A 288,358-nucleotide genomic window follows, 5' to 3' on the forward strand; every position below is an offset into this window, starting at 1 on the left:
ACCACCCACAGGCGAGTCTCCTGATTTAAGGTAAATTCCACAAGGAGACACCGCCCAGGTGGTCGCCCAATTTCCGAGGACTAACAGTGATAACAGCCCACATACAAGTCTCCTGACTTAAGGTAAATTCCACAAGGAGACACCGCCTAGGAGAGGTGCACGTTAAGTAATAGCTTTACACAGTTTAGCTCGGACCCTCCCTTTTATATACCAGGACTTCCAGGGCACAGGAGAGAAGAGAGAAGAGAATGGAAGAACTAGATGGGTAAGAACTTGAGAGGAACAAACTGAAATGGGGAAGAACTAGATTGAAGGGCTAGAAGAGAGGACTAGAGGAACGAGATGGAAGATGAGGAAGAGCCAGATGGGGAAGAACAAGATGAGGAAGAGCCAGATGAGAGAGAAGGAGATGGGAGAGGAGCTGATAGGGGAAAGAACTAGATAGATGAGAACCTAGAAGGGACAGAACTAGATGAAGGAATTAAGATAGAACCTAGAGGGGATAGTAGATTAATATAGAGAAATCAGGCAAGAAAGGAGCTAGACATGAGAGCAGAATAGAAGCTGTGTAGAGAGAGAACTATCACAGAATAATAAAGTGTATGAACTAAGGAGTTTCATGTACATAGATTCATTTCTTTTTATCAAAGATTAATTATCAGCTGGTTGTAGATTCTCCCCGGACCCTGGGAGGGGACTATCGAGGGGCTGGACCCCCATAGTCCCCGATAGACAGCAGCCTCAGGTCCAGCTCTCCTCACTTCTAAGCAACTGGCCAAAGATAGCAAAGCTCTCATTAACCCCCCAGGCTTGCTAATACACCATAACAACCCACAGAAGTCAGGGCCATGGTGCATTTTACTGATAGTTTGAATATTAAATGCCCCTCACAGACTTATGGGTTAAATGCTTGGTCCACAGATGGTGGCATTATTTAGGGAGGTAGATCCTAGCTGGAGAGGTAGACCACAGAAGAACATGGCTTTGGAGGTTGTATCCCTGGACCCTGGCCCTTTCCCACTCTGCTTTCTGTCTACAATGAGGTGAAAAATTCCTCTGCCTTGTGCTCTTAGGGCAATAATGTTCAGTCCAATCACACAGGGCCACCATCCATGGCATGAGCCCTCTGAAACTGTGAGCCAAATTAAATCCTTTCACTTTTAAATGTCAGGTATTTTAATTATAGCTGCACAAAGGTACCCAAATACTAATGACTGAAGTTTCATGGTAGCAAAGAGATAGAAATCAGAAACAGTTAAGGGTGCAATATCTGGTCAAAGTGTAATATCTGAGAGGGTTAAAATCCTGTAATGTCCTTGCCTTTATGAAAGTATGTTGTACCTCAGCCCCAACCCCCTGCATCAATTTGGGGTGACAGAGGAAAGCTTACCTTCAGTGTTCATAGTTGACACTGGGGCTTCATCATGTAGACGTGATTGGTTGGACTCTTGCCCAGGTGACTAAGTATCCAACCCAAATCCCCTCCTCCCCAGAGGTCAGGCTTGTATCATGTGGTTCAAAATTCCAAAGCCTCATGACATGGCTTGCTTTTCTGCCTAGGCCAGCTACCATTTTGGTCATCGCATTAGCATAAACTGATCCCATCATGAATCACCTTGTGAGCAACACTATAAAGTGTATGGATAAAAAAAAAAAAGTCCCTGGCACTAAATAAATTTCAAGAGTTTAGCAGTACCTTCCAGGAGCTAGGGAAAAGGCTAGACCATTTAATTATCATTCAATGACACACAGTGGATGAAATTTAGTGGTTGTGATGTAAATGACCCAATGGAGAGTTTAACTGGATTAATGACGGGAGCCATAAGCCTAAGTGACCCTTGACACACATGCTGCCATATTTGGGCTTCTCTCCTCTTTTCTTAGATCTAGGCTTTGCTTAAGTCTCCATAGCACCAGAACCTCTTCCCACAGATACCAGAACCTCTTCTCAGATATCAGGTGAATGAGCTGTAGTTAAGCAATTAGGCAGCTAGACAAGGGTAGATAGATAACCTTCAGAGCAACATTTCCTGCTGGCCGAACAGCCCATAATTAAGCCCCTTCCTGCTTGCAACCCCCATAATTAAGTCCCTTCCTGCTCTCAACCCCCTTTGCCTACCTATATATGCCTTGAGAGTACAATAAAATTTTGGAGCTTGATCAGACGTCCTGTCTTCCTCTCATTCTTTGTGTCTCTTGTCCCTCTCATTGGCTGGCCCTCCCTTTAGGTCCCCGCTGAAGACCCTGCTGGCCAGGGCAGATTAAAATAGAAATTTCTATGACAGTGTCAAACAAAATGGTACAAGAAAACATGTGATTGAGTCTGGGTGACTGTTTAGAATGGTTTTGGATATTGGTTTATTGAAGAACATGGTCATTGGAGTTGAAGTTTATAGACTACTGTCTTAAGATGCTTCTTGTTGACCAGAAGGTAAAAGATTGAGAGTGGGCTCAGAGTGGGATTCAGAGATACAAATGGAGGGAAGGAAAGAAACAGAGGCTGAAGAGACTAAAGAGAAAAGGAGCTGATGGATCAAGATCAAGGCGATCAAACACAACTCTCAAAGAGGAGACAGAATGACCTGAGAAACACTCATGAGTCAACTCTGTGCAAATACTATTTCTTGAAAGTTTGTTGCGTTAGGCAACTGCCTCTTTTTTGAATTTCTTTTTCTTCAGTTTTATTTTGTGTGCACTAGGGTCTTACCTGCATTGTGTACAAGTACCACAGGCTTTCCTGGTGTTCTTGGAGGTCAGAACAGAGTGCCCAATCCTCTGGGACAATATCTGAAATGACTCTAAAGAGTTACCCAGTCTCAATCTGGACCTGAAATTCCGATGGCTGTGAGCTGCCATCACGGTGCTTGGAATGGAACCCAGATCCTCTATAAATTCCAAGAGTTTAGCAGTTACCTTCCAGGAACTAGGGGAAAGGCTAGCCTATTTAATTATCATTCAATGACACACAGTGGGTGAAATTTAATGGTTATGAAGTAAATGACCCACTGGAGAGCCACAAGTGCTTTTGAGAACTGAGCCTGAGCCAAGTCTCTTGTTCTTTTTTTTTTTTTTTTAATAATTTTTAATTTATTTCTTTTTATATTGTGTACATTGATGTTTTGCCATGGGTGTTGGGTCCCCTGGAACTGAAATTATAGGTGGTTGTGAGTTGCCATGTGGGTGCTGGGAATTGAACCTGGGTCCTCTGGAAGAGCGGTCAGTGCTCTTAGCCTCTGAGCCATCTTTCCAGCCCCTGAAACTGGTTCTTTCTTCAAGAGGACATTTAGCTGTATCTGCCACGTTTGATTATGAAGATGGGAGTTACATTCTTCAGAAGAGTAAACAGGAACTGGAGAGATGGCTTTGCGGTTAAGAGCCCTGACTAGTCCTCCAGAGACTGCTTTTCCACACAACTCGGGTTCAATTGCCAGCACCCACACAGCAGCTCACAACTGTCTGTAACTCCACTTCCGGGACACCTGACAGCACACCAGTGCACTTAAAATAAAAGTAATACATCTTTAGCTGGGCAGTGGTGGTGTACACTCTTAATTCCAGCACTAAGGAGGCAGAGGCAGGCGGATCTCTGTAAGTTTGAGGCCAGCCTGGTCTACAGAGTGAGTTCTAGGAAAGCCAAAGCTACACAGATAAACCCTGTCTTGAAAAACAAAAACAAACAAACAAAAAACAGTAAATAGAGAGTGACCTAGCAATTCCACTTCTGTTATAGCTATACACCCAAAAGAATAGAAAACAGAACTACAGACAATAGCTATACACCCAAGTTCACAGCAATGTCATCCACAATAACTAATGGGATCAGCTCAAATGTCCAATGACAGATCAATAGATGTAAACTAAATAGTGTGCAAACATTCAGTGGAATATCATTTATTTATTCCCCAAAGAGTTTTTGAAACTATGAAAGTTATGAAGCTATGAAAACTAAGTATTAATATAACTGGAAGACATCATGCCAAATGAAATAAGCCAAGTATGGGGGGATGAAGACCACATGCTTTCCAGGTATCCACATAAATACTACCACATGAGGTAGTCAGAAGAGGCAAATTCATAGAAATAGAAAAATGAAGTAGTGGTTGTCAGGGGGCGGCAGTAGGAAGAAACGGGAAGGTGCTCTTTAATGGGTATAGAGCAGTGAGTCACGACCTGTGAGTCACGACCTTTTGGGGGTCAAATGACTTTTTCACAGGAGTCACCTAAGACCATCAGAAAACACAGATATTTGCCTTATGACTCATAACAATAGCAAAACTATTATGTTATGGAGTACCAATGAAAATAATTTTATGGTTGGGAGCCACCACAACACGAGGAACTGTATGAAAGGATGGTAGCATTGGGAAGGCTGAGATCCAATGGTACAGAGTTTCATGACCTTGTTAGAGAGACTGACAATGGGAAATGTTGCATAATGCGAATGCACTTGAGGCCACTGAGTTATGCTCTTAAAATTGCTGAGAAAAATTTTAAACTATGTATTTGATTTTTTTTCCTTTGGGAATTTCATACACATCTGTGCTATGATCATATACACTTCCCATTTTCCCTCTCCAACTCTTTATGGATTTCTTGTAAATCTCCCTTCCAATTTCATGTTTTTGCTTCTTTCTTTTTTTTTAATTCCACTGAGTCCACTTGGAGCTGCCCTTACAAGCCCGAGTGTAGGGGCGTCCACTGGAACACAATTGTTCCAGCTTGCTTCTCTGTTGCTGTGATAAAAACATGGGCAAAAAACAACTGAGGAAGAAAAGGTCTATCTGACTTCTAGGTTCCATCAGTGAAGGAAGCCAAAATAGTAACTCCAGGTGGAAGCCTGAAGCAGAAACCATGGATGATTTCAGCTTGCTGTTTCGCTCTCTTTGTGGCTCATAGTCAGTATTCTTCCACTACCTAGGGATGGGACTGGGAACCGTGAGCTGGACTCTCTTACATTGAGTAGCAATCAAGAAAATGGTCCACAGACATTTCTACTAGCCTGTCTGATGAAAGAAATCCCTCAAGTGAAGTGCCTGTTTCCCAGGTGTATTAAACTGACAACCAAGATTAGCTATCACAAAGTCCGTTTATCCGTCAGCAACCATACCACCTAGGGGAACTGACTCTCCCTCCCCAGCATCCCTGGACTGTCAGTAGCTCCTCAGTTAGGAGTGCAGGCTCTTGTGCCCCTCCTCTCTCTGGGTTTGAACGTTGACTGACTTGATTTTGCTTGGATCAGATCTTGTGCAGGCAACTAAATTGTTGTGGGTTCACAAGTGGAAATGTCCAGTCACAGCCACGCACACGGTTTTACTTCAGCTCTTCTCTATCTCTGGCTCTTATTATCATTCTGTCTCCTCTTCTGCAAAGTTCCATGAGCCTTGTGGGGGATGATATGTGATATAGATGTCCCTTATATGGCTGAGCACTCTGCCAAACGCTTGTTCTCCACACTTTAACCAGTTGGCTCTGTAGTGAACACTGTCCACAGCACAAAGACTCTTCTCTGATGAGGTCTGGGTCATATCATGTACTTACTTATTACAGCATAATAAAAAGGCTAAGACTTCCACCAGAACCTAGCAGGCAGAGGCCAGGGAGGATGCTGCATACCCTAAAAGGCTAGGCTGTCCTTCCAGCAAGGATTTTCAGTTGTGATGAGGGTGAGAAATCTTGCTTTCACAAAACAGTGAAAAAAAAAAATAACATAAGAGACTGAACACTATATTGGTCCTTGAACTGTTACACTCGTCTTCCATACTCAAGACGCTTTCTAGATTTAACCAAATCATGCTCAGAAGAAGCAGGAAAAACAGAAAGAAAGAAAGAAAGAAAGAAAGAAAGAAAGAAAGAAAGAAAGAAAGAAAGAAAGAAAGAAAGAAAGAAAGAAGGAAAAAGAAAAGAAAAGGAGGAAAATGCTGATGTCCCAGAACAAAATTTTGCAATTTTCAATTTACACACACACACACACACACACACACACACACACACACACACACACTGCTATGCATATGTGCAGAGATTGTTTTGGATTTGATTTACCTTTCATGGTAAACAAAGCCCCGAGATATGTTAGAGACAGTCTTGGCATGAATTTTTCATGTTTATTGTGTTCTTAATTCTGTTACATACATATTTGAGGAACTGATAATTAACTTTCTAAGCAAGGATATAATGTTTCAATATGTTCTCAGTCTAAATATGCATAATATGATTTAATATAGTACAAATCCTAGAAAATCATGAAGTTTTTAGTGGCTATCTTTTCTATGAAAAAGATAGTATCTTAGATATGCAAATTCTTGTACTTAAGTCCCATCATGATAAAAAGCTGAGACAACATCGTGTTTCTGGAAGATCCAGAGAAAGATTCAGCAGAAAGGCATGCTGCCCCCACCGTCTCCGTCACCACCATCACCAGCAGCAGCAGCATGCCCTCTTTTTCTAAGGCCTTTATTTCTCTTGTTTAATAGTGTGGAGAAGTCTCAATGATAAAGAACCATTCCTTCACAGCTTACATGACTGTTAAAAGTAGGACAATATTTACTGTTAAATAACCACAGCAAATAAAAACTTGAATGAACACTGGCAATAAAGAAAAACTATCCCTGGCATTTGCTGTCCATGGGATCACTGGATCAAGGGCCATTTGACTCAGTCAGAAAAACTTCTGATCCATATCAAAAGCCTGTGACTTTACTATTTCCAAGAAATAAAGCATATTCTTTGATAGAAAATGAGTCTAGTAATTGTGTGTGTGCAAACACATATATATGTATATGCACATATATATTTACTACCACAGCATTTGATATAGATTAAATACAAGTAATAAGGACTTCTTTTTAAGAAACAATGGCCCAGAAGAAGGGGGTTAGGGAAGGAGCCTAATGTCTCTTAAGATTCAATAAATCTCGAAGACTGTTTCAATAACTTACTAGCATCATGAGCAGGCAAGTCATACATTGTACTTGCAATTTGTTTTTAAAAAATACAATAACTATGGAAATTATAGAAACAAATGTCTCTGAGGGGACTCTTAACACCTTTCCCCAGTTACAGTCTTTGTAGCTATTGAACAGGCTTGATAGAGCTGAGGAATCCAGGAACTAGAAATGTCTTCCTATTGGAGATTCCCCGGAGCTGTTGCTGCTGCTGCTGCTGCTGCTGCTGCTGCTGCTGGTGGAGGTGGAGGTGGAGGTGGAGGTGGAGGTGGTGGAGGTGGTGGTGGTGGAGGTGGTGGTGGTGGTGGTGGTGGTGGTGGTGGTGGTGGTGGTGGAGGTGGAGGTGGTGGTGGTGGTGGTGGAGGTGGAGGTGGAGGTGGTGGAGGTGGAGGTGGAGGTGGAGGTGGTGGAGGTGGAGGTGGAGGTGGAGGTGGAGGTGGAGGTGGTGGAGGTGAAGATGGAGGTGGAGGTGGTGGAGGTGGAGGTGCTGCTGGTGGTGGTGGTGGTGGTGGTGGTGGTGGTGGTGGTGGCAACAGCATTGAAGGCAGCGAAATGACTTTCTACCAAATCTTTCTCGGCACATCTCAGAAGCACCACAGAGGCTCAGCATGGAGAGTGTGTTTCTCCTCTAGTTGCTTTTTAGCCTGGTGGGGCCTAAGTACAGGAGCTTCCATGTCCAGCACCAAGTCAAGACTCGACTAGGAAGGAGCTAGAAGAATTTGACCCCTACAATATTTACATAGTTTATCCATCACAGTGATTAAAGAGTGACTTAAGATTACTTAAATGGCAGGTCAAGAATAAAAAGCTCCTTGCTCTCAGCGTGGTAAGCATGGCAGTCCTTTCTCCTTCCATGACCTAGCCTCTGATATGGCTTCTGATGCTTGTGGGTAGGAGGGAGGGAGTACGGTGTGCGGCTTGGGCTGAAGGCTTGAGAATACTAAGCCTATATTCTTTCACTGAGCTACAAACCTAGTCCTGCACTATTAACTGATATACTGTAGAAGTGACTAAGGTTCAGTAACAAAGAACACAAACCAAGCCCCCTCAGTATAAAACAGCCAGTAAGTATCACACTGTAAGAACATGGGAGATAAGCTATACAAGGGTACACTCATTTAGAGAACTGTAATAGTCCACTTTAAGCCTTCGTCGTTGATACTGTATTGTTACTTTCTGTGAACTCCCTGTTGCTGACCTTAGTCAGGGTCAGATTCTATTATTCGAAAAACTAAGGGATCCCAATATAACAAAAACATACTTTATTAATTCCTTAACAATTAAATGCCACTTCAGCGGTGCATATTTAATTAATATTACCATCAAGAGGTTGGTACTTATTCATTCATTCATTTCTAGGCACACCTGCCCAGCTTGGAAGAAGGTTAACCTTCCATGGCAAACAACTATAACAGCTTTATCAAGCTTCACTCCACTGTTGCAAAATAGACCTGAGTATAAGAAAAGAGCTGAGGCAGAGAGAGGCTACTTGGTCAGTCACAGATGGAATGGAGAGTGCAGTGCTACTGGAAACATACCCCGAAGTTTTCATTCCCTGGGCCAGACTGGAGCTATTAAATCACATAGAAATACCAGGAAAGATAAGCTACATGAACCAGTGATTGCTAAGCTAAACACTCGGGTGAGTTCAAAGGGCCCTTAGGGCCTGCTGTTTATTTGGAAAAACTGGGGGTGGGGGTGGGGGTGGGGAGAGAATGACAGAAATAGAATCCTAGCTACACATGAGTTGATGCTTGGATCTTAACCAGTCACGTCTGAAGAATTTACATATTAAGGGTGCATAAGTTCATATATGTGTGTGTGCAGGCACACATGTTTTCTATCATCCTTCCGTCTTTAGAAAAGCTTCATCATATATATGTACACATTATCTTTTTAAAAGGCTTCAGTCTATACATGTACACATTTTAAGTAAAATTTATTTCCTAAACCATATTGTCAGCAAATCATTGCAATACCTCACATCAAAGGAATTTTGACACAAAAACTACATGAAAGCAGTAACATAAATTGAAAAAAATAGCAAATGTTACAGTGCATTGAGTGTAACATTGCTTTATCAAAAATGAAAACATTGAATAATGGAGTGAGAATGTAGGTCTGTCATTCTAGGAGTACTCATTCCTTTTTATGGAACTTATTAGTTGATTTCTCTAGGAGGCTAGAAGGTTCCAGAAGATATTTTTAATGTAATTGAGTGATTATCTCCCACAATCTTTCACTAATGAAGCCCTGAGAAATTAAAAAGATAGGAAGGAAGGAAGGAAGGAAGGAAGGAAGGAAGGAAGGAAGGAAGGAAGGAAGGAAGGAAGGAAATTAGGAAATTTTTGCCAGTGATTCCAGCCACTAATATTTTATAGGATTGAATTTTGACCTTGTAGTGTTTAAATACAAAATTTCACGTATTTTTAATCTCTCTGTAGGTCTTGTTTCTTATCCCCTTTTCAACTTGGTTCTCTCACAGAAGCCATTCTCCTTGATGACAGACATGCCCCTGGCTGTTCTTCACGGCCACCGGCTGTGTTGTGAGAACTCTTTGGCCTTGCTTTTCTTCATGTCTGTCAAAGGGCACTGAGTGTAGAGGGCTGAGAACACAGCCTGGGTCATGGTGCCACAGAGTCTCTCCCCAGCATCTCAATAAAACCAAGAGAGATCCAGTTTCCACAAAGCGTTTCAGTAACAGGAGATGCGCTTCATCTATACGATGTTATATTAAATAACACCTTTAAAAGACCCAGCTAAATAGAGAAATCCTACAAAGAATTAGACCCCACCCTGGTTTTTATTATCCGTTGTAAATAAAAGCACCATGAAAACCCAAGCACAAAAACCACACATATTCTTTTCAGTATCTCAAATGTTCTAAAACCTTTGACTTGAAACCCTCTGGTGGCCAAACCCCTTGTGGCCTAAGCATTTTAAGCCATTGTGCAGAAAATTCTGTGTGTCAAGATTCTCGCAGGAATTAGTCTCCCACTCCCCGCCCCAGCAAAGAGATACTTAACAAGGAAGATCATCAAATCACTTTTCCATGGACTAATTTAGGAGTTGTCTGTTCACCTCTTGCTCTTTTTGTATGGTTTGTTTGCTTTTATTTACACATTTCTGCAGGATTCAAATATATTCACTTTTTGCCACAGCAATTTTTTTTTAATATTATGCTACGCTATGATCGCCCTCTGAAGATGATGCATGTTCACCTCTCTGTACAGTGTTGCTGAACTGAGCAGCGCACATAACTCCATCTATCATCTGTGTCTCCTCTGCTGTAGGTATCACACTGGCATGAAAATCAGAGCCCCAGCTCCAGTTTTTCCAGCTGTCCCTGCTGCCCTGTGATCTTTTGGTACACATTTTCTAGCCTGTTTAAAAAGGCAAGCTTCTACCCCCCTTCTTTGATTGTGTTCAGGCATTTTGCCAGTCCAAGACATGGATTACTACGAACAGAACCACAGACTTTTCTGAGCGAGAGTCATTTATGTGCAGTTAGCAGCATAAACCAGGCAAGAAAAAAGCAGCCAGTCCCCGCCTTTGTCCAGCGTCTGGGTAGGTTTTGATTTTACTTAGAGTAAGAACAAAGCAACCACTGACTTTCCCCCCAAACTCAGACCTTACAGAGTGACTTTTAATGACTTCATGAACCACTAGTCTTCAGACAACTGGAGCATTTTTTCTTTACTTTTTTAGTTTCTTTCCATCTATGACATTTTATGATTATACGTTATGGCACAGTTCTATTTTTGTTCTTCATGTCTTTTCTGAGTTCTTGAAGTTGAGAGGGCATTTTTCCTCCAATCATTTGGCTATCATCAAACATGTTTTACGGTTTGGGGATAATGTACAGAGAAGCTTTAAGCTCTGTGCCAATCCCAAACATGGCATTCCCTGTTGAATGAGCCAATTCCATCTCCTGAGTCTGAATAATTTAGAGGAGACGTGATGTCACTGTGTACTTAGAGATAAATGGAAAGGAGTCTGGGTGGAGAATTTTGGAGTGGTCTTTGTAATAATAGTAATTAAAAGGAACATTACCTCATATATTTAAACTTTTTCTGCAAACCATGTGCTTTTCTCATTTTTTACTCAGTTTTACTCACAGAGGGTTCGTATTTCTGTTTCATTATTTTTGAAGCGCTGTTTAATGACACCAGTTTAACACTTTCTCACAGTTCATTGCTTCAGTTTTCATCGAATTATAGTTCTTGTTACACTAGACACTTTCATCACCAATTTCCACATGCCTCAAAGCCATGCAAGGACCGGTTTGCCAACAGTGGATTCAGATACCGATCACAAGAGTGGCAGAACATAGTATTCTCTTTAGCTTTTTCTTTTCCTTTTTTAGAAGTAGGTCTTAATTGTACAGTTTCATCATGGCATTTCCATGCATTCATATAATGTACTTTGATCACATTCATCCCCTCTGTTACCTTTCCTCTGCTTTAATCCCTTAATCTTTTCCAAAACCAAAAGTTTAGAGATCACAGACTTGGTGCCCGAGCATCAGATATTTGTTCAACTAGATTAGTCTGTGTCTTTGGCGAAGGTTTAAGTTTACTGCAGACTGGAATTCTGATACACAAATGTTAGGATAAGTTAATCCCTGGCCCTATATGCTTTTATATGCTTCATGCCATGCCTGTGGAAAACCAGCAGTTATGCGATTTACCAAACAAAATCTCTAGCTTCTAAAGGATCCTCAACTCCCACCTCTCCTGAGTTCTACAGCGTTCCCATGCTGTTGCCTTCACCAATGAAGTTCCTGTTTTCGCACAGTGACACAGATGAGTGCTGATTGCAGCTTGAAGTTTGCAAGTGAGTGTGATATCAATAATTAGTGATACAGACTCATCAGTTAACAAAATGTACTTCTCTTTGTTTCTGAGTCTGAATAGCACACACAATGATGAACCAATGATAACTAGATAAATATTAAGTCTTTGTTTTTTTTAAAATATAGCTCATATATCAAGAACAAATATACAAATATACAAACAAATTGGTATGATGTGTGCTAATCTGTCAAATAAATGCAAATGTTTGGTCTTACAATATCAGTTCCAGAAACCTGATTATCAGAGGGCTACTGAACTCTGGAGAGGGAATGTCATGAGGAAGTCTCTTTGGTTATCGTGTGTGTAGTATCCCAAATGGAATATGACTCTAGGGTATGCTGATCTTAGACATGCAGTGTACTTATAGTGAAAGCTTAAGTCTGTAGCGACACAGAAAGATGCTTAATGACCTAGGAAAATATATACAGCGGGAAGAGAAGCCACGAAGTGATGGGATTAACTCACTGTTTTACTTAATATACTTCTGCATTGAGTTATATATAATACCTTCATATTGATTTTGTGTGAAAGATTTTCAAGTGGGTCATACAACTATAACTTCTGGGTGTATTAGGCATTATCTGAACTTTTAAAAAGTATTAATTCATTTAATCCTCATAATAACTCTATGAAGCACCGTCTTTCTACAAAATCAGAAAACAAGGCACTTTAAAGGACTTCTGCAACTTGCCCAAGCCACTGAGGTGATGCTAGGCCTAGATGAGTTCAAACCCTGCTCTGTCCTCTGAATCCCAGCTCTCCTCTAAGGTTGAAAAACATGCTTGGCTGGAAACCTACTTAACAAAATGTTCATAGTAGGTGTTTCTGAGTGATGGGATTAATTTTAATTTAGCCTTCTATTTTCTGATCTGTATTTTCTAGTCCTTTCACAGGATAAATGAGTACTTTCAAAAGGAAAAATAGTTTTTTTTTTCCTCTTAAGTCCCTTCTGTACTAAGTGCAGAACGTGGATTTTAATATAGTGCTGTGCTGTGACCTAAAACAAAGTAAAACAAAAACTACTTTCTAGTAAATATTCCTTTAATTTGATGCAGCTGGTAAAGCCACATGCCCTAGGTCTTGGCTTTTCAGCCATTGTCTTAAGCAGAAATCTTACTTTGTTTATAGTTCACGGTGGGGGATCTAGAGAACAAAAGAGAAACAAATGGAAGTTTCAAAACACACAAACACCAAGAAAGGAGTAAAGTTGGGAAATATAGTTGTCACTGCATTAGTCCTAAACGTCTATATTAATTTCTGTTCATTTCTTCTTAGCAGTCGGGGCTGCTAAGGAGGAACACAGTGACAGAGCTTGAAGCAAGAAACCCAGTGATGGATTATTATTCTTACAATAGATCTTTCTTCAAGACTAATAGGGTCCACATGGAACAAGAAAATCATATTGTTATTTGTAGCCACCCTGTCTATATTTCAGCCCCTCTGAAAGCATATCTGTCTCCTTGAACACTTCTTTACTGAGATTTATTTTTATTTGTGTGTATGTGTGTGTGTGTGTGTGTGTGTGTGTGTGTGTGTGTGTATACCATACATGTGCAGGTACTTGCAGTGTCTAGTCCCAAAGGGGGTACAGGATCCTCAGAAGTTGAAGTTATAAGTAGTGTGAGACACCTGATGTGGTTACTGAGAACTGCACTTGGGTCCTCTGGAAGAGCAGTATGTATTCCTAGCCTATGAACCATCTCTGGAGCTCTTTGAAGATTTCAATTAAAGAAAAATTCTATTGTTATTAACCCCTTAGAATTTGCTATGTAGTACTAAATGTAAGCGAATTAGTTTTGATGAAATCAACATGGAACTGATGCACCTATGACAGTTTTAGAAGCAAAGCAGAACTGCATTCACCTCCCCAGTTATATTTCCTGGGGAAAGAGAACAAGCTCACAAGCCAGTCAAAACCGAATGTACAGCACTGAGTGGTTTAGGCTTTGTTCACCAACAGCACTTTATTCCACCCCTGCCTTTAGTGCTGGGGTTATTCCTGAAATACAGCATTCCAAAAGGCACATGGAAGGTGGATGGAAGATGGCTAGAAGATACAGCAAGGCTGGCATGGGAATGGAATGAGGGGATTAAGGTTGGTGTCACTGGGTAGAGATCTGAGGCTGCAGCTTAATTATCAAGATTCTGGTGAATATTATTATATCATTATTATTATTATTAAAATGTATTCAAATTTCCTGGATGCATTCTTGCTTTCTCATGTTTTATCTTCTCCACAATAATCCTTATGAAAGCTGGCATCACCTTCAAAACAATGGCTGCAGAATCCCCCTGTTGGCCTCAGGATGCCCACTCTAGCTTCCTAAAATCCATTCTCCACACTGGGGAAGAGCGACCTTTATAGAACACTAATGTCACCATGTTACCGCTTTTTCTATTTAAGATCTTTAAACAGTTTCCGGTTGCCCTCAGGATAAAGTCAAACATCTTGAACAAGGCCTCTGCTATGACCTTCAGATGTCTTTAGCTTGGCCCTGCAGTTCTGACCAATTCTGTCAATTCCAAATCCTTCTCCCACTGCACAAAACATCACCCTCAGTATCTGGCCACCCTGGCTTATCTTTTCTGTAATTTTTTTTTTCTTCCATGGGGAGACTTCACTCAACCCCATGAGACTGTAGAGAGTTGGTCCTTGGTATCTATGGATTCTGCACACTCAGGCTCAATCAACTGTAGATGTAAATATTCAAAAAGCAATTGCATCTACGCTAAAGGTGCACACAGCTTTTCTTTTTGTCACTGTTCCCTAACATTAACAACTATTTACATAGCATTTGCATTGTGTTAGATATTATAAGTAACCTAGAGATGAATTAAATATGCTGTAGGATGTGCATGTTATATAGATAGTACTATGCCATTTTATATAAAGGACTTGGGAATATTCAGACTATGGTATTCAAGAGGAAGAGAGGTCTTGGGAGGGGAGCAACTATTTGTGGATATTGAGGGACTACTGTATTTTGTAATGTGAGGAAAATATCCCTGCTTTGGGCATGAGCAGATCATCAGCAAGGTTTAAAAACTGTGTCTGGGACTGGAGAGATGGTTCAGTGGTTATAAGTACTGGCTGTTCTTGCAAAGGACCTGAGTGTGTTTCCCAGTACCCACATGGCAGTTCACAACTGTCTGCAACTCCAGGGGATCTGATTCCCTCTTGCGTCTTCCTTGGTTATTCCATACGCGAGGTGCACAGACACACATGTAGACAAAACACCCATATGCATTCATTTCATAAGTAAATAAAAGAATTAAAACTCTTAGAAAAAGAACTGTGCTGAGCCGAATACAAGGCTTCAGAAGTATTAGTACAATGCCTTACTGGAGAAAGATGCTTGCCATCGAATCCAACCACCTGAATTCAGTCCTCTGACCCACATGATCGAGGAGAGAACTGAATCCAGCCACTTGTCCTCCGACCACACATGTATTGTGTGTGGCATTACACACCCACCCACATATATACACACAGACTAAATAAACAAATGTAAGAAACAATAAAAATATATAACAGTTGAGTAGTTGAATCATTATGTTAATAATATAGTGGGCAAAAGTTTAGATTCTGCTGTTCTAAATTCAGTTTTAAAAGTTGTATCCATCCATTTACTTTTTTTTTCCAAGGAGGAAAATTATACTACCTTGTCAAATTGAATTATCTATTTTGAAAGAAAACCTCATAAGTATTATTTTCCAGATTCCATGGTTTTTCCACAAAATAATTATTGTGGAAATATTTGTCTAGCTCATTATAAGTAATAAATAATAAATAAATATGCATAAATAAAATAATGTAAATATATACTATATTATTATATAAACATAAATAATGTAAATATAAATATATCTGCCATATATGGTAGTAAATACAATAGTTTGTCTGATACAGGCATCATTTACTAAAAATGGCAAGAATTCATGTTTTGTAAATTTTTAAGATTTTTATATCTTCCTTGCTTGTTATTATCTCTGCTGCCAGAAAAGCTAATCAAATTTACCTTTTCTAGCATACTCATTATGAAACTTATTTCATGAAGTAAAATTTCATCTGTTCTAGTATGTCTCCAGTCTTTCTCAATCATGTATATTTTTGTTAACTAAAAAGAAGTTTTAAGTAAAACGAACCTCCAAATTATTCTTGTGTTTATTTTGAATGTGTCACAAAAAGACATATCCAAGGATCAGATTAATCATATGGTTTTCTTTTGAGAATATATCTTGACAAACTATCTTTGTAAATATTTAGGCACAGTTTTGCTCAGGTTTTTTTTTACTTTGGTATCCAACTGTATTTCAAGAGAAAAGCCTTTAAATGGGCCGGACGTAGCACAGTCTTCAGTTTCTCACTGAGAAAATGATTTTTGTAAAACAGTCTTATATTTCTAGAGACAGTAGCAAACCCCTTTAAACTGAACTATTTTAGCTACACCGAGTGTTTAGACTCTCCCATCGCCGGCCTTATGACGTCACTTCCTTTCTTGCAGATCTGGCGTGGATTTTTCTTCCTCGTGTGTTTGACTTACTCAGTGATGCATTCTCTCCTCTGCGTGTTCATTTATTGACTCACGTAGTCATTGAATAACTATTTCCAAGTGTCCTTGTGCACTGTACATAAGCGTGGAGGGTAGAAAGAAATATAAGGCGTAGTTCGTCACCTTTGGGCAGGCGTTACAATAAAAATACCTGAAACAATTTTAAAAAGTGAGAACCGTGGGCATGAAAAAAGTGGGACTTTTAAAAAGTACTTTATTGGTTGAGGGATGATTTTTATTGTATCTCAGTGGTAGTGCTACAAAGCTTTCTGATTTGTAGGGCTACTCATCCTAGACTTTGAGGGAAAATAGTTATTAAAAATGTAGACAGCTTACAGACAAAAAGAGAGAGGACATAGCTGTAGCTTTTTCATGACATTTATATAATTCCATTGAAATTATCCAAAGAAATGTGGTAGTTTTAATGATTTTATTTCTTTAAAAGATACACAGGACAGCCTAGGTTTCATTGGCTCCTGTTCCGGGAGTCTTTCTTACAGGAGGCTGAGCACTAATTCCAACAAAGTATTGAACTTTTAAGGGAAGCATCATTTGCCTCTAAGCCTCCACCCTGAGTTTTTCTCATTTTCTTTGCTAAATGCATTCTGAAAAGATATTTTTCAGGGTTTTATAGTAAGCATCAGGAAATGGATGTGGTGGGCACCCAATCCTTTTAAAGTAAGCGTTCAGGGTATGTACCTGTATTTGTGGATAATATCTCAAAATGTAAGCTCAAACCCACATAATGAGAATTACTTGAAAAGTGACTTCCTCTTGTTCCTGATTTATTTAAATTCACTTACATTTCTCCAGCTTTTTTTTGTTGTAGCAGCTCAAAGGAAATACAAATTCTCAACCCACATAGAAGTTGGTCATTGCTGGAGAACTGATCTATAAACAGGACCCAGTAAAGTTGATTTCTTCTTATATTGAAAATTTCAGTTATTCCCCTCAGTTTCCCTTAAGCAGTAAAATGGTGGTACAAACTCCCATCAGCTTTCTAAAGAACCACACACTTGATTTTTTAATCACATTAACTATCCTGTAAAATATGCCAGCAAAGCACAGCAGACTGTTATTTAGATTCCAAACCGTGTTCAAACTAGTTCAATTGACTGCAGTGTGGGGGGTGGTGGTGCACAGTGATAGCAGTCCAAATAGTCTTAAAACTCAAACTATTTATGTGAGAGGAGTGTACTGCTAACTCTTCTGGAAACAAAAACCAATATCTTAAAACAACAGCAACAACCAAACAAACAAAACACCAAACCATGGTTCTAGTCAGTGTGCATGGTTGAGCTGAAAAACACAAGAAAACAAAATATAAAAGTGGCCCTTCACCTCATCTTTGGCATCCTTTAGTGTCAATGTCACTTGCTGTGATTTGTGCTGGGCAAGGGAAGGCACTGTCCTTTCCTCTCAGCACATCAGACAAGCACGGACACTCTGGGCATGCTGTATAATAAAAGGACATCAGTAAGCCCATTTCCCCTTCATTTCTGCCTCAGCATAAGAGATGGGTTACTTAAAATTCAAGTGTCAGGAAAGTCCATTGTAAAAGAGAAATATTTTCAAGCGAATTCCGTTTGATCTTTTTTTTTTTTAAATAGGGGCTCCTTCCAACCTCTCTCCCCCTTCTTCTCCAGACCCTGGAAACCAATTAGTCTCAGCGCAGAGGCCACAGACCAGGTTGAAACGGCTCCTTTTTAATTTTAGGGGATATAATTTCAGCCAGGACATCTAGTCAGTGGCCACAGAGTGTACTAAGTTCACGTTTCTCTCTCGTGCACTCACACTGGCGTTGCCTTCGGAGAATGCAGATTTTTGGAGCCTGACTCTTAGAAAGGAATTAGATCTGGTCGCCTTCCAAATCCTTTAGCTCTGACAGTGGCATAACATCACAAGGCCAACTCATCTTTCATACAACCGCGCCAAACAAGTTTTCTAAAAAGCCCTCTGTCCTAGCTTTTCAGAGGCTTCTCCCATTCTTACCCGACCCTCTTTTGCATACAATTCCTAGTGTTCCACCTCCACCCCCACCCCCACCCCTCCCGGTTTCCAAAGTAGCAGAGAAAATTGGAGTAACTTTGATTTTAAACTGGTTTTTGAAGTGCATGTCTTTGGGAGAGGGAAAATGTGATTCAAAGGGGGATGGAGGGGGGGGGGGCAAAAAAATGGAAACAATTAAAGCCTTTGCCTCACTTCACCTTCTTATCCCGAACCTGTCTTAATTCTTGAAGGTCAAAAACCCTTGTCTTTGGATTGGCCTTTTCTTTCTCAGGAACAACATTGTAGAACCAAAGGGAGGTGTGTGTGTGTGTGTGTGTGTGTGTGTGTGTGTGTGTGTGTGTGTGTGTGTGTCGCTTTGAGAAGCATGAGGAGAGGGGAGCCTTGATACCCCGCAGGAAAGCCTCAGATCAGCAGAGGGGAGGGACGGGACCCTGGGGTCGTCCCCCTTGGTGTGATCCTTGTGCCCCAGCCGCTCCTCCTGCCCCTGCAGCGAGTTCTGCGCCTTGGAGCTGTGCCAGGACCTCTGACAGAGCCTGGCAGGTTCACGAGTGGGGGGCGGGGGCTTGGTGTTCTCTTTGCAGAAGACGCCCATCTGGGGGGCTCCCCTATTTTCCTGGCGCTCCGTGGCCCGCCCCCATCTCCCCGACCCCTATCATTTGAACGCTGATCACACATGGTGATGAACTTGCAGCTCAGCTTCCTGCCGCCTGCTTGACCCAGGAGCACCAGCAGTCTGCGGGCCTCGCCCTCCGCTCTCCCTCCTCTCCTGGAAACCCCGCGGCCTCAGGGCGCGGGTGGGGGGTTCGAGTGGGCCGGAACTACTGCAGGGGCGTGCAGGGCGCGGGGTCCCGGCGGGGAGCTCCCAGAGAGCGGCGCTTGGGCGGCCCAGCTTCCTGGAGCTGTGCTCCTTTGACCCCAGTGGCAGTCCCTGTCACTGCACCGCTCGCGCTCCCTTCGCTCGCCGCGCCCTCGCTGCCTCTCCTCGCCCCCTCGCTCCCTCTCTCCCCAGATCGAGGCTGCTCGGGTCCTCTCCATCTCCCCCCCGCAGCGACCCCGCGCCCCGCTCGCACCGCGACCCCGCTCCACCCCTCCCAGGCCCTGGATCGGCGGCGGGGACCTCCGGGGTCGAAGGTTCTGGCCCGCCCGCGCCCCTCACCCCTGCCGCCCCCAGCGCTGCTCCGAGCCGGCTCGGGTGGCTCGGCGATGGCTCGCCCGCACACGGGGCGCTGAAGGCATCCCGGGGACCCGGAGCACAGCCCGGGAAAGGTAATCCGCCCGGGGAAGGGAGGCGGAGGGCGGGGGAGGGGGGAGGAGGCGGCCGGCGGCCGGTGCCGGGCTCGAGAGGAAGGGAAAAAAAAATGCACACACAAAGCGGAGCCCGGGTGAGAGGTGCCTCGTCAGAGGCGCGTGCGAGGGCGCGGGGGCTGCGGAGCGCGGCGGCCCCGCCGACCCAGAGGTTGGCCGAGTGAGCCCTCGAGGACCCGGGGAGAGCAGATTGGCAACCCCCCCAGCGAGAACGAATTTCTTTCCGTAGCTGTCCTCCCTCCCACTCCCCATTTCGCTCCCTGTTCTCCCTTCCCCCTAGCCCTCCGCCACCGACCTCTCGGGGTCCTCCACCTCCCTGCCCCCTCCTCCGCCCCGATTTCTCAGGAAAGGGGGGGGGGGGTTGTCGGCGAAAGCCCGCGGCCGAAGCCCCGCGGCGGGGATGGGGGTGGGGCCCGGGAGTCCGAGATCTGTTTACTCGAAAGTCCCGGGGTCGTGGCTGCCGCTGCCCCGGCCTAGGCCAGCGTGCATTGTGTCGGCCCGAGCCCCGTGCGCCCGCGGCGGCCCCGGGCCAGGTGTAGTGGCCGGACGGCTCGGCGCAGCTTTGTGCTCGGGGCGCCCGCGCGCGCAGCGCTCCCGCGCGGAGCTCTCAGCCGGCCCCCGCGCCCCGACCTCACTCTCCGGTCTCGGCGATCGCAGCCTGCAGATCGAGGCGGCTGGGAGGCGGGGTACGGTAGCGTGGAAAAGTAACCGTGGCCGCCCAATTTCTTTTCTACCTAAGCAGGAGTTGGGTTTTTCTTTCTTTCTTTTTAAATTTTTTTTTCTATTTACATTTACATGTGGCAAGGTTGTCTTTAAAAAAAATCTTTCGAATTCCGGGCTTTTGAGGCCTAGGAGGTGAAGAGAGCATTTTTTTCTTCTTCTTAAACCTAGAGGTTCTAGAGGGCGTTGAAATCCCCCAGCAAGAAAACAGCATGGAAAGATGATCAGTGGGGTTGATTTATAGCTCACCCCCCCAACACACCCGGAATTAAGAGCGAATGCGAGTCATGAAAAATGTGTAATTGATTTGTGATGGTACAGACACTAACAGGTCAGGGTGGGGAAAACAAACATAACTTTAACTGGAAGGGAAAGACTTCCAAAGAGGGGGCAAGGCGGTGACTTCCACACCCCTGCAGCCTGATAGGGACAGCCGGGTCCCTTCCCTTTCCAGCCGTTGCGGGGAAGGCGCCTAGCAGCTCCGGGACACAGAGCGAGGAGGCGGCTGTTCACGGTGCGGACCCGGGCTCTTGTCTGTGTGCTCGGAGATGCCAGCGCGCTCCGGAGGCTTGCGTCCCAGACCAGAGGCTATGTTCCCCCACCGAGGATGGCGCGGCGTCAGAGCCGGTGTCCTACAGCGATCCTCAGTCGGTCCCCGGCTGGGAGAGAGGAAGATGGGGGGGAGATGCTTAGCCGACCCCGGGGCAGCGAGTCTAGGGTCCTTAGTGCCGACGCCGCCGGCGGTGACCGTGGAAGCCGGGTACTCAGCGCCTGAGGAATGGAGAGAGTTATGGTCAGGACCAGGCAGCGAGAGCTGACAGGGCAGGGCGCGTGTGCGTGCGTGCATGCGTGTGTGTGTGTGTGTGTGTGTGTGTGTGTGTGTGTGTGTGTGTGTGCAGTAGCTGTAGCCCCCACCCCATCTGCCCACCCTACATTTAAAACAAACAAACCAATCCAAAGTAGAGAATTCTGCGCCCCCCTCGCCCCACCATATATAGACTCCACGCTTTGTCAGAGGCTCAGGAGAAAAGTCGTGCCCTCCCTCTCCGAAAGAATGTGCCAGCTGGGTGTCAGCAGTGCTGGAGACAAGTTCAGGTGTAAGTGTGATTGGAAGGGAGGGAACTTAGTGGACAGAGGCACGTGGAACTTTGTCAGTATCTCCAGAAAAATAAACTAGCGGTGCATCCGCTGGGAAGGCGTGTGGGCATCGCTCCCGCGTGTGGGGATGAGTAACTGGAAATGGGCATAAAAGAGGGGCGTGAGTTAAGAAGGTTCTGGATCCCTGAAGCAGAGGGAGGAGAGAATGAAATTTGGCGGGTTGGACTTGGGGGCGAGCTCCAAAATCCCTCCACCCAGTTGGTGGGGCGGCTATCTTTCTGATTAAAGTGAGCATCCTTATTTAAACAAGGAAAGCGAAATCCAGGGCTCATTTCTCCTGAGCTTGGCTTGGGTGGCGCGTGAGTAGAGAGGTCAGGAATTGTTGCTTTGAAAGTTTAGGTAAATCGGACTTCGGATGTCTAGGAGGTGGAGACAGTTATTTAAGCCTTCAGTATTTAATCCCTTCCTTGCCAGCAGACTTTAAGAGGTTTTTCCAAGTGGGTTCCTGGAAAAGAAAATTTCCAGTCTTGCAGCTTAAGGGACAGAAGGGACTGCTGTCTAGGAAATGCTCAATGGCTCACGTGAGCTGTTTTTTTTTTTTTTTTAAACTGAAACTCTAACACCAGCGTGAATGCTTGGCAGTGACAGTCCTGTTTAGATTTTTCTTTAGGCATTTTGGCATCTTGTGCTGGGTGCCTTTGTTTGTGGATAAAATGCATTGAAGTATAAAATTAAAAGAAGAAAGCTGCTCCCTTTAACTGTTGTGAGAAGAGGATGTGGTCGGGAGGGTTTTACAGCTTGAAGATTTGAAGCAAGGTGATGATGCAGCTTCTTCGAAGGTTAAGATGGGGTCCTGGGGTCCTTGCATGGTGGTGGCTTTCCCCAAAATCTCATGTGAAGCGAAGTGGTTTTGTTCATGGTTTTGTCACCAAGAGCCCCCGCCCCCCCAAAAAAATCCCACACACACCAGTCTTAGGATATATTCATTTTGAGGTGTGGGTGGAATTGGACATAGCATTAAAAAAAAAAAAAAAAAAAAGCCTTTTCTTGACTTGTCTGTAAAGGTGCTGGGAAAGTTTTGAAGCTCTCTGCCTGAGTCTGACATTTCCTTCAAAGGACTCCAGATTAAAGAAGATAGACCCGGCAGGTGCACTGTTTCGATAAAACATTTGAAAGCGAACAAGGCAAAGATGAATTCAAATGAGATGCCAGCCACCCATTTAGCCCTTCAGAATCGCAGGGGTCTGGGCTTGCTGATGGAGAGATACTGTTTGCCTTGCTGGGGACAGAGGTGCAAAGAGACATAGGTGTTTCCCCACGGAAAATGAAAATCGGTAGGGTGACTTCAGGATGGAGTGGACTTTAGAAGTGGGAATCTGTCGTGTAAGTTCTGCCTCGTCTTGGCTTCAGCGTGAGAGGATGCCCTTCTAACCACTTCAAGTTACTGTAAATACTCAGGATGTCTTTTATTTCTGGCCTACACTCTCTTAGTTTAGTCAGTATGTTTTCTCCCCAAACATTTAGATTCTTTCTGTCCAGAGAGGTGCAGATACTTACTCTGAGGTCAAAGTGGTCTAGACATGAATTTGGTTTCCGTTGCCTCCGAAATGTTCAGTACCTCACACAATAGACATTGATGGAAGGAAAATAAGAATTGCTAAGTAATTTTTATACTACTCTCTAATTTATGCAAAGACCGAGTTCTTGTATTCTGAAAATGTGTATTTTCCCCCTCTGCGCTTTGATGGCTAACATTCTTTTTAATGACAGTCATTTCTGTAACAGGAAGATGTTTTCATTTGTATTTACTTTTGAGCACCATGCAATTATGCAGCCCCACGCTTCGGTTGTGTCTCGGTACTTTGTGTCTCAAAAGAGAATTACAGCACTTAGAACAGGACTGCAATTTGAAGCAGGTGTTGTGTTTTACTGTTATGCAAAATAACAGTAAAATATAATTGTGTAGGAAATTAAGGAAACAGCTGCAAACTTAGTATGAAAACTGCTACATTATGATTCGTAAGCAGTTCTTTACAGATATCTTACATCAGAGGAGCAGGGCAAGATTTAATTTAGTTGATCCTACTAGCCAGATCACTTATCAACTGGTGCTTAAGGGAGTCATACCTCCCATGAAGTCAGGAAGAAGAAAGAGAACCCAAGGCGACATTTTGTTAAAAATGCCAGAACACCAGGTCCTCTTTTCTTGGCTGTGGGAATGTTCTGGGAACACAGGCCAGGTGGGTGTGACCTAGCTTGATTTACTGATGTGAAAAAAGCAATCATTTGAGTAGAACACTGTGGAATTTCTTAGCCCAGCTAGCATATGGAGGACTACAGGAGCCCTGGGTTGCAAAATATAAAATAAATGGCCTATGGCAGGCCATCTGCCTTTTGTTCCATATTTTAAGGTGTTTCATGCCAAATTTCAATCTAATCTTATTATTCTAAATATTTTTATTTGAGATAGCAGCTAAGATTTCTGGAGCTTAATAGTGCACATGGCAAATGAATTCTGATGCAGAGTGTTTAGAGAGGAGTGCAGGTTAGCCGGGGTTAGCCGAGGAGTATGTGGTGCCGCCTCCTTCCTCCGATTGATCACTGATGGCGACAGGTTCCACGCAAGGGATCGCTTCCCTCCATCTTTGAGCCGTCTGCCACTATAACCGATATCTTCATTTTTGTACCCCGTGCAGCCGCTAATACACTGACTTATGAAAAGAATCAGAACTGCTGAAAATTTCTTAAGGAAATTAGACCAGCTAGTAAGAATTACATAGCACCAAGAATGAGGCCACAGATGTAATGGTTGCCCTCCCTACCTGCTCCCTTAGGGAGGGAAGAGGGAGGCCGCGGTTACAAAGTGACTGACCAATCCTGTGCTCCTCTGGCTTTTCCCTGAGTGACTAGCGTAGTGAATGAAAGTGCACCATGGTTAGCCAGAGAGAAGATGGTATGTGTATCAAGCATCGAGTATTTAAGAAAGTGTCTGCCAGACAAACTTGCGTGTAACATGTGCATCACGTGCATTCTGTGGTTACGCCATGTCTGTCAGTGAGCACAGAACCTTGAGTTTGCGTCTGTCATTGTGTCCTGTGGCTCGTCGAAGCATCAAGATTTCAAGTGATTGTATAATGCGATACCAACTTTGTAAGAACCAAACATTTCAATTAGCAGGGAAGGCTTGGTGGAGTCTTCCAGCACAAACCATTTATAGCTAGACACCATGGCAACTGTGGATTTGGCCCTTCTGCAATTCACGTTAAGTGCCATAATTATAATTAGAGAGGAATTCTTAGTTTGAACTCCATTGAGACGATTCACTATCATCTAGTGATGCCGTAAAGGGTGTAGAGTCCACTCTGAGGGACATGCAGCAAAGAGTGGGCAACAGTTAGACCCACGAGGAAATAGTTGATTCAGATTTAAGCCACTTTGTATTAGATCCTAAACTTAATGTGTTTTAGAACTGCTTTACTCATTCTTATTTTTAAAAATATATATACACACATACACACATATGTATGTTTTGTTTTGCTTTCTTCTAGAACGTACAGCAGTATTGATGAGTAGATCCTTGGACTCAGAGGTCGGCTGAAGCGCACCATGCCTGCTTCCCGCTTTTGCTCCAGAGAGTTGTGAATTGCTCATGCCTATAGGGAGGAAGGATGGCACATGGGATTCCTTCTCAAGGCAAAGTTACCATAACGGTGGATGAGTATAGCTCAAACCCCACCCAGGCATTCACACACTACAACATCAACCAGAGCAGATTCCAGCCGCCACATGTACATATGTAAGTATTTCTCATGAATGTTGAAAAGAAAAAAAAAATAATAACAATCAAGAAAAGAAAAGCGAAGTGAAAGAAAACTATTCCCTCAGCATTTTGCTAGGGGGAGTGGAAGGCAATGATTTCCAAAACAGATGGGTATCTGTGGTTTCAAATGTAGCCCAGGAGAAACCCTTTGCATCTGCGTAACTATTCAGATTTTTACAGCACATTCAGCCACGAAAGTACATTAGGTCTTCAGAGCTTCTGGAAGATTTTGCTAAGTTGCTCACATTTTGTAGATAGAACTGAAGGGGGAAAGGTATTTTCCTAATGCCACACGGTGAAATTGGCAGTGTCTTCTCACCTTCAGTTCAGTTTTCTTTACCGTGTATCGTTAACTTCCGTGGTGAAATAGTTCTTTAAAATTTCTCCAATATTTCCTTACACTTCACCCCACCAAAGGCTTTACATTCAGCTGGGAAATAGGCCTAATTGGCACTAATTGTCCAGCTACTGCTAGATCCATTGTCTCTCTCCTGTTGCTAGTGAAACGTGGGCTGCATTCTGCAAGACTTGAACAATATGGGGTACAAAGGGTTAAGGGAGAGCAGAACAGTTGGTCTCGGGAATTTTGCTTTTCTTTCACTCCTTGATACGATGGAGTACATGTCAAGCTGTACGCTATTTAAGGAGAAAATATAGGAGAAACCCAGAGGAAGGACATCACAGCACCTGGTCACACACCATCGTTTGTCTGGTCCTCCGCCACAGACATGCCAGGCTTTCAGTGGAAGGGGCAGAAGGTCACCGTCTCTCTTGTTTATTCAAGGCCCGGTGCCCATTCTGTATGAGACCCCTTCCGATGTCTAACACTGGTCTTTCAAGGCAGGACTGAATGTCTTTGAATGCTATTGTGTAGTTGAGAGGGGAAGGAGGTTAGGGTTTTGTTGGCGGTTTTTACTCCTGGCAGAATTGAACCCAGGGCATGCCCAAGTCACAAACTTTCTTCCAGGAATTGTTTTATGTTTAAAAAAATTAGTAGCCCCCACCACCTACACCTACACCTACACACACACACACACACACACACACACACACACACACACACACACATCTCCAGTTCAGAAACAGTAACTAAACAAAATGGTGTTCTCCTTGATTGCCTGGATATTAGTGTAAATAGTGGGATGATGTTTTGTAACTATGTTCTAGAAAGCCACTTAATGTACCTGGGATGAGGTTTATGCAAAGTAGGAAAACAAAACAGCAGCCTTGGAAAACAAACAAACAAACAAAAAACCAACAAGAAAAGAAAGACCAAAAATTTCTTTGCAAATGGTTAGTGCTAAGCCGTTCCTAAGAACTTTCTGCTGGCCTTCCCTGAGAATCTGCTTAGGATTATGAGGGAGTGCTGAGAGAGTTCAAGCCGGAGGTTTGTAGGTGAATCTGTCTTCTCTTTGCTAATATGATAGGTTTTCTGAACAATAAATATGTATTTGTTTTAAATATTCTTTTTATTGTTTCCGTTTATTCCCTCTCATTCAAATATGTTATAAAACTTGTGCGTGGCATAGTTTAGGATCCTTTTCGCTTTCTTTGGCAGGCTCATATTTGTATTAAAGAGTCTCAGAGAACTCTGGATCCTGTTTCCAGTGAGGCAGATTGAATGCGGCTCTGCCCAGATTCCTTGGGAAGTGACTGGAAAGCTCAGCCATTGCTTGGCTATGTAGACATCCTTTTATTTGCTCTTGCCCACAGGAGTCCACTGGTAAACTCTGAACGCTGAGATAGTTTTTAAGTCATGTAAGCTTAGAACTGATCTTAGATCTAGCTGTGAAAACTCTGAAGGGTCGAATTATACTGTGTGTGTGTGTGTGTGTTTGTGTGTGTGTGTGTGTGTGTGTGTATGTGTGTTTCTCTTGGGGGAAAGAAGGAAAGGAAAAAAAAAAAAACCTCTCAACAAGGCCAACAACAAAAAGGTTTGTAATGTCAACCTAGACAGCTGTGCGGCCTGTTACTGGACTCCAACCTGGGAATGCGGGGGGCTCCCAGGTGGCTCCACTGTGGGCTTTCCCTTTCATTACCATTCAGCTTGGCCTCCTGCCACCTGAGAGCCCTTGGGCCCTTCTGTCTCAGTGCCTTTGAGTTAGCTGTTTCTCCCAGCTGTGACATTTTTCTGCTCTGATTATCGTATGCTCTGAGCTAGTTTAGTTTCCTGCACCCACAGGAAGCCTCTTGTCCCCTGTCCTGGGACTCCTCTCCTAAGCTAGAACGATGGTTGTGTGTCTGCTCTACTTGACACCCCAGGTCTTTCATTTCCTTCTTCCATTTCATAGGGCCTCTATCATTTCCTTCCTTCCTTCCTCCCTCCCTCCCTCCTTCCCTCCCTCTTTATGTATGTATGTATGTATGTATGTATCTATCTATCTATCTGTCATCTACTTATTACCATTTACTACCTTTTGCTATCTGTGCCTAACATCTATCATTCATTATTATTTTCCCACCATCTACCTACCCACCTATTATCTATTATATTTTATCTACTTTTTATTATGTAATTATTTATCATTATTTTATTATTAGTCTATATCTATTTGTACATCTATATATTTTTAAAAATTTGTTATTGTATTATTTTAATCTACCAATATCTATCACTTATTTTACCTATTTATCATCTGCTAATATTTTCTATCTGTAGCTGTTGTTATTTTTTCTGTCTGTATTAACTATTGCTATTTTTCTGTCAATCGTCTATCGCCATCTGTGTTTTGTCTACCTACTTACCTGTCTCTCTGTCTGATCTACTGATTGGTTTAATACATTTGATTATGTGTTGATAGGAGAAACCGGGGTCATTCTGGGAGTGTGAAGGTATGCTTTGTCAGGAATGTGGCTCACCATTGCCTCAGCCTTACCTAGTCATCTAAGGGCCTGCTGTTGCTTTGCAGGTTGATGGCCTCGCATTGTGGCAGCACCTGGTAGGTTGTAGGAGCTTGAGTATCTTCCTTGACTGCAATATGATCTATTTTGGTTACGTTAAAAACATTACCCTTTGTCTAAATAGAAATTTTAAATGACCATAAAGTATTGGTGAGACACTGAGCCTAAGATTTCCCTTGATTTTTGGAAAAATTACAACATGTCATGGTAGAGTTTTGCTGCATTCCTATAGGTAGTTTGTGTTTCCTACTTGAAGCATTACACGTTTACTTTGCTCTGGATTCCTCAAGCATTCACTTTCTTTTTTCACTCCTATCTATGATCTGTGGAGACCAGTGATAGATACTAGGGCCCTTTGTCTTCTTTTGTATGACCTAGTGGTAGCAATGGGTATTGTCTCACCTTAATTAAGTAATTTTTTCTTTCCTGCTTAATGTGGTTAGTCTCAGCTCAACTTTGTGACTAGCTCTTCTCCAGGTATCCCTTCTGATCAATTTCCCTTCCCCAGACATCAGTTTATTTATAGGTAAATAGTTGCACCAAATGACTGGTATTGTCTTTAAGTGTAACTTATTAAAACTGCAATTAAAACAAACTTTTTTTACAAGGTGCCACTGTGAGGGACAAAAATAGGTAAGAGTTGGCTGTTGTCATTATGAAGCTCACCTACTTTAGAGCTGGGTTCTCACCCAGTGTAACGAGGTTTAGATTTAGTCCTTATCTATAAACTCCAACAAGATTGCTACCAGACTTTCTAAGAAGCATCTCTTTGAACTTGCTTCTGACATAGGATTTTCTTTTCTTTCCTTCTTTAAAAAGTAATCCTATCTGACATTAGAAAAGAAAATCAAAGCACAGCTGGAGTTAGTAGACCAAAATTTAGCCTAGAATATGAGTCCTTTCTTGCTCAGACTCTTGATTGTACTGATAGATGAGAAGATTGAAAACCAACAATTAACAGGTCTTCATCTGTCCACAAGTCCTTCATCTTTCTTGAGCAAAATGTTGAAAAAGTTATTTAGTACTTTTAATGATGATTAGAGAAGGCATTAAAAGAACCGTTTTAGGTCTGAAAATGTCATAAAGACTTTGTGTGTTTTTAATGATGGGAGGCCTAATCAAATACTCTGGTAAGACATACAGCTCCGTTAGGCTTAGCACTGGAAATCCTACTTTATGAGGAGCTCCCTGTTCCTTGCAAAACAGGATGGTTGGTCGCACTACTGAGGTTAATTTTACTTTTTTAAGGGTTGGCAGTGGGGAATTTCAAATCCAAATCTGTCTCCTGTCCTGGCACTTTTCCTTGGCCACAGCTTCAGTTACTAAGGCCCTAGGATTTTCTTTGTCCTTTGCCCTTTATTGGAAAGCGTTATCAAATAGAGGTGGCCATCACCAGTGGAATCCTATTTTCTTTCTTCATCTGTAAGATGAGGTTGGTAAAAGATTGTTAAAATAAAGGGATGCAGAAAAATTCTAAGTAGTACCTACTGTATACTCAATGCCAGTTGTTATCATGAGTGCTTGTTTCATTGATTCCATATTTCTTATTCCAAACCACATTCATCCAGTCACTGCTCAGTTTTGTGTGGTCTTCTTCAAGCAATCATTGGAGGGCATCATGGAGGTTTTTCCTGGTGGGATTTGGGGTAGAATTTCCTGTCAAGATTGTAAACATCCAGGAAAGTCTCTACACCTCCAGTTACACCAAGAGAGTAGTGGTTCCAAGTGGGTAGAAATCCTGTACCATGTAGCTGTTCAGTGAAGGTCACCAAGGTTTTTCTCCACTTGGGCTGGACCTGACTCAGTCTGTACCCTTATCAATGTCTTAAGTTCCACTACTGGTATCTGTAATTTAAACAGACATGTGTTCAATAGGATTGTCACAGACTACTTTGGCAGGAGTAGGAAGATATGACAGCTGAGAATGTGTGGTTGTCCTTGTTACTGGCTTGTTGGAAAAATTTGGGTTCTCAGTATTGCCATCTACGAAGTGGGCTTAATGTTATAATGCTTGTTAACCCTAAATGAACCCCTTTCATTGTCCATGCCTGTGGTTACCAGCACCCTTGAGAGCATACAGGACCAGAGGGCAGTACTTGGGACACAGATATAGCCACAACTGTGACTTTGTACTAAGGATGGCCACAGAGTTAAGATATTTCTGAACTGCTTGGCCTTATAAAACGTGGCAGGCACTGCTTGCTCTTGTAGCACCGTGATCTTGTGCGGCGCTCATCCGTGTTGCTTGGCCACTGATAATCAACAAGTGACAATCATTTCGTGGCATATTCGTACAGTGTTTATAGATATTTCACTTGATTTGAAGTTTCATTCCTTCCCTGTTTGAGAATGTGGTAGGAAACACATTAATTTCAGGATTATATTAGGAATCCATAGTTCAGAAGAAAAGGAGAGTGGGTGTGGATGTGAAACACCCCTCACGTGCATCTGTGTGAGAACTCGGCTGCAGCTCCTGGCGCACTTTTAGGGGTTGTGGACCCTGTGGGGTGTGGCACCTCGCTGAAGCAAGTCCATCACTGGAGGGCGGGCCTTGGGATCCATAGCTCAGCCCAGCGTGTGCTGACTGTGCTTCCTGACCCCCAGTGGGTGGAGATGTGATCAGGCTACCGCTGTCCTGCCTTTCCCCATCAGAGTTGATTGAATCCCATCAAACCATCAGCCAGAGCAAATCTTTCCTCTTCTAAGCTGCTTCTTGTCGAGTCCTTGGTTGTGAGAACAATAAAAGTAACTAATACAATTATTATATAAAGTGATATTTGCTTATGTATATGTATATAAAAGTGTGGGAAGGACAAACACCAGTTTTACTGATGATCACTTAGTTAACCACTTGGTGTCATTTATTGGGTAGTGACCTTTATGTTTTATATACTTCTATATAGTTGGAATTAATTTTATAAAACTGTGGTACTTTCATGCTAGTTTTTCAAAAGAATAATAATTTATCTCTGTATCTTGTGTGAAAGGCTTACTTAGATGTACACCTTCTCCTTTCATTGGGTCTTGCTTAGCTTTCTAGGGTGACACTCTCTTTTAGTGTATGACGCAGTCTAGGAGGAAGCCAATGGATAGTCAACTTGTTCCTGTGTAGGAAGATGTCAACCATACTGTCTCCTTCCTATACCTATCAACAAAAGACTTTTTAAATATTTTGTTTTGTTTTTTGGCTGTTTGTGTGTGTGTGTTTGTATATATGTGTGTATATGTATGCTTGTATGTATGTGGGGGGGAAGGTGCATGTGAGTGTGAGGTCGGAGGCCAACCTCCAAGAGCTGGTGTTCTCTTTCCACTTTGTTGAGACAGGGTCTCTCTTGTTCTCTTCTACACTGGCCCCATGAGCTTCCAGGAAATTTCCCTGCCTGCTGAACTCACATATCCCCCTTATGGAGGGCTCCAGAGGTTGAGCCACTGTTGCTGAGCTTGTGTGACGATGCAGACATTTCCCCAAGTGAGGAAAAAATTTTACGAAGTGTCTTAAGCCTGTTTTGAGGAGGCAGCAGTAAGTACAGTATCAACAGCTTGTTGTCATGCACACAGGCAGTGTTTCAGGGGACTTGAATTCTGGTCCTCTCGGGGTCACTAATTAGCTCTGGGATCTTCAAGGAGCTAGGCCTCTCTGAACTCAGGGCTGCTCACTAGCTACCAAGCTCCAAGGCCTTGAATATCCTCTTTTTCCTGGAATTTCTGTTTCTTACCCTTGCTCCTCCTTTTTTGGTCTATTTGAACTTAAGAACATAAACCCCACATCATTATGATATTCTGTGGGAAAGGAATAATAGTGAGACATTGTGAAGATGCTGTATGGGGAGAGAGAGGGGAGCTTGTGAACTCTCACTTGGGGGGGCAGAGAGGAGGTAGTATCAGTGAACGAATTAATGTCTGGGATTCAGCAAAATCTCTAACAAGGTAGATGTTTATTCTTTACTTCAGGGGTGGACTGTGTTAACTTTTTGTGTAAAATCTAAACATACAGAGATGTGGCTCTCAGAAAGCCACATTCTCTTTCTTGTTACGGATTTACCACTGGCCTGCACATTGGCATGACCATAGTTTACAAAAGTATTTTCAGTCTGAAGTCTGCCTTGGAGATACTGACTGGCCCTTTTAGTTTACACTCATACAAAGACAGTGGCTTTCTTTTCTTTCCCTCTCTCTCTTTTTTTTTAAAACATAAGTCCTTTCTCAGTACATACCCTCAGAGTACCATCTTGGGGTCTGTGACAATTGGACATCAAGAATTAGAGACAATCTAAGATTTAGATATTTTGTCCACAAGGATTTATTATTAGAAACCTCACTGTATGATTGCGTAATTGGGTAGAAATGTTTTGTCTTTCTTTGGCTACTGGGCTATCAGGGAGGGAAAATAATTTAACAAATAAAACAGATCATATCTGGATTAGATCTGGATTTTTTATTTGTGTGTGTGTGTGTGTGTGTGTGTGTGTGTGTGTGTGTACGTGCACATGTGTGTGATTGTACACATGCAAGTGTTCTTATGTGTGCTGGTGTGCATGCATGCGTGCGTGTGTGCACGTGTGTGTGTGCGCGCACGTGTGTGTGTGTGTGTGTGTGTGTGTGTGTGTGTGTGTGTGTCAGAAAAGAACAATGGTTGTGGTTGTCATCATCAGGAACAGTGCCACCTCCTTTGACACAGGCCTCTTATTGACCTGTCATTCACCAATTAGGCTAAACTGGTTGGCCAGTGAGCTCTACGAATCCTCCAGTCTCTGCCTCCCCAGTGCTGGGATTACAAGCATGTATCTCCATGCCTGCAGTTTTACACCATTTCTGGGGATCAAATCTAAGCTCTCATGCTCACGAGGCAAGCAAGCTCTTTACCACTGAGCCATCTTCCCAGCCTCAAATTTGTTAGTTGCCTTTGTCTTGTGAGACAGGCTTGCCATGTGTCTCAGACTGACCCTGTACTTCCCATCCTCCTGCCTCAGCCTTCAGAGTTCCAAAGTGCTGAGTGGTCCAGCACTCAGAAAGATCTGGACTTTTATTCTACATTTTGGCGATAGAGAAAGATGATAAAGAAAGTATGTCCACGGTTAGTGGACAGACAGGCCCAGATACCTGGAAGCTCTCAGGCCAGCCCCTTCACGGGCCATGTCTCTCTCCTGCTTTACATTCAGGCTTTCTCTCAACTCCTTTGGCTGAGATCCTCTGACTGAATGACAGGATGAAGGAAGTATATAGGAGACAGACTCGGCTTTAATTCTGAGAGTTTTAGAATTTACGAAGGTGATATTTGAAGAAGCAAAAGCAGGACTAATACCACTCAACCTACCATACCTTGTTTAACACACCGCGGGCCTGAACTGCTTCCTGAAACTGGCAAAGCTTGCTGCGTCCTGGAGGGTCTCTGTGTGAGCATGTTTCCTCCCTTCTCAGGATTCCCTTAGCTCTCTCCTTCCCATACATACTGTTTGCTGCTTTTGACTTTCATAGCGTACTGGTACAGTTAAGCTCTACCATATCAGAAGACACACTTTGTAGACCCCCATGCCAGCCTGGCTCGCTCTCTCTTTTAATGTAAAAAGAACACTTCAGTGTGTGTCTGGGTGGTAGTACTAACTAGAGAAAAGGGTTGGATTTGTTGGCCCTTGCTGTAGTTGGGTTCACATATTTGTATTGTTTTGCTTTGGAGATTTATTTTTTCCCTTCAGTTTCTGTCTTTGACAAGGAAGGGCTGAAGTACATATGCATATAAGAAGATGCATTTTTGCAGTGTTTTCTGTTTTTCCTTTCTTACGGTAAATCCTAAATATAAGCTGTTCCAGTTTATATTTAATGTTCTGTCCCGTTTGGTGTTAGAGGCTTTAAGGTAAACCAAGGCCAGATGGCTCAGAGGATAAAGGTTCTTGCCACCAAACCTGATATCCTAAGCTTGATCCCCAGCACAAGCGTGGTGGGAGAAGTGATTCTGAACGTTGTCCTCGGACTTCCACAAGCCTGCTGTGGCATGGATGCACCCCACCCCACCCACATTCAATAAATAAGTAAAATGTAAGAAAAAAATGGATTGAAAACGGAGATGCAAACTAGTCTAAGCGTTCAATAAGCAAGCATAATTTTAGTGTTGAGCTTAGAGATCTCAGCGAGAGCAAGTGTTACCAATGTTCCTGGGTTGGCTTTCTTCAGACAGCAGGACTCTAGTTCATAACATGGACTCTGCTCAAACCCATTTATTTCTTGTGCAGACAGCCCATGAAACCTTCCAGCTGTAAGGTTTGATAATTCTTGGATGAGGCAGATGCCTTTTTCCATCTTGCTGTGGGCTCTTTTGGCATTGACACTGACTGGCTTAGAGAGTGGTTCCTCTTAGTTTTAGGAGTCTGTATCACAGTCCTGAGATTCAAGCCTTTTACATGTTGTGCGCCTAGTTTAAAATGTGTTTTGCACCAAGACATAAAGCTGAAATCAAGAAAAATTAACTTCACTAGCTAAGCAGCCTTAACATGTTTTTCTAATTCCCTGAAAGATTTAACCTTTGGCTATGACATAGACATTTTACCAACTCTGTGTAAGTCTTGAGTTTTGAAAAAAAAACAAAAAAACCAAAAACCCATTTTGTTTCAATTGAATTTGCTCTAACATTTAGAGATAATATGAAGCCACCAAACCATATTGTGTGTGTGTGTGTGTGTGTGTGTGTGTGTGTGTATGAATGGGAGTATGAGTGAACTCTGCATTCATGTAGAGGCCACAGGTTTTCTCTACCTTATATTTTTGAGACAAAGGCAAAGTCTCTCCCTGTACCTGGAGTTCACTAAGTGGCTAGACTGGCTGGCCACTGAACTCCAGGGATCTGCCTCCCTCCACACCACATGCTAGAGTTGCAGACGTGTTGCTGTGCCCAGCTTTTACATGGGGACTGTGTTTGATCCACGTGTTTGAGAGGCAGCAAGCACTTTATTACTGAGCCATCTATCCACCCTATATTTTATTTTATGATTACAAAAATCCCCATTGTTCTTACCACCTTGTGTTTAACGTATTCTACTTTAAAAACTTACTTGGTGTTTGTATATTGGTCATGCTTGGATCAATGCTATGGATGATGTTTAAATATTTGTGTTTCTTCAAGATTTAAATAGTGAAATTCTAACCTCCAAATCAAAACATGAGGGAGTGGAACTCGTGGACAGTGATTTGTTCCTGAGAGTAGAATTCCTAAAATTGGGATCTGAGAGACCCTTGCTCTTCCATCATGTGAGGTTGTAGTAGAAAGGTGGTCATCTCTGAATCAGGAAATTGACCTTCATCAGACATGCAGTCTGTCTTGCCTTTGAACTTCTAGAGAACACAGCAGATGTATTCATAGATCAGAGCTCTTCTTGGCTACTGTGATGTCCTGGCCTTGGCTTTCACAATGGGAAATGATCAGCATCCGTGAACTTTGGTCAGCAAGGAGATGAGACAGACAAAATGGTGCCGAGGCTTTCTTGACTTCACAGCATGACTCAACATACCTGTGAGTCTACAAATGGCCAGAACAGCAATTTTTGGTGTGTTGACCTATTTTGAGCTCTGAGATGGAATGATTCTTTTAAAAGGCCATTTTAGGTAATTTATGTTTGGATTTCCTTTTTTTTTTTTTTTTTAAAGTCCATTTGACATGTGGTGACCTATGAACTGGCTTTCGAGAAACATAAGAAGATTTGAAGCTGTGGTGTCCCAGGTTCATCATCTGTTGTATCCAGATGATGTAACATATTTTGGGGCCCCAGATCTGATTTCTGCAGGTGAACTGGTTTTCACATTGTACTTAACCTTACGTTTGGAGCGTGGCTGGTAGCACTGAACCCCATTTTGAGCTAACAGACTTAGAAAAGGGAAGAATGGGGGAAGGTGAATGTTTGGTGAGACTGGACACGGAAGAGTTAGTCCTTAAAGAATGTACTGCAAGTCTGTCTTCCCATGTGAGCCAGGAAGGCATGTATGTTCTGCTCTGTGCAACGGAGACACCCCTGTTCTCCCTGAACTCCCCTGGGAATTCAGAAGGGAAATAATAACCCCTGGAGATGGTCTGCTCCACCCCCGGCCCTTGATGATTGGTCAGGGATGGCTCCTCTCCCCATCTCCACCCCACCAGGATGTTAATGGCCATGGCACGCTTCACTGTTTATCTTGGAATTTGATACCATCATCTTGGCAACCAAACTGGGACCTTTATTGCTTGGATTGTTTGTCATTTGCTGTTAATTATCTGTTTCCATAAATTCTTCACTTTGAGAAAAAAGAGAATGTTTTGAAATATTTCCTCCGACGTGTAAGCAGGGCTTCATTTTCTGTGGACAAAAGAGAAAGAATGGAGCTCTTTGGTAACTCAGAGCAATCCAGTGCCCTGGTTTTTCCCCTACAGGCTCATCTAGATCCTACTAATTCAACCAGGATTTGTGCTGAAAGAGCCTTTGCAAATGCTGTATTAGTGAGAGGAACCCTGACAGAAGGGGAGAAGAAACAAGAAAGAACAATTTAACTTTGCAGAAGGGCTTTACTTTGGTTCCGTTCTCTTTATACCAGAACTCGGTTGTGTGTGTGTGCTGGGTCACTTCCCTTCGGCGGTTCCTCGTTTCTGAAGGTTGAAGCTGAACAGCTCAGGGTGAGAGAGGCTTCCTCTTACCTGCCTTTATGGGGTGTTTATTTTGTCAAGTGTGGAATGAAAATGAGTTTTCTGGCCATTAGTGCACATTAGTCGTGAGCTCACGCTGCACAGGGAAGGCTCGCCACGTTATAAACACGCAGTGCCATTTCCTGAGGTGCTGGACCCCAGGCTGCAGGCGCCATGGTGGACTCCTTATCTTAACAAAGGGCTAAGTAGTGGGGGTGGGGGAAAGTGAGCTTGGGTGGTTTTGTTTTAAAGTGGGGGGCTTGGGAATCACGGTGTGATTGTTGCAAAACAGAAATATGGCACAATTAGCAGTATTGGTAAAAATGAAAACATTCAAGTTATTAGAACAAAGTATAGCCAGACTTTAGCCTACCCCGTCCTGGTCCCCTTGCATGTATGTGTTCATCGTGTTTATTCTCTGCTACTGAAGACTCATCTTTAGAAAGAAGAGCTTTTTACAAATTTTTAAGAGTGGAGGGAGGCACGGAGAGAGAGAGAGAGTGTGTGTGTGTGTGTGTGTGTGTGTGTGTGTGTGTGTGTGTGTGTGTTTATGGTCACATGGCCCTGTGTGTTATATAGGTCAGAGAACAACTTGTGGGAGTCAGAACTCCTTCTACCGTGTGGATCCTGGGGGATTGAGCTTTGGTCCTTAGGCTTCATAGTGCTTCATTACTGAGTCATCCAAAGCCTGCCAGTGAGGATCTTAATGTGCCCCCCACCCCCAATAACTAGTAACAGCGACAACAAAATGAGTAAGGGTACTTTTGACCAAGCCTGGGACCTGAGTTTGATCTCACAGCACCTGTGTGTGTGCATGCATGTGTATTCACATACACACACACACACACACACACACACACACACACACATACTCACAAATAAATGTAACACTGAGCAGGTGTGGTGACATGTTCCATTAAGCCCAGCTCTCAGGAGGCCAAGGCAGTGGGTCTATGAGTTTAAGGCCAGCTGGGGCAATGTCGTCAGACCCTGTATTTAAAAGAAACCTAGCGTTGGGACACAGAGACCAATGAATGGATCCTCAGAGGGAGCCAGACAGCTTGGCTAAATGGAAGTTCAGTTCAGTGAAAGGCCTTATTGCGAGGCAATGAAGTGGCCAGTGCGTGTGTGCTCATGGCCACTAATCCCCTCCCCTAATCATGTTCGTGTGACACACACATTATATAAAGCAATACACATAAAAGTATATATAATTTTGCTTTTAGAATTCAGTAAAAAAATTTATAAAATAGGTAATGCTGAAGTTCTATTAGATGATGCATAGTTATTAGTGGAGTATGTATGTAGTGTACATGTAACAGGTATACAACTACTGTTATTAATAATGTTACCCTGATTGCTTCCTTAGCACCAGCATTTTAGGGTTCTATCATCTCCCAATATATCCTGAGCCAGGATAGAGGGAGTGAGTCTTGGCGAATTTGCTGGCAGATATGGACACAGCCAACACCTTCTCCACTTGTACCACTAGCCCTGTGTGTATGTGTGTGTGTGTGTGTGTGTGTGTGTGTGTGTGTGTTGGAGGATGTAACTCTCACTGTGTGCCTGTCACTGGGTTTGTGGAACTGCTTAGGTAAAGAGGTTCTTCCCAAATTCCTGAGCAGTCAAGATCAGGGTCTTGTCCCTGACGTCAAGCAGGGTTTCTAAGCATTTTACTGGCATAATCCTTTTACTTGCTCCAAGTGCATTTTTTTTTAAAGTGTCACATATGAAAAACTTTAGGATTGAATAAGTATTCAACAATAGTGATTTAGCAACTGTTTATTAGAATAGGAGATTGGGGGATAGTGGGAATTGGGGAACAAACACCTTCTGATTGCTCTTGGGGAGGCTGGGAAAAGGATTTAACACTTCGGATTTTTTAGAAGCCATTAGAAGTCTGGCGGGATCAGATTACTTGGCTGCACATGTGAAACATGAGCCTCCTGCCCTAAACCGTGCAACTGAGTTAAGCTCAGCATCGAAGGCCTCCCTGTAAGCCTGGCCTCTGGCTGAGCCACATTCTTGATCACAAAATTGTTTCCTTTGAGAAGAGCAAGACTACAGAGAGGTCTTCATGGCCAATTTAGTCTGTATGTTGGTGCCAGGCAGACATTTGGCAACAGTTAGTGCCAGCTTTGGTGAGATGTCCACCGACATTTCCCAAGGTCTTCAAAGCTGTCTGGACTCAGTGTTAACATTGAAGGAAAGCTGCATTTGAATTGAGCTTTCTAGACACTCTTCCTCCGTTTCTGTTTCTTTAAATGCAGAGGTAGGATGGGTGCAGGAGTCAGCAGGCTAGTCCCCGACTGCAAGGCTCTGAACGAGCCCGGGGTGTTGCTACCATTTTCTACTTTTGCCTCCTTTCTTTTCTTTATTTTTCAGGGACAGGGGTAGGTTCTCATGTAGCCCAGGCTGGCCTTTCAGTGGCTTTGTAGCCAAGGGTGACCTTGAACTCCTGATCCTCTTGCCTCTACTTCTCAGATACTTGGAGTGAATGTTGAGCTACCTCCCATACCTTGTTTGTGTGGTAGTGAGGCTCAAACCCAGGACTTGATGCATACTAAGAGGTCCGCCAGGCCCTTTTACCACTTTTTAGGGAAACCCTCTACTCCTCCTAGCTGGAAGTCAGAGTGCTGACAAGTGACAAGTAAGACTTTCCCTTGCTTGCACATATCAGAAGTCTAATTTCTTCTTAAAGATTTATTTTTATTAGTGTGTGTGTGTGTGTGTGTGTGTGTGTGTGTGTGTGTCTAAATGATGTACAAGAGAACATCGGATCCCTTGCAGCTGAAGTTATAGGAAGTTATGAGTTGTCTGACATGAGTACTGGGATCCAAGCTTGAATCCTCTGGAAGAGTAGGAAACTCCCACTTTCTCTAACCACTGAACCACCTTTCTAGTCCCCAAAGCGTATTTTCCAGTTGTGAAGTGCCTGCCTCCCACGAACTCTATTAACTTTAAGTTTTGCTCTTTGTCATTTGTATCCCATTTCAGGGTCTTAATTGGAGTCTAGACAAACTGCCCGTTCATGTTGAAGGGAGTTGGGCTTTCAAGGCCTCAAAGGACTAGTATGTGCTTCTCCAAGAATTCCGTGTTACCTCGTAATGTCCCTTCACTTTGAGACCATGTGCTTACACTTGACGGCGTACTTGCCTATAAAAGATCACTTAGGTAATTCTCTCATGTGGTTTTTCAGGATGCAGCTCAATATCAAGATACTCAATATTTGTGGAACTCCTACCACCTTTCCTGCCTTTAGTTGACTCAGATTTTGACTGTAATAAATTTATTTCTGATAAGAAAAGAATATCGAAGATTCACTTTCAACTAGACCAGTGGTTCTCAACCTTCCTAATGCTGTGGCCCTTTAATACAGTTCCTCATGTTGTGGTGATCCCGACCATAAAATTGCTTTCGTTGCTACTTCATAACTGTAATTTTGCTACTGTTATGAATCATAATGTAAATATCTGATATGCAGGATATTTAATATGCAACTCCAAAGAGGTGACGACCCACAGATTGAGAACTACTGAACTAGCTGCTAAAGATTTGAGGTTCCTGTGTTGCTTTGTAACTTTAATGGGGAGGCCTTAGAAAGCATTTGTTTTAACTCAGTTACTGCTCGTGTATTGCACCTGTTGGAAGTCAGTGACTGTGGACTGAGGGTTAGAAGTGTGAGATTAATGCAGATCTGTTCCAACCCACTTCCTACGAGCCTGAGGAACAGCTCCCTACTATGTGGAGTATACTTGAAATAAAGCCTGCGCAAGCAAATGAGCTGTGTGTCAGAACAGGAGTCATGCATTTTGTTTAAGGCAAACCACTGATTGTTAGTATGGTGTGTAGTGGGTAGCTGTTCCAGCTTTGACCTGGAAGTACTACCCCCATTGAGGCTTCTGTAACTGTCACACCTACAAGGCGGGGCCGAGACAGGAGCCCTTAAGACCTGAGATCCGGATGTGCCACCTCTCTTGGTTCCTGGACCCTGGACACTGGAGGTGGATTGAGCAGTTTTCCAGAGAACACCGCAGGAGTGTGCCACACCTTTCCCAGACCCTGTTACCTATCCCTTCACTTTAAGTTACCCCACAAAATAAACCTCCCTTTTAACTACGTGGAGTTGCCTTAATAACTACAACCAATAACGGTGTGTCCCTTTTATTCTGCATTTTTGTGTTTTTAACAGCTCTGCTGTGTTTTTTGAAATAGTACACTCATTTTTTCGTCTCACAACTTTTCTTTAGTAAGTTAGTAAACAAAGTGATGGTTTCACTGTGGCATTTTCTAGGTATATGCAATTATACTTCGTCCTTCTACATGTCCCCTCCCCCTTTCCCTGCCTTGTTGGTTCCTTTCTACATTCTTAATCTCATAGGCAGGTGTGGTGATGCACACCTTTAATCCTAGCACTCACGAGGCAGAGGCAGGGTCTAGGCAGAGACTGGCCTCTCTGTGAGTTCAAGGCCAGTCTGGTCATCTACAAAGAGAAGAACAAAACAACAACTAAAGCTCTCAGAGAGCCACTGTTTTGACAGAGTCTGTGATTTGGGTTAGATACAGAGAAAACTCTGATTACAATGTTGGTCTTCTAGCAGCTGGATGGACTTTCAGGAAAACCAAATAAAAGTCAGTAAGCCTATGGTAGAAGTCTAAGTGTGAGCAGCTAAACTGTAGTCTCCTGTAGTACCAGATGGTTAGAAGAAGAAAAATCCCCAGAGAAAAAGAAAACCCTGCTGTAAAGTTCTAGGCTTAAGGAGGAGTTTTACCTGGGGTAGAGACACCCAAGGAGGAGAGAAAATAAGAAAGTGTTGTGGCATTGCAAGCCCTTTGGGGGTAGAAAGTTTTTAATTTAGGTGACTGATTCCAGGTTTTCTCCTCAGCTTTTCCTGTGGCTGTGGCTGCCCTGATGGGTTATGTAATTAGCCTTTCTGGAGATGCCCTTTGGCTGAAGGCCTAATTGAGTGTCTGGACTTACAAGCAGGGTTAGAGTTGGTGCAGCTTTCTGCCCCGCAGGTAGAAGCCCTTTGATGGACCTGCCTCTTTAAAAAGTGCCTCTAACAACTGGCAGTGACATTATTTGGGTAAAGCAGGGTTTAGTGATTGAGGAGTCAGTCCTCTTTAGTATATGACAATCTCTAAAATAGAGAAGACACCAGAGTCCACACGTGCAATTTAAACGAGCCTGTATTGTGCATTATAAATATGCACCGGATGCCAAGCAGAAAACACCGGAACACTCTCTCAGGATGCTGTTAGGGCCAAGCGGAATCTCATTAGGGACAGCTTCAAAGATCAGTTCCTCGTGTCCATAAAAACAAGTGTAAATTATCTGGTGCGCGCCTGCTGTTAGTGGCTGTGGTGTTGCATTATGCATGACTCGAGATTGCGCAGAGGAGGTGGGGCTGCATGGAGTTCCACAATACATGATTTCTCCACTTTTTTTTTTTTTTTTTTTGGTGCTGAGTCCACATTTTGGAAATTTATTGGTGTGTTTCAGCTAATGGAGGATGCCATATATAACTGGCGCCTACATTTTTGATGAATTGGAGTCAGTTCAGAGAGGCATGATAAGGTCTGAATTGTTTATATGAACTACCAATCTACTCGGATTTATGTGTCTTGTTTGCTCACATGTGGAATCGGGTGAGGGCGTAGGAAGGTGGTCCTTGGATACAGAATTTGGTGAATTCATTTTAGTAGTTCTCTCTCTCTCTCTCTCTCTCTCTCTCTCTCTCTCTCTCTCTCTCTTTGTTTTTCTGACTGTCTTTTAAAGTGTGAATGTTCAGGAATTTAAGAAAATGCAGCTAAGTTTGACATAAAAGGCATAATAAACAGTTCTGAAATAGGTTTTGAGGTCTAGAATATATTCTCAACTTTATTGCTCGAGGAGTTAGAGAACCAATAGAATGCAGTCTTTGGCGACGTGGACTGTAGCAAGCTTGAGTCATGTTCTGTCAGAGTAGGTATGTGATGGAGTTCTAGGTATGGGCAGCTAAACTGTAGATGCTAGAATACCAGAGCATCATCAGAAGAGAAATCCCTAGAAAAACAGAAATTGTTAAATGTGTAAATGCTCCCCGGAAGATGGAGTGACTTGTGGTCATAGGTTTTTTTGTTTATTTGTTTGTTTTTTTAACTCAGTTATTGCTTATGTATTGATCCTGTAGTGTGTGATTTGTTGAGGTTAACTTTTCTGTTTTCTCACCTGTAAGTGTGTGTGTGTGTGTGTTTGTGTGTGTGTGTGTGTGTGTGTGTGTGTGTGTGTAGGAATAGTTATATTCCTCCAGAGGCAGTGGGAAAGTTAAATGAGTTGATTTATATATCCTATCTACATTTCCTGGGGTGTAACAAATCTCACAGGAGTGTTTACTCGTTTGGATGATAGCACTGATAACTTGTTAGGAGGCATCGGGTTTCCAGTGTGGCCAGGAATGGATAGGTGTGCAACTCCAGTGTGGCCAGGGATCTCTAGGTGTGCAACACCCTGAGCCTGTGTTTACAAGCCTGTGTGGTGTGAATGAGTATGTCCTCCTGCTGGCTGAGGGTAAACAACCTCAGGGAGCAGTTACCTTGGGGATCACAAGGGGTTATCACAGACACATAAAATATATTGTGGCCCATGGGATGCAGAGAGAGAACTGTGAGATCTTGGGGCATGGTAAAGAAATAGCATTAGAGGCTGCTTTCCTTTCTCTTGGTGGGAGACAGTGTATGTGACTCCTCGTGTGTGTGTGTGTGTGTGTGTGTGTGTGTGTGTGTGTGTTTGGAACTTAGTCCCAGAGGGGGTGGGAAAATGCTAAGAGCACAAGAACAGCTTTACTCAGTGTCACATGACCTAACCCCATAATCATTCTGATCGTCCTAGATAACAACAGTTCCCTATCTAGAGTTCAGAGGTTCTCTGAGGACAGGATAGATGTTGGTTCATCTTGAGTCCCCTCTGGTGCCCCTGAGCCCATCATTATTAAATGCATCTCCCACTGGTCATTGAAGTCTTCAATGCTATTTCCTCTGTTGTTTTGGCTCATAGCCATTTTTTAGAAGCCCCACCTCTGCTGAGAGATGCCCCACCTCTGCTGAGAGATACCCCCATGTTAATGTGCTACCTTAAGCACCCTTTTATTACTTACTTTGCTTGCTTTAGATTTCCTCATTGTAGTTTCCCCTCCCATTTCTCGTCACTTGCACATCAATGTGTTAAGGATGGCTTATTGGCATCTCTCATATGGGACATGACTGGGCTACGTTTGGATGTCTTGAAAGCAGTTCCCAAGTAATCAACATGGAGACTTAGTATTAATTGTAAATACTCGGCCAATAGCTCTGGCTTGTTATTAACCAGCTCTTACAACTTAACCTATTTCTATTCATCTATGTGCTGAGGCTTCTGGCTTTTACTACTGTCCCATTTTGTGTGCTCGACTTGTTTTCTGTCTGTCTGGCAACCCCTCTGACTCTGCCCTTCTTCATCCCTTCATTCTCAGTTTGGCTTTCCTGCCTAACTTTATCCTGCTCAGGTATTGGCCAGTCAGCTTGTTTATTAAACCAAACAGAGCGACATATATTCACACAGTGTACAGAAGATTATTTCACAGCATGACAGTCTTTTGTCACAACTCTTTGAACATCAGAAGGAGGAGTTGTTTAGCTCCATGTAGGAGTGATACTGAAAGTGCTACAATTGACCAGTTGATAAGTACTTATTGAAAGTAGCATGAAGAGCAAAGGTCATGGCTACTTTGCTTATCTATCCCCAGTGCATAAGGCAGCACCTACTACACTAATAAACTGTTATTGATGAATGGGTTTAGCAGCAGAATAATGTAGAACCCTAAACCACCCAGTCCTTGTCAATTATGAAGACAATCAAATACGTCATAATTAAATAACATTTGCTAAAGTCATCATACATTATTAATAAGATAATATTAAGGTTAAGGGACACACACACACACACACACACACACACACACGAAATGTGAGTAGAGAATTTTACCTGTAGCTTTATTAATGGCTCAGAGAGGTAGAGGGACCCACAGAGGATTGTTGATTTTTAGTATTGTTTGTCCCTTTATGACTCTTAATGGGCTTTTGATCCCTAGGGAACCCACACTTAGAGGCAGACTGTATATGCTGATGGAGTCAGAGAATCAAGGGAGAATTTCTTTAAAAACATACCTAAAATAAGCCTTTTAAAGGCATCAGACTTGAGTCTACTCAGTTGCCTTTCAATGTTATTTCCAAAGACTCCCCTGCAGACATGTACCAGGACCCTTAAAAGGGTCTCAAGTCTGATTCTTCTCCTAAACCTGAAAGAAGGTAGAAGGAAAGGTGCCCTGTAGGAGGCACCATGAAATGGAAAACCACTTTTTAAATAAGTAGCCATTTTTCTACGCTGGAAGAGCATGCTTTGTTTTCATTTCAGAACATTTCCTCCTGTTCCTGCCACTTTGTGCCCCTTTCTCCCTCTCAAGTCTGGCAGAATATTCTGGCCCAGGGGGTTCTATAAACCACTGCCATTTCTTACACTGAGATTGTACACACTTGGATGGCAATTGCATTTTGGTCTGATGTGGGAGTTGAGAAGTGTGCAGCCATATGCCACAGGCTTGGATGATGGCTTACGTTCCAAACAAGTCAGATGCCTTCTGGCCCACTGTTGTACTGTGTGGATGAGCAAACCTGGGTGTTTCTAGGTCTTACTGTTTGGAGACATGAAGCTGGAAGGTTGACATAGTCAACCCAGTACATTTTATAAAGTTCACGTGCACACGGTTTTGAGATCTGCGTAGGATGGCGTAGCCACGATCAAGGGTAACTTGAAAGTACCTCCTCTCTTGAGACAGCCCCAGAGGCTATTGTTTGAAGCCATATCTCTACCCAGAAAGATGTGGTGCCATTGCTCAGAAAACTTCTTCTGTCCATAGCTGGTGTTGGCATCCCTTGTAGATTACTTAAGTGTGTCATCCTCATTAGGATTTGAAAAATCCTGTGCCCACAAGTCATCCCCTCTCCAGAGAGCATTTTTAGACACATGCAATTTCCTTCTTAAAAATGCATTGTGACAGCTGGGAGGCATCTCATGAAACTTTTTCATATTGGGCCCAAGTTGACTTGGCAATGGTCCTTTTTGCCTAGGGTGCCGAAGGTCTAGCTGTCAGTCAGGCCTGAGCCAGATGTTGAGGATATGGGTGCTGTGGCTGGTAGCTGGACATAGGTTTGCTGGCTATGGGTGAGGGAGTAATCCAATAGTATCTGTCCTGTCTTTAAGACCTGAACATCATAAGAAATGGGGCGATTTCTGTTGGCTCCTATGCTCTTCTGGGAAAGTCAGATGGCATGTAGTGGTGACTTTCACATGTAGTTGAAATGGTTGGACATCCTATTCAGTTTGTTGAACTTTATAATAGAAAAATGATAAAAGCTCTCAGTTTTTGGTGATGGTTGAAATTAGTATCCCTGAGTGCTCAAGACCCAACCTACTAGACAGAGCTCTTAAAATATTCCCTATGAGGCATCCAATTAGTAAATATATTGGTCACAGCTGTCTTTATTCCACTGCAGAAATTATACATTATATTGTCTCTACACAAATATGTGTGTATGTTCACATGCACAGCCACCAGAGAAGTGAGGGCTTCAGATCAGGCACGCACGTAAGTGCCTCCTGAACAATTCTTTTGACCATCTAAAAACCAAAACCAGCCTGGGACAGTGTCTGCACGAGGCTTGAACACCTTGGCCAGCGATCACTCACATAGTTGACCTTCTTTATTGAGGGCACTGGGAAGCCACATTATCAAGCACATTGGGCCAACCCTGATTCACCTTGCCGTCATTTTTCTTTCTGCACAGATGAAAGGTCCTCCGCCAGATTGTTTTCTTTTTGTTCTACTCTGGGTGGTAGTGGTTGGGGAAAACATGGTTTTTGCATGACTATGGGTCTGCTCTATAAATACGCAAATTCAGGCCTTTGTTTTCAATGTAATCAGCAAGATTGCATTTGCATTGCGTGTAAGTGAATCACATAAGTGAAATTACATTGCCTGCATCTCATTTGGTATCATAAAATGTTATGGGATACAGGCTGTTTTTCTCCAACTAAAGTGTCTCGAGTTAGTATTAGGGTGCTTGCTTCCATTTTCCTTTGTGACCAAATTTGTGGCTTTCTTCAGAGCTACGGTTGTATTTTCACTTATGTTGGTTAGGAGAGAAATTCTCATTGGAGTCCTCTAGAATGAGCTAAGATATTGGTTCAGTAGGGGGTAAATGGGAGTTTTAAGACTATCTCATGTCGCGTAGCAAGTGATTGCTAATCACTTTCTGTCGCTAGTGACAACTGCTTACTAAGAGTAAATGCCAGTCAGTGTTGGTTGGGAGTATAAAGCAATTTGAAGCTCTTCAGGCAGTTGGCTACAGAAAGTAGTTTACATGATTAAAAAAAAATCCAACTTAAGTCAATTACCATGTTTTTAGTGAACACTTTGAAATATACATCTTTATTGGTTGTTTAAAAGATATCCTTAAGGCATGTGATTCAGAAGGCATTTTGAGATTCCTTTACATTTTTCCTTGAAAAAAAAAAAAAACATTTAAGCCGGCTGGTGGTGGCACACGCCTTTAATCCCAGCACTCGGGAGGCAGAGCCAGGTGGATCTCTGTGAGTTCGAGGCCAGCCTGGTCTACAGAGCGTGATCCAGGAAAGGCGCAAAGCTCCACAGAGAAACCCTGTCTCAAAAAAAAAAAAAAAAAAAAAAAAACCAAAAAACAAAACAAAACAAAACCAAAAAACAAACAAACAAACAACAACAACAACAACAAAACATTTAACACAACAAGAGTTAATGGTTACTGACTTCAAAAGTCCCACTGATAAATGAGCATATCTTTTCCTCTACTTCTCTTTTAAGATGCAGTCTTTCATATAGATAGTCCAGGTTGGCTTTGAACTTGCCATCCTCTTGCCTTAGCTCCTTAGGTGCTGACATCACTGGCATGTCCTTCGAAGGTTTTTGTAATTCATGGATTTTTAAAGTCAGTTGAAAGCAAGGTGTGAGATTACTTAGGGAATCTGTTGACATGTGGTTGCCCACAAAACCTCTTCATTAGTGACATCATTGATTAGAAACCAACTCAGGCTCTGCAGCTGAGCAGGAAGAACATTTTCAAAAGAAATGGTAGCCAGTTACAGTGGGTCCCATCCAAAGTGCAGACCCTAGAGGTGTTGAAAACATACTGCTTCATGTGGGTCAAACGGTAGAAAGAACTAGGAAGAGGCAGATGTGCTGCATGAAAACCACACCATTAGAGTAAGGTGGCTTTTAGTTAGTTCATTTTCCTGTCGGAAGGGAAGACGGAAGAATCCCATGTAAAAAAGATTAGCTTTCACCTTTAGTTATTCTCAACAAGTCTTAGAAGGCGATTCAGTTTCACGTTCTTAAGTCATTTTGAAAACTCTATCCGGGAGAAATTCATTTTCTATAGAAGAGGAAGACTGAGTGTGGTGTCTTCTTAATTAGTAAACTCTCATTGAGACATAGCATACAAATAGGAAAGTGTTCCAGTGAAATGTGGTCTAGGCCATACATTCCTACAAAGCAAAAATACTTGTGTGACCAGTTTTGTGTGTACTTTTAAGGATCATTTTGTTTGTTCTAGTTGGTAAAATATTATTATAAAGTCATAAGAATTTAATACAGTTGCTATGATTTTTTTATTTTTTATTCACAAAATTTGTAAAGACCTCTGTTCAGTTGCCGAGCGGTTCATAAAAAAGGTAACTGCATGCTTTGAGGTCCCAGGGCCTCCTATAAAGTCCCGTACAGCGGATCTGTTCGGGTGTCGTGTTACCTGACTGAGCGCTGTGACTTTTATTTCAGCCTGTCTCCAAGGCGTACTCTTCATTTGTAGTCACTTACGATTTCCTGAGCATTGCTCTCTCTGATTTGAAAAAAAAAAAGAAAAAAAATCTCTGGATAGTGTTTCCAAATTGATGGGCTTCTTGAGTTAAAACATTTCTTTTTAGTCTCGCTTTACAGATATCTTTATTTTATATTCCATTCATCACCATTTTCTCATTGAAAAAATTAACCATGCTTATCCCTCTTCAAATGAGCAGCTGTGCTTTGAAACCAGATCCATCTCTGGGCTGTAATTGGCCCAGGGAAGGAGACCAGGTTTGCTCCCTGTGAAAAGAATTGCTTCTGACCGTGAAGCATTCTTTAGGCTTTCTTCTTTCTTCTTGTTCTTTTTTTTTCCCCCTTCAAAATTTGGAGACTTCCCAAGCCATGAAATAAAAGAAAGAAAAGAAGGAGGGAGGGAGGGAGGGAGGGAGGGAGAGAGAGAGAGACAGAGAGAGAGAGAGAGAGAGAGAGAGAGAGAGAGAGAGAGAGAGAGAGGGAAAGAAGGGGATTGAAGAAAGGAAAGACAAAGAAAGGGGCCCACAGCAGTATTTGAATACCTGGGAGCAAAGCCCCCCTTCCCTATGACTTCAGAGAGGATGGCTTGAGACCGAGGCAGGCAGGGTGGAGAAGCCGCGAGAAGGAAATGGAGTCCCTCACCCTGGAATCCAGTTGAAGCCTCAAAGAAACCAACCCAGCAGCAAGAGTTTAGTGCAACGACCAACTGTTTAGGGTCCTGGTCTCTTCCCAGTTGTAAACGTGCAGTTTTCTAGGGATCTCAGCAGAAACCCACTTCCAGGAAGAAAGCTTGTTCTAAGCTCTCCTGGGTAGCCCTGAGGACTGCTGGCTTCACCGTATCAGATTATTAGTCTACCCAAGGTATCCCAGAGCCTCCTCACTAGTCAAAAGAGGGGTAAGAAGGAGGGAAAAGGGTTTCCTAGCAACTGTCCGACATGTAACTTGAGAGCCACCAAAATGGCGTACGTGATTGTTGCTTGGAGATTATTTTTGATTGTCCCCTGAGGAGCCAGCACCCACACTTAACTATGTCTTACTTTCCCCAACTCTGTCTTTAAGAAGCCCACATTCAAGTCTGTTGTATTACCTGGCTAGTACTGAAATTCTTCTTAGTGTAAATGCCCCAAATCCCCATTGGGCTTGAATTGAGCTCCCTAAAAGTCTCGGGGCACTCCTCTGGCTCTTGAGAGAGGCGGTATGCAATTGTGTCTCTGTCGCATCACAGCTGACAAGGTGCCTCTCACAAGGCTGTTGGCTTGACTCTATCCCAGAGCTAGGCTTTTCTCCACTTTAAAGTGAATTTACCAGAATAAGTACAGTAATTAACAAAGTATGTCCCACATATGCCCATTCCTGTGACTGGGTCTGTATGTTTGTATTTGTTCTGTTGGGTGTGTTATCAGTCCTACATTACTCCTGGAACTGAGAGAGCAGAAGTCAGCTCTGGGAGACAGAACTAGTTTGTAAGAGCAGGTTCGTGGGCACATGAAAGAGTCTGTCTCTGTGTTCCTCAACCCCAGAAATCATCTTCAGTCATGTTCATTCAAACTACTCTGGTCCTGCCAAACTCAACATGCCCAAGGAATAAACTTCATGAGTGAGTTTTCACATTTCACTGTGTCCCTCTGGGGACAAGGGTCTTTAGACTCACCAGGCTAAATGCCCTGGATTGGATCCATCATGGGAAGTTTTCATTTGCATATTACCATGGCAACTTTCTACTTGTTCACAAAGGTACTGGACTGACTACTGGATAGCTGATCTAGAAGCTGACCCCATGATCCTCTATAAATGGTAAATAGGGTCTATTAGCTTAGCGATAGAGATAATTGCATATTTTGCTGTTAAGAGCACCAAGACAAATAATTTAAAATGCCCACTGATAGCTTATTTAATGAGTACTCATTTCTTAAAAACAAAACAAAAAAAGCAGGAAACTAATCACCATAGTAGACTATCTGGCTATGTATATTATACCTCATAATAACTAGAAAACAGCACTTTCAAATGAACGTGAATTATAGCATTATTTATTGTATTGGAAACTAATAATTTGTCTTGACTTAGTAGCTGCTTTTGGACTATCAGCGGCCATGAATAAATAAAAATACCCGCATAACTCTAAATGGATATTTGACTTTTGTGTCATACAAATTGTGCGTTGTCTGGAAGAAAAAGTTGGAATTGTTATCTCTAGTTAAAATGCACACGTTCAAAAAACTTACCTTAGCCTTGTAAACAGAATGGAGAATGTAACAACGTAAGTATCCCAGTTTTGGTAGGCATTTGCCTGTTTGGTATAGTCCTTCTCTTATTCATTCACTCATTGAAATATTTATTGAATTCCTGCTGTGTTGCCAGGCAAACAAATTACAAGTCTGGAACTTTTTAACAAATTGGAGTGAGAATCTCCTAAATTCATTATGAACAGAGTCGTTCACTGCACTGCCCACCGATGATTTGTGTAAGTCTTCATACAGAATTTGCCATAGCCTAGGGTTTAGAACTAATGCCTACTCTTTTGGTTGTTTTTCTTCATATTATTATTTCATGCTAGTTAAACACTGCCTCTTCTCTTGCTCCTTCAGGAGATCTTAAAATTTTGAACTACAGGACATACATAACAGTCTAAGTTAGAATAAGGAAACAGTTAAAACGAGGCAGACCGATTGAGAAGAAGCAAGGCCCACAGAGGTAGTGTTATGATGGTGATGATGATGATGAAATTTCTTTCTGTGCTTAGCCATGTGGTAGTTATGCTAATAAAACAATATAGTATCTTAATTGTCCCCACCTAGCTAGTAATTCCTTTTTGCAGACAAGGAAATCAAGTAAAAGAGGGCTGTTAAAAGGGACCTAGATTTCATACTTTTTCAGTAAAACAGGAATTTGTTGAATCTATGGGTTATGGGTACTGCTAGCCTCTTAAGGAGTCCTTGACATAGATTAAAAATGTGGATTTTTGACTATTTTCTTTTCCAAAGTGATGCTCATGATAAAACCATGTGGAACTGAGATCACAAAGCAATGTGAAGGAAATGTAATCCAGACCCACAAGCAGAATTTTGGAATGACTCCACTGATGGAGGCTCTGGAGAGAAGCAAGGCCTAGGATGACTTCTTCGCTATGAAACAAATATGGAGGAACTCAGCGTGAAAAGGCATGGGGAAAAGCATATTGAATGCAGAACCAAGTAGCTTAGGCCTCAATTCCCTTATCTGTAAAACGAGGTAGTATGGACTAGAGCCAGTGGTCTCCAAGGCTCCTTGCAATTTCAAGCATTCTAAGATATCAGGACAGAGTTATTGGTATTTCCTCATATTAGGTGCTGGACTTTAAAAAGCTACAGAGATTGCATGAGAAAGCAGTACAGAAGCCCCAGTGGAAGCGTGAACCCATAAGTCATGGAATTACAGAGGGGCCGCTTCAGACTATTAGGTTATTCAGCTAAACACTCAAACTGAGTAGAATGAGTATATATATGGAAAGATTTTTCCAAATCTTGAGGTATTCTTGAGAGTCTGTGAAAGAAATTCCTCAAGGGCCATGCTGATACAGAGGCATTAAAAAAGTGAAGGCCTGGAATAAAGAACTTGAGATTCAGTGGGAGCATGACACGGGTATTTTTGCTTTGGTTCATAAACGCATTATTTGTCACAAAACTGTGAACACTGGGCCACTCAACTGTCTGGGAGCTTCTAGTGTTAGTATTGCTATTGATTCACTTTTAATTCCAATATCTGACTCCCATTTTATTTACTATGAGAGGTGGAATAGGCCCCGCTCTTTGGTTCTAGAACTCTCAATTAGTTGGTATGGCTCTGATACCTTGTGTTGGGTTTGGAGTAGTTGGGTTCTCATGGAGTATGGGTCATGGCTATAACTGGTTTGAGAAATAGTTTCTGTGGGGAAGATGAAGAAAATCTCACCATGTACAAAATAACTCATAGCTGAGTAAGAACAGGTTGCTGGGGCCAGTGTGGAGTAAATGGTGACTCTGCTGTCACAGAAACTGGCATCTGGGAAATGGGAGGAGAGACACACTAGTGCAGGATGGCCTTGTTGTGGAATCCTGGAGACTTTCCTTTGGGGGTTGCTGTGAGCGCCATTTTGAAAGGAGACTATCGGTCACATGGAAATTTTCGAACCCAGGAACCTGAGACCCCCAGGTTATCTAGAGGAACAGAACCAGTATGAATATTTATAACAAAGAAATATGTTAGACTGGCATACAAGGTATGGGGCAGGTAGTCCAACAATGGCATACTGGAGAAGCTGAAAACCTTGGAGCTTCTCAGTCCATGAGGCTGGACACCTCAGCAGTCCCAGTTTGGCACTGGGAGGCATGCAGGAATTCGGGAGAGACGCTGGTTCTGCACTCCATGTTGAAAGGCTGAGGAAGCTAGGGTCTGATGGCAGCAAAGGCTGACAGCGCAACAGTAGGGTAGATGTGCTCCCCAGCAAGAAATGGAAACAGACAATGAAGCACTCCTGCTTGTCCCGTGCTCCTCTTTATATCCAGTTCCTCTCAGAAGGTGGAAAGAGTCTTCCTTCTTCAGTTAATCGTTTCTGGAGATACCCTCACAGACTATGCCAGAGGTCTGTCTTAGTTGATTCCAGATACAATCGAGTGAGGCCTAACATTAACCATCATGCTGGGCAGTGGGTAGCCGGACTCATGAGCACATGCTGGGCCTAAAGGGCAAAAGCTTTAAAATCTGAGCCTTTCCTTAAAGGAGCAAGGCAAGGACACACTGACTGTAGTCTCTGGAGTTGACACTGTGGCCTCATAGCTCAGTAACCAACGCTGAAGCCCCTTTTCTAAACTGAAGTGAGGCCAACAGGGAGAGAGATTGGAGTGGCTGATCCCCGCGATGTTTAAGGCGTGGATTAGGACTTTTTGAATGTCCCTACTGTCAAATTCAGTTCAGGAGCCTGGCCTTAACTGAGCTTAGTGTCAGGCTGCCATAGCTTTGGGTGGGGGGTTGACACAGGGCTGTAAATAAAGGCCCTGCAGTTGGGATGTTCACAGGCTGCAGAGAAGGTCCTACGTTGGGCATTCTGAATTGAGGCCATCTTAGGATAACCTGGGAAGGCTGTGCTTTTCTCTCACGTTCTACATCACCTTTATAAAATGAAGAAGAAGCTCTGGTCTTAATTGCTTGATCTCCAGGCTCTTGATGTTACGTTTACAGTCATTGGCTTTCCTGAATTTCCCATGCTTCTTGCCCCGTTGGCTTTTCTTATTGTCTTGTTCTTTATGATGTGCTTGTCTGATGTCCCTCATGGTGCTTGGCATTCTAGATGCCACATTTAATACCCAAAGAACTCTATGGGGTCATGGGGCTAGAATCAAAATTGTCACAGCTTTTCTTGCGACATGGTCCGTCCTTTCCCATTAGGTCATTCTAACTTTGAACTTGAGGCTTGTAGTTCCAGAATCTCACTCTGATGGTATCAAGAACAGCGAAGATCTTTGGGAGTTTGAGCCGTCGTGCCTGGGAATTTAAAAATGCCATCATCGTCTCTTTGCTTAGCCTTGACTTGCTTAAAGCAGGAATCTACGAGTGTTTGCTTGTTTTAACTATGGGAAAAACAAATGGAGCTTACCTTTTGTTCTCTTCTCCACACCACCAATGGTGAATGGAAGGATTTGGCCTCGAATTTTGATCTTAAGATGAGGATCATGACCAATAACATCAGTCCTGAGTGAGCCTTGATAATGGTGTTTGCTGTTTTCTCAACCTTTTGTACAATGTGAAGATAAACAATTGCCCTGTTGTTTTCTCTACCAAACTCTTGTCCTTCTGCCTTCTTTTAAACCCTTAAAGAAAATGAAATGGATGTGATACATTACATAAAACATCGATTTTTTTTTTTTATGGTGGCCAGTGGTGTTGAGTGGTGACAGAGCAGTGACTTCAGAAATAAATGGAGTAGAGGGAGAGGAGAAAAGAAGCTATTCACATCTGGGCTCCAGTTTGCACTGAATGCGGGCTGCGAAGGTGGGAGGTGTTTACGATTCTCCCTGCTCCCACTGTGGGTGGCCAGAGCTGCCGAGAGCACGATTTTATGTATCTTGGAGGAGTTGCTATAATTGTTGACCAGAACTACTGGCATTCGGAGCTCACAAATCGATGAATGCATGGTCTGTTGGCATTTGAAGAATATAGCCATGGTGTTTGTCTCCCCAGGACTTAAGTTACGTAGCCAGTGGCCTGGCTCAGGACCATGGGCATCTCCCATCACCAGGGCTGTACACGGCGAATTGTGTCTGGGTTTTACAGATTCAATGCCTTTAGGGGGAGTTCATCAGAGAGAAGTGGTTAAGAAAATTGTGACAAAACCAATGGGTGTAATATCCTGCAGCCAGTGCCAACGTTTACAAGGAGCCTTTGGGAACATTCAACATGCTGATGTTATAGTGATGGAAGTGGGATAGAAACACACACACACACACACACACACACACACACACACACGCAGAAGAAAAGCTAGAATATAACATTTTGAGCACATAATGATCCCAGTTATGTTAAAAAGAATCATAGGAGAAAGAGGAAACGGAAAGATACCAAAATGTTACTAGTAGCTATTTCTGGAAGGAAGAATTATGGGTCCTTCCTTTGCTTTTTATATATGTGCACTCCTAATTTTAAGAAAGTGAATTCTCCCTAACTTTAGTAAGTCTACATGTTTATAATTAAAGGAGCAAGACTTTTTAAAAAAAAAAAAACTAGTAAAACATAATTTCTCCTATTTTGGAAAACTCTCCTTTGTGGCCAGGCAGGGCCATTCACTCATTCCTGGCCTTACTGCTTTCTCGGGTGACTCCTGATTGATTGGATTAACACATTATCGTGTGTAAAATAACACCTGTTTGACAGGAGCATGAGGTGCCCTCGAAGGCTTGACAGTTTTAATAGTACTGGATGAGTAATGAGTGTAAGGGATGGGACTGACTTTGGGGTTACAAAGGGGCATGATTTCCCCCAGTGAGGGCCTGGGTGCTTTGTCGTCTGTTTATACCAAGACTGGATGTGGAGTAGTTCATCAAGGCGAGTACTCAGGTTCCATCACCCTGCTTAATTAGGGCAATCCCGGGGCAGAAATAGCCGAGAAACAATAATACTATAATTAATGGTCCTCTGCCTCATGCTTCGTCCCTTCATTACTTCTGCACAGTAGCCTTAGGAAGCAAGTATTTTTACCTAAATGCTAATTCAAAACTGGGGTAGGTTCAGTTCTTGCCTGCATTTCAGGGGTTGTCAGTTTGTGCACATGGAATTTAAATCTGTGCCCATTTGTCTCCAGAACCTACTGTGCTCGTGAAATTTTCTCGGGAGTCTAGTAAAAATCATGGGGGAATTTATATTAAACCATTTGCTTTCCTTTCAAATGAAATAAGAGATAGAAGTCAATGACATTTGGACCAGTAAAAACACCTGACAGAAGATAGACAAAATTAGTTTTTAAAATGTTTTCTGTTTGGCATTATCAAAGTTGTCAAAACTAGAACTTCAGAAGTTTATTAGGTACTTACAAGTAATTTGTTTGAAATCTGAAGAAAACTTGTATTTCTCCCGCTGAGCATTGGGTTGTTTGGAAGAAGGGATCGGCTAGGGAGGCAGTGTAATGGTGAATAATCTCAGGAGTCAGACAGATTGCTCATATAGTTGAGGCTTCATGCTTTATGGGGGTTCTGACCTTTGGGAAATTATTTAACTTCATAGCCCAGTATCTCTCATCTGTAAAATGGGATTAATATACCTACCTCATAGGCTTCATGCAACGAGTAGGTGAGGTAATGCTCGTAAGGCATCTGGCACAGTGCCTGACCCATGGTTACAGCACTCGGTGATGGCAGCTATTATTTTTATTACTGGGAGTTGAGAAGCTTGGAGCCTGGACTCAGTTCTACTGTTGACTTTGGCTTTAAGAAAGTCATTCAGCCCTCTGGGCCTTAGCCTCCCTGTGGAATAGTAACAATGTTCTAGAAGGTAAAGATGGGACGGAATTATGCATGAGGAAGTGTTTTCAAGGTGTGGGGAGCTCCACTGATACTTGTAAACATGGAGGTGAGCAGCAGACAGCATTGGAGTTGGGGGGGATCAATGGTTCTTTGAGGGTTTAAGTCATTATTCTGGCTCTGCACAGAACAAGTGGAGTGAGTTAGACCCAGTCCCCTGGGTAGGAAGGCTTTCACCCAGAAGTATTGCAGATACTCTCCACCCATCTGCCTGATCTGTGGCCTCTCACCAAGGAAGAGCCAGCCCATTTTGGACTGAGCCTGCTGGAAAACTTAATGCATCTATCTTTCCCCAGGCTGTGCCTTCTGGTTAACAGGGAGCCTCTTGGCAGGACGGCTGCTCTTTGCAGTTTCTCTCAGGAGGGCCCTGCAGGCTGTGTAAGCATGAGGTGGGGGTGGGGGAACACCAGACAGACACAGTGACTGACCATGTATCTGCGTATAAGCTTGTCTGTGCCCCTCAGACCAAGGGGCTGCCATCTTTGCTGCATTCTGAGTTGCCACCCACGCTCAGCAAAGCCTTACCCTGGTAAGCTCGCATCCCAATTCCTGCCTCTTTGTGCAGTTTCCCTGGTGTGAGTATTGACTGGCCCCGGTCCTGCAGTAACCATTGAGGAGTCGGAGCAAACAGAGGGAAATTATATTCTCTTCCCGATGCACCTGGGGCCACAAATTCAGCATTGTCGATGTGCTTCTGGCATGGGGAGGCAGGAATGGGAAAGAATCAATAAGTTCTGTGGAACCCAAGGCTGACTCTTGTTGGGGGGAGAGCTATCTTTTCAGAGACTGTTTATCCGTTCTCTCCAAGTCTTAGATTCCCATGGGACTTGCACTGTCTCCACAGAAGAGCTCCAGCCCCAGTCTCTCAGTAGAGTCCCCTTCCCTACAGTAGACATTTGGGAGCATCGCCTGCTACAGTGACTTCTTTTTCATTTTCTTGGAAGCTCTTCTGAGGCTTGTTTTATATTCCTATGACTATAGTAGTAGGAAGCATGCAGACTCAAACAACATGTCCCTTTAGCCACCCCTCCCCAAAAGGTGATTTAAAGCAGACAGTGAACCACAGAATTTGCAAGGCTAACTTTCTCACGTGGAAGAGAAAAATTATTGCAGTGCCCTTTAGCTAAGTACACTCACTTCAGCCTTTATGGATGGTGGCAGTCACGTGCTCCTCACCTCTTCCGAGGAAGAGAGCTTGAAACTGTCACAAGGCAGAATCCAGAGACGCAGCTGGGAGACTGTCTAATACCGCAGCATGGGCAATACCTGGTGAAGGCAGCCCCCTCCCCCCGCCCCCGCCCTGCTTAGGAAGGTCTATTCCTGCAAAAAATGCAGAATGGACTAAACCCTTTGTATCTCACTCACCAATGCTTCAGCAGCACTAGCTGGCATTTCCAAGTCTTAGCAGGGTGGTAGAGACTCCAAGCTCTTTGTCAGAATGCGCATGTGAGGAGCATGCATTTCGTGCAGGTTAGCAGTCACACAAGTGTAGAAAGAAGCGGAAAGGGAAGTACCGCTGGAGTCATGCAAACAAGAAGGATGAAGATTTCCTAGTAAGTCTTCAGCAAATGTTGACACAGAACTGAAGATTAGCTGAAGTTTGTTTCTCTGGCCAAAGCATCCCAAGAAGTGACTGATTGGGAGTCGAACAGGAAAGATTTGGATGCGAACCATTGGGAGACCAGTAAAATACGGAAATGACATATGACCAGGCACAGGAAGAAAGCAGATCTTCCCGAGAGTAAAACCAGGGTCTCTCAGGATTTGTGTGCTGTTTTCAGGTGTACACATATATGTGTGTGTGTACACATGTAAGCCAGCTGTTGCGTTCTGTTGTTTGATCTGTATAAACTTTGATCTGTCCTTTGGGTTCAGGAAGTTTCACTTGTGCATTTCTGTTGCTTATAAAGTTTGAATATAAAAAAAGCCTGCTTTATTCCTGAAGGATACTAGATTAATTGGGTGAGCAGTCTAACTGTAGTAATAAGTGGTGCTCAGATTTTGTAAAAATTGATATTTGGACCATACATTCCTACTTGGCTCTAGTAATCCTGATGCAGTAGTGAAGAAGAGGGACAGCTTTAACAGCTGTAGGAAAGGTCACCTTGCAAACGTGTCCACTGGAAAACTCTCGGTTGTAAATGTGAAGGTTTGAAGGTTTGAATGTTCCATTTTCCCCTTTCAAGTTTGATACTGTTGCTTTTATGTCAAAGAGACTTCACGCTGATAAACTACTGAATTTTCATGGAGCAGGTCAAAGAGAAGAAGCCCTCTATAGTGTGGACCCATTTCTACATAATCCCCTTCATTCATATTTCTCATGGGAGAACCTCAGCAGTGATGGATAAAATGAATGGCTGTGACAGACATTTCCCATTCTCACTTTTGTTCATTGGCAAATCCGAGCTCAAGGTGTGGGCCTTTTTCTTGTGTGGTCCCAAGGCAGAAAGCAAGAAGGTGAGGGATGGGGAGAGTGAGCGAGAGGCGGACGAACTTGCTTTGGGAATAAGCTCAGTCTCCGGGTGAAGAGTCACTATAAAGGTGACAGTTCTGTTAAGCCATCAGTAGGCAAGGGTGCCACCTCTAAACACTGTTGTGTTGAGGTTGAGTTTTCAATGCATGTAGTTTGAGGGGAGCTCACAGGAACTGGACCAGTGCAGTAATTGTGCCTTTGTTTAGCCTTAGAGACAAGCCTTATTATCACCCTGCTCCCCCCCCCCCCATTTACAGATGGATGGAAGAACTGAGGCTTTGATAAGTTTAGTCACCTTTAGTAGGGAGAGGTAGAGCTATGGTGCACAGGCACGTCTTGATCCTCTAAGTGACTTTAGTGCTACCTGTAGTGAACTCTTAATTGCTTTGGTCCCCCCGCCCCCACGGAAAGTCGAGGTTCAAGATGATAGAAATAGCCTTGTGGTACTCTCTCTATGGAGACGTAAAATGAATGGTGCCAAACTCTTATGGAATGATGGGGGGAGACCAGAAAGTTATACAGTCTCATGTGGAATAAAAAAATATTAAATGAGTTTATAAGTACACAGAAAATTAGAGCAGGAGTCCGTTGACCCTCTCCTGGATGCAGTTTCTTTGCTTCTACAGGCAAACATCGTTTGCATTGCTTTCAGTGGTCTGTAAATGACACAGGTTTGGAGTAGCCCAATGAATAAGGCAGGTCTCCACTAGGCCAGCCCGCCCCCAGAGGCTTGAGCATTGCCTTCAAGGGATGGCTGCTTCAAAGCTTTACGTTTTCCTCCATACCGCCAAGGAACTCTACTGTGGAGCAAAGAGCATAAGCACACGAAATTGGATCCAAGTCCAAACCTCCAAGATTAGTGTTTGACCACTGCTGAAGTTTGGAGAGCACACAAAAGTGCACAAATACACAGGTGTCCTTGAGGTTTTCAGAAGATTAAAGGTAATTACGTACAAAAGCCCCAGACACACAGTGGATAAGCCCTGCTGAGAATCAGGCCTCATTGTTAGCAAATAGGGCCACCTTCTCTCTCCCTCACGTTGTTATTTAGAGGATGTCTGTTGGGCTGGAGAGATGGCTCAGGGCTTAAAAGGACTTGCTGCCCTTCTAGAGCACCTGGGATCAGTTCCTAGCATCCGAATGGTGGCTCCTAACCATCTATAATTCCATTTTCAGGGTATTTACAACCTCTTCTGGCCACCTTGGATACTTGCACTCACATAGACATATCATTCACCAAACACACACACACATAATTAAAAATAAAATAAATCCTAAAATAATAAATTAAATGTCTGTTGGGTGATTGAATCCAGACATGACGAACCTTGCTGTTGAAGCTCTGACTGTCCCACCCCAAATATGATATCCTAGTTATTTTGTGTTGCGTCACTTGAAAAATAGCAGATACTCAAAAGGTTTTTCTCTGAATTGTACCTGTCAACCTAAAGACAGTTTCCTCCCTGTCATCCCTGCCCTTCCCACAAGTTTTATCAGCCAGAGAAATCTGAATGCTGTCATAGAAGAAAAGATCTGCAGATGAACTTGACCACAGCAATTCAACCTCCTATATCTTTCCAAGGACCCAAACATCCTTCTGAAAAAGTACAACTTGCCCAACTTCTCCCCATCCTTGCCCCTTTTCCCTCAGGAAGGAAGCATATATGTGGCCAGGTCTCACTGCTCTTCTGAGTGTTTTGCTTTTCTGTGAGTGTATGCGTGCACGTGAGTGTGAGACCTGTTCTCTAAAGGTCCTGATAGTAAATATTTTAGGCTTTACAGGCCATATGGTATTTGTTGCAACTATAAAACTCTGCCCTAGTGTGTCGAAAGCAGTCATAGACAATAGTTAAACAAATGAATATGGTTGTTTGCCAGTAAAATGCTACAAAAACAGGCACAGGGTTGGATTTCGCCTATGGGCTAAGGTGTGTAACCACTAGACTAAATAGAGAGGCTAATTGAGAAGGATATAGCGGACTGATTGCCCAGCATTCTTCTTGGTAGGCCTTCTGTGTCCTGCAACAGGAAAACCCAGGCAGAGCTAACGGAAGTTGTAATGTAACATGATAGGTGGCATTGCCTGTGGTATTGTTGGAAGTAAACTGAGTCCTGGGGCTTCAGTCAGACCTACAATGGAATCTTTTCTCAACACAGTAGCTAGCTGACTGGCCCCAAGCCCCCCACCTTTGGTCACTTGGAAATACTGACTCATAGCAGTCATGGAGAAGCATGTACTGTGTAGAATTCTACCTCGGCAGCTCCCTGCCCCCAGAGTCGGGAGAAGGTGAGCTCCATGGGTTGTGTGGCTGGATGTAATTTTTGCTACTAATCAGTTAGTTAGCCATTTCAACTAGGAGTGAAAATATAGGAAAAAAGTCTTTATCATCCATCTCAAGACAGCTCCAGAGACATAATTATTAAATGTAAAAATCATTATGTTGGATTACAAGTAATTAAATGTTAGAACCATGTTAAGGGTCTTAAAACTGCTCACTTACTTGAAACATGCTTACATGACTTCCCATATTTGGGTAAAAATTGTGGTTTTTTTGCCCTAAGCGTGACTAGTATTGTGGCTCTATCAACCAAAGTTGGGAACAGAAACCCAAAGGGACCATTAAAACCTTGTTGACGTGGCCCTGCTCTTGCTTTTTTTCAAATGATTTGCACAGTGCCCAGCATCTAGATAAGTACTGTTGCTGCCATTCACTAACATTGTCAGGGTGATAGTGTATCCGTGTTCTGTATTCAGATTAGGATGGTATTGGGGAATGAGACAGCTGCAGGAGACAGACTCCTTGATGGTGTGCGTGACCGTGAGGGTGACGGTTCCGTGTATGATGTCATCACTCTCCTGTTGCCTTTCCTTCATGTTCTCAGGCCAGCTTATCTCTCCCACCGTACACAGAGGGATTTGCAGTCAGTTCTGAGCTGACCTGTCCTCTCTTCCCCTGTGTGGAGCCGTGTCAGCTTTCCTAAAGTTAAGAGCCCTTTGACAGTTTGGCTCTCTGTGGCTCAGTCTCCCTCCAGCTTCACTTGGGCTTCAACACTTCTGCTTCTCACTGTCACAGGGACACTCTTGCAGCCACACCAGCTTATGCACAAGTCCCTAACAGGCTAGGTAGCTCCACACTTACTCCCTGGACAACGGCTATTTCTTCCTGAGTTTTAAAGTTCTAGGTTTGTTTTTATCTGAAGTCAAATTCCAGCTTTGCGATATTCTTGGGTCTCGTCTTTCTGATTCCTTAAACCAGACAAAGCACCCCACCCCTCCCCACCCCCCACCCTGCACATGACATTGACACACTCACTACCCTGTGTTCTGAACCCACTGTAATGCTCCATCCCCACACACAGGCTCTGCCTCCTATGTTCTCCTTTATCTCACACACTACAGAATCCTCCATTATAATACTTCCTTATGGTTTCCCTACATCCACAAGCCACACAGTACATCTCGGTGTTTACGGCGGTCTGCAGCACAGCTCCTGTAATCCATGAGCTACAGGAGATGCTCAATGAGTCCTTGTGAAATAACCAAATGACCAAGGTGCTTGCCAATCATATTTTTTAGTAGTGAATTTGTGGACTAGTGTAGAGTCCTTAAAGATTCTTTGCCCTCCCAGCACCCACCCTGCATGGTTCCTGGCACACAGATCAATAAGTGGTTAAGAAATGGTTGTTGAATGACTTATCTGACCAGCGACCGCATGGCAGGATGTGGATTCTCAGGAAAGTGTCACCTTTTCACAAGTATAGGGCCAATATCCAGAATTTTAAGCTAATCAATATGGATGTCACATTAGAATAGAGTCGGACATTTGACCCTGAACAGTGCGTTTCCAGTGGGTTACTTACACCTAATGCTGTGCCATCTGAGAAACTTCCAGGGCTAATCCAAGAGCCAGCCTGACAGGATACAAACACCTCCAATGTTACCACACTTGTAGGACCACGAATTCACATCTCGTGCAGTGCTCTGCGATTTAAATTGTTAACCACTTAATATTCACTGAGCGTCGGCACTGTACTTCTGTACTCAGAGGAAAACAGAGGCGGCCTGCACTCGTGCAGTGCAGTGGCCTTTGTTCGCTGTAATTAGTTGGTGATAGAACAGTGTTGATACAGCGCTTCAGCAGTTACAGGGAAGCGCGGCCGCAGAGCAAATGGGAATGTATTTATACACCTGGTTCTGTCCTGCACACTCCTTCAGCTCTGCGGAGGTTCTGGGGTGTGGTGGCCAAAGCAGGAAAGCTTCACCCGCTTGTAGTTTCAGGAAAAAGAGAATGGATCGTTTTGGAAGCACGTTAGTTGGATTGGACAGCTTTTCGTTTGGTTTTGTGTGGTATCTGGAATTCTGGCCCCTTTGTTCCCTTTCACAGCAAATACTTCCAGACGCTCTGCCTGGAGACTGGAGTTACCATTTCATTGTTCTTCTCCAAAGCCTCACTAGTTCTGGGTGGATCTGGGCTGCAGTGAACTTTGCCAGGGAAGCAGAGTGTGAAGTTGAAACAAGGAAGAGGTTTTAAGAGACCTTAGCGCCCAGGCATGATGGCACTTGCCCACAATCCTCGCACTGGGGAGGAAGAGGAAAGAGGGTTAAGATTCAGCACTAACTGTGCCTACACACCACAGTCCAGGGTGGCCCGGGTTACGTTAGACCCTGTTTGAGAAAGAGAGAGACAGAGTGATGGGGCGAGGGTCGGGAGGGAGAGAAGTAGAAGATGCTGAATTCTTTTCTGGAACCCTGTAGCTGTTGGAGCTGACCCTCTTTCTATACACAAGGAAAGGAGGAGGAGGGGACTGCCCAGGTTCTCACAGGCCAAATGTAGTAAGAGTAGGTAGGCATCTCTGGTCTGGGCTCATTTCAAGGCTTGCCAATGGAATTAGCCCCTCTCCAGAGACCCACATTAAAACCACAAGTTTGTGCTTGTGATTTAAAATCTTCACAAATGAAGGCCACTAATGTCCAGTAATACTTTAAAAATCAAGCTTTGATTTTGTTTCTTTCCTTGGTGCACTACAATATGCATGTTAAGATTTTGAGAGACTTGATATGATGGTAAATTTCATTAGAATTGAGGGTCTCTTTAAATATATTGGCTGACAGAGTTTAGGGGATTGAATTATGGGCATTTTATTAATTTTTTATTATTTTCTTTCTTTCTTTAGTTATTGTGTAATATGGTGTGTGTGTGTGTGTGTGTGTGTGTGTGTGTGTGTGTGTGTATGTGTAGTATGTATGTATATGTGGAGGTCAGAGGACAGCTTTCAGGAGTCAGTTCTCCCCTGTGATGTGGGCCTCATGGATTGATTTCTAGTTGGCAGGCCCACCAGCAAGCACCTTCACCTGAGCATCTCACTGGCCCACATTTCATCATTTTAAAATCACTATATTCTTCAGGTTCAGATAACTTCCAAAACTAAGTGGATGAAGAGAGACGTGAATTTCGAGGTCCCAGACCTGGATATTAGCTCTGGTTCTGATTCCTCAGGGGACGGCAGTCACTTTACACCAATCAATGTTTCCCAAAGTGTGAGCTACGTTATTATTGGTGTTGGGCGAAACGTGTTAGAGTGAATAAATCTTAGATAAAAATTTAATTTATTTTAATGTGTAATTAAAAACATGGCAAACATGACATCGTAGATAATACTCTTCAGGTACAAACTAAAAGTAAATTTTTGTGAGAACTGTAAGACTCTTAAAAAATTTAATGGCCCTCTGGATAAATGAGACAGTTGGTTAGCTTTAACTGTTTAGGAGGCTCCCAGGCAGTGGGATCGGGACCTGTCCTCAGTGCATGAGCTGGCTGTTTGGAGCCTGGGGCCTATGCAAGGACACTTTGCTCAGCCTTGGTGTAGGGAGGAGGGGACTGGACCTGCCTGGACTGAATCTACCAGGCTGGGCTGACTCCCCAGGGGAGTCCTTACCTTGGAGGAGGTGGGAATGGAGGGTGGGTTGGGGGTAAGACCTGGGTGGTGGGAGGAGGGAGGACAGGGGAATCCGTGACTGATATGTAAAATTAAATTAATTATAAATAAAAATATTTAAAAAAATTTAACAGTAAAACTGAAGAAGGCAAGTGAAGCAGATTTTTGTAGAAGATACAGGCCTGGTCAAGCTGTATTCTTTTCCTGCATAGCAGCGCTGTGATTCCTAGCCTAGCCCTTATTTGTTTGTTGTTAAATTATTGTCATGTGTATGGGTGTTTTGTTTCTATGTATATCTGGGCACCATGTGCATGCTTGGTGTCCAAGGAGGCCAGAAGAGGGCATCTGGAGCCCCTGGAACTAGAGTTACAGGTAACTGTGAGCTGCCATGTGGGTGCTTGGAATTGAACCTGGGTCCTCTAGAAGAGCAGCCAGTGTTCTTAACTGCTGAGCCATCTCTCCAGCCCTAACCCTTATGTATTTTATTGTTGTGCTTGTAGGTTTTGCATTACTCTTTTTCAAGCAGAATGTCTAGTTCTGGTGGCATAACGGCACACGTATAAATTTAGCTTTCATGGTATCTGAAATATTTTATGTTAAAAATGAAAACTTTAATGTCACATCGGAAGGTTTTTGAAGATAAAATCAGCGCATTGCATAAGCCTGGCATGATGGGCTTGGAGTGGAACAGAGGATGATAAATACATCGAGATCCTGTTAAGGTGCTTGATAAGGGTGACACTCCACTCTCACACTGATGAGAAACTAATTATATATGCAGGGTCTTAATGTGCTCATGGTCTAAAGAATAAATTCGTACCCTGTGGTAAGGACTTTTCCTAAAGATTCACCAATGAGGCTTGCAATACTGTATGAATTAGTTATTAGGAGAAAAAACAGAAATGGCCAGAAGACTATAATGAAAACAATGGTATTATGGTTTTGAGGGATTGGTAAAAACCACCAGTGCATCAGTGCGAAATAATGGAATACTCCATTTGCTTGAATGTACAGCATTTGGTTAAGCTTCAGAAATAACATTTGAGACTTGGCACAGAATGGGTATAGGTAGGGGCTGGAGAGATGCTCAAGGGGTAAGAGCATTTGCTGCTCTTACAGGGGATCTAGGTTCTGCTCCCAGCACCCACATGGTGGTTCACAACTGCCCGTAACTCCAGCTCCTGAGGATTTGACTTCTTTTTTTGGCCTCAGAGGGCACTAGACAGACATGTGGTATACAAACATATACAAAGGCAAAACACTCATACATATAAAGCAAGACAAAACAAAATAGAGAATTAATTGGAAGTGAGTTTGAGATGATGACTCGGACCATTCCATGGCCTGGAGTAGCACTTGCTTTTCAGAAATGGCTCCTTGTTCTGTACTCACCCAGCCGTGAATTTTACACTACAAATGAAGGGGTTCCAACCCATGTATTTGTACCTAGGACGAGCTCACCAGGGTTCTGAGGTGACTGCGTCAGGTCCCCTGGCACACATAGGAAACCTGGATAAACTGCACACTCAACCAGAGTAAGGATTACAGGGGATCATAGGAGATGTTTTCAAATATTTGGGGAACTGTTGTGTGGAAAAGCGACTGGATTCTTACTCTCTTGTTATTTCAGAATGACAAATGAGGACCAAGAAGCAGGGCCATGAGGAAATAAGTTTTCAGAGTGGATTCTGTGTCCATTATTGTGTTACATGTTGTGTGTGAGAGATCTTTTTATTTTCATGTGTGTGTGCATATTGTGTACATATGTACATATGTGTGGTAATAGGCACTATTATATTCTTTTTTTTCTAGATGAAGGAACCAAGCAAAGGGTTAAGCCACTTATTGTGATTTTTACACCATGTATGGTTTGAATCTGAAATGTTCCAAAGGCCATTTGCTTTGTTCAAGGTTAGGTTGCCAGCCTGTGGTGCTGTTGGGAAGAGATGATGCATTCTAGTGGAAGGAAGTGAGGCCATGGGAGGCATGTCCTTGAAGTAGTGAGAACTATACCCTTCTCTCTGTCACTGTTAGTCACCATGATGAGAGCAGCTTTGGTCCACTGAGTACTCCCTGCCAAGACCTTAACACAAGCCCAAAGCAACAGGACGGTGAACTGAAGTGCAGCAGGAATCTTAAAAGTTCTTGTTAATAAAACAAACCCGGAGCCAAGTATTGGGGTGAACACTGGAAGACTAGAGAGACAGAACAAGCCACAGCTAACCTCACCTGGCCAACTTCTCAGCTGATCTTGTTTCCTCAGACTGGAAGCCTTTATGTCCTCATATCTGAATGGCTCTCAGCTGAACTGTGCTGCTCAAAACCTAAAAGCTTAACCAGCCAAAATGCTTCTAGTTTCTGGTCCTCACACCTTATATACCTTTCTGCCTTCTACCACCACTCCCTGGGATTAAAGGCTCGCTTTCTGGGATTAAAGGCGTGAGTCACCATGCTTCGCTGTATCCTTGAACACATGGATTTCTGCCTCTGGAATGCTAGGATTAAAGGCGTGTGCTACCACTGCTTATCCTAAGTATCTAGTGGCTTTTCTGTTCTCTGACCCCAGATAAGTTTATTAGGGTACACAATATTTTGGAGAACACAATACCACCACACTGAAGCCCCTGCGGTTGTGAGTGAAAGGAAACTTGTCCCCATTTAAAGTTATTCATTCCAAATACCTGGCCTCTCTGACCACCGACTGACACGCACTCTCATACCTGTGAAGCGGGATTCAGAGCCCCGCAGTCTGGCTCTGTAGCCACACTTACTTTACCCTCCTTATTCTGCTTCCGTTTTCAGAGCATGTGCTTGTGATCCCCTATATTTGACAGTTTATATCTTCACAGCAGCACAGCAGATTAGGCACTGCTATTCTCATTTTATAGGTGGGAAGAAACAAAGCTCAAAGGAGTTAAGAAACTCACCCAAAGTAAATGACTCAGTTAGAACTGCAATTCAGTAACATCCCCAAGCCATGCTTGCTTTCCTCAGAGATGCAGAATCTGGAGCTACAATCTTTTGAGGGGGGAGTTAAATATGTTTTTATTCTTTGAACATTCCATACACTTACACCATGGATATTGTACATATCTATCCAGTACCACTTCAGTGCCTTCACCCCTCCCCCTTTCAGCTTACTGTCCTTTTTTATTGTTATTTTTTGTTATTAATAACCTCCTGAGTCTCATTAGTGCTTCCCATATGCACATAGATGTCTGCTCTTTCACAGAAGTGTAAACAACCTACCAGTGGCCACATCTCCAAAGGAGGGTGGCTCTTCTTCAGCAGCCATAAATTGCCAAGAGCTCCTCCAGCAGGGGAAGGCCTCTACCATCTGTGCTAGAATATTAACTGGTTTGATCTTAGACAGGTCTTGTATGGTAAACCATAGCCCTGGCTGCTGTGAGGTAGTGTGTGGAACAGCCATGTCCTGTCTGGAAGTCACCATGTCACAGCTCTCTGGACAGTCTGCCCATTCTTAGATTCTTTTTGTTTGTTTGTTTGTTTTGTTTTGTTTTTCGAGACAGGGTTTCTCTGTGTAGCTTTGCGCCTTTCCTGGAACTTGCTTTGGAGACCAGGCTGGCCTCAAACTCACAGAGATGTGCCTGCCTCTGCCTCCCAAGTGCTGGGATTAAAGGCGTGCGCCACCACTGCCCGGCTGTTCCTAGATTCTTTAAGCTTCCTCTACCTTGAAGTTCCCTGAGCCTTGGATGGTGAGGGCTCAATCAAGACGACCCATCTGCAGTCTAGCCCCGAGTTATCTCTATCCAGCACATTAACCAGTTGTGAGTCTGTGCATTAACCACCATCCGCTGCAAAAGGAGCTTCTATGAGCAAAGTTAAAAGCAGCGCAAATCTATAGATAGAACTGCTGTTGTTTGGCTGAGTGGAACCAAAACTATTTAATGACTAGAACTTCGGCAACCCCTGGCACTGGGAGAAAAGACGGGGCTTGAGAGCTTCCTTTCTCGGCACACTGTGGGATGGAAATTTATGTTAGCTAGGCAGGGAATGAGCAGAGAGTATTTAAGCATTGTATAAAGTATTGAGTCAGACACTTCCATAAGGTATTGCCTGCTTTGGGGTTTTATGATACTGTGGTGTTGTTTTGTTTTTCATCCCTCTATGTCAACTTGTTTCCCCCTGGAGTACTCAGAAGTATGTGCAAATCTCACTCTGGTATTTGAATCTGGCCCTGGGGCTTCTATGGCCTTGGTAAAATACTCTTCCTAGGATACTTGACGTGATGCTCTAGGGAAAACGTTGGGTCATCTGAGAAGTCAGTAGCACAAGCAGTAAGTGTCAGAGCTATTGAGTACAGAGGAAAACGGAATGTGAGACTTCCCACAGGTGAGCAGGTAGATCCGCCTCCTGCAGAGTTCCCCTTGGATGTTCCCTGCAGCAAAAGCATCTGTCTGTCTTGACTTGCCTTTCCAAGGTATTTAGCAGATGCCCAGTTGGGAAGTACTAGTTTCCCTCAGGGTTGTCTCAACCTTAATTGTCTTCACTGAAACTTAGCTACTGTCCCAGACATCTTAGAGTTGACTTTGGAGTCTGTGGGTGGAGATCCCTTCCTTCCGCTGGCTCCCAGGTGATATTTATCAAGGTGTTGTAGGGTGTGGCTGTGGCATGGTGCCCTGTCTTGTCTTCTGCAGCCATCTCCTGCTTCGAGCTTTATGCTGTAGGAAAGGGCCTGAGTGTCTCAAGGTCAGAGAGTTTGTGTTTGTTTTTATCTTTCCCACTACCCCAACTCCCTTCTTCAATCATTCTTCTATGTATCTCCCAAACGTGTGCCGTTTTCTTTGATAATATCATGCCCATAACGTCCATGAGTGAGGTGTCTCTGCATGTCTGTCTGTCTGTCTGGTCTGGCCACTTCATCTCTTTCTGGCTCACAGTGGAGGTGAGGAATTTTCTCTCTTTTTCTTGTCCCCACCTCCATTTTTATTACCTTGGATTCCATGCATTAATTCTGGGCATGTACATGTGTCTCTGGAAGATGTGGGAGGGTACAGGAGAAGATCGAAGTGACTTAAAAAGTGAGTGACATTTCCCAAGGTTTCTCAAAGTTCGCTGTCCAACATACACTTGAGATGGTGAAAATGTTCTGTGCAGTGGTATGATTGGGTGTGGTCGTGCTTGCCAGTTCGTAGACTGAAGGGGTCTGTTTACAGTGGCATGTGCTACTACTTTCTGTCTACCTAGTTCAAAAGGATGACTTTGATGACCCTCTGATAGACTGAAGTGGATGGACTTCCAAGTATTTGGATGCAGTAGCCATGCCTGTATCTTGACAGAATTCAGACTAGGGCCGTGTCTGTGTTATATTAGTTGGATAAACACTGGAAAAGAAAGATATGTGCGCACACCCCTGTGCACACTCACAACATTTAACTTGTTCGTATTCTTAACGATCCAATAGTAAAGTCTCCTTCAAATGTCGGTCGTTGGGTCTGAATGCAGTAGTCCCATTAGTATGAGCAGCTGAGTTTTCTGTCTAGGAGCCATACCTGTCCCTTTTAGAGGGTAACACAGTCAGCCAACAAGTGGAACACTACCCATTCTCTGGAAGAGCTACTTTCAGCAGATAGGAGTTGTTGATAAGATGGCAACCACTGAGCCTGAGAGGAAGAATTTCAGTGAGCCAAGAAGACTGAATACATTCCTATGTTAAAGGATAAAGCATCATTGAATATAATAGAAAGGGCTCACAGGCTACTGGTGAGATCTGTGGGCTAGTAAACTTTCTCCGTGGTAGCAGCATATTCACTTATAGCTTTTATAGGAAAAATACAGCCTTTGTGGATGTATTTTGTACAAGTTAAACTTTATCTGGGGGTTTCTAATTAGACTGACTTGGATAACCGTGTCCCAGCTCCTGACACCTTCTCACTCTCCTCTCTTCTTAGTCTCCTTCTTCTTCTTTACTTTGCTTCTTTGACAAAGATGAAAAGATTAAGCTCACATGGAAGAAATTTAAGGACTCTCCAGGCTGCATACGAATGTCTTTATTTTCTTACTGCAATTACCTTGTTAAATAGATTGTTTCTTTAAAAAGACAGAGAAAGACATTAAACAAACCCTGCAGAGGCATTCTGCTTCAGAAGTTGGCATGTGTTTTCCCGTGTTATCCGATGCTTGCCGGCTATCCAGGGTGGGGCTGTGATGTAAAGCACGGGGTTCCTTATTTAACGTTTTACATGCCAGCCCCCGCAGTGCCTAGCTGCCTCTCTGGTGACCTTCTCTTCGCCTTGATAACTGCTGCTTTCCCTCTGGAGTCCAGCAATAAGTGCACACGGGTACAGAGAAATTAAAGGGAGCTGTCGGCGGAGAGTTGATACAGTTAAACCATCCTGAACATGGGGGACAGACCTCTTAAATAATTAAAACTGTTTGCTCTGAGAGTCAGATTTGCATTTCTTTACCAAGTTTATTTAGCACACTTCGTTACACTCAATTAAACAAAAGTGTTCTCTTTCATTTTCTTTGCTTCGGGTTGATCACTTTGCCTTTTGGTTCTTACGGCCCTCATGTAATTTCACAGTGCTTAGGTCTCTGAAACAATACATGTATTGATGCATACACAGACACATACGGATCCATTGGAAGACATGCTGTTTGTACTACAGAGAATCTTTGCCCAAGGTATCTGAGCATGCCTTGTAACCTAAGGTGTAACCTGGGCTACAGGTAATTCCTGGTGGTAAAGATGAAATTGACAAAGCTCTTCTAGTATGTCTGCATTTTGTTAAAGGCCTGTTAGCTGCATTCCTTTGTCTCCCCACAACTTGATCAGTAAAGCTTTTAGCAAAACTCCGCAGACTCGGGTGTTGAATGAGTGTGGAAAGGAAACTGAACGTAAAGGGCTGTCTCCGCATCTCAGTTGACGGAGCATGCGCAGGCTGCTTTCTGAAAATTAGCTCATTGCTTAAGCGATGCATGTTTAAGAAGGAATAAATGAGATATCCACTTCCTGATGAGTGGTGGGATGAGTAGAAACCTGGTGAGAGAGAAAAGGCATAATTTTGCTTCCTCAGTTGGGGCGCAATATCGCAAAACTTCAGTGTTAATCACTGTCAGTTGCTTGGGCCTTTTCTGACTCTTTCCTCTTAATTTTCCTACCAGGTAAGTAACACATTGTGAGTTTTCCTAGTGAGGCTGTGCACGAGGAGTGCTGTCTTTTTCACACTCCCCAGGTGTCCCTTTCTACCTGGGGTCCTGCTGTCCTTACGTTGGATTGTTAGGGTGTGTTGTGTGCACGCGATGACAGTCGATATGTATGTGTGATGACTATCACGAGGGTTCTAACATGTTTAACTGTTACGGGATCTGTTATGTCTACTTTAGGGTCGACCCCATCCCATATGACACTCCAAAACCAGCGGGCCACACGCGGTTTGTCTGCATCTCAGACACACACTCCAGAACAGATGGTATCCAGATGCCTTATGGGGACATCCTTCTCCACACAGGCGATTTCACCGAGCTGGGACTGCCCTCAGAGGTTAAGAAGTTTAATGACTGGTTAGGTAAGGAATGATTGCGTTCCGGCGGCCCCAATTAACCTTTCCCGGTCTGAGTGTCACTCACTGCGTCCTAATTGAATTAGAGCACTTGGAAGCCAGCTCAGCCGTTTCTTGTATGATATGCCGTGGTGTCTAGCTTTAATCCAATTTTGTTAATTAAAGATGAATTTTTAGATATTTAATTTTACTGTGCATCCTTACAGTGCCTGGTCTCAGCAGCTCTGGGGCAGAGAGATGGGAGGCTTTGAAACCAACCTCCTCTCCCTCCCTCATCCTGCTTTAATGAGGACATTCATTGGCACGCACAAGGCCTAGAATCATATTCTTAATTCATTGGCTCTAGTCTTTCCAAGGTATTATGATCATAGATGTACAAATGACCTAGCAGTAAGAGAATACTTCTAAGTAACAGAGAGGATGTGAAAGTTCCTCTAGGAAGTCCAGGCCCTCCTGAGCTCTGTACTGCCCGGAAGCAGCTTTCCCCAGGCCCTCCTGAGCTCTGTACTGCCCAGAAGCAGCTTTCCCCAGTGTCCTGCACCCTGGCCAGGACTCCCCAGACATCAAACTCTGGAAACAGAACATTAGACTTTCCTGAACACAGGGGATGGACCCATAGGTCAATAATTCAGCAAAACACTGGGTCCTGGGAGGGCAGCTGCCAGATATTGGCATTGCAAGGCCTCCCTGGAGGTATTCACACCTGTATGAGAAGAGAGATTTAGCACTGGGGTGCAGCACAGTGGTAGAGTACTTGCCTACCACCTGTTCATCTTCAGGCTGCTGATGTCAGTCCCGGTGTCATAAAGGAAATACAAATTATAAGTAAAATAAAAAACAAGGGTAAAGCATTTCTGAAGACACTAAAGAATTATATAGTTACAAGCCAAAAAAAAAAAAATCATTCCAGAATAATGATGTTTTGAATAGTATGTGAGCCAATGACAATGACTTAGGAGAGTTAGGCAGAAACTTTATTTATTTATCAAACTAAAGTAAGGTATGGGAAAGTTTTAAGTTGTTGATTAGAGGTGATAAAGAGTGTTAATTGGCAAATAATGCTCATTGAAATGTTTAAAATATATTAATAAACAATAAGCTTAACTGTGAACAGTTTTGCTTTTTCTTGTGTTCATGTATGCCTGTCCACTTGTACGTCATTGACATCAGAGTACAAATCTCCGTCGTTCTTGGCTACTTCCATTTGGTACTATGTATTGGTAAGAGTAAACCTTTTTGTGTAATTTCCGTATTTATCCCTTTTAGGGACAACATACCATATTGGTTATACTTTTCTTTGGTAAGACATACATTTGCAAACAAACATTTAAACAGATAGCAGGACCGCCTTTGGCAGCAAGAACTGAAATGTCTATTTTCTGATGTGTATGTCTTTTTGTTTCCACTGACATATTTTTAAGGGTAAAAGCCTACTTATGAGCTGAAGTCTCAAGGCAGTGCTGTCCAGTTGTCTGTTTCTGCTGCTGAGCGGCATCATGCTCTGCAGTGGTGGCCAGGCTTCATTAGTGATGCATGATGATGCACCAGTCTGTTATGGTCTTGGCATTGGATTTGGGAGCTTTTAAGTTCTCTGCCCTTTCAGTAGGTGCTCAGTCTTATTTAAAGCAGACAGGTATTTTAGAAGTCACTTAGCATAGTTACCTCATTTTTATAGATGACAGAGATGCAAAGAAGTTATGAGGAGTTTTAGTCTCACTGTGGCAGAGTTGGGTGTAATTCAAATTTTTTTACTTTTTATTTCCTTAGTAAACTTTTCTTTCAAGTATTATCTTTTCATTATAGCTACTCTTTTTAAAGGCGCTCTCTCTCTCTCTCTCTCTCTCTCTCTCTCTCTCTCTCTCTCTCTCTCTCTGCATTGCCCAAGGTCAGAGGTGTCAACTTCACTGGAGAGGGAGTTGCAGGCTTTTGTGAACTGTCCAGCTTGGGTGCTGAGAACACAGGTCCTCTCTGTAAGAGTAGTGTACATGTCTGACCACTGAGCTATCTCTCCAGCCTCCATTTTAGCCACTCTTATCAGTGACCTCTTTGCAGCTAAAGTTAGGTATGGATCTAACTTTTTGGGGGTTTTGTTTTATTTTCCAGGAAGGGCACAGCCTGGGGGAGATGTTCACAGAAATACAGACAGATTAGGTCCTGGTTATAATCTTGTGGAGCTACTGACCTTGGGCGTCTGAATTCACCCCTTTCCCCCTTGGTTTCTCTCTGCAGAACTAAGGATTAATACTACCTGTCTTTCTGGATTGCTGTGCAGATTAATCAGTAAATGATTGCTGGTAGTGAGTTTTGTGGGCCATTAATAATGGAATGGGGAATGTGGTGAGTGAACCATCAACAGATATTTAAAGGGTAAAAACAAGAAGAGGTCAGAGGAATTATTTAGTAGATTAGAAATAAACACTTGGAGATTTTTATAAGGGAAAGTACTCCATAAATGGAAATGTGCCGTAACTAAGGAAATCAAATGATAAGGAAATAAAAAGCTAAAGCCTAGCTGCACGTCAGTTCCTTTTCCCTCTTACCCTTCTAACCCCCACCCTGATCTAGTGAGGCAGGAGGGAGAGGTCTTGATAAGGGGTGTAGAACAAGAGACCAACGGGAGCCCATGGGAAATGGGTAGAGAAGCTGGGTTCCCATAGAGAAGGCTGAGAATAGCTCACTGTTACCAGGGCAACTCAGGGTGCTCAGAGGGTGAGAGATGGTGTGTGATTACTCTGCCACTTGGCTCAGGCAGGAACCTCTCCCCTGGAAAGGGCGCCTTCAGCCCTTTCTGCCAGGTAGAGGTCAACTACAGTAGGACAGTCAACTCTCACCAGCTTGGGTCATACAAGTCCAATGACCTCTGACTGATTTTTGTGTTTCCTCTCTACTATCCTGATCTTTGCAAACAACATTGCTTCTCTCATGCTCCATTTTTTTTTTTAAATCATTGGGTTAATCTGGTTCAGTGACAGGCCAGGCACTCTACACCTGTTTGCTAAAATTATTCCCATTTTACAGATAACTTCTCCAAAGTCATTTAGTAGATTAGAAAATTCAAAGGGTCTAGTGAGATGGCTTAGCAGGTGAGGCCACCTTGTCACCAAGTGTAAGGACCTCGGTTCTATTTCTAGGTCCCACATGGTAGAGGGAGAGAGCTGACCTTCACAAATTGTCACCTGACTTCCACACATGCACCCTGGAACACGCACGTACACACATATATACACCATAAATAAGTAAATGTAATAATAAATAAAGCTCAGAAGGAGCTAAGTGATCTACACAGGTCTGCTCATTGGGTAGACACGGGCCTGTGTGACTATAAAGTGTGACATAAAGAGTTGCTCATGGGCTTTTGAGCTTCGGAAAAGCTGTAACTCCATCAGCACCTTCACTTGGAACTTGAGTAGCTGTTTGGCCAGATGCTAATAGTGAACATATTTGAAAGATGGACCTCAGTCCTGCTCATCTTGACTCTCATCCTGACCCACCAGCTCCAAGGCCTAAGAATCCCTAATGAGCTCACTGTTGGTTCAGAGATGGCAGGCCCTCATTAGTATGTCCCTATGCCACAGGGCAGGTGTAACATAGAAAGTTATTAATTTGGATTAATTTATGAGATGAGCTACTCTAGCCCACAAGATTGAGCTGAAGCTAGGAACAGCCCAAGGATGGGAAAGTGAGATGCTTGTTGAAGTTATAAGCAGTAGAAGACACCTAGTTTTACATTTACTGTTTTTGATAAATTGTTTAACCTCCTGATTCTTGGGACCCTTCTTTGGCAAAATGGGCAATAATAAAAATATTACTTCATGGTTATTGTGAAGAATCCTAGTTAGGGTTTCTGTTGCTGTGATGAAACATCGTGACCAAAAGCAAGCTGGGAGGAAAAGGATTATTTGGCTTACACTTCCACATATAGTCCATCATTGAGGGAAGTCAGGACAGGAACTCAAACAGGGCAGGAACTTAGAGGCAGGAGGTGATGCAGAGGCCCTGGAGGGGTGTTGCTTACTGGCTTTCTTAGCCTGCTTTCTTATCGAAACCTAAGACCACCAGCCCAAGCAAGGATGGCACCACCCACAATGGGCTGGGCCCTCCACCATCAATCACTAATTAAGGAAAAGCCCTACAGCCTGATCTTAGGGAGGCTTTTTCTCAATTGATGTTGCCTCTTTTCAGATAACTCTAGTTTGTGTGTCAAGTTGACACAAGACTAGCCAGGACATGAGGGTGTACTCTGTGGTTCAGCTTATTACGTCCTGGTGTGTGACAGTGTGATGGTTAGTGTTGTCATCTTTACAGAATCTAGAATCACCTAGAAGATGTGCCCCTGGGAGAGCCATTGGGGGTTACCTTGATTGCCTTAGTTGATGAGGGAACACCCGGCCATTATGAGTGGCACCATTCCCTGGCTGGGATCCCGGAATAGTTAAATAGAGAAAGGGAACCGAGAAGCAGTGGGCATCCATTGCCTTTTGCTTCCTGATTGTGGATTCAATGGGACTAACTGCTTCAGGCTCCTGCCGCCTTCACTCCTCCCCCCAGGTTGGACTGTACTTCTCGTTTGTAAGACAGAATTCACCCCTCTCCCTTAAGGTGCTTTTGTCAGAGTGTTTTAGCACTCTACAGAAAGGACACTCAGCTGTCCGCAGCGTCTGCAGAGGAAGCTAAGAGAGCAGCGTAGGCTTCCAGACGCAGAAACTCCAAGTGGCTGACGCACGGGTGTAAGACAGCTTGGAACGAAACCTCCGTCTCCACAGTGGCACAGAGTCCTCAGGCCGGAAGGGCCCTCAGACCCCTCCGTCTTCAATAGAAACAGAAACTGGAGAAATCGGATGAATTGCCGAGCCTCACTCAGGAAATGGCCCAGTTGGGACTCGAACTTGGAAGTGGCAGAGTGGGGTGGGTCTTATCTATGAGGAGTAAGTTTCCCATGCCTAGCCCCATTCTTGTATCATTTTATGCAGTCCTGTGAGTAGCTTGTTAGGGTAGTAAGAACTAAGGTATCATTAACGAGTTAAGGGCATACAACTAGGAAGTGACCTCAGGCTGTAATCTGAATCCATCAGACGCCAAGGTCCAGTTGGCTGACCCCCCCCACCCAACCACGTCACCCCACCCCCACTGTCTTTACAGAGGAAAGCTGCCTCTCACTCTATCTAGCTGCTGTCTTCTAGGGAATCCGTCCAAGGTTAGAAAGACAAGTGGTTTCTGGGGCCAGGGAGTGAATGCAGAATTGTGGGAAAGAGGCACACAGACGTCTTTCTTCCCCAGTTTAGAAAAGAACGATAGTTAAATGCTACAGCCCGTTTGTATTTATCCCAGCCGGGCCGCAAGGATGTCAGGAGCAGGCACAGGCTGCTCAGCCGAGCTCGGGCCCTGCCACCCAAACACACCATTTTCTTTTTCCACCCTGGCCAAAAATGGATCCCCAGTCAGGTTTGGGTTAAACTTGTTAACAACAAAGTCGCTGTCAGTTAAAGTGTGATTATTGTTATTGCTTTTTCTTAGATTCTGAACATCGGTGGCGTCTAATCCCACCTTCCCTGGGGGCACCTTTTATGAGGTGCCTTTTGGTGTTGCTGTTAGCAATGTCTTCTCCCCACCGGTGCCTGTTTACTGATGCTCATCCCTGTTCACTTGATCTCCTCTGTGCCGGCTTCATGTTTTCAGAATACATCTGGAAGGCCTCTTCTTGATTGTTGTATACGTGCTGGTAGATGCTGTACCCATGGTCTTCAGGGGTTCTTAGTTGATTGCCTATCTCCTTTCTCCATAGCCAATTTTCAATGACTCCCACATCGAATTTCTTCCCACTTCTCACATGCATCATGCCCCCTTCCCACCTCTTTCCATTTGTAAACCCTGTTCCTGCTTATTTATAGAGCAACCTTTTTAGGAGAGCTCACTCATCCCTCATGACGGTCGAATTCTCTTAACACAGTGGCCAGACATCTGTACAGCCCATCCCGTGGTTGAAACAGAATCATTTGCCCATGTCTCACTCTGCTGGACAATGGTGTGCACCTAACGACGGCTCTTCAAACACCTGATGTGCACAGATGTTTGTTGAATCACTGAATTAATGAACATAAAAGATAAGACTTTTTTCGTCTTGTACTTTTGCCCAAACATTAAAATCACATAATCGTGCTTCCAGCCTTTGTCTTCGCCCACTTCTCTGTTCCTTTTCTCCTAAAACCTTTTCCAGCATCCAGTTCCTTGTTGCTAGTGACTGGCATACTGTGCAGAAGTATTTAAGAAGCGTTTCTTCTGCTACTGTTTGCCTTCCAACACAATGAATTGGGAATGCAAATGTTTTGTGGTTTATTCTTAAAACTGAAAGTTCATACATGATAATTGAGTCCTTCAGAGTGCTCCTTTAACATAGCCCCCAATATCATGAACTCTGAAATAGGGCTTTTCTTTGGTTTGGATTGTCACTGAATACCTCTGAGCTTCAGTTTCTCTAGGACCAAGAGAGAGAATGCAAATGCTTCCAGGACAGTCTTGGGAATGTTCTGTTTGTAGGAGCATCATGTGAAGGATGGTTTTAACTGTGTGACTGTGACCAGCATCCCAGATGTACACACAAATCAGTTCAGCTCCTTTCCTGTGATCTTACTGTTGGTAGAACAGGAGAAGCCTTCACAGCCTCGGCTCTTGTCCTCATCTACATCTTTTGTGTGTTCACACTTAGAGTTTAGAACACAGAGATTGTGGTAGGAAGGAAACAGAATACCTGTGGAGAGACGGAACCACATGGATTTTAATATGAATCCTTGTGGAAAGTTTTCTTTTTCTGCTCTCCTTCCAACACACACACACACACACACACACACACACACACACACACACACACTTGCAGACACACAAATACCCTCTGCAGAAAACACCAGTGCTCTTTTGTAGCTGTTTCTTAACAAAATATGAACAACTTTCACCTCAATCAAGATGCCTTGAATATTTTCCCCAAAGAATACTTCGATTGTAAGATACATGTATGTTAATTTTAGTAGTCCAAATATGTGAACATGCACAAAGTTGAAAATACACATGTCTCTGCCATCTCGTCTCCAGAGTAATTAATATTTGGCAGACACCATCTTGGAAATGTTTCTACTTTCATTTCTGTTTTGAACACCCTTAGTAACAAGACATCTACATTCTCTGAGGATTTTAATGACCAATTTTAAAAAATCACTTAACGGAGCTGTACATGTTAATTGTAACTTGAAAAATGTAGCCTGCCATACTTTGTTTGGGTCAGTGTGGCACTCGGCCGAGTAAGCGCACTGCCGTTAGCCCCATCTCTACCACTGGACACCTAAAGTGTTCCAGTCTTTTATTATCATGCGCACTGTCCTGGTGAGCATCCTTGTTGCTCTGTCTTTGTAAACACCATTAATTACATTCGTAGACTTTATTCCTAGACGTAGAGTGGTTCCTTCAAATGACATATATTATTAAGAAGAATGTTGGTATTGTTGCACCCTGAGTCCCACAAAGACCACCAAGAGACCTAATCCGATGCAAAAGCAAGGAGTCTTTGTATTGTTACGAGTTAACTCGGGACTCTCCATCCGTCTGACGCAGCAGCAGAGCAGGAGCGACCCTGAGTAGCAATGGGGCAGGGTTTTTAAAGCAAAGGGGGCTTGGGGTCTACAGACTTCATAGGAACAGACTCAGGATTGGTTTATGCGAGTGGCAATCCTCTTAGTAACTTTTAATTGGCTAGGGTTAGTTAGAGGTTACAGTTACCATTTGGGGGCAGGCCTGGACAAGTCCCAGGCTTTGTCCTTGAGCTGCCATGGAAGCTGGCAGGCCTAGCACCTACTGTGGGGCCTGAATCAGTGGCCCAGGCTCTGTTCTTGACTTGTGCATGTAGCTCTAAGTTGGTGAAGTGTCTCAGACAGTAAACAACTGGCTGAACCTTGGGCAGTCAGAGTATGTGCAGAAAGGGAGCTACTGCAAGGATTATGTCTTTTGTTCATGGCCCTCCCAGAAACTGCTTGCTCAAGTCTCAGGAAGTTGAAATTGAGGCCTGGTCTCTGAGAGAAGACTGAAGCCTGTTATGTGTCTGCTTGGCCCTTTCAGTATTACGTGTTACCAAGTTTCCCCCGTGAAGACCACTGAGGCTCTAATACTCTTGGTGCTATTTGAGAATCTGTGGCATATATTTTTGAATGTCCTTATTGGAAGCAAATTTTCAACCTCTAAGTGCTTCTAGAAAGTGATTACATACTCTTTTTGCTTCTAATTTTGAAAGGTTAGGTGATTGTAGCTGGAATTTTCTTTGTGCTGCCAATCAGCTCCCAAATAAAGACACGGAGACTTATTATTAAATATGAATGCTTGGCCTTAGCTTAGGCTTGTCCCAGTAGCTCTTTTAACTTAATTTAAGCTGTTTCTAGTCTTCTGTGTTTTGCCTTGGGGGCTTTTTTACCTTTATATCATTCTGAATGTCCTACTTCCCTGCTTCCTTCGTGTCTGGCTGGCTGACCCCTGGCATGCCCCTGTGTCCCTTTTTCTCTCTTCAAGCCTAAAGTCCTCCTCCTCCTTACTCTCCCTACCCAGAAGTTCTGCCTATACCTCCTCCCTCACTATTGGCCGTTCAGCTTTTTATTAGACCAATCAGGTGCCTTAAGCAGGCAAGGTGAAACAGCAACACATCTTTACATAATTAAACAAATGCAACACATCTTTACATAGTTAAACAGATGCAACACATCTTTACATAGTTAAACAAATGCAGCACGTCTTTGCATAGTTAAACAAATATTTTGCAACAGAAAAAAATGATATTGACAGTACATCCCATAACCCACCTGGAACTGCTCTGAACAGAGGCTCTACATAACTGTGTTGTAGCATGTGTGCATGTATGTCTTGTCATATAAAGAGACAGTTTGCTATCAAGAACAGTGTGAGTACTGAGTGTAGTCTGCCTATGTTTAAATTCTGCTTTAACCTTGTTAATCATGTGATCTTCAATCCATTCATCTGTAAAGGGAGAAATATTGCCAGTTAGCAAAGCTGAAGGCATGGATTGTTATGAGAGTAAAGAAGATAAAGCATGCCCAACACATTGAGGTCGTGTCCTAGTTAGCGCTCTCTTGCTGTGATCAGACATTCTTACCAAGTGCAGCTTGAGGACAGGGTTCATTTGCCTTATACCTCCGTGTCACAACCCATTGCGGAGGGAGGTCAGGGCAACCTAGAAGCAGGAACTGATACAGAGGCCGTGGAGGAATGCTGCTTACTGGCATGCTCTGCTCACTTCTTTGTACAACCTAGAACCCCCTTCTCAGGGGTGGTGGTGCCTACAGTAGCCTGGGTCATCCCACATCAATCATCAGTTAAGAAAACGCCTCGCGGACTTGCCTCCAGGCCAGTCTGCTGGGCGAGGAGGTGTTTTCTCGATCGAGGTTCCCTCTTCCCAGATGACTCCAGCTGTGTCAATTTGACCAACAAACCAGCGCAGGCAGAGGATGGTGAAGAAATGTAACCTGCCATTTCGCTGTTTCCAAAATGTGCCACGTAGCCTTCCTCCCTGATTGCTACATCTTTCTTGTTCCTGGGGCGGGCATAAGAGGAAGGGAATTGAGGACAACAGGACACCTAGAGAAGTGATGTTATAGTCCCTTGTGCTACACTGGCCACTGACTCACTTCCCCCTCTGCAGGACTCTGGTTCTGCCTACCCGCCAGAGACCTGCCACCGCCCACTTTGTAGGCATGTCAGACCAAACACACATGGCATCGGAGGTTCTGGTTGGTGTCTGACGCCCTCGAAGAAGGGTCTCTTTTCCATCTCCTATTATTTCTCTGTTGTTCCTCTTCTTTTTCTCAACACTTGCTCTTCCTTCCAGGGTCCACTTTCCTCCTCCCAGAATGATCCTTAATTCGAGCACACCAGACTTCAGCCAGGTTACAGGCAGGGTTCACTTCATGTTTAGAATCGTCATATAATACTTTCAAGGCATGACATGATTGCTTAAGGCTTTTGATTATTTTTAAAACAGCTAAAATTATTAGCAAGTGGAATTGGAAACTGAGCAGGTTGCAATCTGCCATTTCGAGAAAAAATGTGGTTCAGTGAAGTCTGATCACTAGGGAGGTGCTTGGCACATCCCATAGAGGAGAGCCCAGGATGAATGAGTTGTGCACCCTCCCAACAGTTTTCAGTCACATTAGCTTTATGGCCACTGACTAGTTAGACCTAATAGAGAAGTAAAAGGAAGGGTTGTTTTCCCTGTGATTTTCAGTGGAACCGGGGCAAGAGTCCCATGAATCTAGATGCCATGGTCCTTATGTGTTTAATACCCACAACACTTCTTACTGTTTGTTCACAAATATAGTATTGGCCATATTTTTTGAGTCATATTTTGTTTTTCTAGTTACCTTCCTAGAATTATAATTTATTATTTCAAGCGATTTAGGCTTTCATTTTGTGTGTGTGTGTGTGTGTGTCCATGTTTGTACACATGTGTGCACATGCTATGGAGGTAGGAAGCTGACCCCGAGTGATTTTCTCAGTCACTGTCCATTGAGGCACTGTCCCACTGAACCTGGAGCTCACCAATTCAGGCTAGTCTGACTAGCCAGCTTGTCCTGGAGCTTCCCTGTCACCAAGTCCCCAGTGCCACTGTGCCTGCTCAACTTTATTTGGGTTCTTGGGATCTGAACTCCTGTTCTCATTCTTGAACAGTGCCGTGGTCTTGCTTCCTGTTACTGTGGCAAAATACCCTGAGGAAAACGATGAAGGGAGAAAGGGTTTGTTTGGTGCACGGTTCCAGGTTCCAGCCCATCACTTTGAAAGAGTCATGGTGGCAGGAACTTGAAGCACCTAGACTTATCACATCCACAGCCAATGAATTAATGAGAGCATGCTTCTACTTGGCTTGCTTCCTCCACTCTTACACAATCCAGGATCTACTGCCCAGAGAATAGCACCACCCATGTAAGCTAGGTCTTTCTATGAATCAAGACCACCCTCCACAGCCTTACACGCAAGCACTAATCTATTTGCACAACCCTTCATTGACACTCCCTTCCCAGGTGATTCTAGATTATATTAACTTACAATTAATACTAACATACTTGGCAAGTACTTTATCCACTGAGCTATCTGGTCAGTCTGGTTTTGTTGTTGTTTTTTGTTTCTTCATGGTCTGAAAATCTAGTATTTCATCAGTTTCTCATGATTAGCCCATATAGCCTATCCTGGGGCCATCATACATCTTGTATTCCTCTCTGTAATAATATCATCTAAGAGTGTTTGCTTAATCCAAATAACAGTTAAGTCATGTCTATTGTCTGCTTGTCTTTATGCTGAAGAGCCTTTGTTTTAGAAATGATTTTTTTTTCTTTTGAGACAGGGTTTCTCTGTGTAGCTTTGCGCCTGTCCTGAAACTCACTCTGTAGACCAGGCTGGCCTCGAACTCACAGAGACCCGCCTGCCTCTGCTTCCTGAGTGCTGGGATTAAAGGCATGCGCCACCACCGCCCGGCTAGAAATGAATTATTTTATGATTTGCCTATTCATATATAGATATATTTTCTCAGTAAAGACAAAATTAAAGTGTGGTTCAGATTGGTTATAGAATTAAGTTAAATTCCTTGGAAAGAAACTGAAACCAAACACTTTCTTTAATGAGCAGCATTGATTCCATCCCATTAGGTGGGCTCCTTGGTGACCCAAGGGCCTGGTGACAGCTGTTCGGTGATCCGTGTGAACCTGTCCCTCTGTGTTATGGGTAGCCATTTTCTTAAATTACATTAATTATAATGCCTGTAATTTATATGACAGCTTTTATACAAAGAACTCAAAGTACCTTTGAATGTATTAGCTCATTAATGCTCTATAATGGTCCAGGGAGGTTGATGTGAGCAGACAATATTAGCTCTGTCTTACTGACAGATAGATGGAGATTCAGAGAGGTGGGAGGGCAGCCTGGGGTCACAAGGCAGCCAGTGCAAGAGCTGGGCAAGAGCCAAAGTTACTGGACTTCTCTTTATGCTTCTAGCTCTGGATTCTAAAGCTAAATGTGTTTTCCCTTCCTGAGAGTGCTGTACTCCACAGGGCAAGAGATATACCCTCCTCACTACATCAGCTTAAGGGAAAAGGCTAGGTCAAAATTTCCCTTTAGTTATTAAAGCATTTTACTGTTTTTAAATTGTGTTATTAAAATAAAAAGGAAACTCTTTGGAACCACAAACTTTTCCAAAACCAACCAACTTTTCCAAACCATTTAATCCAAAACAGAAAAGTGGAGCCCCCTCCATCCCGATCCTCAGTCTTAGGACAGGGTCCTGTTATCTGGAACATGTAGGGATATAGGCCAGGCATAGTGGCACAGACATGTAATCACAATACTCAGGAGCTGGGGACAGGAGGTTTGTGAATTTGAGGCCATCCTGAGCTACAAAGTAAGACCTTGTTAAGAAAAAGCTGGAGGGCAGAATGAGGGAATGAATAAATAATAGGATGTGCTGGGCATGGTGGCCTGAGTCTCTTGTCCCAGGACTGAAGACTTTGAGACAGGAGGATCATCATGAGTTTTGGGTAGCATAGAAAAATCTGTTCAAAAAATAAGTAGATAAAAAATAAAATAACACAAAGAAAATTTAATCCTCAGAAAGGTATTTGCTGGCATTCTAAAGAGGGGGGGGAGGTCTGGGAGGAGTTGGGAGAGGGGTGAATGAAGATTGTACAAAATTCTCAGAGAACTAATAAAAAATTTTGAAGAAGACTGTAGCTAGTCTGTCTTGTCTTCCAGCTTTGTGGCTGTCAGCACCATGCCTCAGGCAGAATCAGCACTCAGTAAACTGAATAATAAATGTTTGTTCATGGTGGCCCCACTACCTGAGTGCCATTCCCATTCTCTTTCTTCTGAGAACTCTTGTTCATTCTTTAAAGCCCAATTCAAAAGTTCCTTCTCATACAAAACTCTTTCTGGGCTTCCTGGTGTTCTATTCCCCCATCCTGTGCTCAGATCTCAGGCGTGCACAACCTTGAGGGATTCTGGGCTCCTCTCCTTGAGTGAGTCGCTAGTGAGGTCTCTAGGAATTAATGGCCTTTCCATAACTGTCTCCTTTTCTTCACATCCTTTTTATGCTTCCCTGCATGAAGTGTGTGACTTCCCTCTACTACCTCTTCTCTGTGTGAAGGAGAGGTCATCACAGAATCGAAGGAGTGTAAGGACCGTCCTTGGGACATGTCCAGTGCCATGAAAATGCTAGGGATGACTGTCATTTACTTGCTAGCGTCCCATCCTGTCATCGTCCTACATCAGAGACATCCAGATGCATTTCCAGAATGTGATGAAGTTCTTAGATGAGGACTGAAATCTCATATCCTTTGGTTTGGCTTTGAACTTGCTGATGTTGCATAGATCGCTTCCATTTTAATCCCCCTACCTTCCCCAGTCTGTGTGCCTATTGTTTCCGGGAATGGTGATTCCAGCTGTCCCTTGGGTTTTTGAATGACATTTCTCTGGCCTTTCTAGCTCTGTAGAGACTCAGTTCTGCTTCTAGTATATCACTCGACTCACTGATTCTTGTCATTTCCCCTCCCCACCTTTGACTGATAAATTTTCATTATTGGTTTTACGTGAACCTCTTCAGGGTTCCACGCTGCCTGACCCCTGTGGTCACTTAGTGATTACATGAGCCAGCTGAGGTAATTTATTCACTTTGTTTTGGTGTGAACATGTCCCATGGGGCTTGTAACTGTTGTAATCACTTGACCCTGGTGACTGTTAAATGCTTTAAACACAGTTATTTTAAATTTATAATTGTTTTCATTAAAAATCCCTTCTAGTAACATAACTGACCTTGCTGTCAGCATGGCATTATGTGCAGGAAGAAGAAATGAAAATATTATGATGCACATAATACAGTGGTCATCAGAGATGCGTGGCAAATCATTAGCTTATTCTACACATTCTCACTTGGAGTCCTGCAAGGCAGATGAAAGGGAAAGACATAATTACAGCAGTCCCCCTGTAATTCAATATGGCTCTTCCCACATGCAGCCCGGGCTAGCAGCCTAGGGACTGAGAAGTGGCATGGAATCCGAGGTGGAACACCAGAAGGGCCTCATGAGGTCAGGCTCGTTGCCTGTGTAGACAGGACTTCTCACACTAGTGGGGAGGCCTGATGAGTGATTTTTTTTTTTAATCCACATTTTTTTACTTCTCAGTTTTAAATGTTTTCAAGTGTCATATAAATTGCAAGAATACTACAGTAAACTCCCACGTGTGCTTCACGTGGATTCCCCAATGTTTTGATGCGTTTGCTCCTCTCTTACCCTCCCTTGTTCTCAATTTCTGGGTCTTCCTGCTATAAACAGATATCATGACCATACATACTTGAGTGAGTTCAAAGAACACGAGTGGTAATTTTGCATGAACCTGTTACATTGATCAAAGTCAAGAAATAAGAATTGATGTAATTTCATTTGCACACCTTTTCCAAATATAGATGACTTAGTGCTAATACAGTTGTGTGTGTGTGTGTGTGTGTGTGTGTGTGTTAGCACACGTGTATATGTGTGAGAGAATACATCTGTGCCTTAGTGCTTGTATGGAGGTCAGAGGGCAGTGGTCCTCATCTGCACATTGAGACAGGATCTCTCTCGTTCACTACTGTGTGCTCCAGGGGAGCTGACCATGAGCTTCTGGAACTTCTGCTTCTGCTCCCATCTCAGCATAGGACACTGAGATTAAAGATGAACACAGCTGGGCCCCGCTTTACTTTGGTTCTGAGGATTTTAACTTGGGTCCTCAAGCCTCTTTACCTACCGAACCAACTCCCCAGCTCCAGTACTATTCCTTACAGTGCCTTTGCTTTTTATTTGCTGTGTCAGGATCCAGTTCAGAACCCCGCATTGCAATCGGCTTTAGAAATCCAACTAAATCAAAATACAGCTTCTCATCTTCTTTTCTTAAGGAAAAGGCTGTTATAATGGAAACCTTATCCTATGAAATTGTTTTATAGTTTAAAAAATAGTAGGTTTAAACATTTCTGGGTAGTAAGTAACAAGGAAAGGATGCTGGTGGTTATTTTATAAATATACTTATTTCATTTGAGCCTCCTAAATACCAAATCATTCTTGATCAGTAGCTATATTGGGTGCAGGTCCGAGAGGTGACTGTGTTTTGGGTCTAATGCACAGTGTCTGTGCTCCCAACTCTGCACTCTGTAGCATATAGGAAGGATGTGGGTGGGACTCAAGGCTCTCAAGACTAGAGCCCAATAGAGTGGAAAGGTGCCATACTTGTTTTATTTCTAGCTTCTGCTTTGTACTGACAAAGGTTAGAAAAATATGGATGGATTTCAGTTACCTGCATCTTTTGGCTCCCAAAGATGCTACCTGGTATCTCAATTATAAAATTTTTAAAAATTAGTAACAAAATGTCACACAAAATTTGAAAGAAGGCTGCCAGACTTCTGGCCAGCATATGTTAACCTTTGAAAATCAAAGGTCCTTGATAATGTGTCTGGTGGTCCTGTAAAACCTGAACACTCAGATACAGTGTGTGTTCCTGGCCTGGCTAAGTCAGTCCTTGTGGAAAATTGAAGATACATTCTAGAGTTGTGAATTAAAAAGGTATTACAAAGAAAATCTTTTTTAATTAAAACTTTATTGTAAAGAACTTGCAGACAAAAAAACATCACAGCAAGGTTGGTTAGACCCTAAGTCTACACATCTCAATGAACTTCTTTCCACTTGAACAACCATGCAGAAGCTCTGGAGTTTCTCCCTGGACCTTACAGGTTTACTGAGAACCACTGGGAGACATTCAGAATTACACTCAAAAAATTGGTTCAGAACACACAATTTTATTCTTATATTTGCTTTTATTTGTTTTTATTTCCTGTTTGCTCTGAGTAAGCAAAGGAAGCAGAGATAGTTTTGCACGTTAGTTTAAAATGCCCTACTGTTTTTCTAATATGTTGTTCCTAGTCAGGGATGCCGTTTTTCTAGAAATTGCTTTTGTACAGAGTGTGAAGGGTCATCCCCAGGGCCCTCTGGACCCAGGCTAAGTTCATGGTAGACAGGGCCACTAATGCCACAGTGCACCGAGAACTCTAGTCTTCTCTGTTAATAGATGTATCCCCAATGAATATGCATTTTGTTTGCTGATCCGTGCTACCACATTTTTATTACCTCTGTTTGCTGAAATTTTTTGTGCTGGCATTTGCTTTTCTCATCATACCACCTTTTGTGTGTCATGTTCGTGTATAGTATTTTGAAGCAAGGGATATTTAAGGCATTTGGTTTTTAGCATTTTAGTAGCCTGTAAAACATGCATACTTATATGAATTTCCTCAATCAAAATGTCTCTAATTTTACATATTTAGGGACATCTTTTTTTATGATGCTGCAGAAAAGAATATCATTTTGGGAGGAAATAACTGTTGATATTGGTCATATTGCTTGCATGTCTCAACTTTGTTTACATTTGCAGTTTGTATTAGAACCACATTTGCAGTTTGTGTTAGAACAGCATTTGCTACATCCAGAGTAAATAATTAAGCAGCTATCACATGCATTATTGATCTACCAGATTTAGATGTTATTGTGACAAACTTCATAAGCATTATGAAACGGAAGCAAACTTTTTCCCGTAGGGTTTTTAAAACTCTGCTCAAATTTCAGAATTGGGAACAAAGCTGACCGACCAACAAACCACCCACACAACAAACAAAGAAAAAAATTCGCGTTTTTCCCTTTTAATTTCAGAATGCACCTGTGGAAGGAAACTGCGCTGTCTCTCTCGGTCATGTGTGTGAACCTCACTGAGCTTTGCACTTCTCTTCTCGGTTTGGAAATAGGGTAGACGGTTACTCTCTCTTGTTTGGAGGGGATTGTAAAGCAGAGGACCTCTGAGCTTGGATTCCTCTATAAAATGTTGAGAATGAAATGGTCTTATTTCTACTTTCTGACTCCGTTAATAGTATTACTCAGTTATTTGGGATTCAGGGTGCACTGAGGCCTGTGCACTTATTTCTCTCTGTCACCTGATTTTGCAGCAGAGAGCCAGCCAGCCAATGGCTCAGAGCAGTAGGCTTTGTGGTGGTGATGGTATGGGTAATGATGGTAGTTCACTTTCAGGAACTGAAGAGTTTAACTAGTCAAAATTTCAGATATAGCAGGAAGCCCTACAACACTAACCACATAAATAAGAGGATTTTTAACCTAAGGCACACAGAGTTGTGTGCTCAGCATGCAGACTTCACCGTGAATGTGGATACAGTTATTATAGTTCAGTCCTGTCTTCCTAGGGCATATCATGTTTACCATTTTGCTCTTTGGATTTATTTCTTGGTTAATGGTCCTTCAAAGATGCCCATGAAACAGACCATGGAATCCTATATTTTTAAGATTTTTAAGTCATTACAACCGTATTGCATTATTATGCAACCAAGTATATCTAGTCTAAACCAGTTTGGAGAGAATTGTAAGTGGTCTGGGGCAACTGTACAGGGAGGGGCCATGCACAGGTGGCTGCTGGGAATGGCTGCTGAGTCTCAACGGTTGGAACACTGTTACTGGACACTGGGAAGCAGTCCGAGCGTGTCTCAGAGTGTCTACGGACTCTGGTTTAGTGTATGTTAGACAGAAAGGTCCCTTGTAGCTTGTAGCGTTTCTCTGTGCAGACTCTCAGTGTTGGCCAGTGTCACCTTCATTTGCAGTTGTAAGCTTTTAACTCCGCCTTACCTGAGGCACAGTTTGGTGATGAGGAACATTAAATACTTCTCATAAGTCATGATACAAGCATGTCTTTGATTCTTATTGTAAGACACAATATAGCTCAGACTGAAACCCCGTAGTGTAAGGTGTCAAGATGGAGCTTGTGGCCTAGTGACACGACTCAGTGTGTAAATCTATACTTCCTGCCAAGCCTGACGACCTGAGTTCCATCTCTGGGACCCACATGCCAGAAGGAAAGAATTGACTCCCAAAAGTTGTCCAGTTGCCCTCAGACTTACACACACATACACACACACACACACAGAGAGAGAGAGAGAGAGAGAGAGAGAGAGAGAGAGAGAGAGAGAGAGAAGGCACACTTTCTTCTTCACCACAAATAAGTAAATGAAGAAGAAGAGAGAGAGTAGCGTGCATATTAAGAAGGGTTATACCTCTCAGTAACAGCTCAGACATAGTTGTCCTTGGGCACACATAGAGACTTCCTCTCCTGTGACAGGAGGAGGAAGGAACAGGAAACTTGTCTTGGATGTCCTTGCCTTCCTTTCTTATTTCTTGTTTTTATCAGAGATGGAGATTCAAGAGTGAGATTGCCCCTGCCCTTCGACAGAGGTCTTTCCTTTCCCATTAATAATCTTTCCATCACCCATAGCGTGTGACAAACGTACCAGCTGAGCAAGGGCACACCCCAGACATGCAGGTTCATCCTCCAGCAGGGTTCCTGTCACTTTTAGACTGGGAAAATCTGGAGTTTCCGCTATAGCTGCTTCATGGAACATCAGACATGGAATGCATAGCATCCATCTTCAAAATTGAGCATCACTCCTCAGTGCTACTTTAGCCCGTGTTTATACTCGACTCTATCCTTTTAGGAAAAAAATGTGCTTGTGGTATTAGGAAAATATGCCTGGTATTCATAATACTGTTTTCTTATGCCCTAGTGTGAAATATAGATACACACCAACTAACAATAGCTATAAAAATGAAATCTTGCACAGAATCATACTTTCGCTCTCCAGGCAGTAGGAATAATGTTTTTGGGGTTGAAGATGAGATATCGTAATGAGGGTGGGCAGTTGGGGGTGGGTCATAGCAGCTCAAGAAGTGAGAGGGGGGCATGCACTGCAAATTTTAGTATAATGCATAATGTTGGAAGACATTTTATCCCATCATAAAGATTAGCAGGCTGTGTAATTCAATTTAAAATTGGTCGGCGTGTCCTGACTATTATAAAGCTCTTCTTCTTTGTTTTATCACCATTGCATTGTTTTATGTCTTACCCCAGTAGAGGATGAAGCTTACAGTGAAATCACACAGAATCTCCTTTCATGGTCCCACCTCTTGGAGAAACTGTTAATGAATGTGAGAGATTGCCTTAAAATGAGTTAAGAAAATGCTTGTCCAATTGAATGCCTCCTTTTTTTTCTTTTCTCTCCTTTTTAAATGTAAAATGAATTTCTTCTGAGCAAGCAACCGTTGAGAGTGAAGTTCTTTTAAAAGCATTTGCTGGACACAGGGCTTGGTTCTCAGAATTACAGTGTTAGCGCTTATCTCCAATATCCTTGGCATTACTGTGCTATTGAAAATCCAAAATGCAGTAACTTATGTTAATGCAAAGCTGACAGACCCATGTCTGGCAATTACCCATATTGGGGGGTTAATAAATGTACTTACAATTGCTATCTTGATTTTCTTTATTACAAGAAAAATGGGCTGCTTCCTACGTCATGCCTCCTGCTTCTTGCTAGCAACCTCGATGACTTGTTAGCCAACTGTTTTGGTTCTAATGTTTCATGAACTCTTCTCAGTTAAGCATTCTTATTAGAGAAATGCCAAGCCTGTTGGCCAGGTTAGCATGTGCACCAGTGTGTGTACACACACACACACACACACACACACACACACACACACACACAGACTCCCCTTAAATGAAATTTAGCAAACAGTGGGAATGAGACTGGATGCAACAGGAAGAGGGTTTGGAATATGAGCAGGCACTACTATCCCTTCACCTTCTCATCTTTTCTAGTAGGGAGAGATCTGAACCCATTTTTTCCTGTTCAGAGATGGCTTCCGAGAAATAATGCAGAGTTCATCCCATTGGCTAACTCTGACTCACTTTGTTGAGAAGTAGCCTCTTGTCCGTCCAGACTCAGCGGAAGAAATGTTATGATTGATTAGCAATATGTGCCATGCTATAGGATAGGGGCATGATTACTCACATGCTATGTCTTTAGTATTTCTGGTTTAGTGTCACTCATCTTAGGTCTTGTGATGTTAATGACCTCTGACTGTGATAGACACAAAGTTGACAAGCTGAAAAAGTATGTCTGCTTTTTTTTTTAAAAAAAATTTCTACTCTTTGTGAAGAATCTACATTTTCAAAGTCCTTATCAGAGGGTTCCTGAAGTAGCAGCATATTTGGCTTGGGGAGATTGTTAAATCTCTTTGACATAGTAGGATGTTTGTGCACATCGTGTTCCATGTCTGTTGTTGCTGGTTCTCAGCCTATCTGTGAGGTAAATGAAGGCTAGTGAATAAATAAGCTGTCAAGAACATGAGAAAAGTAATACAGCTTCTCTGATAGAATATAGGAAGCAAATTAACTTTGGTTTATGATCCTAAATATTTATATAATTAAGGTTGTAACCAGTCTGATGGGAACTGACTTTGGAAGTGTTTTGAATCCCTGTTTAGTCAGACAGCAGTAGATCTGGAGAAACTAGTCAGTTTAATTTACCCTATTAGGTTTTCTACATCTTGGGTAGCTTAGTTTTCTGTGGCTCCTAGCTCCAATTCCCTAAACTTTTCTATTCATCACATTTTCTCAGGCAGGTGGTTCAAAATTCTGACTTCTTGAGATGAGTTTAGATTTGTTAAATCACACTGTCTCCTCTGAGGTCCTAAAAATTGGAGCTGTAATGGGATTTCTCCGGGTAGTTCACTCCCTTGATCATGACCATGTGATCTCTCATTAGGGATGCATTCTGCACCCTCGATGTCATTAACCAGGCTGTTCTCTGCTATATTCTTCTTCGTGACCTCTGTGGACTTCACTTACCGTGTCTGTGAGACAGATAGAGCTGTTACTTTAAAAGATTGTTATTGAGATTATCAGGTTGGTGTGTAGTGAGTTTTTGGTTGGTACTTGGTGGAGGGTAGGTGTTGTATGTGTTGCCTCTTAACCACATAATTGACATCCTCATTTGACTTCATTTGCAAGGACCCTGAATATCTTGTCAGAGGCAGAAAATCAAACCAGAATCTAACCAGGCTTTTGCAGTAAAGACTAGAGGACAGACAAGGAAGTGTTTGATTGAAATACCATTAATTGAGTGTTTGGAAGTATAAACATAAGTCAGGTAGGAGGCTTTTGACATAAACAATAAGAGGTTTATTGTCCCACATAACAAATCTGCAAAGAAGCAGCTGGCAAATCAGAGTTTCAGTGTTGTAGGGAAATCGGGTTCTTTCAGTTTTTCTCTCGTGTCCTCACGTGTTGACCTTGTACCAAAGGATGGAGAGTGACTGACAAGTTTCCACGTGTGGCATAACATGACAAGCGCTTGGTGGAAGAAGAGCCATGCCCTTTCATAGGCTTCGTTGTGTAGGTGATGGATGTCTCCAGAGCCCTTCAGTAGACTTCCTGTGTCTCCTTGGACAGCACACATCCTCCTTAAACAGCCACTGGTGACGCAAGTAAACTTAACGACGAATCAAGATCCACCAGCCAGGCTCTAACCCTAACTCTACCTTTCCTGAATATGTGGCGTCCCAGAGAAAGATGCAAAGATGATCAAAACTGGGAGGGAGGACTATGATGGGATGGATTCTAGTAGCCTGTGACCAGCGTGTTTCATTTGTCTAGAAATGCCTCTGTGTAACATCTTCAAGAGAATAGCCTACTATTTGGTGTAGCTTTCTGTGGCACTGTTTGGCCATTGCAGCCTTGGGTGACATTTTAAAGCGTGTGCCTGATTACCTTGTTCTATTTTTTTCTTTCTTTCTTTTTTGTTTTTTAAAGCATTTATTTATTTGGTGTATGCATGCTTGTGTGTGCATGCCATGCCCATGGCTGTTGGAGGACATCTTTGGAGAACTGGTTCTCTCCTTCCACCAAGTGGATTCCAAAGACAGAACTCAGGTTGTCAGGCATGGCAGCAAGAGCCTTTTACCAGCTGAGGCATTTTGCCAGACCTTCCTAGCTTATTCTTGTTTTTTGTTTTAACCTTTTCTCCCTTTCCTTTCTATCTTTTCTTTGTTTCTTCTGTTCCCCCTCTTGTCAGCCCCATAAACAATCTCTAGGATCCTTCTGATAGACAGTGGGTGAGGTTTTTCCACTAGAGATGAGTCCAGAGGGAAGATTACAGGGTATGTTGTGAGATTGGCCTCTAAAGATCTGAGAGGCAGAACCCATCTTTGAGTATCATTAGATAGCTTTTTTGTTGGAGATGCTTAACCTACCTTCTTTTGCCAATCTGACATTGGCATGTTGAGATTCCTGAAGACAGCCTAGGAGGCATCCTTTCAATAATTCAAGTTGATTTATATGTTGCCATCACTGATCATCAAGTGACGGCAAGACAGGGTTGTTTGGAACCAGAACCCACTGGTACAGAGTGGTAAGCATCCCTTGTGCTGAAAGAGAGAGCTGCCCCAGCTCACATCACTGCTCCCTTCCAGCTGTTTGAGCCCATTCCCTTTGGCAGTGAACTGTGCACTACTGTGACTGGACTGACGACTCCCTCTGCCTATGGATTAGAATGAACATGGATTAAGAGGTTTCTCTGCCACCCTTCAGCAGGGCACTTTGAGCCACAGAGATCTTATCTAATTGCTAGAAGAAAGTGGAAGCACAGATAGAGAATGTTTTCCCTTAAGGTCATGGCCCACTGAGGCCTGGAAAATCAGAATCTCCTCAGCTGGAGACTGGAATCTGACCTGAAAGGAGAGGGGGGTGGGGAAGATTCCTTACATAATTCTGCAGACCAGCACATTTAGGAGGAACTGGATAAGGAGGCTGTGGATCTCTGGCCTAAAATGACTGAAAGGTTTGTGCAGTTCAACTCCTTGGGTAGTGCTTTTTCAACTGTATTCCAAGGACCGTCAGAAAGAGGAATTGGTATGTACCTCGGGCCAGAACCCCACCCGTTTTCCCATCTGCAACCTGTCTTCAACCACAGCAAACTCTTTTTCATTATTTTCTTTAAGTTTTCTAGTGAATTTTTCTTTGAACGAAATTCCCCCAGAATCCTCTCTTGTGCCCCACCATCCTAACAAAAGTGACCTGGGGCAAGACACAGGCTTGAGCAACTCCTAAGTTCTGGTACCATGTTGTCTTTGAACTAAGAGCGGAGTTTCGTCAAGGCTGCCGAGTATCTGAGCTTTCAGGAACTGGCTGTGGACTGTCTCTGATGGACAAGCAGATTGACTGTGGACATAAACCCTGAGTCAAGGGGTAGCCCCAGGCGCTCCTGAGGACCCAGTGGCAGCTCACCTCACAGGACCTGGCAGTGTCACACATCAGATGTCCCCTCACTTCAGCCTATGTTAGGACTACCTCAGAAGTAGAACTGAAGAAAATAAGTGTTGTTGGAGTGCTTCAGACCGTCCCTGGACAACAGCTGACTTTCTAGACATGCTCAGTTCTCTCCTGAGTATTTTGCTTCCTCACAGTTGTCTCAATGGTGGAGCCTTACTTTGCTGTCCTCACTAAAGCAGAAAGCTGAATAAACACATTTTTAGAAAAAGGGTTTGAATACAAGGACAGGCTTTTAAAATCCAGCCAATGAACCATAGAAGAGTGCCATATCTGAGTGTTTTTATGAAAATAGAAATAGCTTCTTCGTAAAGAAGAAGCTAAATGCTTGAGATGCAGTTTTAACATCTCTTCTATATGTGGATGGGTGTGCTTCCTGCCCCTTTACATTATGCTACAGAGAACTAGGGACATCACTTTTGTGAACCTCTACTAAAAGGGTGAGCAGAGAAAAGAAAATACGTTGATTAATTTCCTTCTAAGGGATCTCACTTGATTGCCATCGTTCAGTAATTTCCAGTTACTCTGTTCATATAGGAGGATCTGTTTACTTCTCTGTGTGTCTGTTGGTCCCACCTGAGCATCCCACTTAACGTACAACGAGGGCAGATATACATTGTCACTTTCCACAACATTCTTCCCAGCCATCACTAAATACACTGCCTGTCAAATCCTAAAGCCCCAGGAAATGTTAGTTGGATGTTATAGGAAGATTGATATTGTTCCTTGAACACAAGGAGACTCTGTTTAATTATGAAATCTCATCTTGACTTTCACAAGGGTCAGGGATCCCGTGGGATTTAATAGGATCTAGTTAGATTTCCTTTCTTAAAAAAAAAAAAAAAAGGCTAGATTTGAAAAGTAGGTCGAGACCTGACTTTGCAAGAGCCTTTGCATAAACTACATAGAAATAAGAATAAGGGAAAAGCAGGGGTAGGGAGATGGGTGATTACTACAAAAAAATGCCGGCTTGGCCTTGGATCCCAGCACCATGTAAGAGCCAGGCATGGAGGAGCGTGCCTGCAATCCTAGTGCTCTGAGGTGGAGCTGTGTGGATCCAGAGGCTTCTAGGCCAATCATTCTAGCCAACTAATGAGCTCAAGGTTCATTGAGAGACTGTCTCAAAAAATAAAATGGAGAGTGTCATAGGAACACAGCAATGTTACCTGTGGCCTCCACATACACAGACACACAGGTAAGCATTTCCCCACATAGGAACATAGACAGAGCCACAAAAAAGAAAAAGGAGACTTAAATCACCAAGTGAGAGAATCTGAGAATTAGAGTTGAAAATGAAATTTCATGCAACAGAATTAAAAAGTAAAAATAACAAACAAACAAACAAACAAACAAAAAACCAGTTTAACTCAAAGTACTGTCCTCCAGTCATACTAGAGGTTTTGGATGGCTTTAAACATAAGTGTTTAAATCCTGAGTGCTTAAGTTAGAGCCTACAAAATTTTTTTTGTCTTCCTTCAGTGTACCTGATTGCCATAACACACTAAAGGAATTCAATTTAAAAGACAAATAAAAGTTTATAATCAAAACACACAGTATGAAACTTGAAATTCTCCAGGAACTAATAAAAATAAAATAAATAAAATGTAACTTGTTTTCAAAGAAACTTCTGCTCTCCATTTTCGACATTTAAGAGCCAGTAATCTTGGCCATTGTTCAAGGAGGAAATGTAGTTCTCTGTGAGGAGAATAATCCCAGTGCAAAACAATAAAGGCTGGTGTTTTAGAACCACATAGAGACGAAACTATCATCACAGTAAGCTACATATTACAAGATAACAATCTAGGACAGTTTATCCTCCAAACCTTTGACAAACTACTTTATTTGAGAGGAAATGGGGGGGGGGTTGCCTTATTGGTTGAGTGTAATTAAATCTAGCCCTTTAGCTATTGATACATAAAAGAAAAATTGAGATATTAGTATCCCAATATTGGTATTCTGGAGTTTATTAAGGATGTTTCATTAATTGTACTGGAGGAAGAAGTAAAATTTGGAAGAACTGTGACTGGATCAGGGAGGCAGTTTCTGTCACTTTCGCTTACTGTGATATAAACTCACAATTAAAATGGCCAGTCAGATACCTTCTATGAAAGAAAGTGGCTGTGAACTGTAATGGCAGGGATTGAAAGAGAACGGTGGGGTGTGGCAGTCAGCCTGCCACCACTGTGACACACGCTTGAGAGGAACAGATTAGAGCAGGAAAGCCTTGTCTGGGTTTCTGATCTCACAGGTTTCAGTCCATCCATCGTCTTACAGCTCCCTGACTTTGGGTGGGAGCCGGGGAAGCTGCTACAGCACTAAGAGCTTGTGGAGGAGGAAGATTGTTCAATTCGTGGTGGCCTGGGAGCAGAAGACAAGAAAGGAAGCAGGAGGAACAAGATACAGCTTTCCAGGACAAATCCCAGGGAGCCGCTTCTCCCAACTGTCCCACCTCTCAGTCACAGCACCTTGTTATGACTTCATTAAGAGATTGATCCATTGGTCAGGCCAGTCCCTTACCAAAGGCCCACCAGTTGGCAACCAAGTCTCTCATGTCTGAGCCTTTAGGAGATATCTTAGATGAGATAAAAATGGATAGAGTATCCCAAGAATGAAATCTGAGCCTCCATCAGTCTCTGAGAGAATAGTTTGTTGTGTGTACCTTGTATATTATTGGTGTTACCTACACAAGCGATGGGTTTTAATTTTAGGAATTCACCCTGGTGGTTAGAGAATGATCACATTCTTCAGAAAAGCCTCTCAGTTCCTCTAAACTGAATTCTTCTGACCTGTAAAGCAAGCCACAAGAGTTGTCTCAGACTACCCCACCCCCACCCCTGGATGACTCTGGAGGAGGAGAGGATCGGTCTGCAGAAACAGGCATCCCCTCTGTAACTACGACACTGGGTGAACTTGGTGGACTCATGTAGTCTTGGAAGGGTTCGGTTTCCCATTCCATGGAAGGAAGGATTCTGATCGCTGAGGTCTCTGCACGTTTGGAATTCAGTCAGCCTGGACTCGGAGGAGAGGAGGTCAGCTGCCCCTTGGTTTTTCTGTTGGAAGTAAAAGGAAGGAGCTGGGCCTGCACATAAATGAGCACAAATTCTTTCATCTGACCCAGTGGCTTGGGGGCCTGAGAAGATGCATACATGTGTCCTGGATGGGCTCAGGCAGTGGCTCATTTATAAAGAGTGGCCTTTACAGAGCCAGCTGTCAAAACAGCGGAGATTTGCCTGAGAGAACGGGAGGGGAAAACATTCAGATGAATCGGTGCACTGAAGACAGACACCTCTCTTAAATAGTAAATGGCTACACTAGTAACTCTGTCTATGGATCCCGAATCCTGGGAACAAGGATGGGAAAATTCCTGAATGAGTCATAGTAAACAGCAAAAACAATTCCCTTATCTTTCAAGGTGACAGTGCATTACTTGTGGGGTATGTCCTTTCATTCATTTATTCATCTGTTGACTTGTTCACTCAGTCAACAAAGTCTAGTCTTTACTTCACTGGCCCTCTTTGCTTCACTTTTACCACCAAGAAGGTCCCTTAGAGCACATATTCAAAGTCAGGTTCAGCTGGGATGCTGACGAGATCCCTAGGTCGGTAAAGAACTTGTACACGCATGAGTGCCTGAGTTCAGATCCCCAGCATCCACATAAAAGCTGGGGCAGCATGTGGTGTCCTGTGATCCTGTCATTGAGTGGGAGTGGGAGAAATGGAGGACGGACACTGTAGGCTTTCTGGTCAGCCAGCATATCAAATCAGTGATTTTGAACTGAATGAGAGACACGGACTCAAAAAATAAATGAATAAGATGCAATGGAGGAAGACACTAGTTGTTGACTTCTGACCTCCACTAGTGTGTGCATACACACAACATGTGTGCACACATGCAAGCATGTACACACTCACCCCATACACACACATACACAAAGATTTAGCTGGGTATGATAGCATAAGTGTAATCTCAGAACCTGGCAAGCTGAAGCAGAAGGACGATGTGTTAAAGGCCAGCCTGGTCTAAATGCTTGAGACCCTGTGTCAAGGGGAAAAAAGGAATTAGATTCTCAATCACAAATGAATCATACATCTCAATATATATATATATATATATAAATTAGTGGCATTCTAGAGTGAAATATAAGTAGGATTTTTAATACTTGAAGGCCATGTTGAATACAAAATTGAAGTACAAAACTGTTATATCCAGATGATTCCTAGTCAAGATAGAAATATTCTTTACTTATTCATTCTTCATTCCTTTGATAGATGATTATTGAGAGCTTCTGGGAATGCAAAAACCTCCAAGTCTATAGTAAGGTGGAGAGAGTGGACTTTTGTAGAGAAATACTTACTCTGTGAACTGAAAGTCCTTGAGTTGAGAGTTCAGGAGAGGAGTAGAGGAGTGGCTGGCGGAGTAGAGGAGAGTCTCAGCCATATCAGAGACTCTGCCCAACTACCCCAGCAAGTTTGACTTTTTGTCTGGAATATACCTTCAAGGATCTGGGTGTACTTAAGGGGGTGTACTGGCTGGTTTTGTGTGTCAACCTGACACAAGCTAGAGTCATCAGAGAGGAAGGAGCCTCCGTTGAGGAAAGTCCTTGATGAGATCCAGCTGTAAGGCATTTTCTCAATTAGTGATCAATGGGGGAGGGCTCAGCCCATGGTGGATGGTGCCACTCCTGGGCAGGTGGTCCTGGGTTCTGTAAGAAGATGGGATGAGCAAGCCATGGGAAGCAAACCAGTAAGCAGCTCCCCTCCATGGCCTCTGCATCAGCTCCTGCCTCCAGGTTCCTGTCCTGTTTGAGTTCCTGTCCTGACTTTCTTCATTGATGAACAGCAATGCTGAAGTGTAAGCCTAATAAACCCTTTCCTCCCCAACTTGCTCTTTGGTCATGGTGTTTCATCGCAGCAATAGAAACCCTAACTAAGACAGTGGATGAGTGTGCTGTGTGTGTAGGGAGTATAAACATTCCAACTTGTGTACTGATAGTTCACCCAGCTTAGTGCAGAAAACACTAAGCAATGCAGAGCCTTCTTACAAAGCTGAGTTGGTTTTTGCTAAGGATATCAAGACAAAATACTAGACTGGGAGACTTAAAGAACAGATTTCCCAGAGTTCTGGAGTCTAGAAACCCAAATTTATAGCAGAGTTTGGTTTCTCCTGAGGGATCTTTCCTTGGCTTGCAGAGGGCTGTCACTTGCCGTGGCCACAGCTTTTCCTGTGTGCATTCACACCTCTGGTGTCTTTACATCCAGGTCTTCTGAGGATGTTTGTCCAGTTGGATGAAGGCCCAATGTGATATCCTTTTTAAAGTCCTTGGAGTATGTTGAGGTACTATGGGTAAAAGCCTTCTCATGTGAATTTGGGAGGGACAGTTTAGCCCATCACAGAAATGAGCCAAAATCTGGAAGACTAAAGAGGGTATGTAGGAAGAGAATAGGGATGCATATGATAAGGGATAGAAAGTGATATGCATTGGAGAAACAATTCAAGGCAAAGGCAGAGTGTATTCACTTCACTTCAGATGTCCACAGCGGCAGAACAAGGGCCACTCAAAGTGGCCTTGTGTTCATTGAACTGCATCAGTGGGAACTGTGTTCAGGAGGCTGCACACTCCCAGTGCCTGTATCCCTTAAAATACTGTGAATTAGGTAAAGAAGAGCTTTAAGGAACACCTTAGAGCTTAGACATCCTACTTAGGGCAAGATCTGGGTTCCAGAAGACTCCATGGGAACTTATCTCTTTAGCTGTTGCGTAAGCTGCTGGCGACTGGGTCCTCAAGACACTAGGAAATAATGAGAACAGAAGAAGATAGGGACCTGACAGAGATCTACAAACTCCACATCCAGACACGCCAGGCCTCAGGAGATGTGACAGACTTTTCTAGAAGTACTTTACGCCTTAAGAATACACATTGTGTAATTGCAGAAGGGAGCTGTGGCATCAGAACACAGAATTTGTCTAAGGAGCCTCTAAGAACAGTATGCCAAAGGAACCAAAGTTCATCTGTGGAAGTCTTATTAACTCTTGATTGCATGCAGTTCCTGCTTGTACGTAATTGGTGCCAATTGAGAGAGGAGGCAGAGAAACCCTGGGAGAGGAAGTAAACGTAGTCTGCACCCCCACCCCATCTTATCACTGTCACCATTGATCAAAATAACCTCTCCTGCGGGGTTTCCTTGTGAATTTTATCTTTGCGGTGCTTCCTTACCATTTTGAGTTATAAAAGGGGAAAAGTCAATTTTATTGGATCCTAAATTTTACTCAAAGCAACTTCCTGTCCAGAGTGCAAATTACTAAAATTGACGCAGGATGTGTGTGAGAGGTAATATCCCCTTTCGTAGGCCTCTCTCTAAATTTCACGATACTCTGCAGAGTGGATTAGATTTACAGGGTGTGGGGACTCTGAAAAGAAAATAGAATTGTGTATTGATGCCTTCAGAAATATTATTTGATGGCAATAAAATATTCCCCGAAATTCCCTTCAGAGGGGAGAAAATGGAGTTTGTTTTCCGTAATTGCATTTTCTAGCATTTGCTCTCACACTTTCCAATATAAGCCAATTGCAACCTGTGATTTGGTTTTGCTTATTGGCAAAAGTACCATGTAAATTGATCTGTGATGCATTTAAAGAAGATGCCTTGAAAGTTTGGAAATTGAGATGGCTTTTTCTGATTAGATTTCGAGAGTATTAGAGTTCATTTCTATATTTTAGTCTAATGTAATATTAGCCAAATATGTTCTTTTTCAATTTAGTTTTAATCAAGTTCTAGAAGACCATTTTCATCTAGCCCCAGTGGTGCTGTTAAGGCAGAGATTTCACTTCTCCTGTCAGCCCTGGCTTCTGCAGCCCAGCTCCAGCGCAGCCCTGCGTGTTGAAACCCCACATTCATGGGCCCTGGCTTCTGCAGCCCAGCCCCAGCGCAGCCCTGCGTGTTGAAACCCCACATTCACGGCCCCGGCGATATTTGCAAGCTCTAGGACAGCATTGATTTCAAAAGGATTTTTTAAATTTCTATTTGCAAGGTTAAGGAGGAGGGAATTTAAAAAGCCTCTAAAATAGTTATTTCTCTTAAAAGATATGGCCTTTATGCCTTGTGTTATTTTTATTTAATTTGGTCTTCGCCATGCCTAATGATGTAAAATGCAAACACACGGGATTTGCATTTGTTCCCCTAATTATTCAGTGGAATAATTGCCACTTATTTTATAATCATCGCTGGGAGGAACACCTTCCTCTCACTTGCTTTTGAAAGGCTTTGTGGGGGGAAAAGATCCAACATGTTTGTCAGCTCATCATAGAGCCTTGTCATAGGCACTTCTCTGTTAATAAAGACATTTACTGAGTGCTGTCTTAAAGGGGTAGGGAGGAAGCAGGAGACTGGCTGCTTCTCCCAAATGAAGTTATAATGCAAAACGAAATGTAACACAGAATCACAGGAGTAGTCGTCATCTTTTGTGTGTCAGGTATTGTATCCAGTCTTTGCTGATTTGGCTAATTTCCATGGCTACTTTAGGATAGATCACATAATTTTACTTCTGATGGGTAATATTAGGTTAAATAGCATGCTTTCAATTTGAGTTTCGAAGGAAGTAAGTAGTCTGAGGTCGGTGTGTTTCCGATGCCTATGCTCTTCCTCCATGCCTTACATTTATATTCTCCCACCCCGCTCAGGGATATAAACACATACACACAGCCGACTGAGATGATGCTTGACAATGTCTTTACCAATTTGTCTTGGTGCTGTCTCATGAAACCCTGATTTAGATCCACCTTTCTGTATGGAAGGAGATAGCTTGAAGGGTCTTTAGAAGACAATCCATTCAGGTCAAATTTGTTGCATGCTGTTCTAAATTGTTCTAAACAAGTCAAGGCCCTTGTCTGTAAGGAAAAGGTTGGATAAAACTAAACAGTGGAATACACTGCCTTTGACTGCTGTTGTCCAGACAGATGGTGGCTTATCTGATTGAGTGATCCTCAGTCAGACAGATGCCACTCTAGACAGATAGCAGATAGCACAATGGCTTTACATGTACCACACAACATGTTGGCCTGGGTGGCAACTTAGAGATATTCAATTGAGAACAAGGTGGTGTTAGTCATTGTGTTTATTACCTCATGGTATCTACACATACATATGGGTGTGGATAGTGTGTGTGTGTGTGTGTGTGTGTGTGTGTGTGTGTAAGTTATGTTGTGATAGAATTATGGTTGAGACGGGATGTAAACAAGAAGTTGCTGGGGGACAATAGCAACATCTCTAAGATGTCTTGACGGTCTCTAAACTATAGTGAGCACTAATGGCTGCACTTTCATGGTTTTACACTTCTCAGTTAGGGCACTCATCGTTGGTGAATCGGTTAGTATTCAGGTCGGGGCAGTAGGGCGATGGGGTAGACTTTCTCCTCTGTGTGGAAGAATGCTTGTGCCATCTCTGGTACCTTAGCGGTCTCATTGTGAAGGAGACTGAAGAAGATGAGGAGCTTTTCTGCTGTCTTTGTACGCTCACCATAATTCCTGCAGTGGACTATTGGGCTTTCACTCAGCCTTCCTTCATTCTCCTGGGACTCTAGCTCGGCCCTGACGTTATTGTAATCTAGTTTTCTGTGTTTAATATTTCTTAGACTTGGTTTCCCATTGCAAGCATGGAAGAAACCCTAATGCATGAGTTTCAGAGGAGAAGGTAGCAGTCTGAACCTGCTGTGTGGCTCCATCAGCAAGTGTGAGTATTCACGTGAGAGCTGTCAGGACTTGTGAAAATTAATGGAGCCTGACGGGGGACAGACTGAGGTCAGAGACGGAGCTTGCCCTGCCTGAATGTTCCTGGTGGTTTTGCAGCTGAGGCAAGTGAGGGCAGATGTGGAGCCCAGAGGGATTCCTGGAGGTCTGTGTGTCCATTTAATGCGTGGGCCATGGACACCAAGTGCCAAAGTCTTTTCTAGGCACCAGGTGGCCTGTGCATCCTCGTAGCTAACAGTGTACCCTTCTTGCTTCAGGCTGGACTCGGCCCTCTTTGCAGTCCTCACCCAGAAATCACCAAGTGAGGAACTGAGAAGGGAGCTCTCCCTGGGCAATCCCTGAGCCTCATTTCCTCTGGCCTCTTAGCCTCTGGTCTTATCTTACTCCTTTCATCCTCCCGCAGAAGCTTCTGCTTGCTCAGTTTTCCAGCTTGAGTTTTTCTTACTCAGTAAAATAGTCTTCAGGGCTTTGACCATTTTCTGTGGTCCTCCTGGAATCACAGTATCAAAACTATGTACTGATTTTAAGCAGGGAGGCTTTCCTCTTCTTACCTCTCTTCAGGGTGTCACAGGGTCCCTGACGCCGCTGGTGTTTGGGACCAGCGTTCTGAAGCATCCCTGCCACTGCTGAAGGAGAGCCGAAGGTCTCAGGGATGTGATTGGATTGCAGTCTGTCAGTATCTCTTATTTTGTTTAGGAGTGATCAGTGATAATCACAATGTATTTAATATTAACTGGGCTCCTTGTGATCCTACAAAGTGAGGTTGCCATCCAGCACGTGGAAGGAGAGCCTGAAGGCTGTGCTTGAGTCTGATTTTCCTGAGTACCTGGGAGCCATGGCATGTTCTAGTCTCACCTCACCTCTCTGTTCCCTCTCCTCCTGCTATGGAGTGAGCTTTATGGACTGGCAGTCTTATGACACCGATCACCTTGGTTTCTTCACATGTTTTCAAAATCTCTAATTTGGGAGAATGGAGAGGAGTGTACATAGAAATCAGAGACCTTAAGTTGTGCTTCAAAACTAGGCTTTCTTTTCCAGAGGAAACCTGGAGAGCCATGTTGGGTTTGGATGCATTCTGCGCTGTGTGCTGGGGTTTCCCCATGGCTTTAGCAGACGAAAATAAGAGATCACCATCAATTAGCCTTGTTTACCAGTTTCTTGATTGAAAATATAGGCCTGGGGAAGGTAGTTTTGTCATTAGCCACAAACTAATGAGCCATTTTGGTTGCCCTGTTTCCCACAATCCCTACTCAGGAGGAATGAAAAGTGTCAGGCAAGCCCATGTGGAAGGCAGATGCCCTGGAAGAGCGAATTGTTGGAATACCTTCTGCGATGATTTATAGCAGAAAAATAGGCTGCAGTTATATGATACTTAATTTTGAGGCACATTAATTTTTATTGAAGGAGTGGAGCAAGCTATCCTGGGAATCTTATTTATCCAGAGCAACACTTGTATATGATCATTTAAAAATGACGTGCCAGTGCCCCATTTCTGACTACCCTCTATTAATTTCCCAGCTACTTCAGCTCAATGGATTATCCCATCCCTCACCAGCTCCTACAGATGTTGAGTTTGGACTTCCTTTCTCCTGTCCAAGCTTTGTCCTACTTCTTACAACATAGCCAACACATTAATTCTAGGGCCTTGCATCAAGTTGACATTCTTCCCTTCCCTTCCCTTCCCTTCCCTTCCCTTCCCTTCCCTTCCCTTCTTTTTCCTTCCCTTTCCTTCTCTTTCCTCCCCTCCCCTCCCCTCCCCTCCCAGATTCTCCTGGGAGGTAGTAGGCAAGAAAATTATGCCAACAGCTGCAGTAGAATTTAGGGAATGCCTTAAAGGAGCCAAGACATGTGTTGTCATAGCAAGAGGCTGACACTGCCCCTCATGTCTCATGCAGGGGAAGCCCATGACATAGCCAGAGAAACATCTAGAATGGAGAATTCTGTTTCATAGTACAACTGAAAAGGGACATATAGTCTAGAACTAGAGAAAAGATCACCATGGGTGGGGAAGTGGCTCAGGAACTCAAGCAACAGAGGAGTCTTAGCCAGCCATTATCAGGCTCTAACAGATTGGGCCTTAGATGATACACATTTTAGCTTGGGAGGAAGATCTAGATTCTAGTCCCACTTGTGCTACCCATGTGGATGGTAACTACACGGCAAACAGCAGCATCTCTCTAGTAGTGGCTTTCTATATCCATAGAATGGAGCTGGGGGCATCGTGTTGTTGTTTTTTTAATTTTTAAATCATTTTTAAAAAGCTTTTTTCAAATGTAACCTTTCCTCATATTGCAAATTCAAAGAACACAGAGCTGTTCTGGTAAATCTGGGAGCAAGTCCCTCCCCCCAGCTCTGTGCTTTTCTCCTGAGTCTTGCTTTAGCTCTGAGGAGACCTCAAACCAGTATGCCAGCCTGCCCTGACACATTCTCCTACCTCTGTGCTGTGATTGGCTGGAGCTGCTTGAGTTCAGGATGCTGTGAGCAGGACACAGTCCCTTTGTTTATGTTAGAGTGAGGACCTACACCTGATGTGCACATAGCTGAAGAAAACTGCCTAACTGAAGATATCTGCCTGCATTGGGTGCTGCTGATACCTGTTCTTTGCTCTACACACAAACACACACACACACACACACACACACACACACACACACACACACACACACACAAAGAGTACCCACCAGGCTCTAGGAGGAAACCAGAGACATTTCAAGGGAGTAAAAGCTGATAGGAGGAATAGAATCTGGATAGCCTCCATATTACTCTTTTGTGAATGAAAGGCCAAGAGATGGACTCCTGGATAAGAGCAGGAAAGAAGTGGCATGTTTAGGATGATTCTCTAGGAGGTCTTACTTACCACCATGCACAAGCTGGAGGCTACCATGCTTCCTCTCTTTATCCCAATGGCCTTGTTGGTTCTGATAACACTCATACTGCTTAAGGGTATACTGGATCATTGCCAGATTCTGCCATAGTTTCCAGAGGTTTCTTTTCCATTGTCTACTGTGATTTTTTGAGGGTAATGGTGTTGTGTGTGGCATCAGGAGTGATGTGATCTGTGGATGAAGTAATGGCTTATTAGATGGCAGTTGGGAGGGTCTCCACCATCATTACAACTAACAGCATAGCTAATGTCTGCTAAAGGACCAGAGTGTCAGAAATGGTTTAAGATCCCGTTTAATCCCACTAAAGTTTTTCAGTCCATGCTCTTACTTTTTCCTACTTATATTTGAAGAAAGTATCATTTGAAAGGCATGGACTGGAACTTAGCTGGTAGACCAGATGTTGCAGTGACAAAATAGGACACTTTATGAAAACTTCAACTTGGAAGAAGATGTGACATATTTTGTGTTATATTTTGTCACAGCCTAGTATGCCAAGCCTAGTTTCTGGAGTCTAAGAAGCTTCTGGCAGCTCTTGGACATGCTCATTCATTGTATCACTAAACAAATATGAATTGTGTGCTTACCATTGCAAAGTATTAAACTGAGTTCTTTGAGTCAAACAAGAAACCACAACCATGATCCGTGCCTTAAGTCAAGAAGGAGATGAGTCACACATAAAAAGCCAAACTAAAAACTGGAGCGCCAGGAGTGACCATGTTCACTCTGACGTGCATCTGCTTTGAAGCTTTAAATCCTGCTGCTGTTGCCATCATCACCCTGAGAACAAAAAGCAGCTGTCCGGAGTCATACAGCTGATACACGGTAGAGCCTGCAGGGCCCCCGCTCCCAACCCCGTGCTCCTCGGCAGCCCATGCAGTCCTGGTTTAAAATTGAATCTTAAGAATAGAAACTTGAAAAGCGTGTCAAGACAGCACTACATAATATCTGAAGACACACGGAGGATGAAGGAGAGTGTCATAGAGTGGGACAGGAGGCGGAGACATCTGGGGAAGAAGAGAGAGGTGGCCCTAGACAGGAGAGAAGGGAATCTGGAGAGTACAGCATCAGCAACCAAGGGGGTGGATATTTGCAGAGACAGTGATGTCCCTGTGGTCAGATCAAGCCAGGTGAGAACTGAGAATCAGTTTTGCTTTGTCCCCCAGGCAATTATTAGGATGTTCCAGGAAAGCTTTTGGAGGATAATAAAAGCAGAAGCCAAATTGTCTGGAGTTGTGTGTTATTTGGTGTAAAACTATAGTGGCCCACCAGGCAGTGTCAATGCAGGCTGAGCAGAAGCAACAGTAAGTGGGAAGGTCGGCAGAGTTTGTGAGCATTGCTGGATTGATTGATTTATTTATTTTTATTTTCTAGGAGAAGTGGGAAGCTCTGAAATGTGTGTGTGTGTGTGTGTGTGTGTGTGTGTGTGTGTGATATCTTCTGCTTTCTAAATGTTAGTTCAGTTTTTTTAAAAGTAAAATTCAGTTAAGAACTAAACTTAACATATCTGGAGGTTGGATTTACCATATCTGGACTCCTTCCAGAAGTTTCAGAGCAAAATGCTAAAGCATCTTGATCCATTGAGAATCATGTTTGCAGAGGCATACCTGTTTAGATGCCAGTGGTTGCTTATTCTTGCTTAATTGGGATGGGTAAATATGAACTCGAAACAAAAGAAGATTCTGTAAATAAAGAACTGATGCCCAAGAGGGAAGACATTGAAGACCAAGGCAAGGTGTGTGTGGGATTGGGAGGAGTGGGAGGAAGAGTCCCAGCTTATAGAAATATAAGTTGTAACTAAGATGGAGTAATAGAAAAGTGAAGACTAGGAAGCCATGTAGTTGGCAGTCCTGGGAGTTGACAAGAAACCCAGAAAAACGTTATAGTGTCTGCTTTGTAGGCTAGCAGGTGACAGGAACGTGAGGCTTCTCAAACTGTGCAGCAGCTGTGAGGGGAAGTTGGCCTTCATATTGTCACTGTCTGTTTCTTTGGGGAGCACAGAGTCTCACTCTGTAGCCCAGGTTGGCCTGGAACTATGTAGCCCAGGTTGGCATTGAATTAGTGGCAGTCCTCCAGACTCGGCCTCCTGAATGCTGTAATTATAGGCCTGAGCTAACATGCTCAGCCCATGAGTCTCTATAATGGGACAGAACATGATGTTGCTGACCGCTTATCTGCCCACACAGAATCTTTAGCTGTCCCCTGAATTGATGGCTGGATTCTTATATTTCAGTTATTCATTTGTTACCATTGTGACATTGTTACTATACCTGTAACTTACCTGTACTGTAGTTTTTTAAAAATGTCCTGACAGTTACATATGAATATATATATTTATAAATATATATGTGCATATTACATATGTATTTTTGTTACATATATATGAAAATAATGCTGCAAACACTTATACTAGCTTTCCAACTATGCATAAAAAATATACTAACTCCTTAACATTTTTACTGAGGGTTCCTTTCCACTTCCACCTAGAATAATCCTGTCTTTCATTCCCAGGGCACACTGTCTAATTCCACTGGGTAGTTCTTTGGGTCCCACAGAGCGGGGATTTCTTCCGCGTTAAGAAAGTAGAATATGGCCTTGCTTTTTATTCAAGTGGGTTGGCCTAGATGGCCTGATCTGAATAAAATGGATAAAGGCAGGCACCTCTTTGTCTGACAATTTGAAAGTGATGCTATTTGAATACCAAGAAGCTTGAAGCTTGACTGCAGAGCCTTCCAAATTAATCTAGTCTTGTGGGAAAAAAGAAAAAAAAAAAAGAAAGAAAGAAAATGCCATCAAGTAACAGGAGATTTGTCAGCTGCCCTGCTTACGCTTTTCATATAAAACAGAAAGGTTGGCAGATTATAGATGAAAGGTCAGCTCCGCAGAAAAGAAAATCTGTCAGACAATCTCATAACACAGGTAACCCAGGGTGGAACTTGGAAACTGCTATTGGATTCTCGGAGTGAGATGAGTTTGTTGGCGGCGTGTAAATACCATCACCGCTCCTGCGGCTGTTCATTTTGGTGGCTCCTTCTCTAGCGGAGTCTCTGAAATCCGATTTAGAAGACGCGGAGGTTGCTTGCTTTCCTGGGGAGGATTTTACTTCACAGAAGTTTCACCTTTTATTTTTTGTGTGTTTGTTTGTTTGTTTGTTTCTGAACAGCTGAAGCGAGGGTGTAGTCGGGGGAGTACTTCTTTTGCCCAATGTCTTTCTTAATCCCTCAGTCATTCTAAACCAAATATCTAAAACGAGGGCATAGTGAGAAGCCAACGCCTCTTATGAAAGCAGTGGTGTCTTTTGACTGAGTTTCTGAGCCCATCATCACCAACAGAGGAGAGAGAGGGCCACAGTGTGGACTGAACCAGCAGCTAAGGTCCACTCAGACAGGTTGATGCTCGCGTAAATATTTTTAGCCTGTTCTGACTTGAAGAACCTAGGTGAATCTGTGGGTGCATTATCTAACCACAAAGCTGTGATAGCAGAGCTGTGGGGTCTCATCGTTTGAGTGCAGGCAGTGCTGGGAATGTGAGGCCTTGTTAATCCATTTTCATCTGTGCGTCAAGGGCAGGAATCGAGGAAAATAGCAGCACCGTTCTAAGGGTTTGCAACCCACACCACGCTCCTAATTGCCCAACTTGCATAAGCATGCCTCTGAGAGTGGCTTCCCACTTCTGTTGCACTCTTCTGGGTAGTCCTGAAAATAACCGAGGCCAGAGGTGTGTCGCACAGCAGTGTGCGTGGGTCAGCAGGTGTCCCTTGACCCCTGGCCTCCGTGTTTCTCACTCCCTCACTGGTAGCGTCATTTTCTTTCACTGCCTTCCCCCTGCTCTCGAGCCTCCCCACTACAGCACATGATGTACATGTGATTCTGTTACCTGTAGGAACTGCAGATCAAGAGCTGAGGAAAACTTGTCACGTTATAAAACGTCACCACTGTCTTAGAAGACACTTGTGCTAGCAGCTGCCTTTGCTTCAGGCTGCTGGCATGGCCAGGGCTCTACAGGACAGTCTTTACAGATTACTCTGCTGAAATCCAAGTATCAATGGCAGAAGTTACTGCCACTCCCGGTAAAAAAGTTTCTCCCCCTAAGCTTCCTTAATTAAATCATCAACTCTGGCTTGCTGGTAAGGATCAATTCTTATAACAGTATTCTGTTTCCTACTCAGGGTAACCTTAATTCTTCCCAGAATAGCAGGCAACATTAATTTTGCATCGGACCCAGGAGTCAAGGTGGAATTATATGTGCCACTGTGCCACCTTCTTTCCACTCCAAAATAAAATAAAATGAGCAATAGCCCAGTGGCGAATTTTGAGATGGGTAGAGACAGGGCAGCAAAAAAGGCATTAATCTCAGGATGGGCATGGCTGCCTGGTTCTATCTCCCCTTGGAATTTTGGTTCTTATAGCATCACAGTGAGTTATTAATATGTATGACCTGTACTTTATTCAAACATTATAAATCTATGCAGAAGTCTGGTGTTTAGGTTTTCCTTTATAGCTTTCATTCTTCTTCCCAGAATTATCTCATTTCGATCGGGAAACTTTTGCATAAAAAGCGCACACCGAGAACTCGAATTTCCATAGCATAAATATTAAAAGGGGGTTAAGCTTTACAGTTTCCTCTCCCATCCCAAGGGGAGGAAAGTTGGCCTTCCAATCACAGCCCCTTAATAATGTTCTGTTTACTCAGAAGCCAAAAGGTAAATGTAAAATGAGACTTGCAATCAGACACTGTAGGTTCCTTATCTGTACTGGAGAAGGCTTGGCTGTGCCACATCTTTTGTTTGAAGGGTGGACTAAAATCTAGCATTTATGAACGCTATTAAAAATACTTGGTTGTCTTATTTTTTGAGAACCAGACTGAGTCCAAGCCTTCTCTTCAGGATCATGATCAGTCTTTTAAAAACCAAACCAAAAACAGGATAATTGTTTTGCGTAGATTTTTCGCAGTGGATCTGTAGAATCTAGAGGGAACTGGAGCTGGAAGGCTGGATGCCTTCTTAGTGGCCATCTCACTCCTTAGAGCTTCCTATCTCTGCTTTATTGTCATTTTTGGGTAGCGTAAAAGAGTAGCCATACATTTTGATTTACATGGAAATAGAAAGAAATGTATGAGCATTTCATTCGGGTGAGCCGTCTGCTAATCACAGTCTTGGCTGTTGTATTTTGTGATGGGAAATGAATGTGCTAATTGGTGCTTTTTTTCCCCCTCTCTTTCTTCGTGTTATTACAGGAAACCTGCCATATGAATATAAAATAGTGATTGCTGGGAATCATGAACTGACATTCGATAAGGAATTCATGGCAGACCTCGTTAAACAGGACTACTACCGTTTCCCCTCTGTGTCCAAGTTGAAGCCAGAGGACTTTGACAATGTCCAGTCCCTCCTGACAAACAGTATTTACTTGCAAGATTCAGAGGTAACCGTGAAAGGATTCAGGATATACGGTGCACCTTGGTAAGTACTCGCTGAAACAGGTCAGAAACAAGAAAACATGTTTGGGTCTTAACTGCTTTAAATGAAAATGGCTAGGGTGGAAGGAAAGGTGGTTGGTTTGACAAAACACATCATCTGCTACTGCTGAAAATCACAGTATTATTTTCATCATCAGACAGACTCCTTTAGGTTACAAGAATGAGTGTAAGGCTTTAGTAGAAACCTATGTAGTTTTGTAACTGAGGCTCTACATGTGTCTGTCACATAGAAAGGTTTTCGAAAGGCCACCCTGTTGCTCTTGACAGATTTAGCCACTCTGAACATTTCATGAGAGTGTCCCTCTTTCAGTTCTACTGGAAGCAGTCGTGAAATGCCTTGCATATAGATCAAGGTTTCCCAAGTCTCTCTACGCATCAGACTGACCAGCTCTGTAGAAATAGGTTTTTAAACTCTAGTCTCAAAGACCCCCCTTGATTCTCCTCCTTTCAAGAAACTGAAAAAAAAAATGGTATTTTTAAAGGGTCTACAGATGAGACAGATGCTCAGGCAGATTTGGAGATTGTTGATTGACAACACACTACTAAGAATCTAGAACTGTGCTCTGGAACGCATGCATCAGGCACGTGTCCTAGGGGCCTCACAGGGGGACTCTGGAGCTTGGTTCTGCCCGTTTTCATTGCCAGGTTTTAAAGAAATTACTCCATGTTGAACCTTAGATTTTGTACCTTTAAAGTGATGAAAACAAATAGTACCATTTATCCAGCCGTCAAAAGATTATGTAGATGTCACTGTGCAATGGACTGAGAAGAGAGCCTGGTAATTGGTTTAGGATGACAATTACCACTTTTCTGCTCTTGGCTTTGCCACTGTGTTTTTGGGTAGACTTGGGCAAGTCACTCAGCCCAGACCAATGTTTCCATCTCTAAAATGAGAATGTCGGACTGGAGTTATCTGTATCAGATAATTCCAGTAATGTCTGTGTGTATCCAGCAGACCAACTAACCTTCCCCATCCTGGCTGGAAGAGCCCCCAGGTCCTTTGCTACAAGCTGAGGATAGGGCTGCAGGAAGAGAGGCAGAGTGGGCTGAGATTGCCTCTTCATTCAAAGGTTTGGTTTCTGTCTGAAAAAAAAAATCTCTCTTTTTTCCCCCCTTACTAATTGGTATTCCTGACTGATGGGGGGTATGGGAAGAACATTTTTGTTTGTACTTCAACCTGACAATGACTACGAGTTTCCCATTAACTGCCATAAGCTGGGCACTGTTCTAAGTCCGTTGTTTCATCAGTGGTCTAATTTAGTCTTCAGTCTGCCTGGAGAATTTAGGTACCACTGTGATTCTCATTTGGCAAATAAGCAAACTGAGGCATGGAAGGTTAAATGACTGCTTAGGAAACAACATGGTAGTGAATGGTAGCCCTACCTGCAAGTCTGGCTATGTGAAATATAGTGTGGCCAAGGGGCTGAGTAGTGCTGGTGGTGCTGGTGTTAATGTAATAATTAGTGGTTATAATTTGCAGGTTAAATTCGACTCTGTTAAAATCCATCCATTTATTTTTATGCATGAGAAGATGGCAGAGGGTAATAGGATAAATTGCAGACATGAGTCCTGTTCAGCTGCGATCTGAAAAATGATCTCAGGGTGAAGCAGGGTGTTGACATCAGTGGTTCTGGATACGGGGCAGGATGTGAGCATTTTCCACTTCCCAGTCCCATTCTTAATGCAACTTAAGAGTTGAAGAATGACCTCTGATTGTCAGAGAAACTTGACGTGTTGGCTAAAATCATTTCTTCAAACTCATCTGGTATTTTTGAACAATCTTCAGAAGGCACAGGACATTGGGCTGTTTGTGAACAATCAGTGCTTTCAAAGACTCCAGATTGCTAATTATTGAAACAATGACGGTGTGTGTGTGGGGGGGCATCCTCCATGGTTTAAGCTGATCTAAATCTGTTTAGGACAGAACTTAACTAAACAAAATTACAGCTGTGATGAATGAGGGGATGATTAGGATCCCAAGGCAGACATTGAAGTATCCCAAGATGTGAAAACAAATTGGTGACTGAAATACCCGGTATGATGGGTTATGACCTAGTCTGGGTGTTTGGTTCATGCCGGAGACAAAATTTATATCAAAACTAGATTACTATCATTTAAGATATTTTTAATCATTAAAAAAATTAATTCAGTATAGGAGAAGGTAGTTGAAGCCAGAAACTGGGCAGCATTGATTTGTGTCTTGACATGTTGTCCTGAGGTAGCATTCCATGTAGTGTGTATGAGATTTCCATAAGTCTTGACCCCTTGTTCCTGCTGAATACTTCTTTAAAAGAAGAATATCTGTAGGTGGATTTGGGGCATCTGTAGGTGGGATTTGTCCCATCCACTGAAATTGCTGGTACTTTGTTTTTGTTTTAATCCAGAAAGCAGATAGTGAGAGGAGGGGGTTTCATTCCACCCCATTCCCGAGACACCAGTTGTTTATATGTCACTCTGAAGGTGTTCTGTTTAAGTGTATGTTCCTAGGGCTACTGAACATTGACTTGGGGATTTCTCCCTGAGCGTTTCTGTGTGGGGAGGACCTTATTTCCCATTTCTACCATATCCTCCCCGGGACCTGGGATGAGTTCTTTTGTCTTTGTTTTGTTTGATTTTTAACATCTCCATACTCTGTTTTTTCATCTGTAAAATGAGCATCACTTCCCTCACGTAGTTATTTTTAACATAAACTTAATACAGCCATAGCATAGAGAGGATTGAACGCCTCGAGTTAACTTTCAAGAAGTGTGGCTGTTACCAGAAGCAGTGGAGTAACTGATGCTCCCTGGCTGCTCTACAAGACTATGCACCAGGAGTCAGATGGATGTGTTCTGACCTTAGATCAGTCTCTGCTGATTGGGTGACACTAGATGAGTCATGTGACTTCTGGATTTAGGATATGAAACAGAAGAAATGATGTCTGTTCTCGGCTTTTTCATCCTTCAACCACATAAATGTTCACCAAAGCTAGAATCTTCAAAGATAATACATATTGGTAGATACGGTTATTTTAATGTCTTACGTAATATTTTATCTCTTTTACTGTTAAATATTTGGATAGAAGCAAAATTCGAGTGAAATTATGTCACAGCTAGTACATTTCTCATTTCAGGAGTTAAGGTTTTATCACTATTATTGTATCCCTGAGATTTCACTGAAGTTAATTGTCTCCTCAGTAGCCCATAGATATTCCAAAATAATAGAAACTAGTCAATTTTGACTTCCATGCTTTCCAGTGAATTTTCTAGAGGAAATGTTAAGTTATGAATTGATGATACTGATAGTAGTAGTTTTCATTCAAAAACAAAAATCTAAACAAGAATCTTTGTCCTCGGGATTTCCATCCAGCCATCCATGCGTTTCTCAAAGCAGTTGCTGTCAGACCAAGGAAATTGCTCTAACCCTTGGATTTTAAAAGTATAACATTGGAGTGTAGCTGCTTTTCAGAAGACATGCTTGGTGTGCACAAGGGCCCTGGGCTAGCTCTGTAGCACCACGTCCCCCATAAGATAAAATAAAATAAAGAGTTGTTCCTTGGTTTAACTTCAGAAAAGGAATATTTATCTGCCTTCATTTTGTGCTCATAAACTGTGTCATAGCTGAAAACTTCCTAATGACTAAAGAGAATCCTGTTGTTTCCCGATTTACAACGTAGCAGGGATTTATATACTGGAAATAGCTGGCAGTGCTTCTCAGCGGTCCTGAGTGTTTGCAGCGGTAATGCGCCACACTGTTTTCTACATCTCCAGGGCAGACGATTTGAATGCGATTGTATGGGTCTGAGGAAATTTGGTGTCCCAAACAGCAGAAGTTGTAAATGGGATGCCGGTTTGGAAGGAAAGGGGCTCCTTGGAAGGATGGCAAGTGTAGATGAGCTTCTTGGCCTCGGGAAACTTGGCAGGAGTACAGTTTTCTGCATTCTAGCTACATTTCTTTACCAACTTCTTCCATGAACCTAAAGAAAAGCAATCAGCCATGCTCGTTAGATACTTCACTTACAGATTTTCTTAACTTCCGCCATCATTTCCTTGTCCCCCTTTGGGAGACGGAAGAGGGGCTTGTGTTCTCAGACAGCTGGAGCAGACTCCAGCTTTGAAAGCTCACAGGCTTCTCATGCCTAGAGTTCATGCTTAGCCTCCAAGATGGACAAGATGCATCTTTCTCAAATGCAAAGAAGAGTTAGAGAAGAAAAAATTCTAATCTGTTGAACATTATCCACTGTGGTAACTAATTGCTTGTCTGTTCATACCAAAGGGGAGGTGGAATTTTGAAATCGTCTTCATGTTTTTGGTTACTGAACCTGTAGCCAGCCTTTTAATGCAAGTAGGTTTCAGTTTAACTCACACACGGAACTGGCTGTGAAAACTGACTGGGTCTTCTTTTTCTGATCTCACTGCTCTTTTGATAGCAAGATTCTGTGTCAAAGAAAAAAACAAACCCACACTTACTAAGGGATCAGCACGCCCTACTGCAAAAAGTAGACAGACCTGGCCCTGGCGCTCACTCAGACTAGAGCAGTTGTCTTGGTCCATGCTAGCCTGCGCCTTGCTTCTCTTGCACAGAACTGGACCCTGGTGTTTAATGAACGTGAGTGGGGCTTTCCTATGTCTGGGAATTTGATCTCTTGGCTAACCAAGGGGTCAGGAACCAAGAGTTTGTTTTTTTAAATGTTAGAATGGACACAGGTGTCATTTGTCAGATTTAATAATTGCAGAGGAAGTATCTTAACTTCTACAGCAGGAAAATTAGATCAGGCCCAAGATTGGTGGTTCTACAGTGGCCAAAAGAGGAAGAGAGAGTCCATTGCCCTTCCGTTTCAAAGGAAGCATGAGTGGGGATTCCCCCTCCCTCCTCTGTTCCCTTCATTTGGCATCATAAACACGTTGAGTTCATCCATTCATTTAGATGTAATTTCCTGAGCATTTCTCAAAGCCAGAGTTAAGTGTTGACTCCACTCTGTGGCATGGATAATTGTGTCTGCACACAGATCGCTACAAGGTTGTTGGTGTTGCCTTGTTCTATCAGGGCAGCCGGGCTTCATGGTTACCCTGTCAGAAAAGCTTCAGATGTTTTCATTTCCAATTATAAGTTCCGTAATGCATCATGTATTTTGCTGACAGTCTTCAAGTTCTTGAAATAGCAAACAAATTAACAGCAGATATTGAGTGAGAGGATTAGAAAACGAATTGGCAACTCATGATAGAACTCAGATACAGGAGTGAGTGGAATGGGCTCATTTATTTTATTTTCACAGTCATACTGTGTAATTAGCATGGGGAAGGAAGGGAGGGAGGGAGGGAGAGAGGGAGGGGAGGGAGGGAGGAAGAAAGGAAAGAAGGAAGGAAGGAAGGAAAAGGAAAATCTCATACTATCTCCATGTTCATGTGCTCCAATCAGACTCTAATTACTATTGGTTCTGCAAACTATTTGCAGGGATTCCCAGCTCTTATCTAACAGAGTTCCAAAGAAATATTGGCACAGCAAAACATCCTGTGTGTGTGTGTGTGTGTGTGTGTGTGTGTGTGTGTGTGTGTGTGTTAAACAAATATGCACTCTGCTTTTACATGATTCTGTTTAAAGGCGCAGGCTAACATTTCATTTTGCTTGGCTCCAGGCCCACAGGCGCAAACCTATGGCCGCTCTGCCCTGGTCTAGAGTTACAGGGCTCTGTTTACATTATTGCCTGTTTCAGAATGCAGCTGACTGCTCTTAAAGCCGCACAGGATCAGATTCACTTCTGGTTTTAACAACTGCCTTGTTTATTTGAAAAAGGGAGAAAGCAAAACTGATTGGCTTTGCTTCCTACCTCCCATTGATAGACAGATCAGCACAGTAAATACTGCCTCCAAGGCCAGTTTATACAGAGTTTGTCGTGTTGGATCCAACTCAGACCTTTCTGCCAACAGCACCAACCCGCTCATCCTTTGTAGCCTCTCCCGGTTGGAACCTTTACCTGATGTGGGGAGGGGGCTAAAGAATGATCTCCAGCACTCCATTAGGCTTGCACATGGCTGGGTGAGCCAGCAGCTCTGCAAACAGCACGGATAGACTCACATTTGGAAGGTGGTATTTCACTCAGAGCTCGTACAAATGATGTCTCATTTGGGCCACCTAGCAGTTCTCAAAATCACATCGTTACTCACAAGAGTTAATAAGACCCAAGACTTTCAAGCACTGATGTGTCAGGTGTTATTCAGTATAGTTGCTTTTGGACAGAGTCCAAGTTAGGGCAGCAGGTGACTTGCCCGAAGCCCCTGAGCCAGTGTGAGAAATAGGACCTGGATCCAGAATTCCTTTGCCAAGCTCTTTAAATTGGGATTAGTTCAGCAAGGACATCCATTCACTCCTGAGACTGAACCAGCTCAGGCAGTGACCACTCCTCATCTTTGAAGAAATGGCTGTTTCCACTTTATTGTGAAAAGGTTCCCCATAAATCGAGGCCACATGGCTCTCCGGGGACTCTCGTGGGATTACGTGTGCTTATGGAGAGGGGCAATAGGAGTGTTAAGAAGAGGGAAATGATACAATGTCTTCTGTATGGTGTGCTTCCGAGAGTGAGGGTTTTTGAAAAAGAAAAAATCTCCATCTCAGTATGTTGTGTGACATTATCGTCTTTCTGCTTTGCTCCACCCACACTACAGGTCAGAGGCCAAAAGTCCATCCCATGTAGCTTCCCCTGTCCCCATCTTGAGCATCTATAGCAAGAGGGGGTGGGCATATGCCTCATACTGGCCTGGTAGCAGTGCACTCCAGTGGAAACCAGGTTGACATGGGCCACTGGAAAGATCTGAACCATCTCATTGAGGTTCGGTGGGGCTGCTGGGCAGCTGGCTGTTCTTCCATTCCTCGTGTCGTATTCATGGGCTCCTCTGACTGATTCAGAGCCGCTGCTGGTAGATAGAAGGGGATTCTAGTGCGGCTTCAAGCTCCATGAACATAGCAACAGCCAATCAGCGTTGTTCCCTGCACTTACTCTAGGCTAGCTCAGTCCAGGTCTAATGAGTAAATGAATGAGTGAACAAACAATATGATGGTAGCAGAGATATGAAGCAAAGGTTTACACAGGTGAAATAGCAGTTGTTACCAACCGTGTTTCCAGTACACAGCCAGACAGGATTGTGAATGTATGGGATGGAAGGACCAGAGGTGGAGCAGCAAGTGGAACCACACAGAGCTCTAAGCTGTGCCCCTCAGCCTGCAAGAACAGATCTGGACCCTTCCTGGGCCTCGGGGAAGGTGGAGAGCACAGCATTGTAGCACGAATCTTAAAAGGTCTTACTAATAAAAACAAACCTGAAGCCAGTTATTGGGGTGAATGCTGGAAGATCAGAGAAGCAGAACAAGCCACAGCTTCCTCACCTTGCCAGTTCCTTAGCTGATCCTGTTTCCTCAGACTGGAAGCCTCTGTCTGAGTCCTCATCTGAATGGATCTCAGCTGAACTGCTGCTCAAAAGCCTAAAAGCTTAACCAGGCTCTAGTTCCTGGTTCTTATGCCTTATATACCTTTCTGCTTCTTGGCATCACTTCCTGGGATTAAAGGCATGTGTCACCATGCCTGGCTGTTTCCAGTGTAGCTTTGAACTCACAGAGATCTGGATGGATCTTTGCCTCCAGAATGCTAGGATTAAAGGTGTGTGTGCCACCATTTTCTGGCCTGTATGTCTATCTAGTGGCTGTTCTGTCCTCTGACCCCAGATAAGTTTATTACGATGCACAATATTTTAGGGAACACAGTATCACCACATAGCATGTCCCTAGGGAACATGGTTTCACAGAAGCAAGGGAAGGGGAAAGATGAACTTGACTTAAGGCCCTAAGGATTTTCACAGAAAGGCATCCATCTTCGTGAGCTGTATTAGTCTTGCCTCCGATGCCTCCTCCCGTGCTGTGAGAAGAGAGAGAACTTGCTAGTACCCTTGGAGACTGTTTCTTCAAGGCTTTGTTCAAGATGGACAGTGCAAAGATGAGATTGTTAGGAAGTGACCAAGTGAACTCCGAACCTCCTCTGGATATTGCAGGAGTCAGGAAGTCTGCTCGGTGGTGAATCCCCACTGGCTGGATGCTTTATGTTAGAGCACCAAGATTCTTCACCATTGATTTTTGACGTATTTGATAGATGCAGAGTTCTCAGTCTGTGCTCTGCACTATAAATGCAGGGTGGATTTTTCCAGATTGTACCATTTAGTAAGCCTGTTCAGGTCCCATGACAAGCTTAGTCCACGTCAGCCTGCCTGCCGCTCCGCGTTTTCCCCTGTAGCTCAGATGTGTTCTCAGATCAGTCCAGGTGACTACACAGATAGCTTTAAAGCTTCTGATGGTCTGAGATGAAGGTGAAGTGGGCCCTCCTTCCTCAGATCAGAGGTTGCCCTCTCACTTTCCTCCCCTTCAGCTGGTGCTGCCACTGCATAGCATCACCACAGGACCCCCTTCCCTCCCCTTCCGGCAAGTCTGCAAACCGACAGTTGTTTTACAATACAGTCCGAATAATCAAAGCTAGGCTGTATTCTTCGCTTGACAGGAAGAAGCCCTCTGCCTCTCGAGGCAGCTCGGTGAGAGGGCTGTCAAAGCATGATGACCCTTATTGTCTCAAGGGTTCATTTGTAAGCCGGTGGGAAACTTGGTAGAACACAGGCTCAACCATGTTATATTCAAGGACCTATCCCTGCCATTGAAGATTTTGTTGAAACTAAGCTAAGCCCTGCTTGTTGCATCTCTCCTCTCTTCAACCCTCTGTCCCTCAGGTTAACACCTCCGGAAAGAACTTCCCAGGAGGAAGGACATACCCTGAAAACTTTGCTCCCCATGTTACACATAAGCAGGTGCTGCCCAGTCTAGGAGGTCTAGGAGGAGGCAGTTCTGTTAACTTGTGCCGACTCTGGCTTTCAAAAGAGGCTGTCCCAACAAGCATGCATCTCAGTTTCATCAGTTTGACATTGATAAACATACGATCTAATCTCTCTGAGCCATGACTGCATCTGTCAAGTGGGCGTGCAAATAGTAGCTGTCACGTATGGAGCATCACCTACATGCACATACCTTGTATAGCACGTGTTTAAGCTTGGCCGTGTCGCTGTAGAGGTGCCTTCATCTCTCCACCTTGGAAAACCAGAAGATGAAACATTAGGGACGTTAAATAACTCACCTAACGAGCCCAGCCTCACAAAGGACAGGAAGTTCTGGAAATCAGACTCCAATCCGTGTGGCCCGATAGCTTTTTCTTTTCTACCACTTGTGTAGTCTTCGTGGAATTAGTGAGAGGTTGTGTATGTTAGCCTCCTGGTATTCATGAAATAATAAGTAAAGCATTGTTTTCTTCCCCGAACAGTGGGGTTTCAGTTCTCCAATGGCTGGCGTTGTTTTTGTTTGTGTGTGGTCGGACATAAGGTAAAAGGGGCAGAAATGAAGCGAATAGGAAATTTAAGAAAATGGTTACCCCAGTGTCAGTGTGTGTGTGTGTGTGTGTGTGTGTGTGTGTGTGTGTGTGTGTGAGAGAGAGAGAGAGAGAGAGAGAGAGAGAGAGAGAGAGAGAGAGAGCATGAGTGCATCAGGAAGACAGACAAAGGGAGAGAATTTTAAGAAGGGAATATCATCTACTTCCTCTGGCATGACAAGTGGCTTATGATCTGGGTAAGTGGAAGCCATTTAGGAAAGGAACCCCGACTATTGCTGCATTTGGTTCAAAAGCATGGAAGAGTGAGTAGATGATTGTCAGATGAAGACGGATGGGACAGTTTTAAGGTCACTAAAATGGAGTATCATTTTGAATGTATGAGTAACACTTATCAGTGCGTCCTCACCCACGAAAGATAGAGGGAATGCTGGATAATGACTGTAAATTCAATGTAGACTGTTCCATGAGGGCTGTTCCAACTCAAGGCTAGTGGCAGATTTGCAAGCCTCTGGGTTAGCAGAATGTGTGTGAATTCTGCACAAATCAGGAAAGATGGTCTAAACAACCTGCATTAACTCAGGACAGGATGGCAATGTTAGAAGAGATCATCTGTTAAAATAAAAACACAGTTACTGTGACTGAGTATAGTCATGACGCCATTTGCATCCAAAAGAGGGACAGGCCATTAGAAGAGAAGCCTCTGGTATACTGAAGGGCAGATGAGAGGAAGTGCATCCACGTTAGCTTTTCCTGAGACTGTCTGAAGGAATAGATGAAATTGACTAGTTAATTTAGATACAGTAGACATGATGGGTTTACAAGGTGGACCACAGAAGGAAAAAACAGTGCTAACGTTTCATCTGGATTTACAGTAAATTGACGTTGAAGACCCAGCAGACTAGTGTGCTTGGAAAGGAAGATCTTTCATTCCTTCCTAATTCTGGCTACCCATTTCCTGGATACATTCTGTGCAGAGGATGCACATAAACCGGAGGCAGTCAGCTGCTGCCTGGCTGAAGAACTGCTGACCACTGTTTTCCTCACTGACTTTGAGACCCTGTTTGTATTCAAATTCTGGGTTCTGTCCATCTTAAAGCTAACCTACTTCCATATTCTGGCTTTCCCTCCCTGCCTCCCAATGCTTTAGAAGTGATGGGCGTTAGCTTGGGACACCATGGTTCTAGAAGGATCATAGCTGAAGACAGGGGAAAATGCTTTTATTTTCTGAATTAAAAATTCAACTCCCAACTCGTTAGCTATAGTTAGGAGTTCTTGAACCCTTGTGTGTAGTATGTGTGCACGTGCGTGCATGCACCTGTGTATTTGCATGTGTGTGCACATGTGCATGTATATGGTGTGTGTGTGTGTGTCCGCGTGCGTGTGTGTGTGCGTGCGTGCGTGCGTGCGTGTGTGTGTGTGTGTGTGTGTGTGTGTGTTTGTGTTTTGCACATATGAGCGTTCACATGTTTTCCTGGGTGGGCATGCAAATGGGTGCCCACAGCAGAGAGATTGGGCATCTCCTTTTATCTCTGTTGAAGTAAGGTCTCTTGCTGAACCCAGAGCTCACTGAATCACTAGTCTCGGCTTCCTGGGGCCTGAGAGTAGAGAAGCCACCAAACCTACTCCCCTTTTATGTGAGTTCTGGAGATCCAAACACCAGTCCTCATGGTGGCACAGCAAATGCTTGATCCACTGAGCCACAGTGCCAAGCCCTGGCCTCTGGTTTTATTGAGAATCAGTAGGAAAACCTTCTTGTTTTTATCTTTTCAGTACAAAATACGGGATGCTTAACCAAAACCTGATGAGAAGGTGTTGGTGGCAAAGCAGCTGGGCATACCCCTTGAGGTTTGTGAGTCACCTCTTGCTCCTTCTTTCTCTTTGGTTGCAATTTAAGGGGAAACCAGTTTGTTTTGAAGCACTTAGGTACATTTGCAAATTTTTTTGTATCATTTAAAACAGCTGGTACATAGGTATCCTTGGAGAATGAGGGTTGTCGGCTCAGCGGGTGCTGCTTGTAGTGAAACAAACTAATACCGTGTTTCCACCAAGCTGGAGCTGCAGACTTTCTTGCTCAGATACAATCTTTCTGCGAATGGATGAAACAAGAGGTACTCACCTTTTGGGCCGACAGTAAAAATAAAAACAGGAAGCCCGTGACTGAGCGTCTATTTCATGTTGAATCTGACCATTACTCATTTGCCCAGCCTTTCTAGAGGGGAATTCTGTGTGGTAGCCTGCTTGTGGAGCAGCTTCGGAGGCCTCAGAACAGTGAGGGAGTCTGCAGTCCCTAGTTTATCTTACAGCCTCCTTGCCTGTGCTGCCCACTGTTAAAGGGGAAGTCTGATGCCAAGTGGATGAGGCTTTTTAAGTTACTTGTTAATAGGAATCACCTTCTGCGGAGTTTGGACTCCTGTTGTGAAAAGCCCAAGAAACACAGGGTCATTTCTTGGGATGTGTGGAGGTATGGCTAGTCTGTAAACCACAGACTTTTCAGTGTTTGGAAGGCATTTCTGAGACTATTGACACTTCGGAGTTTTTACTTTGAATTGATTTTTGCCCTGTTATCATAATAAACAGAATAACCAAACTATTGATAAAGCAGAATAAAGATCACCAGAGGATTTCCATTTCCTATGCTTCATTCAAAACGTTGAACCAATACTCTTGAGAATGACATCAGAAAATCTTTGTTTTGTACGTAAGAAAAAAAATAATGGAAAGAAGAGAAGAAGAAATTGTCCAGGATGGTGTGTGGTGAGTGTGCTTTAGCGGAGTTGGTTCTGACATGTTTACCTTTGTCTCTTCCTTTATTCTGTGTGCACTGGAGGACTGGTATGAAGTCAGAGGAAAACATACAGCAATTCACTTTCCCTTTCCACCGTGGAGGTTCAGGGATGGAACTCGGGTCCTCGGGCGCAGCGGCAGGCCTTTTACCTGCTCAGCCATCTGCCCAGCCCCACAGCTGTTTTGAATGATGTTTCTCTAGAATGGTCTCTTTCCAGATGAACGATAAGCTACTGCTCTTACTACTACTATTAATAATGATACTAATACTAATACTAATAATGGTATCAGGTACCACCGTAGGAACCGACTTGGCTGTTTTCTGGGATTTTGCTCTTTGCTTTTGCTGTAAATGGAATGCACTTGATGTCTCTACAAATTTGCTCAGATGATTGCAGAACCCGAAAAATCTATTGCCGCCACTGATGCTATTATTGGTCCTTTAATATAAATACACACATGTGTAATTTGAATTTCTGGAAAGTATCACAGTTTTCTACATTGACATGGCACTATTCTACAGAAATTAACAACCATGTTTGGTGCAGAAATGTTACAATTATTTCTTCTTTTTTTTTGCAGTTTTATAGGGGTAATGCCATGTTTTAAACATGTAAAGACTTATCTAGGGTTTGATTGCAGAAACTAAAATTCTCTGAATGATGAGGGAAAAGTAGGAAATCACTGAGGCTAGAGATTTTAAATACCGTAGGCATCTCAGTGCCCAGTGACTATCTCCCCAGTGTTAACAGTTCACAATCCCAGTACAACAACCCACAGACTTATTTTCAGTCCTTTATTAGAGAGCTATGGCAAGTCTGGCTTCTTTTAATTAGCAATTAGCATTTTTAAAGCCGCATGCCTACCCAAATGTACAGATGGATTCTAACATACAAATGGCATGTACCAACAGCAGAGAGGTGCTTTCCCTACAGGACAGCCAGCAGTTTGTCATGAATGACTCTCCTTTTCCTTCATGCTCTTTTTCCTAGGATTTTCTGTGTCCTTACACAGTCCAGGAAAAAAAAAAAAAAAAAGGTCCTATTCTGTGGTTGTGAAATGTGCATCTCTGGGTAATTTAGAGATGAATTGTGTTGCTCTGACTTTTGCTCTGCTTGCTTATACAGTCTGGGGGCATTTGCTGGCCTGGGCTCGGCATACACTTCACAAATCACCTGGGTGACAGGTCATTACAAAGGATGGGGGAGTTGGAAGTGTCTGTGCTAATCAACAAGTGCTGGGTTCTGCCCTGCTGAAATGGAAGCCTTCCCCCTAAAGCACCCAGAGCTATGCATCACACTGCTGCAAAATCGTGGTTCCCTTTTAAATCAGAGTCTCGGGAAGGCAGAACCTGGGTGATTCGCAAGCTGGCTAATAAAAGCCAGATGTCTTTGGGGACTTGCCTTTCAATTCATAACTAAATACCCTGGGAAGGGGGACCCTGGGTCCCGCTTTACAGGATGTGACTTCGGTGGAGGAAAGCCTGGTGCCTACCTTTGCTTATTTGTATTCTGGTGCTGTCATGTCCCCCCCACCCCACCCCCGTATGTCTTTGTTCTATTAATCTGTGAAACAGGGCTCAATTTGTGATTAGTCCTTGGAGCTTGTTTCTATTAATCAGTCTGCAGAACAGGTCGACTTGGATGCTTTTGTTCAAGAGCTTAATGTGTTCTTCTTGTCAAGCCGTGGTTTGGGCTGCAAGCTCTGCCTTAACCAGGCAGTGAGAGCTGGTTTTTATATGCTGATTGCATTGTCAAGGAAGAAAACACTGTATAAAAAGACAACAGAAAAACACTACTGTAGAACTACAGGCTGAGTCTTTTGGAAGGGGACATGTTTGTAGAAGATAGAACTTATGTGACCAATAAACTGCGTTGTAGAGTTGACCAGAACAGAAAATAAGGCATTGCACTTACACCCCCCAAAATACTGTATCTAGCAGGAGTTGCCTATTAATAAGACTTCTTGTGTATTTGAAGTGTGGTTCTCTATTGATGCTCAAGCAAGCCCATCGTCCTTTAGCCGCAGCATTAGGTAATTATGAGATGACTCGATGCTGTTTGTGAAATTTTTACTTTCTTCTTCTAACCCTCCCTGGTTCCAAATGACGCTGCCACAGCTTCAAATTATTTTACCTGTTACACAGGGGAAATTCTGTCTCTCAATTTTCTTCATTATCAGGGGACAAGGACTGATCTACCTGTGGAGACCGAGTGGGTTAACTGAGTGATGGTTATAAATTGCTCCGTAAAATGCTCATTATCCCCGTTGTAAAAATTCCCCTGACTTGGATGTGCAAAGGCTGCCACTGCTGGGAAAGAATTCTGATGTGCAGCTTTTCCCAGTGTCAGCCGTGCTCTAGGAAAAAGATTTTTCCAGTAAAAAAAATCTCCAGTATATTTAGCATTCATTTATTTGAAATAACCCCCCTCCACCATCAAGTGTATGCAAGAAGCAGATCCTGATTCTCAAATTAAATTTGTCATCAGTGATAAATTTAGTCTTGTAAGATACTTTCATAAGTGCTTCAGCGTGATTTATGGTTGTGTTAGTTAACATGCTTATATTATGTCTTGTACAGAATTTAGCAGAAGCAATTTCTGACTAGACCCTCCTTGATTAAAATTTAAAAATGAAAGTCTCATTTTTGTCACGGCGGTAATTATTTTAGGGCTAAATTGGAAGGTAAGCACACTGTAGTCCTGTCATCATTTAAAAAATAAAGACAGAAAAGAGGAAGAGAGATGTCAAAATGTGACGAGGGGAGCATTGAAAAGCTTCTGCTTCTTTATGTTTGGACATCCTGTATTCCTTTGTGTGTATGCAGAACGTCTAGGCTGTTTTATTGGCTGGGGCTTAAGATGCAACCCTTGCATATATAATCGCTAATGAGTGTCAGGACTCAGCTGCTAATTTGAAAGGCTTTGTGGCTCTTTCACCCCAGACACTAGCAGCTTCATTAGGCCCTGCTTTGTCCAGCCTGACCTTTGCTGGCCTGCGGATCTCAGCTAAATACCAACATTGCACCAGCACCCTCCCCCTTGAAACAGGCCGGACCAGCTCCTTCAATGCAGCGCTTATCAGAACCTGCTACTGACATAAACTTGGATGCCCCATAGCTTGCCACATAATTAGGATTACCTTCCCCCAGGGAGGCCCTATTTACTTAGAGCCATGGGGGTGTTCGGCTGATTGGAGATTTGAATTTTAGAGCAGTTAACACATTTCTCGATCCTCTTTTTTTTGAAATGCATTATTATAAAGCAGAGCTTTAAAAATGTGTGTTCATGGCAACATGTGTGTTCAAACAACATGTGTTCATGTTGTTTCTGTGGAAGCAACAGCTTTTTTCCTAAGACAGAAGAGTACAGAAAATTTATTAATGTCATAGATAAGAAAACTAAGAGGAAAAGCTAATAGTGTCTTTTTCTTTGGGGTTTTGTCTTCTTGAGCTCATTCTCGTCAGAATGAAACCATGCAGGATGCAGGTGGGAAGAACTTTGTGTTTGTTTTTGTTTGTATAAATAGCCTGAGAAATAAAAAGGGCCATGATTTGTCATACTTTGGTTTGCTATTATTGTTTATTGTTCAGAAATATTGCTTCTGTATTCTTCCCATATTGTTCCCAATTTCCAGGGAGGGGTGGGATCATGCTTTTGCTTAAACTTTTACCCAAGTAACTGCTGTGAAGCCGTTGTTAGCTGGAGGGGTCTTTTGACATTTTTATGTAATTAATCCATAAAACAAACACAAACAAAAAGCGTGGATAAGCTTTCTGCCCATCAGCTTTGGTCTTCTAAGTCAGATCTTATTTTGAAGGGGATTGAATTCTCCTTCCTTTTTAGAGAGAATCATAAAGTTAGTTATGGGAAAAACTCTCTGATGCCATCACTTTTTCCAGCCCCTTGGCCAGTAAGTTCTCCCTCCCTCTGGTGTGGTCCCTGGTGTTCCATGCAGCTTCCTGTGAGATAATAAGATTGAGGAGGGTCCTTGTCCACTCCCCTCTGGGAACAGGTCCCGTAGTCCTTGCTTTGGGGACGTACATGCCAGCATGCACAGTAGCAAGTTCCCCTGCTCTCCCAAAGCCTGTACATTCTTAGGGTCAGTCTCTTTTCTTGCCCTTCCTTACTTCTCGAAGCTCTGGGACTTTTCTTTTTTTGAACCGCCAGTCCGTGTTGTAAACAAAGACACAATACACGCGTGCATGGTTTTACCTCTGTTTTTGCATTTGAAATGATAGAATTGTTGGAGGGTTCCCTGATTATTATCTGTGTGTCTAAGGCTTGCATATGTGCTGATTGTCCATGAAGTTTGCCTTTAGATGGGTTTCCTAAATCTTTAGCCATTTCTTAGAGCCTGTGACTAGAGCTTCCTAGGATCTTACTGGTGTGGAGACTTTGGGAGAGTCCAGGAGCAAAAAGAGAACTATGTTCGGTGTTAGATAAATAGAATTAAAATTATCCAAGTTCTTAGTTAATGGCAGATTGTCAATGGTTGGTCCCTGCCTAGCCATGATCAGTTCCATGTTATTTGTCCGTTTATGAATAAAGGTAGCAAATATCTACTAATCCATACACTGCCAAAGAACTAGAATAATGATATAATTTTATCTGTTGATATGTTTTCCTGGAGATGCTCTTGTCCCTCTACTCCAAGTGTATATTAATCTTTTTTTTCTTTTTTTGCTTATTTAGCTGTTTCTTTTAACAGAACATGTGTGTCTGTTGAACACACACACACACACACACACACACACACATTTATATGTATGTTTGTGCCTATTTAAACAACTTATAGTTATTGGTTTTAAAACTTTTAAAAATGATATTGTTGAGTTTTCTCTCAGTTATGGAAGTCTAAGCTCCTAACAGATTAAACCTTCCACAAATAACTGGAAAATTATGGAAAAAACAGACGATAAATACTTGGGGGACAGTGGCTATAGTTCAGTAGTGGAGCACTTGCATAGCATGTACAAGGCCCTGAATTCTTCTATAATAGTGCAATAATCATCAATAACTCTCTCAAACCTTTAGAGAGCTTGGAGGATGGAGATGTGGACCTTACAGGAAGCTGCTGTTGCCATGGAGCTCTCCATTTCTGTAGTCTAGGCCCTAGCAGTAGCCACAGTTAACTAAAGTTGTGGTATGGCTAAAATTCCAACACAGTTTACTCATTTTGGCAAGAGTAGCTATTTCTAAGAGCTCAGAGTAACCAGAACCACCAGAAAGTAAGGAAAAAAATCCCATGGGCAAGATGGAAAAAAAAGAGTAAGAGGAACACCAACGCTGAGGATAACTGTGATGCTGACGACCACTGACACATGTGTGTGGACAGACTGGTGGCCATCTGATTATGTACTAATAGCCACCTCGGATGTAACAGAGTTGGGAGTTTGGGTCTAACCAAGTTAATTATCTGCCAAAACAAAGCATTGGCACAACTCCATGGGAAATACTTAAAACATCCACTAGTGTCTGTCCACGGGGGAGACTTAAAACATCCACTAGTGTCTGTCCACGGAGGAGACTTAAAACATCCACCAGTGTTTGTCCACAAAGAATATGTAAAACATCTACTAGTGTTTGTCCACAAGTGATACTTAAAACATCCACTAGTGTTTGAGATATGAAGAGTCAGGATAATTTGACTCACTGTGAAGGGAAGAAATAAGAGAGGCTAGCCTAAAGATGATTCAGATTATCAGACAACATTTTGAAGCATATATTATAATTAACCTAAGTAAAAATAATGGAAATATGTCTGTAGTGAATAAAATCCAGTGATGTCAGAAGTAAAATACAAAATTAAAAGCCAACCAGAAACTTTGGAATGGAAAAAACATAACATTTGAAAAGATTATTCACAAGATGGGGTCAATAGTCTGTCAACTAACAGAGAAACGGACAAATGAATCCAAAGTTAGGTTAGCAGAAATGTCTAATTTGACAGAGAGAATTATTGAAACAGTTAACTACTTCAAAGACATGAGATGATAACCTGAAGTCTCCTATGGTGATTTGAGACTGATGGTAAAGGATATAATTTGAAAACTAATGCCCCACAAGTCCTCTGACTTGATGAAATATATCTTTTTACAGACAAAGAAGTACAGCCAACTACAAGCAAGAAAAATTATGAGAAACTATGTTTAGGTATAATATAGTTGAATTAGCACCTAAGAAAAAGGAAATTATAAAATCCTTATTAAAAATTACATATAAGGGAAATGATTAAAGTGACAGGGTTTTTAAAATAAGCATTTTAGGTATTCCATGAAATGATATGGAATTGACTAACTTTCAATAGATTATAAAATGCTGAGGATGTACAATGTAATCTTTGGAACAGCTGATAAAGAAGTAATTCAAAGAGGTAGAGTTAAAAAGTCAATTGATAATTAAAATGAAGTTCTAGTGACTTTGAAACAGTAAAAAAAGCTCAAAAAGAGAGTACCAAAATAAGAAAAATTATCCGAAGTATATAGAAAACAAATATTACTTAAAAAACACATTTTAAGTATAAAAACACTTTAAATATAAAGATGCACTCTAAATGGAATGCACAAATGGGTTGATGCCAATGGATGGGATTGCACAGGTTGACGGTTATCATAAGAAGGCTGCATGGCTTGTTAATATCAGGAAGGGTGCTACCGAAGGTAAAAAGAGGGTGTTCGTAATGCAAAAAAGGGAGTCAATTCCTCAGAAAGACACAATAATCCCAAGCCGGTATGTGCTTAACCTTGAACCTTAAGAAATATACAAAATAAACAGTTACAGTGTTAAAAGAAAAACAGTCCCACAACCATAATAAGAGATTTTAGCATTCTTCTCTATTTAATTGATTTTTAAACTAGACACATCTCTAAAAAAAGGCAATAGAGGCTCTGAACAACAGGACTAACTACCTTGAGCCAAGCAGTATTTGCAGAAGGCTTCATTCCATGACTCTAGAATGTACATTCTTTTCAAATGTATATGGCGCAAATCCCAGTAAGTCTAAGATTGAAATCATGAAAACTCCTTGCATTGGATACAGTGAATCTTAGTTAGAAGTCAATGGTAAGAAGATCTATGTAGTACCCAACCCCAACACTAGGAAATTAAGTGGTACACTCCTAAATCAAAGGAAAAAAAAAACACCTCTAATTTAGACACTTTTTCAAATTGGATGATAACAAAAAGTGTAGCACATTACAATATGTGGAATACAGATAAAGCATGGCTTATAAGAGAATTTCTTAATGTGTCCTGTTTTTAAAAATTTGCATTTGCTAGTGGATGCAGTAAGAGCTTTTTGTACAAGTATAGAATATACTTTGAACCCTGTCTTGCTTCCTTTTCTACTGCTATGACAAAACAGCATGACCAAGGCAACTTATAAACAAAAGCATTTAATTGGGCTGCAGCTTCAGAGGGCTACAGTCAATGTTGGGGGAGCAAAGGCTTGGTGGCAGCAACAGCTGAGAGCTCACATCTTATTCCACAAGCAGGAGGCAGAGAGCAACACTGGGAATGGCCTGGGCTTTTAAAACCTCAAAGCCTACCCCCAGTGACTCACCTCTCTCAACAAGACCACACCTCCTAATCCTTTCCTAACACTTTTCCACCAACTGGGGACCAAGTATTCAAATGTCTGAGCCTATGGGGTTTATTCTCCTTTAATCCACCACAAGCTTATTTCCCCATATACCTCTTAATCTTTTTTCCTACACCCCCTCCCATTTGTCTGCTTTCTCACTCTGTGTAGTTTTGTTTTTACTTTCTCTTTAAATTTTAATTTGTTGTTATTGTAGTTATTACTATTGGGGTGTGCATGTTTAATGGCATAATGTGTGTAGGGCATGCATGTGCCATGGAACACACGTGGAGATCAGAGAAACTTTGTGAAGTCTGTTCTCTCCTTCAACCTTACATGGGTTCCAGGGATTGAACTCATCTCACCAAGCTTGCACAAGTACCTTTACCTGGTGAGCCATCCTGCTAGCCCTTGCTTCTGTGTTCATGTTATATATACATACATGATTTTATGTGTCTATATAAAATGTAAGATCCACAGTTGAGAGAAAAAGGTGTTGTTCATCTTTCTGGGACCTAATTAATTGACTTAATATGATAATCTCCATTTACATTCAGTTTTTATTCAAACAATATAATTTTATTATTTTTAGTGGCTGAATGAAATTTCATCATGTATGTATACTGCATTTTCCATGTTCCTCTGTTGATGGGCACCACAGTTGGTTCCATAGATTAGCTGTTATGAATATTGACGTGCAAGTGACTATGCATTACAGTGACTAGGAATTCTTTAGCTAAATCCCTGGGAGTGATATAACCAAGTCATATGGTAGAGTGACTTGTAGATTGTTGAGAAACCACCATCCTGGTTTCCATAGTGGCTGGGCTAGTTAATACTTCTGTTAACAGTCTATAACGGTTCCCTTTTCTCCACATTGAAGCTTTTAATCTCTACAGTATAAAACGTAGAGACTAAAACCAATTACTTGAGATTCTGTCTTGTGAAGTTACCAAAACAACAGCAAAAAAAGCAAGCAAGATCCACAATGAAGATATGGAAGAAATTGATAAAATTAAGAGAAGTCAATGAAACAGAATCTAACAGAATTAAAACTTGTTATTTGAGAACATCACTCAAACTGATGAGCCTTTAATGATCAAGAAAAAAGGAGTATAAGCCACCAGTATCAAGAATGAAAAGGAGTTCGCACTGCAAAACTTTGGATCTCTACAAAGATAAGAAAGGTTCATGAACAACTTTATGCTGACAAAGTTAAGTGCAAAGCTTTCTTTAAAACTACACATTAAAAGGGAAGAGAGAGCACACAAAATAAAATACAAATTTTAAATGTCTCGATATAACAATTAGACTGAATTCACTTAAAAAACTTTCAACGTGAAAATATAAGTTACAGTGTCTTTAATGAATGAATTTCATCAAATATTCAAAGAAGAGAGACCACTTTCCATCTTATTTTATGTTCAACATACTATCTAACAAAGAGAACAAAACTATTACAGAAAACTATATGATACCATGAGCAGATACTAAGATACTTTATAAAACTCAGATCAAATCCAACAACATTCAAAAAAAGGTAACATACTAGTCAAATTTCAGTTTATTCCAGGAATAAAATATGGGTGTACCATTAGGAAGGGAGGAGGGAAGGAAGGAAGGAGGAGGTTGGGAGGGAGGCAGGAATGAAGGACAGAAAGAGAGCAAGAGAGGGAGCGAGGGAGGGAAAGAAGAAAGGAAGGAAGGAAGGAAGAATTTAAAAGAATGAGTCAGTCAATGTAATTGATCTCATTGATCCCATTAACAATAAAGGAGGATATTCATGTGGTTATATCAGTAGATGAAGAAAACATTTTTAAATTCAACCCTTACTCATGATTGAAAACTCTTAGAAACAGGAATGGAAAGAACAATTAACACCATATTTAAAGCTAACTATTGACTGCATTCACACTAAGATCAGGTGCACATTGGAGGACAGGATGGTTACAGTTCAATTTGCTATTGTCATGAGCATTTTACAGTGTCATGGAGCACAAATAAATAAGTGAAAGTTGTAAACAAAGAAAAGTAAAAATAATTAGAATTAGGAAAAGTATACAAGACTAATAAAAATGTGTAATAATATACTAGTATTTTTGTGTTGCTGAAGACCAAACTTTGGGCCTTTTAAAACAGCACCTAAGGTAAAAAATGCTTTGGAGCAAATATAGCAAAAACCATGAAAATTTTCTTCACTGAAAACTGAACAACTTTGCTGGAAAAGGTTTAAAACTTAAACAGATGAAGCTGTATCATGCTGTGGTCTGCTCAGTTCTCAGACTTGCCTATGGATTCAAGTTATCAACTTGGTGTCTATACTAAGTTTGAGGTTCCCATACAGATTGATTTTTCAAGCATTGCAGAACGGCTCCTCAAGAACCATTACTTGAGACTCTAGAGAAGGTTCCGAAGTTAAGAGCAGTTGCTGCTCTTGCAGAGGACCCAAATTTGGTTCTCATCATCTACATGGTGGCTCGCAGCTATCTGTAACTCAGGTTCCAGGGATCCAATACTCCCTTCTCACCTCTGCGGGCACCAGGCACACACACAACAGTGTACATACATACATACATACATATATACAAACACTCATAGAAGGAAAAAAAGCTAACCATATTAGACAGACATATATGCCAAATGCTTTCGTACTTTGGTCTTATCAACCTTGAAAGGAAAAAGAAAAACTTGTTGGTTGCGTGTAGTGAACGACACCCTTATGAAGCTGTCTCGATGGTAGAAATATATTCTTACGCCGTCTTGAATTTCATTCTTGGGTTAATTTAGCTGTTAGTTATTGAGAGCCTGCTCCATGCAGTGTCAAACAGTGCGAGATGCTGGAGACATGAGCATGAACAAAACAAGTCACTGACTCTGGGGGACCTTGTAAGCCACTTACAAGCAAATGACTTAACAGCTATTTTGTGTGATTGCTCTGGAGACAGACGCCATGAGCAGCTGATCCATTTTGGGTGGGTGACTGAGAAGAACCTGAAAGAGGACGTTTCAGGCTTAAGGAGATGAGACATGCATACAGGAATAGTGCTAGTGGTAGCTAAGAGTTTGGGCTGTGCAGGCAATTGCCTGGCCCTGGAATACAGTGTGTAGTGGGCTCAGAGTAGCCTGTCGGGGTCAGAATGCTCTGTGGACCAGTCTGGACTGCATCCTGTGGTTCTGAGGGAACTTACTTTCTTTTCTGGAAGAATGCTAGCTTCAGTGCATGCTAAAAGGAAGGGGGTGATAGCCAGTTATCTGGGAACAACTGGAGTTCTTAGCTTACTTGAGATCTACTGAGACAATCATATGGAGAGGTTTAGGACTGTTGGGCTAAAAGCAGGTGACAAATTGAGATTAGACGTCTGGCCTGCTGACTTGCATGAAATGATTCTTGCAACTTGATAATGAACCAGTAATTGTTTTGCAGAGAGGCCCATTGTGAAAGATGTTTATTTGCTCAGGCTGCAATTGGATACCCTCTGTAGACTGTCCATCTTATGAGTTACCCTCTGTCATTATCTTAGAGACTTAATTCATGGAGAATCTTAGAGATTGGAAACCTAGATGTATAAGATGACAGACAGAAAGCAGAAGAGGTGGAGAAGCCAGAGAGAGGCAGCCATTGTCCTGGGCAACTGAGTCCATGGCTAATGAGGAGCAAGGGGAACCTGGAAATATAAATAGGCCATTAGGGCCTCAGGTGGGAAGAATGGGATGTGGTTGGTGTAGCTACAAGGAGCACAGGGACCAGCGATTTGAAGTCTGTGGGTGATAGGAAGATATTGAACATCTACTTTCAGGTAGTGTTTGGTGTTTATTATAGGGTTTGCTTGCTTGAAAGACCGTCCTGGGCCAATCGTCTTGGGGATAATGTGAAGAAAGAAAAATTTCAGGGTTGCAGCTTTGACGTGGTGAAAGAATGCTCACTTGTACACAAGCCCTGGGTTGTATCTGGAGCCCTACAAATTAATAAATGGGAAAAATAAAAGACAAATTTTAAATAACTTTCTACATTGTCTTGTTTATAATTGTGAGCTGTCTACTTGGCTCCACTTCACGACGGGCCATCCTTTTATACTTTGTATGAAATGAGAATAAGAAACCATAAGAGAATACGCTAAAAGTGGATAGAATAACAAGGTATGGATAAAAGTATTCGGGTTGACAAAGAACAAATATACCCTCTCACAATCAAGCCAGACTCTTTGAGCTGAGGTGGCTGCAAACTATGTATTTAATACTATGATATTACTTGGAGGACATGGTTCAAGGTGGGCTGGAAACATTTTCCATGGGCATCCCTGGGTACCTTCCCGGACACTGAAGGAAAGCCTAGGGGTTAGACGGCTACTCTGTTCTTAGACATTTGCTTGTTGGATACAGTCAGATTCATAGGTGCAGAGAGGAAAGTAGAATGGCCTCCTGATCTGTGGAGACTGTGGAAGGAGGAGCCATCATGGTGATGATGGCAGCGGTGTGGTAAACACCTTGCACTTGGAAGTTTATAGTGCCGTAAACCCAAGCCCTCAGAAGGACTGTACCTCCCTTTCCACTTCATACTTATAGCCACCCCTCTTTAGCCACTTCTAACTCTGCAATTGGAGGCTATGGTCAACAGGAATTAGCTCCCGTGATATTAAAGCTTTTGGAGAGACAGAATTAACTTGTATCTGTCTATTGTACCACAGCCACGTCTCTGATTATGAGTTGCTTGTTTATAAAAAGGAAGAGGAGGTATAGGAGAGGGAGAAGGAGAAAGAGGAGGATAGTATCCCTTCATCCCCATTAGACTGTTGGCTCTGGACACTAGACATAAATTAGTACATGTACATTTTCAAGTTCCGTGCCTGTCAGTCAGTGTTCAATGAATATTTACTATCATTTTATAACATTATCGTCATTATTTTATACTTTTTATGTATCTATTTTATGTGCATGAGTAGTTCACTCACATGTATATATACATCACGGGGTATGCCAAGTGCCCACAGAGATCCCCTGGAACTGGAGTTATAGATAGTTGTGTGAGCCACCATGTGGGTGGCTGGGAGTTGAACCCAGGTCATTTGCGAGAATAAGTGAGCCATTAGCTCATGGCTATACTTTTAATCCTTTGTAAAAGGGAATCTTCTCTTAAGAAAAAAAAAAAAAAAAGGACACACAGGACATGGGAAACAAATACACATGTGTGTGGTCACTGAGAACCATACTTCTTTTTGTTCTACCGAAGACTGTTAATGTGTAGGCCCTGCTATTGTATATTTATTCAGACATCAATCTTCATCAGTTCCTTTGCTGCTTTGGCGGTAAGGGCATTGTAATTCTATTTTTATCGGTTCCTTCCTGTGCCCCAGACATTCAAAATAGCATGAGTAAGGATCAAAAATATCTTAATAGGTTTGGTTCCCAGAGATATCAGTGACCAAAGGAAGAGTTTTGCAAGAATTTCTTCCTGAAATGATAAGGAAGAGTAAGTGGGGAAGGAGAAGGAGGGTCCCCTGTGCACAGGCATGCGGAGCTACAGGGGCAGAAAGCCACAATCCAGTGTCAGTGTGATGTAAGGAACCCTGGAGGGGCAAAGCCTCCATGCTTCCTATTTTCAGATCTGTGCTAGGGACTAGCATTGTGTGATAGTTGAGGATAATGCTGCTGTTCATGAGGTAACCATCCTTTTGATAAACAGACTTCCTGGCATGATTACATTGCTCAGACACACACACACACACACACATACACACACACACACACACACACACACACACACATACACACACAGCACTTTCTATGCTGGGAGCATTTCTGTTTAGACATTTTCCCCGGGCATCTTTTCTTTATCTTCTCTCTTCTTTCTGTTGGCTTCCTCTTCACACTCCTCTCCTCTCCCCTTAGCTTTCCACTCCTCTCAGTAACGTTTTCTATTCCAACCTATCATCATTGGAAAGTAATCAAGTTTGGAAACCGAGAGAAAACAGAATCAGAAAAACATCTAGTACCATCACCATGCAATTCAGGGTTTCCCAAACTGTAGCGAGTGGCATAATCTTGGGCTGTGCCTCTTAGATGCACACTTGTTCTTTGGTAATTTGGCATTTTTACATGCATATTGAAAAGTGTATGGGTGTGTATAGCATACCGCACTTGTAATTTCATGGATATTGTCATTTAGGGTGAGGATAAATTTATTTAAGTAATAAAATGGAATCCATATGTAGAGAAATATTTAGTAAACATTAGTACAGGTGTTACACAGATGTGGCAAATGAATCACAGCTCTAACACATCAGGGCAGAAGCTAGAGACACACTGTGGTAGTGTGTGGCATCTTTTACTTCCGTTGGCTCTCAACAGGGAGCCCTGGAGGAAGCAGGTTATTGGTCCCTTCCAAGTCATCTCTAAAAAGCATCCACACCATCCCACCTCAGTTCTTTCATAGCTTCAGTGAATCTATCTCAGAGGTAAGAGTGGGAATGTATCTAACCTCCTCTTACCTACCCCCGTCCAAAAATTTGCCACAGCTGTGTGGCTCGAAAGCCCAAGGCATGAGCAATAACTCTGTGGCAGCAACTTGCCTTTTTAAACATTTAAACATGGAAAGCAGGTGTGGGCCTTGTTCTAGTGTGACGTGCAGATGCATGTAATTGCATACCAGTGTGTGTTTTCAGAGTTGAAGCTCGTCTCAGTCAGAGGCCTTGACGCTCAGGTTAGGAAGAATGGATCTGCTCCTGAGGAAAGAATTCTTTGTGCTGGTTCCTGGTCAGGGACGGACTTAAGGGATACACAGTCTGTTTAGAATGGACCATCTTGGAGATCAGTCCAAAACTGGCCACTGATGGTGGAGTCCTGGTTTGCAACTGAGAGGCCCTGGATAGCAGAGCACAGCTATTGTCTCTGACCTTGGCTTAGGGTCCCTGCCCAACCTTAGAGTGGCTTCCTTGGGGGATGTTACACAGCTGTTGCTGCTGAGAACTTATCACTGCTCACCCACCTGTCCCTCACTGGGAATTCTATCAGACTTGCATTTCTCTGCAGGCCTGGTTTTTCTACAGAGGGTGCTGCTACCTTCTCTTGTCTCGATGCTGTAGAAGTCCTTCACCTCCATCCAGTTCCCAGAGATGCTCTCCAAGCTCACAATGTCCATAAGGCTTTTTGCCCCTAGTGAAAGCAAAAATTAGGAAAGGTAAAGGTGACAGTGTTTCTAAAAACTTCTGTTTAAACCGTCATATATATAAACAAACACTCCCGAGGCTGATGAACACAAAGGCTGTCCTAGGATAAAGGAGGGAAAACTAAGCCTAGACTGGTGTTCCTACTAACTGTTCTGTCGTGTGCAAAGTGAAAAGGTTGACGTGTGTCCATATGCCGAAAGTATATGCTGTCCTGTTACACACAGTCTCAGAATCTGTGTGCTCAAATAAGCATAGTTTCAAACATGACTTTCCAACCTTACGAAATCCAGTTCGGACAGAATTACGGGCTCTAAATGTCTTGCTTGTTTGGGTTTTAATGATCATGTTTTTCAAATGCTTTTTATCTACAAACACATTAGGTGTTTGAGGCTGACAAGCACGGTTTCTGTTGAAATTGAGAAAGCATTTCAACTGGGGGAAGACGGCCGAGTGCCAGCGCAGTCACAGCTAAGCACCTGTCACGGCAGCAGCATCCTTCAGTGGTCATGGTTTGACATTCCCTGACTGTGCTGACCTTTGTCCTCTGCATTTCCACCTACTCCCTGCCCTTTCTTCTCTACTCTGCACGTCAAATCAGAATGGTCTCTACTTACCAGTATGGCTCCCTCCCAGACTCCTTTGCCAGCAGCAGGCTATCAGTTCTGGAGTCTGGCTTTGCTAAGAGATCCTTTTCTGGGAAGGGCCAGGTTCTGCAGGTCAGGCCATGATGACATCAGCTTTGAGGTAATCCTGGCCTCCAGCACCAATACCTCCGCCCACTGTCACTCCAGCCCCGTTGCAGGAAGTGGTATCCATCAGGGGCTGTATCCACATTAGTTCTCCATATCAGTCATATTCATTCTTAAATTGAATTACCTGCCAGTCATATCTTACTCTTCTAGTTGGGTCCATGTGTTCAGTTTAACAGACTAAAATTCCTAACTTGAAAGTAGTGATTCTGCATAAAGTCCACATGGAAAAAAATTTTTTTTCATTGCTAACACCCAAGAAATAGTTTCCAGAATGTCCTGACTTCAGAGACAGGCCTTTGCTGTCATGAAATTTGTCTTCCAGCAAGGAATAGGTGTGCTATTAAGAAAAAAAGTGAACAAGAACTTCAGATACTAGGAGCTGTGTATGGGCACAGATTGTGGTGTTTCAGGGTGGAGCTCCTTTGAGGAAGGCCCTGCAGTCCCTGGATGTAGCTTTCAAAGACAGCCAGGCTACTCACTGAGGCCCCATCACTCTTTTGTGCTGTTCCAAAGACCATCGTATAGAGAGGCCTACATTTGGTTCCAAAGAAAGCTGTTTGCCAAGTTCAGGACTGTATTTACACAGAGAATAAAAGTCTTCGTGTAGGATCAGTACTAGGTAAAGTCTACCTCACTAATTTCAACTGTTTCAAATTCCTAGCCTCACTAGCTGTACCTACACACTTTAAATGTAGCACTGGTCTGGACCATGTGAGATATTTTCATTTGAAAAGGATTATTTTCCGTTTTGAGAACTTAACATATACCAGGATGTGGCCTTGAACATCTCATCCCTGCAACCTAGTAAGGAAAGCATACTAAGCTTCACTTTAAAGAACTCTTATTTAAGATCTATCACTGGCATCAAACCATGTAGCTAATGAGTGGTAGAAACAGGAATCAGACTTGACCCTCTGAATGCTGATATTGACCGTTGCCTGATTGGAACAGACCATAGACCTTAAATAGTGATCCGAGATAGCTCTTGGGTATTAGTATTGGCTCCTTAAACTTATGAATGTCTTGAGAAGTTTTCCCTTAGAAACTATCACCCAGAAGCAAAACCTGATAGGTTTTAAGTCTACAATTTTATACAATTATAAGCCATAACTGATGGAAAATAAGCGACTGGCTGTGACTTAAAATATTCCTAGCCGTTTCTCTGAGTTTAATCGGAGACTTTCCTGCTGCTCAGCAGGTCTCTGCCTGGTGGCAGAAAATAAACACGTGAGAGGCCAGCTGTTTATCCTGAGGATTGAGACTCACCAGACAGAATTAGCGGGAGCCCTAAGCTTCAAAATGGTTTCTTTAAGTCCAGTGCATCAAGAAACTAAAGGAGAGGCGGTGGAGATTTTTCAGTCTGTAAAGTGCTTTTCCCTAGTATGTGGACCCAAGTCAGTCCCTGAGAATTCAAGTGCACCTGCAGTCCTATGCCAGTGAGGCAGAGACAGGAGGGTCCCTGGGACTTGTTGGACAGCCCATCTAAGCCAAACAGAAACTTTAGGTGCAGAGAGAAGGTGATGGAGAGGGAGAGGGAGAGCTCGAGCCTACACAGGAGGGTGCACATGCACACACTTTACTGGTGTTACCGTGGCAAAGTGAAAAAAATAAAGAATAAAGGGCCACACTCACACTACACATGCTGTTTTCCCTTATTGAACTTTCTAACACTATCAGAACTGTGGGGAAGCTGTCTTATACTAATTATGTCCACCTGATATTTGGGGCCTTTATGATGTAATGACATTATAAAAGCTTCTTTATAATGTAATGACAGTATTCGCATGTGCTATGCCTCTGAGAGTCCACACACATATGTTTGTGGTGTAGTAGCCTGTCTTGACGAAATTTAAAAAACAAAACAGAAAAGACAAAGACAAGATCTGAAAAGTGGAGCAGCTCCTGGCTCTGTTGAAAGAGCAGCACACAGAGGCTGAGGGCCTGTGTCTTTTATTGTGATGTGTGCACATACAGTTTGCATATATGTCAATGTAACTAATCCAGTATTGCTGAATTTTACTGTATTCCAATTTGTAGTCTAACATCTTAAATAATTCTCTTTGATTTTTGTTTGCTTGTTTGTTTGTTTAGATACTGCATGGGTGAATTTTTTTCAACTCAGCCATTCTCTGGGCAACATTGTGTAAAACTTCACTGCTGTGGTGACCAGATGATGGTTTCTCGTCCTTCTCCTCTTCCTCTTCCTCCTTCTCCTCCAACCTTCTCTTCTGTCTCCTCTGTCTCCCCCTCCAAGTTTAGGGGTAATCTCCTACTGGTCAGGGCTCCTATGTTGCAAGTAATGGACAGCTTGTCATAAACTCTCTTGAATAGACGGAGTAGACTGTGTCTCATACTTGAAACAATTCAAAGGTGCATGTGGCTTTAGAGGGGGCCTTGACATGGGCTGAAATGTGACCAGTGCACTCTCTTTCTCTCTATTTCAACATTCCATTTCTTATAAATTGGCCCCATGCTTAGGCTTATGACTGTTTCCTTGGCCTTTCAAAATGACTGTCAGCAATGTGAGGGACGAAGGTTGAAGAAGACTTGAGGGAATCTGGGGATGGCTTTTTTAGGTGACTTGAACCCTTGTAGTCACCCTACACAGAATAGACAGAGCCATAGAGGAAAAATACACTATTGAATGGCTTTATCTTAGATAGGAACTCTGCTTTGCTGGGCCTAAAGTACAGAGGTCTGACCCACAGGGAAACTGAGGCTGTTGGAGAGAGAAGATGGAAGAATGAATATGGCCGACATGTAACCACCATGATATGTTTACTAAACATGAAAACAATGGGTATCTCCTTTGGAAGGCCCTTTTTCTTCATTTGATGTTTGAGACAGGACTCTCACTCTATAGGCAAGGCCAGCCTGGAGCTTGCTGTGTAATTCCGAATGACCTCCACCTTCCACCAATCCTACTGTCTTATCTTCCAGTATTGGGGGATGGTGGAGCTCATGTTTTAGAACATAATCACACCGGTTTGTTGCTTGTTTTATGATAACTGATAGTTCAGTGTTGCCCTCAATAGATGGCAGAGAAGGCTTTCTTGGCAATCTCAGTGGTTGAGATTTCTAACCTCTGTCCCTTGGTTTATAAATTTACTATTTGAATAAAAATGGGCAGATTCAATCCAAAGTCCTTCCAACTATTTCTGACAGTTCTTCCTTCCTCTTTTTTTTTTTTTTTTTTTTTTTTTAAATCACAGTTTCTTTGGAAAAACCAGTCTTTCTTTTCTCCCACCACGAGTAGGCTTTTCCCCCACCGGCTTCTTTCTGTAGAACTCTTTTCTTTCCCCGATTTAAAAGCTCTCCTATGAGCCTCTTTAGACCTTTTATTAAACTTTCCGTCCGTCACATGAATTCTAGATGAGAGAATGCCCTTCCATACTCTCTGCCATGTGGCACTAAGTGCGTCTGTTTACTTCAGTTTCCATCAATTAAAAATACTACAGTGGCTTTTTATTAAGTCAATTGTGGATACTGGAGGGGTGGGACTGAGACTTCTTCTTTTCAAGTACTTGGACATTAGTAAACTTTTCTTGAGGATCCAGTCTAGGAAAATAGATTGCTGGCCAGAAATAGAAGCAGAACTTTTTTTTTTTTAATGAAGGAAGTCATTGTTTAAAATAATACTTAAATGTCTTTAAAGAGGCTAATTGTTCCCTTCCTTTTTAAAGTATTTCTGAGCCCATTTTTAAGAGTTGTTATCCTCCTGCTATTTTTAAAGCATTATGCAGTGATTTTATGTAGCATTGCTAATAGTGAAGCCTTGCTAATCCTTCATGTCCGGTTTGAGTCTACAGACTAGTGGCAACGTTTGCTGTCATGGAATGGGATGGATGAGTTTTTACTGCTGCTGTGGCTTATAGAGTTTGGGTGGGGGTGGTTTTTTTTTTTTTGCCTCTTGTTGTTTTCAGATTATTGTTAATCTAAAGGAATGCTTCTATCTTTGGTTGCTTCTTGGTGACAGGAACAGCCTAGAAAACAGTTATGATGAAGCAGCATTCAGTGGGAACTCTCAGTTTTATTTTCTTGAACATTTAAAGAAGAGCCCAGGCAACATCTGCAAGCTCTTTGATATAGATTCCCTACCTCCACCCCCCAACCCTTCCCTCACCCCCCACCCCACTCCAGGCCAGGCTTCCCAGAGTCTTGAGTCTGACAGCACCCCAAGGAGACATAACAAGGTGCTGACTTACAGTCAGTGGTTTGATGAAATGAATTTATGCAGGACAGTGGGTTCCCAGTATCAACACCTGGATGTTTACACAGGATAGTCTCCTAGAATGTAACCAAGTTTCCAATTGTGATAGAAAATATATGCTGTTTACTTTCAGAATCTGAAGTAAGGTATGTGTGTTGGAGGGGGGAGGGGATTATAGAGATTAAATTGTCATGAAGAGTTTTGCTTAAATGCATGGGGCCAGGAAAACTTTCACTCTACATGGAGAAGATTTAGCTACTGCAGTCAACTTCCAGGGAATATCTATTTCTTCAGGGTCCTTTCATTGTATGCCAGTCTAAGGACGATAGCCCCTGGACTATGAGTTCTCTTTCTTTATCCTCTGATAGTCATGGTACCTGTGATGCATTGTAAATTCCAGAAACAAGAGCATCTTTTCACACCACCAAGGACAGACACCTGCTTTCAATTTCACTGTGGCAAAGAAGTTCTCATTGAGGCCTGTTCTCTGCTACCCGTGTTACAACACTGTTTCTTATCGGGTTTCTCTTGTAATTCTTTTTAATTGTACCAAAATATACATAACATCCAGTTTACCATCTCAGCTATTTGTAAGTGGACATCAGTGGTACTGACTATATTCCCATTACAGCATGACACACGTCAACTTCCACCTCCTGAACTCAAACCAAAATTCTCTGTCCACTAAGCAGGAACTCCTGTTTCCTCTTCAAGTCAGCACCTGGCAAGTCTGTCTACTGACTGACTGCTCCTGTGAGCTTGGTGGGTCTAGACAACTCGTACAAATGGAATTAGGTTGTTAAAGAAAACCTGAGCCTATTCAAATGCAACAAAGTTTACATAAGCAAGAAAGGCTTTAGAACCAGACAATACTCTCTCTGCACCTACCACCACCGCCCCCATACAATGTGTCCATCTATTTTTTCAGCTCGAGAAGCAGAAAAAGGCATAGATAGAGCACTCGGTTGGTGCAGCTGGACATTTGCCTCACTTGGGCTTGGTCTGGCAGCCTGCAGTTTGGGATTGGCCAAGGGGTCATCTGCTGTGGCTGGCTGAGGTTTAGCCACTGAGTTGCAGGAGTTTACTTTCTGATTGCCTTACAAATTGCACCACAAGCCAGATTGCCATTCAACTTTTTAGGGAGGCTACTTAGAGCCAAAACTTTATCATTCAAATTCAGAGGCTAGTTTCAGCCAAATTCATTTCGGTTCAAGGATGCAAATCTTTATTGTTTTGTTTCTGGCATATTTCACTTAGCATGGTGCCTAAAAGGGTTCCGATGCAACATGTTTCAGAATTTCCTTTCTTTTGAGGGCTGAATGCTATTACATTGTATGCATGTATATATACTACGTTTTGTTACCTACTCCATTGTATTTGTATACCGTGCTTTGTTTATCCATTCATCTGCAGATGGGTATAGGGTTGTTTCGTGTAATATGGATTCTAAATACTGCTGCTGTGATCACCTCTGTATAAGGCCCCGCCTCTCCTTCCTACTGTGCTATGTGGTAATTGTATGTTTAACTTGTTAAGGAATTATGCCATAGTGGTTGCCTGCCGTCCAGTCTGACCAGCAATGTCTCAAGTGGTTTTCAGCAGAAATCATTCCCACCTCACACTGCTCCCAGTAACACAACTCTGGGACTCTTGATTGTCACCAGAGATCTTTTTCCATTGAGGGTTAAGGAGAGGGACCAAACTTCACACTTGACCTTGTGGCCAAGGGAAGTAGACATGCACGAGAAGAGGAAATTATAGCCTAACAGAGGAAGGGAACATTTAAAGCAGAGACAGCACCGTCTGAACTTAAACAAAGCACACTTCAAAGCAGAGTGTAGAACTCCCATCTGCCCAGCACTACAGTATTGAGTGCACCTGGTCTGCTGTGTGTGTGTGCCGTTTTAACGGCTGTGTTCATGGTGTCTGCAGACTACAACAGATGCCAGACAGACTCTTAGACAAAGCCTCCTTGTTGCTGTTTGCCACCAGATAGTTCAGTCCAGGTCCTTTTGTTTCTGAGAAAACGAATGTCTGTTTGGATTTCTGACAACACTTCCCACCTCTGAGCAAAACTAATTTCGATACTTCGCATAGTCTGTTCAGAACTTCCAAAGAGAAAGAAGTATCATATTTGGCCTGTTGCCCAACTTCAACTTACAGATGGAGGGTCTGGGGGAGCAGGAGAGGGGTCAGGAGGTGTGGTGGTTTGAGTAAGAAGGGCCTCCATAGGCTCATAGATTTAATGCTTAGGGGGTGGCACTATTTGAAAGGATCAGGTATGGCCTTATTGGAGGAAGTGTGTCACTGCGGATAGGCTTTTGGTTTTCAAAAGCCCAAGCCAGGCCCAGTGTCTCCCCCTTCCTGCTGCTCGCAGTTCCGGATGTAGAACTCTCAGCTACTTCTCCAGCACTGTGTCTGTCTGTGTGCCAAGCTGTGCTTCGCCCCATGATGGAGTAATGAACTAAACCTCTGACACTGTACACAAGTCCCAGCTAAATGCTTTTCTCTCAGAAGAGTTGCCATGGTCACGGTGTCTCTTCACAGCCATAGAACACTAAGACAGGAGGGCTCATTTCTGATTTCTGATAACTTTGCTAACTTGAGCCAGCCTTAGAGTTCTATGGCACCAAGGAGAATGTATCTGTGTAAAAAATGTTGTGGATTTAAAAACTGCTCTGCTGAGTACTCTGTGATCTTCCTGTCAAGGCCCCTCCTTGTGCTGAGACCCCAAAGCCCTGTCATGGCTGCTCCTTTAGGACAGTTGCTGCAGACTCTCAGGAGAACCCTCATTCCAGAAGCCATGCTTTGAGTTTTCTTTTCTTTCTCTATATTGTAAAATTAGCGTTGTCATAGGGACGTATGTTTCAAACCAGATATTTCATGGTCCCAGGAAAGTGTTCTTTAGGAAACTGTATTTATTTATGAACGTGTTAGCACTGCTCACAGAAAGTTACTCAACGAGGGAGGCGAAGCATCTTTCGTAGATGGCTTGTGGATGAATTAAATCTCTGAGGAGTAAACGAAAATTATTTTATCTTCCTAGCTGTACAAAATCATCCCTACAAATTTTAAGCCTGGGTTTTCCAGCGTCTCCTGGTAGAGTCAGCACTGTTATTGGCCATGTTTGCCTAACATGTGGTTCCAAGTGTGAGTCTCAGCCGTGACCCAAGCACTTGTCGTCATTGTCTGGACCCGTCTGTGAGTCCCAGCATCCGGCAGTGGCATGGGAAATCCTTACTTTATCACCCAGGTGATGTTTATGCCCACTGACCTGGGACAATACTGGCTTTGAAGCTACAGATGTTTGCTTTGGCTGTGAACTTCTTTCTAGAATTGGCAGTGTAAGTTGGCAATTGATGGGGGACATCTTTCTGCCTCTTTCCTGTAAAACTAAATTTAAATCCAATTAACTTAGAAGCTAGGCTGGGTAGGAAATGGCTAATTGTAAGATTTTTTTTTTTAATTTTATTTTTAAGATACTTCTTTTTAATTACTTGTTTCATTTCAAGCCCGTTCTGCTGTGTTGTGGGACGGGGGGCATGAAACTTAGGAAAGCCAATTATACTCCCAGCACCTAGTAATGTGATTTTGGATGCCCCCTGTCCCACTTTATTCACTTATAAAATGAGGCTGTCGCACTAATGTTGTATAATCTCATTTTTTTTCTCTTCCACCCTCAAACCATTTTTTCATGCATGGAACTAGGAAAACCTTAATTATCTAACCTTTAAAAAAAATCTCACTTAAGAGAAAAGTGGGCTTCAAGCAGACTGGAGGTGCTACCTTGGGACAACCTTTAGGGAAGTCTGAGGGACCCCAAGATTCTGGGCTTCTCCCGTGTGCTATGAAGTACATTCTGTGTCCCACAAGAACTCCATTTCTTCTACCCAGTAATACCCTACTAGCATTAAGTGCTGCAGCAGAGGTTGCACTGGACCTTTGGAAATTAGGAGTTTAATGTAGGTTGGTTCATTTGCATCATCAAACTGTTTCTTCACTCAGAAGTTGCAGATTCTGGAGAAACAGACATGGCTGTGGCCATCTACAAGTACACACTGTGTGACTATTGGAAATCCTGCAGGAAGCCAAGGCAGCGTGTGTTGAAGGTTTTATTGTGACCCTCTGGCATACTGAGAAGAAAACATTTATTTTTCCTTCCTGTTTGTTTGTCTTAGAACTATAAATTTTCAGGATCGTGATGTCCCTTTATGTTTACCTAGACTACATGTGGCACACGCAGTCCTATGACAGGAATAAACACACATGCACACAAAGAGAGAGAGAGAGAGAGAGAGAGAGAGAGAGAGAGAGAGAGAGAGAGAGAGAGAGAGAGAAGGGGAGAGATGGGTGTTCATATAATGAACTCATCTGCTCTGCTTAACTGCCCGGATCATGTGTGGAGTGTGACCAGGACACCTGTTACCCAGATATGATCAGACTGATTTTGCTGGCTGAGTCCCAGTGTCCTTCCTCTGACACTGTCACATGTTTGTTGCTTTTAACTGAGAGCCATTTAGCAGGCGAGGATACAAGCTCTGTTCACACCTCCTTCAGCTGAGCCCATCTGTCTAAGCCTTTGTCCACACGTCTGGTAGCTCCTCAACCAGTGGAAGGGACCTGGGGCTTTCCATAATCGTGTCTTCTTTGGGTGACCTTTCCCTAGATTTTTTTTTTCCCCATTCTTTCCTCATTACTGTAGAAGACTAAAGGAATTGCTCTCTTTCTTCCATTCATACTAGGACAGGTCTTCCACAGACAAACAATATAAAGAACAGCTAAACGTTTTGATTCTTAAAAGCCAAGACATACAGGCTTTGAGTTCAGGATGTAATAATACGATATCCATCCAATGTTGTGCTTGAGTTAGACCGCAAGCCCTGAGTCCCAAGCCCTCCTGGCTGAAACGTCAGCAGGCCAGTCTTGCAGAGGAGAATGCCTGGTGAGTGAAGGGGAGTGCTGGATGTGCCCAGGGGCAGTTCCACGCTTGGTAGGCCTGTCCAGGTGAGGAACCAGCCTTTGTGTGTGGGAGCACCTAGATCTCATCATGTTAAGACAGGCTTAGCAGCAGAGGGATGGCTTCATCCGGGAATGGCTGTGCACAACTGATTTACATTGTTGATGGAGCACACAGGCATGACTTCTGATTGTCTCCCGTCCCATATGGGGAGAACGGCGTGGGTTGTTGAAGCAGCCCCTGCATTCAAAATAACAACAAGAAGATGAGCTGCTGGAGTCGTCAAAGGACTTACATGTCGCTTTTCAAGCATGCATGCAAAGCAAGTTTGATATTTCAAATGTATACTTTAATAATAAAAACAGAATTTTATAACCAAAACTTACTCCAGAAGGCACATTAATCAGCATTTTGAGAAGATTGCTGCTGAACGCGTGGACCCCCTTTGGCAGTACTCTTGGTAGACTGACCACGGGTCAGCATCCCCTTCCACTTTGAGAGTTGGGAGGCGGGCACAAGGCTGGACACCTATTTGTTGTGAGCACCACCAGTCAGGTCAGATTTGGCTCTTCCTCCCCTGCCACTGCAGCAATAAGTAATGACATGTCAAATGGCCAGCATGGAAGCAAGGTAAAAGACTGCTTGGGACACCTGGGAAATTTCATTTACACAGAATGTCAGACCATAGTCTCCAGTGTAAATACTAGAGGCTTTGGCCTGCCCTGTTATGCAGTAACGTTTGGTGTGAAATTAAATCAGAGCCTAGTAAAAATCTAGATAGGATTTAGATGTGTGGGTAATAGTGCCCCCCCTCCACCCCTGTTCAGGAAACCCTGTGCTTCTCCATCCTTTGGCACCCCTAGTACCCGGAAGAGGCTCCAGTGTTGTTGAATTGGAACGTGTCATTCTGTACTTTCTCACATGTAGGCTTTTGTTGTGTTTGCTTATTTGTTTAAGACGGAGTTTTGCTAAGCATCCCAGGCTGCCCTTGATCCTGTGATTCCTCCGTTCTCAGCTTCCCGAGTGCTGACTTTGCAGGCTTGTACCACACTGCCTAGACCAGAGGCCGGAGGACTTCATTTTCGTCTGATTGCCGGTCTTTGTTTGTTGTTGTTTTTCAGAGATCAAATTAGGAAATTTTAACACCCCTCCCATTTTCTAAATGTGGTCCTGCGTTTCCAAGACCATGGTTATTCTCAGTAAAAACATGGAACTTGTAAAACAAAACCAAAATAAAGCTGTATAACCTCGCCTCCCTCCAGCCAGTGCCCTGCCCCCATACAGACTGCTGAGGGAGAGCTTTTGCGTGCAGTTCCTGCTTTCCAGCCCTGTGCATTGTTAAGCAGATGCGGTGTTTATACACATCATGGTTATGGCTGTAGGCCCCCCCCCCATTGTTGAAGAATGTTAGACAGCCATTTATCACCCTGAGCCAGTAAAGCCATTGTAAAAATGTCCTACTAGTTAAATGAAGCTTCGATTTAATGAGGCTGTAAGAATGAACCGGGGTTTGTCATATTGTAAATAAGATTCCTGTAGCAATGTCTTAGGAAGGAAGGTGCAGAGTCCTTTGTTTTCAAGCGACAATGGTCTCCTTGCCAAGGTAAAACAGAAAGCCCTCTGCTTTAAAGACATCTTTTGAAGTTGTCTCTAACTCAAAGAAACACTTGAAACATAAAGGCATGTGGCATAGAGGTGATAAGATTGGGGTGAACCCTTTGTTAATATCTTTGTGTACCCCAGGAGCTGCCTTGTGGAGTCCAGGGGAGGACCAAGCCAGCCCCAGGAATACCAACTTTGCAGTGAAGTGGTCCAGTTAGACCCAGGAGGACGTTTGCCTCTGACAGGCAGGTGGGAAAGAGGAAGAAGGTCTCCTCAGCTTGTACTTAACAGTGCCCGGTGAACCTGCTGCGTGGAAACCACAGAGAACACTGTAGGAAATGATCTCCATTCCTGAGTGCAGTCAACTTCCCACTCAGGAATGGAAAGCAGTCAGTTATTGTCTTAATGTCTGAGGAAAAAACGAATTCCGTGAAGATTCAACTCCTACACAGCCAGCCGTAGGGAGCTGCGGCTTGGCGCTTCGGTTACAGCACATGATTGTAAAAAATAACCAGTCTTGAAATTGCCCTCTTGGAAAGAAATTTGATTGTCCCACAAATAAGATAAAGTGGTCCCCATCCTTATTTTGCTAGAGCTCCCACAAAGCCTCAATTCAACAAGATCGTTTTGGAAAAAAAGAAAACTAAATGGAAGGATGCTTGAGAGCCAGTGAGAGCAGAGAGGAAGCAGGCTCAGTTAGCACTGCACTTTCCCCCAGTATCTTTCTAGAACCAGTGTGGTAGTCTGTCCACTTCAGGTCGGACCCTAAGCTCTCTTCCCAGTGAAAGACCCCAGTGAGGTTGATGGAGTACTTGCCTAACATGTACAAAGCCGTAGGCTCAATCCCCAGCACCACATAAAACTAAGTTTCGTGGTGAATGGCTGTAAACTCTCCTGTTGAGAGGTGAATGCAGAGGCAGGAAGGTAAGGAGTTGAAGGTCGTTCTTAGCTACAGAAATAGTTTGAGGCTAGCCTGGGCTACCTAAACCCTTATGTCAAATATGCTCCCCCACCCAAGATGGTTAAAAAAAAAAAAAGAAAGAAAAAGAAATCCATTGCTTCTTCTATTTCTTTTTTTTTTTTTTTTTTTTTTTTGGTTTTTCGAGACAGGGTTTCCCTGTGTAGCTTTGCGCCTTTCCTGGAACTCACTTGGTAGACCAGGCTGGCCTTGAACTCACAGAGATCCCCCTGGCTCTGCCTCCCAAGTGCTGGGATTAAAGGCATGCACCACCACTGCCTGGCGCTTTTTTTATTTCAATTATTTGCTTACAAGAGGCTTCATTTTAGCTTCTGACAGTTTAACCATTTGTTTTTATTTAATGAATAGAAAAAAATTGGATTTCTATATTTCCCATTGTGGTTTGAAAGAAAATGGCTCCCAAAGGGAGTGGCACTATTAGGAGGTGTGGCCTTGTTGGAGAAGGTGTGGTCTTGTTGGAAGAAGTCTGTCACTATGGAGGCGGACTTTGAGGTCTTACATAAGCTCAGATCAGCCCAGTGGGACAGACCACTTCTCTTGCCTGCAAGTCTCCAGCACCATGTCGCACCATGATGATAATGGACTAAACCTCTGAAAATGTAAGCCACCCCAATTGATTGTTTTTCCTTTATAAGAGTTTGCCATGGTACAGCCGGAAGATTTTCTGTTTCCTGTGATATTGGCAAGTTGCAAGAATTCTTTTATAGATTGTTAACGTGTGTGTGTGTGTGTGTGTGTGTGTGTGTGTGTGTGTGTGTGTGTTTGTGCATGCTCATGTGTAGCCAGGAGTTTTCCTTTTTCCTGTGTCCCACAGCTGCTCAGTCCCAAATAAATACACAGAAGCTTATTATTAATTACAAAGTGTTTGGTCTATGGCTCAGGCTTATTGCTAGCTAGCTCTAACATCTTATATTAATCCATTTCTATTAATCTATATTTTGCCATGTGGCCATGGCGTAACCAGTCTGCTGGCATCTTGCTCCTTGGATGGCTGGATGGCATCTGCTCAATTCCACCTTTCTTCTCCCTGAATCTCTCTTGGATTTCCTACCTGGCTGTCTCCTGTCTTGCCATAGGTCAAAGCAGCTCCTTTATTAACCAATGGTAGCAGCATATATTCACAGCATACAGAAAGACCATCCCATAGCACCATAGTCATGGTGTTTCTTCAAAGCAATAGAAGCCCTAAGACACCTATCAATGCCAATAGCACGTAACTCCAACCTATGTTTTTGCAGGGAATGCCTGCTGACGTCTTTACATTTGGACAAAGTGTTATATGTGCCAGGCATCCTCAGGCAGGGTGTTCTCTTTCAGTCTCCAACTTTGATTGTTCACATCTTTTACCCTCCCTGCCTGCACCCACCCCGACATACACACACACACACACACACACACACACGCACACGCACACGCACACGCACACGCACACGCGCAAGTTCATACACATAGTTCCTCTTTCCTACACTCATCTTATATGGTGTTCTTGTACTCTCCTTTTTTGCAGAGTCACATGAAATAATATTGGCACAGAAACTTAGCGATTGTCCCTCAGCGCTTTAATCCTGACATCCATTTGAACAGCCTCACACTGCTAGACCGGTGTATTACTAGAGACATCCTAAGGTAGTTCATCATCAGACAGAGGGTTTGTGCCTGGAGACATAGCAGTCAATCAGACACAATTTCTGCCACTCAATGGACTGTGATCCTCAAACTTTAGTGTGCCCTAGATGTACTACCAGGAACTGGGATTTCTGAGTTTGAATGTGGCCCACATATCTTCTTTTCTTACGCAAGAACCATAAGAGAAATACTGATCTGGAACAAAGCGGAGCTCTGAAAACATTACAACTGCCCTACCAGCAGGAACCACCAAGATCAGGGTCACAGAGTGTTGAAAACATTACAACTGCCCTTCCAGCAGGAACCACCAAGATCAGGGTCACAGAGTGTTGCAGGAAAAAGGAAAGTGTTTGCACAACAAAAATGGATTAGTAGAGGGGCCATACATGGAGCCAGAGATAAGTCAGCCCTTGAAGAATGACTCGACCATGGTTAAACCTAAGCAGTGCTAGAGCCAGGACCTTATGGACTGGAAAGCAGATCAAGGGGATTGAGGCCAAAGGGTAAAGGGCAGAAGAGTCAGTAAAGCCGGAGTATGGCTTCAGGGCAGATCCTGTTTTCCATCCCCAGAAAGTGTAGTTTATTTATTGGTAGTGGAAAGTCTTTGCATATTTTAAAGTAGAGACATGTAACAATAATATTTCTGTTTTCTCCCCTTGCTGACCAGAGTTAAGTCTGGATAGTTCTGCATGGCATTCTGTGAGCAATAAAGCAAACCAAATGAGAAGAGGCAGGAAATGGAATTGTCTGCTGGCTGCTTTTGGCTCCCTATGTTCCTTTGAGGCAGACTTTAATTGATGTATTTCTGTTCTCATTTAAGAAGCCAAAGTTAAAGGTTTGCCCACCTTGCACGGAGGGACTGGAACGAGAGGGTATAGGACTCTCTCCTCCAGATTTCCCACTGGATTTCCCACTGCAGGATGTCAGCCAGCAAGATTAATCAAATCAGGCACTTGAAAATGCCCCCTACCTTTAAATCATAGATTCCTTGTGAGTGCCACACATAAGTCACTTATGTAAGCATTTCTGACTTACTGAAATGTATATGAAATGATGAAGGTATGTGAACATTTGTAGTGCAAGCTTCTTCTAACATAAAAATAGAATCTTTCTTAGAGTGATGGTGGTCATAATGAAACTCATGATATAGTTCTAAGTAAAATAAACTTCTGGTCCTAATGGTTAATATTTCCTAGTAGCAAAACCCCTCAATCAGCCAGACTGGAAACATGAAAGGACACTGAACATGTGGAAGCCCTGGTCCTCGTTCTGAGCATCTTCCTCAAACCTCACATGGAACAGATTAGCAATGAAAATTCTGGGGCCTGGTGGTCAAGATTCCTAGGCATGAGACATCTAAGCTTCGTCACACCCAGTCCATCCAGTCCTCAAATGTCATAAAAGTAGCTAAAAGATAAAGAAATTCTCAAATGGAGAAAGGAGTAAAATGTAGCTTCCCATTGAGTTCTAGAGGTGGAACATGACTGGTAGTATCGTCCAAGTCACCATATCTTCCTCTTCTTCCCTCCTTCTCTTTTTATTTATTTATTTTAGTAGGGGGGATGGGATGGGGGTTGTAGGGTATGTATGTATATGTGTGGATACCTTTATTTTTTGAGACAGTCTCTCAGTGAACCTGAAATTCGTCTATTTAGTGAGGCTGCCTGGCAGATGAGTTCCAATTATCCGCCTGTCTCCATGCCAACATGGACGTTTCAGACTCAAGACGAGCCGTTCAGCTTTTTATTGGCAGTGCTGAAGATTCGGTCCTAGGGCCTTGTGCTTGTACGGCAGGCCCTTTACTGACCCTTCTCTCCAGCCTCTTCTTAACAGCAGAAGCATCAGAGGCCCAGAGAGGGGTGCTATTGACCAGGACTCCTTCTCAATCTGCTTAACAGTGGTCCTGGGATGAGTAACCGACCTGGCTGGCTCTTCCCACCACACCAGACTGCTGCTGCTCTCTGTGTCGTCGTACTGTACTGCCTATTCACGGAGATAACTTTACGGGGATTCTAAATGCAAAACTCAAAATGACTCTGGGAAGCCAGAGTCTGGAGTACCAGGTTCAGTTCTTACCTGCTACCTTTACCGGCTGCGTGGTCCTGAGCTCCACCTTCTTTCAGACTATTATGTCTTCAGAAAGAAAGTGGCAAGTGTTCTCCATTTTCCTTTCTACAGAGTTTGTGATTGTGCGATGCTGCATTTTATGTGAAAGTGTGTGGCAAATTGAAAAGCTGATTAAAACATATGCCACTGAAGTTGGATATAAAAGCTGGCTGAAGAACAGACTCCAAAGCAGCTCATACCCGTGGCTGTTGTTTTTCTGTGTATCTGTTTATTAGGTGTCCTAAAAATACCTGAGAGTTGCCGTATCAATCATCCTATGGATGTAGGCTTTGGACCCAGAGCTATGACGTGGCATCTTAGTGTCCCTTCCTCCAATATTGCTTCACTCCCCATAGTCACTATTCATCTGGTTTCGCGGGGTCCCGTGAGGACAAGGACAAGGCTGTTCTGTTACCCTCAACAACAACTTCAGGTCTGGTGTGACCTAACAGAAAGAGATGTTTACTTTGTGGTTTAGAATCAGGTAACTACTGTATTGTAAGAGAAAAACAATAATCCCTTCCTTTGTGTCTAATGTTTTGTGATTTGTTTGTTTTGTTTTTAATAGTTTTAACTTCACCGCGTTTTTAAGGGTTTCATGGGAAGAAGTGGCAGCCGAAAGGCGCAGTTAGGCTCTATGGGATCACCTACCATTTTAACCGATAGCAGTCAAGGGACTAGAGAAGAGAAAAGATGTGGGCCCCTGGGACCCATACACCATGGGGATCCGTCTAGGAAAGCCATGGAGACTCTGAAGGCAGAGAGTGATTTCATTAGAGGCTGGGTCTATGAGTTATCTCAGTGCTGTCTCTGGTTCTCTGGACATGAGGATTGTTCTCTTCATCTTGGTGTGAGGGGAGCAGATTTATGCCATCTGCTTTAGGTGCCAAGAGGGGAGAGAAGAGCACTTTCCCTATGAGCTTTAGTTCTCAGCTGCCTCAGCAGTGAACCTCACACTATGGTGGTATTATTTGAGAATGGCATGTTCTATGCTTTTCACTAAACACATGCAGCAGAACATTGTGACTGTGATGTTCTGATTCGTGTAACTTGCAACTTTTCTTCTGTATGTTCACTCACTGACTCATTCCAGTAACATTCACTGAGCACCTACAATGTGCTACTCACTCTAGTCCTTATTAGGGAATAAAATTAACAAGTATGTTTGGTTGCCTCCACATCTAGTTGAGGAGGCTGAAACAGGTGACTAAAGCCAAAACAGAAGTGTGGGTTAAAGTATGTGCTGTGGGGGGAGGGGGCCAATTGAGCAGAGATTGGAACAATAGAATGTGCTCTTCTGGGTTATTGACAGAAGTTAGCTTTTTGTATTTTATCTTTAAGAATGTTGCCTAAAGCATCGGTTTCATTATAGGTCAAAGTGTACCTCTAGCAATACCCTCCTTAAGGCTGTTAAGAATGAATGCCATAGTGTAAAAGTAGTGCCCCACATGGTGTGTGAATGCCATGCAATGTTGAGAAGCCTGGGCCCAGCCCAGAGATGAAGCACAAACACCCTGGCATCTGTGTGTGCTGGATCCTTAGCTATTCTCACCGTTGGCTCAAGTCTGAGATCCCAGATCATTCTGGAAGTTCTTAATTTCCCCGTTGGATGCTTTTCTGGGCATCATGGCTCCCTCATAATACAGTCATTCCTTTGAGATGGGTAAGAAGAGTCAAGAAGTTTGGAGCCTTCGGTGGAAATCCTCAGCCCCTTGAAAAAAGGACACCCGTGTGATTTCACTCATTCTGCCCCCACAGATGTTGCTCATCCACTTCTGAAATCCGCCCCTGTTCAGTAAGTGCTAACCACAGACAGGCTTCCCTCATTGTAGCTCAGGACCTCCCTTAAAAACGTTTGTGCTGGCCTTCAGTTCTGTGAACACCTTGACACTGTGTACCAAGTCTGTGCCTTTGATGTGAATGTGTGTTTCTCTCTTTAAGGGCTAGAGCTTTCCATGTTCTTACTGGAAGCACTTTAGGTAGGAGTCGTCTCGGTATTCCTTCTCCCCCCATACCGAGGACACGGACTAGTAGCGGATATCAGCTTGTAAGGAAACATTCCACAAGTCAAGATGTATTTGGGAGCAAACCCCATCAGCTGTCAGGACTTGACAAAGCCAACCTCTCCCTGTCCCTCCTTGCTTCTGCCTCACTGCCCAGTGACCCCTCTTGGGCGTGGCCCCCTCTTTGATGCCTGCCTTCTTGATCAGCTATCAATATCCCTCAGGGACTGCCTCTTGTCAGTCTAATTTCTGCTTGCTGCTGCTGCTTGACACTCCGCACTTTATCAACCACACACTGCTTGGCTCCCATTACCAGTGATCTCAGCATCACTAATAAACAGCAACATCAAGGCCATATTTTCCAGGCTCTGTCAGGCTGCTGCTTTCCTGGGTGAAATAAAAGTCCTATTAACATGCTCCTCTTCATTGCCTCTGACAGATTGATTAATTAGGCCTCCTCTTTAGATGACCTCCGCACTGACACAACAAGGAGGTGAATAGAAAATGAACGGTTTGCCCACATAATGGGCTAGTCTGGGTTTGGGATTTTTTTTATCAATTCGAACTGTCAGAACTTTCAGAGTTGTATGGAGTTTACCATGTGTAGGTCAGCGGCAGCTTCGTAGGAGGGCAGCTTCTGGTCCAGTGCGTAGTCCCATCCAGACAGGCACACCCAGGCAAGGGGTGCCCACCTGGCAAGCAGCCCCTGTCTTGCTCAGGATGACCCTCAGTTTATGCTGCTCAGTTCGTAAAGCACAAACCTAATGTTCTTTGAACGTTATCAAATCAAATGACCTTTTATTCTCAACAGCTCTCTTCCCTTCCTCCCTCCCCTCCCTGCCTGCTAGAAAACACAGTATGTTTAACTTGGTGGTGCTGCCTCCCCGAAGGCTGACGCAAACCATTGCAGCGGAGAATCGTGTTAAATTTCCACATTTTCATTATGAGTACCTGTTTTCAGGAAACCAGTACCTTGGACATGAACCGTCATTTCAGGCTCGGGCGCAGCATCTGGAGGAGTAGGGAGGGCTGGCGGTCCTGGCAGCAAGTGGGTTTCTTGCTTTTCATTACAGGCATGTGGAGTTTGCAGGGTGGGGGAGGGCACTCATTGGCTGCTTTTGCTGGTCTGCTCTGCTCAAGTGAGGGAAAGGCTTGGAAAGCCATTAGCCAGATTGAAATATCTAAGGGGCTCCATAATTGCTCCGGGGAGCAGGCTTTGTAGATGTTTAAAATCCTGCCTATAAGAAAGAAGGCAACAGCCAGGCGGAGCATGGGGGACAGCAGCAACCAGACAACTGCCCGGAGATCTGGAAGGCTGATCTGGTTGCTTCTATTGCTTTCCTTTTTATTTTGTAGAGCGCTGACTTCTTCTTAAGATTACTCTCGGTGCCTAGCGCTTTCAGAAGCATGCCATTCCATCAGCATCATCCCACAAGGAGAGTTCTAGTGCTCTGAGATGAGCTGGGGAGGTGTGTACCTAGCACAGAACTTAGTGTTCACTGGACAGGATGAATTCCCAATGGATCAGCTGTTGAGAGATGTGGAGAGAGAATTCGTTCATCTGCTTTAACACATAGCATTTTATTTTCTTTGGTTTTAGGGTGTGTGTGTGTGTGTGTGTGTGTGTGTGTGTGTGTGTGCTCATGAATGTGGAGGCCCAAGGTTGATGTCACTGTCTTCCTCTATCTCTTTCTATCTTATTTTTCAAGGCAGGGTCCCTTACTGAATGTAGAGGGTTAGAAAAAACCAGCTGGCCAGCAAACACCAAGACCTGTCTCCACCATCCCAGCTCTAGGCTTACAGGCTTACACAACCATGGCTGGCTTTTTACGTGGATGCTATGGATCAAATTCAAATTCACACAGCAAGTGGTTTGCTGACCCACCCATCTGTCTGGTGCCCATCCCATTTTTTTGTACATAATTGAAATTCTCATAGCCAGAATGGAACTCACAGACTTTGACCTTGACTTCAAAGCTACTCATCTTGTGTTAGTCTCAACTTGAGCAAGGTTTGCAACTGTTTGCCACCATCTAAGGGAGATACTGGGTAGCCCGCAGAGAACAAACAAAGCAGGCATCTCAGAAAGGCACATGCCCACAGTGCTATCATTTTAAAGGTAATATTAGAGACACTGGGGGAAGTGCACAGTTGATTAGTTAAAGGCTATGGGACCTTGAATAGGTGTCTCGTTATTCTTATAGCGTCTAATAGTCAAAAGGTGGAACAGCCTAAGTGCCATCAATAGATGAGTGACTAAACCAAATACATGTACCGGCAATGGAATACGGAGTAGCTTTAAAACAGAAGAAAGTGCTAACATGGCCAGGCAGAGGTGAACTTTGAAGACATATTAAGTGGAATCAAAATAAGCCAGAATAAGTACCAGCATCGAAATCTCCAGCTTCAAGCATCACTCTACTCTGTGACATGCTGGAGAGATGGAATTCATAACAAGAGCAAGCAGCATTATGACTGCTCTTGGCTGGGAGGTGGGTAGAGTGCTTGATGGGTATGATCTTTAGTTTTAGGCGAAGAAAAACTTGTGGAACTTAGTGAAATGCACCTATTTGTATTATATCTGTTTAGTGGTGGGGACACATGTACCGTGCTGTGCATGCCATAGTTTGCTTGCGATTGTGAAAGGGCACCTGGAGGGAGTTCGTCTGTTCCTTTCACCTTGTGGGTCACCATGATCGAACTCAGGTGACCATGCTTAATGGCTAGTGTCCTTCACCCACTGAGCCATCTTGAAATCCTTGTGAATATACTTTAATGCCTGTGAACTATCCACTTGAAAGTGATTTGGCGGTAAATTGTGTGTTTAAATTGTATTTTATGTGATAAAAACAAATCACTAATCAATGATAGTCAGGACAAAGATTCAGGTCCCCTGAGTTCAAAGGTCAAGTGGAAAGCCCTTTAGTCTGTGAGTCAGCATGTATGGGATCCAGTGCACGGTGTTAATCACAGGCCATTGATGAACTGCACCAACCCTTTGCCCCTTGTCTCCTCTGTGAGAGAGCCGAGCAGCATCTCACTGGTCCAGCCTTGTGCAGTGGAGCCTTTCTTCGAGAGAATGTGCCAATGGACACTGCAGTTTGGTCGGCCTGGCTCTTGCTCTTTGTTTTGTCTTTATCACAGGTCGTTCAGGCAGGGCCTGAATACCCAAACCAGCTGTTATCAGCAGGAAAGAGTTAAAGCAAAGGAAGAAGCTGAAAGGGACTGTTTAGTTTCCCCAAACTTCATTTCACAATTCTCAAAGAGGAATATAAATTAATGAAGTTGCTATTGAGAAATTGCCCCATGTCTTGTTCTCTCATCCCAAAGTGGGTGATCACTGACTCCCAGAAACCCCTGACGGAAGCCAGAGGATGTGGTAGAACCAATTAACAAGCCATTGCTGGAGCCAACTCTCACACACAATTGTAGGAATTTAAGAACATGATGCTCCATTGGGGAGTGAAGGCCAGAGCCTCGATGTCCTGCAGGAGGCTAGGCTGGCGGGTCACTGGGACATCCCCCCAGTACCGGGATTACCCAAGCACACACCACATTAATGGCTTTTTCACACTGGTTCTGTGGATGAACAGGGTCCTCTTGAATTGCAAACACTTTACTGATTGAGCTGGCTCTCTAGCCCCAGGCACAAATATGTTTACAGCAGAGTAAATTAAGCAAGGGGGAGAACTTCACCTCCAAACAGCACAGCCCCCAAATACAGATCACACAGCTGAAACAAAGCAGGGTGAAGAAGATCATCAAAAATGTCTTCTTCTAATGAGTAGTCATTCTTGTTACAACATACACTGTTATTTGGGATCACAGTGAATGTACTTTCTCTCCCTTGTCACAGCCCTGAGATGAGTTTGCTTGGATTGTGCATTTAAAATGGATTTAGTTGTGATGGAGTTAAGTTTCTTTAGGAACAAAAACAAAAACAAAGTGTCCTTTAAAAAAAAAGAAATCAAAACAACAAAACACAAGCAAGGTTGATGTTGGGCTCCAAACTAACTCAGAAAGCACTGCTAATTGGAGTCCTGTTTTAGACTCCTTCAGAAAGGCAAATGTGTTCGATGTGTGTGAAGCAATTTGTGAAACAAGGTAACGAGAGGAGCGTTCAAAAGTGACCGCTCTGCCCAGGATGTGGCTGAAGGCTGTTTTCATCACTTCCCGATGCAGGTGGACCCGATGCAGGTGGAGTAAAGTACTCTTTTGTTCTCTCTTTCTGTCTCTCTCTCTGTCTCTTGGTGTCTCTATGAGTCCTGTCTCCTACTTCTCCCCCTCCCCCTCTTCTTCCCCCCTCCCCTTCCTCCTCTTCTCTCTCCCTCTGTCCCTCTCTCTTTCTGTCTCTGCCTCTCTGTCTCTGTCTCTCTGTCTCTCTCTGTCTCTCTCTGTCTCTCTCTGTCTCTCTCTCTCTCTCTCTCTCTCTCTCTGTCTCTCTCTCTCTCTCTCTCTCTCTCTCTCTCTCTCTCTCTCTAACTGTTTACTAACATAGCAGTTCAGTCCTGGGTGCTTGCTCTTTTCCTGTGGAGAACCATTTGCTTTCTTTGCCTGGCTTGGAACTTAAAAGTTTTGGTCAGACTTCTTTGAAAATATTTTTCCCTCCTTTAACAAGAAAACACACACACACACACACACACACACACACACACACACACACACACAAGAAATTGATTATGCTTCAAAACTAGTGCATCTTCCAGAAGCCCTTGTGCCCCTTGTGAGTTTGGGTTCATCCATTTATCAAATGTGGACTGGGGCAACGTACTTGGGAGCATCAATACCAGGATGCAGCGTGAGATGCATCCATCCCTGTTCTGCTTTGTTATGTAGCTAAGCAGTCTCCTTACGGTGTGAGATGCCAGTCATTCAGACTTCAGGGACACAGAGAGTTCATCAAACTGGATCCCAGTTATTCTCTGAGACGGAGGAGGGACAGTGTCCCCCACTGTGGTCAGAATGTGTGTGTTCCATGACTTCATTCCTCAGCACTGGGACTTGAACCAAGGTCTGTCCAGCTACATTTCACTTACGTCCTCTCGCTCCTCTTTGATGCTTTTACATTGTCTTTCCCACATTTTACACTTTCTTTTCTTTCTTATAAATAGGAATTGGTATCTAAGGAACATAGTGAGTCAGACAACCCAGAGCCTAGCTTGTGGGTGCTGAGTGGTCTCACCTGCCTCAGTGGTGACAGTGAACCCTAGCATGGGAACACCTTGCCTAGTGCCTGAGAGGGAGATAGCGGTGAACTCTCACTAGATGCTCTGTGCTCCTAGTTTACTGTCTTCTCGTGAATACTCTTTGTTTTAGGATTTTCTAGTCCATTACTTCCCACAAAGGCTGCAGCAGAGTCGATGAAAGAGAGTTTCTGAGAAGGACCAGAACCTGTGTGTCTGCGAACAGAGACTGGATGTATTATTGCGCTGAAAAATTGCTCTGATGATTAACCTATACTGTGTCAAAATAAAGCTAATGGCAATACTTATGTAAAATAATAATATTAGCCAAATGTTACTCTCCTTGTGGTGTTTGCTGGGACTTTCCCGGCTGGAGTTGGCTGTTTAGACTTGATCTAACAAACACAGTGATTGATGTGTGTGGCTGAGTGGATGTGTGGGGAGGGCATGACGCACTCAAGACCTTGAGACACACTCAAGGTGCTGTTGTCACATGCCTTCATGCTGTGGTATCTTCCTGGAGCACAGAAGTTATAGGATCCAGGGAGGTTTGGGGCTCTCTCCCCTGCTGGCTACTCTGGCACGTTGCTGCCTACAGAGTGGGCACTGCACACGTGTTTCTCTCTGGTCTTCGCAGACTGTCAAGGGCAGCCTGTAAGCATGTGTGGATTCTATTTGACTAGTGCCTCACATCATGGGTCTTAATCACTGGCAGCTCGGGTCAGCTTTCTGGGAAGCAGCCCCTAAGGATTTGTGGCCTGAAGTTTCCTTTGCTGTATTTGTCGTTCCTATGGGTCTCGGAGTTTTTATTTACTTTACTTTGTGCGTTGTTTGTTTGTTTGTTTGTTTGTTTATTTATTTATTTATTTATTTTGAGGTACTGTTTCATGTAGTCCAAACTGGCTTCAAACTCATTATGTAGCCATAGATGACCTTGAACACGCGATACAGGCGTGTACCACCAGAACCTGGCTTCAGAATTTCTCCTTAAATTGCCATATTTGAGGCGTCTTCTCTGTACTTGTAAAGATTCTTTCCGCTTCCTTTCACAACTTCCCAATAATTCTTGCATCTCTCCTTAAAGCATGTGTCTTTGACTGTATGTGAGATGCTCTCTTGTGCTCTGAGCCAGTTTTCCAGGGAGCTAGGGCTCGTCAAGCAGAACTATTTATTTCAGATCTCCTAGGTGCCAGACACTAAGTTAGCCTGTAAGGATAAGCAGGAGGCAAGATGGGGTTTCTGCTGTGTGGAAAGTCAGAGCTAATCTGGGAGGAGCAACTCGGGATTGAATGACAGTTCTGAGGGGTTTGCAGGGAACAAGGGACACTCAGGGGCTGAGCTTAGAGGCCTGACTTGGCCTTGGGAGTGGAGAAGCATGTATAAAAAAAGAAAAAATGGAAAGAGAATGAAGGATCTGCTGAAAAGTATTTGAGGACCACAGCTTGGGGAATAGACCCTGCTTTTATAACTGGTATTGGATTCAAGGACACAGTGGGAGAGAAATCCAGAATTGAACCACAGAATCACAGATCTGCTGCCGGGCTCCTGGGATAGGGGCATCGTTTGGAGGCATAATGAAGGCATGGCCACAAGATTGTAGCCAATTGTAAGCATTTTATGTGTTACAGATGCTTCTGAGAGTGACTGGCTTGTGGAGGGGATTGTGGCAAGCACAGTGTAAAAACATGATCTCTCACTTGCCCTTTTCTGAGTTTCCACATGGAACAGATGATCTCCATTGTCTCAGGGTTAGCCCAGAATAATGAAAGTCGGGGGAGATTAGAAGAATAAACTGCTGCTTCAGACTCTCCGCAGCACTGGAAGAAAGCATGTGTTGCCAGTAATAACTCCTGGGAACTATTTGGTCAGTAAACGCTTCAGCTATAATTAAAAGGGCATTTTCTTGGTTTTAATTTCTTTTAATTAATTAAAAAACATGTCATCTGGGTATGGGGAGGTATAGTCCCTTCCTAGAAATGAGAAAATAATGATTCCCGAAACCCAAACTCACTATTTCCCCAGGAGCATTCTGAAGCCCACCAGTCATCCTGGAGTGGATTGGTAGGGCACTGCCCCTCACTGGGTCCCCTTGGAGATCCTCAAGGGTGGTAATGCATTAAAGGCTCCAGGAAGTCCCGCCGTAAAGAGAACCTTTTAACTAAGTTGTTCACCCATGGATTTGACTATAGGACCCTGTTATGAACACAAGATGTAATGCCATTCCACTGAATGCACATTGGGAAACATGGTAGCAGTGAGGTTGTTGTTGTTGTTGTTGTTGTTGTTGTTGTTTGTTTGTTGTTGAGACGAGTTCTCACTCTGTAGCCCGTGATGGGCTGGAACTCACTATGTAGCCCAGGCCAACCTCAAGCTTGAGGCAGTCCTCCTGCCTCAACCTCTTGCGTGCTGGGATCATGGGCTGCGTGCATCCCTTTGGTGACTCTGAGCTAAAAGATCTTACTGGCACACCTCATCCAGAGGTCAAGGAAGAAAGACCTTGGTCAGTGATTGGCAGGCAGTCCCTACTCGGCCAACATACTGAGTTAAATCATTGACCAGTAGACCCAGAGATAGTAGCTGCACTGGGCTTACAGTCAGATGATCAGGACCTGTCTTGGGGTGGCTCCATCAGCCTTGCTGCCTTGAATAAGGGGTTGATTCTAATCCACCTCTTTCATCTGAAAAATGGTGACTGCAGTGCCTGTCCTACTATGGCCCCAGTTACTATCATTCATTTGGGGTTACAGACTAGAACAGGGCTCTGTGGGGTCCCCCATCCCCCGTGGAGAGCCAGGCAATTGATATCTTTGGCTTTGCAGACCTCACGGGCTCTGCTATTGTAACACGGAAGCAGCAGCCACAGACAGCATAGAAAGGAACAGTTTGGTTGTATCTCAATAAAGCTTTGCTTACAAAAACAGTCAGCAAACAGGTCTGGCCAGTGGGTCGCAGAGTGTGCTGACTTCTGCTCTAGGTAGGTAAATGTCTCTAGTGTATATGGTGTCTAACTCTATGGGACTCATACAACACATCAGTCCATTTCTATCCAAGGAAACTGAGGCACAGCGATGTTTTCACCTGTCTCAAGCAGTATCACTAAACGGCAGGGGTAAGAATTGTGCTTTTACCTACTGAGCTGAGCTCCCTGCCCATGGGACATCACAAGGCATTGGTCAGCAAAGTGCACGACTGTCTAAAGAAACGCACCCAGGCTGCCAGAGACAATGGAAGAAAAGTGTGTATTACAGAAGTTGAGCATCCATCCCCTCATCCCCACCCCATCCTCTGTGCCCTGCTTCACCTTCTCCATACTTGACAGTGGTTGGGATTTCTGGGGCACTGCAATTCCAAGGAGTCACCTTTATTTTTCTGGGAATCACCAAAATATACCCATACTCTATTGTACACTACAGTGATGCTGCAGATATGCCTTAAATTTCAAACAGTGAAGTGCAGAACAGATGGGCTTAATCAGAAACATCTCAGCCTAGTTCTAACATACGCAGACTATTTCTTAATAAAAAATAACCCCGTGCACATTTACCTATGCTTTTTTTCTTCCTAAGTGGAGTAAAACTAGCCCTAGAGTCAAGTTTGAAATTATTTTCATAATTTTGGGTAATTAAGACACTTCCCAGATCTCATTAGCAAAAGCCCAAAATAGAATAATTGCCATATAATTAGTGATCGGTGAACCTTTAGAGGTTTGGAGGTCTGTTCTTTTCTGAGTCCGGAAGTTCAGGGGCCTAACCTGGGTTTATCTGAACCCAGGACCTTTCACATGTAGACACTAGCTCTTCCCCACTTCCTCTGCCTTAGGGCCGCTTGTCTTGAGCCCCTTGTCCTGGTTATGGTTTGTACTTTCTCACACCTGTCTTCGTCCCCAGTGGAAATCTTGTTCTCTTAACAATGTTTATGCTTCTACTCTGTGTCTCCAGTCTGCTAAGGAATACACAACAGGGACAAGGCGCCTCTGTGTCCTCTAAGTGTGTCCCGCCTAAGTGGGCAGACAGGGCTGCATGGAAGTACCTCATGGGAGAGAGAAGGCAGAGCCCTCTGTCAGAGTTAGGCCATCCTGCTTTCCCAGGACTTGAAGTGCTTTGGGAAGAGGATACTTCTCCTTGATGATCCCAGAAAAATCCTGAGACCATAGAAGGAGGAGGACAGTGGGTACCATCTTCTAGCTGCAGCAGCTGAAATGGCTGCAGTTTCTTGTTGAGCAAAGCACTATCTCTAGTGGGTACAGAAAGCCAGGCATGGTGGCTGATGCTTGTAATCCCAGTGCTGGGAGGTGGAGATCGGCAGATCCCTGCACTAGCTGGCCAGCCAGCCTGCTGAATTGATGAGCCCCAGATCCCACCCAGTGAGAGAACTTGTCTCCAAAAACAAGGCAGAAGTCTTCTGAGGAAGGGTACCTTCTGACTGCCACACACATGCACACGCATACCCAGAAACATTACACATGCATAGGCCACACACATGCACACGCATACCCAGAAACATTACACATGCACAGGCCACACACATGCACACGCATACACAGAAACATTACACATGCACAGGCCACACACATGCACACGCATACACAGAAACATTACACATGCACACACCACACACATGTACATGCATACCCAGAAACATTACACATGCACAGGCCACACACATGCACACGCATGCCCAGAAACATTACACATGCACAGGCCACACACATGCACATGCATACCCAGAAACATTACACATGCACAGGCCACACACATGCACATACATACCCAGAAACATTACACATGCACAGGCCACACACATGCACATGCATACCCAGAAACATTACACATGCACACACCACACACATGTACATGCATACCCAGAAACATTACACATGCACAGGCCACACACATGCACATGCATACCCAGAAACATTACACATGCACAGGCCATACACATGCACATGCATACCCAGAAACATTACACATGCACAGGCCACACACATGCACACGCATACCCAGAGACATTACACATGCACAGGCCACACCAAAAAACAAAAGAAGAGGAAAAGAAGAAAAGAAGAGGAGGAGGAGGAGGAGGAGGAGGAGGAGGAGAAAGCATGGGGAGCTGCTAACTTCTCTAAGGCCACAGTGTTATATTTGGGTTGAAAACAAAACAAATCAGGTCTCCTGCTCTCTGTCCACACTCGTTCATTGTGGTGTAGGAGACCATGGCACAAGCTTTCCTAAATGTCTCATTTTATTTCAAGAGAAAGGAGGAGGAAGCACAGTGTGGTAGTATACACCTTTAATCTCAGCACTTGGGAGGCAGAGGTAGGCAAGTCTCCGTGAGTTCAAGGCCAGCCAGGACTCCATAGCCAATTCTAAGCCAGCCAGGACTCTCTCAAAGTGGGTGGGGGAACTTTGAGTTTGGGCATCTCTGAAATAAAAGCTTGGCCAATTGTTTTTTCGTTTTTGTTTTTGTTTTTGTTCTGGCTAGTAACAAAATGTTTAGCTAATTCTTTATAGGTAACTTGAGACTATCATTCTATCTTGCGGGATCTCGATAGGTATTAAAGAGGTACAGTGTGGAGGTGCCCAATAGGGGGATGGGTAAGAGCCAGAAGCCATTATGTCCTCTAGAATGCATCGGTTTGTATCACGTGATGTTCTTCTCAAGTCTATCTCCTTTGTTAGAACATGAACTCAGTGAGGGTCAGAGCAGTTTCCTGGCTGTTTCCAACACACACTGGGCTCAATACAGAGTCCCTTAACAGCTACACAGCACTCAGTGCATGTCGGGCACTGGTCATAGCTTGTTGCATATTTAACTAAGCGTTATGGTCACCAGTTAAGATGGAGGAAGCGTCCTGTCACACTTTGTAGGAAGCGATGCCCGGGATGCATAGTACTGTATAGTTCCCTTACTCACAGCTGTGATCAAATATCTGCGTAGGAGCCGGGTGGTGGTGGCGCACGCCTTTAATCCCAGCACTCGGGAGGCAGAGCCAGGTGGATCTCTGTGAGTTCGAGCCCAGCCTGGGCTACAGAGCGAGATTCAGGACAGGCACCAAAACCATGTCTCAAAAAAAAAAAAAAAAAAAAAAAAAAAAAAAAAAAAAAAAAAAAAAATCTGAGTAGGTCAGCTTAAGAAGAAACGGTTTACTTTGGCCCAGAGTTTCAGCATGTAGTCCATCAGAACAGGGAAGCCAAAACTACAGCAGCAAATGCATGAGGCGACTAGTCACAGTGTATTCACAGTCAGGAGGCGGGGAGGGATCAGTTCCCCCACCTAGCTAGCTTTCTGCTTTGTGTGTAGTTGGGGATCCCAACCCATGGGATGGTGCTCCCCACATTCTCTCTCCTCAGTGAAGTAGCTCTGGAAACACCTGCTCAGACACTGCCAGAAGGATGTCTCCTATGGGACTCCAAATCTCAAATGACAGTCAAGATGAAGCACCACAGCCACTGTTCACCCAGCTATTAAATCGTGAAATAAAGCCTTGGCTGCACCAAGCTCCTATCAGACCAAGTTCCCATCTCTCACAAGACTCCCCCTCCCAGGCCCTGGGATCACTCTTCAGCAGGTCAGAGTTGGTCTGCTGCCCCCCTACCCCCACCCCTGCACTGGTCTCTACTGTTCGGAGGCAGCAAGTCAAGCTGACGCCTGAGCCCCTGGCCTAAGTTTCAGAACAGAGTCTGGAAGTGTGTTCAATGAAGGGATGAGGATACATTGCAGGCAGTCAGCATGGAAGGCTTTGTGTAAGTGTTGGCGGAGAGCAACTCCAGCTGACACCGTGGTATGACAATCCAAGTTCTTACAACCCTGTAAGGGAAGTTGGCTCGGAAACAGGCCATCACCTTCTGAGTTGCTCTCATGCCTTTCCAGGGTTGGAAGTTGATGGAGAAAAGAGAGACTTGGAGACCTCACTTGAAAGTCAGGGACAAAACAAGGAACTCCATATTCTAGTGAGGTAGTTTGGGACACTTGCAAAGTGTGTAATGAATTTAATAGAACCATAGAACAGCTTGAACAAACAAGGGAAGGAACATATTAAGGCAAACAGAAGGCAGTAAAAAGGAAATTCATTCTGAGTTGTGGGTGGATAACTCAGTGTTTAGGCCCTAGTTTTTTATTGCATACCAGCACTGTGAGCCCAGCCACTCTGAGGTAGGCCTAGGGATGACAATATCCATTAAAGTTAATTTCCTGGTAAAGGCCACTTCAGGCTGATTGTTTTTTTAATTTGTTTCACTGCTAGTTTCCTTCAGCTTAAATAGAAGATGCTCTGTGTACCTCCTGCAGCCAACCCTGGCAATTTGAGAGAGGTGGGTGGTACCTATTAGAACCTTGAGAAAGGCAGAGTGACTGTCAAGCCGCACCCCTGGGGCAGATGATGATGTTTCTCTGGAGTACCTAGATGGTGTCTAGTTTGGATATGTAGGTGCTCATCTTTACAGTCTAGAGGTACAGTGAATTACTATGTGATTGGTCTGCTGTCTCTCAACTAAGACCCAACACACGTAAGCCTTGTGGGGGTGGGGGGGACCTTTGATCCCCTACACAGTGTCCATAGTAACTATTAGCATGAGATATGGACTTTCCAAAATGTGTGTGCTCACTCTGTTGTTTGGAGAATTGATACATACGTGCTAAAACCTCAAAGAGGGAGAGAAGAATCCCCACAGTAACATTAGCAGCCAGTGCAAGTTTACAAAATGTCTAGGTAGTCAAAATGTTTTACGTTACAAACTTGGTAAGGTGGCTGCTGCTGCTGTCCCATTTGTAGAAACAGGAAGCTGATCCTCAGAAGTGTGAGGGAAGTTAACAGCCAGCATCTGAATAAAGAAGGAGGCTCTGATGCTGCCTCACAGCCATCAGAGCAGTGTTGTTCAGGCTGGTCCGTGGACCTGCAGCATCCTGCCAGCTGAGCTACACCCCCAACCCCTAAACACTCCTAACACCTAGTTCATGTGGTGTGGGGGTGTCATGGGGTTCAGCTGTCATCCTAACATGATACTTCAGAGCACTACAAGGAGGCATCAAGTATCACCTTAGACTGGGTTAGTTGAGAAAGACTGCAGCACGTAGTTTTTCTCCAGAATGTCTCTGGCTTCAATATAAGCATTACCAAGTGTTCGGTGCACAGCAGGTACTGTTGGCAACAGAGCAGACAAAATGAGAGCTTCAAGCTTAGAGAATGATACACACCAAGGAAAGGGGAATGATTTATACACTGAGTTCCGTTGTCTCAGGTTGGCAGGTTATGCTGTCATTAATAGAAAATATTTGCTGAACCTCAGCACTCAGTCCATGGGTGGACGGATGAAGGGACAGCCACGTGGAGGAATTTAGTGACCACATCAGAGAAAACTGAGGTGGAAAATGCTGGTCTCCTGTGCTATGCTGTGAGTGTGTTCCTGGTCTCCTCTTGGAAGTAGAACCAGGAGATTCTATCGAATCTTGTGTACTACTGGTTTGCATACTCCAGAATGCACTCATGGGCAGAGCTGGGAATAATGGGTGCTGGGATTCCCTTATCCCAGTGTCTGTCACCTTCATGGGCTCATAGCTTCCTGCCCTTCACCTCTGTGGTGCTTCAGAAAAGATTTTTTTTTTTCTCTTTCGTGCTGTGGTTTGCTGAGCCAGAACCCCACAGAAGCAGCATAGATTTGGAATCTACATTAGGTATTTTTCCAAATGTGTAACCACTGTGATTAAATTTCACTGCCACTGGTTCAATTTTGTGCTTAAGGTGGAACCAGCAAGTTCTTTCAAAATTTCCCACTTGTTGAAAAATGTTGGAAGTCACCAGCTTTGACACTGTTCATGGAAAAGCTTTAAGACGTCACCTTTTATGACTTATGCCCATTGCCTGCATTTAGTCCTTTTCCAAGTCCCCTGAGACTTGGCTTTTCTTGTTCTCTTTTCTACATGTTATACTGTACCCACATACACATCTGTTTTCGAATATACATATATTAGTGGCTAGATTCTGCATATAAGGGAGAACATGCATTCTTTTTTCTTTCTGAGATCGTGTGAGTTATAAAAGAATATATAAGGCTAATTGCTCTTTCTAGTTCTTAATCTCTTATGGATTTTTCACTTTTGGTGTTGGATAAGTGCTAAAAATACATTCCATAGTGAAAGTGTAATATCCAATATGAAGCTCCATAGTTCAGAATGGCTGTTTTAACTATATAGACGTTCATTGAGATGCATAGATTTCAGGTCTCGTTAACTTGGGATTGTGTTGTTTTTTCTTTTATTTGAAAATTTTTATAATACAGTTCATAACATTAATTTTTTTATTTTCAATGAAAGGCTTAAAGAAGACAGTGTTTGGGGGCTGGAGATGTAGCTCAATTGGCAGCAAGCTCGCGTAGCACACAGGAGGCCCTGAGTTTGGTCCCCAGCACTGCACAGGCACAGCCTGGTGGTACACATGTATAATCCCAGCACTTGGGATATACAGGCAGGAATATTAGATCCAAAGTCACCTTCAGATACGTAGTGAGTTCAAGGCTAGCCTGGACTACATGAAACCCCATCTCAGAAAAGGAGGAGAAGGAATTGTTTGGCCAGGTAGTCTGTGACCATTTCACACTGAGAATGTAGGTCACCAGATATAAAGGAAGGGTGAGTGGAGAGAGCCTGGATATTGAAACATTATAACATGGAAAACAAAATTTTACAAAGAATTAACTTCTGTTCCCCTCCTCAAAAACACTGCACCAACCACGAAGCGTGTTATCTGTATTCTCTACAAAATTAGTAACTTTAGAAACCCACAGATAAGCTCCTGTGAGGAGTTTGCCCAAAAATCATTTTAACTCTGACCTAACTCCTGATTCTCATCCACTCTGGTGGCCTTCAAGGTTCCATGGTAGCACAGTTAGCGGAGAAATAAGGCCCTGATGCTATGCTCTGGACACAAACGTGGGTGTGGGTCCAGCTTTGCCAGTCAAGTGGATGATTGCTACCAAGACTCATAACCACCCCATTATTTCTCAGGATAATTGAGAGGCTAGAGGTGGCTCAGGTCTTTAAAGCACTCTGAAGTCAACTGGATCGGTCATGAGTGACAACAGAGTAGAGAAGGGATGTCCCTGAGATCTTTCTGTGTTCTGGACATTGGTCTACGTACTTGATAGGTATTTGTCAGATTACTCTTTGAGGTCACTTGTGTTTTCTTCATGCACTCTGAGAATCAAAGAGATTTAAAGAATTATGTTTTCAAATAAAACTTTCTCATGTTAATATAAAAAATGAGAAACTTTTAAATCCCACACCAAAGGAAGAATCATTGGTTCTGGGTAATAAATCAGTGTTAATGAGCTCAGGTGTTCCCAGCATGGAATCATAGCCTGGTAAACACACCAGAGCTGGAGAAGTCTAACCTGCCTCTTTTTCAACCTCATGCCTGCCACTCATCACCATGGCAACCGATCTGGGATGGTGATAGGAACAGGTGAGATAGGGGGAAGCCCTGCAGCCTTACCTCTTCCCACCCCCCCACCCCCAGCCCCCACCTCCCCACAGTGGAAGCTGCATTCCCCAGAGGCATCTCCATCTCTTCTCCCCAACTCCTTGCCAATCCCAGGCTCTCCTGACTTTCATCTCCCATAACACAGTGCTACCCTGGGAGGAAGGATGACCCCCCTCCACATCCTAGTCCTTGAAGCCTGTGAACATCACCTCCCTTGGCAAAAGAGATTTTCAGATGTGATTCAGTTACCTGCCCAGACACAGGTGGTGCATCTTGGATGATTTGGGCGAGCCCTGTGTGATCACAAGGTCCTGATAAGGGGGAAGATGAAAGGGTCAAAGTGAGAAGTGGAGCTGTGAGCACAAGATTAGAGTGAGGCTGGACCAGGAGCCCCCAGTTATTTTTCTAGAAGGAAAGGAAAGAAAGTGACTTCTCCCCTCAAACCCTCAGGAGCAGCCTGCTCTGGGATTACCTCGGGATCAGTCCTGTGTGCCTGACTTGAGCTCCTGCCTTCAGGAACTGTCAGATAATAAACATGTATTATTTCAGGCTCCTCCACTCATGCAGTGTTGTTATAAGAGCAATAGAAAACTAATCCCTCTGTTCAGAGTCAACCTGCATCTCCTCCAAAGCCCTTTGTGCAAAAGGAGAAGACTTAACTCTTGGGGAATTTCCAGATTTTGCTTGGGACAGGAGAAGGAGGGACCACTGTGAGAAAAGAAAGGGAGGGTGAAAGGGGCCACCTGGAGCCGGCCGGGCCTGCGTGTTGGACTGTATTTCTTAGACTACGGCTGAAAGACGTAATTCCTAACTGGGGTTTATTCTGGCATGGAGGGTAAGCATTGACCCCAGTTTGACCTTGGGAACCTTTCAACTCTGGTTGCCTCAGTTTTCCTATTGTAGATACTCTGTATTAAATGAGCTCCTGTGCGGTCTGAGCTCGGAACGGGACTTATCACACGGCCAGCTTTACATGCACGCCACCGAGTAAGCACAGACATTATTGTAAAAGCAGGGCAGGGCTTATGGAGCCCTAATCGTTTGGGCTGAGTTCAGCCAGATCAGGTTGAGCAGGTTTCTTTTTCTGCAGAAAAGCTTCTCCTCGGAAGCTTGGCTGAGGCGACTTTTTGTACACAGCCTGGAGCTGAAGACGCTGTGCTCCTCAGACTTAATCATAGAATCCTTTTCGATCCAGAACAGTCGCAGCAGAGCAGATGTAATGTATTAGTGCACCAAGGAACCTTCCCTCCCCCTACCGTGTTGTCCTGCCCCGTTATTCGATCTGCCACTGAGGCAGACACTGGGGACATGTGTGCCATGGGTACAAGGAGGGAGCTGTCCTAGTTTCTAGACCTGAAACTCCAAGCTTGTTTTCTGCCTTTGCTTTATTCTAGCACAAGTCTTGTTATAGCGTGTGGGTAGTCATCTAAGCCAACCTGCTCCGAGTAGCTGGAGGAGGAGCCTAGAGCTACTGCTGAACTGTGACCTTTAACTCCCGACCTGGCAACCTTGCCGTAAATTCATATAGTTCTCCACTTGGGGCAGTGGGTTCATCTTCAAGGTAATACTGCCAGCTTGTGAGCAAATAACTGAGGGTTTATGTATCAAAATGTTTAATATATTCTTCATAGCAATTTTTTCAGAAAAACCCAAGTATTTTAGAGTAAATGGACAATGCAGCTGAGGTGTGTTCATTCCAAGGCGTCAAAGAAACAAACCCAACACCATGGTGTCGTTACTTCACATAGGAAAGCCCCATGTAAACACTGAAAATCTAATTTCTGGAGAATTTCATGCCAAGAACTCAGGCCTTGCTCATACAAAGCTACCTTTCAAAATTGAAATACAACACATTCAGTTAAGCCTTGGTGTTTTAGCTTGTTTTGGTTTTGAAAGCTGTAAAGAAACAAACTAGAGCCCTGTTTATTTTAAGCAGACACCTCTAGAAAACCCTGAAAAAATTCTATTTATAAAACAGAGAGACTATTTTCGTGCCAACTGGCTTAGAAATCAGAATGGCTAGGCCTAAGTACCAGGGAAAGCAAATGTTTCTGTTTGCCAGAGTCCTTCGACCCATCCGCACTCCTAAAATGCCACAAAGCAGTTGACCTGGTTTTGCTTTTGGCTAATGAAAGGCTACCCAGAAATTGGTAAGGTGTGCTTAATTTTCTGAATGTATTGGAACTGAATGAGTGGTGCAATGGGATTTTTTTTTTTTAAAGTGAAATTTGAAATGAAAGTGGCTTTCGTGAGTTATGCTTCAGAGGGAAAAGATAGTCAACTTAAATAATTTTCTGGTTAAATTATTTCAATATGACATTATATGGAACATTTATAATTTCATCATCCTTTAAGGCATTAAAAATGAAAATTAAACCTTGGTTGAGTAAATTCAATGCCTATAAAATATTCTAGAAACTGAAAGTAAGTGACCCGGTGCAAGTAGAGGGCAGAGTAGGGAGCAGGCAGGCTGCACCCTCCCACTTTCTCATTCTGGTCAGTGAGGTACCATGCCGTTTTTCTCAACTTTAGAGTAACAGCAGCAACAATAAACCCAACAGGTGTTACGTTCTTACTATGAGTCAAATAGTCTCTCAAAAACTCTATATGAGTTATTTGTATCCACGAGGTAGACATTAAAATTATTGCCGTCTTATGGATGGGGAAACTGAGGCTTTGGAAGGCATAGCGATTTACCAAAGCTCATGCTTCTGGAAGTGTTCTAACTGGCTCAGGCTCAGGTCCAGAGCTAGAGTCAAGGGCTCCCCGGTTGCTCCTGGAGCCAGAACTGAGCCAACAGTGAACACCTCAGTGTGAGAGGCTCAAAGAAACTGGGGTTTGTGACAGTCTCCCTGTTCTGATACTAACCTGAGAGTGTGGGGCTCTAAGGCAAACCTCGTATCCTCATGCTCAGAGGAATTGCTCTTTAGATCCCTTCACTGTATCTCCATCCACTGATTAGCCCAGGAGAGCCTAGACCTGTCTCTGTCAGGTGTCCGCCATACCTCATAAGTGTTTCCATTTTTACTCTCAGCTGTTTTCCTGGGTGGCCCTCCATTCTCTTTTCATATATAATTCGGATCTTTTTTAATACAAGACCTGGGGTGTAGCAGTCATTCAGAAGATGTATGAGAAACTAGGAAAGCACGAGTCTGCATCCATGCAGACCATATGTACATTTGGGCACTCTGTGCAATGTGCTGGGGGCTGCTATATCGAGCCACGTGATGTCCTAAAAATTTCTTGTGTTACTACCTCACTGTAATTTATGCTTGTGTAGAACAGTTTACTGCATATTCTAATAATGGTAATTTTCTTGACCATTCCTTTTAATGCAGTCTGAAGGATATAATTGCTTCCAGTATTTTGCTCTATAAATAATATCTTTCGTGAACGGCTTTATGCACAGCATTTTTATTTGATCTTGGATTATTTCATTACCATATAATTCCTGAGTAGAGATTATTGGATCATAGTATAAGCCCTGCTTAAGGCCTGTGATGCACTGTCCAATCTATTTTTCCCTTTTCCTATGATTTTATTTTATTTTTGTGTGTGCGCGCATGTGCAGGCATGCACGCAGATGGGCACACAGGAGCTATATTTGTACGCGTGCCTGCGGCAGCCAGAAAAGGGCCTTGGAGCTCCTGGAGCTGCGGTTACAGACAAGCAGCTGTGAACCATGTGACATGGGTACCAGGAACTAAACTCAGTTCCTTTGGAGGAGCAGCAAGCCTCCTTACCACTGAGCCATTTCTCCAGTCCCCACTGTACAATTTAACTAAAACATGAGCTACATAATGTGAAAGTATTTGGGGGTAGCCATTTTAAAAAGAAAAATAAAATAAAATTCATTTTAGTAAGTTTTACTTAACCAGGTTATCTACAATGTTATATTTTAATATGGGTTTACTATAAAGGTTTTTAGAAAATTTTAACGTTCCTTTTTTTTTCCCTCTATGAAGTATCTAAAATATGCTGTGTGTTTCACAGGTAGCACATCTCAGTTGAGACTAACCTCATGCCTAAGTGCTCAGTAGCCATTGCTGGCTGTCATATTAGGCAGCATTAGCCTGTGAGATGTGTACACACGTATGTACATATAGTGTATTAACTGACGGTTTAAAATAGCCTTTCATTTGTGAAAGCCCAGACTTCCTGTATCTTGCCCTGTCCTACCCTCTAATTAAATGTATCATCTGGATCACTCCCTTTAGCACTTTTGCTAAATATCCTGGTAGTTTTTTTTTTCATTATTGTGTATATCTTCTTGATAACTGTTTCAAGTCACTCATTGTCCTGGGTCTTGGGGGATGCCACGATGGATCAGAAATGGCTGACAGTCTGCTGGCGGGGAAAGAGAGATGTAACGACACTGTGACTAAAATGCTTTCAGGAGTAAAGGTGAGCACACGCACACACCTCGGAGATAATGTGAAGTATGATAAAGTTCACAAATGAGGATTAAACAAAAGGCTGAGGGGATTAGAGGAAGTTTCTTGAGGAAAACATAATTATGGCTTGAGCCTTGAGGGTGCAGTAAAATTTTAATGGGCAGGGAGAGAGGAGACAGTTTTGCCTGTAACTATCTTGTTATCCCAACCAGATGGCAGGCTGGTGAAGGCTGGGACTGTTGCCTCTCTTTGTGCTTAGATCTCCCCAGAGCGCCTTGCCAGAGTTTCACAGTGGAAGGTGCTTGCAATGTTTGTTGAGCCCAATTAATAATACATGGTTGGCTGGCACTGGGGGAGGGAGGCGCCCGGCCTGTGTGCCTGCCTTCACCTCTGAGTTGAAGGGGCCGGGTAAGCTTTTCACTCACTCCTCTGACTGTGGAGTCATGGCTTCCTCACTTCAGTAAATCACTCTGGACTGAAACTAGTTCTTCAGAGCCAAAACGGTAGATAAATGGGGGCCAGCATTTTAACTTCCTCCTGACCTATTTGTCACTTAACTCCAATTCCTCTGAGCTTCCAAGCAGCATAAACGGGGCACAGGGACAAACGGCGACGTGGGAATTGGAAGGCACTTCATCGGAAGGGGTTTTTGTTTTATTTGTGACTGGCTTATACTGGCATTTGCTTGACAGCCTGGTAAGTTTCACAGGAATTGTTATCCCTGTTTCATGATACAGGAAACGGGAATCCCAAGGGGTCACTTGGTCAAGTGACTTAGAAGAGTCAAAACTAGAAATTTCATCTTCTGACACCCAGGCCCGTGTCTTTCTACTAACCAAAGTTGGCCCACCTGTGTTAAAGGCTAAGTCCATTGCTTTGTGATGTTTCTACTTGGCTTTTCCTAAGTTTGAGAAGTAGGGAAGAGATAAACTTCCTGGTGATGCAACAAATGTACAGTAGAGAACAAAATCTGAAGAGTGGAGACGCTAACACTTAGATGATGCTAACCTTCATCACAGCAGGTGCTGGCCGTGGGTTTTTAATGTAAGGAAAATTGTTCCAAGTCAGCTACACATATAGTCATATTTAATCCTCACAACAGACCTGTGGGCTATATATTATCATATCCATTTTGCAGACTGAAAAACAGATCAGGTATGTGAATGTACCCAGTCACTCTGCTAAGGAAATTTGGAGTCAGGCCTGACTTTCAACCCTTTTTTAACAGTTAAGCCTCCTTAGTGCCACAAAGCTATAGTAAGCCTAAATTTCTGTGCATTGATTTCTCTAAAATCACCACCTTGTTCTTATCTCTGGACTATTGTAAACTGAAAAATGTGAATATTCTTAGTAACCAGAAACGTATACCATGGGTCTGTGATGGCCTTCATTGACATTTTTGGAATGTCGTAGCCAGCAGGGAGATGTACCCCACCAACACAGTGGTCAGTGACATTCAGTGCAGTTTGGTGTCTTAGGTTAATTGAATAAGTAAATAAATGACCCCTGCTCCAAAGGTTTCTTCCTGTCCCCACAAATGGTATAGAGAGCAGACAGAAGGCGGCAGGTCCTTTGCCTCATATCCACCACCTCCTGGAAGAAACTGCCTCTCGGGCCAAAGTAAAACTTCTAACATCTCCAAATTCCCCATCTGTAGTCCACCTACATTTAACCATATGGAGATACTTACACAGATTTTTTTTTTCTCTCTAGGTGATAATATAGTTATCTCTGTTATTCATGGAGATACTTATACAGAATAACATTTTCTCCTTAAATGGTATGTGGTCGTTGTTTATAAAAATAAGAAATAATAGAAAGGAGAAAATCACCCATAATTCCCTTGCCCTAAGAAAACTATTTGGCATGGTAGTCTGGGATTCTTCCATGATTTTTTTGTATTTATACTGATATATTAGAAGATGGTACTCTGGATTCACACTGACCATCAAGGAATACACATTTTCTCATGAAGTTAGAAACTCTTCATGAAGACTCCCTCTTCATTCAGCTGGTGAATTATCCTGTGCTAGGGGCTGAGAGCACAGTGCTAAGCCAACTGAAGCCACCGAGCTGGCAGTCTGCCTTCTCAGCTCGGACTGCCCTGGGCTTTCATATCAACTGATCACTTATTCTTTGGGGGTTGATTTTTCAGGTGATAGACTCCTTTACTAGTGAATTCCTCCTCAGCTGTATCCCCTTGGTGCTGCCGAATATTAAGTAGTATGTGAAAGAAAGCATTGTTAGCAACATAAATGTCTGACACATTCAAGCACACTCTAAACTAAACCAAACATAGTCAAGTGTTATTCTGTCCTCTACCATTCCAGCCTTTACTGCACTATCCTCTATCACACAATCCTCTATCATACCACCCTCTACTGTACTACATCTATCACACAATCCTCTATCATACCACCCTCTACTGCACTATCCTCTATCACACTGTTCTCTATCATACCGGGCTCTACTGTACTACCCTCTATCACACTGTTCTCTATCATACCACCCTCTACTGTACCACGTCTATCACACAATCCTCTATCATACCACCCTCTACTGTACTACCCTCTATCACACTATTCTCTATCATCCACCCTCTACTGTACTACCCTCTATCACACTATTCTCTATCATCCACCCTGTACTGTACTACATCTATCACACTATTCTCTATCATCCACCCTCTACTGTACTACCCTCTATCACACTATTCTCTATCATCACCTTCTACTGTACTACCCTCTATCACACTATTCTCTATCATCCACCCTCTACTGTACTACATCTATCACACTATTCTCTATCATCCACCCTCTACTGTACTACCCTCTATCACACTATTCTCTATCATCACCTTCTACTGTACTACCCTCTATCAAACTATTCTCTATCATCCACCCTCTACTGTACTACATCTATCACACTATTCTCTATCATCCACCCTCTACTGTACTACATCTATCACACTATTCTCTATCATCCACCCTCTACTGTACTACCCTCTATCACACTATTCTCTATCATCACCTTCTACTGTACTACCCTCTATCACACTATTCTCTATCATCCACCCTCTACTGTACTACCCTCTACTGTACCACGTCTATCACACAATCCTCTATCATACCACCCTCTACTGTACTACATCTATCACACTGTTCTCTATCATCCACCCTCTACTGTACTACCCTCTATCACACTATTCTCTATCATCCACCCTCTACTGTACTACCCTCTATCACACTATCCTCTATCATCCACTCTCTACTGTACTACATCTATCACACAATCCTCTATCATATCAGCCTTTCCTGTACAATCCTCCGTCACATGACCCCCATCATCCCAGCCTCTACTGTACTACACTTTATCACACTATTCTGTACCATACAGCCCTCCATCAGTCTATTGCCTACTGCACCATCCACTATACTATCCTCTCTGGTACTACCCTGTATCTACTACCCTTGTGGTACTACCTTCTGTTGTATTATCCTCTCCTGTACGATCTTTTCTGTTTGGGGCAGAGACCTCATCAGTCTTCCTGTATCCATTACAATCAATTCCCAAGAGTTTACTATGTAACAAGATGGAGTCCGGCTAACCCTGAGCTCACCTCTACTTCTCGCTCCTTAAAACCTGAATAAAGCAGGCTCTGCTTGGTTCTTGTAGCATGACTGCAGGTAAGGAGGGGAGGGGGAAGCACAGGTGTTCTCTGCCCAGTGCCCAAGTACTTGGCAGTCTTCCCACTTCTTTTCTCTGTCCTGTTCGTTCTGCACCTTAGCACCACCCAGGCATGTGATACACACTGCCCTCTGGCTCCGTCTCTTCTGGGAGATGGGATGGCTTTTGTGCCTCCTAATGCTCCATCCACTTGCACATTTGGAGTGTTTGCAGGGAAAAGCGACTTCTCTGCAGTCCCACCAAGTATTCCCCAGGTGGCTTCGCATTTGGGAGCTAATCCACTTTGGGAACTGCTGGCTTCTTTTTTTGAGTCGTTCTGAGTTTCCTGGAGGCTCCCTGAGATCAGATTGAGATCAGAAAGGACAGCCAAATTTAGAGAATTCTGCCCAGGGCACCTTTCTATCTGAAATAACTGGCTATGTTTTGTTTTTGTTTTCTGGGTTTTTTAAGAAAGCTGTCTCTTTGCCTTCTACCCAGTTTGCCAGAACATGGCACAAAGCAGGCACTCAAACCAAAAGGTATCCAATGGATGAGATGATGCCCTGGGGGCTCACCAAGCCATTCCCCACTAGGCTTCCAACCCAGTAAGTGTGGTGTGCACTACACAAAGAAAATGGCCTGGAGTTCACTCTCTGTGTCTCTGTATGGCCAAGCTTAATACTGGGTATGCACTGGGCATTCTGAAATCTTAGGTAAACAATGAATACTGCATTCCCAAACAATGGGGTATCATTAACCACAAAGGAGTGGATTTCTGACACATGGTATGTTATAAAAGCATTATGCTAAGAGAAATAAGCCAGACACAAACAGATAGTTATTATCTGATTCTACTTATATGAGGTTTCCAGATTATCCCAGTGTGTAGAGACAGAAAGTAAAATGTAAGAGTGTTTACCAAGGGCTGGAGAAGTGACCTCGTAGGAGGTTATCATTTCCTGGTGTGGACAGAGTTTGAGGGTGAACAGTGGTGACAGTCACACAGCATTGTGAATATGCTTCATAGAACCCAACTATACTCAACATGATTAAAGGTAAATTTTGTTTTGTGCATAGCTACCACAATAACATATTGTCCATTTCCCTGCTTCGAAGATAAAATGCTACTTGGTTTTATTCCTTTCTAGCATCCAATGGGTTTGTGACAGATGTCCTCGCTGTAGAATCCTCCCTGTTGGGATGAGTTGTAAGTGCAGTCGTCTCATTGTGGGCTGCTCGGTTCAAGGCCCTTTTCTGTGACAGTGCCAGTCTGAGCAGGGGCCACCTTTATTCTAACTGAAGGTACCTTTGATTTTCTTGGCTGCAAAATAACACTCCTATAAGCATTGGGTCATGACCAACTCCTCTCCTGCCCACAAGAATACTAGCTGTCTTGCTATGATCTTTTCTGTGCCCTGCCAAGCTCTCATGGTAAGATGGGTGACATTGTCTTCTTCTCCATCATAGGGAGGGGGGATTAAAGACGTTGGAGGGGCTGAAAAGACTTCTTTTCCTACTGTGCTGCTGCTGGTGGTGGTGGTGGTGATGGTGGTGTGTGTGTGTGTGTGTGTGTGTGTGTGTGTGTGTATGTGTGTGTGTGTGTGTGTGCATGCTTTTGTGTGGGAGGGTGCACATGACTGGTGTGAAGGCTAGAAGAACATATCAGATGTCTTCCTCTGTCACTCTCTGACCAACAAGCCCCAGTGATCTTTCTATCTCTGTCCCCAGCCCGCCCAGCTTACAGGAGTACCGAGCCACACTTGGCTTTAATGTGAATGCTAGGCCACTGAACTCAGGGCCACATGCTTATATGGCAAGCTCTCTTACCCACTGAACCATCTCCCCGGTTGCTGTTCCTGCTCAGAACTTGTTTATAAGATTAAAGGCCAGGATGCTTGGGAGGACTGTGCAGACACTGTAACACTATTTTTAATAATTCATAGCAAACCGTGTTTGAAAATGGGTCATAATGTCTTGTTTCCTGATTCCTAGAGCAAGCGCAGCTCACACTGCCTCCTTTCCAGTAGGGGAAGGGAATGGTAACAGAGGTGTGCTTCTGACACTTGCTCCTTGTTAGTTACAAGACAGAGGCACAGTTGACATGTTGGAAAAGACTGCAGTGTCTGATCCTTTGGCTTAAGAAGCCCCACCTGTAGGTCATGGGGCTCAGAGGACTACCTGGTACCATTTCATCCTTTTGCATACGCAGCACACAGACCACATTAGTCACCCAGGACTGCCCTTTATGAAACAGTGTCTTTTCATCCCAAGCACCTCATAACAAAAGGCGACACTACAAAGCCCAAGTGAAGAGTCGGGACAAGACAACTGTTGAAAAAAAAGCCTGCAGCCCCCTTTTGAGGCAGCTGAGCCTCTGTTCTGGCAAGGCAGCTTGTCCAAGCAGCTGCACAGGGTAGAAAGCTGGAAGTTGCGTTTTCCCTCTCTCTGCTATCAATGATGTGTGTATGTGTGTGTGTGTGTGTGTGTGTGTGTGTGTGTGTGTGTGTGTGTCTGTGTCCTTGATTCAAGTCAGTCTGTGGACATCTTTTTTTTTTTTTTTTTTTTTTTTTTTGGTTTTTCGAGACAGGGTTTCTCTGTGTAGCTTTGCGCCTTTCCTGGAACTCACTTGGTAGCCCAGGCTGGCCTCGAACTCACAGAGATCCGCCTGGCTCTGCCTCCCAAGTGCTGGGACTAAAGGTGTGCGCCACCACCGCCCGGCTGTGGACATCTTTTTAATTGCACAGTAGAGTAACTTGCAGGCTGGTCAAAGGAAGAACTTATGTAGGAGGGAGAAGGAGGGCTTCTCAAAAACCCAGAGCCAAGAGGGGAAGACAAGGCAGGGAAGAAGGGAGGAGGAGAAGGGGACAGGTGTCTGCCTTTCATCTGGATATTCAAGATGACGGATCTGGTGCCAGGGAAGCCGCTCTTTCTAACTGACAGGGAAGCTTTGCAAGCAGGAAAGGGCTCAGCCGTCAGGTGAGCCGGAGATCAAGAATTACCCTGACAGCTTCATGGCATGTGGAGTGCTGGGTGATTCTCACCAGCGGTGCTTAAATTAGCTTCTCTTGGACCTGGTGTGGTGTGCAGTCGGAGAGGGCTGGAGGGTGGTGGGAGTGCCAGACGCAGAGGAAGGCTGTGGTTCTGAAGGGCCACCGTGTAGGGCAGTACGTATGTGGGAAGCTGGCCCCTAGTTTCCGAGTTTTGTTTCATGGAGGTGCCAGGCAGCACTGATGCCATTAAATAGTAGCTCGTCAGTTCCTCCAGCAAGCCTCTCTGAGTTCTGTAATATAAATATTCGAAGGACCTTGCATACCCCCCCGACTCTGAACTTCCTCAATTGAAGATCTTGCCGAAACCTAATCACCTGTGCCAGCCAGCTAAGCAGCCTTGACGAGCCGTTTGCCCCATGCACTCGAGTTCCAGGGATTTGTCTGTGCAAGACTGAGGGAACAACTGAGTGAGCCAGTGCCTCTCTGAAAAATCTTCCACTCAAACGCAGACCGAGGAAGTGCCTTTTAATAAGTAATCAGCCGGAAGAAATCGGGCTGTCTAGCCATCTAGTGACGCTTGCTGCCTCACTGGGGACCTTTAAGACCTTCTGGAGCAGGGGTTCTATGATCTGTCGAGTACTTGGCTGAAAATTCTAGAAGGAAGAAAGAGCCTGAGGGATTCTTTGTGTGTGCACTTCTTTACACATGTGGATACACCTATAAACAGAGAGATTGCTAATATATAAATAGAAACTACAAATTAGCACTCCCAGCCAGTGTCCTGCCAAAGGTTTTACATACAGTTATTTTATCTACATTGGAAGATAACTATTTTTATTTCAAAGATGAGGAAAGCTGAAACTCGGAGAAGGCAAGGAAGTGATTGGCAGGTGTGGGACTTGAACATGGGTCTGTTTGACTCCATAATCCATGCTCTTAACCTCTGCCTCTTAAACAAGAATGGCTGGCTTTTATAGAGCCTCTGGGTTCTGATGACTGTAACAAGGCCAACCTGCCAGGTCCCACAGCTGGGTGTTACAGGAACCATTGACCTCCCCTTCACAGCTACTAAAGAAAGAGAGCCACCCCAGGGCTTCTGAGCCTTGATGAAGTACTCCGGAGACCCTACCCATAAGAACCTGTCTTGGTGGTGCTGCCCGCCCAGCACTTGTTTGTCCATGGAAGACAGGTGGACACTGACCCACACCAGGGCCGGGAATCAGAGCAGCACACCTGACCTCCAGTTTTGCTGTTTGTAAATCCTGCCTTGCCAGGATAGCCCCCACCCCACCCCACCCCACCCCACCCCACCCCACCCCACCCCTGCCCGCGAAGTTTGTGGAGGAGCAAAAACAACCACTCTTTGTCCAGGCCTCCCAGGATTTATGGCCAGCAGCTCCTTCAGCCTGCACTGATGCGCTGTGTACCTGCAAACACAGATGACCTTTGCAGCGATTTCCTCTCAGGCTGCTTCCGTCTGCAAGACCTGTTTTTTTTTTTTAACTGATGTTGTTTCCAACTAGTTCTGCCTGTTAACTCTCTTAACTCCTGCCGCTCTAGGAAGTCTAGCCACAGAGGCCAACAGCCAAGGACTGATTGGTGTCTTGAAAGCGTCCCCAGTTCCTGTCCATCTGAATCTCAGGTCCAGTGGTTTCAGGCAGATGGAATCGCTCCCCTCCTTTCCAGACCTTTCTAATCCCTCCCCAGGAGGGGACGGGTCTCAGGCACAGATTGGCCTACTAGCGTTAAGGTGCTTTGTGAGTGCTTTTCTTACAAGTTGGTTCCCATGTGGTATTTGTTAGTCACAGCTAATTATGAAGTCCTTGGCCAAGGCACTCGACATTGTTCCTTGGATTCCTCCCCCCTCTTTTTCCCCCGTTGCCCCCCGCTGCTGCAGAACAAAACCTATTGTGGGGCTCTGGAGGTTGGCTGTGCACATATATTCCAGCAAAACCCTGACTGGCTCAGTGCTGGGATCTCATGTTTCAGACTGAACTGGGTAGAGCATTATTCACCAACACTGGGAGAGCCGGCCTCTGTTCTGAGCAGACTTTTCTCCCACAATGCACTGGGCCTCTCACAGGCAATTTGGACAACTCACTGAGAATAATTCACAGCATTACTCAGAACCTGGGCAGTCTGCGCAGAATGGTAGAATGTTATGAGCTTTACGCCATAGGATGCTCAAGTGCCAGGTGTTGCCAGCTGCCCCGGGTGGCACAGGCTAGGAAGGAGGAGCAAGGCCGCGGAGACTGAGTTGCACTTGCGTCCGTCCGTCTTTCCTGCTCCCTGGGCAGAGTGCCTCAGCATTAGCCTGCTCTGTGTACTGGGCTTCTGCAGAAAATGTCCACATTCTAAAAGCAACCTTGAAACCCGTAACTGAGTCCCCTCACTTATCATTCCTTAGATGCAGGGACTGGCCGCTGTGGGTCCTTCCCTTACCTAAGGTCCACATGAGCAAGTGAATTGAGGACAGAATGAGAACTAGCACCCAGCTCTCCCGACTTCCGGAGGCCCCATTTCTTTCCTATGCCAGGCTCGTTCTGGACAACATCAGCAGGCTGCTTCTCTCCTTGGCTTATTGCCGTTCTCTTATGGGAAAACCTCACGTGCAGGAGACGGAGGAACTGTCAGACCCAGAATGGCCAGAGCACACTGTTTTCCCTAAGAGCCACCTCGCAATTCTGTGCCGTCTTCTGGAATGGTAGTGTTCGGACTGGTAGACTGATGCAGTGGGCATTTATTTTTATGTTACACGTGAGACCCCACGTTAAAATTAAAAGAAGGGTTTTGTCACTCTTGTTCAATGGAAGACCATAGCCCTTGGAGCTGGCCCCATTTGGGGTCATATGGTAGCTGCAAATACTGGTTCTGGAAATATGAACAAACTACTATCACTGATGTCATGCTTCTATCTAAATATAGAATGATAATGCATGGTTAAGGAGTGCTGTGAGGAATTAAAGCCAATAATCTAGATAAAGGCTCTGTATAAAATATGGCAGGGCCTTGATAAATGTTCCTGTCACAGTAACTTAACCACTCACCGTCATACACACACCAGCTTGAGTTCAAATAAAAGCCAGACATGCTAAAACTTTGTCCTTAACTTGGACCCTTCTGCATTTTGTCACAAGCTTAACATTAACCAAATGCAGTTTGGGTTATCTATAGACCAGGAGTTCAGCCTTCTCTTTCCCTGGAAGCTTATAAAACCGAGTACTTCCTGGGAACAGGATAGGTGTGACTATGGGCTTCTGAGAGAAGAACTTACCAGTGGGACCATGGAAGGTCTAAAACAATTAACTCCTGTTCCTGTGACTCTGAAAGTCCCTAGGGTGTCCTGGGGACTCAAAACTGCCTGTCTTCAGCAAAATCAGAGCCCGTCGCTGTCCCCACAACTTGGGTGTGCTTGGGACCTTTTCAAACTCTTCTCTATTTTCCATCTGAATAGGAACCAAAGGCCCAGAAGCTTGTTTCCAGAATGTAGGGAAGCAGATGTTTTTGCTTATTTTTCTTTCTTCTTCTTCTTCTGCCAAAATGCTAAGTTTTCATTGGGTTCTGTGGTTGTTTTTCTACTTTTGTTTTGTTTTTACTTTTAAGACAAATCTTGGACAAGGGCCATTCTGAAGGGAAGAAGGGTAGGCATTTCCAAGCTGGGGGGCTTCTTTAAAACCTGAATGACAACATGTAAGAACTGGTGATAGATGTGCTGAAGGACAAGAGAGAACAGGACTGGTGGATTCCTTTCTAGAAGAGTCCCAGGCTTCCTTCCCAGGCCTGATGCCGGGGACTGCCTAGTTAAGCGGGAAGAGGACAGTGACTATTGCTTTTTCAAAGAATTCTGAAAGTGAGCAGATCACGCTGTGGATGGAGCATATGCTGCTGTCCAAGGAAGGCTCAACACTAATCATGGGCCCTAGAGTTCCCAGCCTGCTAAAACATGGTCGCTACTGATTAGTTCCTATTTCTACTTTAACTAGTCAACAGCAGTTAATATCAACACACAACACAAATTTGTCATATAAGTGTGTTGCTCAAAAGTCTGACTCTGGACCTACTGAATTAAAATATAGCTGTGACAGGGCTGCATTTCTTCAGAGAGTCTCAGGGAGATTTTTTTTTTTTTTTTTTTTTTTTTGAGATACAACCCTGGCTAGCCTAGGACTGGCTATGTAGACCAGACTGGCCTCTAACTCAGGAATCTGCCTACCTCTACCTCCCAAGTTCTGGGATTACAGGCATAGGCCATCACCCCACCAGCAACTCACTTTTTATGTTTACATTATCCAGCTTTTCAAAGCCTCCCTGTTCCCAGCTTCCTAGTCCTCTTCCTCCATCTTCAAAGGTAGCAATATCAGGTTGAGTCTTTTCTCACTGCCCTGCTCACGTCTCCTGCCCTCTACTGCCCCTTCTTCCAGTGATAGAGGCCTTGGTGGGTCAGGGCGGACCCGCCTGTATAATCCAAGATTATGTTCCTATTTTAAGGTGAGCTGAATTCCTTCAGTGACCCTTGCTATGTAAGGAGGTATAGTTACAGGTTCTAGGTATTAGAATATGGACCTTTTATCAGAGAGCACTATTGCCCACAACAGATACATGGTCATTTTTATACGAATACAGTGGTTATATATAGTAGAGATTTCAGTTATTAGAAATGGAACCTAACAAAATTAGACGCCCTTTCCTAGTGAAAGAAAAGGATCTTATTGGTTCGTACACTTGGAAGGAGGAGTTCACTTGGTGTCAGACACAGCTGAGTCCCTGTGTCTAAGGACATCATCAAAGTCCTCTCTTGCTTGTCTTGGGTTACTTTGGTGGTCAGTTGATTCCCAAGCAGAGACTGTCTAGAGGACAGCTGAGATATCTCCCAGCTAGTTCCAGGGCTGCACAGTTCTTGAGACTTGAGATTCCAGGGAGGAAACATGACCTTCTCTTTAGCAGTGCTAACAAAATCCTGAGGGTGACACTCAGCTGTCCAGCTTGGGCCATGTGTATACTTGCAAGTGAATCACTGTATGGGCAAATGCAAGTTACTTCATCCGGGATCCAGAGTGCAGGAAGCCTTACCATAAGAAGCACATGTATTATATTGGGGAGGGAGGAACTTACCAAAGAAAGTACAACGTTGTCACCAGAAGTAGGAAAGAGCTGGATATGCCATAACAGCGGGTGTCTACTCCATCATATTATAGCTTGATTTCTGAACCATGAAATGGAGATAGCATTTGGCTTCAAACCACAGACAAACTTGAAAGAGCCCAGAAGTGGTTCCTCTAAGGCAAGTACGTTAATTCAGGTAGCACACAGGAAGAGGAATTGGCATCGTGGTTAAATTTATTGGTGTTGGAACAGATTGCCTTGGTTTAGGTCCAAGTTCTGTTTACTTAGTTTTATCATGTGTAAACTGGGGATGATCATACTATGCATCTGAGGAGTGTTAAACCTTGTGAGATTGAAGTTTGTGAGAAAAAAAAAATGCTTAGAAGAGGACGCTGACAATGTGAACACCTAATGACCAACAACTGTCTTCAGGATTATTCCCATTTTCTTATCACATTGTTAGGCATAAGCTCCAGGAAGATGGTGTGGGGTCTTGGAAAGAGGGTAGGAAGTAAATAAGGTACTTTTGGGGTTCCTCTTTCTAGCCAGAACCAGTCTTTTCTTTCTTGAACTTTTCATCTTCACCACAGTGGGAGGTTAGGTTGTCATCTGAAATGTGGATTTTGACATAATTTCAAAGGCCATCTTTCTGCCCCGACCTTGACTGTGTATACCCACTACTGAATGAATGTTCTGTCAGTGTTTCTAAGTTTGGATTCTTGAGATAATTCTGTTAGTTTGGCCAGTGATTGTCTTCCAATAAGAGCACAGTCTGTGTTTGATCAACTGGGACTGGCAGTGAGCAGGTTAAGCTGGAAGGGAAGGCTGAGCACTTGCAGAAAATTGACCATCTTGTCTTTTGCAACTGTGCCGGGCAAATTGGAATTTCCCTACGGAACAAAGCAGTCATTTTCAGAGAATACTGTTCAGCTTGAATGTTCTGGATGAGTTCAATCAGAAATGCCTTGTAGAAGCGTGTTAGGCCTGCAGGATTTAGAGAGAAAAACCATTCATTCTCTCACTAACAAACAGGATATTTGTAAACAAAGCTCTGTCGAGGCCAGACCGACAGACAGACATCCCCATTCCTTTGCTTACATATCCTTGATCTTAGAGACACATTCATGAAGCAGAATCTCCAGGAAGATGCTCATGGGTGCCGTGGGGAAGCAGATTCCAGAGGGACCAGGGATGTCCCCAGAATCTTCCCTTTGGTGGCAGGAAGAGGTTTTGGTAACTCGTTTTACTCTTGAGAGCCCCAAGCTCTTCTCAGCAGCTTCCATCCAGACTGTTCAGGACATTTCAGTGGACAGAGATTTTTCTTCTAGTCCAGTGTCCTTTTCTCTGAGACGAACAAGGACCTCTGCCCTGTACCTCTACAGTACCGGGGAGAGTCAGGAAGTACTGGTGGGGATCCTTACCTGTGCAGCACTAAGAGAAGCTGGGAATGCTTTGGATCAGGGCTGGGTATCTTGGGAAGCACTGAGATGTGGGGGGAGAAAAAGCATTGTCACAGTTTTGTTAGAAGCCTGCTGGGAAAGTCTCCACTGGAGAGGCTCCTGTGCCCCTTTCTAGTTAAACAATCTGTAGGCGCCATGCCTGCTTTCAGATGGCTTGGTTTTGAAGCAGTCAACAGAAAAGCAGCCTGCTGCCAGGGCCAGCCATCAAAAAAGAGAGAGCGCTGCGAGCCGTGGGTGGATGTGCGTGAGAAACATGACAGCGCCGAGGTTTCGTTCTGCTGGCCTGACCCGTGTGCGTTATCTCCCCAAAGGACCCCATGGTTTAATGGATGGGGCTTTAACCTACCCAGAGGCCAGTCTCTGTTGGACAAATGGAACCTCATCCCCGAGGGCATCGACATACTCATGACACACGGACCTCCTCTAGGTAAGTGGAGCAAAGGTTATCCTTTCCTCATACAAAATGCTTCCCTCCCCCAGCATAATGAATAATACCTTGGGGACATAGTAATTTTCCTTCAGGGAAAAAAAAAAAAAGTGAATGCAAAAGCGAAAGTCAGTGTCTCTAAAGAAACCCAATAATAAACTCAGGGGTTCTACGAGGCTTATAGGTGTTCATGAACTTTCTTTTTTTTTTTTTTTTCAGTCGAGTCAGGAGGGAAAAAAATCAAATGAGCATAGAACAGCACAGTCTTTTAAACTTGGTAATTTAAGAACTGTGTTCCCTTCACAGTGAAGGGGTAGGATGGGACACGAAGGATGACAGAGACCTGCCAATCACAGGCATTTGAATGGCAGTGAGATGAAAGGAACTCGTTCAAAGGAACTCATTTTTCCTTTTCACACATAGCATTGGGCCCAGACTATCTTTAAAGTTTAACATTTGAGCTGGTCATATGAGCCAAAAAGGTTTTCTTAAAGATGAAGTATTTTCAATAGGGACTTGCCCTTAAAATTACTTATGGCCATGTATTCTCTGTGCATATTGGTGACATATGTATATTATCTCTGGTGTCAAAGCTAGCCCCCCTAGTGACACAGACTATGGGTCAGAAGATGGTTAAATGATTTAAGTAATTAGATCCTGATTATTCATGGGCTTATCATTGGTTTATCTTGTTGTAGAACATTTTCAACCAGGATCCACCACCCTGATCTTACCATCTACTTGCTATGGATTATGCCAAGATACTTTCTGCCCAGCTAAAGCATGCTCAGAAAATTCAAATATTTCAGTTTAAATGCAAATGTTGATAGTATTTATTTATTTTTATGGGGAGGACACCTTTTTAATATTATTGTAATACATTGTATTAACAGAGTTTCCTTGGTCATACTGGGTTGAAGGGGAAATAATGTGGGCAGAGGTGACTTCCGTGATTTTTGTTGTTTCCTTGTTAAGCATGGCCCTTCCCTCTTCTATCAGCCTGTGGAATCAAACATTTTGTTACTCATTCCCGATGCATATTTAACCTTTGTAAATACCTCTGTTAAGGGCCACTCAGTGCTGTGTTCCTTTCCTCACAAAGGGGAGGGCTCCATGTTTCCTGAACAAATGGAAGGGAGAATGGAGGTTGAGGCCATGGAGCCACATATTAGTGAGGCAGAAGTGGGGAAGAGAGGCTAGTTCTGTTGTAGACAGTGCGGTACACATGGGTTCACTATATCCGTGCTGCTCTCTGATGCACTCACCTCATCCTGCATTCTCCAAGACTGTATTTGCCAATGATCCTAATCAAATCATTGACAATTTATCTCCTTATTTAGACTAATTCAATCATTAAATTGCTAACAAAATATTGCCAACTCTCAGCAAGAGTGCCTTGCAGGGATACCATTCCAGCCAGCTTGAGTCTTCTACCTGAGCAGCCTGGTTGGGCACAGTTCATTGGGAGGGTCTTGGATAGCAGCTGTAGCCTGGATGGGCACAGTTCATTGAGAAGGTCTTGGATAGCTGTAGCCTGGTTGGGTACAGTTCATTGAGAGGGTCTTGGATAGCTGTAGCCTGGTTGGGCACAGTTCATTGGGAGGGTCTTGGATAGCTGTAGCCTGGTTGGGTACAGTTCATTGGGAGGGTCTTGGATAGCTGCAGCCTGGTTGGGTACAGTTCATTGGGAGGGTCTTGGATAGCAGCTGTAGCCTGGTTGGGTACAGTTCATTGGGAGGGTCTTGGATAGCAGCTGTAGCCTGGATGGGCACAGTTCATTGGGAGGGTCTTGGATAGCAGCTGTAGCCTGGTTGGGTACAGTTCATTGGGAGGGTCTTGGATAGCAGCTGTAGCCTGGATGGGCACAGTTCATTGGGAGGGTCTTGGATAGCAGCTGTAGCCTGGTTGGGTACAGTTCATTGGGAGGGTCTTGGATAGCTGTAGCCTGGTTGGGTACAGTTCATTGGGAGGGTCTTGGATAGCCGACAGCACAGAAGCATTCCCGTCAGTGTAGCGTTCCTTGGAATATGACTTCAAACAGAACAACCAGCTTACCACCAAGTCATTCATTTTGGGCATGAAGCAAGTAGTACTAAGAGCTAAGTCTCAACACTAGAGTCTCCAGAATCCCCATATCCTGGGTACCTTTCCAGCAGAGGCTACCATCCGTCTTTTGTAGTCAAAGTGAAATAAACCAGCTTGTACATATATCAGAGGGAGGTCCACACCCAATAGCTTCATAAGAAGTCAGGCAAAGCTTTCACAGTGTAGAGAAGAGCTTTAAGACTGGAGTTCTTTGGAAAATGCTGTGCTGAGGCAGGAGGTGGGAGAGTGGGGGGTGGGGAGTGAGGGGGTGGGGGGCATGGGGGGGATGGAGAGTTTGAATTCTTGAATTCTCAGTGTGAAGGAGGCTATAGGTGCTATTTACTCTCTACTGTTATAGTCTCAGCAAGATGATATCTGAGGTGCTCATATACACAGGGAAGTATTTTTCAAGAAAAATACTTCAGGAAAACACATCCATGAGATAACAGTGGTAATCACTGTGGATTCGGAATTTTCCCCTTTTCTTAATAAATTTGATTTTTGCTAGGCACTCCACTTTTATCTGCTAGTCTTCCTATTCTCTACAAGCACTTCCCACCTCCCAGCTAGCCTGACTTTATAGAGACTAAATATTCATGCCTACTGCCTAGCCCAACAGAACAGAAATCTGTCCCTTCCTGCCCAGCCGTTTCTAACAGTAGAAAGTACCTAATGGAGCTGTGGAATGGATTTCCACAGATTATGATTTAGCCTTTCATCCCACCTGCCTTCCTTATACCCCATCCTGCTGAGGTATATGGATTTCATTTTAGACCATAATCATCTGGATAGCTGACTTTTGCTATAATTGATGTCAGTTTTTTATAGATTTTCTGCATTAAGCAGAGGACTAAGTGGCTTTTACTTTAAAACTAGTCAATTAGCCCAAGCTTGCTGGATGCCACCATGAGGTCATGTTGTCTGTTGCTAGAGAGGTGTGGAGAAGCAGCTGGGTATTCCAAAGCTCTGGTTGTCAGGAACCCCCAAAGGCTGAGTGACATCTCTAAGCAGAACAAGGCATCCTGTGGCCAGTTCCCAGGCAGCTCTTCCACATCCCCTTTCTGTGAACCGTCATGAGAGGAAACTGGTATATCTACATATAAGAAAGAATTTTGAGAAAGAGAAAGCGACAGAATTGAGGGGGGAAAGAGCTATGATGGGGCTGCCGGGAATAAGCGTCATTGATCTCATGAAGAAGATCTGAAACCTGTGGCTGAATAAATCAAACTTCTTGCAGGAAAAGAATGTTAATTAACTGGAAAGGGGGGAAAATGGAAACCAAAAAAAAAAAAAATTAATCAAGAATCCAAAGAAGACAAAGTGATGAGTGAAAGTTCCTTAAAAGCCATTGTGAGCTTTAATGGAGAGGGTAGGATTACAGATAACATAATAAACCTTCTGTGAGTTATGGCTTCCTGAAAGTCGGAATGAAACCTTACCTGAAGAAGGAAAATTAAGAGTATTGATTGCATTCTCTCCTTAGGTTTCCGGGACTGGGTTCCAAAGGAGCTTCAAAGGGTCGGCTGCGTGGAGCTCTTAAACACAGTCCAGAGGCGAGTTCGGCCCAAGCTCCACGTGTTCGGTGGAATTCATGAAGGTAAGAACACAGGAATGGATAATACGTCATTCCCCATGCGTGATCTCACACTCTCCAGCAGGCCGCGTCAGCCAGACGGAATGACGGGAGCAGCCGTTCTCAAACGTTAACGCAAAGGAACCCTTTCCTAAGATGGAACCTCATGAGAAAAGCCCACGTGTACAAAGCTGATAAATAGTTTGTATTGCAGTCTTTTAAGCAGAAAGGCGAGTAGGAACCCTGTGTGGCTTACTTTACCACAAAGTCCACATTATCCTAGGCAGCACTGGAACCTAGAGGCTCTAAAGAGAAATTAATAGTAACGACTGTTGCAGCGCCAATAAAGCCAACTTTCCTGTTTAAAGGAGTAGACAAGACACCCTCGAGATCAGACACAACCTAAAGTATCTGTAGTCCCTTTGGGATCTTACATGCCAAACAGAAAGAGCCAGGAACACAGGATGTTCTCTGCAGAATTACTGTGTACACGCAAGGAATGGTTCCTAACGGATATGGAGGGAGTCACTCTCTGCAGATCAACATTTCCCTACTCAGCTTGGAATTGTAAGAAATCATTAGCACTGTTGGCTGCAGCTGGGCTTAACTGGAACAATGAAGTCTCTAAAGGAGAAAATACCCATTTATTGGTTTCTGTCTTTCGAGGTAAGCTGAGTCAAGGTCCCGGATCACGAAAGCCCTTCTTCAAACCAGATGTCACTGGGCTTTTGTAGACAAGCAGAATATTCTGTCAGCTGATCTTGGTGTCTCAGAACCTACAAGACTGGCCCGGGCATGCATATTTGTGTGCAGCAGAAGCATTTATGTGGGCAGCTGCCGTGTTTCCTAGCCCTTGTTCACTGTGGCTCTCTGGAGTTATTTATGAATGTCAGAGTCGAGCTGAAGTGTGTGAGGCTGTGTGCTTGGTGAAACAGAATGCAGTTGACTCCAGAGTCCACAGGCACAGTGGCTTCCTAGTTAGGTAGGTAAGAAAGAGCATATTGAAACATCATCCTACCAAGGCCAGAGAAAATTCAGCTTGCTCCAAGTGCAGGCACCAGCTTCAAGGCTGGAGAGCGGAGGTGCAGCTAGTTCCTGGGCAGGAGGCAGGGGTGAGGGCGGGGGGGGGGGGGGCATACTTTAATCTCTTATGCTCCCTAAGGGAAGGGGAGAACCCAGAGATGGGACTGCCTATCTAAACTGCATTTCCGGGCTGGGGGAGGGGTGCTGTTATCTTGAAAACTAGTTTGAATTCCTGTGGGATTCCTTTGAGTTTGCATTTCACCCTTTAAAAAAAGAAGTTTAAGTCATTAATTTACCTTAAACTCGACAGACAATTGAAGAATTTTTCTGAAGCCCCACAGTAATAAACTGCCTTTAAAGGGAAGCGATCATATTCAAATAAACTTGTCTTGCTTTTATTCACTTAAGACAGCTAAAGAGGGCAGTGAGAGGGCAAATACCAGCCTCTTGATGGAGAGAGATAACAAGACTTTATGACCCCGGAACCAAACAGTGCACATTTTAAATGCAGCTTTTCTTTTCTTAAGAGATTTTTCCATTGACCCTCATTAAGCTCTCCACAGGCTTACTTGGAAAAATTTTAGCAAATGGAGCAGGGGGAGGGTGGAGGATAAGAACCTTATCAGTAATTTCTGTATGTCCTGGTCATTTTTATTTCTTCATGGCTATGTTTTTATATGCCACAGAGTCCAATGTGAACATAGAATTACAGACTCATTGCAGAAGCGGTAAGGTGTCCAAGGAAATGTGCAAACTTCCAAGAAGCCTAAAAATGTCAGCATGTTAAAAATTATGAAAGGAGTCTACAGGCCAGGGTGCCATGACATTTTCTCAGCTTTCTTCAATAGATCATTTGTGCTGCATGGAGGGATGCTTTCCGTGCGTGCACTGTCTGGGTACATTTAGGAAATGGTCCTGTGGTGATGTTCCTACCTACCACAGTTGAAGAAGCAATGCTTTGGAGTGAAATGGAACTTAGCATTAAAGCCACATGACTCAAGGTAGAATCAGTCACTTACGGTTAATTGTCAGGGAGACAGATCTCTCTAGCAATGAGGAAGATGAGCGTTCACACCTGAGCGCTTGCCTTCCTCCCCCTACCTCGAAGCCCCCTTGGAGCCCAGCTGTGTTCTTAGGCGGCTCACTTCCTTCCCTGCAACTCGATGGTTAATGCGGATTTTGAAATGAAAATGATACTTTAAAGGTGGAGGAGTACTTTGCTTATTCTCAGTCATACAGGTATGTCCTTCCCCTGACCAGTTCAGTATTTGAGCAAAGGGGGCACAGGGAAGAATCGCTCTTTGTTGAAGGGGAGAAATCTCCCATTTTAAAGAAAGCAGCAAAATCAGACAGAAGCTCCTGAAATCTGTGTCTCTGAGTAGGTCCACTGACTTTCATGTCTTTCCCCTCTGATGACGATTTTGTTGTTCTTCCCTGCCTGGTGGCCCTGTGGTCAGCCGTTATCATTTGTCTATATTACAGTAACTGTGACACTGTCTTCCTACAGGGTACGGCATCATGACCGACGGTTACACCACCTACATCAATGCGTCCACCTGTACAGTCAGCTTTCAGCCGACCAACCCTCCAATTATATTTGACCTTCCAAACCCGCAGGGCTCCTAAAGCTCTCAGCATCCTATCGGAATGGGAGGGACGGTCTACAAACTGCCATTTTTCTAATTATAAACTTACGTTCTCTGACTTGTTTATTTTCAAAACCTGTGAGTTCTTTTTGTAAATTGTTGGAACAGGAAAAAAAAAATGATGCTAGAGTTGTGCTGCCTCTTTTTGTTTTTTAAGTGGGGTATCCATTTGAAATCAAAGGAGCATTGTGAATTTGTAAAATGACTTCTGTTTGCTCAAAGGCCACGCCATTGTAAATTGTTAGTGTTTGCCAAAGGACAGCCAAGCTTTCTTTAAAAAAAAAAATGATTTTAAAAAGTCTTATTTGAATATGCTTTAAGCTGAAAGGAAAAGATTTTAAAAAGGAAAGAAACACATAGGTGGTGTTTGAATTTACCCAGATTTGCACAATTCTTTGAGTATTGTTTGATGTGTTCTGTTGTTTTCTTGGTGTTATTTCATTTTTATTTCACAGATGTGGCCCAAATTTAGAGCAATCTCAGCAGAAGTAGGTCTAGAAAACCCTTAGCTTCACACTGGCTCTAAGGAAGACTGTGTTCAAGGTGAGGCAAGAACAGCCCTCACTCAGAGGCTTGGCCGGAGAGGTCCGTACCATGGTTATACAAACTCTCACTGTCTGTTTCTTTTAAATTATTTGAGCTTTAAAAATACGGAAACAAGACTCTGTCAAGAGCAGATATTCATGCAAGGAAGAAAAGTGTGCAGACTCCTTTTCAATGTGGATTTATATATATATATATATAAATATTTTTTGTGCATTATGACTAAGTTAGGAGTTTAATGTTGCCAAGGACAGTACAACTGCAAAGCAACGCTGTGCAGCAGCACATCAGAAGTCCGAAGGAACTGACCCCTCCTTCCTCCGAACTCAAGGTCTTAAAGAGCTTGAGTTCAGTCTAGGTACAGTAACAAGTGTGTATAGACTTCAATGGATGCATTGGAAGCGAACTAAAGTAAGGCTTAGTCGTCCTTTCTATTTAAATGCCCGGCATTGTCTTCTCGCTCCCCCCACCCCATTTTGCACTGTGTGTTGATGCAATCTTCACTAGCACAAAATGTTGTTGCTAATAATCCTTTCTGTTCTCCCATTGTCAATGCCATTGAGCTCTATTCTATTTTATGTTACCTTAAAATTTAGGAAAGCAGTTGTTTTCTTTAAATTTATTGTGATATTCTATATCTAGCGGCCTTTATATGCAAATAAAATTGCAAGATTTTTAAATCTGTGCTGCGTGGTTGGGCTGCCTGGGGAAGGATGGTAGATTTGTCCTGGGGACAGGAGGATTTATTTACATGCAATTTAAGTAATCCCCTCTGAACCATTAGAATATTGGTTGGGTTTTTTTTTTTTTTCTGATTTTTCAATAAATGTTTATGGCCTGCCGATCAATCCCAGGCCAGCAGGTACATCGATAAGACGCTGACAGTCCTGGCTCCTTGCAGCACACTGTCGTCTGTCTTGCCTTAGGTTTGAAAGGATGCAGCTTGTCTTTGGCCATAGAAATGTCTGGGGGACAGAGACTGTCAAGGCTGTGACTGCTGTTTGGGGCATGTCGGTGGTGTTGACTAGAGGAAGCCACAGAGGACAGGACACCCGCTCACTGAGCTTTCTCATTTATTGGCTTGAGTAGCCACCACCCCTTAAGCCACCATCGCACACCAGACACACACACACACACACACACGCACACGCACACGCACACACACACACACACACACACACACACACACACACACGCACACAGTTCTGTTGTTGTTTTAATGATTCCACTATCATGTTCTTTCAATGAGAAGAGAGGGCCAGTGGTGGGATGTGGAAATTGTGTATATCTCTTTTATTTTGTCTAGAAGAACCACTGAAGAAAAGCAATAGGATCTTGCTGTTGTTGTTGTTTGTGGGGATTTTGTCTGTAGAAGTTTTTGTTTTTTGTTTTGTTGTTGTTGTTGTTATTGTTTCAATTTTCTGAAACAGTGTCTCGTGTAGCCCAGGTGGGCTTAGAAGTCTCTGTAACAGAAGATGACCTTGACCGTTTGATCCTCCTGTTTCCAGCCTCTAACTACTGGGTTTACAAGCGCATACAAGTGCAGCCTGTGGACTGCTTTCCAGTCAATGCCCACTTAATTACATTTCCATTCTGTCTGTCCATTGTGATTCCTTTGATGCAATTCCTGGAAGGAATTCTTGGTTTCAGTACTAGCTGGGACACTGGTCTTAGAATGACAGCACAAATGCTCATAATCATCTCAGCCCCTTTCAGTTGTATCTGGTAGGCTTGTCAGTTTCAGATCTGAGACTGTACAGCAGGTGCATGGGCTTCCCAACAAGAGGAGTCTATGATTACGGTAGCTACTGTGGATGAGATGGAGTCCTGAGAGAAGGCGGCAATCCTCCCTAAATCTACTGACTTGGTGTGAAGATTGCTGCCTCCCTGCCCCTTCCTAGGGGATGGAGAGAGAAGCAGCATACTGAACAGACGTCTCACCTGGCAGCTAACCAGGACATGGACTCGACTCAGACATCTCTGAAAAGCAAAGGAAGATCTCCAGGAGTAGGTGGATGACCGCAAGGACACGTGTGCACGCTCAGGCCTTGAGAGCACATTTGGACACCAACTAATTAGGCAAAACCCTTGCGAAAATTGCCTTCCACCATGCATTAGCAGGAAGTGACACATTCTGCTGTATCTAGAGCACTGGACTGACTATTCATAGAGATTCCTGCCGCCAGCCCACACTCTGCATGCATGCACTGCTTCCAGGGCATCCATAATGACTGTGCTAAAGCCTTCTCTGTTGACCCTTATAGCAAGGAGTCATTCAAAAATGGTGGTTACCAATCTAGCACTTTCTATTCCATTACCAGGCAATCTGCTGAATAGGTTTCGTATTTTATCTTCTTCCTTGAATCCTAAGCATTCATAAGCCACAGTTTGTAGGAAGGCAACACCACTGCTAACTGGAATAGCTTCCCGTAGGACAATGGAAGGTTCTGAGACAGATCTTTCTGAATCCATAGCCATACCCTTTCTGTTACTTGCCTCTGGACCAGAAAAACTAATTCCTAAGAGCTAACAGAAAATTGGAGGGCCTAGGACATTCCCTGCGCCCCACATAAGAACCTGCTGAAGCACCTTGCAACATGGTTTGTTGGCAGCATTAAGATGGACCATTTCCTCTGTGCTTGAGGCCCAGAACACTGCAGTGGTCATGGGAGCTTCCAAGCCAGCCCGAATCTGGTTTCCTCTTGGACTAACAACTGTGTCTTCAGGAAGAAGCCATGTAATGTGAACTCCAACATGGAGAGCTCTGCCGGTGTCTGGTAAACAGTGTGTGTGTGTGTGTGTGTGTGTGTGTGTGTGTGTGTGTGTGTGTGTGTTCCCTTTGGTCACCCTGCCCTGTCTCTAGGTCCTCCAGGCAGAATTCTGTCTGTTGTCCCTTTACTCCAGAGAGGTCCAGTGGCCTTGTATCTGAGGTGCTGCGTTTGTGTTCATGCTTTGTGAACTGTAACCAACTCCCTTTTTAAAGACATAATGGGCTTTTATGAGAAGCAGAGCAGAGACCCTGACTTTCTAGCTTGGATGTCATACCTTACAAAATCTCTCTAATCAGAGACTAGAGAGGGGTTTTGAGTAGCAAGTTGCTAACACACTCACATGGGTCTGCTGTCTCCCCTTGAATCTCTCACCGTCTCCTTCCAGCTCTGTTTGTGAATAATTTGCCCTTGTGTCGCAACCTTATTTTGTCTAACAAAGATGATAGGAGGTTGCTGAAATCCCTTTCAGGGACAGGTCAGTATTACTGACAGATGGCCAGCATTACATCCGCCTTCATCTCCATCTCCTAAGTCACTGACATTGTGAACCAGGTCAGCTGGGAGGATTTGGGGTTTGTCAGTTGCAGATAAAACACTTGATGGGTCCGAGAATGATACCACTCCCATGTCCCCTGAAAATGTGTGGCTCTGGTGAACCCGGGATACCCCTCTATTTGTATGTTTCCCTATGTCACTTCCTGTCCTGTTCCCATGTATTGCTAAACAACGGTGAACTGAGATTTCCTTTGTCTTACTTAGGACTGAGGCATTTTGAACACAGCTGTGCCTGGGTAGAGAGGCTCCTGGTTCAGAAGTCTTTGTGTGCCAGATCTCATTGAAGATGGTTGTGAGCCACCACGTGAGTGCTGGGAATTGAACTCGGGACCTCTGGAAGAGCATTCAGTGCTCTTAACCTCTGAGCCATCTCTCTAGCCCTGTGTGTGCTTTTATAGAAAGCTCCAGACTTATTGCTAGAAATCAGCCTTAAGACAGAATGTTTTTCCCCTACTTTGTAACCATTAGCAGAATTGGTGAGTGTGTGTGAGCTAGAGAGCGTGGCTCTTCTGGAAATTCCCAATCATTTTCCTCCTTCCCTTTGAAGCACCTGCCTTTCTTCTCCAGAAGAAGACAACACACCATTACCCAAGCCCCATGAGAAACCCCACTACTGTATACTACTGCCTATATAAAGTTCGCCTCTGCAGATCATATGAGGTTCACAGAGGGCTGCCGGCACACACCATGGCCACAACGCTAATCGAAGATAGAGCCTCCATTCATATTGGACTCTTAATGTTGAACCTGAATGATTCTCAACTTGACACTCGGGAATAATCAGGATACTGAGGTCAGCTTTGGCCAGATAGAGGACGATTTTGCAGTAGAGGATCGTTTAACAGTGAGGGATAAACCGGGTGATTCAAAAGGAACCCCAGAGAGGGCCCTCTGGATGGTCCCCCAAGGGTGAGCTTTCCCTCTGTCCACCCTGTCTGCTTGTGACAACCCTGAAAACACCCAGTTCCTCCTGGTGAGGAGAGAGATGAATGCATGGTTTCTGTCCTGTCTACATCAGGACACAGTTAGCTCTGTCATATGCTGTGATAGTCACACGCATATGTGTGCAAGTTCTGGAAGCTACTGGGCTCTGGTGAGACGTTCACCCTGAAACACGCCGATGCCATGCTTTTCTTCCTCCAGCCCCAGATTCCATCCTATGGAATGGGTATAATTCATCCCTCACCACACACTTTTCAGACTTGAGAAGCTAATACCTGCAGGGACCCGTGAGGAGTATTTCATTATTCAGCTCATCATAATTTTTAAAGCAAATTTATTTTTAAAAGAGACTAAAAAAACCCAACCCTTTATCTTACTTTCTGTTACTCACAACCCTTCAGAGGAGAAAGCTAATCCTTGAGAATGCATGGCTTGTTAAGGTATAAAAACCCACGCTGGCAGCCCGAATTGAGCTTTTTAAAATCCTGCCTGTCTTTGAACTACCTGACAAAACATTGTGGTGGGTTCTCCCTGACTCCCTGTTTCCTTTCGGGATAAGGAATACCTTACAAGAGAAAAGTCCTGAGGTAAGGCTCTTTCCTATCCAAGAGCCTCTGTATCTCGGTGATGGTGAGAAAGGGATGCATTTCCACTAGGGCATGGCCACGGCAGCACGAAAAGCAGGAACAGACTAAACACTCAAAGGCTGCCTGCCTCCTCCCCATCCATCAGCTTTGATTTTTATGAAGCCACAGTTACCATGAGGTGCATCTGAGTATTCGCAGAGCCTGCTCACCAGGAGAAAGAGTCTGATTTCATGGCCCATCTCTGCCTTCATGTTAGTGATGACCTTGGGGATAGGTTGAGATTTTCAGTAGAAGGCCCTGAAAGAGCAAGTGACTTGGAACACAAATGCTCCTTCCGTGCTTGGGCTCACCAACATGCACCTGCTGCGGTCCCCGATCATGCTCACCTGACAACTACTTAATTCTTCCAAGAACTCGTCTCTTCCGGTTGCTTCCCTCAGCTTCCTCAGTCCCTTTGATGCTGCAGTAGCTGCCCACACATCCATCAATCTGTGTCACTTTTGGAGCGTTGCTTGTGTGCCTGTGAGCTAACCGAGTCCAGAGGCCATTCCTTCTATATGTGTTTCTAGCACCTCTTGAGGAATTCATCAGTTTGACAAACAATAGATCAGCATGTGAGAAAGATGAGCAAAATTAATCACAAGTGAAATCAACCAATATGTACTGACCACTGTAAAACAGGTTGTATGCTAGTAAGGTTTATTTGTAAGGCCCAGTACTTGTTTCAGAAGAATCTTATAATTAGGTGGAGAGAATAAGCTATTGACACATGAAGGTGAACAGAAGGAAGAGAGTTGAGTCACAGTTCAAGACAATGAAGGAAAATCAGGGATGGTCCGACAGGCTTCCCAGTTGCATGAGCGGCCATCATCATAGAGAAGTACAAGGTGAGGGTACTTATGTCCAAGTCTCAGACAGACACAAGCAGCTAACCCAAAGAAGGGATTCTGTGATAGTGACAATGTCAGTCTTAGGCAGCTTCCTTCTAGGAGGAGAAAAAGCAGCGTGGCCAGCGGAACTCCAAGTGTGTCACGTAGCCGGTTTGCTTTCTTAATTTACTCTATGAAATGGCTTTCTCTAATGGCATGCCATTGACGAAATGCACCATAATGTCCCCATCCATCACCTCCAAATGCTTTTGCATGCATCAGTTGTTGACTTGTTTTCTCCCGTTCAGCACATAAATGAGAGGAATGATTTATCCAAGGCCACCAGTTACTTTTATATGGAATCTGAAATAGCTCTCTGGAGAAATACTGCCCTGAGCACTTCTGTCTTTGGGCTGCGCTGAGCTCCTACTACAAGGTGTCTTTGGCCAGGGATTGCACTGGCACCCTCTGATGACTGCTTCTAGGGGAACTGGTCCAGATGTCCATCCATTTTGACTGTGACTTCTGGACATAAGAGTTGACCTTCGGTAAGTGGGACCATGAGTATGGAGGGTGGAAGTCAGGGCCTTGGCACTTCAAGGATTGCTGCAGACAGGAGACAAAGTTGTGGGTGAACACTGACCAAGCCGTCAGATGCCTCCCCTCCCCCGCCCCCAGGAGCTTCCCTGCAGTCACACTCACCGCATGTACAAATGAGTGCATTTATTTTGTTCACTTCCCAACCTACTTCTTTGACCTCTGTCTCCCCATGGTGGGGATAGCTAGCTTCTTGTCCCTCAGGACTTTACATAGATCAATAGATGAGAAGTGACATATTAACAGGACTGTCAGTGATTCTTGACAGCTAAGGGGTCTTTGAGGGGGGCAGAGTATGGTACCTCTCAGCAGGACCTAGGACTGTTTCAGACACAAGAAGGAAACAGTCTACATGATTTTTGTCTCTTCAGATAATGATAGTGAACGTAAAAGGGTCCGAGAATCAAGTGACGGAGATCTGCTCCATTAAACACAGCACTCCTGTCTGTGGCATATGCGTTGAGTGGATTTACCTTCTCGGTTCTTGTCTCAAAAACGTGTAAAATGTTTCATCTGAGAACATTTGTTGAAATCAGCTGTGTAGGAACATGAGAAATAAATATGCATCACACATGGCTTTGCATTCATGTATTTTTGGTAGGTATACATGCCTTCATCAATAATGTGATGTTTAATATATAACACATTCACCCCTTAATATGTAACACATTGGCCCCTTAATAAAACTGAAAGAAACTGTTCAGCAGGTAAAAACTTTCCTACACTGTTTCCTAAGGGGCTGACCAATATTAAAAACATCACGAGACTAGTCCCAGTGGGAGCCATACACCAATTTCATAATTTTTAAGATGTAGAAACTACGGTAGATTGGCATTACAGTCTTCTCGTAAATTTTTTGTTGTTTAATATGTTATCTTCACAAAGAAGGGTAGTGTTGTTGGGAATAGCATATAGGAATCACAACAATAAGGAAATGCATTTTTATTTCTTTTATTGAAATTGTTTTTTCACACAATATTTTCTGATCACAGTTTACACTCCCTCTTATCCACCCAGATCTCCTCTCTTCCCATCCCTTCCAACTCCATGCCTTCTTTCTCTCTCTTTAAAAAACAAACAGACAAATGAGGTGGAGAGATGGCTCAGAGGTTAAGAGCACCGACTGCTCTTCCAGAGGTCCTGAGTTCAATTCCCAGCAACCATATGGTGGCTCACAACCATCTGTAATGAGATCTGGCGCCCTCTTCTGTATACATAATAAATAAATAAATCTTTTAAAAAAAAATAAATAAATAAATAAAAAACAAACAGACAAATGAAAAAAAAAACAAAACTAACAACCAGGTTAGAGCAAAGCAAACAAACAGAAAAAAAGGAACAGAAAGAGCACAAGAAATTCATGCACACTCAAAGACACACGCACAATAATCCCATAAAAACACAAAGTTAGAAAACATAATATATAAGCAAAAGGCCAGTGAGGTTTAAAAGAAAGAAAAAGACAAACATAAATGCCCAAACAAAAAAATTGCAAGATAAAACAGCTCCAGAAGTACTATTGGGTTCGTTTTGTGTTAACAATTTACTATAGGACATGGGACCTGCTCTTAAGTGTGGTTTGAATAACCAATGAGACTGTTGGAGAAAACTAATTTTTCCTTTGTGAGGGGTTGTCAATTGGATTAAGTTTAAGGACTGTATAGACATAGGACCTAGTGAGGTGGAGATGGGACTGAAAGGTGGCCCAGGAAGAAGAGAATGAAAGGGATCATGTCTAAAACTCAAAATGATGCCTTCTCAAGCTGTCTGGTATGAGTTATGCCTGTTCCTTGATCATTTTCTTTCACTAAACTATGAACTGACAAATTTATCTTCTGTGATATCAGGACATCCTTGAACAAAGGGACAGGTGAGCAATCTGATTATTTCATCAATATGGGATCTACTGGCTCAATGGGAGACAAGAAGGGTGGGACCCATCCCCACAATACCTGTGATGTGCTTTTCTAACACAAGCACTGGCAGCTTTGTGAGGATATTCTTCTAAAGGATATCTTATGTATCTCCAGCGAAGTGACAATGTGCAGGTGATTCCAGCTGTCTGTGGATTCAGCAGTATCCTGTTTATTTATACCCATGCCCATTGGTTATATAGCTTGGCTGGGATGCTGAGAACATCACCTACCATTTTCTTAAAGCTCAGCATTCTTAGGGCTATTTAAAGAACCCCTCCATCACCACCACTTTGGACCAAAGCTAAAAGCAATTCAACAGAAACACTCTCACATCCCCCTAAATAATTATTGCTGACCCAGAGGCAATTCTGCAGGGAGATGTGTATTAATATTCTATAGTTCCCTTTCAACAAAGTTTTATAAAATTATAATCATTCTTCAGTTGAACTTATGTGTCATCCCTATAGCTTACTAGAATTTATTATTATTAACTTATTACTGCTCACATTAAATCAAAGAGATGCTGTTTTGATCCCTACTCTAGGGATGAGGTTTGGAAGAGAAGATGGCTCACCAACATGCACATCTATAGGCTCTGTTGAGGTCAGTGATGCAAATCTACCCCCACAGCCTTGCCACAGGTAAATAATATTTGTCATGTGGCCATTTTATGCCACGTACTCACTTAGTGAAAGATTCAGTCCAGCGTTAGGCCAAAGAGAAGGTCCAATCAGACCTTTATCCAGAAACCTTAACCATGGTGGTCCAACCTGCACCAGGACAAATGAGTTGGTTTTACACTAAGAGACCAGTATGAAAATTGACAGTGTAATTGCACTGCTCTCCACCATCTTCCTGTAGTACACAGTCCAGACATTCACCAGTGATCTTTGCAGACCAATACGTATATAACAGGAAAATCTCATAAATTCCTTGAAGAAGATTTGATGATAAATTTGTTGTGCTGGGAAAAGAATATGTAGAAATTGATTTCAGGAGCTTGTTTATGGTAGATGTAGATAAAGTTTGGCTAATGCTAAATATCAGAAATGGAAGTTTTATCTCTTTATGAACTCCCCCTGGGTGCTATGTTAGAGCCAGTTAATGAGTGTGTGCTCTGTTTTCAAACATTTCTGACTAATAGTGATTTTAGCATCAGTAAAGCCATGTTGGAGCACACCCAGATAATAAACGTCAAAGGTCCATACCACCTGAAAACTCTGGAAGTGTGTGTGCCTCTCTTCCCAAAAGGCAGTCGGAACAACTCTCCACAAATAGACCTCTAATTCATTTTAAAGATACAGGTGGAAGGTCAAGACTTTAAACATTTCTCTAATACAGTAGGAAGTTTCAGGTCAACCTTTATTGTCAGGATGGTGAAAAAAGGTGAGGGGATGAGTGTGCATGGGAGGTGTGCTTTATTAAATTATACCCACTTGAATATATATCTCTACATGACTATTTTGCATAAATGCTCTGTCTGTTTAAAAGCAAAATCTTAAAGGTTAGAGATGTTGGCTTCAGCTGTTATCCAGAAATTGTGTTATTTGGCTGGTGGTTCAACCAATTTATGTATTTATTTAAGATTGTATATGAGATCTTCAATGGAAATGGAACCTCCCTACCCTTCTCCCATTCACCATTTCCACATGAGTAAATATGTTAAACTGTCCATAAGATGATAACGTAATTCTGAAGATAAATGCAAAATTACCCTTAAAAAGGTAAACAACACTCTTTGCTCATTGCGTTCTGTTCTGGGCAATGCCTGCGGACTTTGTAAAGGTGGAGAAGTGATCAGATACCAGTTTAAAAAATGGCAAGAAGTGATTCTTTGAATAAGGAATCCCAGTTGCTCTGGACTGGAATCTAAATCTGGAAGAAAGGAGAAACATCGAAATGTTTTCTTTACCTGTGTAATTAGGCAATTCTTAGCTAATAAATTCAAGTAGGTGGCTTGTGTGAGACATGGGAAAAAACGAAGACACTTCGGGAAAAACTCAAAACAAAACTAATCAGAAATGTCATCCTATATGTCCTGGACTTGAATTTAATATACAAGGTGATTGGGTCCTCATAAAGTTGTTTATTTTTTTTAAATTTTTTTAATGTTTCCAAACCCTGCCAAAGGCAAAGAGAACTCTCTACCTTGTCACATTATGTTGTAGTATAAGGGTTGATGGTTTAATTAAATTGTTATAGAAGAATTGACCACCAAGGTATGTCAGACTATGTCTTTAACAAATAATTACTGCCTTAATGCTTTATGTATCACATTTGTCCTAGGGTACCTGGAAAGACAAAAACAAACAACAACAAAATACCCACCATATATAACTGAACAAAATGAATCTAGACCAAACTGAAGAGGTCAACCCCTTAGCCCATTGTGGGGAAGTTAACTATTTCTGGATGGCTTGTACCATATTCAGCTAAGATACATTTGTACATGTGTACTTCCAAAGACTTCTTCCTGATTTTGGAAGAATCTGTAAAACATCTCCCTAAATTGGATGCTGTTTGATCTCAAGGAAACAAAATTCCAGTTAAGCACAAGGAGGTCATGATAATAACAGACGTGATAAATAACAAAAATCAAGCAAGATCAGGAGGGGAAAGAGCCATGAAACCCTATGCATCTTAGTAGCTCGAGTAATTATTCACAGATTTCAATGAAAGATATGCTAGCATTTGAATCCATCAGTAATTTATCTGATTAGCTTCTTCCTACTCAATCAATGGGCACCCCCAAGTCTCTCTCTGTTAATCTAGTTACAGTAGCCAAGGTCATGGGAGGCCTAGGACCACCCCTCCTGAGTGGGAATGGAGCAGGTTAAATTTAAGTCAAAGCAGTGTACAGCTGGGGACAGATTTGGAGTATGACCCTCACAATGATTATTCCTTATTATTCTTGTCTGTGGCGTCAAACAGTTCCAGTCCCACCTCTTAGTCATCATCAGCATGAGCATGGGGATTGAAAGAAGACTGAGTGGACGGAGGTAAATCATTCTTTTAGAGAAGGAGGACAAGCTGTAATTCATAACCCCGAGGTACTGACAGCCACCATTAGTGCCATGCTGATCTGCAATGGGTCAGACTAAAGGAAAGAATTGGTCCGGTTAAGCTGTAGAGTGCCTCTTGCACAGTTTGACTTAGCCCCCATTAAAGACTGCAGTAGACTGGTTTTAATTACATAGTTGAGAAGGTCACAGCATACACAGTTAAAAGAGTGAATCTGAGATGATGATTGTGGGAGTATATAGTTCACATTTTAAATATTATACCTGAAAGAGATTTGGAACCAAATTGGCAGATTGGGTTCAGGGCAGAACACCATTGCTCACTACCTGTGAGGTTTTGATCAAATTACATAATTTTTTGAGCCTCAGTTCCTTTATTGTTAAAGTGGAGACATCAGGTTGAGAAAATGGATGGAGAAGGTAGCACAGTGTAGAGAGCAAGTCAAGTCCTAAGTGAAAGTGTGCTGCTGACAAGGGCATGACAATATCAAGGACTTCAATGCCTCCGCTCCATGGCAGTAACAAAGCTTTCCCTGGTAAAGCTCTGAAGGATGACAAAGCCCTCCCCTGCAGCACGAATCAATAAACAGTCTTAATAATAATAATAATGGTAGTAATAATAATAATAACAACAACAAAAAACCTGGAGCCAGATACTGGGGTGAAAGCTGAAAGATTAGAGAAACAGAACAAGCCAGCCACTGTCTTACCTCTACTACATCCTCAGCCTCAAGAGAGTGAATTCCTGTTTCCTCATGCCTTATATACCTTTTTCTGCCCTGCCATTTTACTTTCTGGGATTAAAGGCTTGTGTGCTTCCCAAGCAAAGGCATGAGATCTCAAGTGTTGGGATTAAAGGCGTGTGCCACCACTCCTGGCTCTGTTCCCAGTGTGGCCTTGAACTCACAGAGATCCAACGATCTCTATCTCCATGATAGGATTAAGGGTGTGAGCCATCAATATCTGGCCTCCATGTCTAACGTAGTGGCTGGCTCTGTCCTTTGGTCCCCAGATAAGTTTTATTGGGGTGCACAATATATCACCACACTCCCCTGGTTGAGTGCAAATTTTGACAGTGTGTGCAGAAAATGTCCATCTAGCATTCTCCCCCAGATGTTTATAGTCTAGAGACTGCTCTTACCAAAGTTTGCTAAAACTACAACTTTGCTCAGCTGAACATAATCCCCCTGCCTCCTTGCTCAGCTACATGCCATGGACCCGGCAGCATAGTGCTTGCACATGTGAGCTACCATTGCCAAGACATGTCTCCATACTTTTTATGAATGCCAGTCATTGAATTGACCTCCCTTGAATCAGACAACAGTTTGATGAACATACAGCAATTAGTGTAATAGTTGAAATAGAATATTATGGTTTCTCCACCCAAGATGAGATAATTAATAACTAATATTAAAAACTCAACCTGTAATTATCAATCAAGTATAAGAGAAAAATACATTGGTGTCTTACATTATTTTTATGGTTTGATAGTTTCATACATGCCTATCATGTGTTTTGCTGAGTCCACCCCATTCCTTCTGCAGTTCCTCCTCTACTGCCTCCACCACTTTCCCCTCCCAACCGTGTACTCTTTTTCTCCATCCTACTGAGTTCACATAGTATTAACTGTGTGTGTGTGGTGTAGCACAGTCTACTGGAACGTGAGCATCGTCTCACACCCCTGAAGAAAACTGGCTGTCCTTGGACCAGCAGCCATCAGTTTCAGTAGCTCCCCAGCGAGGGGCGGGACTTCATGAGGCCCTCCACTACCCATGCTGGAATTTTGGTTGGCTTGATCTTGTGCATTCGTTCACATCTAAAGTGACTTTATGTGCACAATGATGCTGTCACCTCTAGCCAACACTGTTTTGATGCGGACTTTTACTATCTCTGGCTCTTATAATTTTGCTGCTCTCTCTTCTAAGGTGATTCTTAAGCCCATTGGGGGAAGGTTGTGGTATAGTTTTCCTACTTAGAACTGGGCACACCACAGTCTCTTATTATTTGCACATTAACTAGTTGTGAGTCTCTGTATCGATCACTACATACTACAAAGAGAAACTTCTCTAATGACACTTGAGAGATGTCCTAACCTATAGGTATGAAGATAAGAAATTAGGGAGCAATTTATCATTACATCCACTTAGCAGAATGCTACTATTAGGGTTTCCCATAGGGCTAGCCAGTTACAGGGTTTGGGCCCAATTACTAGTTCTAGTCCTGAGATCGATCTTGTGAAGCAGATTTTAAACCAATCAGAAAGTGGTAAGTTCCTTCCATATCATTTATGCCGCTATTGCAGCAGGGGGCTTATCTCACCGGGTCAGTCATCATTGTAGTTCCCATGGTTCACAGCTCAGCACCACCACAGATTACTTTTCTCTCCCAGTGGGGTGCATAGAACTTTCCACCACCATGAAAAACAACCAGTTAGGAAGCTTCCAGGTCAGTACCAGCGTAACTTTTGTTTGTTTGTTTGTTTTTTGTTTTTCGAGACAGGGTTTCTCCGTGTAGCTTTGCGCCATTCCTGGAACTCACTTGGTAGCCCAGGCTGGCCTCGAACTCACAGAGATCCGTCTGGCTCTTCCTCCCGAGTGCTGGGATCCAGCGTAACTTTTCCACGGCCTGTGACTCAGGTATGTGGTGTCTTCAGCAATAAGGTCTTACCATTGCATTCTGAAGGGCGACCAAGAGCAATGGCATCTTGCTTTGCTTCTCTGTTGGCGACAAAGAATGATGGCATCTTGCTTTGCTTCTCTGTTGCTGTGATAAACACCAAGACTAAAAGCAAGTTGGAGAGAAAAGGATTCATTTTACCTCACAGGTTACAGTTTACCATCCATGGAAGCTAGGGCAGAAGTTCAAGGTAAGAACCTGGAGGCAGGAACTGAAGCAGAGTCCATGAAGGAGTGCTGCTTACTGGCTTAGTCCCTTCACTTACTCGGCTACCTTTCTTAATACAGCCTTGGACCATGTTCCCAGGGGCTACACTGCCCACAGTTACCTGGGCCCTCCTAAATCAATCATTAATCAAGAAAATCCCCACATACATGCTTACATGCCGATCTGATGGAGGCAGTTCCTCAATTAAAGTGCCCTCGTCCCAGATAACTCTACTTTGTGTCAAGTGACAAGAACTGACCAACATAAATGGCAGTAGACTATAAAGTTTGGGGTTGTCTGTGGGACACTGAACAATAACTTGAAAAGAGTTAATTCATATCAGGCATTAGACTGTTGGATAGCCTATATAATCTTGGAAAGGCATTGCCCTTCCCAAAATTATAAAAGACCCTAAAGACTCTACCAGAAAACTCTAACAGCTTTTATATATATATATTTTCATCAAAATGGCAGGATGCAAAATTAGTACACAAAAACGAATAGCTTTTCTGTATACATGGGACAAACACACTGAGGACAAAATCAGAAATACAATCCCATCCACAACTGTCTCAAAAAACGAAAGGCCTTAGAAGAAATCTAACTAAGGAAGTAAAATACTTGTGCAATTAAATTTTAAGACACTGAAGGAAGAAATTGAACAAGATCCCAAAAGATGGAAAGACCTCAATGCTCACAGATTGATGGGATTAATACTGTGAAAAGGGCCATGCTACCAAAAGCAGCCTACAAATTCAACAGGCAATCCCCATCAAAATTCTAATGCAATTCTTCACATAAACTGAGGGAAAGAAGTCCAAATTTATATGGAAATACGAAAGAACCAAGCTAGTCAAAACAGTCATGAACAGTAAAACCACTGATGAAGGTATCACCATCCCTGTTTCAGGTTCTATTAAAAAGAAATAGTAATAACAAAAGAAACTGCATGGTACTAGCAAAGAAACAAACACAATCAGTGGAATGGAACTGAAGACCCACATATAAACCCACATTACAGCTGTGTGACTTTTTAAAAGGAGGCCACACACACACACACACACACACACACACACACACACTGGAAGGACGGCGTCTTTGAAAGTGCTAGTCAAACTAGTGAGGTACATGTAGAAGAATGGAACTTGATCCTTATCTTTCACCCTAACAAAACTCAACTCCAAATCTATCAAGGACTTCAACTTCAACTCTGATACCCTGAATCTGATAGATGAGTGAGTAGGGATTATGCTTGAGTTCATTGATACAGAAAAGGACTTTCTAAATGGGATCTTGATAGTATAGGCATTAAGACTAACAACTGATAAATGGGACTTCATGAAACTAAAATGTTTCTATTTAGCAAAAGATATTTGGGTGAAGAAGCAGCCCACAAAATAAGGGGGTGGGGGAAGCTTCATATCTGATGGAGGGCTAGTGTCTAGAACATACAAAGAACAAAACAACCCAACTGAAAATTGGAGTCTAAAAACAATGCTCAGTGTACTTAGCCATCAGGGAAATACAAATGAAAGCTGCTTTGAGATTTCATTTTGCCAGAATCAGAGAGGCCAAGGTAAGGAAAGCAAATGATGACAAATGCTGCTAGGGACGTGGAAAAGGAGACACTTGCTGCTGGAGGGACCACAAACTTGTATAGTCCCTATGAAAATCAGTGTGACCGTCCCTCCAAAAGCTAGAAATAGTTCTATCATGTAACCTAGTATACCACCCCCGGGGCATATTCTCACAGTATCTACTACAGAGATACTTGCTCTTCCATGATTGGAAGAGCATTGCTGTTCTATTCACAATAACAAGGAGATAGAAACAATCTAGATGTCCATCAACTGTGTCAATGCATAATGGAAATGTAATATGCACACACTATGTAATAGTGTTCAGCTGTAAAGAAAAACGAAATTCATAGGTAAATGGATGGAGGGGGAAATAATCCTTTTGAGAAAGCTAACCCAGGCACAGAAAGACAAAGGCTGCATGTTCTTGCTTATATGTGGATGTTGGCTTTGAGTCTGTCTTTAGATACATGTGTTTAAATTGAGATACCCGTAAAAGTCAGGAGACCTGTAAGGGGCCATGGGGAAACTTCAAGAAGTTGAGATAGAGTGCAGATGGTGTAAAGAAACAAAAGGACTAGAGAACATGAAGGGTTAAACAGGGTGAAGCCGGGATAAAAGGAGGGAGTGTGGAAAGATAGCTAACACTAGTGGCATCTAAACGGCCATATGGGAGCCTACCTCTGTGGATGCTACCTAAAATGTATGCATAGATAAAGAGATTTTTTAAAGTAAGAGTTTCAAGTGTATGCCACCTATGTACCCTATATGAAAACATTACTGCAGGGGATACTCCAAAAAACTACTAAAAGAATCCAAAATGAAAGACAAGCCAGTGTACAGAAAGCAGGATTAGAAATGGCACATAGGATGGGAAAGAGGATAGAGGGGTCTCATTTGTGACATTTTTAAATTTCCTGAGTCTGGAGAGATGGCTCGACAGTTAAGAACATTGTCTGTTCTTCTAGAGGACCCAATTCGATCTCTGGCAGCCATATAGCAGCTCACAACCATTTGTGAGTATTTCTAGGAACTCTTACACCCTCTTCTGGCCTCCACAGGCACCAGGCATGTGTATGGTAAACAGGCAAACATGTAGACAAAACACCCACACCTAGAAATTGTTGATTAATTCTATTTTGAAAGCTCAGAATGGTGGTACATACCTCTAGTCCCAGTACTTAGGAGGTAAAGACAAATCAAGAGTTCAAGGACATCTTCAGCTACGTAGTGAGGTTGAGACTAGCCTAGGCTATGTGAGAACAAGAGAAAAGATTCTCTTTTAAGAGCTTAATGCCTATGCTTCTTAATATATTAGTTGATACCATAGTGAGTAGCATTTTCTTAATCACCACATGGAAAATACTGTTATCAGCATTACCATTTGCACATCAAACACAGCATCACAGTTACAGGTATAAATCTGAACAAAGTAAGCAGAAAAATACAGTTATAAAAATAGGAGTGGAAAAAGGAAAAAAAAGATGTACATTAGTTATGTTAATGTCTTCTAATGTACTGTGGAGAGTGAAGGGCCAGAGCTGCCACACCGTCTTACCTTCTAAATTTTAAACACTACTGAAACTCACCTCGAGCCTGGGAAGGGCCTGGGAGAAGTTTGCTTTTTTCTTCTACATTTGTATCCTCTTTGAATTCCACTTTGCATGGATATGCAAAGTAAAATGCCTACCTGTTTTCATTTTTGAAATAGACAATCAGAAAAGCGCATCCCAACAGTGGCGGAAACGGGGGATAACTTTATCCTGTGTCTCTGGACTTAGAAAAAACTTGGCACTTCCTTCAGTAAATTCGGTTTCTTCCTGTCTCCTTGTTTTCAGCTAAAATGCCAAATTAGATGGCACTTACTGCAGAAAAGCTCTGCGAAGCCATTTGCAAGAGTACATTTATAGCAGCCATAAAATGTGTAGTTAAGTCTGAGTAGGAGTATGCCGTCTAGAGGATTAGAAATTCAAGGGAAATTGCAGCTACTCATCGCTGCTAAGGGTCAGGATGGGAATACTTTTGTCAGTTGGTGTTTGCTGCTAAGGAATGCCTGAATTAGTGCATACGGGGCATTCAAAGGGCTTCTAGGGGGTCAAGTCACTCCAGATAGTTTGCAAGGTTATATTGTCTGCAAATCAATGATTTTTTTTTTTTTTTGCTTTATGTCCCTGCACAGGGGAGCCAGAGGACAAAGTTAGCTTCTTAGTCCCCAAGGACTCTGATCTGTTGTGAATAGCCAGTGCCTAAGATAGGAGGCTGGGTCAGAGATCTGAAATACAGAGCCCTGCTGGAGCACGCTGATCCCTAAGAAGTGTCTCAGTATGATAAATAAGAACTCTTCAAGCCGCTCAGGGAATGGAAATTTAAGAACCGGTGAGGTGAAAGATCAGGAAATTTATGACGATTATCTGCGGTTACAGTGTAGAGTGTTTGGGGATGGCTTAAGTCGAAGAGGCCCCGGGCCTGTAAATCTTGAGGGTGATATTAATACCTCTGCAGGCGTGTGTATACAGCATTTCTGAAAAGATTGATTGCAAGGGTCAGTTCCCAGGAAAGACAAACAGGTAATTGGCATTTAATTAATGAGAATAAGTTCTATTCAATTAAGGAGGTATAATCCTTGATTATTTATCTTCTTGTAGCCAGTGTGACAATCTACTCCTAGACTATTAAGTTGGCGCTGTTTTTCTAGGAAGCCAAACTAAACCGTCTGTTCAGACTGTATAAATAGGAATATGTTTGCATCTCAACCATGGGAACAAAACAGCCCTTGGGAAACCACAAGTGGGTATTTTGTAATCGAAATGGATTTTTAAAATTAAGTGCAGCAAAACATCGTGGTACTGTTAGATGTCCTCTGTTTGTCAGAAGCCAGAGGAGCTGACCCGAGACCTGGAGGGCTGGCCTGGCTCAACCTGGAGTTGAGACCTAGCTCTGGCTTCTATTAACTGGGGACCGGCGGACACACTGTTAAAGTTGTCGGAGGTTGAGCTTTCTGTTGTTCTCCATCTGTTTGTTTATCTTCAGAAATGAGAAAACAATACCGACTGGAATACTTGGTTTTAAAAATTGGATAATAATGTTATTGCTCATGCTCCAGTCACAGACACTGCTCAGAAATGTTCAGCAAAATGGCCCAGAGGGTGAACTCACCTTCTGCTCAGCTTGATGACCCTAGATAATCCCCGGGATCCACATGGAAGAAACACAGAATAGCTTCTCAAGTTCTCTAACCTCTACGTTCACGTCACCCAGCACGAAAGAAAGAAAGAAAGGAAACTTTAAGACAGTATGAAGCCTTTTCTCATCGCTTTCTGTTTCGTAGCCTAGGATGAATAATAGAAAATAACTCCAGACCAAAGTTAGAAGACTCATTGTGTGCTTTTAATGTTCACTGTAAAGATTCATTCATGAGTCTACTGAGGTGCTGGCCAAGGGATGGCATGTAAACTGTGAATGGAAGAGAAGAGTCAGAGATGGAGCAACACAAACTGACCTCATTTTGGGAAACCTAGCAAAGGCATCTCACTGAGCAGGAGTTTGTCATTTCAACAGTTTGTGTTAGAAAAATTCCCTCTCTTCTTCATCTTTCTCCTCCATCCCTCTCCCCACTCCTCTCTACTCCTCCTAACCCTTTCCTTCTCTTTCTCTCCTCTTCACCTTTCTCCTTTTTCTTCTTCCTTTTTATTTTGTTGTTGTTGTCTTTTTGAGACAGACTCTTATTAATATAGCCAGAAAGTCTAGAAACTCAAAATCATTCTCCTGCTTCAGTCTCCTGAGGACTGGGATTAAAGGTGTGCACCAGTGTATAATTGCACTTTTTGAACCAACTCTATAGCTTATATAATATTTAGTTCCAAAGGAAGCTTCAACTTAAATATCAAACATAAATCTAGAAAGCATTCACAAAGAACATAGCAGAAAATTCTCATACTCCAGGATGAAGTAGAGTTCTGAACCATATATGGGACCACACACATAACTATGAAAAACAAGTTAAATTGAATAAATAAATAAATAAATAAATAAATAACCCGCTGCATTAAAGGTATTATTAGAGAAATGAAAAGACAAGCTATGAACTGGGGAAAATATTATCAAATGTTATGTCCAAAAGGATATTGTAACTGTAATCTATAAGGGAGTTTTTTTAAATCACATCAAAATATGTAAAATACTAATAAGCACTTTACTGAAGAAGATAAATGGATTGTAAATAAGCAACAATAATGTTCAACATTGTTAGTTTGAGGGAAATACAAATTTAAATTCAAAACGCAGTGATATATCCTCATATGCCTATTCAAATAGCTGAAAAACATTAATTAACCAGTTAATAATTGGCAGAAAATGAAAATCCAACAACATCAAGAGCATACAACTATGGGATTTCTCATGTTTTACTGATTGTAACAGAAAAAGTGAAGCCCCTGAAATATTTTGGCAGTTTCTTATCCATACAAAAATGTATTTACTACATTGTCCAACAATCCCACTCTCAGTCAGGTATTTACCCTAAAGAAACAAAGACTTTATGTTCACACAGAAACAAACATACAGACATAGCATAATCATTCACATCACCAGAAAACAACTCAAGTGTATTTCGCCAGGTGAATGGATAAAAAAACTATGGTATATCCATGTAGTGGAATATTACTTGACAATTGAAAGGAGAAAAACTATTAACATATACAATAGCATAAAGTCATGTCCAAGATATTATCTTGAGTAAAGGAAGAAGTCTCAAAAGTATCCTTTTTATGATTCCATCTACCGAAAGACAGTTCTCTGCTGTGGGATATCCTGTATGTTGTGAATATATGTTGCTATGACTGACTGATAAAAAAAACACTGATTGACCAGTAGCCAGGCAGGAAGTATGGGATAGGCGGCGGGACAAACAGAGAAGAGAGGCTGGGAGATGGAAGCCTGGGGGAGACGCCAGCCAATTAGGGTGAGAGCAAAGGATGACTGCAAAGGTGTGTCTGGGGGAGTGTTTGAGGATGAAAAGACTGATTATCACAGTGGTCACATAAGTCCACACATGTATTAAAATCCAGAGAGCAACATCCCAATGAGGTGTTCAGTTAAGCTGCAGGATGAATTTAAAAATAGAATAAAGTCAAAGGAATCAAGGAATTTAAGTACCGATTCCATCAAAAAACATTCTAGAGGGGTACCTGTAGTTGGTATGTAAAATGAACAGAAAATTTCTTAATAATAATAAAAGAGAAAATCATTCTAATTGTGATGAATAAGATATAGCCTAGAATCTTTGGACTTTAGTTTTAATTTTTTTTTACTGGACACATATTAACTAAGCACTGCCTATTGGTCCAGGTTATTTCAGATGCAGGAGATTAACTCATCATAATAAGTACTCATGAGATCTAACATTTTATGAATGTGTCAATGGCTAAGTGCTATGGTGAGCATGATGAACAGTGGAAAGTTGTAGTGCCATGTTATACAGGGCACTCATGAAGAACAGCTGGACCATAGGCACAAAAACAGAAGTGACAAAGGATGTGAATGTCTTGAGGATAAATATTGTAGATAGGGCTGGGAGGCTGGGAGGGATGACTCAGCAGGTAAAGTGTTTGTCATGTAAACATAACCTGAATTCAGTTCCACAGCTCCCACAGAGAAAAGCCAGGTGTAACAACATTCATCTAGTCTAGCCTTGGGAAGGCACAGAGAGGTGAATCTGTGAAGTGTGCTGGCCGGCCAGCCTAGCTGAATTGGTGAGCTCTGGGTTGAGTGAGAGACTCTGCCTCAAAAGATAAAGTGGAAAGTGACTGAGCAAACCTGATGTTGACCTCTGGCCTCCACAACATCCACGTGTACAAGTAAATGCAGGCACCACGCCTGCATGTGCAGAAAGAAAAGGAATGCAGACAAGAGGTGCAATGTCAGCTGGAGCCCAAGACCCTCCACAGCCTGATCAGCCTTGTTGAAAGCTAACGGCAGATCCCGAAGTTTTGATAAGGAATACAATGTGAGAACACTGTATTGGTCACGTCTCTTTGGGAAGACAGAACCATTAAAATACATGGGAGAAAGTTTATTAGATAGACTCACATGGAGGCTGGAGAGCCCCATGATGGCTGTCTGCAGGCTGGAGAGTCAGAACAATCAATTGCTCATTCCAAAGAGCTAGAGGCCTCAGAATAAAAGAAAGGCCAATGACACAGCCCAGTCCAAGGTCAAATCCCTGAAGTGCCCCTGGGGAACCTCTCAAGGCTGGGACACCTAGGATCTGGTTTCCACAAACGACAGCAATAGAAAAACACCCACCGAAGAAGCCAGCCTCTGAAAGAGTAAACTTTCTGTTCTTTGGCTATTCTTTCCATCAGGGCTCTTCTTCTTCTGGCTGGTACTGCCCACATTCAGGGTGGGTCCTCCACATCAGTTAGCTGACTCACATGCCGTCTTCTCTGGAAACTTGCAGATACCCCCAGCCGAATGCTTGACCAATTTCAAGACATCACTCAGAGCAGTCAGGTTGACAGCCTCAATTAATCATCACAGCCAAGCCAAGCTGTAAAGATTTGGTTTAGTTTGAGGTCAAGAAAAAGGTAATTCTCTACACAAGATCTCTTACTCAACACCAACATGAATTATGGTCCCAAAGTCTTATGTGTTGGAGGCTCTAAGAACCACAGAGGCACGTGATGTGGGCCGGAAGAATCAGTTTGCTCCTTAGCAAGGAAACAAGGGGAAGAGGCAACCAGTGGCTTTTCAGGGAGGGGTTAGGTGTGGTGGGGAAGGAACACTCTGTCCCTGATGGTTCAAGGTTAACCAGAGAGAGAGAAACAACTGTAGATGGTAGGTTCCCAAACTCTAGAGATGAATATTCTGAGCATTGGTGGCTGGGAAGAACTTTCAGGGAGACAAGGTCATCAGGGTAGACAAGGTCTCAGCCAAAAAGATGCTGGTACCCAGCTACAGATGGCAAGATGGAGGATAGGCAGATTGGAAAGAAATTGATGATGGATTGCAGCCTGGTCATGTATCTTCAGCCCTGAGCTGAGCCGACCGACTGCATCTCTCTCAGGATACCATCTTCCTCTCCTCTGGGATAAACCTCTACAGCTCCTCCTGGAGCTGATCTTGAAAGAAGGCACACTTGAAGTGACGTGAGTGAAGCGCTCGCCATCTCCTTAGCCTCTCCTGTACCCTGCTCTTTCCTAGGCTTCAGCTGAAAAACTCCAAGGGAACATGTTCCTTTAAGAACCAGTGGCCGGCAGGGACTGGCTTCCTGCCAGTATGGAAAAAGTAGAGAGGGAGACATTTAAAGCCCTGTTTGAAGGCTGTCATTTTTTTTTTTAATGACCTCGGATGGAGTGATTAATCAAGAAGCAATTCCGGAGAGAAGCCATCTTCCTTACCTACTTAAATCTCTCAGGTTAACTTGCATTTTAAGCCCTGGATTATTTTTAGACAAGTTTGTCGCTGTTGCCTAACCCTATGTTAAAGCAATTATTGTCTGCAGGGGTCACACAGAGTTCAGGAGAACTGGAAAATTCACAGTCTTTAGTATTGATGGGGTGAGCAGCCTGGTCAGGGTCTTTTCCTTAAAGAGACAGACCAATGAGAACAGTCAATATGAACAGAACCACACATGGCTTCAGAAAGGAAGCCCATTCTCTCTGTGACCTCTGGCAAAGACCCTGAAATAAACAAACAGAAGGCAGCCAATCCTTGCCTCTCATAGGCTAGTGCTCAGAAAAGGTTGTCGGCTTCGTTATTTGGATCCAAGTGGGAAATTAGACATCTGAAAAGTGGAGGGGACAGACCTACTATGTGTTGACCTGCTGCTCATTAGCTGAAAAGTGGAGGGGACAGACCTACTATGTGTTGACCTGCTGCTCATTAGCTGAAAAGTGGAGGGGACAGACCTACTATGTGTTGACCTGCTGCTCATTAGCTGAAAAGTGGAGGGGACAGACCTACTATGTGTTGACCTGCTGCTTGTCTGCTCCTCTAAGCAAGTTACCTTAGTCCTCACACCTGCTCCTTTGCAGCTGTCACGTGTGCACTGTGATTACATGTGCTTTACAGAGGGGAAACTGAGGCCTGGGTAAGTAATTTGCTCAAGATTACACACACCTAGTAACTGCCAAAGGCAGATTAGAAGCCAAATCACCCCAAGTACAAGATGAAGACCTTTTTACGCCATCCCCAGCACCACATTCGTATAACCAAAGGGAGGGGCTGGAGAGGAAGCTCAGCAGAGGACCAGACAGAGTTCAGTTCCCAGCACCCACATGGCGCCTCACAACTATCTGAAAATCCAGCTCCGGGGGATTTAACTCCTTCTTCAGGCCTCTGCAGATACACACACTCTCACACACACAAATAGTAATATATATATATATTTACAAAAACCAAATGATCGTACCCTAAAGGGGTACCAAAGGGGGTTGAACTTTTCTTAAGAGTCTATGAAGATATACTGTGAAATTCATTTCAGACATCTTTTTCAGTTTGGCTTCTGAATTGAAATAATAAAATAATAAAAATAATAAAATAATAAAAACCCACACTTAGGAAGCAAAATGGCATTATATCATTTAGCCCAGATAGAACATATACTGTTAAAATGGTTCAAATATGCAGTAATTGGGGAGGCTGGAGAGATGGCTCAGAGGTTAAGAGCACCGACTGCTCTTCCAGAGGTCCTGAGTTCAATTCCCAGCACCCACATGGTGGCTCACAACCATCTGTAATGAGATATGGCACCCTCTTCTGTATACATAATAAATAAATACATCTAAAAAATATGCAGTAATTGTCCCATTTTACAGTCACAGAAGCTAGGTGTGTGTTCATTTTCCTTTCATGGGCAGTATGTGGTGGCTGGGATTCAATTCCAGGTGTTTTGATGGAGAGCCGCAGGGACTGTGGATCCACTGACCTAAGTAATAAACCTCAACAGCCACGCCATGTTTCCTCTGTGGATGTGAACAGTGTGGAAGGAACGGTGGCAGGCTCTTGCTGGAGACCTGTTCCCCTGTGTCTCTCAGAAGACTTAGACAAAGAGCTACAAGGTTGCCTTCCCAGGAAAGCCCTTTATGAAGGTAACCAGAGCCACAGGGCCTGAGTTTCAGACCCTTCTCCCACCCCCAGCCTTTGAAGGCTAGACAATCCCTTTTCCTTCGCTTCTGGAGCCTGCAGCTCATCTGTGGTGTGACTGCTGTGTTTTGCTTTAATTCCTTAATGTCCCACTTGTCCAGACTCTTTTGCATCCCAAGTTTGCCGTTTCTCCCATCCCGGGCTAGAGTCTATCACCGTATTTACTTGATTCAGGCTGCTGGTAGGTAGTCGTTACTTTTCTCATCACTGAAACAAAACACCCGACCAGTGTAACCTAGCGAAGGGAAATTGACTTGGACTTACGGTTTCATTCTGTCGTAGTGGGATGGCATGGCAGAGCGGCTCCACTCCCTGGCAGGAGGAGTTTGTGGCTGGTGCTTCTCGTATTTGGGTGGGTGAGGAAACAGAGAAGAGGGCCAGAATAAAACCCCCAAAGGCCCACAATCTTCTGTGACTTGCCTCTTCTAGCTATGCCCCAACAGCATAATAGGTGCCGAGAGTTCAAGCGGAAGAGCCAGTGGAGGGCGTTTCACATTCAAAGCACCACGTGCATTGTGGGACTGTTGCACTGCACCCGCCTTTGTGAAGAAACTGATCGCTACAGGATGTGAGAAACCCTATGGAAGAGAAGTGAGGCACCCAATGAATAGCCAGCCCCCACTACCACATGGGTGACGGCATGGGCATCTCCGTCTTTGAACCCAATTGATACTCCAGTCTAAGGCTTCTACATGAGTGAACAAAAGCAAAACCAGCATGGCAACCTCGGTTCAAACCACAGATATAAGAAAAAGAATTAGTTGCTGTTTTAAGCTAATGTTCTTTGGGGGTGAATTGCCACACAGCAGAGGCTGACTGAAACTGTCCCTTTGAGGTTAAGGCAGGCTATCCTTGATTGACCCCCTTTGGAGGCTACCACAAGGCAATCAGTAGCAGTGATGTTCTCTTAAACCTTGCCTCCATTCACATAAATTTCACCCTGATGATTAGACGTACAATACGCAGGGCTCGAGTATTTCTGTCTATGTCTCTGAAGAGAAACAAGTGCAGGGCGGGGGAGCTGGCTCAGTGGGAAAATGCTGGGTGCACAAGTGTGAGAACCTGAGTGTGGATCCTCAGGACTGTGTAAGAGCAAAGCAGGATGGTACGTGTCTGTAATCCCAGAACTAGGGAAATAAGAGACAGGAGGATCCTTGAGGCCTGCCGGACAGCTGGTCTAGCAGAGTCAGTGAGCTCCTGGTTCCATGAAGAGACCCTGCCCCCAAACCTAAGACTGAGAGTGCTTGAAGAAGATGACTGACATCGTCCTTTGGCCTCCGTACACACTTGCATACATGCGCACTGTAACGTACATTAAATTGTTAAATCGGCGTGTGCTATTTGAGCTCCCCGAGAAAGAGGCTCTGGAAGCAGGGCTTCATCTCCATCTCCATTTCAAGCCCAAGCATGTTTCTCTCAGTGTCCTCCAAGGCTCTGTGCCCGGGGATGGGCTATACCCCTAACTCTGGAAAGGAGAACAACATTGCCGAAGAGTAAAACCACTGTGCTCTTGAGAACAACTGGAAAGTAAACTGTTTCCAATAGATGTTCCTGTGTTTGTTCCATGATATAAAAGGCCTGGAGTGAGAAAGAGAAGCCAGAAGGTTAACCATGGGAAGCTCAAACATGGGAAGAAACTCCCTTGGGAACTACAGCTGACTGTTGGTTTGTACTGAAAGGACCAAGCAGACACCATAGCAGGATGCTAAGTCTTCTCTTGGGACTCAATTTCAGTTTCCTGAGACTTGAGCGAGCAGTTTCTGGGAGGCCATGAACAAAAGACATAGTCCTTGCAGTAGCTCCCTTTCTCTACTCTGACTGCTCAAGGTTCAGTCAGTTGTCTACTGTCTGGGACCCCTCACCACCTTAGAGCTACATGCATGGGTCAATGTGAACGTGCGAGGCCAGCCAGCCTCCATGGCAACTCAAGGACAGAGCCTGGGCCACTGAGTCAGCCCCCACAGTCAGTACGTGCAAGGCCAGCCAGCCCCCACGGCAGCCCAAGGACAGAGCCTGGGACTTGTCCAGGCCTGCCCCAAAATGGATAACTGTAACCCCCAACCAGTAAATTCAAAGGTTACACAGCCTCACCCAATCATATGATGCCAAGGCTTGTACCACCCTGCTTTCGATTTTTCCCTTTAAAAACCCCTCACCCTGAGAGCTCAGGGCCATCCTCCTCCACCCGCTGTGTCGGGTGTTGGACACAGACCAAGCCCAGGTTTGTTTGTTATTAATAACCCCCTGTGTGTTTTGCGTTGGTTATCAGCTCTGTGGTGGTCTTGTTTGGGGGTCTCGTGATGTGGCCACAACAGTACTGGCTGCTGTGAGTGCCTTATATGACCATGTGATTTCTGTCTACTGCTACCTCTTCTTTTTTACTTAGAAGGCTCACCTGAGGGGGCTCTGAGGATACTCACCCAGGACTCTTTCTATTGTCAACTCCAGTTGCCTTAAAGAGTCTTCCCCAGTGGATTTCTGTTGGATGATGAAGGCATGATTTGATAACGTGTTGCCACCTGCCTATCTACTTCTTACTTACTCTTTGATTTTGACTTGCTACTTAATCAAGTCACTCATTCAAAAATTCAAAATATGGCTATTGCAGATTATTCTCTGAACTGAAAAATAAATGCACACACAGGGGGGTACATCCACTCACACAGGAAAGAACAGAAAATCTAAAAGCAGAGTAAAAATCTAACTAAGAAATATTTGTTTGAATATTTGTGAAATGTGATGTTCCAACTAGTTGGCTGCATTTCAACATTTTTTACACCAAATATATTTGACAAGAACTGTTACGTTGAGTCAATGATACAGGTAGGTGATTTAAGGTCCATGAAGACTGTAAGTGGCTCTGGGCATTGTGGATACTGGAGGACCAAGGAACTCTGTATTTGGCCATTAAGTTTTACTTTGATGCCCCAGCACTTACCTCATCCTGCCAGAAGTTCCATAAGCCAGAGTAAAGGCAACTAGTTTCCACAGAGAAGCCATGAACAACAGAGGACCTTCTAGAGAAACAGAGAAATATGGAAGCACCGGTGCATGATGGGATATGTAAAGGAGATCTTCAAGGATTATTGAAGTCTTTACTGGCTAATTGAGAATCATTATTATTTATTTTTTGAGACTTATTTTTAAGTCAAATCTCATCTGAAGAAAGGAACGAGGGAATTCCAGGATTTCTGCACACTAGATTCACAAACACAGCCAGCCCATTTGATGAAACTGGAGAAGGAAAGCTGCCTATGGAAGCTTAGCAGACCTCATGAACTCTCATTCCACATTAACCTCTAGAGAACAGGCAATTCCTAATTCACTATTTTCAAATGAGAGTGTCAGTCAGTTGTGCCTGCGTGCATCTCTTTGTTTGGATCCCTGGATGTCTGTCAAGCATGTTTGTTGATTTGGGAGTATACCTAATCTTAATTAACTTTCCCCTGAATCCAGTGTAAGTTGTTCAAGGGTTATGTTGAAGAAAGGGGTCAGCTTTCCTGATGGGAGGTCATGAGGATCATAAACTAAACCTGTGAATCACTTCTTTGAGGCCACTGCTTGGTAGAAGGGCTCTGTTAAGAGCCAAGATTACTCTTAATTTAATCTAGTGTAGTCGGTTCTCTGGAGAGGTGCCAAGGGGTTGTTTATGGGGATGGGGAAGTAATCAATACACCATCAGGGAGACAATTTAAGTCATGTTCATCTTAAGGAGGACCGGTCTTCAGAAGGAGCCCTGTATAGCGGAGAGACCAGGAGAGAAGAGAGGCAGGGAAGAAAAGAGAGAAAGAAAGAGAGAGAGAAAGAAAGAAAGAAAGAAAGAAAGAAAGAAAGAAGGAAGGAAGGAAGGAAGGAAGGGAGTAGAATTGGAATATTTTTGTGTCAACCGTAATGAACACTGGTCTTTTTAAATAGATGCTTGCTGTCAGAGCTACTGCACCATAACACAGAGGTTTATTAAGTGTCATTTCAGCTCCTTGCACTTCTAGTCACTCCTATGGAACCAGGCAGTGAGTGAGCCCCCGGCATGACACCCTCCAAGTTGCTCACCCATTGCTAGCAATTGCTGTTGCAGCCTAAGATGTTCATCCACCTCCGGAAACTACTGGGAAGCTTTTGTTCTCTCTGTTACAAGTGCCTTGGAGTGGATACACCCAGATGTTTTTGACAGTGTTTGGGCAAAGATAAAAAGAACAAGTGAGGGCATCAGCTGTTTATTTGTGCATGTTAAGTGTATTTGTTTCTACACTTCAAAAATATAGTGTTCAGGGGTGGAGTGGTGGTTCAGTGGTGAAGAGTGCTTACTGCGCTCTTGCAGAAGATCCCATTCAGTTCCCAGCATCCAGGTTGGGAGGCTCACTCACCTGTAATTTCAGCTCTAGGGGATCAGATGGCCTCTTCTGGACTGTCCAGAGACCTGCACCTGCATGCACAAGGCCACACTTGTGCAAAATTATAGACACACAATTTTAAAATAAAAATAAATCCTTTAAAAATGTAAGATTGGCAAATGTTTTAAAAATTAGTTTTAAAATGTAAAATAAGTCTCCCTGCCTCCAAGTGTATGCCACACCTTTCCAGAGACCCTTCCGGAAGGCAATTAACTACGGTGGGTCAGAACTGTCTTCTAAGGTAGCATTCTAGACAGTGCTACTTTGTATTATTTCCACTTCCTATGCTCCTTAGAGCTCATTCTCTGAGTCTCTGTAGATCAGCCCTCAGTTTTCAGTACCACCTAAAGCCCCTTCTGAGTGAAATTATGTTGCTTCCAGGCCTTTCGGTTTGTTCGTTTTGCTTGGTTTTGCCTTTTTCTGATAAACCTTTTGAGCTTTCCCAAGGCGCCGAGGACAAGAGGACAAAAGGACAAACTAGACGAGTCTCGCCCCCAGACGCTTCATAGTCATCAGTAGCGTAGAAACCACGACTGGTTTGCTCATGAGTATAGGAGCTGTAAGAACTTGCAGTGAGTGATAGAGGAACGAGGAGAATACAGGACGGAGAGCGCCTCTCCTTGATGGAATGCAGGAGAAGATAGGGAAAGACGCACGCATGCGCACATTCAGGTAAGAAAGCAGAGAAGGCTGGACGAGGGAACAGCCTGTGCCCGTCGGCCCTTCTCTAAGCCTCATCCTGCTCTACTGACAAAAGTTACCGTTTACCCTTTCTCTCCCAAATCCTCAAAACAGCCTCCAGCAATTAACTGCAGACCTTTCTCAGACCTAAGCCACACCCTTTCCCCACAAGCTGCTTGGACCCTTTCGTGGGAGAATGGCCAGTCTCCCGTCTGTCCCCCTTCTTTCCAGAGTCCAGGCGGGGCTGCGTGCACCTGCCCCTGAATTGTGTGCGGCAGTTGCAGTCTGGGAGCTGAGTGACACAGCAGGTGCCGCCGCCTGCAGACAATTCCATATTGCAATGGAGCATCGCCACCAAAGCTTATTATCTAGGGCAATAAAGTTTGGGATTAGGGGGATTCGGGATGATTGTGTGATTCTCCACAAAGCTTATCTTCTAATAGACCAGCTGCTTTATTAGGCCGCCCCCACCCACAGCAGGCCCTTCCCAAGGCATCCAGAGTTCCAGGCAGCAGAGGGGGGCCTTGAAGGCAGCAGTGGGAGACAGCTGGGGGTATCATATCACCCTCAGTCTCCATCTGCGAGTGTTAAATTACAGGCGGCTTCCAGCTGGGCACACCCCAGATTCTACCCTCTTCCCACAAAGCCAGCCCAGGTCATTGTCATCCTGGGGCATCTGTCAGGGGCTGCCTCTCCCCTGCTGGTCCCTACCTCTGAACCCTGAAAGAGCCAGGCCTGGGAATTCACTTGTTTGGAAGGTTGTCACTGTTACTGTTTGGGAGTGTAGAAGACTGGAGGGCTTTAGAGAAGGGGGCACCGTGGAAATTTCCTTTGCACATGGCACTCTGCTGGAACTGTTCACGGTAAACAAGAGATTGTACAGGATTGTACAGACAGTAGGGTTGTACACACAGAACCTCGAAGAAGCTGTAAGCTTAGCAAGTCCTGGCAGATGTGTCCCCAGACTGGAGGCTCATTAACCCTGGAGTGGTCGGGGTGGGGGTCACTCCCACTGACTCCTGGATCAGTTGCTTTTCTGAGCAGTGTCCCATGGTGGGCAGCACCGAGGCCACCTTCAGTTCCTATCGCTCTCTAAGAGGCTATTTGGTCCCCATTCTCTGTCAGATGATCATTGCAGAAGAATTTATTAGTGAGCATTGATGAGCATACTAAAAACCCTGAGGATTTACAGATATGCTTTAGGCTTAATGAATGTTTCAAATGGTATGTTCTGCACATTGAACTTTGGTGGATTCTGATGTACAGATCTACATGTAGCACTTGTATGTGGTATGGAATTTAGAAAAACTTGCCATAGAATTATTCAGCTACCATGACGCTTTGCATGAGGGCTATGGAATTGGTCTTTGTGCCTGTGTATTATTCAATAAAAAGTTACTATAGGGTTGGTAAGAGGTCTCTGTGGATAGAGACCTAATGCCAAGCCTAATGACCCGATTTTGAGCCCGGGGACTCACATGGCAGAAGGAGAACCAACTCCCACACGTTCTTTTCTGATTGCTACATATGTGCTTTATCATGAACATACCTATGCACACAAACACATACAAGTAAATAAATAAATATGTAATTTTTAGAAAGACGGCACGTCTTAGATGCTCAAACAATAACATGGGCTGAACATTAATAATCTAAAGATGCCAGACAGTGATGGTGCAGAGGCAGGTGGGATCTCTGAATTCAAGGCCAGCCTGGTCTACAGAGCAAGTTCCAGGACAGCCAGGGCTACACAGAGAAACCTCATCTGGAAAAACAAAACAAAAACAACAACAACAATAATAAAAACTCTAAAGCCACAAGAAGACCTGACCTCAAGTGATGGAAGCCTGGCCTCCTGTGATGGGTGGCCATCAAAATGCACACAGTTATTGTAAAAATTATCTCCAGGCTAGGTACATAAGACATATATGAAACATAAGGGAAGTATATGTTTCCATTTAAGTACCATCCTCAACATACCTCATTATGTGTACTAAATGTGTGTATGCAGATAGATTATGTGTACTAAATGTGTGTATGCAGATAGATTATGTGTACTAAATGTGTGTATGTAGATAGATTATGTGTACTAAATGTATGTATGCAGATAGATTATGTGTACTAAATGTGTGTATGCAGATAGCCCAAAGTCCAAATCTGGAAACGTTTCTGGCCTCAAGCATTTTGAATAAAAGATACTCAACCTGTATTGAGATAAAGATGAGTTTGAAATTTGTGTGTGTGTGTGTGTGTGTGTGTGTGTGTGTGTGTGTGCAGGCTATGGAATTAAACTTGTTAGGGTTCAAATCTGTTTCCTTCACTCTAAGTGGTATGGCCTTTTTTCCCTGAGTAACATCTACCGCATGCTTTTCAGGACTGTTCTGGGGGTTAGAAATGAACGAGGGACAAGTGAATGGTGAACATGTGGCAGAGACTCAGCAAGGATTGGTTACTGTTTTTATCATTATCATTGGCTCTGCTGTTGTTATCATTTGTGATCTGTAAATGCCTTTATTAGTATGGCATCACATAACAGCCCTAGTGTAACCAGCAGAATTGTAGACTATAAATCCACCAGATCTACCACATTTAGCAGAATGCTTTACCTTGTGAATGAACTTGAGGGAAAAATTAGCAACTGGAACAACGACAAAGCTCATTTTATTTACGTTCTATCCATTTATTTAATGCCCCCAAATTTAAGCACAGATAGGCACTGCTTTAGGTGCTGAGAGAACAGAATGCAAGAATTTTTAAGTCCTTAATACTCTGGAACTCAAATTATTTTGGAGAAAAAAAGAAAATGAAATGGAAACCAGGTTATTAAAAAGATGATTTCAAAGCTGGGCGGTGGTGGCGCACGCCTTTAATCCCAGCACTTGGGAGGCAGAGACAGGTAAATCTTTGTGAGTTCGAGGCCAGCCTGGTCTGCAGAGCGAGTTCCAGGAAAGGCACAAAGCTACACAGAGAAACCCTGTCTCGAAAAAAGCCAAAAAAAAAAAAAAAAAAAAAAAAAAAGATGATTTCAATTGGGGAGGTAGGGAGAGGCTGAAGGGGCGGGAGGACGGAAGAGGAAGATCTGTGATTGATGTGTAAAATGAACATAAAAAATTTCTTAATAAAAAATATGATTTCAAATTTTAAGGTATCTGATGAAGAAAATAATCCAATTAACAGGCTATAAATTGATTGGGATGGTGAAGGGGCACAGAGAATAAAAGCAAGGAGGGAGATTAAAGACAGATTCTGACAAGGAACTGCGAGAGAAGACCTACTATGATGAGGGTGAGACCCCCTCAGAAGATCCAGACAGAGGAGCAGAATATGCAGTTTGTAAACAGAGAAGCAGCAAAAAAGGCCTGTGTGATTGGAGCAAAGCAGCAGAGAGGAGGGGGGGACCTGGCCGACTATCTGTCACATCTCCATGTACCAGGAAGACAGAGGAAGCTTGAGTCATTTAATCACGGCAGAATCTGCTTATTGGGAAGGCCCACAGGGCTACTGCCTTCACGGCAATGTACTTGCATGAAGGGTCATTACCAAATCAATCAACAGAAAGGCCATTAGTCATCAAAACAGTTTACAAAGCCCGGGCAGTAGGAGACAAAGACACAAAGACCCCAAACATTGATATCCTATAAACAAGAAGCCAGGGAGGATCATTCATTGAAGACAGGCTCACATTGAATTGAGGCTGTATCAACATTGTGTTCTCTACCAGCTTGTGGCCTTCAGGCTCCTGAGCTGATGCCCAGGACAACTGTAAAATCTTTAAAACAGCAAGAGATTATAGCTGATGATCATTTGAATTTGATGCTATGCCTGTGCTCATTTCTCTGTCTCTGTCTCTATACACACATCACAAACTTCACCTCAGTACCTTGTCTTAGAGAATTTGATTTTAATACATTTACACAGGAAACCTGCTTAATAGGGAAGAAGACAAATAACTTGTCTTCTCCGCTTTGCAAAGCTATTAGGAGTCATCTGCAGACATAGACACCAGGTCCACCTACATGTCTTGTTATTTTGTGACACATTCTTGTCAGTCTATGGTATGGTGGAGAGCACAGAGAAATGGCAGTCATCGGGAAATTGGAAGTTTGATTCTGGCTCCAATTCTAACTAGTAACCCAAACTCCGCTAAGATACTTTATTCTTCTGGATTAGGTTTTATTTGATCATATGTGCGTTCAGTAACACCTCCCATGGTTGAAAATCAAACTGACAGCAGGTTGGATACTTTGTAGTCCACAGAAAAAGCTGCTCACGGTGCAGAATGAAGTCTTCTTCTGGAACAAGTACGGTGATGCTTGCCTATTATATTAGTTCATTTTTCCTATGACAAAATACCTGACAGCTTAAGGGAGCAAGGTCTTCTCTGAGCTTCTTGTTCAGGGGATGCAGTCCTTCGTGGTGGGGAAGGAGCTGTAGTACCTACTCACATTTCATCTGCAGTAGGAAGCAGAGACCAACAGCTTCTCCTCAGGTCAGTCTCTTCTTTTATTTTGTTCAGAACTGTTAGGCTGAAGGTTTTGGGCAAAAAGATCCACCCCACTTCCAGCCAGAAGCTGGCTCTTGCAGAAGTCCACCAACGGGACAAAAGATTCCTGCTAGAAGCCCACACTTATAAAAGCCTGCGCAAAACACTGGACAGAGTGGACGCTTAGTTCCGATTCCAAAGTAACCACTAGATTCAGGACACACCTACCAGACCCCGAAACCCAGGCAATACTCCAATACCCTGTCAAGCATGACACTGCCTCCCACCCCTCTCCTACAAAAATCCCCTAACCCAGCCCAGCCACATGACTTCATGGAACTCCTGCTGTAAGACCTTAACTTCATCCAGGAGCAACTAATTCATAAATAAACCGGCCTTTACTGTTTTAAAATTTTTATTTCTTTATTTTACATGCAGACCTCATCTTTCCTTCCCGCTTCTCCTCCCACTCTCTCTGCCCACTCTCCCCCCCCCCCCCCGTTCCCTTCCCCAATTCATCCCTCTTCTATATTCGATTAGAAAGGGGCAGACCTCCCATGAGCATCAACAAAGCATGTCATAACAAGCTACCTTAAGACCAAGTGCTTCCCCTGCATTCAGGCTGGACAAGGCAATGCAGCATGAGGAATAGGTTCCCAAGATCCAGCCAAAGCACCAGGAACAGCCCTGCTCCCATTGCCAGGAGTCCCACATATAGACCAAGCTACACAACTGTCACGTACATGCAGAGGGCCAAGGTCGGTCCCATGCAGGCTCCCTGGTTGTTGGATCAGAATGTGAGTTCCCATGAATGTAGCAGCACTTTCTTGTCGGACTTTCTTTGGATGACCAGCCTGCAAATAAGGACATGCAGACTTATTATTAATCATGAAACTTGGCCTTTAGCTTAGGCTTGTTCCCAACTAGCTCTTAAACTTAAATTAACCTGCTTCTATTCATCTACATTCTGCCATGTGGCTTTTTACCTCTACCTAATTCCGTATGTCCCACTTCCTCCATGTCTTGCTGATGTCTCCTGCTGTGCCAGATTCTAACCCTGAGTTCCTCTCTGCCCAAAAGTCCCACCTAACCTCTCCTGCCTAGCTTTTGGCCATTCAGCTTTTTATTAAACCAATCACAACGAAACATCTTCAGACAGTGTACAAATATCCCACATTTTCCCCTTTTCATCTAAATCAAAAGGAAAAGTTTTAACTCTAACATAGCAAAACTACATACAATTATCAGGTAAGAATTATATTCACAATGTCTAGTCCATTTGTACTTGGCATAGTTGGAGAAAATACTCTATTATCTATCCTATCTTGGTGAGTCCAGTTTTATACCTAAGTCACTTTCTATCATAACTTCTATTACCAACCTAAAAATATATTTTTAGACATTAAAACATTCTCTTAGATAAACAACTTAAACTTTTATGTCTCTCAACCTTATAAACTTTGCATCTCTTATTTAAGTTTTTTTTCTGAATTTGGTAACAAAGAAAACTATAAAACTGTAACTATCTATTTTTCAACTCCATTAGAGACCAGAGAAAAATACAGTATTACCTGAGTAAACAGGAAGTACAAAGCAAACAACTTTTAAAACTGTAGAAATGACAGAGACAGCTGGATGCCTGGAACCCAAGGTTCATCTGCAGAGTTGAGGCATTCATCTTCAGCCTGGAATATCTGACAGACTTTTCTATGAAGCAGGAATTTTGAAGGACTGTTCTACCTTGTTTTGGCAAATTTGGCAATTGTCTTCTTTTGTGTCCTGCTTGTTCAATTTGGACAGCACGCTGTCAGCATTTGAGGTAAGGGCAGTTTCTTGCCCAAGGGCTAACTTTGCCACAAATGAAAGCAAACTCCATATGGAGGTTCTTCAATGCTCATCATCTTCTTTGAAGTAGATTGGTGCTGTCAGGAACAGATGTGTCTCACTGTCATGAAAAGCCTTATGCTATTAAAACATCTTAAATGTCATATTCTGCAGGTAAAACATACCTAACATGACTACAAAGTTTGATTGTTATAGATGACTAACTACTAACCTGTATTTATTTAATTATCCTAAATGGTTTATAACAATAGCTTTCAAGGACTAGAACTTTACATTTTTAAATGAGCTGCATAGGTACAATACCTTACAATGTTTTGTAACAAAAATAACCATAAATTTATGTCAATATACCTTAGAGTAGAAACATATATAGAATATGCTACAATAAAAACAATCTTAGAAAGATATATAGGGTATGCTATAATAAAAACAATCTTAAAGTTGTATCAATATACAAAAATCTATACTGATGTAAAATATTTGAGATTAATAGTTCCTTTTAGTTTAAAAGTAGATTCAATAATCTACCCTTTTATCCTATCATTCCTGTGTCTCCCCTTTTTCTTTTCAAAAAAAGATCCTTGAATCCAACCTCTTTTGCTTAGTTTTTTACCCTGAACATGACCAATAACAACTTGCAAGTAACCCCCCTAAACAATGACAAACATCCATAACCCATCAAATGACCAAAAACCACCTACCCCACTTATTGGGAATATGGGCATCATGTTCTTAAAATTACTTTCTGTTGTCTAGGGGTGACAGTGTCTTTAGGAGACTCTGAGAAAATTGAGATAATGGTCAAGTCCTGGAAAAGCTAGCTGTTGTCCAGTCTCTGTATAATGGGAAAGTGCAGGGCTTATCTGAAGTCCTGGCTGGAGTAGCCTGTGAGGCTGGATCATCTGGATTTGTTCTGGATGAAGAATTTTGAGGAAACTGCAACAGAGGCATTCTGAGAGGCTGGATCACCTGGGCTACTTGTCTTTATTAGTGTCTGGTAGGGTTTTTTTTTTTCTGAAAACACACAAACTTTTAAAGGTAATATGCATATTTGCATTAACACAAGCATGGAATATACAGTATACACAAATCAGCTAACTATGATTTTTTGTTCTATGTTTGACCAGATAAAAGACATCTATCAACTTCATAAGTTCATTTGGACTGCATAACCAAACTGCAATATAAATCTCTACCCATTCCATATGGAAGGATGGCATGTAATAATAAGTTATGAGGACTCTGTAGCTAATAAGATTTATCATATTTCACCCAGTCTCAGAGCTGTTCCCATAGTAGAGGGATCAGCATATGCATTACCTGTCTTGCAGTTTTTCTTATTTCTTTCGTTATGTCTATAGTCAAGATTTTCAGGAAGTCTCCTTGGTCAAATCTGATTCTTAATTTTGAAGGAATCCATAGCCTTTCATTTCCTGTGGAAACAAAGACATAACTCTCCCACAATGTAACATATTTGCTAACTTCCACTCTGAAGTTAAAACATCCTTAAAATATATAAGCTGGTTTAATTTAGCAGTTGTTTTTTTCTACAACCCAATGTCTCTCAGCAGTGTTTGCACTTCATTCATCAGCATTCACAAAAATTAAAAGTCAACAAAGCTCCATACAGGATCCAGACACCCTGTGTATTCCCCATCTTTGTGTGGTGTGGTGGTATTGTATTCCCCGAAATATTGTGAACCCTAATAAACTTATCTGGGGTCAGAGAACGGAACAGCCACAATATTAAACATAGAGGATAGGCAGTGGTAGCACACGCCTTTAATCCTAGCATTCCAGAGGCAGAGATCTACCTGGATCTCTGTGTGTTCAAGGATACAGCCAAGCATGGTGACTCACGCCTTTAATCCCAGAAAGTAAGCTTTTAATCCCAGGGAGTGATGGCAGAAAGCAGAAAGTTATATAAGGCATGAAGACCAGGAACTAGAAGCTTTTAGCTGGTTAAGCTTTTAGGCTTTTGAGCAGCAGTTCAGCTGAGATCCATTCAGATGAGGACTCAGAGGCTTCCAGTCTGAGGAAACAGGATCACTTGAGGAACTGGCAAGATGAGGAAGCTGTGGCTTGTTCTGCTTCTCTGATCATCCAGTATTCACCCCAATAACTGGCCCTGGGTTTGTTTTCATTAATACGACCTGTTAAGATTCATGCTACAATGTGGCTTATTCTTCTTACACTACTTTACTCTCTCTTTAAAGAGTTTACTTTATAGTTTTTAAACTATTTTTTTCCATGACTGTCTCTACTCATTTTCTTGTCTTTCTTGAGCACCTAAGCACATTTTCAAACATATTGTACCTGTTTAGAGGTTTTCTTAGTACAGACTTCTCTGACTGCATGAGCCAAACCGTAAATGGCTAGGCTCCGTGGCTCTCCTTAGTACATGGGTGGTGGCAGCTGGCTCCATCCACTTTGGGTCCATGAGATCTGAGCCTCATGCTTTCAGGTACCAGCTGGAAGCTGCGTTTACCCAGCCCAGCTCTGGGATTTTTTTTATCTAGTGCCAAGAAGGCACCAACTGCTCAAGTGCTCGGCTAAACAGCAGGGTCTCCTAAAGGAGCTGTGCCTCTGTACACCGAAGTACCAGGAGTACTCAAGAGATCGCAGTCACCAGGAAGCCGCATCCAACTCCATGTTCAGACATTTCTCCAGCATTGTCAGGCTCTATGTGGATATATGTGCCATGCACTAGGCACCAAATGTAACTAGGTTTTTTTTTGTTGGACTTTCTTTGGACAGCTAGCCCCCAAACACTGACACGGAGACTTATTAGTTATGAAAGCTTGGCCTTTAGCTTAGGCTTGTTCCTAACTAGCTCTTATAACTTAAATTAAGCTGTTTCTATTAATCTACATTCTGGCATGTGGCTTTTTACCTCTCCTCCATTCTGTATGTCCAACTCCCTTTGTGTCTTGCTGGTGTCTCCTGCTGTGGCAGATTCATCTCCCCTGAGTTCCTCTCTGTCCTGAAGTCCTACCTAACCTCTCCTGCCTAGCTATTGGCTATTCCGCTATTTTTATTTATTTATTTATTTATTTATTTATTTATTTATTTATTTATTTATTTATTTTTGGTTTTTCGAGACAGGGTTTCTCTGTATAGCTTTGGTGCCTGTCCTGGAGCTCACTCTGTAGACCAGGCTTGCCCTTGAACTCACAGAGATCTGCCAGGCTCTGCCTCCTGAGTGCTGGGATTAAAGGAGTGTGCCACCACCACCCAGCTTTCTGTTTTTTCTTCTTCTTTTTCTTTCTTTCTTTTTTTCTTTCTTTCTTTCTTTCTTTCTTTCTTTCTTTCTTTCTTTCTTTCTTTCTTTTGGTTCATTCAGTTTTTTATTAAACCAGTCATGACACATCTTCACATAGTATACCAATATCCCACAATACATGAGCCAGACTAGCCATTTCTGTGGGTTTTCCTCTCATGTCCCTGACCCCCCTGGCTCCTACAGTCCCACTTCCCTCTCCTCAGCGGGACTCCCCGAGCTCCGCCCAGTGTTTGGCCGTGGGTCTCTGAACCTGCCTCCATCAGTCACTGGATGAAGGCTCTTTGCTGACAACCAGGGTGGTCACCAATCTGATCACAGGGAGTGGCCAGTTCAATCTATGCATTCACTGCTGCCAGGACCCTTAGCTGGGGCCATCCTTGTAGACTTGTGGAAGTTTCTTTTGCACCAGGCTTCTATCCGACTCCGTAAAATCCCCATTTCCAGTTATTTTTCTCAGCACTCTCCTCCTCTGCCCACCCTCCCAAGCTGATCCCTCAAGTTTCGATGCCCACCCACCCTCAGTCCACCCAGGAGATATCCTCTATTTCCCCTTCCCTCAGAGATCCATGAGTACTCCCTTGGGCCCTCCTTGTTACCTAGCCTCTTTGGGTCTGTGGTTTGTAACATGGTTATCCTTTATTTTACAGTTAATATCCACTCATGAGTGAGTACATACAATGTTTGTCTTTCTGGGAAAGCAATATGGCAGTTTCTCAGAAAATTGGGGATCGACATACCTCAAGATCCAGCAATATCCCTCCTGGGCATATACCCAAAGAATACTCAATTGAATCACAAGGACACTTGCTCAGCTATGTTCATAGCAGCTTTATTTATACCAGACCCTGGAAACAACCCAGATGCCCCTCAATTGAAGAGTGGATAAAGAAAATGTGGTACATTCACACAATAGAGTATTACTCAGCTGTTAAAAACAGTGACATCAGGAAATTTGAAGGCAAATGGATGGAACTAGGAAAAAAAATCATCCTGAGTGAGGTAACCCAGGCCTTTTACTTTTTTTTTTTTTTTTCAAGACAGGGTTTCTCTGTGTAGCCTTGGCTGTCCTGGAACTCTCTCTGTAGACCAAATTGGCCTCAAACTCACAGAGATCCACCTGCCTCTGCCTCCTGAGTGCTGGGATTAAAGGTATGCACCACCACTGCCCAGCTTGGCCTTTTACTTTTTAATTCAACTCAGCTGGATTAATTGCAGCGGCAGCGGACAAGCCATTCAGGGACCCCACTCTTCAGAATAGTGTTAGGGGAGTCTTCACACCGCAGCTAACCCAATCTCATCCTGCCCCCACAGACATGCCCAGAGGCCTGTCTCCTTTGTGATTCTAGATTCCATCACATCTATGCCAGTATTGAAAAGACTGAAGCAGGAGGATCATGAGCTCAAGGCAAGCCAGGGTTATCTAAGGAGATCAGTTTCAAATTCATTATGAGACTTTTTAGAAACATTTGAAATTGGAAGGGTTCCCTGTGTACTAACAACAAAGAAATAAGATTTCATTGTCCTTGAGAAATGGGATTGTAAGTTTGTGCAATCATTGTGACATCTACCACATTATAAGCACTCAAAGTTGATGTTTGCTGAAATAAAATTGAAGCTATTAATTGTCACTGTTTTCCTTAAAGGCAGAAAACTCGAAGATTCAAGCAGAATTCAATGACTATCTAGACCAGCTAGGATAGAAACAAAAAATCTGATCCACTGGAAATCTGAAAATTGTAGTCATAGAATATACACTAACTGATCGTGGGTGACACACTGATGACATGCACTTTGAAGAGATAGTAAGTCACAAGGCACATGCTCTGTTTAAGAAGGCAAGGCGGCCTTTTATAGAGTTCAACAATAATTTCTGTCAATTGTCCAGAATAGAAACCCATTTAGAATAAATTATTATATGTTTATTCACAAATATTTACTAAGCATGTACTATATATCAGATGGAAACAGGTATATATAGAGTACATTTCTTTTATAGAATTTTCCTCCAGTTGGGATAGCTTGAACTATGTGCATATCACAGAACTACACCAGAAAGTGAATTCAGGAATCTTCATAACTGAGAATTTCAGTAAAGCCATACAAGCTCATCTGATGAAGCAATAAACAAATCTAAATGTGTTTTTAAACCAGGCCTGGTCGGTGCACATACTTGGAATTGCTTCATTTGGGAAGTGGAGACAGGAAGACAAAAAGTTTGAGATTATCCCAGGCTGTATAGTGATTGTGAGGCTAGCCTTGGTTACATGAGACTGTCTCCTAAAAGAGAAACAAAATTCAATATAGTCTGAAATGTAGGGCTATGGTAAGCAATGAAAGTTATGAGGAAAACTGTCCATTATTAATGTCCATCTTGTTACCATGGAGATGGATTAGAAAAAAGTAAGAATAATCACATTACAGTGGATCACAGTATATATAGATGTATACATATATGTAGAGAGAGAGAGAGAGACATACAAATAAATTCCACTCTTGAATCATGTATTGACAATCTATTCAATGGCTTCAATTTCACAAAAGCCACATATATAATATCTGATTTTATTTTTACAAGAGATTGTAGACTCTTGTAATTTAAGTGTTTTTAAATGCAAAAATACTCAATGGGAAATTATGAGCCTCTATAAATAAGCATGTGTGCATTGAAAAAAATTGGAATATGTGTAAGACGGTTGCCATTAAACAAGAAATGTCTCTGCTGTATCTATCTTGGGTAATGAGTAGAGAGAAGAATCCATCAAGATACACTCAGAGATAATTCCTACAGCACAGAAGGCTGAAGCACTAATTGATGAATGTGATGCCCACGCGGGACAAAACAGTTAGCTCCTGAGCGTGACAGCTTCCCTTGGCCAACGCAAAAATAAAATAAAGTGAAGTAAGACAAAGCCTTTTGGACTGAGTCATTTGAGGAGAAGTAAGGGGTAGCTTAACTGGGTACTGAGTATCCACCTTTAGTGATTCAAGGACCTTTGTCTAGTTAATGCACCCTGGAGGCAAATATCAGAACAGGATTTCAATTTTCATTAAAAAATTATCATTATGACATCACTCACAATGAAGTGCAGACAGGAAAAACTGTTCTGCTTTTAAGGACAAGAATTCTCTTGGGAGACCCTATGCAAATCTCTGCTTGTGTTCATCAAGGGGTGGTTTAAGAATGAGGTCCTGACTGTGCAGTTTATAATCAAGGTGAAGAGCTCTGAGACCATGCTCACCCCAAGCTTCAGATTACCACAGAAGGAAACAATTGTTCCTGATCCTGACATGCAAATGGACGACTGCCTGTCTAGACAAATCCCAGTTTATCAATCGAGAGCAGCAACCAGATTCCCTGGCCCGGCCTTCCTAGTCTCAACTGTTCATGCTTCTGCTCAGTAGTTCATGCTTCTGCTCAGTAGTTCATGCTTCTGCTCAATAGTTCTTTCCTCTAAGCACAGCGGTGATTCAGTGATGTGGCCTTTTCACAGGATGGGCAAGCCAGGCAATCAGAAAAACAGAGGCCAGAAGGATGCCTGTGGCATTTCTAAGCAGTGCTTTCCATTTACCTGGAGTGTGGTTATGGTAATGGACATGGGTGGGGTGGATACACACAGAGACTCCGAGGTGTTAAGCAGAGGTAGGCCGAGATTCTGAGCTGGCCACCCATGCACAGTAGCGATGGAGACCTTCATCTGCGTAAGCCTCCCTACTCTGCTTCTGGACGTAGAGATTACAACACCTACCTGAAGATTGTATGAAGATGAAGGGAGGCATTGCAAGGCAAGTATTTGGCTAGAGCAAGTGCCCAGTGTTTGAAATTATTACTACCAAGTGAAAGCAGGATCTCTGTGTTGAAATTTGGAGGAAAATTGGTGTAACTGACTAAGGGAAGAGCCATGGAACAGCCATGGGACTGTTCCAGAATGTCTTGTAAAAAACGAAGAGCTTCCTCCCTGAGGCTAAATCACAGTTTTACAAATATGCTGAAAGCTTGGAATGAATTATATAATTTCTGAGTTCTAATATCTCTGTATCTTGATGGATATTAATGATCTCAAAGATCACGTAGCTCCATTTCAGAGCAATGTCACACATAAAAAGCCTGGATTCCAACAGCCCAAATGCGGTTGAAAATACATTCCAGTTTCTGCTGGGATTCCTGAAAGACACCCTACGGATTGAAGTATTAGTTTGTAGCAATATTTAATCAGTTTTTGCCCTTTCCCCACCCACTAATTTACTCTCTACACTGATCCCAGACTCCCTCTAAATACTCCTGAAAATCAACACTGAGCAGTGTCCAACATCAGGCTCCCTGTTTTCTCCATCAGCAGCTCATTAATCAGATGAGTGTGGGGAGCACCTCTCCCAGCAAGAAAAGATCCTTCCACCTGAGGGAAAGGAATATGAGGAAAACTGGATTATTACAGGTGTCACTCTGATAAGCTAAACAATTCTGTGAACATTAAAAATGATTATTTTTGCATCTGCTCCGTAAGGCTATTGTGAGAATTGAATGTGATACACCTAAAATTTACTAAAACCTTGAACATAGTAAATTCACAGTCAGTTTTATACATTACCATTGGCTTGAAGATGTGTACTCAGCGAGTCTTATGAATCAGCAGAAAACTCAAGCAGATGAGGCTTATCCTTGTTGCTTAGCATAGATCTTACGACCCTTGTATTCACAGTTTATCCACCTGGGCCCATTGCACCTACTTGGGCCTTATGCTTTTAGCTGACCTCCATGGAAATGACCCTCACTTTCCTGGGGGACTTCATAGGCTCTCTACTGCCACGGCATTCCCTCCCAGTACTATCTCATTGTAACCTCCACCCTAGAATCCACCACGTCCACATATAACCCTTGTTAGCGAACAGCTCTAGCCTTGGGGAAATTTCCATCACCTGGCACTTCCATGTACTCTGTCATAGAAACGGAGAACATTCCCTAGCAAATCTTTTGGCTACATGTTGCTTCCCTAGCCCTCTTTTTCTCACTCTTGGATAATAAATAAGTACAGCAGAAAGGTCTGGACCATTGCCATCTTAAACGGCATACCCACAGCGGTGTTGCTTTGTGTCTGCCTGTAGACAAGCCTCCAATAAACCTCTGAATGTTTATTTCCCTCTGAGCATTTGCCCACAGCACTCTGGGGAAGTAGTCATATGATATCGGACACCACTGATTAGGAGACGCTCCCTCCTCCTGGCTGCACACACACACTCTTCAAAATCAAGTGTTAATTTTGGCAGAAGTTTATTGATGTTGTCCAGCTCCGACAGCTTCAGTTCCACATTAGGACATGGGCTAGGAGGTGAAGCAGACTTGGTAATGCCTTCAACTTTCATTACTCAGCCAGATTGCAGAGTCTATCAATTATCCCAGCATTGACAGTCTGGTGAATTAATTGGTGCATTTGACAAGGACAGCCATTACCCTATGTTGTTCTGACAGCTGGTTTTGATATTGGGAATTTGTCAACCTCCCCTTCGGTTCACCGGAGCAGTGGGAGAGACGGTTGAGTGAATCAGTTGAGAACGTTGCATACGCTCTCCCTGACAGCCTCCTCCCAGGTAGAGTCACTGACATCCTAAACCAGAGCAGCCCAACGCATACCCAACTCTCCCAACCCAATGATATACACTGCTAACGCAATGAGAAAACAGACTGGGGAATGTTGGTACATTTGTTAACCCTTTCGTGCCCTTCAGAGACTGGTTATCATTGCTGTGCTAGCTTTCCTGGGTTTGTTCCTGTGCATATCATCATGAAAAAGGTGTCTTCAGTGGTCATGTGTGTGGCAAGATGTGACCAGCTTTATTTGGAGAAGCTGTCCAAGGCGTAGATTTGCAAAGAAGTGGCTTTTAAGGTCTCTTGAAGCTTTACGATGCTTACTAATCTAAAGCTTTTAAAATGACTCCGTGTGTGACTTTGAAGAAGCCACGGGTTTGCTCTAGGTTTCTGTAACCTGCCTGTACAGTGGAGAATGTAGCCACCCACAGCTTCCAAATACAATTTCTCAAGATAAGGATGTCTTGGAGGAAGGAAGGGTTTATTTGGCCTAAGCTTCTATATCACTGTTCATCATTGAAGGAAGTGAGGAACTCGAACAGAGCAGGAACCTGGAGTCAGGAGCTGATGTGGACACCACGGAGGAGTGGTATTTACTGCCTTACTCCCCATAGCTTGCTCAGCCTGTTTTCTTCTAGAACCCAGGACCACCAGCCCCGGAGTGGCCCCGCCCACAAACTAGGCCCTCCCACATGAAGGACTAATTAAGAAAATGCCCTATAGGCTTGCCTGTAGATGGATCTTATAGAGACATTTTCTCAACTGGGGCTCCCTCCTCTCTGATGACTCCAGCTCGTGTCAAGTTGACATAAAACTAGCCAGGACAAGGGAAATAGTCAAATTAGGATAGAAATGTGAACTCTTCCAAAGACAAGCGCAGTTAGCACAAGTCATTATCTTTCCCTTCCTCCTGGGGTTTTGCTGGTTGAAAAGCAAGAGCAGAGTGCTGATTTTGCCCGGATGCTCAGGGGCCAGGTGTTAATTACACTACGCTACAGTCATTTGGTGTAAGTAGTCTCAGACATTAATGCTGACCATGTGAGTTAACAACTCAGTAGGTCTGCAATTGTCTGGGGTTGGGCAAGAAGTGCTGAGCAGTAAATGTAATCCACAATCCATAAAATTACGCCTGATGGAGAAAATGCAGTTCAAGGACATTTAAAACAGTCAGGCATCAAGTAAAAGCGATGCTCGGTTACATTTTCCGGGTGGCATGTTGGGCTTACAGTGTGGAAGTGACCCCTGGAAAGGTTAATATCGAAGTATTAGTGGAGGCTGAGCCTCGGGACATGATTAGGTCTTTGGGAAGTGTGTGGAGGTGTTTGTTCCTTGTCAGTGTCTGCTGTGGATTCCTGCTTCACTGCAGAACATGCCATGATAGTAATCTCGCTTCTGAGCCCTCAGTTCCTCTTCATAAAGAGGTAGCTGTCCTTGTTTTCTGTCCTTATTCCAGTTCTTCTCATGCCCCTCCCTTTGATTCCACTGCAGGATCGGGATAGACAGCTGAGGAGAGCGAGTCTTACACACAGGGAGAGGCAGAGACTCCATCTTAATACATCTGTGGTTCATTACACCCCATTGGCCTGACACGCTATGACTCCAGGCCTGTGGCTGGCCACGTGACCATGGAGCCTCTATTGCCACGGGTCCACTCTGCTGGGTCTTAGTGTTCATTCAGACTTCACTCTTCTTATTTGGAATGCTCAGAATATGTAATGTCTTTTCTTCAGTTGACCCGAAGTTTGTCATGTAATTTCTGCTGTTAGTTGTAGATGCAGTCTTCTGGTACCATGGGAAACAAACCTAAGCACCTCTTCACAAAAGCACTCTGAAAATGGCCTCCCCAGCGCCTCTCCGGATGAAATGTGTTCATGTTCTACAGAGACCAAGTCCGTAGGATGGGAGAAGCCCTCTATATGAAAATGATACAGAATTCTAAAACAAACTTAACCCCAAAAGTAAAATCTGACTAAAAAATAAATTAGAATAAAGCAAACATTTTTGAAAAACTGACAATCCAAACATCATGAAATCTAAAACAGTAATAATCAGTTTATCAATGAATGGCCCAGAACATGTCTTTATTACTTTTTCATTTCCTACATCCTTTGGATGAAAGCTTTTATTTGATTTGTTATTGTGGTTTTCAAAGAAAAAATAGAAGCATAATTCAATCTTTCTAAAGTTAGATTTGTTTATTTATTTACTTGTGTGTTAGGGCGGGAGAAGTAGAGCATGCGTATGACACAGTGTACATGTGGAGTTCAGATGACAGTCTTGGAGAGCTGGTTCTCTCCTTTCCACAGAGGGTCCTCAGGCTCAGCGACAACTGCTTTTTATTCTCTGAGCTATCTCCATGTCCCTCCATCTTGTCTTTGTCACCCAAATTCCCCTTTTACTTTTTAAAATTTAGAAAAGTAAGCCGGGCGGTGGTGGCGCACGCCTTTAATCCCAGCACTTGGAAGGCAGAGCCAGGCGGATCTCTATGAGTTCGAGGCTGGCCTGGGCTACCAAGTGAGTTCCACGAAAGGTGCAAAGCTACACAGAGAAACCCTGTCTGGAAAAACCAAAACAAAAAAAAAAAACACAAAAAATTTAGAAAAGTTATTTTTCAGCTGTATCAGTTCGAATAGGTAGTGTTTGGCTGGAATGCTCTAGCTCACTCCTGCTTGATCCAGAAAGCCCCACATCTCTCTCTCCAAACCCCACCCTCTCAAAAAATCTCCAACAAAGAAAAGGCACCAAAACCTCAGTTCTGTGGTTTTGGCGGCTCCTCCACTGAAGTTGTCAGTGGCCCAATCCTAATCCCAACCACCTAAAGCTACCACACTTGGGCACAAACCCAGCTTATGGAGGACACATCATCACCCCTCATCTACAGGGTATTTAAGCTCCTTGATTTAGTTCAGGTACATAACTTCTTCTGCCTCTTCTCCTGCCCCAGTTCCTGGGGGCTGGAGAACTCACCCGGGAGTTGCTTTGCTCAAAATAAATCTGTTTATTTCAATTTGGCTTGATCTGGCTTACTGCATTGGCAAAGAAACCTAACTGTTGAGGTACAGAAAACCTATTAGGTAGTATCAATAAATTATTATTGGAATTTTTATAAAATTTGGGGAAGCTTCTTTAAGTTTTTTTTTTTTTGGAAGATTTGGAAGATCTTCTGTAGAAATTCTAGCCTTAAGCATTTCACATATTGCTTGTCTATGCTACTCATAGATCTCTGAAGTCAAGCATTGTGTGGTACTTATTGTACACATAGCCTTGGCCTTTAGTCTTCAGGATATGATCCATGAGAAAGAGAGATTCCTGGAAGCCATTTTTTTTAACCCCAGAACAGTTAGACATCCTTTGGTGTGCCAAAGTGAATGCAAACCACACAAATATATTCCACTGCACTCAAACTAAAAGGGTCTCTAACTCCTGTTCTTATTTAGCTGGAATTGACCCTATCTAGGACCACACTAATGTCCCCTGACACATGAGAAAAAGGAGTTGATGAGGAAAGAAACAGTGGTCTTGACCAATCTCCATCACAACAGTGTTTTTTTGCAAATCTCCAAATCAATGACCATGTGAACATACTGTCAGCTTTATTCATTGGCGAAGATGGGAGCATCTTTGGAAATGAGACTCCCAGAACCTTGACCTTCACTAACCTCCACCTTTAAGTCCTCAGAGGAAAACAGCTTGTCTGACTCTGCTAGGCTCTGGTCTCTCTGAAAATATGACCTGGGCCAGAAAGGAGTGAGACAGCAGCAGCATCGGACGAACTCAGGAGGCCACCCCCCTTGCCCTGTGGTAGCCCTGTTTTTCAAGTGTGGTACATTAAGAATTTACTGAAAAAATGGACTGATGGCTCTTTCTTTTACACTCTTCTCATCCGTTTCCTTTCTTTATCCTTCTTGCTAATTTAACCCTCCATCTTTTGTTGTCTTATTTCTATCAAGTTCAGCTCTTTGGAAACGTAACTTTTATTCTTGACTCTCTCACTAGCTGTAAGAGTTTGGACAATAGATATACAGACAATGGCTGCAGTTCCTGATTTTATATAATCAGGTTTGTAAGTGTTCCCCTTAAAGTCATCAGGAAGGGCTGATGAAATAATACAGCTGAGCTCAAACCTTTAGAAACAAAGTATTATTATTATTATTTTACAAATACTTACAAATAACTTTTTAGTGTCAGAAATAAAATTTGCAAATAATATGACCTATAAGTACATATAATAAAAATCATTAAAATACCTCTGTGTGATTTTAAGAAGATATAAAAGAAAAGTATTATAATAAAATAGTTCGTAAGTGCTCAGGGGCACCTACACAAGATGCTATAAGGAAGTAGTCTGGTGTTTGCATCCATGTTTTTGTCCATATACAAGATAAGATCAAGCCCTTGGCTCTTTAAAGCACTAGGATCTCAAGTAAGGCTTTAGGAATCTAAGTTAGGGAAACTTAAGGAATGCAGAGCTCCCATGCCATCTCTGAAGTAAGCATGCCAACCTCTAGCACACAGATATGATCACCATCAAGGAAACTGTCTGTACCTTACAGCTAAGGAGTTTCCATAGAAACTTGAGGCACAAATCAATGAAACAATTTTGATCTTCCTGACCACCTGGTCTGAGTCTCTCTAGCCTCCTTACCACATGAATCATCTCATTAACTTACAAAACTTGTTTTTCACACATGAGGTTCCAAGAGTGTCAGAAGTTCTGTCAGGAAATTAGAGACAAGCATTATATTTTTTATTATGCAATACCACCCTATAAATGCTACTAATGTTCCAGTTTACTTTATACTTTAAGATTTATTTTGTTTTACATGTATGTGTATGTATTGGTCTGTATGTAGAAGCACACGGGTACAGGCACCCAGTGGAGGCCAGCCAGGGTGTCAGGTCTCCTGGGGCTGGAGGTACAGGTGATTGATTGTGAATGGCCCATCATGAACCAAACTTGGGTCCTCTACAAGAATAACAACTGTTCTTACCTGCTGAGCCATCTCCTCAGTTCCACAGTGTGGTTGTTTTTGTTTTTGTTTTTGTTTTTTCAACTTAATACAAGCTAGAGCTAGAGTCACCTATAAAGAGGTTACCTCAATTGAGTAAATGCCCACATCCGATTGGCCTGTAGGCAAGTTTATGGGGCATTTTATTGATTAATGATTGATGTGGAAGAGGCTAGCCCACTTTGAGTTGTGTCGCCCCTGGGCAGGCAATCCTGAATTGTATAAGAAATCAGGCTGAGCAAGCCATGAAGAGCAAGCGAATAAGCAGAGGCAAACTCCATGGCTTCTGCTTCAGTTTCTGCTTCTAGGTTCTTTCTTCAGTTTCAGTCTTGACTTTACTAAATAATGGATTGTGACATAGACCTGTAAGCCAAATAAATCCTTCAATCCCCACATTTCTTTTGGTCATGGTGTTTTTATTATTTTTTATTTATGAAAAACAACAAAAACAGCTTTTCACATTTTCAGACAGGATAATCATTAGATTAGCTGTACAAAAAGCACTTTTGGCCGGGCAGTGGTGGTGCACGCCTTTAATCCCAGCACTCGGGAGGCAGAGCTAGGCGGATCTTTGTGAATTTGAGGCCAGTCTAGTCTACAGAGCAAGATCCAGGAAAGGCGCAAAGCTACACAGAGAAACCCTGTCTCAAAAAAAAAAACAAAACACTTTTATTTTATAAATATCAATGGTTTTATTGAAGTATAACCTATCACAAGACAAAGGACATCTATAACCAAATCACAGAGGGGCAAGTCAATGAGAAAAATGTGTCAGTGAGAGATTCAGTCAACTCATTGGTAGATAGGAATTTCAAAGTAGCTATAAAGAGATTAAGGGGCCGGGTGGTGGTGGTGCATGCCTGTAATCCCAGCACTCGGGAGGCAGAGGCAGGTGGATCTCTGTGAGTTCGAGGCCAGCCTGGTCTACAGAACTAGTCCAGAACAGGCTCCAAAGCTACAGAGAAACCTTGTCTCCAAAAACCAAAGAGAGAGAGAGAGAGAGAGAGAGAGAGAGAGAGAGAGAGAGAGAGAGAGAGAGATTAAGGGAGTAGTCTTGGTTGTGTTTGTTCAAAGATAGCATTGAAAATAAAAGTAACATTAGGCTTCCCATAGGCATTTGATTTGTTTTATTAGGAAACCAGAAAGGGGTCTCTCGTGGCAAGAAGAAGATGTTTGGAATCAGGAATTCCTTTAAGTACCCCATGCACCCCTGAGAAGAGCCAGTGCCAGTGGAATATTTCAGATTCTAAAGAAATACATCCTTTGGGAATCACAAGACTTGGATCTTGGGCTTGGGGTAGAGAAAAAGGTCTGAGAAAGAGAAGGTAATAGACTACGTCATTCTGGGCTGCACATTGATGCTCTTAGGTCATTCGGGAATGACCATTGATGCTCCTAGCTGCCAGCTTAGTGTATGGATGCATGTTAACTTCATCTTCATAGCTTGTCTCTGAATTCATTTAGAACAGAGACAAGAGAATATCTCAAAAGACAAAGTTTCAGAGGGCAAAGGGAACAATTTTGAAGAACACCCAGATGAGCATGTGAAAAATCTCTCAGACTGACTGCAATTAAGATAATGGTAAGGATAAAGGAACTGATTCATCTCAAGGTTCCCAGTTACTGCTTAGCATTTGGGTCATTATGAATACAACAAATATCTCCTTAGTGCCAAACATGAAAGATGCATGACAGATCTTCGTAGGAATGTGGGGCAGGCTTTATCCTCCAGGGTCATAGATGAGAAGAGCTTGACACTGGATGCTAAATGCTTTGGCAAAAGGGCTCACAGTTTTAAAAAAGTGGCTGACAAAGTTCTTGTCATATAGGTCTTTCAACTGTTTGGTTAGAGTTACCCCAAGATATTTTATTATTCATGGCTATAGTAAAGGATGATGTTTCTCTGATTTCTTTCTCAGCCCCTTAATCAGTTGTATATAGGAGGGCTATTGATTTTTTTTTTTTTTAGTTAATCTTGTATCCAGCCACATTACTGAAAGTGTTTATCAGCTGTAGGCATTCCCTGGTAGAATTTTTTGGGTCATTTATGTACACTATCATATCATCTGTGAATAGTCATACTTTGACTTCTTCCTTTCCAATTTGTATCCCCTTGATCTCCTTTTGTTGTCTTATTGCTCTAACTTGAACTTCAAGTACTATATTGAATAGATATGGGGAGAGTGGACAGCCTTGTCTTGTTCCTAATTTTAGTGGAATCACTTTTAGTTTCTCTCCATTTAATTTGATGTTGGCTGTTGGCTTGCTGTATATTGCTTTTATTGTGGTTAGGTATGTTTCTTGTATCCCTGATCTCTCCAGAACCTTTATCATGAAGGGGTGTTGGATTTTGTCGAAGGCTTTTTCAGCATCTAATGAGATGATCATGCGTTTTCTTTTTTTTCTTTCAGTTTGTTTATATGGTGGATTACTTTGACAGATTTTCGTATGTTGAAGCATCCCAGCACCTCTGGGATGAAGTCTATTTGATCATGCTGGATGATTTTTTTTTAAACATGTTCTTGGATTTGATTTGCAAGTATTTTACTGAGTATTTTTACATCAATGTGTTGTAGGATGTTCTGTATGGCAAATATGTTAATAAATAAAAAACTGATTGGCCAGTAGCCAGACAGGAAGTATAGGCGGGACTAACAGAGAGGAGAATTAAGGGAACAGGAAGGGAAGGAGGAGACTGCCTGCAGCCGCCACCAGAACAAAAAAGATGTAAGGTACCAGTAAGCCACGAGCCACGTGGCAAAGTATAGATTAATAGAAATGGGCTGAATATAAGAGTAAGAGCTAGACAATGATAGGCCTGAGCTAATGGCCAAGCAGTTTAAATAATATAAGCATCTGTATGTTTATTTTATAAGTGGACTAAGGGAATACCAGGGCTTGGTGGGATCCAGAGATAAAACTCTCCAGCTACATTAATGTTCATGAGGAAGACTGGTCTGTAATTATCTTTCTTTGCTGCATCTTTGTGTGGTTTGGGTGTCAGAGTAACTGTGGCCTCATAAAAAGAATTTTCAATGTTTCTACTGTTTCTATTGTGTGAAACAATTTGAAGAGTATTGGTATTACCTCTTATTTGAAATTCTGATAGAATTCTGTGCTGAAACCATCTAGCCCTGGGCTTTTTTTGTTGTTGTTGTTGGGAGACTTTTAATCATTGCTTCTATTTCCTTAGGGGGTATAGGTCTATTTAAATTGTTTATCTGGCCTTGATTTAATTTTGGTATGTGGTACCTATCAAGAAAATTTTCCATTTTTTTTAGATTTCCCAATCTTGTGGAGTACCAGTTTTTGAAATATGTCCTGATGATTCTCTGGATTTCCTCAGTGTTTGTTGTTATGCACACCTTTTCATTTCTGATTTTGTTAATTTGGATATTCTTTCTCTGCCTTTTGGTTAGTTTGGATAAAGGTTTGTCTATTTTGTTGATTTTCTCAAAGAAACAACTCTTTGTTTTGTTGATTCTTTGTATTGTTCTCTTTGTTTCCATTTTACTGATTTCAGCCTGAAATTTGATTATGTCCTGCCATCTACTCCTCCTGGGTGAATTTGCTTCTTTTTGTTCTAGAGTTTTCAGGTATGCTGTTAAGTCGCTAGTGTGAGATTTCTCCAACTTCTTTATGTAGGTATTTAGTGCTATGAACTTTCCTCTTAGCATTGCTTTAATAGTATCCCATAAGTTTGGGTATGTTGTGCATTCATTTTCATTGAATTCTAGGAAGTTGTTAATTTCTTTATTTCTTCTTTGGCCCAGTGGTGATTTAGATGAGAGTTGTTCAGTTCCCATGAGTTTGTAGACTTTCTGTTGTTTGTGTTATTGTTGAACTCTAACTTTAACTCATGGTGATCTAATAAGATACACGGGGTTATCCCAATTTTTTTTGTATCTGCTGAGATTTGCTTTATGACTGAGTATGTGGCCAGTTTTAGAGAAGGCTCCATGGGGTGCTGAGAAGAAGCTGTATTGTTTTCTGTTTGGGTGAAATGTTCTATAGATGTCTGTTAAGTCCACTTGAGTCATAACGTCTGTTGGATCCCTTATTTCTCTGTTAAGTTTATGTCTGACAGACCTGTCCTTTGATGAGATTGAGGTGTTGAAGTCTCCCACTATTAATGTATGGAGTTTGATGTGTGATTTAAGCTTTAGTAAAGTTTCTTTTATAAATGTGGGTGCCCTTGTATTTGGGGCATAAATGTTCAGAATTGAGACTCCAGCTTGATGAATTTTTCCTTTGATGAATAAGAAATGTCCTCCTTTTTTTTTTAAATTAATTTTAGTTTGAAATATATTTTGTTAGGTATTAGGGAGCTACACCGGCTTGCCTCTTAAGACAATTTGGTTGGAAAATCTTTTCTCAGTCCTTTACTCTGAGGTAATGTCTGTCTTTGAAGTTGAGGTATGTTTTTTTTTTTTTAATTTTTATTTTTATTTTGCAATACAATTCAGTTCTACATATCAGCCGCAGATTCCCTTGTTCTCCCCCCTCCGGCCCCCCTCACCTTCCCCCCAGCCCACCCCCCATTTCCACCTCCTCCAGGGCAAAGCCTCCCCTGCGGACTGAGATCAACCTGGTAGACTCAGTCCAGGTAGGTCCAGTCCCCTCCTCCCAGGCCAAGCCAAGTGATCCTGCATAGGCCCCAGGTTTCAAACAGCCAACTCATGCAATGAGCACAGGACCTGGTCCCACTGCCTGGATGCCTCACAAACAGATCAAGCCAATCAACTGTCTCACTCATTCAGAGGGCCTGATCCAGTTGGTGACCCCTCAGCCATTAGTTCATAGTTCATGTGTTTCCATTCGTTTGGCTATTTGTCCCTGTGCTTTATCCAACCTTGGTCTCAACAATTCTCGCTCATATAAACCCTCCTTATTCTTGCTAATTGGACTCCCAGAGATCCACCCGGGGCCTAGCCATGGATCTCTGCATCCAGACCCCTCAGTAGTTGCATGGTATTTCTAGCTCGACAATTAGGGTGTTTGGCCATCCCATCACCAGAGTAGGTCAAAGCACTCGCCTTATATTTAAGGCAACTTTTATAGCACGGTTCGCCCATCGGTTTGCGTCGAGGTGTGTTTTTTGTATGAAGCATTAGGAAGGATCCTATCTTTGTATCCATGCTGTTAGCCTGTGTCTTTTTATAGGCGAATTAAGTCCATTGATATTAGATCTTAATGACCAGTGATTGTTAATTCCTGTTATTTTTTGGCTTTGGTGGTGGTGGTGGTAGTGTGTGTATTCTTTGAGTTTTGCTGGCATGAGATTATCTACTGCCTGTATTTTCATGGATGTAGCTAACTTCCTGGGTTTGGAGTTTTTCCTTCAAGTACCTTCTGTAGGGCTGGATTTGTGGATAGGTATTGTTTAAATCTGGTTTGTCATGAATTATCTTGTGTTCTCTATTTATGGTGATTAAAAATTTTGCTGGGTATAGTAGTCTGGACTGGCATCCGTGGTCCCTTAGTGTCTGCAAAATGTCTGCCCAGGACCTTCTGGCTTTCAGAGTCTCCATTGAGAAGTTGGGTGCAATTCTGATAGGTCTGAAGGTCTGCCTTCACATGTTACTTGGCCTTTTTCCTTTGTAGCTCTTAACATTCTTTATTTATTTTGTATGTTTAGTGTTTTGATTATTATGTAGTGAGGTTTTGTTGTTGTTGTGGTTTTTTTTTTTTTTAGTCCAGTCTACTTGGTGTTCTGTAAGCTTTATGAATCTTCATAGGCATTTCCTTCTTTAGGTTAGGAAAGTTTTTTTTTCTATGATTTTGTTGAATATGTTTTCTGTGCCTTTGAGCTGGAATTCTTCTCCTTCTTCTATCCCTATTGTTCTTAGGTTTGGTCTTTTCATGGTGTCCCAGATTTTCTGGATGTTTTGTGTTAGGAATTTATTAGATTTAACATTTCCTTTGACTGTTAAATCTATTTCCTCTATAGTATCTTCAATGCCCGAGATTCTCTCTTCCATCTCTTGTATTCTGTTGATGATACTTGCATCTGTAGTTCCTGTTTCACTTCCCCAGATTTTCCATTTCTAGAATTTCCTCGGTTTGTGTTTTCTTTATTACTTTTATTTCAATTTTCAAGTCTTGGACTGTTTCCTTCACCTGTTTGATTTTTTTCTTGGCTTTCTTTAAGGGATTTATTGATTTCTTCTAGTTTTTTTGTTTGTCTTTTCCTCTATTTCTTTAAGGGAGTTTTTCATTTCCTATTTAAGGGTTTCTATCATCTTCATAAAGTTATTTTTAAGGTCGTTTTCTTGTATTTCAGCTGCGTTAGAATGTTCAGGTCTTGCTGTTGTAGCATCTCTGGGTTCTAGTGGTGCCATATAGCTCTTTCAGTAGTTGAATGTATTCTTACACTGGTGTTTACTCATCTGTTCTTCCAACCGGTGTGTGTCGTGCCCGTGTCTAGGCAGTCTGTTCCAGCTGGTGTGGGTTTTGTCTGTGCCTATTCTTCCAACTGATGTGGTTTGCACTTGTGCCTATGTAGTGTGCTATGGTTGTAGGGGAGGGCTGGCCATCGAGAGGATGTTCAGGTGCGTGGAATTGGGTGATAGAGTGGGTCTTGGATGAATAGAGTCTGGTGAGTGGCAGGGGTTGATGGTGCAGCCTGGAGGCAGGTCTCTCACCTGCTTGCTAGCTGGAGGGGACTGCACCAGAGGAGTAGAGTTCCACCAGAGTTGGGATCAGGGCCCAGCTGCTTTGCTGGTGCTGGGATGGGAACAGGAGAGGCATGAGATGTGCCTTGGGGTTCAGGGCAGTCCACCTGGGAGGCTAGTCACCTGTTTTTTCATCTGGTGTGGTTTGTGCCTTTGCCTAAGTAGTCTGCTGGAGTTTCAGGGAGAGCTGGACACAGGAAGGATGTTCAGGTGCATGAGGTTGGGTGGTAGAGTGGGTCTTGGAGAGACAGAGTCCAGTGAGTGATGGAGGTGGAAGGGGTACTGCCTGGAGGCAGATCTCTCACCTGCTTTCTGGCTGGTGGAGACTGCCTAGAATTTTCAATGAGAGTTTGATACTGGTCCAGTGATGAGAGTTCAGTAATGGTTATTTGTATAGCAATGACTAGAATTCACGCAGTCTTACTAAACATATTGCACTTGCCCACTTCTAATTTTTTCCTAAAGTTCAGAAACATTAGACCCCTTTAGATCAAATAATTCCCATAATTAGTCAAAATTAATGTCTGATGTTCTTTCAGTTTAGGGACTAGAAGGCTGTAAGAACAGGATCAGCATGGGGTGGACAGGTCTTCTTTCTTGACATGGACTGGCATCATCAGAGGTGATCAAGCATGAACTATAACAGTCTCCCAGATATCCATGCTTGGTTCCAAGATTATCTCTGGATTTCCATGGGGAACAAAGGGACTCTTAGTTGACCGGTGGCTATATTAATCTCAGAAGAAACCTAGAAAGCTCAGCTACTGTTTCACCAAAAATTCCTAAGAGTTGGAAACCATGTAATGATGTTGAGTCTCTGGGCCATAATTCTATATGAAGCCTGACACCAGACTGGTTTTCAAATCAAAGTGACATGTTTTGGCTACAGGAAGAGAATGGGGAGGTAGCATGCTGCAAGCATGTCACCCAACAAAAGCAGTCTTTCTTCTGATGCTTCCACTATGCTAACTTATTAACCAGCAGTGGATCCTTGGGCAAATCACTCTGCCTCTCTGGGTCTCCTGAAAATCCCAGGTCTTGAATTATTATTGCACGTGCACACCTCGATTTTGACAAAAAAGTCAGAATTACTGCAGAGAAATCACACATGTATTTTGTAATCTCCGCCAGTGCTCACAGCATATCAGCAAGTTTGACGGCTTCATGGATAATTCAAGCTTCTCTTTAGGAGCGTATCAGATTCCAGCTAGCTTACATTCTGACCTTCCAACCTGCCAAGTTCCAGCTGGCCTCAGGGCATTTGCACTCACTCCTGTTCGCCAGAAGATGCTGTCTTCTGTCCTTTGTCAAATACGATTTTCCTTCTACAGAGGCACGAATTGTGATAATTTGATACAGTCATGTAATATGTAATGATCAAACCAAGATAGTTAACATTTTCATCTTAGATACTTAACAAATTTTAAATAACATAATTGTACATGTTTGTGTGGTATTTTAATATATGCATATACAGAGATTTCACATTTCTCCCATTTCAGCTGAAATCTCTCAAAAGAGGCTAGCTGTCCTTCACTCTCAAGCCCAGTATTGTTCCATCATAATTTCTTCACAAAATTTGAAACGATTACATTTATGTATATATGTTTGTTGACTGCTTCTCTCCATTAAACACAAGCTCCACAAAACAGAGGTCTGTGGTTCAGCTTGAACTATGCCTACAACATCACCTTGTGCTATAAATACCTCAGGGCAGGAGGTGCCAGTGGGTTGGAAAGCAGAAATGGGGCCAGGTGGCTTTAACTTTCAAGCTGGGAGAAAAAGAGTAAGAAGTGACAGACGTCAGGGTAGGGGCCAGGCCACAGATAGCCTGGGAATGAGGCTATAATTGGAAGCCTTTGAAGCATTTCAGATTTGCATACATCTAAAGGATAAAACATTCACAAAACATCCACAAATGACCTATTATTAGTAATCATTTATTGGACACATCCATTATGGCTGATCACCACATCCCAGTGTGAAACAACTTTATAGTGTTATAAAAAGAACCTTAAAAACAAGGGACCAGCCTGTGGGCTCCATGATGGGGCTTCAGAGCCTCTGTGAATCCTTGAATTGAAAGAGAAAAATCTGTCTGATAAAGGCTGGTGTGCATGTGTGCTCCTGGGGCAGGGGCCCATCTACTTCAACATGTTCTCCAGGGGGCCCTAGAACTTCCAGATTTAAGAATCATTGATCCTTGCTTTTATCTCCCAGAACAGCCTACCTTTCCCAGCACCTTGTCCTGGACTATTTAATACCCTGGCCATTTAAATCACAACTTAATTTTGGGAATTATATTCTCTTTGTTAAACTGACAAGAAAGGAAAATAGTCATTTTTGAGGGGGGGAGGGAAGGTTAATTAGCAAATGACAAGCTAGGATAAATCACGTGTCCACACATTAAGTCACATGACCCTCAGGTGGCCAGAGCCAGGCTCTTCTAATTGCAGCCGCTGAAATATCCATATAAGATGATCTTTAGATATTTGACTGTTGCCTTCTAAGGGCTGCCTTGATTTTTTTTTCTTAAACAGAACATAATTTAAAAACCCTTAGCTTATTTTTAATTTATAGTCATTGAAAAAAATAAGTGGCTGGCCCAATCATTTATATGCCCAGGCAAAAGCAATACATCTATATAAAAGCGCAGTGATATATTTCTGTCGCTGTTTTAATGTGCTGTTCCTCGCCCTGTATGTTCTGATTCATTGGAGAGTGGCAATCATGTCGACAGGCGCAGTTCTTCAGCTCCCATCAGCGACAACCAAAGGCCAATTCAAGGTTGTGGTGGGGTCATGAATCTAACACAGTCACTGATAGAACAATTTCCCTTCCTCACAGCACTGTCAATGGAACACACTGGGAATAGACAGGGAGCTTGGCTGCGAGGAGCTCTAGCTCCTTCCTTTTCCCTTTGTTTCACAGCCAATGCCTGGTGTGTACCAATGTAGTGCCATTAGGGACTAGAGAGGCAGCCCATGGAAAATTGATAAGGAGTGGAATGTCTAACACCTCCACAATTGGGGGGGGGGTGTCCCTCTGTGCAAACAAGTCATCTAACAATGTGTTACAGAGGGCTCAAGAGCAAAGAAACAGAAGGAGAGGCAGAAATAGAGGCCTGCTGGCTGAACATGAGAGGTCTCACAGCTTCACAGAGAAAATGTTTATGTTTCTGAGACTCTGTGGGTTAATTAAATCACCAGTTCGCCGTTCTTCTGATTTCCCAGGTACCATCTGCCTGAGTGAAGGAAGATGTTGCGGGAGCTGCTTCCCTGTGCCAGGCTGCACGCAAGGTTAACCAGAAAGCCAAGGCTCCCCGCTCTCCTGATCAGACCAGAGTGAGTGATGAGTTGAATTTAAGACAAAGTCAGAAGACAGACCTACCAGGTGATGCTTCCAGTGACAGCATCACAACATTTGTGGCCAAACTTCATTTGTTTGAAATAGAGAACTGGGAAGTGGGGTGAAGTATGGTTTGGGGGTAGTCTGGTTTCCTTAGTTAGCCTGTTCTCGTGACAGGACACCATAGTTCTTGGTGTCCCGTAGGCATTGACAGCATTTTGTGATGATTTTTAACTTGGGCTTGTGACTCAAGCAAAGGACTGAAGAGTCCCTCAAGGATGCTTACCGGTGTGGAGCTGTGGTGTGAACCAAGCACTGTGTGAGTTCATAGCCCACAGTCTCAGTCACTAGACACACGGGACCCCGCATAGGATTGCCACAGCAAGGCTAGTCACAGCATGCCCTCCGACCATGGTGGCCAGTCTTGTTCTCAGCAGGGGACTGCTTTGCTCTAGTGCAGTAGCTCTCCACCTGTGGATCAAGACCCGCTTGGGGTCAAACAGCCCTTCTGCAGGGTCGCCTATGACCATCAGAATATGGATACTTACATTCTGGTTCATAACTGTAGCAAAATCGCAGTTATGAAGTAGCAATGAAAATGATTTTATGGTTGGGGGGGTGTCACCACAACATGAGGAACTGTATTGAAGGGTCTCAGCATTAGGAAGGTTGAGAACCACTGCTAATGAAACCAAAGGTTATAAAGCTTTAGAAAAAATGGTTAAGATGAATATGTAAAATGTTGTTCATAATTAATGTAAACTGGTAAAGCTGGGGCCAGCTCCAGCTACTTGTGTAACTAACAGGTTTGGGTAACCAAGATGCATGATATACACTAATTAAACTCAGTTAATAAGCCCACATATGCATCACCACAAATGTTCCACTACGTATCTGAGGCTCACTTTAAGGACTTTTACTCCTCTGAATTTTTCCTCCCTCCTTCCCTTTTTCCTTCTCTCCCTCTCTTCCTCTTCTACTTTTTTTCTTTCTACAGCACTGGGGATGAAAATCAGGGCCTTGCTTAAGTTTGCCTTCTTTCTTTTCATAAGAAAAAAACCTGATTAATTAAATAGTTTCTTCATCGTAAAATGAGCACATCATTGTTACAGTGCAATTTGGAGCTACTGAAAAATCAAAGAAAGGAATGGATCCCTCTAGTTCTCTCTTGTTGCCCGTATGTCTGCTTCCTGTCGTCTGAGTGTGGGACTTTGTCACTTGCTTAACAGAGATCTCTCGCACGTAATTTTGAAACCTCATTTTTAAAACTTGACATTTTATGTTAGCACTTCCCTATGTCGTTATAAACTCACAATAAATGTAATTTACTGTGAGTTTGTAGGCACTCCAGTGTTTACCTAGCAATTCCTCTGTTATTGGACATCAGCTGGATTTTAGGATTTTTATTATTACAAATAATGAATGACCAGAATTAGGTGGCATTTTTGTTTATTTCCTTAGTAGTAGGATAGCAGGGTCAAAAGTTATGAAAACACTGAATGTTTTGACCCTGCCATCCTATGGCCATGCTGCTCTCCAAGGGGGTGGATGACGTCTGCCTTGCTGCTGGTGACTGGTGGAGCAGAGCTGTAGTGACTGAGAGCATCTGCGGAGTGCAAACCAGGTTTCCCAGACTCAGCACGATCTGCCTGGTGGGCTGCTTCATTCTTTACTAGGATGTTTAGTGACAGCCCTAGTTTGCCCTCCAGAATTCCATCCCAGCCACAGATGGGACAATGGCACCTGTTTCCAGATACTGTGACGGCCAACAGAGATTTACTACGTCAGAGGACCTTCAACGTAACTCTGAGTTCTGCCACCTATCAGTACACCATGGTGTACCATGGTGGGCAGCTGCCTTCATCTCCCTGCCTGTGCTGGCTAGGTTTTGTTTATTGTTTTTGGTTTCTTCTCAACTCAACACGAGCTCGAGTCATCTGAGAAAAGGGAACCTCAACTGAGAAACTGCCTCTATCATATCAGCCTGTAGCCAAGGCTATGAGACATTTTCTTGATTAATGCTCCATGTGGGAGGGCCCAGCCCACTGTGAGTGGTGCAGTGCCTGGGCAGGTGGACCTGAGTTGTGTAAGAGAGCAGCCTGAGCAGGATTCCTCCAAGGCTTCTGCTTGAGGTCCTGCCTCCAGGTTCCTGTCCTGACTTCTCTCAGTGATGGACCGTGGTGTGGAAGTAACAAATGCAAAAGACCCTTTCCTCCCCCAGTCCCTTTTAGTCAAGGCATTTTATTACAGCAATAGAAATCCTAACTTATTCATAATTTAATAATTCTAAACTGGTCACACGTCACTCGGGGTTGGTTGTGACAATCAAATGAGATGTAGAGAAGAAGGTGGCATGTGGGGCAAGGTTGTTCTTTTTGCAGTGAAGATATTGGTGGCAATGCTTCTAGCAACCTCAGGGGGCCCTGGCCTTTGTATATGAATGAGGAAGGCACAGACTTGGTAAACCATAGTCATCATCCATTTGTATGGTTAGTATTTATGGAATCGTAACTGCATTCTCCTAGGCACTTCAGGAATGTCACTGGGTAGAAGACCATCCTTGTGAAGTTTACATCCGAATGGGAAGACATGGTGAACTGGATGTGCACAGTGAATTATGTGTTAGCAAGGGGGAGTTAGAAGAGTGGTGGAAGCTAAACTTTAGTAGGCTGTCTCAGGACATCTATGGTGAAAGTGATGTCAAGATGCAATATTGACATATGGGTACCACAATAACAGCAACCCAGGGGGCAAAGGTCTTGGGAAAAGAGTGCACCTGAATGGTGGAGGAATGAGCAGGAAGCCAGTGTACCTGGACGAAGCTGTAGAAGAACGAAGCAGTGGATGGGGACTTGGCTGCGTTCTTAGTGAGAAGAGCCTCATAGAGACTACTTTTACTTTGAATAAGGTGGGAAGGCATCATGTAGTGGCATGGGTGTGGGAAGTCCCTCCTCCCCTTGCCACTTACAGCAGGTGGGGACCTGACCCAGCCCTTCATCATCTGCAGCACTCGGGAGAGCAGGCCCTGCACCTCACCTGGGCAGCACAGTAGAGCCAATCCTGTTGGTGGGGGTGGGGGTGAGTCAGCCTTGAAGTTCTGAGCATGGGAGAGCTGTCCCCACTACTCATTTGTCTTCTGGTGGCATGGGTGGGAGAGCAATCTCCCTGCCCCCCTTCCCCCTAGCATCAATGCCTGAGGCAGGTGGAAGAGCTGGCCCTGAGGTCATCAGTGTGGGAGAGCTGTCTCTGCCTCTCATCAGCTGCAGCACTCGGGAGAGTGGCCTACACCTTGCCTGGACAACACAGTAGAGCTGGCCCTGAAAGTGTAGGTGTGCAAGAGTCGAGCCTGAGGACTTGGAAGCAGGAGAACTGGCCCTGCCCCTTGCTCATCACTGCAAGGGGTGAACTAGCCAGGGCAATGCTGGACAGCACCAGGGTGACAAACACAGCAGAGAGCTGGTGGGCTGACCAACCCTGCAATTAGCCAGGCTCAGAACCAGGGTTATCTGTTGGTCCACCCCAACCCCCACCCTATCTGTGATCTGGTGGTGGTGGGCGATGTTGGGGCGGTCAGTCCTGTGGACCCAGGACTTCAGGATCTCCACGACACAGGGCAGCAATGGGATGCCCAGGAAGAGTCCCAGTGAGGTGCAGTAGAGACCAGGGTTGCTTGAACCAGACCAGTGGTTCTTTTCAATAAACACCTGAATGTAAAAATATATGGATAAAATGGTTTGCTGAGTTACTCACTGTGTCCACAAAGAGATTTTCCCCTTCTTTCTTTTTTTTCTCTTAAAATTTATTTTGTTTTATTAGGGGGTTGGAGGACAGGTAGGATTGAGAGGCATGATGTGAAAGACACGAGGAATTAAAAAAAGATGGGAAGGCATCAGGCATAATTGTTCTTCTCATTTTAAATGGATTTTTAGTGATAGGACACATGACAGGAGATGTGGTAGTTTGAATGAGAATGGTCCCAATAGGCTTCTATGTTTGAATACTTGGTCCCCAGTTGGTGGAACTGTTTGAGAAGAGTTAGGAGGTATGACCTTGTTGGAGGACGTGTGTCACTGAGGACTATCTTTGAACTTTCAAAAGCCCATGCCATCCCCAGTTAGCTCTCCCTCTCTCTCTCTTTTTCCCTGCCTCTGCCTCATGTTTGTGGATCAGCAGGTGAGCTCTCAGCTCCTGCTCCGGTGCTGTGCCTGCCTGCTGCCTGCTGTCTGCAGCCTGCTGCCTGCTGCCTGCCTTCCTGCTGCCTGCTACCTCCTGCCTGCTGCCTCTTGCCTGCTGCCTGCTGCCTGCCTGCTGTCTGCAGCCTGCCTTCCTGCTGCCCCCTGCCTGTCTGCCTGCTGCCTGTCTGCCTGCTGCCTGTCTGCCTGCTGCCCCCTGCCTGTCTGACTGCTTGCTGCCTGTTGCCTGCCTGCTGCCTGCCTCCTGCCTGCTGCCTGCTGCCTGCTGCCTGCCTGCTGCCTGTCTGCTGCCTGCTGCCTGCTGCCTGCTGCCTGCTATGATGGTCGGTGACTCTAACCCTCTTAAACTATGAGTACCAAATTAAATGCTTTCTTTTATGAGTTGCCTTGGTCATGATGACTTACCATAGTAATAAAAACGTAAAAAAGACAGTGTCTATCTTAGAGTTTCTAGTCACTGCCTATGACTGTACCTTCATATCACACTATGTCACATCTAGTCTAGCTCTGAATCATTCTCATTTGAAAATTCTATTATGTTTCCAATGAGAAATCTGATACAGCAGAGGGTAAAGGTGCATGCCTAATAAAGGCAGAGAGAGAGAGAGAGAGAGAGAGAGAGAGAGAGATAGAGAGAGAGAGAGAGAGAGAGAGAGAGAGAGAGAGAGAGAGAGAATGGTGATGATAGGGGCGTGAATCAGCGCAACCTAAGAAGAAGGGGTGAATTCACTCTCTTCTTTGCATATGTGCTACCCATTGCCCCCTTTACATCATTTTGTTTTTCTATTTGTGGTATTTGTTTCTTTTTGAGATTGTATTTTAATTACATTTCTCTCTTCCCTTTCCTCCTCCCAAAGCTTCCCATATACCCCTCCCAACTCTCCTTCAAATTCACAGCCCCTGTTCTTAGCAATTGTTACTGCATGCAAATATGTATTTGCATATACATATATTCCTAAATATAACCTGTTGTTTTAGTCAATGTTCTGTTGCTGTGAAGAGACACCATGGCCACAGCAACTCTTATAAAGGAAAGCATTTAATTGGGCTTGTTTACGGTTTCAGAGGTTCAGCCCGCTATCATCATGGCAGGAAGCACGGTGGCACACAGGCAGACGTGGTGCTGGAGAAGAAGCTGAGAATTCTGCATCTGGATCCACAGACAGCAGAAAGAGAGAGACACCAAGCCTAGCTTGAGCATTTGAAAGCCCCAAACCCACCCCAGTGACACACTTCCTCCAACAAGGCCACACTTCCTCCAACAAGGCCACATCTCCTAATCCCTGTCAAGTAGCACTATTCTCTAATGACCAAGTATTCAAATATATGAGTCTATAGGGGCCATTTTTATTCAAACCACCACATTCCACTCCCTGGCTCCCATAGCCCTGTGGCTGTACCATAGTGCAAAAATGCATTGAGTCCAACTTCAAAAGTCCCCATAGTCTATCACAGTCTCAATACTGCTTAAAAGTCCAAATTCAAAGTCTCTTCTGAGATTCATGCAATCTCCTAACTGTAATCACCTATAAAGATCAAAATCAAAAAGCAGATCACAGTTCCAACATATAATGGCACAGAATATACATTACTATTCCAAGAGGTAGGAAAGGGAGCATAGTGAAGAAATACTGACCCAAACAAGCAGGGCAATACAAATTCTGCATCTCCATGTTTGACACCAAAGTGCTCTTCAGATCTCCAGTTCCTTTCAGCTTTTTTGACGGGTGGGATGTGGGAAAACTTTCAGCTACACTGCAACACACTTCTCTCTTTTGGGCCGGTTCCACACCCAATCTGCCGCTTTCCTCAGCAGGTATCCCATGATTCTGGCATCTCCAACACCATGGGGTCTCCAAGGCAATGTAGGCTTCACCTTCACAGCTTCACACAATTATCTCTTTTGGTCTTCATTCAGGGACACCCTTGACACATGCCTGGACTCAGAGGCTTTCCTTGGTCAAGGTGGGAGTTTTTATAACCCCCTTTCTTGTATCCTTGACTCTAAAGCCAGAACCATGTGGCTGAAGCTGCCAAGTCCTGTTGCTTGCTGGAGCTGGAACATGGCCCTCTCATTCAATTACATCTTTATCAGCTTTCTGTTTTCAGTGGTTTCCTTTACTGCCTAAGCTTTTCTTCAATTCCTTCTCATAAATTACAAGTTTAGCTGTATGGGTCTCGCCCTGAGGTCACCACTCCCTTTATTCCATTTACCACCAGACTTTTCTTTAATCTGTTTGTCTATTTGTCTTTAATCTACTTGAGCATGGGACTTAGCTCTATCACACTTCCTCGATGCCCCTTTTCTCCTCAATCTGTACATTTTGTATTTTTCCTTGCTCAACTTGTTCCTTTTCATTATAGATCCGCATAAGACCAACCTCTAATAACTATGTGACAGTCTATATTAGGCTGTTTTAAAATCTCTTCTGCCAAAGTTGTTAATCCAAAACTCTTCAATTTAGCCTCAGGAAGACTTATTGGACAAGGGCAAAAAGCAGCCATATTCTTGGCCAAAATATCACAAGAACAATCTCTAAGCCACTTACTAATATGCCTTTCCTTTGAAACCTCTTAAGCAGGGCTGTCATAATCTACATTGCTCTCTGCACCATTGTCTTCCCTGCTCCTACTAGTATGACCCATTAAATTGTTCAACTGCTTTCCTAATGCACATTCTGACAACAAGAAATATAGTCGGGCATGCACAGCAAGACCCCACTCCTGGTACTAATTTCTGTCTTAGCCAATGTTCTATTGCTGTGAAGAGACACCATGACCACAGAAACTCTTAAAAAGGAAAGCATTTAATTGGGGCTGGCTTACAGTTTCAGAGGTTTAGTATATTATCAGCATGACAGGATGTGTGGTGGCACATAGGCAAGCATGGTGCTGGTGAAGGAGCTGAAAGTTCTACATCTGAATCCATAGGTAGCAGGAAGAAAGATACACTGGGCCTGGCTTGAGCATTTGAAACCCCAAAGCCCACACCCAGTGATGCAATTGCTCCGACAAAGCCACACCTACTCCAACAAGGCTACATCTCCTAATTCCTGTCAAGTAGCACCACTCCCTAATGACCAAGCATCCAAATCTATGAGCATATGGGAACCGTTCCTATTTAAACCACCACACTTGTTGAATCCATGGAATGTCACCACTCTTTATAGACATGGAAATCAAGCTCCTCTCTTTTCTTTTCTCTGGGCCAGCAGCATGCTTGTAAAGCACCCATGCAAGGTGCGACCTTTACTTTTTCTCCTTTGACTGGAAAAATGAAGTATTGGAGGGAGATAAACTTATATGATTACTGAAAAGAACAGAAGTGCCAGCAGGCTCCAGTGATTTCTCCTAGAGCTTGTTCCAGTGGGGAGAGAGAGAGAGAGAAAGATAGATAGATAGATAGAGAGAGAGAGAGAGAGAGAGAGAGAGAGAGAGAGAGAGAGATTAGAGAAGTCACTGAACCAAGTTTCTCTTTCTTGTGGGAAATCACAAAGTTGACTGTCTTTGATGAGGCTCCATCAGTGGCAGCTGTTTCTAAATAGTCTTTTATAACAGTTGACAATGCAGCTTTCAGGTGGGTCTGGTAAGCATGTCAACAAGTATAAACACATACTTGAGTGTTTTCCTCCCTCAGTCCAACTTGATGATCAAATCCAATTTCGTATAAAAATCTCAACATGCACTTGAACTCAAAGATGAGGGTGTAATGCATTCTGTTGTGCCAGCTCCTGTTTGGCGTCTGGACTCTTCTGCAAAGCTTGGTCTCCCTGGAGCTCCTGCCATGGAACACATCCCAGCTCAATCATGAAAGGTGAGAGGGAGTGGCTGCTGCGTGGTGTTTAAAGATTTGCGGCTTTTGGAACGATTTTTCAAATTTCAAGGTTTCAAAACACCTCTTTATGTTTTGAAAATATGATTCATCCATTTCTGCCTCCTGCTATTCATTTCAGAATTACACAGCAGGATTTGTTAGAAGACCACAGGCAACCATCAACCTCCTCAAAGGCGGTTTCTCTATGTAAACATCCCACAGGCAGATTGCTTGAGGCTGTGTTTATTTATTTCTTAGGATTCTTCACTGCACTTGGGCTCACTTCTTGAATGTGGGAACCCTTTGCCTTGTAAGCCCTATTTCTAAACAGGGATTTAGTCACTGTCATTGACCAATTGGGGAGGAGCTTCATATATTGGGGCTAACAGACTCTCCCACTCCCTCTCCCCCTCTCTCTGTTCTCTGGACACAGCAGAGGATCTTGATGATCTTGACGCTTTGGAGAAGCATCCACAACAAAACGGGGCTCCTGCACTGGCTTCACAGTGCAGGATCTGCTTTGTGATAATGTCTAATTACAAACTAGACACACAGTCACGGAAACTGACATGGAAGGATCTAGAAACAGCCATAAGTAGAAGTGGGTTTAGCATTGTTTGCTTAGATATGTCTACTTGCTTGGGAGGAAAAATATTGGACTTAAAATGATTGAAAAAAAAAACTTAGAAAAAGCTATATCAATTTACTAAATTCAAACAGGAACGCAATTCAACCCCACCCCCACTCCATAGATTCTATGACCCAGACCACCAGGTATACTCTCAGGGAAGGGAGGTAGTCCAGAATATAAACAACAGATAGACCAGAGGAGTACATAAGAACATCAACTAATTCTGAACAGTAAACTTAAAGTAAAATTACATTAATTTTTTTTTCAAATTACATTAATGTCTTTTTTTTTCCTCTGTGAAAGATGGAACACTCTTGTAAATACAATGATTTGAGAAAAGTAACTTACTTGAATAGAAATACCATTTTCCAATTCCAGAGAAGCAAGTGTCCATATGAGACAGTGGATTCTAAATCGCCTTTCACTCCTGAATCAGCCAAGCAGTGTGGTAAGGGTACATCCCTTAAGAGTACATCCCCTCTTGTGGAAGACAGTAGCTCAGCATAGATGCAGCCTCCACGACAGGGAGGGGACCGTGTTCTTTTCATGCTGGGAACTAGAGCCTTGAAGACTTCGCTGCTCAGGTGTATTGTGGATTTTCAAGAGTCTGGAATATTCCAGCTGCTTCCAAAACCAGTATCAAGTAGAGTAACCAGCTACAAAAGTGTAAAGAGTATTTCAGTGATTGGCCCTGTGTAAGTGGTAATTCCGTCCCTGACGTTCTGTCTCCAAGGGAGGCCTGATACTGGGCACACCCTGGGGAGCAGAAGTATGGCTGCAGTACTTTTGATGATAATTTGCTGAACAAGACAAAGGCAAATCAGGGTTAATCTTAGGTAGAGGAATTTTAGGACCGAGATTGAAGTTAACTTTCTGGATGTGAGGACTGAGAGCTAGCTTGAACACTAATGGAAGATTCCAGGCGAAGAAGTCAGGGCAGGCTGCCAGTTCACAGTCTGAGCTTGGCAGACAAACAGGGCAGCCCTGACAGGGAGCTCTCTGCACATTTTAGCAGAAGGTAGAAAGACTAGATCTAAATGCAGCCAACCTATTGATTTATTCTCTTTGTACTGGACATGGCTTTTTATTAAAGAAAGCAGATATTCAATAGTGTTAACTAGTAATGGGAATTGACTTTTCACTAATTGCACAGACCTTGGCATTAATACACTTTAATGGAACCTGGGCTCTGTGGCCCTCAGATCAATCCTCAAGTTTTTCTCTAAGTCTTCCTGGTCAAAGGACACGAATAGCATTGTAAATGACAAGACCTTTGGAAACATTTTTTAATTATTATTCATGGAATGGGTAGGCAGAGGGATTTTCTTTTACTCTAGAAAACTAGAGAGAGGATAGTTTTATAATGTGTAAAATATATTAAAACTTCATGGTCTCGAAGAACCTGGAGTTTGATGCCAACTGTTTAGAATTCATTTATGAATACTGAGAGTTCAGCTTCTCACGTACCTGGCGTGGTCCTGCCCTCGAGGGCTGGACCTCTGGGGCAGAAGACTCATCACTTATTTATTGTTCATTTGTTAGATTTATTAAAAGTAAATAGGATCCCTGACAGCTGCTAGGCTCCCGGGTGGACCTGGAACTGGAGATGCGAGACTCTCTGCTGCTCTAGCAAAACTCTACAGAAGAACCTGACCTCAGTTGAAGGCCCACAGCGGGGACAACCAGTCCTCCCCTTCACATTCCTGCACTTCCCACAAAGGCAAACGTCCCATGTCCATCTGTCCAGGGTTGAGTGCCAGATTCTTCCACTGGGCTTGGAGGACGAAGAGGTCTCTTTGGGGCAAAGCAGCTTTGTGTCTACACCGTGGGCATTGAGGGTCTGTGGGAAGGCGTGTGTGTCTCATTCATCTGTGACCGTGACTTTGCATAAAGTTATAGTTAGTCACACATCTTCTCAGTCTCTGAATATTTAACCTTAAATGTCAAAAATGTCAAAAGAGAGAGAGAGAGACAGAGAGAGAGAGACAGAGAGAGAGACAGAGAGACAGAGAGAGAAGCAAAGAAGGAAAAAGAGAAAGAGAAAAAAATGTCTCTCAGGGCTGTGAGTGGAGAGATCTAAATAAAAAAGTTTTTTTTTTTTTTTTTTTTTTTTAAAGGCTTACTATATGCAAGCCTTTTAGCTTTTGAGGGCCCCCTCAATGAATGGTAGTTGTGATCAGCTTCATCTCTGAATTCATTGCACTTGGTAAAAGCAAGGTCTGTGAATGGATTTGCTCTTTGCCTTTACTGGTATTGTGTCTATCATATGCCAGAAACTCTTCCGCCATGCACAACACAGCCCTGACTTTGCAGTTTATAACTGAGTGGGAATAACTAACAGAGCACATATTTGTGAAGAGATGAGGAAACTTTCTAAAATATGATTTTTGTATAGCAAGAAACGCTGGTGGACAGGGCAGAGAGAGGTGGGAGAAAGAGGAAGAAATAGAGACAAGTAAATGAATAAATATGAATGGAGATGATGATGCTTAATTTTGATTATCACCTTGATGGCGTTTAGAATCACGTGGGGACAAATACATGGGCCTGTCTGTGAGGGGTTGTCTTGATTAGGTTCATTGAGGGGAGAAGACCCGCTTTTAATGTGGGCAGCAGCGAACTACAGGCTCGGATCTCAGAGCAAGCAAAATGGAGAAAGGAAGCATTCTCATCTCCCCATGTTAATGCGATGTGAACAGCTGCCTCATGCCTCCACCACCATAACTTCCCGGCCGTGATGGACCACCGTCCCCTCAAACCGTGAGTCTTCTTGATGCTGCCTTTGCCCGGTATTTACACCAGCAGTGTATTAGTGTTAATCCAGGGATTAACCCAATACCTATGCACATGTCCATCACACCTGCTTTGTTTCAATTCTTCCAGCCGTGTGATTATTCAACACCCCCCCCCCAAACCACAATTACTGAAAGTTTTTCTGTATTTACTTATTTTTCTAGAAGACACCTATGGTTTATTCTTTTTTCAGATGATTTTCCCTCCGCCCCCAAACTGATATGCATAGTACTGGATCACAGGAAGGCACTTTCATTCAAAACTATAATGTGAGTGAAGCATACCAAATACTCATGCTAGGGAGTTTCTCACCACACAACAAAGTAACACAGTTTCCGATAGGTGAGTCTTTCATCCCTTTCCTGTTTGACTTTGTGTTCTTTTTCCGAAGCATGCTGTCCATCTGAAACCAAGGACTTCATCTCAGGAGTAAACACAACCTCCTGGAAATCACGTAACATTTTGACTTAAAGGAGTCCAACGGCCCCTTCTCACACCTCACTCCTGCATGCCCAGTCTTACCATCCTGGAGTGGATAGCCACGAGAGGTATCTCAGAGTCCGACAGAGGTTTTGCTGTTTCTTTGGCCTTGCAAAAATGTTACGCCACTGGACTGCCATGTTGAATTATTTTCAACGGTAGAAATTTTTTAATGCCACATCTCAGACCAAGCTCTAATTTGAAAGTAATAACATTTGGGCAAAGCTCGGCTGTACTTAGTTGCTGCCGAGGGCTTGGTGGGCTTTGAGGTAATTGGTTTTACTCAGTTGCTGATGCTTCGCTTGGACAACTGAGAAATCAAAGAACAGCTCAGTTTGCAGAAAAGCACAAGTCAGCAGGTTCGTCCAACTCCTATTTCAGGCCTTGTTATGTTATTGGCAATAAAATGCAACTAATATACTGTTAATTAATATTGCATCCTACAGCTAATTTATCACATAATTAATCAGAGTGATAAAGCTACGGAGAATGCAGCTCACCTTTCGTGTCTCTGCAGCTCATTTAAGCACTTGTATTTATGCACAGTAGTTGTTATGGTCAACACTGCCAAGTGTTTGGTTGTTCCTGGATGAATGTATTCTATTTCCAAACACTAACTTGCCCCTCAGGAATATTTTATTTAGCAAGACAGGACTTAAAGCGAAAGGGTAACCATTTCTGATCGTAACCTTGGCTTTGTGCTTCTAGTAATTATCCTTTAATTGCATTACCCTATTTGAAATAGAGTTGTAATTGGAAAAAAACAATTTGACATTCCCTGATGCTTACTCTGACATGCACTATTTGCTTTTTATTCAAATGTAAATTTTCTCCATAATACTATCAAAGAAAGAAAAAAATTAAGCAAAATTGAAATGTCAGTAGCAATTTCTGACATGCAGGCAGCGTCATTCACTAGCGTTGTCTGGAAGCCAAGACCTTCAGTTCAGATAGAAAGAAAAAAAAATCAAACTATGAAATTAGCATGCTCTGAGTGCAGGGAGAGATGGATGGCAGCATCACAGATCTATCCCTTTGGGATACGTGTCCACTTTGCACAATGGTTTCAAAGTATCACGTCAGCTGCCAGCTCTAATTTTTGGATGAGCGTCTCTTTGCGTTTGCAATAAAAATGTTTTTCCTTCAAAAGGGAAGGATCACAAACTTAGCTCTCTTTCACCTTCGGCATCTGGAAGGCGTGAGTTTAATCTGGAGCATGTATTAGGCAGCCCTGAAAGTGGCGCCTCTGATTCCCGTCTTATGCTACACACTTCTGCAGTCGCTTCCCTTTGATTGTGAACTGGACCTTTTGACTCGCTTCTAATGAATAGAACATGGCAAAAGTAATGGCGTGTCACTTCGAAGATTAGGTTACACAAAGTGCCGTGGCTTCTGCTGCCCACTTCCCTGTCTATCTCTCTCTCCCACAGGCTTGCTCTTCGGGAAGCCAGCTGCCATGTTGGGAGATAGTCTATGGTGAGACCACATGGTAACTGAAGGAGGTTTCTCTCTCCAATAGCCAAGGAAGAAGGAAGGCTCTCACTACACTAACTCACAATCTTTTTTTTTTTTTTTTTTTTTTTTTGGTTTTTTTCCGAGACAGGGTTTCTCTGTGTGTGTAGCTTTGCGCCTTTCCTGGATCTCACTCCGTAGACCAGGCTGGCCTCGAACTAGCAACCATCCCTTAGCTGGCTCTTCAGATGATCCCACGGGCTCGTGAATCTCTGACTAGAACTGCATGAGAACCCTTAATCCAGTGGCACCCAACCAAGGAGCACTTGGATTTGTGGAATGCAGATGCCAAAGAGACGAATGCCGCTTAGAGCTACTAAGTCTTGAGGCGACTTGTTAAGAGCAATAGATAAATAATACAGGAACAGAGAGACAAGTCGAGATGTATTTGTCTTGTCCTGCTGTTTGGTAAGGGAAAACAGGAACAGTAGAGCAATGTCTTATTTTTTATTTATTCTTAAATATACCTAATGCCAGGTCTTTATAAATTTGGATTTATCATTTGATCCCAGTGGTTGACATCAAATTTACCAGTCCTTAATAGTATGATTTAGTCAAACTTTCATTTATTGTTTATCTTTTTATCAGTGCTGTATCCCATGTGGTGTGTTCAGCAGGAAGCTTTGGGCTACCGCTGTTACCTTTATAGGTGTTCCTTTAAATGTGAGTATTATGATCTAGAATTGCGGTTCTCAACCTTTCTCACGCTGTGACCCTTTAATATAGTTCTTCATGCTGTGGTGACCCTTAACCATAAAATTATTTTCATTGCTACTTCAGAACTGTAATTTTGCTACTGTTATGAATCATAATGTAAATATTGTATTTTTTCCAATGGTCTTAGGCAAGCCCTATGAAAAGGCAGCGGGTCAACCTCAAAGGAGTCACGACCCACAAGTTGAGAACCACTGGTCTAGAGGGCATTCTCATGAGAGTGGCTATAGAAAAGAATGCCACCACCCTTAGTGTGCTTCCTTGTGTAAGACAGCTTTTCTAGGCCTTAAGTTTCTTATCTTGACTATAGGAACAATTTACTCAATTTTCTATGCCTCAGTTTTTCTATCTTAATGATATATCTATCTACTCATGGCATTTTTGAGTGAATATTAAAGTAATAGATGCAAAAGTACTCACAAATGGCCAAAGTTCCATACATCTATGAAACAATTAGTGTTAATTCTTCATAGTGCCAGGTGGTGATGGTGCACACCTTTAATCCCAGCACTCTGGAGGCAGAGGCAGGTGGATCTCTGTGAGTTCAAGGCCAGCCTGGTCTACAGAGCAAGATCCAGGACAGCCAGGACTGTTTCACAAAAAAAAAAAAAAAAAGAATTCTGTCTCAGAAAAAAAAAAAAAAGAAAAAAAGAATTCTTCACAGCTTGGACAGAAGCATTTTCGTTTTGGTGTAGGTCTGTGTGTGAGGAGGAATAGACAATGATCATCTGTAAAACCTGCATTCTGACCTGGGATCTTTATCTGTGAGCTGTATGACCTTGAGAAAGCTCCTTGAGTTTCTATTTTTCTATCAGTTTCTATTTTCTGATCCAATAAGCCTTTGCCACCAAAGGGAGCGGAAATGGGGTGAATATGTTTTGATTGATGAGAGCAGCCTAGGAGCGAAGGTACAGTAATTGGGACCTTTGGTCAAAAGTGACAGAAATCCAACGTGAAATGGATCATCTCTAGGGGCTGCTTTTAGTTTCAAAACATTGTTTTTCATCTGTTTATTTATATTTGTATGAGATAAGCTTTGATTAGGTTTCCAACAGAAATTTTCTTTCACCTGAGTCTACTTTTAAGGAGATTTTTGTGTCTGAATGAAAGAAAAAAAATATTTCTTGAAAGCATGGTTAGTCAATGAAATCAATTACACATGAAGACACTGAGCAGAGGTGCGGGAGCAATGAGGACTAGATGCCAGGTCCTACAGAACGGACTATGTGGACCTGTTTACCTCAGACTTCTTACCCAACATAGCCCAGAAGAGGTGTCTAAACTTCCTGAAGTGTCTCACACTCCTGGAGGGTGAATCTTCCAGCTACGACCAGATTACAGGGCTTTATACTAGCCTTATCCTGCCTTGAATGGAAATGTCTCCTTGACTTGTTCAACCCTTAGCACCTCAACTGCTCCCTCTAGCTTTGGCCCATGCTATACTCAGCCCAGGAGGGAGGCAGCTGCTTGACCAGAGTTCTGAGAACCCTGTGAAGGACCCTAGACTACAACATCTCCCTTACTGTCTTTTTCAATAACCCAAAGGTAAACATTGGGTTTCTTCCCAATGCGAGAAGGCATCTGAAAAAAGAACACAGAATTCAGAAACAAACAGTGTCAGATGAAATCCAGGCTTTGGCAGAAAACAGCTGAAGGTATTGGGTCAAGTTAGTTATCTGGATCAAGTTTTCTATTCTTTAAATAGAAAGGTTATACGTGCCTGACTATCTGCCTTTTGACACGGATCATTCAAAATGGTGATCAAGAAACATGTTGAAAATGGACCAGCAGACTCTGTATGTGCTGGCTGTAGCAGTGAGCAGGGATGAGGTTATCTGCTCAAACCCAAGACATTGAGGAGAAGGGGGGCAGATTGAAGAAGTTTAATTGGTGAGTCCAAAGCAGCACATGGACAGAAATTCAGCAGGAAATGGCTCAGGGAGAAAGCAAAGGGAATACGAGAGTGTGTCACACAAGCTCAACCAGAGCACATGTGGTGCCAGTTTTCAGAGAAAGAGCAGGGAGTCAGAGGCAACCACGACTTCTGGTATAGCTGGGGTGCACAACGTCCCACAGAGGCTCATGTGTCTGAACACTTAGTCCCTAGCTAGTGGCCATATTTTAGGAGATAGTGTAAACCTTGGAACTGTGGCGTACCGGCAGCGGTGGAACATGGAAGCAGGGTTTAAAGCTGTTATCTTCTGTTTCTGGCTCCGGGGGTCTGCTTCCTGATGCCCCATGATGGCAAGAGCTCTGCCACACACTTCTGCCAAGTTCTTGCCTTACAACCCTCATCTTTATGTCTTCTGTGGTGGTTCGAAAGGGAGTGGCACTAATGGAAGGTGTGGCCTTGTTGGAGGAAGTCTGTCATTGTAGGGGCAGGCTTTGAGGTTTCCTATGCTCAAGCCACACCCAGTGAGACAGACCACTTCCTGCTCCCTGTGAGTCAAGATGTAAGAACTCTCAGCTCCTTCTCCAGCACCATGTCTGCCTGCATGCTGCCTTGCTTCCTGCCATTGAAATAACGAACTAAACCTCTGAAACTGTAAGCAAGCTGCCACAATTAAATGTTTTCCATTATAAGAGTTGCTGTGGTCATGGTGTCTCTTCACAGCAATAGAAACCCTGCCAAAGGACTCTTCCCTCTGACACTGAGCTCAAGGAAGACTGACTCCATTAAGTTGTCTGTGTCCACTGTTTTATCACCACAATGAGGAACATAACTAACACATGTTTCTTCACCTGGAGATAGCCTTCCTCTTCATGCAGGGGACCTGGCTTCTGTGTGGTTCCAGTGTGGGGATTTGTCACTCCTACCAACTGGTAGAGCTTGGTCCTCAGCTCAGTTTCAGATATGAATGTTCCAAGGACAATGCTAAGTGGTCTAGCTTAGCTTAGATGCTAGTTCATAGAACAGCTGAAGCCAGGATCCCTCTGGGGACGTGGCAACTGCCTTTCCAGAGAGCCCTCAAAATTGTTCTCTTGTTATGATAGGCTCCGAATCAATCCAAGCAGACACGAGGTTACCACATGGCAAGGTTTAATGCAGGGCCGCACAAAAGAAGAGGGGACGTGGGGATGATCGATCAGGGCCATAGAGCAGACTCGGGAGCTGAACTGTAACCCTGAATGCCAGGTGAAGCGAGTACTTAAGCAGAACAATCATAGACATTTGTTGCCGAGTTACAGTTACAATTTTCACCAATCAGGATTTAGAGATTAGCGGTTTCCTTGTGTGTTCCATCATTGTCAACCGATATACAATGCAAGCTTTTCAGTTCAGCCAATCAGATTCATTTGTTCTTTCTGTTGTTGGGAACAGTCATATTGTTTCTAGAGAACCAAAAATACGTAACAACTATTTCTATGATTTAAGGAGGAGGTGGGTCAGTATTTGGAAGGTTCCCACCTCCCCTAGGGCCTGGAAACCTGAACTTTGTTTTGCTCTGCAGGTAAAATGGAGTCTGAAGTCAAAATGTCAGTACTTAAGACAAGGTGCTTTTCGCCTGTCCCCAACATCTGTAGTCACGCCCTAACTAGGTTGTGCAATTTCCTGGGTACCAAGGTAGTTTTTCCCTGGCTGGGGATAAAACTACAGTACCAGATAAAGTATGAAAACTCAGTGTGCCTTGAAAAAAAGCACACCTCAGAAGGTGGCCAAAAGGGAAGTCTTATAGCCTATCAGTTCCCATGAGGAGATCCGGGAAAAAGGATGTGTGCTAGCAGGGCCCTTCTCCTCCCTTTGCTGAGACAGGAGGAGGACCAGAGGAGGGGCCAGGGAGGGGAGCTAGAGCTGTATGACAGAATGGAGTGGAAGTGCCATCAGCCGCTGACATGGACGGGGGCGGGGGGGATGAGGGGTGTGTGTGTGTTAATGATACTTTGCAATAGTAGACAGGAGCCCAACACAATCATCATCAGAGAGGCTTCACCCAGCAACTGATGGGAACAGATGCCGAGACCCACAGCCAAACATTAGATGGAGCTAGGGGACTCCTGCAGAAGAGGGGGAGGAAGGATTGCAGGAGCCAGAGGGGTCAAGGACACCACAAGAAAATCCACAGAATCAACTAACCTGGGCTCATAGGGGCTCACGGAGACTGAGCTGACAATCGGGGAGCCTGTGTGGGACTGACCAAGGTCCTCTGCATACATGTTACAGTTGTGTAGCTTGGTCCTCTTGTGGGACTTTCCACAGTGGGAGCAGGGGCTGTCTCTGACTCTTTCACCTGCTTTTGGGACCCTTTCCCTCCTGCTGGGTTGCCTCACCCAGCCTTGATATGAGGGCCTTATCCCTAGTCTTACTGTGACTTGTGATGCTGTGTTTAGTTGATATCTCTAGGAGGCCTGCCCTTTTCTGAAGGGAAATGGAGGAGGAATGTGTCTGGGAGGGAGGGGAGAGGGTTGGGCAGAGAGGAGGGAGGAAACTGCAGTCAGGATGTAATATATGAAAGAAGAATATATTTAAAAAAAAGAAAGGGATGCTACAAACTAACAATTCCCTCTTCAGACTCGGAAAAGTTATGCCCATCCCAATGTTGTTGGGAGCATCATCTGAACAGTCTGGGCCAGCGAGGTGCAGGGGATCAGGAGGACCAAGTGGGACCAAACCCACCCACTTCCTTAGTGCGTCGGGTTGTGTTTCCTCCGGCCTCATGTTATCCTCCGGCCTCGGAACTTCCTAAATCCTTCTGTGTCTTCTGCCCGTGGCCTGTCAAGTCCTCATCTGGGCATCCCAGGCCGATCACATCATGACCCCCACCTGCCTTTTTGGATGCATCTGGTCTCCCTTCAGTCTGTAAGTGCAGATTTTTGTTGCATGATTCCAACCGAGTCTCACTTCCAAACTTATTCCTCATAATCTTTTTTCTCTACCTAGAATGTGTTGTCTTTTAACACCGTGCTGCCTGTCTATTGTGAAGCTTTCCTAGTGGCCCAAGAAAACACGACTAGCCTCCCCTTTGGTCCCCAGAACCAGCTCTTCATTTCCTGTAACACTCACTACATCCTGTCCTAATTGATGTATTCCATCCCTTCCAGACAAAAAGGTCCTCCAGAATCGGGGAAAGTCGATGATGACAAACCCGTGTACCCAACTCTGCCTGCACTGCCCAGGATGTGCATGGCGGGGATGGCAAACCCGTGTGCCCGACTCTGCCTGCACTGCCCAGGATGTGCATGGCGGGGATGGCAAACCCGTGTGCCCGACTGCTTGCACTGCCCAGGATGTGCATGGCGGGGTTGGCAAACCCGTGTGCCCGACTCTGCCTGCACTGCCCAGGATGTGCATGGCGGGGTTGGCAAACCCGTGTGCCCGACTCTGCCTGCACTGCCCAGGATGTGCATGGCGGGGATGGCAAACCCGTGTGCCCGACTCTGCCCGACACTGCCACAGGATATGCACAGAAATACTTTTCGCAAACGACAAGCCAGAGCATAGATGCAGTCCCTTAGCCAAAGTTACACAGGGAGTTAGGGTCTCTCTGAAGGTAGTCCATGCTCTCAACTTTGGTTAGACTTCTTGTCACGGAAGCAGAGGGACATTTATCGCGAAGCTCTTTTTAAAACAACACTTTATCGACTTGTCCACTTTATTCTTCAAGAGGCTTCGATAAAGCATAGTAACTTCCGGTAGTCCTTGCTCACCCATGAGTCTTCATACTTGTTCAGTACTGATGGTCACAGGGCCATTACTGCTACTCAGTCGAACCCTTGCGTGGTGGAGGCCATAACCAGGTAATGTTCCCTGCCTCCCCGGATCCTTCCGACAACCTTCGGAAAGTCAGGCATGACTCCTGTCGTCTTGCAGATGACAAACTCAGACTGACTGAGTGCTTGCCCTTTGCTGTGGGTCCTGCCCATTGAGTGACAGGATCAGGACCCCACTCAGAGTTTAACTCCCATGCTCTGAGAGCCTCCCACTCCTTCTGTCCCCTCCCCCCACGCAGGCCGCCAAGGAGAGCAGAATCTCCAGCACACCCTGCAGCTGCCCACGTGGAAGATGTCCATCATGCTTTCCAAGTCCTCCAGCTGGTGAGCCTTCCCCCCCAAACCCAGTGCGCTTGTTGTCAATCACACAGAGAATCGGCGGTACCTGTTTTCCCTCAAGACCGAGCGAGACAGGCAGACACTGCATTTAACTTCTCAATCTCGATACTTTCTTAGAGGGAGCCTCTTCAGGTTCCTCTCTTTCAGAGACTGTCGCTGTCCTTGGACCACTGCTAGGAATACACTCGCCTGTATCTAGGAATTTGGGGAAAGCAGATGCCAGTTTCTCTCTCTATAGGACAGAAACCCAGGGAATTACGGAGACATCTTCAGCTTTAACAGCTAAGTAACCCGGTTCCTAAACCAGCGGATCTTCGGAGTGTGGATGCTGTTTAACGTTGGCCCTGGGACATCATTCCATGTCATTATTTCCAAGGACATGCCATCCAAGTGTCACACAGGGCAGCACCTCTACCAGCACGTGGCAAACGGGTGACTGGAGGTAGAGAATTCAGGCAGAGGAAACAAGCTGGCCTGGATGGCACCTGCATATTCCTGTCAAGTCTGGGCACATGTGTGCGCGAAAGCCCGGGTGTGTCTGTGCATACTGCCCAACGTCATCCCCTCAACTCAACAGATATTTACCAAGCCCCACTAATTGCCAGCAAGAGTGTGGCAAATACTGCAGACAAAGGAGGGAACCGAACCAGACTAGTTTATGGAGATTCTGTCTGCAAAGAGGTGGATGACTCCTCCGCAACGCAGAGATGACTATTTCACACATAGTTACTATCGGAAATGTGTGTTTTTACTCTCAATTTTAGATTTAAGGTAAACCCTAGACTTACTCATTTTGTTCATATTTTGCGCCTTGCCGAAAATGTTTCTCACACAATTCTTGAGGGTACCCAACAAATGTGATAAATAGCATCTGGTTCCTCCTCAGGCCGTGTCAGCTGGGCCTGGCCTTTTGGGTGTCCGAAGGAAGGTAAAAGCCAGAGGAAGCGAGAGGTGGAGCGGCAGCTGTCCGCCTTCAGAGAGGGTTGGCTCCCCTACACAGCTGGGTCTCCTCTGCCTTTCAGGCAGCAGGGCAGCAGGAAGCAGGAAGCAGGCGTACGCTGCACCCCACTTCTAAGAGACCCGCCTTGGCCGCACAGGTGCAACGCTCCCGGTTCTGCCGAGCACCCCCGCGGGGCCCAGGCGCGGGGACGCAACCCTTCCCGGGCTGCAGCTCGCTACAGCCGCAGACTTCCCACCCGCTGGGGAAACAAAAGGAGCGCCGAAGACACTTCCTTTTATTTTCTTTGTTTCCTCAAACCTCATTCACGTTTGGTCAAACCCACTTTTCCTACTCAAAGGAGGGGGCCGGCTTCTTTTTACGAGGGTGAGGGAGAAAGGACAGAGGGAAGCATAGGAGCGTGTCTGTCTAGTTTCATCTCTGGCGTCATTTTTTTTTTCCTCTCTCCTAAATCTGACTTAGTTTAGCACTGTAGAAAATTTTCACTCAACAAAATGTATTAAATACATAAGTACATGGCCAACATTATGTTTACTGTACTGGGCAGTGAAAATGACCAAGACTCGCTTTAAAGGGCAATTTTATTTAACTTTGCCTAGAATGGCTGCATATTCAAAACTTTAGAATATCGCTTATATTAATTTTCCTAGATAATAGAAACACCAAATCTTCAACTAATGGCATTCTAAAATGCTCGGAGTGAAGTCTCTAGGTTTAAAAGAAGTTAGATGATTTTTCCCCCTTTGTGCCTAAGTTCTCTGCATATGGTTGTCAATTTAGAAAACACGACATCCATTTAACTTTGCATTTCAGATAAACATACCTTTTTGTTATTGTATGTGAATCTAAATATTGCTTGAGACATACTAAGAAATTCTTGGTTATTTAGCTGAAATTCACATTTAACTGAGTGTCCTGAAGTTTACCTAGCAATTCTATTTTTACCTAAGAAGAATTAGCAGTTTACAAGTATCTGCTTTTGTTCCCTAATGGGACACAGTTTCCCCATGCACTTTCTGCAGTGAAGTAGTTGCTAGTTACATTTGCCAGCAGAGTAGTTTGAGACCTCTGGAAACCAAGCAACTTGTCTGAAGTCAAAGCCGGAGTTGTAGATGCAGTATTCAAATTCTGACTCATCTGATGCCGAGGCTCTGTCCTCTAGAGCAGTGGTTCTCAACCTTCCTAATATCGTGACCTTTTAACACAGTCCTCACATTGTGGTGAGCCTGCTCCCAAGCATAAAATTATTTTCATTGCTGCTTCATAACTGTAATTTTGCTACCGTTATGAATTGTAATGTAAATACCTTTGGAGATAGAGGTTTGCCAAAGGGGTCGAGACCCACAGGTTGAGAACTGCTGGTCTAGATGGTCAGTATTTAAACAATGGATTGGTTCTGGCATCAATTGAATATTTGGCTTTTCCAGTTGAAAGAACAATGCATGTAGAAATGACGTAGGTGAGAAAGAGGCCTCGTCTCCTTTTCCACATAATATTTAGAAGGAACACCTTTTCCTCTGAAGCATTTCAAGGAAATGACACTCCAATTCACAGTAAGAAACAAATCATCTAAATCTCTACTTTGCCAAAGCAGTGTAGGTTTGTAGCGAAACGTCGCTCTCTAGCGGCCAGATTGGCATTCTGCAACGGTGATAGATTCAAAGCAGAGCAAAAGTAAATTCTATTAGCTGTCCCGTCCCATCGTGAATAACTGCTATCATGCATCCTCCAGCGTGACTCCTTGGAATAGTAGCAGAGAAGCTGATGACTTTCCATTTACTTTCGTGGTGGTGGCTGAATGAAGAGGATGGAATAAGCACCGTGTTAACTACAGGGCACTCCGGAAGTAATCCTATCGTGGGAATACCTAAGCCTATCAGGATGAAATAGCTCCAACAAACACGAAGAAGCTTCACACGTAGAGGAGCAAAATGAAGGGACACAGCCTGTGCTCTGAATAATGTGCTCTGGAGTAAAGTAAACCTTATTGGATTGCTTTTTCTTTCTATTGTAAGTCAGGTGGCCCTTGGCGAGTGATCTAATCCCCCGCCCCGTGTGTGTGTGTGTGTGTGTGTGTGTGTGTGTGTATAAGTGAACATGGGGCCAGAGACCAACCTCAGCTCTTGTTCCTCAGATGCTGTCCGTTTTGGTTTTTCACACATGGTCTCTCACTTGGCTGGGAACTCACCAAACAGGCTGGAGGGAAATACGACACTGGGCTTTTTTTTTTTTTTTTTTTTTAATGTGGGTTCTGGGTATCAAATTCAGGTCCTCAATCAAATTCAGGTCTTCATGTTCACAGAGCAAGCACATTTATCGACTCTGCGGCCCTCTCTAAATTCTATAAGCCTCAGTTTGCTCATCTGGAGACTGGCCACTATGAAAGTAGGCACCGAGTAGGAAGGTAGGGGGATGAGGGAGAGAGTCTGCTGTTGTGGTTTACGTCTCTGTGCCTTCCTTGGATATTACCGAGGAAACCCTCACTCATGAATGGAATCGTCTCTTTGTACACGAGGCCACAGAGGGACCCCTCACCTCCACTCCTATATGCAGTAAGAAGAAAATAACTGGCACAGGAAAGTGGTCCTCCTTCAGACCCAGCATCTGCTGGCATCTTGATCTTGGACATCCCAGTCTCCAGAGCAGTGAGAAATAATTTCAGTTCTTTACAAGCAGCTCAGCCTATGGTATTTTCCTATAGCAATCCGAGTAAATTAAGAGAAGGTTTATTAAAGGTAGTATATGGCTAAAATAGATTCTCTATATGGAATGGTACTTCACTATTGGGTCTGCCAAAACTAATCAAATCTTGAAGCACCATGGGTGGAATGCTTATGTCCCCCCTTAACTCACGTGGTGAAGCCTCATCTCCTATCACGGCATCAGAAGGTGGGGCCCTCTCCAGTGGGATTAGTGACCTTTTAAAATGTCTTTCTAGGGATTTCCCACCCCTTCTATTCTGCAGTACTATAGCAAAAATCGAGCTAGCTGCACAGGCCTCAGGGGAGTGTCTTCACGGACCCTGCCAGCACCTTAGTTTTGGCTTCACCAGACTCCAGAACTTTGGGAAATGAACTTATCCTGTTTATATGCTTCTTGGTCCAGGACACTTTGTTATAGCAGCCTGGATAGGGCTAAGACACTGTTTTTCTCAACTCCCCTTCATTTTCCCCTAAGTTTTCCATGATTGCAAAGTTATAACAAACGGAAGACTCTTTAAGTTCATCCAGATTTTAAAGCAACACATTTTGTTTTTGTTTTTGTTTTTTAGGAAATCATTCTGACTCTGCAAAGGTATTTTGGAACAGAAACTGCAGAAATACATCAAGTTGTGAGGTTCGTGCTGAAGGTAACCTACCCTGTTAACTAAAGTTCCTGAAGAGCCTTGCTCACCTTAAATATTCTACAAGGCAGACTGACTGACCAGAGCTTCAGGGACCGCCTGGGGGTGGGGAAGGCTGGAATGCTGCTGGACCGGAGCCCAACCGTCCTGGGCTCTCTTAGCCCCTTAGTGATTGATTGCCTACCTATGTGTGTGTGACCTAACATCCTTGTAAACATGAGGTAAGTCCTGCTGGAATGTACAAACAGGTCCCTCACTACCATCAACCCAACCTAGAGGCTAGGAATGTCATCGGCTAGCATCCGAAGCCTGGAGAGGCCCCCCTACCTCGCTGTAACTGACTGATGTTTCTACCAATGTATTTGAAAAGCAGCTTAATTTAAGATTGTCTTTGTACCTGTAAAAACTTCATGAAAACTGTTACATTTGAACCTGGTATTTGAGGTAATCTGAGTTCCTGGGTCATGATCATTCTTAGCTCTAGAATAAACCATCTCTTACTCCCTTTGAGACGAGCATTGGGTTTTTTAAGGTGATGATTTAATTTCAAAACAGAAAAAGGGGTTTAAAACATATAAACATCTCTACCATGTTAAGCATGGCCTGCTTTCTAAGACATCGTCAACTATACAGTTGACACTTGGGCACCGTTGTTACCGGAAATGACATACAAAACATTGTACTTCACAGGGTTCCTTTTGTTTGGTGGCACCCACATCTTCACATCTCCTTTATCAATGTCACAGACCTAAGCACCTGGAGGGACGGAGGCAAGAAGAGTGTGAGCGGATGGTGCTGAGATTAATTTTGCTGCCCTTGGATTACAAATCACGAACTTGAGTCAATGATAGACATCTAATTCCCTGAGGAGTTAATAAATTCAGACTGAGCCATTAAGCGTTCCTGCTCATTTGGCTTTGGACCGAGCTTTAGCTGGGAAGCACAGGGTGACGTAGAGAATGCATTCGAACAATGTCAAGTATGCCCAGTGCTTTAGAAGCAAGGCCAACAAAAATACTGAAAATGGATAGCTTTACTGCAGGTGTCTGGATATTGTTGGAGCATTTTAGTCATTCAGGGCAAATGGCTCCAGGCCATGCTACATCCAACTAAGATTCACATCAACTAGAGATTTGGCTAAGATTCAGGGGAGGACCGAAGGTTTGGGTGTGGGTCACAGCTGCTTGCTTCCTGTTCCTAAAATATATGAACGCTCCCAAGGGCGTGGGTTCTAAACAGGCCACTCCACACTGGAGCTCAGTTGGAATTCTCAGAATTGACTTTCCATTTGTTAGTACCTTGCATTCTTCAAAACGCAGAATGGACAAGAGGGGACAATGAACGAGCCACACAACAATGCCAGGTTTTACGTCAGATACCTGGATCCAGACACTCAACCTCTGTCTGTTGTGGTCTGTGTCCACTGCTTTCGTCTGTATTTCAAGGAGACACAGCAAGGACAGAGCAAAGAACGGGTATAGCATGAATCTTAAAGGTACTTATTAATAAAATCAAACCTGAGGCCAGTTATTGGGGTGAATGCTGGAAGATCAGAGAAGCAGAACAAGCCACAGCTACCTCACCTCGCCAGTTTCTCAGCTGATCCTGTTTCCTCAGCCTGGAAGCCTCTGAGTCCTCATCCAGAATGAATCTCAGCTGAACTGCTGCTCCAAAGCCTGAAAGCTTAACCAGCCAAAAGCTTCTTGTTTCTGATCCTCACGCCTTATATACCTTTTTGCTTTCTGCCATCACTCCCTGGGATTAAAGGCTTACTTTCTGGGATTAAAGGTGTGTATCACCATGCCTGGCTGTTTCCAATGTGTCCTTGAACTCACAGAGATCCAGGCGGATCTCTGCCTCTGGAATGCTAGGATTAAAGGCGTGTGCTACCACTGCCTATCCTCTATGTTTAATATTGTGGCTGTTCCGCTCTCTGACCCCAGATAAGTTTATTAGGGTGCACAATATTTTGGGGAACACAATACCACCACAAACAGGAGCTGTTGATGCTTAGATGTAATTCTCTGGCACTGGGTTGTAACTCACCAACTGGAGTAAATGATACAGTTTGAATTGCCTGAGGGGTTAATTATACAGCCTGAGCTGTTAAAACATTTCTGCTCATCAAACATAGAACTGAGTCTTAGCCAGTGCTGGACACCCCTCCCCACCCCTCACCCCCACCCCCGGAAAAAGAGCACCTGTCTTACTCTGGCCTCAGCCAAAAGATTGCTAAGTCACTGGCCGAGTGATCTGGCTAGTCATGTGTTCACATTTAGAAAGTTCACGATGGCTTCAAGGGGTGGTGGTGGCGGTGGCGACGGCAGCGGTTGTGGCGATGGCGGTGGCGGAGTTGATGGTGGCGGAAGCGGCGGCATTAAACTCTCTGAGGCCAGGCCTTGCAATGCATCCTAGTGAACCTATCTGAACTTTGCGGGCTGAGAGTGGAACCGTGGCTTCTCAAGGACAGAACCCGAGAAGGGGGCATCGACACCGGGCCTGGAAACGACCACTGACCTTCAGCTGATATGCTCAAAATAAACAAAGAAAAGGGGCCAGGGAGACCGGCATTCAATCCCTGGAATCCATGTTAAAAAGAAAAAAAAAGGGGGTGGGCGGGGGTGGGCTAGAGAGTAGCTGGAAATGATTTTTTTTTTTTTTTTTTTTTTTTTTTTTTTGGTTTTTCGAGACAGGGTTTCTCTGTGTAGCTTTGCGCCTTTCCTGGGACTCACTTGGTAGTCCAGGCTGGCCTCGAACTCACAAAGATCCACCTGGCTCTGCCTCCCGAGTGCTGGGATTAAAGGCGTGCGCCACCACCGCCCGGCTTGCTGGAAATGATTTTTAAGCAGGGCACACGGGTCAAGCCTCCTACTTTTCTGGTCGGGTAGGAGTTAGAGACATTTTCTCCATAGTATGTAAAATAAAGAGGGTGTGATATAAGGAACCAGATTGAAATACCTGGTCCCTGACTTCCTGCCCAGCAACCCTTTTTCAATGTAAGACAATGGAGTCAAAATGTCTCTACTTCATAAAGCAAGATATAGTTGTGTGTGTGTGGGTGGTGGTGGTGGTTGTAGAATGAATCTTCAAAGTTCTTATTAATAAAATCAAACCTGCCCCGGACTTCCCTTCTGAAGCACAGCTCCCATCTTGCCCAGGACTTCCCTTCTGAAGCACAGGTGAGTGCCCTAGCTTGCCCCCGACCCCATCCCTGGGCACCAGCCACTCCGGGGAAGACCTGCCCAACTTGGGCCCAGGTTCTGGACCCCGGGCAGGTGCCCTTCTACCCCAACCGGGAAGGATCCCCTTCTCCAAGACCCCTGGCAGACCCTGCAGTCTCCACGCCCTGCCCCCACGCCCATCAGCCTGAGCCCCAAGCCTCTTCCTGAGACTTAGAGGCCAGCCCCCAGCTCCCATCTTGCCCAGGACTTCCCTTCTGAAGCACAGGTGAGTGCCCTAGCTTGCCCCCGACCCCATCCCTGGGCACCAGCCACTCCGGGGAAGACCTGCCCAACTTGGGCCCAGGTTCTGGACCCCGGGCAGGTGCCCTTCTACCCCAACCGGGAAGGATCCCCTTCTCCAAGACCCCTGGCAGACCCTGCAGTCTCCACGCCCTGCCCCCACGCCCATCTGCCTGAGCCCCAAGCCTCTTCCTGAGACTTAGAGGCCGGCCCCCAGCTCCCATCTTGCCCAGGACTTCCCTTCTGAAGCACAGGTGAGTGCCCTAGCTTGCCCCCGACCCCATCCCTGGGCACCAGCCACTCCGGGGAAGACCTGCCCAACTTGGGCCCAGGTTCTGGACCCCGGGCAGGTGCCCTTCTACCCCAACCAGGAAGGATCCCCTTCTCCAAGACCCTTGACAGACCCTGCAGTCTCCACGCCCTGCCCCCACGCCCATCTGCCTGAGCCCCAAGCCTCTTCCTGAGACTTAGAGGCCGGCCCCCAGCTCCCATCTTGCCCAGGACTTCCCTTCTGAAGCACAGGTGAGTGCCCTAGCTTGCCCCCGACCCCATCCCTGGGCACCAGCCACTCCGGGGAAGACCTGCCCAACTTGGGCCCAGGTTCTGGACCCCGGGCAGGTGCCCTTCTACCCCAACCGGGAAGGATCCCCTTCTCCAAGACCCCTGGCAGACCCTGCAGTCTCCACGCCCTGCCCCCACGCCCATCTGCCTGAGCCCCAAGCCTCTTCCTGAGACTTAGAGGCCGGCCCCCAGCTCCCATCTTGCCCAGGACTTCCCTTCTGAAGCACAGGTGAGTGCCCTAGCTTGCCCCCGACCCCATCCCTGGGCACCAGCCACTCCGGGGAAGACCTGCCCAACTTGGGCCCAGGTTCTGGACCCCGGGCAGGTGCCCTTCTACCCCAACCGGGAAGGATCCCCTTCTCCAAGACCCCTGGCAGACCCTGCAGTCTCCACGCCCTGCCCCCACGCCCATCTGCCTGAGCCCCAAGCCTCTTCCTGAGACTTAGAGGCCGGCCCCCAGCTCCCATCTTGCCCAGGACTTCCCTTCTGAAGCACAGGTGAGTGCCCTAGCTTGCCCCCGACCCCATCCCTGGGCACCAGCCACTCCGGGGAAGACCTGCCCAACTTGGGCCCAGGTTCTGGACCCCGGGCAGGTGCCCTTCTACCCCAACCGGGAAGGATCCCCTTCTCCAAGACCCCTGGCAGACCCTGCAGTCTCCACGCCCTGCCCCCACGCCCATCTGCCTGAGCCCCAAGCCTCTTCCTGAGACTTAGAGGCCGGCCCCCAGCTCCCATCTTGCCCAGGACTTCCCTTCTGAAGCACAGGTGAGTGCCCTAGCTTGCCCCCGACCCCATCCCTGGGCACCAGCCACTCCGGGGAAGACCTGCCCAACTTGGGCCCAGGTTCTGGACCCCGGGCAGGTGCCCTTC

General features: G+C 43.5%; 1 protein-coding gene across 1 annotated transcript; it reads left to right on the forward strand.

Annotated features, from left to right (window-relative positions):
• Nucleotides 1-19,501: 19,501 nt before the first annotated feature.
• Mpped2 (metallophosphoesterase domain containing 2) lies at nucleotides 19,502-199,521 on the forward strand. Its single transcript, XM_059259470.1, has 7 exons — nucleotides 19,502-19,629; nucleotides 25,035-25,282; nucleotides 72,563-72,744; nucleotides 112,861-113,086; nucleotides 191,839-191,954; nucleotides 195,523-195,636; nucleotides 198,143-199,521. The coding sequence occupies exons 2-7, from the start codon at nucleotides 25,155-25,157 to the stop codon at nucleotides 198,259-198,261; spliced, it is 885 nt and encodes a 294-aa protein (XP_059115453.1). The 5' UTR covers nucleotides 19,502-19,629; nucleotides 25,035-25,154; the 3' UTR covers nucleotides 198,262-199,521.
• The last annotated feature ends 88,837 nt before the right edge of the window (nucleotides 199,522-288,358 follow it).

Source organism: Peromyscus eremicus, chromosome 4 (genome assembly GCF_949786415.1).
Source record: "Peromyscus eremicus chromosome 4, PerEre_H2_v1, whole genome shotgun sequence".
Classification (NCBI taxonomy): Eukaryota; Metazoa; Chordata; class Mammalia; order Rodentia; family Cricetidae; genus Peromyscus; species Peromyscus eremicus.

What these genes read in the sequence shown, in the direction of transcription:
- Mpped2 (XM_059259470.1), top strand. Translation starts at nt 25,155, where the DNA reads ATGGCACATGGGATTCCTTCTCAAGGCAAAGTTACCATAACGGTGGAT. An exon ending in GAAGTTTAATGACTGGTTAG is followed by an intron (nt 72,745 to 112,860) that starts GTAAGGAATGAT and finishes GTGTTATTACAG; the next exon opens with GAAACCTGCCATATGAATAT. An exon ending in GACACACGGACCTCCTCTAG is followed by an intron (nt 191,955 to 195,522) that starts GTAAGTGGAGCA and finishes TTCTCTCCTTAG; the next exon opens with GTTTCCGGGACTGGGTTCCA.